The following is a 264,882-nucleotide window of genomic DNA, read 5'->3' on the forward strand; positions in this document are numbered from 1 at the left end:
AAAACGAGGCTAAATGAAAATACAACTAGTAATTAGAGAGGGCGGGAGGTTGAGACGCACTGAGCCTTACTGAAGCAGACAGAGGCCACTTCGACGGGAAGAAGGCAGGGTGGCGGAAAGATATGACAAGCCGCAAGTGGTCAGACTGCCCCACCCTAATTCTTCCCTCCTGGAGGAGGCTACAGACGAAAATTTCAGTGTCAGGAATTCGAGCTTGTTAGGTCTCCGGCGTTGCCATCTCAATATTTTTTCACTAAACTTAGGTCTTTCCGCGACGCAAGGTCGATAAACATTTCATATTGCGTACGTTGATTTCGTAACAATTATAATCACAATTATTTAACCTTCTCGTGTGGAGTTCACGTTAACAATAGAAAAACTTTACGCAAAACGTAAGATTGTTTCCAATAAAACATAACTGTATCGATGTTTTGAAAGAACGCATGCCACATGGGTTTAATTTTGACAAAACACAAAAACCCTTTTAAAACAAAAATAGACAGAATAAACGTGTTTTGGTGCTTATTGTCCGTCTATAAACTGATATCATATATTTAAAAAAAACAATGTTAAATTTGATGTCCGTATGTTATTTGTCCTTGTATTAAATTCATGACAAGAGTTTTTGCAGTGTGATCACTCTCATCAGTGATCAGCTATCACAGACAAGATTCAATTATCATATTCTAGATACTTATAAAGACATTGTACAGTGGGATCCATGAGTATTGCCGTGTAAATTGTCCATGACTGTTTTCAATATTTTTTCTCTTATATCCTATGTGTTTTTAAGCGCTGGATTTTTATGTATGTTAGTGCAGAAGTTGTCAACAGATTATTTTGAGTTTTCATTTAATTCTTGAAGCTCTTATTGGGTCAAATAAAGTTCACGAACATGGTGATGGACAATTTGAACGGTAATACTCATGGATCACACTGTACAGTCGTAACCTAGAAATTTGTGCTTGTCATTTTCTTTACTTTCACTTTTGGCTGATCGCGACGATGAGGATGAAGAATGATTTGATGGAATTAATGAACGCAGACTCAGAAAGAATACTCCCAATGTCCAGGTCGGGGCTCGAACCCGTAGTCGGGACAGAGTTATAACAGAATTAAAAATAATAAAGAAAATATTGCTTGGAATCAACAAATCACATTTTGTTAAACCTTTTGATAACCACGAACCGAAAAATTGGCAGCCTTTACTAAATCTGGAAATTGTACTAGTTTTTTAGCAACTCTAGGCCTAAGCAATTACCGAAACGATTTGGTTCTGGTAAACAATCATTTGCTTGCCACCCTTTTAAATAAGTTGATTGATGTATTGATTTTGTGTTTTAAGTCCACTTTATGCACAGTAAGGCTGGACCTACAGTTTAAAGTGGGATCCGAACCGCTATGTGCCTCCACCGGGTATCGAACCCGGGACCCCTTTATTGCAAGGCGACGACGCAACCACTGCGCCATCGAGGAGCCCTATTTAAATAAGTATTTGGTGGTAATAAGATATTTCTATGGTAATCTAAACAAACGTTTAATTGTACAGTCAACGGCCAAGAAAATAGTAGGCAAATTGTTAATCACTATTTTCATTATTTTTTTATTGCATACACTGTTTTGTTTCAAGGAATGGAATTCTGCTGATGCAAATCAGATGATGTCCCATGATGGTTGATGTTTTTATTTCAGTTCATAATCTTCATTGAGGAAAACACTTGAATGAAAATTGTGGTATACAATTCGTCGTTGCGTGCACTAACGCTTGATCGCAAGAGAGCAAATATTTTCTCGTTCTGTTCGAAAGAATTAATCTCTGGTACAGTGGGATCCTTGAGTATTATCGTGCAAATTGTCCATGACTATTTTCATTCATTTTTCCCTTACATCCTGTGTGTTTTTAAGCGATAGATTTTTATGTATACTGGTGCAGAAGTTGTCAAAAGCTTGTTTTGAGTTCTCTTTTAATTGTTGAAGCTCATATTGGGTCAAATAAAAGTGCACGAACATGGTGATGGACAATTTGCACGGTAATACTCATGGATCCCACTGTACCAGACGTAAAATATATTCCTATATCAAAATAAATAAAATAAAATGTATCTTGATTATTATTATGTTTATTTAATTTTTTTCATGACAGCAAGTTATGCTTGCAGCCTTTTTTTATTAAATTTGAACCTCCTTCCAATTCTACAAATGTACGAGAAGCACAATTAAATAATAGTACTATGATTTTTTTCTGGAAAGAAAGGTTCCGGTACTCTTCAACATGGTTTGTTGTTCTATTTCATCATAATAACTACTCAAAATATTGACTCCCTCAACTTAAAAAAACATTTAAAAAATTACACATGATTAAGTTCAGTTACTACATTTTTGTTATGAAGCCATACCGCAAATCATGATGTCATGTGCAGTAATTGCACTGCTATAGCGGGTGTTAGATGATTTGATTGATGTGTACAGTTTGAAGAAAGAAAAACGTAAAATGACTATGTGTTGAGTCAACAGTTACTGCTGAGGCATCAAAAGAACTTTTCAATTTAATTTTTCTAAAATTTCTGAAGCTTAATATTGTACCGTAACTTTTTTAAAGTAATACGAGTATTGTATCAATAAAAAAATAATGAAATGCGAAATGCAATAATCGTACTGTTTTGCTTCTTTTAAAACTGAAAACCAATATACCAATTAATATTTGTTTATTTAAGCGACGAAATTTAACATTTTCAAATCTAAATGGCCTAGAACTCAGTGTTTTTAATTTCCGGGGGATGGCCCCGGACCCCTTATAAACTAGGGGATATTCAATAACCCTCAGGAACATCATATGCTTCACCCAGAGTCTGCCCTCCCAAAACAAAAGCTCAAACTCCGCCCATGCGGCTACGGGGTATGGTTGCGTAAGCACTGGTAATAATATAATAATAGTAGTAGTAGTAGTAGTAGTAGTATAGTTCTTTAACCGCCTCCACTTTAGGCACATGCAAGAACTAACCCTTCATTCTTTCGTTGCAAAAATTACAAACGAACGCTACACTGTGCCCCACCCAGAATGGAAACTACCACATTTGCCGACTACGAGACTCGTAGAGCTTCCCTGCTTTTGTCCTTTGCCTTGAGAAAGTTTTTGTTTACAAATGTACACATTCAATCGAACCTGTAATACGTCCTTCCGCGTTACGCAACGATAATGCATTTAGGTACTCAGTTTTGAAAGCGCCTCTCTCAAGGCCTTGGCTAGGGGCATTGCTTACGTACAATATGCGTTATTTCGTTCTTCGTGCTTCTCGGGCCGTTGCATTGCGTCAGGTTTACCTTGAATGGCCTCCGATGTTGCAGCTTCAAACAGTTCTAGGAGTAGGGCGGGATTCTGGCAATTAATATCGAATATTGAACCAAGCATCGAGTTTCGAATTCAGGATGGGGATTTCCAAGCTTCGAAACTCCGTCAAGGAAAACAGGGATCGGATATCAAAATTTGCATTCAGAAAGAAAACAAGGATTTGGAATTCGGACATCGAGATTAGAGATCGACTTACGTTGCGAAGTGCAACTTTCGACCATGAATTTAAGGGACCTTTCCGAATTTTGGCATTGAATTTACGAGAGATTTTGCACATTTTTAGCAGTGCGGCGTCACTCCGGCAGATGATCGTGGAATGGATAATATTAAACAAAAAAATTAATTTACTTTTTGTATTAACATCAAGGCCACAATACAGAATAACATTTTACAAATTTGCATGTTTCTTAGTCCTGATCTACATGTATTTGTCCACTGATGTTGCAGAACCAAGCATTTCTTTTAAATTTTAAAATCTCTGTACAGTACAACTATACTCACAATTAATTGCTTTGTACGGATCGCATAACTCCTATTATATCTGAATGAATTTAAATTTCGCGATCTTCATTGCTAATGAAATATACGTATATACGGGAGTAATAGAATGCCAATACGGGATTCGGGAGGATAAAAAAAAATAGCTTTAATAAGGGAATTCCCGGGAAATACGGGAGAGCTAGTCACCTTATGATTTACACAGCGCGCTACAACGCCAGGGGTTCCGGGTACGAATCTTGGTGCAGGCGTTCCTTTTGAGTGTCCCTTCATCAATTTCATCATATCATCACTGATCGTCATCATCGCGATTAGCCAAAAGTGTCAAAAAAGTGACTGAGATGGTACCTTTAAGAAGTCCGTTGATGGTTCCTTCCATGCTTTGGTTAACGGCGTTAATTGCACCAAACAAAAAATTTTCCTGTGCGATTGCCTAATATGAAACTGCATTTTGGAGTAATTTTGAGGACACGAGATGGTAACACTGACAGTTCCCAAGACGAAGAGCCTGTTTCGTGGAGAAGAAAACCTCCTTTGACACAGAGTCAACCGGGGGTCCTGTCAGCTTTTCCCTCTGCTGGACCGGAAGCCACACACAAAGCGAATAGGAATGGAACAACCATTTTTTAAAATGGTTGCCTAAACCAATAGAGGAGAGAATGATGGCATTGTTAAACCCCGACAAGAAACCATCATCATTTCCGCCGTGGCTGAGAAGAAATATCAGTTGGCAGTTGGCAGTCTCTGAGTGCTTCTGTCACAGTGCTTGTTAAGAGAGAGTAATTGAGTATTAATCGGTCCCTTTTGTTATCGCACTGTAACACTCCGCAATTTTAATATATATAGGGTGTTTCAAAATAACAACAATAAAATTTAGAGATAATACCGAGACGATAATATGCAGGCGAGACAGTGATTTTTCAGTAATGCTGTTCCAGTATGGTGATTTTTAGCTAATTTATCGATGCAATCATTATTGTGTGCCTTCCCGATGATGTAGTGCGTAACGTTGTCGTCTTGTAATTAATAGGTCCCAGTTCCGATACTTAGTGGAAGCACAGAATGGTTCAATTTCCAGTTTAAACTGTAGGTCCAGTCTCGATTAAGCTATCTCTGCACAAAGTGGACTTAAAAAACTAACTTATGAAACTAAATTTGTACTAAAAGTCTTTGGTCATTAGGTCTGAAGGTCCTCATTGTTTGCGCCTCCTCATCTGTTTTATAATTCCATGAGGCAATAATGCAAACATAAAAGATAAGATAAAATTGGTATCTTGTCTTGTTCTGATCAATGTAGGCCTATGTGAAAAAAAGGGGTTGGCTCCGTTAGTGCTATTGAAATTACAGGACGCTTCAGGTTTCAAGACAGTTTATCGATTTCTTTACAAAATCGAAAAACACTTGAAAAATGCAACCCAAAATCGCTTTCATAAAATGTCACTTTTTCAAAACCCAGTGGGGGGTTATCAGCACCACACTGTGTCCACCCTCCACACCCAGACCTAGATTTAGGGGCTTGGGGGCTACAGCCCCGGGCGTTCATCTACAAAACGACTTCCATTTCGGAAATATTGCTTTTTAAAAGACCGGAAAGAAAATATTAAAAATATAGAAATATAACTGACATAACTTGCTCTGAATGTTCTAACTGTTTTTTTGTTTTTTTTACAAGGGAGCCTCCCAATGTTGTTAGTACCGGGCACCGGGGCTCCATAATGCCCACACCTCTCTTTATGCGCGACGCGAGTAATGTCTCGGTCGACTGCTTTCTTCTTGACATTGAAATTTGTCTAGTTGGTGGGATGGTAAAAATTACTTACTTGCTCACCTTGGAATCAATATGTCTAAGAAGTTAACCTTTAAAACGTAAACATGTTGTTATTTTAACAAAAACAGCTTGACCTTTATCCTAAATAAGAGATTTAGGTTGCAGGACAGTAGCACTGAAAAAAAAAACACGTAAAATAGCTAAACAGCTGTTTCAGCCCATAGCTCGTGGGGTGGGATACGAGGGAGAGTCGTGTGCCTGCCACTTGCGGCGCTGCATTCGCGACAGATTGCCGCCGAGTTCAGAACCCATTTTTGCAGCACGCTTACCACAGAAGTTCTCGGGGGGAAAAAGCGGGGGAGGAAAGCAGAGGTGGAAGGGGGTGAAGGAAGCGACAGACATTCGATCGCTTCCGGAGGACATTTCCAGCAATTCTGTTACCCTGTCACGCGAGCAGGTCTAATTTTGTGCGTCACCATTCTTTTAGGTAATCACCAGGATCAAGAACCATCTCATAGGTAAGTACAAGTACAGTGCATAACGTTCTTGAATTGAATAATTTATGTATATACTTTTGTGTTTCCAATCCTTTAAAAAAAAACAGGATTGGCGGTATTGCTAAGACAATGTTTTTACAGAGCTTTTGGTTGATTGACTGATTTAGTTTACGAGTATTTTACTTCGTTTTTCTGCCACTTTTGGCTAATCGCGAAGGTGAGGATGAATGGTGATAAGACAGATGAAGGGACGATCACAAACATATAGGGACGACCAGGCACGTATCCAAGGGGGGGCTTAGGGTTCTCGCCCCCCCGAAAGTTTTAATTTTACACTAGATAAAATGAGGTTTTTCGTTCCTTGTGGTGTGAAATAAAATAAAATGAGGATAATTTAAGGAGACAAATAATTATCGAGGAAAGACGGAGAATGTTCTGTAACCCTATTATTGATAATAGCACGTATCCAAGTTGGGAATCAGGGGGATCGAGCCCCCTCCTCCAGGAAAATTTTCAGTTTACACTAGATAAAATTAGGTTTTTGGCTTCTTGCATAATGTGACAATTATTTAAGGAGAGAAATAATTTTCGAGGCAAAACGGGGAATGTTCTATAACTCTGTTATTATTAATAGCGCGTATCCAAGGTGGGGATCAGAGGGCTCGAACCGCCCCTTCAGGAATTTTTTCAGTTTACACTACATAAAATTATGTTTTTCTTTTCTTGAATAATGTGACGATAATTTAAGGAGATACATAATTATAAAGACAAGAATGTTCTATAACCCTGTTATTGTCAATAGCATGTATCCAAGGTGGTGATCAGGGTGCTTGAGCCCCCCCCCCACACACACACACACACAAACAGGAAATTTTCAGTTTACACTACATAAAAATATGTTTCTGTCTTCTTGAATACTGTGACGATAATTTAAGGAGATTCGTAATTATAAAGACGGAGAATGTTCTATATAACCCTGTTGTTGCTAATTTTGGTGTTGTCGCAGCGAACTTTTTGAAAGCTGGACAACAAAGGTAGCGCCACAAGTAGGACGATTCGTTGTAATTTTTAATCTCTGGAAAGCGCGAGAAGGAACGTCCTTGAATATGAGAAGGAGTCGAACTACTGGCAATATTTATGAATCGTTTTATCTGCGGAACGTTCTAGAATATAATGTGGATATAAATATGCGGCTTTAATTTTCCGGTTGATCTGTACAACAGAATCGGTTAATGAGACTTCAGAATTTTCAGCATATGGCAATTCATACAGTCGATTAGTGATCTGTGAGTGTCCATTGCTTGCTTTGTAATATTTAGTGATTCGAAAATAAAAAGGACTGAATATCGTAAAGTAACGAAGTCTACTATTTCGGGTCCAAAGCTGAAGACATTGACGACAGCGGAAGTTCCGGAGCCTCAGTGTAGTGCAGCTAGTTCAGGTCGAGGGCCGAAGAGATCGAAGGTCTCTCTCTCTAAAGTGAATATTTCAGCGGTTTATTAAAACAGAAGTAAGCTTCACAGATCAACTGAAAATCAAAGTTTTGAGTGATGATTTAGTTGTGCCCGAACAAAATTTCATGTATGCAGTCCGAGAATTTCATGGCATAAAAGAAATAATTTTGTTTAAGTCTACTAGGTTCGCACACACACAAATACTTAACTACCATGAAGGGACAGCCGAAAATTTTATGAATGTCGAGAAGAGAAAGCAAGAAGATGTTGCATATGTAGTTATTTTAACGGAAATTGCAGGCTCTACCAGGACCCGAATCAGGGCTCTGGCATACCATGCCATTGCTCTACCAACTGAGCCACCGAGCCACCATTGACTTCGACTGAGTTTGCGCTAAAATGTATAGGCTACATAGTACATGTTCTGTGTATGTCAAATTGTAAAATGTTACCAGTTTTATTAACAAGCACAGAAAATAAAGGGGAAAGAAGAAATCTGAGGGGCATTCCCACCGGTTGAGGAGACATTTTTCTTCGGTGGTCAATACGAGCTACCGCTTCGAGGTGACGATGACAGTGGCATACTAAGGGAGATTTCACACCGTGTAGCCTGAGGATTTCACAAGTCGAACGTTGGTTTGTGAGGCCTTTTGTGTCGCGTTTTTGTTGATTGGCTCATTCCATACGTCATGTATCGCGTATCCCTTCGGTCTGAAATCTACTTAAGTCTTGAAGATCCAAGTCACAAGGATGGAAAATTAGGGCTTTGTTAAGGTTAGGTGCGAAGGCAGGCGAAAGCACCCTAAAGGATAATTTCCAAACTTGCAGGAAGAACGCATTTTACCTAAGTCTAACTAACTAACTCCCTAGCCTTCTTAAACCCGAAAGTTCATGGCTGCAGCAACACAGGCCTTCCATCTTTCCCTATCTTGAGCAAGTTCTATATACTCTTTTCCATCCCTACCGATTTCCCTTAGGTCCATCTCAATGTTATCCCACCATCTTCGCCTTGGCCTTCCTACAGGTCTCTTACCATCAGGTTTCCCAACAAGAATCCTGTGATTCTTCGATGTTGCGTTGCTAAGCTCAGTTCAGTTGAGTTAATTGAGTTAATTAGTTATTAAATTAGCAGCCCGTGACTAAATATGGCGCCCGAACATGCGACGAGTAGGCGAATAGATTAGTAGGCATATAAAAGTTGCCCGAACAAGCGACGAATAGGCAAATAGAAGAGTAGGCAAATAGGAAGCAAATAGGAATTAGGCTCGTAGAACGATGTTACAGGCAGGCTAGTAAGGAACCTGGAGGTCACGAGTATTCTAATTAGTTGCTTATCTACTCAATGTGAATTTTATTAAGTTTGATTGTAATGGTTAACAATCAGTTATGTCTATTACCCAAGGGAATTTAATACTTGTTTTTAAAAAGATAGTCTTCAGCCTACGAATGTCTACGACAGGGTACCAGAATTTAACGCTAAGGGGGAACTGAGATTTTTTTTGTTGAAAGTTAAATAATTGCAACCTGTAACTGAAAATCCTGATAAGAATCTATAAAGACGTGTTCATTTAAAGTATTAATGTGTAATTTGTACGGTGATTTTAATTAACTGAATATGCAATCGATGTGTAGCTAGAACCATTTTGTGTGTTTTTTATGGTGTAATAGTGAAATACTTTGTTGCGACTATAGCATTTTTCCATAGCAGAATTATTAGAGCATTTTATTATTTTATTAACAATGGGCGTTATTAACTTCGGACGATAAAGGACAAAAGGACACGCGTTACGACACACGGAAGCAGGTCAGGGGTGCGATCCCCGGGATCTGAAACCAGAAACCAGGAAAAGAATTTTGATATCTTTTTCCTTCGGCGATAGCCAGCCACGAGAAGAAGAAGAAGAAGAAGAAGATTGGCATGCAAAGGACCACTCGTCTCCGCAAGAGATTAAACAATACCATGGACCGCCCAGGGTTTGAGCATTCTACAGATACAGGCGTTTCGTCAGCCGGCAACGTTGATAAGGATCTAGGGAAAGATCAGTCGGTAACAGGGTTGCCAGTTCCAGAGAAGATGGACGTGCAGGCCATGTTCTCTCAGCTAATCAGCTATAGTAGTGTATATTGGTTGTTTCAAAATAGTACTTAGTAGGTATGGTCTTTTTTTACCAATTGAATATCACTTTTTGACATATTTTGACAATTTTTTGTCGATGTTTTAGCGTTTAGCGATGTTTTAGTACAAATTTTCACTATACTCATTTTTCCCCCACTCGTACTTGGTAGGTATATCATGATGTTACGTGATACAACTTAACCTATCCTTTTTTTACGATTATTTAATTTTTTTACGATCCTAAGTGATATAACTTAACCTATCATTTTTTTTATTTAGGTACTGTTTGAACGTTATTATTTGAGGATCATATTTTGTAGGTATTTTTTTTCATCAATCGAATATAAGTTTTTGACATATTTTGACAATTTTTTGTCGATGTTATAGCGTTTAGCGATGTTTTAGTACAAATTTTCACTGCACTCATTTTTCCCCCACTCGTACTTGGTAGGTATATCACGATGTTACGTGATATAACTTAACCTATCTTTTTTTTTACGATTTTTTTAATTTTCTTACGATCCTAAGTGATATAACTTAACCTATCATTTTTTTTATTTACGCACCGAACTAACCTACAAGGGGGACTCCGTTTGTTTTAATATTTCAGTATTATAAGGTTTTCACAAATTTTATATAACCTAAAATGTGTTGGATGTTGATTTTTAGTATGTGGCAATTTTTTATGAATTTAAAACTGCTCTGTGACCCTCTCGTTCTTCACGTCGTAGGCGAAGGACTTCTCTGCAATCAGGATGACACTGCATAGGGTATCCTCGGGCAAGGCATCGTGGAACTCGCAAACACCCACTCTACAAAAATTCTACTATATGATCTTTCACTGGCTAAGCTAACCTACAAATAGGAATTGGTAGCACTGACTTATAAACCCACTGGGTCTTCTTGGCATGTTTTTTCATGATGTGTTGCCAGGCTATTGGGCATCTTGGCGTATACAATGTATATATTTTTGAGGGGGAGGGGTTATAGCTTTTTATGCTGTACGAATACTAAAAACTTGACAGTGACAACCAACAGAGTAGGTAAACCTACATGCAGAAACTGGCAACACTAGTTTCTGACAGTGAATTTGAAATAAAATATTAAACAAAATACATGAGTAAGCACTGTGATTACAAATAATACCAGTGTTATGCCCCCAACTCCAACTGGGCAACTGGGGGAAATAATTGTACAACAATTTGTACCTAATTGTACAATACTTGTACCTAATTGAGAGGGCCTTCTCGTAACTTACTTCATGCACAATTTATATGATTTTACAACTGTGAAAAGAAAGCATATGTGTTCTGTATGCACATATTCATTCTTATTTTTCGAAGTTGAATGGAAGCACGTGTTTTTTACGCTCTCGTAATACTGACCTTGCCCCAGTGATTTTAAATTGCTTCCATCCGGTTTTTTTTTCTGTGCTATTTCCGCGTGCACGCAACATTCGCTTTCAATAGTTTAATGAAATACAGAAGGAGTGTTAGTTTAGCAGGCTCCGAGTTTTACAATTTATTAAATTAAACAATAATTTATGTAAGAATATACTTGTACTTACCGAACACAAAATAATAAAAGCACATGTGAATCTTTGCGTGCGTTCATGTTATATGACGACTGAGTAAGAAATAATGTTGACTCCCCGAAAGATAAAAGTTCCTGGTTCGACATCAGATGCATGCAAATTTTATGTTTTGCTCTCCAAAATCTTGATTTCTATGTTTGTGCTATTTGCCATACAGCAGAGGAGAAGAGGGGAGAGGGGAGGGGAGGGGGTACTATTAGCGCCATCTATTAGCAAACAATAGAAATAAAAAAGTAGGGTCAAACTTTTTCAACACCCAAAAATTTTAAACGTCCTCGTTTAGTAATACGATCAGCAGAAGACGTTTGAAAGAGTACTCTTAGTCGAGAAAGCTAATTGCTAGGGCCCATATATTGCTAAAATGTTCTTTGATTTGCATATTTCTCATACCGCCATATGTTGTTCTAGTTGACTTCTTCCAAAAAAATGCTAATTAGCGAGAGTTAATTAAGCAAGGCAAGTAAAAGAAGCAAATAGGACAATATGTGGCGGCGTGGAAATATGTAAAAATTCGACTCGATTCGAATTAAAATTGGAGGATATTTTGCATTTTTTTCCTATAATGTACAAAACATTTACCGTACATAATCTTTTCTATTTACAACAGTATAAAATAAGAGGAGTGTGTGACAATATCCATATTAATTAGGAAGGTATGTTGTATGCTAGGTTAGCTAATTGTGTCTTCACTGTATAGAGGAAAGATGGAAAAAGAGAGCTCTACAAAAACTAACGCTCTTAACAATATTGAACGCCCCCGTGAAAATTATATATAAATAAGGCATAAGCGTATTATCTGCTTTCATGTCGGATTTTCCCGACCTGTGAGCTGTAGTGTTTAGGCGACAAGCGGCTCGCTCAAATATTATACCGTTGACAATATTGAACGCCCCCGTGAAAATTATATATAAATAAGGCATAAGCGCATTATCTGCTTTCATGTCAGATTTTACCGACCTGTGAGCTGTAGTGTTTAGACGACAAGCGGCTCGCTCAAATATTATACCGTTGACAATATTGAACGCCCCCGTGAAAATTATATATAAATAAGGCATAAACGTATTATCTGCTTTCATGTCAGATTTTCCCGACCTGTGAGCTGTAGTGTTTAGACGACAAGCGACGCGCTCAAATATAATACCGTTGACAATATTGAACGCCCGAGAAAATTATATATAAATAAGGCATAAGCGTATTATCTGCTTTCATGTCAGATTTTCCCGACCTGTGAGCTGTAGTGTTTAGACGACAAGCGGCTCGCTCAAATATAATACCGTTGACAATATTGTACGCCCCGTGAAAATTATATATAAATAAGGCATAAGCGCATTATCTACTTTCATGTCAGATTTTCCCGACCTGTGAGCTGTAGTGTTTAGGCGACAAGCGGCTCGCTCAAATATAATACCGTTGACAATATTGTACGCCCCGTGAAAATTATATATAAATAAGGCATAAGCGCATTATCTACTTTCATGTCAGATTTTCCCGACCTGTGAGCTGTAGTGTTTAGGCGACAAGCGACGCGCTCTAATATGATACCGTTGACAATATTGAACGCCCCGTGAAAATTATATATAAATAAGGCATAAGCGTATTATCTGCTTTCATGTCAGATTTTCCCGACCTGTGAGCTGTAGTGTTTAGGCGACAAGCGACGCGCTCTAATATGATACCGTTGACAATATTGAACGCCCCGTGAAAATTATATATAAATAAGGCATAAGCGTATTATCTGCTTTCATGTCAGATTTTCCCGACCTGTGAGCTGTAGTGTTTAGGCGACAAGCGACGTGCTCTAATATGATACTGTTGACAATATTGAACGCCCCGTGAAAATTATATATAAATAAGGCATAAGCGTATTATCTGCTTTCATGTCAGATTTTCCCGACCTGTGAGCTGTAGTGTTTAGGCGACAAGCGACGTGCTCTAATATGATACTGTTGACAATATTGAACGCCCCGTGAAAATTATATATAAATAAGGCATAAGCGTATTATCTGCTTTCATGTCAGATTTTCCCGACCTGTGAGCTGTAGTGTTTAGGCGACAAGCGACGTGCTCTAATATGATACCGTTGACAATATTGAACGCCCGAGAAAATTCTATATAAAATAACATACCTGAAAATTATATTCACAGTAGATTCATTTTTTGAGTTTTGTAATTACCCCAAGAAATTCTATATAAAATAACATACCTGAAAATTGTATTTACAGTAGATTGAATTCTTGAGTTTTTGTATTCGCACACAAGAAATTCTATATAAATAACATACCTGAAATTCTATTTACAGTAGATTGAATTTTTGAGTTTTGTAATCACTCCAAGAAATTCTATATAAAATAACATACCTGAAAATTGTGTCGCTATATACTAGACTTTTTGATTTCTGTGATTTTGGAGAAAACAATGGCATCCACCACCAGTTTCAATCGTAAAAATGATAAAACTGAATGTGTTACTTGTGGGAAACTAATCTCAAGGAACAATTTATCGGTACACAGGGCAAGATGTAGCGAAACAGGTTCGAGAATTAATCGTTCGTTACCTTCTAAGCCCTGTGCTCGATGCGGAAAGATGATCAGCATTACAAATTTAAGTAAACATCTCAAAATTTGCAAACCATCGACCGAACAAGGAACATCGAAAAGGAAAATCGATAATTCAGAAACGGAAGCTTCCACTTCCAAGCAAATTAAATTATCTAATGAACGCAAACCAATTAGATCTGCATTTAACGACCAACTCCAGGATTTTTCAATTAAGTCAGAACCAGGTCGTGACATCCTTAGTTTCTTGGATGAAACGAAAACATCTGTACTAAATATTTTAAAAGATAAACTTGAAAACAACTCTATAAAAGTATACGTTGTTCTGTTTTCTGAATACAAGAAAGTTGGTGGCACAACAAGTATTTTTTATCATCGTACAAAAAACCAGACTCTTTATTTGGCGGACGTCGAAAATTTGGACAACTTCTATTATAAAGTTTCCAACGAGCTGGTTAAGAAACATGACGATTTCGAGGCTAAAGGGTCGGGATGGTCTCTATGTGGAAGTCCTCACACGTTAACTGTTTACGTGAATCAATTCTCGCCTCTTCGCGCCTCCAGCTACGTTCCTCTTCCACCGAACATTCAACACAAGAGGGCTGTGTTAAATATACAGAACAGCGATAACAAGTGTTTTCTCTGGTGTGTGTTGGCTGCACTGCATCCTGTTCATTGCAAAAATAATCCACAGTGGGTTGGACATTACAAACAATACGAGACCGATTTTCAAAGTGTAATGTCTGACATCGAATACCCGGTGACATTGTCGGATATAACAAAGTTCGAAAATTGTACAGGAAAACGCATCGCTATTAATGTGTATTCCTTCACGTCAGATAAATATCTCGTGCACCCTGTCAGGATAAGCGATATCGACGATGACGATGCCTGTGTAATAAATCTCCTTCTAATTTCAAACGAGGATGTTCATCACTACACGCTAATTCGTTCACTATCACGTTTGGTCAGAAGTCAATCAACCAAGCATAAACATTGCATCGAAGTTTGCCCGAGATGCCTAACCACGTTCGACGATCGTGACCGACGTGATCATCAAAATCTTCATAGTCGTCAAATTGCTATCGAGAAACTTGCTGAACATAAAATTTATTGCGGCGACAACAGACCGGCTAGAATGTTGATGCCCGAAACGAACGAAGTCGAAGAATTCAAAATGCACAAGGCATTGTTGGAACATCCCGCAATCATCGTCGCAGATTTCGAGGCGTTCCTCAAACCACTCTCCTACTGCGAACCGGATCCTGAAATTTCCTCCACAACGCCGTACCAGCTTCATCAACCTAATAGTTTCGGCTATGTTGTTGTGCGACGTGATAAAATAAATGAAGCATATATATACCGCGGGCCAAATGTAATCGAACACTTCCTGGAAAAAATGGTGGAGGAGGTTGAGGTAATTGGTAGCGTACTGCTTACATCAAAACCGATGGCACCTTTAACTGAAAATGAACTTCAAAATTACAATTCCACTGAGGTGTGTCCGGTATGTGATCAAAGTTTCACTGATGAGAACAAAAAAATATTCCACCACGATCATTTCAGCGGAAACTACATAGGTGGAATTTGCAACACGTGCAATCTTAAAATCCAGAAACCTAAATTCATCCCCATATTCTTTCACAACGGAAGCGGATATGATTTTCACCACCTGGTGAGACATCTTGGCTACGATCCGAAACGTATAGGTGTCTTGGCCGAGAATGAAGAACGCTACATTAGTCTCAGCAAGCAAGTGTCGATTCCGGGAACGAAAAATACAATCGAGATGCGCTTCCTGGATTCGTATAGATTTCTCTCTGCAAGTCTGGATGCTTTAGCGAACAAACTCACCGACGATCAATTTAAAATAACTAGAGCTAGTTTTCCCAACGTAGACATAGAACTCGTTAGACGTAAAGGAGTTTATCCTTACGAATATGTTAGTGATGGTTCTAAATTTAACGACGACGCTCTTCCACTTCCAAGAGAATTTTACAGCAGACTCAGAGAGAAAGGAATCGCGGAAGAAGAATACCAACACGCGCAACTCATGTGGGAGAAATTAGAATGTAGGACACTCGGAGACTACCACGACGCATACTTAAAACTGGACGTGACGATACTCGCGGATGTTTTTCAAGCGTTCAGGAAAACGGCAACGAATATTTATAAATTAGATCCAGCGTATTTCTACAGTCTACCGGGATTAGCGTGGTCGGCAATGTTATTCCAGACAAAGGTCAAGCTGGAACTGATATCGGACGTTGACATGTTACTTTTCATCGAAAGAGGGATACGAGGTGGAATGGTGCAATGCGTACAGAGACATGCAAAAGCTAATAACGTACACATGAAAGAAGATTACGATTCAAATCGAGCATCGAATTACATCTTCTACGCTGACGTTAATAATCTCTACGGACATGCCATGGTTCAGAAACTTCCTTACGGGGGATTCGAATGGTTAGATCCCACTTCGATAGACATTATTCATTTCGACGATAGCGAGTGTGGTTTCTTCGCAGAGGTAGATCTCCAATTCTCCGACCACCTGCACGACACGTTTTCGGATTTGCCTCCGACTCCCGAAATCAAATGTCCACCCGACTCGGTTCAAGACAAGCTTTTGTTAACATTGGACCCTAAACAGAGATACGTCGTCCACTACAAGAATCTCCGGTTTTTGATTGGGAAGGGTGTTCAGATAGTAAATGTTAGAAGAATACTAAAGTTTAAACATTCCACGTGGTTAAGACCTTACATAGAAACTAACACACAACATAGAACAGCTGCCACTTCCGATTTAGACAAGGACTTCTTTAAATTAATGAACAATGCGGTGTACGGAAAGACCATGGAGAATGTTAGAAAGCACGTAGACGTGAAATTAATTTCCGATAAGAATAAATGTCGGAAGTGGATAGCCGATCCTAGATTCAAGTCGAGAAAAATTTACAACGAGAATTTAGCACTTTTCAATCTACATATAAAATTGATGAAATTCAGAAAACCAATTTACGTTGGCGCAACGGTTCTCGACTTGTCGAAACTTTACATGTTCGAATTTCATTATGACGTGATGAAACCCTTCTACAATGATAAAATATCACTTTTGTACACGGACACCGACAGCTTCATTTACAGCATACAAACACCTAACCTATACGAAGACATAAAAAATCCTTCCATGCTTGAGTATTTCGATACTTCTGCGTACTCTCAACCCAACAGATTTGGAATTCCATCCCTCAACAAAAAAGTCCTAGGTAAACTGAAAGATGAATGTAACGGTGATATTATTGTCGAGTTCGCGGGTTTGCGTTCGAAGATGTATGCCATGAGAACAGAGAGTAGCGTCACGAAGAAAGCAAAAGGTGTGGGCAAAAATACGGTGGAGAACAAACTCACCTTCCACGATTACATCGATTGCCTTTACTCACAATCGACGATACTAAGCATAGAACAAAGAATCCAGAGCGTCGACCATATCATCACCACAAACAAAATTAGAAAAATTGCGCTGGATCCCGATGACGATAAGAGGTGCGTCCTCGAGTGTGGTATTCACACATTGCCTTGGGGACATCGTCGTTTAGAAATAAATAAGAATTGCGCACAGTGCAAATAATTAGCACTCACCACCACAAACAACAATTTTTACTAACTCAAAAAAAAAAACCTTTTGTTACTCAGTAAAAAAAACACTTTGACTGTCATTACAAAATAAAACTTTGACCGTATTCTTAAATAACCAGCATGCCTATGAACTTGTTCGGTTTCAAAAAACAGATCTTCATGGAAACTGCACCGTCCATACCAGATCATGAAGTCTTACCTTCCGTGTTACCTAAACTCAACGGTCTGTTGATCATTCACCTCAACAGCATTTGGACGAAACTGAATGACGATGTGGGCAAGATGTTTTATGTTTTTAATAACAATTTACATTTCTACGAAATTCCAATCGACGGGAAACTTCAAATCACCGTGAATCCGGAAAACGCAGGCGAAATCAAAATTTCTACCGGCAAGAACATTTTTCGAATCAAGCACGACAAGATGCTTTCTAACATTACGTACGATGTGTCTGCAGGAGATTATTTTTACATAGAACTCCTCGGAGATTACGACAAACTTATTCCTCTCTTCGTAGAATTACGAATCGTCTATCCTATTATAAATAACCGTTAACCAAAAATGCCTAACGACATTTTCGGCAACACCAAGCGTGTAGACCACGCAGAAGAGATTCTCATGTTGGACATTCGAGTTAAGAAGTTGAGGACCGATTTGATCGCTTTGCAGGAGACCTTAAACAAAAGTTTAGAGTCGGAAATCGCTACGCTCCAAACGCAATGTCTCGACCCCATTCTGAAAATCGATTCCGAACTGAAAACGCTCATAAAAAATTATGTCGACGTACCTTCTTACGACAACGTTCAAAATATACAGTTGAGCGTGGATTCGCTTCAAAATGATTTGGCCAAATTACAGCAATTTCAATCGAAAAATGAAGATTTGGAAAAATTGAAACTCGAAATCGAAGAACGAACTTCCGCAATAGAAAAGAATTTCTCTGAACTTCAAACCGTCGTGAACGATATAGACGCAGAACGCTTGCACGTCGTCGTTTCCAAATTACAAGAAGAATTCACCAGCACGTTGGAAGAAATTAAATCCAAGTTGCAGACTTTGGAAGATACAATGACGAACCTACCATCGTCGGACGAACTGCAGGTCATCGGTAAAAGCGTCGCGAACATAAAAATTCAATTGGAGGCCTATCAAGATTTCGAACACATTCAAACCACCATCGCCACGCTTCAGGCGTCCTTGGAATTGATCAACGAAGAAATTAAAAATATTCACGCTGAAGCGAGAGCGTTGACGAGCATTCAAGACACGTTGAGCACGGTTCAGCAGAAGATCGAATATTTAGAAAATTTGAACGTCGAAACGAATCTCGCTCATTTTCATCACGTACTCGACAACATACAGGGTGACTTGGAATCGTTACGGACGAGCGTGCCTTCGAGCGAAGATTTGGAAAAATTGAAAACGGCGGTGACGGCACTATCCGATTCGAACGACATCAAAAGTTCATTAAGCGATCTCGAGAGTAAAGTGGCCAATCTCCCCACCTCCAAAGAATTGCACGCTTTGAAAAGAAACATATCACGTATGCTGAAACGACTAGAAACGGAAACGGCGAACGTGGAACAGATTCGAGACGAAATTAGTTCGCTGGTGTCGACGCTGCCCACTTCCCAGAGCGTCGCCGACCTTCACACGCAGTTTACAGAGATGCGAAGCATCGTGAACGATCTTACCGAGAAGAGCTCGAAATTGAATCAAGTCGAGAACCTTCAGAACATCGTCGTCAACATCAGAGATCAAGTTGGAGTGCTGGAATCCACGCAGGAATCGACGCTGGCTTCTTTCGGTGCCAAGTTGCAAGAACTCAACGAAAACTACAAGCAGTTGAACGTGGAAGTGAAAATCAAACCGTCGTTTTCTGCCGTAACGGATACCATAGTCGAGCATTTGCTGCCCATCGAAAATAAACTCGGACAAGTTCACAGTAATCTGCTCGGTGTCGACACTAAATTCGCTAAACTGCATTCTCTGCAAGCCATCGAAATCAACAGCGTACCCAATCAACAGAGAATCTCCACGTTCGTCGAAGGTAACAAACTGTACATGTTGCATCCTTATCATCCGTACTACAAGTTTCTCCTCGATGGCACGATTCAGATAAACGAATTTTCGTACTGGTCTCACGGTAGAAAAGCTAGCGTTCCCACCATGACTTTGATATCGAATCGTGGTGTCCAGAAAGCAGGAAACATTCCTCTGGCACGTTGGAACGAAACGCGCAACATATATGAAATACACGAAGACGAAGATCTCACCGTTTTCGACGTGAGTGCCGGCGATAAGCTGATCATTCAAAACACGAGCGAAGTGCCACCGTCTTTGAATCCCATCACGCTGGTGCTTCTCTTGAAACGTAATCTCTAAAAAAAATGTCTAGGCAAGCCATCGTCGAAGAATTGCATAAACCTGCACGCCGTAACTACGAACGTTTGGCTGTGGTAACCAAGGGCATCGACGACCTCTGGCAAAGTGACCTCGTGGAGATGAGTAGCGGCAATTTGAAAAACGTACATAAATTGAACAAGGGCAACAAGTACCTCCTCACCGTCATAGACACATTTTCGAAATTCGCATGGGCTCTACCTTTGAAGGCGAAAACGGGAACGTGCATCACGGAAGCATTCAAATTAATTTTTCGCAAAAGCGGCGGCAGACGACCACGGTTTCTGCAAACGGACAACGGTAAAGAATTTTACAACGTCGTATTCGAAAAATTTATTCAAAAACACAAGATTCGACATTATTCGAGCTTCAGTCACATCAAAGCCAGCATCGTGGAAAGATTCAATCGAACCTTGAAAACACACATGTGGAAACGATTCACGCTTCGGGGAAATTACAAATGGGTCGACATCCTGCCGGAACTCGTCGACACCTATAATGATACGGTACACAGAACGATAGGCATGAAGCCAGCCGACGTTACCAAGTCCGACGAGCAGCGTTTAATTTCTACAGTTTACTGTCCAAAGTACACACCCACGACAAAAAAAGCTAAATACAAAATTGGAGACCGGGTGAGGATCAGCAAATTCAAACGCACCTTCGAGAAGGGATTCACAAAAAATTGGAGCACGGAACTCTTTACGGTGGTTCGAGTTCTACCTGGAAACCGACACACGTATATAATAAAAGATAGTAGCGACGAGATTTTGAAAGGAAGATTTTACGAAGAGGAACTCTCTAAAACAAAACACCCCGACACGTACCTCATCGAGAAAGTATTGCGTAGGAAAGGTGACAAACTTTTGGTCAAATGGCTGGGACTTCCGGAAAAGAGTTGGATCGACGCGGACGAAGTGATCTTGTGAGTACGTGGAACGTGGTGAAGCGTCTACCGGATCCGGAAAGTCAAACGAGAAAGAAAAAGAACGGCGAGTTACTTCCCGACAGCATTCGCTGTCTGATCGTAGGTCCTTCGGGGTGTGGGAAAACGACACTGCTCGTGGACAATTTTCTCCTCGCACCGAATTGGTTAGATTGGAAGAACAGGCACCTGTACGTGTTCTCGAAAAGTTTGGAGCAATCCAAATACCAGCAACTGATGAAACTGTACGATGGTCTGGACATTGCAACGTTCGCCTCGGAAATAAAACCACTCGACGATTGTCGTGAAAATTCAGTTGTTGTGTTCGACGACGCCATCCTGGAAAATCAAAATGAAATTCGCAACTTTTTCACGCAAGGTCGTCACAAAGGAATGGATTGTTTTTATTTAGCTCAAACGTTTTCCAAAATTCCAAAACAGTTAGTGCGCGACAACGCCAATTTCATATGTTTGTTTCGTCAAGATCACACCAACCTCAAGCACGCGTACGATGACTACGTAGGGGGAGACACGAACTACAATCAATTTTCGGAAGGCTGCTCTACTTGCTGGAACGGTGACGATTTCGGATTCGCGACGATCGACATGACGAGAAAACCCAACGATGGAAAATACAGAAACAAAATCAACGACTTTCTAAACGTTGCAACGTTGTGAGAAACGACGTATATAAATAACGTCATGACGAAACGAAAAATCGAAGACGAAAATCTCAAGCTTCGCGATTACCTCGCGAAACGCTTCAAAGGTTGGAAATCCGAGAATCGAGGATTCTACGAAGAGAAGAAACGTCAGGATCAACCCGTGATCGATGCCATCAGCAGTCTAGGTAAAGAAATTAAAAGTGTCACGGAACAAAATAAAAATTTGATTAATGAACTCGTACCGCTCGCAGCTAAAAGTTACGCTGTACCCACACCCATTTCGAGCATTCCTTCGACGCCGTTCGAACTGAAGGATGCACCGGCACGACGTCGAGCTATTGGTAGCACGTCGTCGTCTTCGGATAAAATCGAGTTGGGACCTTTGGCACGAGACTACCTGAGCACGGGGAAATTCGACAAGGATGAAGTGTTCGGATTGTATCCCAGCATGGAAACCAGCGAGGGTGGTGGTGTGGTGTGGAAGATTGGGAAATCGAAGGTGACCTTCGAAGGCAACGACATTAAAGTCAATTTAGGCGACAAGGATAGTTGGAACAGGTATCCGGGTACGGTGGGACTGTGGGAACTCGTCGCCAAAAAGCAGCCGAAAGATTACACCGACGAAGATTACCAAAGTTACAAGGAAATTCTGATCATGACGGATGCCTTGTACCAGAACAACGACGCCTCGCAGAATAGGGTGAAATCGAGCAGCGGCGAGAAGTACAGGAATCTCATCAAACCGATTTGGAACCAGGTCAAAACAGGCAGCGGCGTCAAACGCTACAACACGTTACCCAAAGAATTTGTTTGGGTGGACGACGTTAGGAAACTCGTGGATCGATTGTTGGTGATAGCCGGCGAAGAGAATGCAGGTAACCGTAATTTCTACAACGAGAAGGTTGGCATCGTGGACATGATCAGCACGAAACTTTCCAACTTCATCGTGAACGACGACAAGGGCATAGGTTACCTGATCAAAATCATCAACACGCTGCCTCCGAAATTTTGGAACGTGGCCGAAGGAAAGGGACTCGTGAACGACATCATCAACAAGTTACCTTTCGAGATGCATCTACCTGGCTACCAGTACTGCGGACCGGGTACCAAACTCGAGAAAAGATTGGAGAGAGGAGACAAGGGTGTGAATCCGTTGGACGCGGCATGCAAAGATCACGACATCGCCTACAACACCACGCAGACGGATCTGGACGCACGTCACGAAGCAGACAGAAAGTTAGAGCACGCAGCTTTCGAAAGATTCGTGAGCAGAGACGCATCGTTGGGTGAACGGGTCGCCGCACTAGGCACCACCATCGCCATGAACACGAAACAAAAATTGGGGTGGGGTATATAAATAACATACCGTAAAAAAAAACTTGATATATAAATAACACACATCGTAAAAAAATAATCTTCGGTATATATAAATAACACACATCGTGAAAAAAAGCAATTAAATTTCTCTCTAACACTTTGAAATTTTTCTTGATATGACAACTGAAAAAATAAGCGATCTCCAAGCATTAAAACAAATGCTAAATTTGTCAGTCGAGTATGTAAAAATTCAGGAATTGGAAGTCGACAAACCTTACACGATAACTTCCGGTTCAATCGTTTCTACCCAGTATGGTCCCAAGGTACGCCTGTTGCTCAACGCACAATACAGTCTATTTTTACCAGATCGATACGCTAACATGTTATCCGACGAGAAGCTATCTATTTTAATCGAGAACAAAACTCGAATCGTATACAAGGGGACAAAGGAACTTCTTGGCAAGAAAACGAAGCACGTAATAGAATTTGTGTAACGACTGCGAGGCCTTGAAAATATATAAATAACATACCGTAAAAAACTACACAAAAAAAAATCTCAGAATATATATATAAATAACATACCGTGAAAATAACACATAGAGCATCAACATGAAGCCCAAGGGTGTCGTGTACCAGATACCATACTCCAATCTTAAAAATCTAGTTGCCCTCGATGGGTTACTCACCAAGAAACAACGTGAGAAGAAACGTTCTTGCTTGTCGAAAGGACATGGAATGAAATTGCTGCTCAGCACACCTCAATTGAAAAGATTGCAGCGTTCGCGGAAACAACAAAAGGTCGGAGGTTTCATATTCAGCATCCCGGCCATCCTGGCAGCATTGGGGGCCGTTGGAAGTTTGGCCGGCGGAAGTGCCGCCATCGCGAAAACCGTCATCGACTCGAAGAAGAACAAGGCGGAATTGGAAGAACAGAAACGTCACAACCTGGCCATGGAGAAGAAGGGGAAGGGCGTGATGAAGAAGTTTAAAAAAAAGAAACAGAAGCACTCACCAACCGAGATATTGAATCTCTGATCGAACCGTTACAAATCAAACACTTCAGAGGAGTTTTCATGTCCGACTCGTTACCTTCAAGCGTCAAAAGAAGAGAATGCGGAGTAGTCAACTTGGACGGTCAAGAAAATCCAGGCACGCATTGGATATGTTACCACAAAAATGATGATAAAGCATTCGTTTTCGATTCTTTCGGAGGTGTTCCACCTACAAATTTAGTCTATTATCTGAAAACGAACAAAACCTCCATATACTACAACGACGAACGCATTCAAAATTTCGGAGACGTGAACTGCGGTCATCTCTGCCTCTCCGTGCTCGCGTTTCTCTCTAAAATAAATAACCCTACGATCGAGGATTTCCAGAAAGCATTGTGGAACCTCAAACAGCATCACTAGGATGGGCGTGTTCCATCTCACGAGCGAATCTTCAATCTTGAAACTCACGCTGCACGACGACATCGTCTATCCTAAATCCGTGGCTCTGCGTGCATTCTACAGCATGTACCTCATACCTAATGTTACGCAGCACAACAACAAAATTAGCGTCGGAAGCGAACACATCGTCGTCACGCCAGGCCAATACAATCTTTCCACTTTGCAAGCTCAATTACCCAAAGGCACATATCTTTCTCAAAATTCGGTCACCCACAGAGTGGAAATCCTATCCGCGACGGAGACCGTGGACCTGGGCACCATGGGAGAACTTTTAGGTTTCGAGAACGACACCAAACTCGAAGCTGGCATCAAGCACGTAGCAACCAACATTCCTAAATTCTTGGCCATAGAAACTCTGAACGTACACTGCAACGTGGCGGAAGGCATGATCACGAAATCCTCGGACGGTTTACTGGGAAGTCACAAGCAGACGGGAATCATAGCCACTTTCAAACCAAGTTCCGAGTTCATGGAACCGATCATCTACACGCCCTCTTCGCCGATCTATTTTCCAGTATGTCGCAACCGCATAGACGACATAGAGTTGGTGGTGACGAACGAGAAAGGAGACGTGGTGGATTTCGCAGGTGCCACTACGACGGCCATCGTGGAGATCAACGTATAATAAATAACCATACATGTAAAATGGAGCAAATCGAAAGTTACGAATTGCAATCTTTCCCTCCCAACCGTCGCACGTTCGCCAATCTGAACGAGGCGAACAGGGAGATCGAATACGACGTGGACGTAGGGGACGGGTTCATTCATCCTCACAGAGCGGACCTCTACCTTCAATTCGACGTGGTGAAGAAAGAAAGCGGAGACGCGTTTCCCGCAGCAGCAAACTTGATACTCGTGGACAACTTCGTGCCTCACCTGTTCTCGCAGGTGGAGGTGAGGAAACACAACACCGTCATCGACAGAATAGATTATCCAGGCATCACGTCGACGGCGGTGGGAACTTTGAAATTATCCAAAACGGACGCAGCGTACTACCAGGCCGGGGGATTCGAAGCCGGGGCCAAAATATCGACGAGAAGTCACACGGTGCTCTTTCCCATGCGTCTGCTGCCTGGTTTCTTCTCGGACTACAAGGAGATCATGTGGAAGGGAGGACTAAGGATCACGTTTCGAAGAGCGCCCAACGACAACGACGCACTGATGCGATACGCTACTTTGGGTCCGGACGGCACCACGCCGCTGCCCAACACTTTACCCGAAGCAGCAAAATGCATCATCCGGAGCATGGAATTGAGAATGCCGGTGGTGGAATACGAAACAAACTACGCCCTCAAGTACAAAGCGGAGATCTTGAAAAGTCCGCAGGTGTTGATTCACTTTCACGGTTACCAGTGCGTGCAGAAGGTGGCGTCGGGAAGTCACATGGAATTCGACGTGACGACACAGTTCAACAACATACAGTTCGACATGCCAGATTTCGTCGTAGTGCTCTTTCAGACCGGGAGGGACAAGAATCAGGAAAAAGATTCCAGCAAGTTCGACGACTGCAAGATCAAGAACGTTTATCTGAAGAACGGACGCAACGAAGTGTTCCCGCGCGAGAATTACAACCTCGACGTGACCAAAAACGATTACCTCAAACTTTACGAAGCGTTCTCGGCTTACAAACGCGTGACCGAGGGAAGCGTGGACATGTACTACACGCCCAGCGAGTTCAAAGCACGGAGACCCATGACCGTCATCAACACATCTAAGAGAAAGAAGGTTGTGGTTAACGATCGAACCAACATCAAGGTCGTCTGCGAGTTCCACGATGCCTTGCCCGAGGATACCCTATGCAGTGTCATCCTGATTGCAGAGAAGTCCTTCGCCTACGACGTGAAGAACGAGAGGGTCACAGAGCAGTTTTAAATTCATAAAAAATTGCCACATACTAAAAATCAACATCCAACACATTTTAGGTTATATAAAATTTGTGAAAACCTTATAATACTGAAATATTAAAACAAACGGAGTCCCCCTTGTAGGTTAGTTCGGTGCGTAAATAAAAAAAATGATAGGTTAAGTTATATCACTTAGGATCGTAAGAAAATTAAAAAAATCGTAAAAAAAAGATAGGTTAAGTTATATCACGTAACATCGTGATATACCTACCAAGTACGAGTGGGGGAAAAATGAGTGCAGTGAAAATTTGTACTAAAACATCGCTAAACGCTATAACATCGACAAAAAATTGTCAAAATATGTCAAAAACTTATATTCGATTGATGAAAAAAATACCTACAAAATATGATCCTCAAATAATAACGTTCAAACAGTACCTAAATAAAAAAAATGATAGGTTAAGTTATATCACTTAGGATCGTAAAAAAATTAAATAATCGTAAAAAAAGGATAGGTTAAGTTGTATCACGTAACATCATGATATACCTACCAAGTACGAGTTGGGGAAAAATGAGTATAGTGAAAATTTGTACTAAAACATCGCTAAACGCTAAAACATCGACAAAAAATTGTCAAAATATGTCAAAAAGTGATATTCAATTGGTAAAAAAAGACCATACCTACTAAGTACTATTTTGAAACAACCAATATACACTACTAGCTATATCCAAGCCAGAGATGAAGAAAGAGATCAGAAGAGGAAGAGAGAAGAAGAAGAAAGGCGGAAGATAGAGGCTGCCGAAAGGAGGGAGAAGGAAGAAATGGAAGAAAGAAGAAGAAAAGAGTGGGAAGAAAGATGGGACCGCCGTTTCCAAGTACTGCTATCCGAAAATGACCGAATGAAGGAGAAAGTACTTCAGTCGGAGAAGGAATGCGAAAGGAGACGTGAAGAGACAAACATTAATGTAGTCACAATGGAGAAAGATCTGCGTGTAGAGTTACGTCAGGTTCAAGAAACTATTGGAACGCTGGACGCAAGAACGACCGAGAATCAGACGGGCATAACCAGCCGATTAGAACGACTGGAAGCGGAGACACGTGAATTGAAGGATTTCCAAATCACGCAACGGAGAAGAAATGAGGACGAAGAGATTCGCCGATTGGAGGCAACGTCCAGGGATGCGAACCCAACTCCTTTGTTCGTCGCAGCAGACGTGCCTAACCAGCTGACCTGTCAATCAGCACCAACTTCCTTGGATCGCCAAGCAGCGCGTGACGTCATCGGCCGGAGCGGGAGTTCGCCGAGCTTGAACGCTTTCGCCCAGCAGGAGACACGCAGTGTTTCCAACCCGGAGTCCAATACTCGCGGAATATTCTCAAAAGTCAGCCTAGATCATTTTCAAACGTACAACCCCGATCACGACGAGATTTTACCGTCAATCTTCATAGGGGACTTCAAGAGAGATTGTTTGTTGTACGGTGTCGATAGCCCAGACTACTTGAGGCTAATGCGAAAATTACTCAAAGGGAGTGCAAGGATCTGGCTAGAGCAGCGGAATCCACTATTTAATAGCTTTGAAGAGTTTGAACAAGCATTTCTGCAACAATTTCAAGGTCGCCAGCTAGTAGAACGCAAAATCACTTTGCTTAGAAATCGCAGGTTTGATGAGAGCCAGAAAATCACCTATAAACAATTCTTTTGGCAGCGAGTGAGTGATTTCCACGCCCTGAAGCCCGAAATTGAGCCAGTTGAAATGTTAGCCGCAATACGCGCTATGTTTCCGCATTATGTGCAACGTCAGCTAACCGGAGACGCACTTTCCAACCTGGACATGATGTCGATGATTCTTTGCGATTTGGACGCGCTGGAACAAGAGAAACGAGCATCCTGGCTAAACAAGAATCACAGGAGAAAGTATGGAGATTTTGATGAAGAAAGGCAAGAGGGATGCCCGAAAGTAAACTTGGCAACAAACAATAGTCGGAGACAGAACTCTGGGAGGAACTATAGAAAAGCTTATCCCCAGCGAGGCCAGTACAGCAATCACCGCCCACAACAACAACACTTCAGAGACGATAGAGATGGAGAAAACACGAGATGGCAACACTGCAGGGGTCAAAACAATCCGTGTCAAGTTGAGAGGAATCGTGCTGTGAATGCGGTTAGAACAGTCGTGTCCCCACAGACTGGTGCTAATTTACTCGATTGGAATAGACCGTCTACTAGCCGTAACTTGGACCCACTCTCCCCGGATTACCAACCTAGACGAAGTGGACCGAGGCAAGAACAGCGATCTCTGGAGCAGATAACCGATATTCAAGGCCCGACGGGAGACTAGAAGACTCCTTTGCCAGTCCGGCTCATGTCAAAGGAGACACTGAAGAAAATATCGCACTAGAGCCACCCCGATTGTAAAGTAAACAATAGGAAAATTAGAGATTATTTTATATATATTAAAAGGCAAAAATGTAGACATTTCTTATAATTAATGCAAGAAGTATGCAAACATATGTGTGAGAGGGAACAAATTGCAAATCAAATATTTACTTATATCTTATTTAGCTTATTATTCAGTATTCGTCCTCCTCCGTAGTCGAGCGTGTTAAGGCGTTCACTCGTCTTGAGATCGTTCGCTGCGGGACGGCGTAGGTTCGAATCCGGCTCTGGTCGGAATTTATTCGGCCTGCGTATAGGGCCGGTGGCAACCCACCATCGTGAGGAAATTGGGGAGCTCCGAGTGAGTGAGCGTAATCCGGTCGAGAAGACCTACTATAACGGCTGGGGATACGTCGGGCTGACCCCCCGACTATTCCAATACTGGTTGAAGATCTCCACGCTTAGAGGTGACGAAGGAAAGCGTGGGAGGGAGATCGGCAGTCGGTAGGTATGCCTAGGCCCTTCATGGGCTGTTGCGCAACGGATTATTATTATTATTATTATTATTATTATTCAGTATTCACTTATTATGTATAAAACTACAGGGTGTATCCAAAGTTAGTATATATGTGGTAATATGCATTGAGATTTTGATGTCAAAATGTACTTTATATTGTATTCTTGTATACTTTATTATATTCGTTTATATTATCATAATTATATCACAATTGCAGAAAGTATAACTTCCTTCTAATGTTCAGTTAAAAGTTATACAGTCCAGGGTTCGAGTCCCTATTCAGACGCCTATGTGTGCGATCACTAACAAATATCATTAATATGTGGTATGAATTTTTTCCTGTCACTCGCAAGTTCGCTCTGAAAAAAATTCATAATTAAAAGGAGGGGAATGTTATAACGGTCAAATATTGAGTGACAAGTAATTAATCTAATTGCCCGTTAGTAGGAATTAATTGCAATTGGTAATATTAATATCCGTCGCGAATACAGGTGTCTAGCGAACTGTCTTAGCCAGCACTAGCTTGCTCAACCACCGTTTTCCGCCCGAATTCGGATTTACATGCATTCTTATGGGAATAGCAAGAAAAATACAACTTCTAAACCAATGGACCGAATTGGATGAGATTTTAACCAGCGGAAGACCACATCATGAAAGTACTGATTCCAAGATTTGAGCCTAATCAGAACAGAACTACGGGAGTTATAAATTATTAAAGATTCATCGTTGAATTGAAAGGGAGACGCAACCCTACTGAGTTGCCCTTGCTTTCCGTGACTGAATACAATAGAGGAAGATTTAACCTAATCTCTGCGCGAGGGCAGCTACCAGAGGTTAAGGACCGGAGTGAGCATTGACCAGGATAGGAGGACAACGGTCAAAGCACCAGAAACAATAAACAAGCACCTGATCATAGAGGGTACAGCGTCACTACGTTCAAATCTGGAATAAAAGGGATGATTTGGAATAGCGAGACACAGTTTTGACACAGTTTTGCCTACAATCGCCACCGGAGTGTGAGCTACGCGCGACCGAGCTGCGAGTTGCAAGCAGACTCGAGGTCTGGATTTGTTTTTCCTCGAGTGAGTGTTTCAGAGCCATGGAGTAGAGCAGAATAGAACCAGGGGGTCCTTCTCCCCCTCGCCGTCAACGCATCCGTGCACATACGTGTGGTTATGTGAGAATAACGCCAGACACGTCCACCTGTGTCAATCGTCCGAAACAACGTCCAAAGTAGTAAAAGTTAATAACATTTGATATTCATGTGAAACCGCGAATGGCTCATCGCGTATGTTCGTCTCATCGCCCAAGTCACGTATCTGTACTTACGAGTGACCGCGAAGAACTGACCTATTATTGCGCAAGTTGTCGTATGGAGTCGACAGTGTGCGTGTACCGTCCTGGACGTCCCTGCGAAGTGAACGAGTGAAGCCAGGATCCGATGAGGCCAGATGGAGCTGCCGACTGATCCACTTTCGCCAACCAGGATAACCGCGAGGTGCAACAATGGAGCGTGGAGGCCTTCCAAAACTGTAGGACCACTTTCACCCAACCCAGGTCAGAGGGAATGCAGCGAAGGTAAGATCCAACCATGTGCGTGTGTGAGAAAGATGACGACTATCTACCGCGAATCTGCGTAAATCAAATCATTGCATAACTTAAATCAGTGCTATGGCAACCCTACACATCTGTTTTCCGGCGGAGTAATCAAATGTTAAAGATGAGAGTTTATGTTAGCCGCAAACGACAGTTCATGAAATATATTTATACCTTCAGAAAAGATAGAAGGGGTTCGCACAAGGAACAATTATTCACTTTATACTTGAAATCCTAAACGATAAATTGTAAAAGTCAATGTAGCCAAGACAGAGCAAGAGTATGGTCAAAGTAGTAAATAATCTAACTTTTGTATTTGTCATATTGTCGCAATATGCCATAGAATGAGAGAATGAATGTGAGATCGAGTGAAAGAGGGCAAGATGTAATGTGTATTTATCTGTGGTTTAATATATATGTATATTCAGAAACACCGTAGTATTATGTAACGTCATTTCAGGTATTTAAAATCATATCCTCCTAGGTTTATTCTCGGTAACTCCGACTGTTAGGCACTTATCCTGACCGTATTATAATTCATGTAATGTTTAAATTCGCCCAGCAGGTGAGGCGAGTGATTCTTCGATGTTGCGTTGCTAAGCTCAGTTCAGTTGAGTTAATTGAGTTAATTAGTTATTAAATTAGCAGCCCGTGACAAGATTTTGATTATTACCTAACACTTGGTTTCGGCCTGTAAGCATATATTTAGTTTTCTCTTTGTTAACTTCCAAACCTATCTCTTTAGCAGTTTTGAAAAATATTATTGCATTGTTCTTAATTGTATTCACATCATCCCCCGTAAGTCTACATCATCTGCATATGCTAACAACTGAGTCACACCATTTAATTTTAGTCCTTCTTTAGTATCTTTTACCTTCCTAACAGTATATTCTAAGGCAAAATTAAAGAGCAATGGAGATAATGCATCTCCTTGTTTTAACCCATCATGAATTGTAAATTTGTCAGACATTAATACCCACACGAATTTTACTTTCTGTTTCACTGGTGCATATTTTTATCATACTAACAAGCTTCTTAGGTATTCCAAACTCTACTAATATATTATATAATTTATCTCTTTTGACCGAATCATATGCTTTTTTGAAATCAATGAATAGCTGGTGGACATTTTGATTATATTCCCACTTTTTTTCAAGTGTCTGTCTGATGTGAAAAATTTGATCTGTAGTTGATCTGTTACGTTTAAATCCACATTGATAATCACCTATAATTTCATTAGCATATGGGGTTAGTCTTGTTAAAAGAATGTTAGATAATATTTTATATGTTGTTGAGAGTAGAGAAATTCCACGGTAATTATTGCAGTTCATTTTATCACCTTTTTTAAACACAGGAACAATTATGGATTCTTTCCACTGTTCAGGGATTTCTTCTTTATTCCATATTAAACAAATTAATTTATGAATTTGACATATTAATGAATTTCCACCATATTTAATTAACTCAGCTGGTATTAAATCAATGCCAGGTGCTTTGTTATTCTTTAGCCTTTTAATAGCATCTTTAACTTCAGTCAAGTTAGGTTCTGGAACTAAAGGTTCTGCTGTGTGGACTTCATTTACTTCTGATTTATCTCCTACATGAACATTTAAAAGGTCATTAAAGTAGTTCTTCCATCTATTTAGAATATCGCTTGGGTCAGCTAGAAAATCATTGTCTTTATCTTTTATCAAGTTTACTTTAGGTTGCCACCCCTTTCTAAACTCATTTACACCTTTATATAAATCTCTGATATTTTTATTTTTGCTGTTTGTTTCAATTTCGTTAATTTTGCTATTGAAGTAATCTCTTTTTTTACTTCTAAACGTGCGGTTAACTTCTCGCTTTATTCTATTATAATTGCTTAGATTTGTATCATCAGAGTTATTTAACCACCTAAGTCTAGCCTGATTTCTTATTTCTATTAGATTATGACATTCATTATCAAACCATGGCTTACTTTTTCTTGGTTTATGGTATCCTATACTTTCTTTAGCTGCTGATTCTATTGCATTACGTATGTGCTCCCAATTCTTATTTACGTCTATTTCATGTATATTTTCATCATCATTTAAATCCTGCAAAACATCAAATCTATTTGACAGTTTAATTTGGTAATCCTTCTTAATTCTTTCATCAGTAAACTTTCCTGTATTAAATTTTAGAACTTTTAGATTTTGTTGCTTATGATTTATCACTGAGAGTCTTTCTCTTAATTTAGCAATTACTAAATAATGGTCACTGGCACAGTCAGCACCTCTATGTGTACGAACGTCAGTTATACTAGTATGCCTTCTCTTATCAATGGGAATATGATCTATCTTATTATGAGTTTTACCATCTGGAGAAGACCAGGTATATTTATGGATATCTTTATGTTTAAAAGTTGTACTTTTCACAATTAAATTCTTTGAGGTTGCAAAAGTAATCAATCTTATACCATTATCATTACTTAATTCATGAAGACTTTCTTTACCAATCGTGGGTTTAAATGTCTCTTCTTTGCCAAACTGTGCATTACAGTCACCTAACAGAATTTTCATATCATACTGAGAAAATTTATCAAAGACCTGTTCTAACTCTGTATAAAAATCATCTTTAGTGTTATCATCTTTATCTTCCGTTGGTGCATGTATGTTTATTAAAATAATTTTACACCACCTACCCTGTAAAACTGCATATGATATCCTATCATTAATAAATTCTACTGTTTTAAGAGCCGATATAATTCTATTATTTATGAAAAAGCCTGTTCCAAAATTATGATTTTCAGTACCACCACAGAAAAAAGTATAATTTTTAGTTTTACAATTCCCTTCTCCTGGCCACCTAACTTCCTGGACAGCTACTACATCTAATTTATACTTAACTATCTCATTAACTGTACACTGAAATGCCCCAGGCCGGTAAAGGCTCAGAACATTCCACGTGCCTAATTTAATATCCTTATTCCTAACGTAGATCTTATCCTTAGTCCAGGGACCTGCCAAAGTAGTCCCCACCCGCAGATCCGAACGGGGGACTATTTTACCTCCGGAATATTTTACCTTGGGAACATCCATGGCCTTATATTGCTGTTTCTTGACTTTTTTTTTTTTTTTTTTTTTTTTTTTTTTTTTTTTTTTTTTTTACAGTGCAGAGTTGTCAGCTCTACGCCTAACCCCCAATATGAATGGAGGAACTACTATACCATTTTACCTAAGTCTCGAATATGAAATGATAAAAACTTCTGGTGAGTTGATTTAAAAAAAAAAATGTGTCCGAGATAAAGAATGGCGTACCCAGGATTATCGGTAGGGAGACGGGTTACGAAAACTATTTTTGGTAGTCAGTCCTCATTTTGCCATCTTTTCCTGTCTTTCACGTTCCTTTTTTAAGGATACTGGATCAAATGGGGTTATGACCCCACCAATCCTCCCTTGGGAACGTCACTAGAAATAAATGAGTAAGCATTTGATCATATTGGCAGACGAAACATTAGATGTGTTGGGAACGGAAGGGTTTTCAGAGGCCTGAATATGAACAATTTAGTGGGTTTCGGCTTTTATAAGAGCTGCAAACATGGGAGGACAAGACACAGTAGTGGTGTTCAGACTCGAATCAGAGAAACATTCGAGAACTGTCTGCGTCCACCTCGCAGCCCACAGTTTGAATCTCGCGTTGTCGAGTGGATTGTCCATCCCGTGCATGTGTAACGGCTTCGTAAAAATACTCAGACACCACAGATGTGTTGATGCATGATGAGAAGAAATGGACAACACACACTCAGATGGTTCTGGCACACAATGTTAATGCATGGAAACAGGGGAGTCGAGTGGTAAAAAAGTTCCGATTTCACGTTCTGATTAAAATGGCAGCCTTAAACAGTGGTAACGATTTAGGGGATAGTTGCTCCCCATTTTTTTGCCTCTTAATCCTAGGCCATGTCTACCAAGAGAAAGTAAACTTTCCTTGCATCGCCCCTCCCCCCCTGTTTTGGAACCCAATCGCCACCACAGGCCTTAAACATACAATTGTGAGGTTCTATCTATACCCCTTAAAAATATGATGTTCAGCCCTCCCCGAAAGGAATTCCTGGATACGTGCCTGGAGACGACACTACGCGAGCGCCAAGACTACTAGAAGGAAAGGCTGGGGTCAGACACGCCTCTTTTCGCGACTGCCGCGGGTGTGACGTCATTGGGCGGACAAAACCCAGCTGAGTCTTTACCCCATACGGAAAGAAACGTGGAAAGGCTGATCTGTTTTGTTCTTTTCGCTCCTTTTTTCTTGTATTTCTCGATTGTTGGGTTCAGGGTGCGAAATCCTGGAGGGGACGAGGGGGATTTCCCCCCACCAACAATCTTGGCCACAAAAAAAAACACCAAAAATTTCCCGGGGGAAAGAGTTTTCGTTATAACAATGAAAAGATAAGCAATTACTTTAAATTTCAAATATACTTTATTAAGAATAATATTGAAAACACACACAAATTAGTGTAGTTGTGAGTGTTGAATGCTTTCTGTCTCAAGAGATCATTAACAAATCTACATCAATACGCACAGTAAAAGTAAAACAAGAATGCAAAACAATAATAACTATGAAATCTAATTGATTTATATTAACATAGTGCACAAACTAAACAAAAACTTACACATAATAAAACCACTTCAACTGCCATAATTTATTAACATCTTTAACCGGTTAGTAAAGGAATTAGTTAGCTGCTTTACACTATCTGATATGTATGAAAGTAACAAATTAATTTCTAATTAATAATCACAATAATTATTTTAATTGAGTAATTTATTTTCACTTTTAATAACATTACAAATATGTACATCGTATAATTCACACATATGTTTGTGGGAGGGGGGTTGTAGGTTACGAACTTTCTCGCTCTCACCAGTTTTCAATGATTTCGCACCCTGGTGGGTTGTGAGGTGTTGCAGTTCACAATGCCTTCAGTGAGGTGTTGCGACGTGTCGTGATCTCCGATGGAAAAAAAACAGCGGGCGACAATATATAACTGAAGACATCGCATCTAACAAGACTTGTTAGTGGATTGCAATACCAGTAGTCTCATTACACAACAGCAGGCTACCATACACTTCAAAATACACAACTTGCTATTTATATACGAGTGATGCTTAAATGACAACGTAGTTCAACTTCCGTCCTCCATTGTTCTATTATTTATTCAGTCAAATTTTCATCACAACCCCCCCCCCCCCCAAAGTTAAGTGGATTCAACCAGCCTTCACATACCCGCCTGTACGCACCCCTGTTCGACATTCCACTGATTATATATACGTATAAGTATATAAAGTGACCCTCGACTTTCTTCAGTTCTATGTCTCAAGTTTTCGTTCAGTGAAAAGTTTTTTAAAGTGTGTGTTACATAATACACACGGAACTTCCTCACATTCCTCCCTGTGTAGTTCAAAGATTCATAAGACTAAGAATTGTAATCTGAATAAGGAAAATTAATTAAGAAATAAATACCAATAGTCGAAGCAAAGTTACCAAATTTGAAGAAGTTAAGTGAAAACAGCTCCTCTCTCACTCCTAAAAGAGAGCAATAGACGAGATTGTTTTCTTTTACATATTCAACTTATCCATAATTTTGGCTTTCTGCCTTTCTTTATTTAACAAAATTATTTTACGCATTCAACATATATATTTTTCTTTCTGCCCTAACAAAATGCATTACTAGGTGTATTAACCGCAATTTTACATGAAACTAATGTTTCACAGAGGAATGTGACGACTTATAAACTACCGATAAAATGTGTGCGTAAATGGCTGTGTAATCCAACTGTAAGGACATACGTTATGTCGGATCCTAAGTAAGTCTGTGCATTCACTCCCAATTAGCTTCTGGGCATAATTGCGGCTCTTTTTTGTTCATAATTACTGCTTTGATTCGGCTGCGAAACCGGAGCGTAGAGCGATCTGTCCGCGCGTGACGTCACGCCTGACGTCAAGGACCACGTGATCAGGTATGGCCCCAGCCTTCTACTCTAATAGTCTTGCGCGAGCGCCACAGAGGATTATGATGACCGCAAGTCCAAACGCCAAACCCTCGTGGGGGACGTCGGTCTGATACCTAACCTGGCTGAGAATCAATTCTAACCTATACTTGCTAAGTTTCTTTGAGTTTTGATTTAAGTTAAGTCCGCTTTATACAGATAGGCTAATCGACACTGAACGTACAGTTTAAAGTGCGAGGCGAACCTCACCGGGTATCGGATCCGGGATCCCTTGGTTACAAGGCGGCAACATTACCACGATGCCATCGGCCAAGCTATTCTACACTTCAGCTGTTTTATGTAAACAACATATACCTATGTGAACAGGAACCAAGCTGATTTCCATGTTCTAGAGATTAGAGTATTGTTTCGCAAAGATAGGGATTCAGGGCTGGAACAGATGGTTAATATTATTGTATGTCGTTATCATAATCCCTCACATTACCACGGTAAACTGAACGATCAGATATGACGAGTAAAGTTAATAAACAAAATAAAAACTATTATCTCAAAAGATCTCGGATTCTATCCCCTTTTGAGCCGTATTGTACAGTGGCTCCGACCCAAATTTAAACTGTAGGCCAAGTCCCAATTACCTACCACGAGCATAAAGTAAGCTAAAATTCAACTTTAAAAATATTCTCGATCTCGTAAACTTTGAGATGAAAGTCAGAACCTTTCAGACTCCAAAAATATTTGCCATAATAATATATGCGGAGGGGCAATCGCCCCATCGCCCTCCCGGTGGAATTACGCCAGATTCCACAGATTATGTAATTCCAAAGTTCAAACTTATTACATTTTCAGAAGCGCCGCCAGTGGTAGGGTCTTGTATAAGGCCGGATGTTCCACCTACGGCAATGTTTGGACTTGAAAGCCCCGCACATACTCTGTGACAATTCCTTTCCCCCGTTTTCTGAAGCTCTGTTTACACAATCCGTTCCCGAGTAGTGGCTACACACACTCGGCCACTTCCTCGGTTTTTAAACAAATCTCACGGATTGGCGGAAGTCCTTACAGAATCTGCTTTGGTACACAAACCGACAGTTGCAGAGACTGAGAGAGGGGTGGCCCTCTCGGAGCGGACGGTGTCGCGTTTCGTGAGCGAAGGGTCGACATGAAATTTTGGTTTCCGTTTTCCTGGGTTCGCGTCCGTTTTTTTTTTTATTCGAGGATGTCCGGTGAAAACAGCTGCAGTTCATCCGGTGAATTGGCAGCCCCGGATCGCCAACTGCCGGAAAATAGGTTCTGTAATACTGGATCGGAAGGGGAGAAATGTACGATTTAACCTTTCTTGCATTAATATGGGCTTTTGTGAATGTCAAGCGCGAAATAATATGAGGTTCGCTAGGGTTGACTGCTTCCATGTTTCAGTTAACCATCTTGATTTCCTCTGACCGGTCTGACACCACCATTTATTGGGAACTAATATAACACTACTAACACCTTAAGCAATACGATAATTTTCTGTACAACTGACTAATAAATTATGTTTCTTTACATGTGCAGTAGGCACTCTTAGAAGTTATTGTAAATTTTACAATATTCTACCGTTAAAATTTAACGGTCTCGGCCGTTTTAATTTAAACTTGTATATTTTATTGTGCATAAAGATATCTAATGATTATAAATTGCAGTTCTGTGCACAATTAATATATTAATAGAAGTTACTTTAATTAGGGTAACGACGTAATGGCCGTTAATACTTTAAAAACAGTCAAGTTCATTGTTTTTATGGTAGTTGGGTGGCAGCGGAAATTAACGTCTTAGACCGTCATTTCTCCAGTCAACTATTTGCCGTGTTGTATTTTAAAAACTTCCAGTGAAAGGGATGAGGAACTGTATACATATATTTCCCTCACCGGTTCGAGTCCCCTGGGGAAGCTTAACAACTTTTCTCCTGAGATTTCGACCACTGTATGGGACCGGTGGCCGCTCACCCTCGTGAGGAAAATGGGGAGCTACGAATGGGAATGTGTAGCGTAACCTGGTTATGCAAAACCAACAACGACTGGCGGTTCGTCGTGCTGACCACACTACCACTGTATTAGTAACTGGTAGAATGGTTGCCCATACCCACCACTGCTGAGGCATGTGAGAATGAGGTCGACAGTCGGTAGGTATATAGACCTTGGCCCTCAAAGGCTTTTACGCTACGGGTTATATATATATATATATATATATATATATATATATATATATATATATGTGTGTGTGTGTGTGTGTGTGTGTGTGTGTGTGTGTATATGTGTGTGTGTGTGTGTGTGTGTGTGTGTATGTGTATGTGTGTGTCTAGTTTCCCTCCAAAATGTGTGTGCATATTTTATTACGTACCTTCCATATCATTACAGATAATTAATTTATGAAATTAAAAATAAAACTCGTTAGGATACGTGCTCTATTTTCATAATAATTTCATTTTTGCCACATTTGTTGTAACGTTATTTGACAAAATGCACAATGAAGTTCAAAAAGTCTAATTTGCAGACTGCAAACTGTAAAGAAGAGGGAAATACATTTGTTATCCGTTACATCCTATGAAGATTTCCCTTTAAAATGTTGCTGGTATGTCAAGATTCTTGTCTCAGTTTCAGCGAATGAAGTGTTAGCTGGGAAGGGGGGGGGGGGGATTTGGTCGATCCGTGGAGAGATGCTTTGCGAAACTTTTGCTATCTGGGGAGATGCGATTCTTCCGCATAAACCCTCTCTCTCACTTCGAGCAATGAATTCAACATAGCAAGACGGAATTTGTTGTTTGTTGACCGCGATTTTGAATTCTCCATTTTTTTTGGTCAACGTAGAGATGGGATTTTGTGATGTTATTCTGGAAGTCAAAACAAGTCTCCGCCAATTTCACCTAAAAGTGAACAAGGTCATTTGCCGCTTGTGTATAACACATAAAAAAAGGGCCAATGTTTAGTTCCAAACATCCAAGTTAGCAACATTTCCTATGAGAGCACTTTGAAATTGTAGCACAGAAATATGTATAACTCAAGAGTTGATTGGTTGTGGAAGGGAGAGTTGAAAGAGGTTGAGCACTGCAGGAAAGTTGATTCAGATGAGGAATAAACTCAATTTTCCCGTAATTTTGGCACGATGCCTTAGAAATGGAAGTTATTTGGACGAGACTGTTGAGCGCTGCAAAGATTTGTGTATTTATTCACCTAACAACGTTCCTTATACATTTACACTCACTCCTTTGGCTGTAACAGAGCTTTCTACATTTGGGCGTCGCGAGAAATTTTTGTAGGGCAGTCAGGCCATTGATATAGCCTAAAATTGAATAGTAGAAATAACCAATTATTAATTATTATAAACTAAAAACAATAAAGTATTATTTGATTGTAAATATATTATTATATCATTGGAAAGACATTTCTACTTAATACACCGAAGAGTGAATATCAAGACACTGTTGTTATTTTTTCATGTACTATTAATATACTGACATGCATAGCTTTCTCTTTTGTTATTAACTTTTACAACCTCGTGAAAGGAAATTGAAAGTTTGGGGACATTTTAGCCATGAACTTTGCAGCGTGAGACCACCTCTACTCCCTCCTTCCCACATGAAAATCTTATTTTGTGAACTTTGAAAACTGATAGAACCAGTTAGCAAACCTCCGTGGCGGAATGGTTTCCACAGAGCGCCACGAGTCTCAGGCTCGAATCCCGGTTTGGGTGTTCTATATGAGTATCTCTTCATCAATTGCAAGGGTGGGGATGCTTTATTCTGCATTATATGAAAAGGAAATAACGTTTAGTTTAGTTTCCATGTTGAAAGTACAATGAATGGATGAAAATTTTCACTACTCGTTTTCCAAGGGGGCAAGCGTTCTCTTCCTCCGCTGGAAACTCCGATGCTGAGCCCACGGGATACAGGCCATTCCCTTCCCAGTGAACAATTCACTTTGCAAAGTGCAAGAAGAGAACGTGGCCTCTGCAGATTAAAAACAAACCTGATTTGCACGCATCGAAAAAGGTCAAAATAAGAATAGCATTGCGTCTATAGGGAGAAAATCCTTTCCATAAGCCTCTGCGAGGTCTTCCTCAGAGGCAGGCTCTTGCTGTTGTTTGTTCTGCTCAGTGTTGCCATAATGGAATGCAAAAAATTTCCCCTTTTCACCCAAAATTTCACTTACAAGTTGAAAGCCGCTTCACAGAATAACTGTTGCTATCTTAGTTACTATCAATATTTCTCTTAACTCGTGAAGCAAACGTCACATATTAATTGGTTTTTTTTTTTTTTACCTCGATTTTCAGCCACTTTTGATTAATCGCGAAGATAATCGTAAGATGAGATGAATGGTCACAAACATAAGAATGACACAACACGATCTACACAGAGGATTATACTGGCGGTCAGTTCAGACGCCAGAGCCTCGCTAGTATGCAAAATGCAGTCCGGGGTGTACTACATTGAAGGGAGATTGACTTTTGAGTGTCTTTAGAAAGATTCACACCTTGAATCCAGAAATTACTATTATTTTATATTAAATTGTAACCTTTCCGAAATCAGGAAGTTTTAACAATATTTAGGTTTTTAATAGCTTTGTTATGATAAAGATTTCAAAAGTTTATTAATTAGCACAACGAAGCCATTTATTTTTTAAAAACACATACGTTTTAAAAATTATGTTTCATATTGTCTGCGAATAAATGTTACGAATTGAGAAATTTGAGTCATATTCTTAAAAGTTTCCTTTAATTTTGACATTTTTCATAAAATGTCTCTTTTTCACCAGAAGTTTTACTTGAAATTTCCCGCCGAGGGTAATTTCCCTTCAGCTGGCAATACTGACTACGCGCCAGCCAGAGATTGAATGACGTCGCAATCTCTTTCCGGTTGTCAAGGTAACATTTGATTTTCCGCTGGTTTTCTCTCTTTACGCAAGGAGGAGCTTCTGGCGTGGGACTTTCCCGGCATCAATTCAAACAAGATGTCAATGGGTTCTATTAAACTTTGAGAGGTGCAAAAGGCCAAAGTGCATTCGCTACAGAAGTGCTGAACCCTTCCGTACTAAATGCCGGCGTTTCGCAGGGAAAATATTTTTTTAAATCTCTCATTTCGAGAACACCACACTCATATTCTAAATTGTAGAGAGAAAAATATTTGTTCGAGAATAATAATTATCTGAATATAAGTGAAAATGGTTCTACATAAGCATGCAATGTTAATTGGGCATAACCAGAAAACTCCATGCCGCTATGAAAAACTTCATACACAGTGTACCATGTGGATGCGGGTGAGCTTACATAGGAAAATAAGGACGTCCTCTGTAGAAGAGGATAGAGGAACACAATTAGCACATATGTAAAGGTGAAACTGATAGGTAGAAAATAATCGAAAATGGGTGACATGAATCATTACATAGTGGAATAACATAACAGTTAGAACACGATAATTGCTCAGTTTCTCCAAGGACTTAATAATAATAGCAATTCATAATGCTATTATAACTACAATCTAATATAAATATTAGTTAAAATTGTTATTATTGAATAAATGTTCTTATTAGTAGTGGTTTACTACTTTTGTTATTTCATATTTCAAATGGTATAAGTAATTGATCGGTTGATTTGGTTTATTTTGACTCATTGCGAAGATGAGAATGAGTGATGATACGATTAAATTGATGAAGGGATAACCACAAAGAACACCATGCACTGGCTGTGACTCGAACTCGAGGTCCCTGCTGTTGTAGAGTGCTGTGCTAACTACTCCGCCACGGAGGACAACTATAATTACGTAAAAGGAAAAAGTATTATATTGAAATATGAGTACAGTGTTACAAATATGTTATTGCCATATAAAGTAAAACTGTTGTTCTAACGTAAATGTTTTTTAAATTATAAAAAAAATATAAACAGAAAGGGATATGGTAATGCTGCAATGCAACTAGCTCCATATACTTGCAGTACCACATTCACGAAATTATGTATACAGTATAAAAACAGGATTTTTGTACAATTTTTGCACAGTTCTGTACGAGTCAGGAAACCGAGAAGAAAAATCACAACCGAAAGTTGTACCATAAGTAAATGTAGTTGTAAAAACGTGGATGATGATTGTGCTGTGACATAACATGCAGGCAGGATTCCAAACAAGCCCGTAGGTAGGTTCAGTATATTACAAATTATTATAAAATATATTTAATCCTGCTAAGGAAGTAAAATTAATTACCATTATTTAAATTAGATATTTGTAGGATTTCGGGGTTGGGCACTCCCTCTGGGTACGTGCCTGATCCCAAGCTACACAAAAGAAAATATACCTCTGGTACCTAATGATTTTATTGCTGTTGTTATCATAAAATTAATTTTTCATGGCCAGCGAAATTTGAGCCCCTGGAAAAGGAAGAAATAAGTCTGTTATTGTTCACGCTGCTGCTTATTTTCCTAGAAAAGCTTAATAGGTATCGTCGTCATAAATTCTGCGGGACCGTTCTCGGCAACAGGACTTGAGAAAAGCCAGTCTTTGTTGTCCTGCGACCAGGACCCGGGTGAAATCCTTCGAAATTGTATGTGAATGGATCAAAGGAGAGAAGGACGGACCATAAAACTATAAAGCAATCTGTCCATCAGACTTTACTGCAGGAAGTGGATCCCCCTCTGAGCATTGTCTCCTTCCACCCCCTTTGTCCCAAGGACTGACTCCCCTCGAGGCTCCACAACTTTTGCTTTTCAAAAGAGAAACACGTCCCCTTCTTCACCCCCGTTCCTTGTAAGTGGAAAGTTCGTTTCCTTGGGTTGAATAGACGAACCCACTGAGAGAGTTTCAGTATTTCTTCCTCGCTTATCGGGAAAAAATTATCTTGGAAAAGCGCGAGAAGGAAATCCCAGTACAATATAAGTCTGAAAGTGGGAAAAAAGGGTAATTTTTATTTTCATTCTTTTTATTTCGGTTATTTTACGTCTTCTATCTCTCGGGTTACTCGCAACGATGTGAGGATGAGGGGACAAACACACCCATGCATTAATCAGGGTTTGAATTACGCTGACCTTCCACCATGTAGGCCGGTTTTATAATTGGAATTATTGGAAAATTAAAAGATGTCTCGTTAATTTAACATGCCATATTTCTTCTATCATAAAAAGGTAAAGCGCTCCCCTGCGCATAGCACCACGCCATGAAGGCGTATAGGGGGTGTGGGGGTAACGCCCCACACTTTCTTGATCTGGTCGTGAGTGGGGGTGATGTGATCAGCATCACGCCCCTGACCGCTTTTACCCCCCAGGGTTTCCCCCAGGTACTCATGTTGTTCGACGCTGGGTGGGCGCCGGGGCCGCTTCCATAGTTAGAAAAGTTCCCGGATTTGAACCGGCCGGGGATCGAACCCGGGACCTTTAGCATGGTAGTCAGACGCGTTACCGACTGAGCCACCGACTGTTTATTTGATCGTTTGTTTTCAAATCCAATTTATGCACAGAAAGGCTAATCGGGGCTGGGCCTACAGTTTAATAATACTACTAATATATTTTTATTTTAATAATTCTTATTAATGACTCTTATTTCTTTATCAAATAGCTGCCGGCCCCCGTGGCAGAGTGGCTAGCACATCGCGCTACGGCGCCAGGGTCCCCGAATTCGAATTCTGGCCTGGGCATGGAAATTTGTGAGTGTCCATTCATCAATTTCATCATATCATCACTCATCCCCATCTTAGCAAATTAGCCAAAAGTGGCACAAAAAGGGAAGTAAAATTAAGCAAATCAATCAATCAATATATCAACTACCTGACCCTTCCTATCCCAAATCAAAATTCTAGGCATACTCATGCTAGAAGAAGTGAAAAATTGTTTCCTCGTAAAAGTAATAAAACTTGTCAACAATTCTAAAGGTCACTGTTCAAACGCCCGTCTGGATGAAATAAGTATCTCCTTTCTTCCTCCAAATCAGAGGAAACAATGTCGAAACAAAAGAGGGCTGCTTCTACGGATGATGAACGGAGGTTTACCAGAACGGAACAGGACAACTGGATGGATTCCCGTGGTCACATCCTCAGACTCTTTTAGACCGGAAGTGACGCACACGTTGATGTATCCATGTTAAGTTTAGATGTTCGCAGAACTTAGGACATCTGGAGAGGAAGTTATTGGCTAAGATCCACCGACGGCGGGGAGGAAGGGTTTTCCTGCTGTTAATCTGCTTTCAGCAAGAAGGGGAGGGGGGAGAGGAATCGCTTTGCAAAATAACAGATTGGGTTTTAGAAAATATTTATGAGTTGCCAAGAAAGGGATTAGTTTGTGCACATTAGTTTGCTCTATTACGCAGCGTATTTCCAAGGTTTCTTCTATTAGTCATCAAGTTTGCAACGAGAGAAAAATAAATTACCATTCTACTGACATGCACACATATATTAAATAACATGGCTGAAGGCCGGGTGCTATTTATAGGTGGATATGAGGGTGAATTCCCTCTCTAGATACTGTATCCCAGGGGTTTACCAGATCTGAGGGTGTGAATACGTATTTAGGGGTGTGTATAAGGGTAAATTTAGAACCAAAATTTGCATAAATTGGGCCTTTGGAGCTGTGCTAGGGAGATGTTTGGTGTATGTGATAAATCACTGCTGCATCCCCTTCTATGATTGCTGGGTGTATATTATATTGACATCGGTATCGGCCGATATAGCCGTATTGGCTTCTGTTCACTCTGTGCCGAACCCCCTCTCAGCTTGCATATTTTTACTATACTTGGAAATACGTTACTGGAAGTCTTGTGCAAATAACACTGGGTATAGGTATACATAATTATTAAAAAAAAAAACTTCAAGATATTTTTCGGAATACTTAAATTGCAATATATACATTAATTGTCCTCGAAGAAAATCCTCTTCTATTTATTATTTGATGTAAGTTAAAAGGTAAAACTACCTGTACATTACACCGTGCATAATGCGGATATGGATGTCCAGTCTCGCATTTTCTCGATCTCGACCATAATGAGGGTGATGATATCAGCATCCCTTCCCTGGACACACATTGATGAGAGGCTCGATGATCTCCAGAGGTGCTGTATGCAGGGACTTTGTCGGAAAAATTATCATCTGAGATCGGGAATCGAACCCGGGTCTACGCGTGGATGGCGTGGCAGAGAGACGCCCTACCGACTGGACCAGTTTCTACTTTGAATATTTTATATATTCTTGGACTTTTTCTGTTAATCGTAATGATGAAGATGAATGATGAGCTGTTGAAAGAGATGATGGCAGAATTTTGCCCTTCCCAGGTTTCGAATCCAGCAGCAGCAGCGTAAATTAGGGCCTAACTTCGGAGAGGCAGAACATGAACTCATGTTCCAGAAGGTTTAGACAAATACCCCTGACATTTATGTTTTAATAAAGCTGGAAATTTTGGGGGGCGAGTGCTCTCGTTCCCCGTCATGTACGCCAGTGTTCGATTTGTTGATTTGGTTTATTTTACTTCGCTTTTCTGCCACGTTTGGCTAATTGCGAAGATTAGGATGAGTGATGAAATTGATGAAGGAACACTCACAAAGAACAGCCATGCCCAGATCGGGATTCGAACTTGGATCGTAGCGCAATGAAATATTTTATAAATTTCCAGTGGAGGGATATTCTACTGACTGTCTAGGGACAGCATGAGATAATGACTTTATGCCATATAACATTTCCCCCCATGGATAAAATTGATCAATCAGAGGGGGGGACACAAGTATCCAGAGACCACCACCCTGCTACCCACACTTCCATAACACTACCGCCAAGTGCTTCTCCTCTGAAGAAATTTTTTTCGAAACCAGACCAAAAATACTCGAAAATAAGGGGAGAAGTGCGTAACGCAACGGTCTCCCAGAGCGTTGTCGCTCGACGCATTTATCACATCATCAAACCCTCCGCGCGCTGCCGGAAGTCGACAGAAGCTTACAATCAATCTAACTTCCGGTGATCTTCGGGTACTTCCGGGAGCACGCATGCACCCTGGTGTCGGAGCGGCGAAGCACCTGGGTGGGGGCGATGAGGGAGGGAGGGTACATAAGCATAGCATACTGACTGAACTGACGGCGGCACACGCTGTGTTCTGACAAATGTTTCTTCTGAACCCCTCTCCTCGCGGTTCACGAAGCAAGCAAACGGCCTCCCTCCCCGCTTCAGTCAGTCTTGAAATACTCGCGGTGTGAGACGCACGCTCGTAGCTCCGTGGCTCTGTGTACACGTGACTCGGACAGCAAGCACTTGAGGCTAAAGTGTGGCCTACATCCTGACAGTCTCCTTTACGTTGACATCAATAAGTGGTAAGTCTGTTTTCAGTAAACTGCATTTTCTGATTAGAACGTATAAGCTTTCGTTTCAACCTAGTTTTAGTGTTTCGTGTCTACGTGGACTGCGACTGATTTTTACGACACAACAATGTTACGTTCATAACAAGAGTGTGACACACACGGACATTCATATATATGTGTGTAATGGGATTGACCAGGATGTAGATGCATTGATGCGTAGACGGTGCCACAAATTGAATACGCGCATGGTATAGGCTCATACAACAATTATTCAGATTCAAGAATGTCTGAAGAAGATTAATCTTGCTTTTCATTATGAAGCATTGACACTGATAACTAAATATTACTTATTATATTGCCTAAATCATTTCATGTGTTTTTATTTACTAATACTTGTACGAAAGGACTGGAATGAATTTACATTTCTAGCGTATATACTCAAATTCCCATATCAATATACAAATCTTAGAATAGGTTCATGTTGACATATTTAGATTTTTTTAGTGTAGAGCTTTTATTCTTGAAATATTTCAACCTACTGCAATTTTTTGAAATGTATAAAACAATCATTTATTTTTTAAATACAACTGACCTGAGCAGAGCCTAGGCACAAAGGCGCCAACTTCATAAAGACGTTGGGGGTGGGAGGCAAGATTGGCAACAATATTTTTTTAATGTATACATTTCCGGAGGAATTTGGGGGAAGGGGGCAGATAATGCCTTGCCCCCTAAAGTCTGCGCCTACGTTGGGCAAGTGCTTCTCTTTTGCCCCACCTCCTTCAACGGTAGGTTTAATTTTTTCTGACCTGTAATAACATCAAGTAATATTTTCCGAATACGAAAATAACGTGCTGTGACGGGAGTTATTTGTAGGTTCGAATCCCAGATATGTTATGTACTCATTTAATCTAATTCATCTTCATCGTATCAGTTATCTCGAGAGAAATAGAAAATGGATTTGAAATAACGGGGATAGAAAACTGTATGGATATCTGGTTATTCGTATCACATCCATAACAATGTGAGGGGTGAAATGAAGTTTAGCGGTTCAGTACTCTTTACAGCAAAATATACATACAATGTATTTTATACTTGTATTTATTCTTTGAACGCTCTATATTAATGAAGTCATTAACCTTTTCCACAATGTAACTATTTCTTTATTTAATAAGCGATGCTAACCATATAGTTTACAGCAAATGCAAGTTTTAACTAACGCGTGAGAAATTTTATACAAAATTGATTTTAGATTTCACAGTTATTTTCTAAACGAGAAACTAAATTTCGTAGAACAGCCCTTTCCAGGCCAACGCTTACCAAGCTAATTTTCAGCGTGGTCACGAGATTGAGTCCCATCGCCGCTGTTTTCTGGTTTCCTAGACCGATGCAATTTTCCTTACGAGCGGAATTTTGGAGCTCCCACCCAGGATCGAACCCAGGCCCGATCGCTAATCGTTCGACTGCTCGGGGGGCTCCAGTTTCCTGTTGATGGTACTAAAAATCATTAGCAGGATAACAATTATAATTTGGTCCTCAAATGAGTGTTAGACCGCGGACGAGGGACTCGGGACATAAGGGGAATGTGTCCTTTCATCCCGCATCTCGAGAGGAATGTATTGTGCAGATGCTGGATTGATTGATTTGATTTTTTTTACTCCGCTTTTCTGCCACTTTTAGCTAATCGCGAAGTTGAGGATGAATGGTGATGGGATGGATGAAGGAACAATCCCAAATATATATGGACGACACAACACGATCCCAATAGAGTATTCTACTGGCTATGAGTCCAGTCACCAGAGCCTCGTTAGTCTCCAAGGTGTACTACGTGGAAGGGAGGTTGACATTTTGGTGCCTTTAGAAAGGTATTGGTGTATTATATCATATATCTCTCCAGTAATTCAAAATGACACGCGTAGTAGATCTTACGTAACTTATATCAAGTATTGTCAAAATTGGAAGCAAAATTCGTAGAACGAAATAACAGCACTTGTATTAATCATTGTGAAATTAATTAGGAAAATATTAGGAAGGAAGACCTGAACGAGACTCAGTTTGAATCTACAATTTCAAACTTGCTATGTGAAATCGCAAACAAGGCACCAGTGACTTCATTAGTTGCCGACCCAAGCGGTACAACGCCAGGGGTCGTTGGTTCGAATCCAAGTGTCCCTTCATCAATTTCATCATATCATCACTCATCCTCATCTTCGCGATTACCCTAAAGTAGCAGAAAGCGAAGTAAAATAAACGAAATCAATCAATCAATCAAAGTGCCTTCGTTGGGCCTAAGATTCTTTCACAACATACACAGTTGCTGTTTTCCCGTTTATAAATGAAGATTAACATTTGTGCGATCTCACATCCAGAGTTTCGATAGTCGTAGGCGGCAACGAAGTTATTTTAAGCCTCTGTTTACGTCACTTCTAGGCTCGCAAAGTAACAAAAAACAATGTATTACGTGGATAGAAGCTATTTCCGTTCAGACTAATGTTTTTGCGTTTACTATGGACAAGGGCAATGTTTGACGTGGCTTATGGTGTGCAGCACCCTCGCTAAGTTTAAACGACTCACAATGATGTCAAGATGTGCGGTTTAATTACCTATTGTGGTATCCCAAACTAATGTCAGAAAGAGGCCGTTATTACAGTAGGAATTTCGCATCAATGAAGGCAGATTACATATATGGAACAGCGAAAGCAAACCACATGAAGACCACACTGTAGAAGGAATTCTGAATTTATGTAATTCCCAAGAATTTGTAACTGCCCGGAGCTTCAAAACGTGCAAAATTTTCGAAGATATCTGCTAACACTGATCAAAGATCCAGCGGTACTTTTATTGATATTTATTTATTTAAATATTTCTTATCTTCAATCGCTTAATTTTTGACCAGGATTATTTACTCATGCTAATTGATTATACGGTATATTGTGGGTTTCAGATACCCACGCGTGGAAGCCATTAATTTTCTGGAGAATAATAGTGACAACTTTACAACGGTTCTATATTAGCGTGCAATGTTAAATGTGCATTATCCATTTTCTAGTGCTTTTAGCTATACTTATTCTCACACTGAGTTTCGAAAGAGCACCTCTTCTCTCGTCTTCAGGTGAACGAATTTATTTTTGTCAGTGGCGGGGATCAGAGGCCTGTCGTAGATTTGGATCCCCAACAGTGGCGGCGATTGGGTTTCAAAACCGGGGGGGGGGGTCAAGATGCCAAAACTGGGGGCGCAAAGGCAGTATATTTTACTTTGTAGATAAGGTTTCGCTTAGTGCGGGGGCAAAAGTGGCAAAAAGTGGGAGGGGCATTTGGCCCCCCTCACCCCCCCTAATCGCCGCCACCCCAACATAGGCAAAAAGAAATTTTGTTCACCTGAAGACTATAGAAGAGGTGCTCTTTCGAAACGTAGTGTTAGAATGAGTATAGTTAAAAGCAATGGATACAATCCAATTAACATTGCATGCATTTTGATTGAATTCATAAATTTTGCTTCGTTTTTATGCTACTTCTGGCAATATCACGAAGAAACTGAATGTATCGTAACATTCGACGAATTATCCTTGAAAATACTTATTTAGGAAAGCAATACTCCAGAGCAGTTATTTTCTGCAACTTCGTCTGAACCTACGTCACACCAAAATTTCCGAACATCGAATAATAATTATTCGATGCGCTTTACCTGTATGTATTCACCTTGGCGTAAAACAAAGTGGCAGTGGATAACCTGCGTACCTTTGCGGTTAATTTCTGAGTCATGTTTCAGCACCACTGCAATTGATGTTCCATGGAGTCAAAAAACAAAAGTTGCGTGCAGAAAATATTTTTATACCCATTTACATGTTCACAGCCAGCGTGGCTTTACGTCACGCCTATTTGGTTGTTGAGCGACCTTATCCAGTAACCCATACATGTGGTCATTATCTGACCAATGCCAGAGCATCTACAGATAATGATCATCCTGTTTTTCGCTTCCAAATGCGATATAACCACGGCGTGTAACGAACGCAATGAAGGAAATGGGGGAAACTAGCGCGCCCATTCGTAAATAGAGAATATTTTTATCTACGAAATGGACTCGTCCACGTTTGATCTTAGGGTTTGATAACTGTACTAATGAAGCTCTCGGGTTCTTCATGTGATTCGGTGCACGAGTCTTCTAATGAAATGCCCAGGTGAAGGACACATGCACTTCCGGCGTCTTTACAATGGTATAGCGTTGCACAACCAACCGAATCCAACAATGACTGTGCAACCTTCGCTTAATAGCTATAGCTGCCCATCAAACTATGCCACGCGAGTTATTAACCTCGTTGGGGATATAACTCCCTTTTTAAGAAAGTGCTGATAGCATGAAGATTGTGCCAAGTCAATCGTTAGAAAAGTGGCGTTGTCGGTATGTTCAAATTGAACTTTGCGTTTTCACGATAAGTAAAAAAATGAGATGTAATGACCGACAATGAAATGTATGAGAAAATCGAAAAATATAGCAAGGTCCTCTCTTTACATGTCTAAGCTCGTGGGTCGTGTGCAAGGGTGCCCGCAAAGGGGGCCAGGGGGCATTTGTCCCCTCCCTGAGATTTCTGGAATTACTTCATATAACTCAAATTTTGAAACTGTAGCATGGACGAGGGATGCTGTGAAAGACAGAAAATTATGTGCCTATGTAGATCATCCTAGTGCTGGGAATGCTTTATGAGAATTCCCCCCCCCCCCCAACCGAGAAAAATCTAGCGGGCGGTTTTGCGCGTGTGTATGTGTGAGAGAGAAACAAAGAGTAAATTTAACATGTTCTTAGCTACAGCTCTTGGTTGAGATTTTGTGAAGGGTTTATTCGTATCTCAAATATTTTAGTCACATTAGCGCCTCGATAAATTCGATTTGATTGATTAATTTGGTTTATTTTACTTCGCTTCTGCCACTTTGCGCTTCTCGCGTCGAGAAGATGAGCATGAGTGATGAGATATGATGAAATTGATGAAGGGACACTCACAAAGAAGACTCATGCCAAGGCCTGAGGCTGCTGGCTGACAAGATTGGCATAATAGACACACACATACATGCATGCATACATACATAGCCCCCACACAAACACCTACCCCGATGACGTAGTGATAACGTCGTCGCCTTGTAATCGAAGGGTCCCGGGTTTGATACTCGGTGGCACATGTTGGTTCCAGATCCCACCTTGAACTGTAGGTCCAGTCCCGACTAGCCTGTCTGTGCATCAAACTCAGTCTCAAGATATACATACAGGCATCCTCAATGCTCGTGCCTCGTGCCTGTGTTCAGTATCTCATTTTTAAAATGCGGCCCTGTTCAAAGACATTTCTCAGTTCCACTAGAAAACCCCCTTTGATAATGGAGACCAGGATCTGAAGCGTCATTCTTATATTTAAATCTGGGCATGTTCTGGATATGGGTCTGCTCGTATGCCATCACATGCTTGGTTTCCGAAGAACCACCAAAATACTTTCCTTCGAAGTACGAGGAGGGAGCATCTTCCCTTGAGATTTCTCAATCGTAACATGTGAAACAATACCGTCTTGCGCAAGGAGCATAAAACGCAGCCGGAGAATTGTTTCAGGTTGCGAAAAACCCTGTCCTCGATTCGAGTCTTATCACCTCGGGGAAGAGGACAGGAACATTCGCATGAAACCAGTAAAGTATTCCTCCGCCGTGACAATGAATGAAGAAGTAGGACGCGTTTGTTGTGGTCTTCTGCGAGAGAACCAGTTGCAGTGTTTCCAGCATTCTGGAGGGATTTTTCCCTCAAATGAGAAATTGCGCGAGCATCTCAAACTTGCATACACATTTTTAATAACCAGTGTGTCAATTGATGACTCTTGTCGGTAAGAGGGCCTCTCAGATTGTGTAGTGGTAACGCTGTCACCTTGTGAGGGGTTCCGGTTTCGATTTCCGATCGAGGCCCACTGCATATTGGTTTGGATCCCACTTTAAACTGTAGGTCACAGTCAAACATTGAGAGACTCTAGGAGTTAAGGGCGAGAACTGCACCATGAAATAGTCTGAACCATCTAGTTTCCTACACGGAAGATTTTTTTTAATACGCGTATAGGTATTTTAGCAACCTGGGTAGCTACTACCACTAAAACTACAACATAGGCCTGCTTAGCAGGTAGCTAAGTGACGTGTCCTTGATTATGTCCCCACTTTTTTAGCAGTTCGTCTTATATTTTACCATCTTTTCCTTCACTTGGCGTTCTTCTTTTAAGAATGCTGAGCCAAAGTTAAGGGGGGGGGCTACGACTCCTAATCTTACTTGGGCAAGCCACTGCTGTTGAGGATTCATTAAACTACAGTAGTCAAATTAAGTATAAAAAGTACAGTAAAGTTATGAAATGCAGCTCATACATAAAGCATGCTAGTCTGAAAATAACGTAAATAAAAATTTGAAAACTGTACAGCTTCTGCTTCACTAATTTCTAGTCCTGTCTGTCTACGGCATGTCGTTACAGTGGTACGCTTAAGCAATTACCATGATTTTGTGTGCCGAATGCCAAAACTCGGGTGAAAAAGTGAGATATTTAACATGTTAGGGACACATATTGGATCTGTTATGGCAACACTGTTTGGTTGACGTCTGTAGTACGTACGTACGTTTTACCCATGAGAAATAGGCCTTGACACAAATTTCCAAATACCGTAAAAAGAATCCCCATTCCTAAGTCCTGGGTCACCGGGCACATCAAAGGAGGGTTTATTAATAAAATTGCGATTGTTTGGGAAAATTAAAACACTGATTATCCTCGGTTGCTTGCACGAATTGTGTGTCGTAAAGCATTCAAGCATGTCAGAATTCTTGTGGCGTTCACGAAGTAGCCTTGTTTGCACAACTAAAATCGTCACCGCATTTCTTGTTGAAGTAGGCCAACAGTCCAATTGAGTCAGGTTGCTGGAAGTATCGAGATATATCGAATTCTTGATCGATGTTTCAGTTAGGGACGATATTCCAATGTTAAAAATCGATACTGTTCGGCATGTAATATAAATGCCGAGTTCTGACTTTCAAAAGTCACTATCGGCCAGTCATGACCAGGCACGTATTTAGAAATATGTTTCGGGGGTGGGGAGGGGTCCGAACCAAGTGTCTCAATAATAATAATAACAACAATAATGTTTAAATTTAAATATCTAGTATATTAAATCAAATTAATTAATAAATTATAATATAAATATAAATAATAATATGAGTTAATATTATATTATTTTTTCATGAATAGATAAAAATACGGTGTAAGAATAGAAATATCACAGGGTATATTCATTATGTAGCTTACCTGTGGTTAATATCAGAATAATTTAAATAAAAGCAAGTGCCCTGGCAATAAAATTAATGTCAAATAGATGAAGAATTGAATATTTACTGAATAACAAAAAAGATGTTAGATGCAGTTGGAGAAAAGTAAAGTTTCTGGTTAATGTTTTATGCATATTATTATGAGTGTTCTTTCGGAATGGGGGGGGGGGGGGGTTGTCCAGACCCCGCAATACTTCCTTGTTGTCCTTCAAAGCCATATGATCCCAATATAATCCTTGACTTCCAATACGTTCCGAGGAAATTAATAACCATCGATTATATAAACAAATGCTAAACGAGCATATTTTCATTATTTAATTTTGGTATTTGGTAAGTCTTTCGGGGGGGGGGGCGGACCCCCTGGACCTCCCGCCATAAATACGTGCTTGGTCATGACATCAGTATTCAGTGAAGGAAACGTAGACATTCTGTTAGCAAATCATGAATACTTACGCAAGATGAGTACGTGGAAATCACATAAGCTCAAAGCATTTCCCTCAGCGCACACTCTTGACATGATTAACCTACATACAAAGGCTTGACGTGAAAATCCATTAGTACTTTATTATTTTTATCCCTATTATTATTTTTATTATTCCATAACAGTAAGCATCCCTCATCGGCGAACACGGACTTTTTTTCCCCCAGGCGGACAAGGAATATATACTTCGGAATTGTCAATGGTTTATTTTTGAATTATTTGAGAAGAAGATAACATTTATTTTACTTGTAAAAAGCATAATAGACCAAATAAAATTTATCCCCACTCGATATCCAGGGAGAGCAAGTTCCCCGTTTCCCCCTTACACTCATGACATTCCTCCGTCCTCCTCCACCGAAAGAAAGAATGGATATCTTTGCACACATTATACTGACAACAAATAGCATCGATTCCAAAGAGAAATGAAACACTACGTGGACATTAAGTTTCATATTTTACAATGTGATTGATAACTCGATTTCACATGCAGTCATAGACGTGATACTAGTGTATTACACTTAACATTTTTTTGAGAGAATAATATTTGAATTCTATTTGTCGAATATTTATTTATTATTATTATTATGCATTTTTATTTTCATGGAATATTTATTTATACTATGTAGGAAATGTGCTTGAAATAAGGTTAATTGATTACGCATATAAAGTATTTGCAGGCCTCCCCGATGGCGCAGTGGTAGCGTCGTCGCCTTGTAATCAAGGGGTCCCGGGTTTGATTCCCGGTGGGCACATAGTGGTTCGGATGCCACTTTAAACTGTAGTTCCAGTCCCGATTAGCCTTACTGTGCATATAGTGGACTTAAAACAACAAATCAATCCAATCATAAAGTATTTGCTTTACTGGTATGTTACTGTATATGTAAATTTACCACCAAATTCTTATGGGTACGAGTGCTTATGCTTGTAACGCACACTGAAAGTGCAAAAATATTACGTCTCTTACCTCTGGTCTGGATAAATATAGCACTGATTCGATTACTAAACAAAGAAGACCTCCTACGAAATTCCCTGAGCATGTCAAAATAACAGACACTTTGGTTATTGCATACATTTAATTATTATTATTATTTTTTTCAACTTAATGCAATTTTTCTCTACCAAGAGTTTTGGGTAACGCCCTCGAATCTTAAGGTACGGACCAAAATACAGAGGAACATATTGCTAGTCTTTGAATTAAAACAAACGGCATCTACCTTCAAGTGCAACCATTCTCACTCAACATGTGCCGATGCGAGGACGGCACAGGAATGAATTCGCCTACCGAAGCACGAGAAGTTGGGCGCTTCCACAAGAAAACCCGAAATCAATGATCGCCAGGTAAATGTTATTATCATTCAGTCAGGCATGTCGAATTCCATTGGACGATCCTCATCTGTTACGTCAGTTACGAGAGGGATGCTCCCAGTGGTGCATGCGTAATGTGCAAGACGAGCAGATGGTTGCCAGTGCAGTTGCCACGGCAGATGTCCTCCCCCACTCTCCTTGGCAGTCCAGGTGCCAAGAGTCAATCCAGCTAAAAGCATGGGCATTGGAGATGGCTCCGAGGTCCGCACCTGCCCATAATACGGGTTCCAGGTGAATCGCGTGTCCTTGAGGTTCTAAGCGTGCGTCTTCGGACAGCAGCTGCTGTTTATAATATCCTTCCAAGGGAAGAAAAGTACATGTAATGCTAAAGAAGAACGGAAATGGTTTAGAAACCACAGACACAAAAAGTGCCCAGGTAGAGATTGTTACAGAAGGTCCCAAATCCCGTCTCGTACGAAAAGCTGTCGTCAATATACACCAAAATCCTAATACTGGCAGGTGCCAATAGCGTATTGTATGAAATAAGCACTTCCACATCCAAAATACAATAGCAAACACTATTTGTTCAACAAATACGGATCCGAACACACCTTTTTTCGAATTCAGTACTTTGGTTTTTGTATTTTTCGTCGCATTTCTGACACTTTTGACTAATTAGGATGATTAGATGAAATTGATGAAGGGAAATTCACAAAAACACCCATTTCCAGGCTGGAATTTTGAACCCGTGAACTTCACTGACGAGATCTAAAGTTGACAGAGCCGACATAATATTTTGGTGCATACAGAGAAAAAAAAATACTTCCATTAGATTATACCTTGTACAGAATTCTCACCAAAAGTGTTATAGTCTACATTTAGAATGGAAAACGAACTAAAATCAATATTAGAATAATTAGAAAATACATACGTCATATAAGTAGACGGATAATTTAAATAAGGATAAGATATGTTATGATCAGTGGGGGCCCTAACCCCACATCCCCTAAATGTGCCTTCATGGCACGGTGCTCTGTGCACGGGGAACTTTACCTTTACCTTACCTCAGGGCATATAATTACAACTATTAATCTGCATAACTGAAAAACAGTCGTACCCAGTGTTCTGAAAATAAAAAAGAAGCATTTCCAGATGCATTAATGAAATCGCCAGTTCTTCTTTCAATGGGTAATTTTCCAGCATTCTCGAAGATCCGAGTTTAAATTATATACATAGTGAACTTGTTCGTAACGAACAAAAATGGAATTGTGAAGTAAAAGGTGAAACAAATATACCATAACAGCTAACAAGAAACTGTTCAAAGGTTGAAGTAGAATCAACTGAACACAAAATATGATGTAAAGAACAAAAGGTTGTACATTTGTTCTCAGTTTCAGCTCAGATTTTAGTTTATTGTACACTGTTGTATCGTAAGTCTCTTGTTCAGTTCCAATCTACTGTCTCGATTTTGTCTTCAGCTCCATTGGAGGAAAATATGCAATTACCATTTTACATGCTATTGAAGTTTAAATTTATTTGTCTTACGGTTTTGACAATACAGGCAAGGTAAATCTCGCACATTCTAACTTCCATTCCTAGATCCGCCACTAAAGGTGACGGGATGGATATATTGGCAATGTATCCAATCAGATCCACCGAAAATCAATGCATTACACACAGGATATGAGCCACATCCTGTTAACCTTTTACAAACATCTCTATCTTACTGCATCACTTCATGTGTGACTAACGCTTTTTGATCACTAAAGCGCTTTCATGTATGTGCCAAGTAGCAACTCGCATTTTTCATTGGCTAGCATTAGATGCCCACATAGCGATGCAATTATACGGTGTAACTGACACGAATCGGACCATGCGAAAGGAGAAAATAAAATAAATAAGTCCATAAGTTGTCGGAATGATGTCAAAGTGAGAGAGCATGGATTACTATATTTCTATGCATGTACAGAAATATGAAAGGATAACATAGACATTTTGGCAAGGGTAAAAGTCTATATTATTTTCAATGAGACAAAATTGTTTTGATTTTAGAAACTTCAGACTTATCCTGTTTTACATCATACTGTATTGTAACAGCGTGAAATAATGAGGTACAAGGACCTCCCCGATGGCACAGTGGTAGCGTCGTCGCCTTTTAATCAAGGGGTCCCAGCCTCGATACCCGGTGGAGACACATAGTGGTTCGGATCCCAATTTAAACTGTAGGTGCAGTCCCAATTAGCCTTACTGTGCATAAAGCGGACTTAAAACACTAACTCAATCACGAGGTACAGAAGAAACGTACAGTATAGCTTGTTCCGTCAATGCTTTACTATTAGACAGGTTTTCAATTCTGGAAACCTAGTGAAAATCGCCATCGCTTCGAAATTAGATGGTTCTGGGTTAGATTCCCGGTAAGTGATTGTTGAAGTGGTTCGAACATTCTTGAAACAAATAATTAATGAAAACTATACCAGCAGTGACGGTTTTGACGCAGTTCGCACCAATCTTTCTCGTGCGCACTGAAAATCCAAAAATTCGAGTACCACAAATACTGTTTCGTATGAATATCATCTCTTTGCTACACTATTAAGGTGCTAGGCGGAAAATTTGCAAAAAAAAACCACTTAATACTGTAGACTCAGTTTGGAATAGATTCAAGGTTTATGTTGCTGCGCCAATAAACTTTATCGTTTAGGAACGTTTGTTTGTTAGATTGGACAACATAAATCGTATGAACTATTCTCTTGAGCCGTTGCTATTTGTGAACGATTTAAAATGAACGGAACTCTCCATCACTACCCCATTCTGATCTTCCGAATTTGTGGAGAGGCAGAAGCGTAGCATCGGTATCGATCATAAGGAGAGGAGAGCGCATGCGTCACAGAGAAGATTTTGTTAGGAATCTCCATTCAGAAGCTCTTCTTCCTCTCTCCTGTGTCATTGAGCCAACGGTTTCCCTTCTGAATCAGCGAACGAAGCGGAAGTAAACAGCAGGTCATCGCTCTGAAATTGTTTCCTACCCCCGGTCGTTCCTGGGAAAACTGAGGAGAAATTTATGACTGAGTGAATTTCGCTCTTTTCGTTTTTTTATTATTTTTGTAGAGCCCTGACCTGTCACTTTCTTCGAGGGAGATGACGTGAATAAGTATAAAGGGCACTGCCCGTGTCGTCTTCGTATGAGTTGGAGCTCTGCTTACGGCATGCGAGTCAAGGAAATGTCAATGAACACGAATTTATATAACTTTGTTTCCACATCGACATCTTAGCTTTTTCTCTTCTTTAATGTATAGAAATTAATTTACACGTTTCTCTTCATGTAAGAAGATATATTTCGGAAATGCTCACTTTTATTACTCAATTAAATAACCTGAATATCCTGCACAGTGGCGTGCCCAAGGGGGGAGGTTGATGGGGGTTATAGCCCCCCTTTCGCCCAGTATTCCTAAAAAAAGAACGTCAAAGGTAGAAAATTATGGCAAAATGAGGGCTGACTACCAAGAAAAAGTATATAATCCCTCCCTTTCGAAAATCCTTGGCACGCCACTGGCTAGTACTTAGCCTATCTATGCATAAAGTGGATTTAAAAACAGCAACTCAACTACAAGAACACACCCACACATGTATTGTGTATGCATATTATAGTATAATATTATTTGAACACTCTTAGCAATGCAAAATATTACAGTTACCTGCACAATTGATATAATGGTAAAACTTAGGGGACACAAGAATCTAAATTTGGTAAATTCTTTTCCACATTGAGTAAAATTGGTATATGAACTGGTAGGCAGATGGGTTGAATGAGAATCAAATTCGTGCGGGGAAATAAGAGGTAATTATGGCTATTTTGTCATCTTTGTCTGCATTTAACGTTCGTTTCTTTTAGGAATTTTGGACCGGGGGGTTATTAGCCCCATCTACCGCCCCCCCATGGAAACGCCACTGAGAGAATTATCGATGTGCGAATAAATCACTACTTAGCCCACTGTATCGTGTAGTGTCTTGACGTTCATTTTCTGACTTCTCCGCCAAGAAGGGTTAATATAAATTATGGGAATTTTTGCGTGCGTTTGTATGATTCCATAACAACGGCAAATTTTATTCTGGCCGTACATATAAATGGATCGGTCTTCTGTCTAGCTGTTTCCCAGACGAGGAGGAACTAGCAAACGTATCTTGTGAAAAGGAAACTTTGAAACGACTTCAAACGTTCGTTTTTTTTTCTATCTGGTCTCCAACCTCTCCATCCCACTCGCATCTCCAGCGATTGTCGTTCCTATCAACCGGAAACCGGGCTCCATTCATCCGAGAGCTTCCTGCGAGACGATAAGTAGGTGGCGGAAGTGCGTCAATTCAGTGGACAACGCGCCGCCTGCGTGCTGGTACTCAGCGATCGGCGAGACAGTTAAATGGACTGAAAGGAGCCTCGAATTAGTGGTTATCTTTGTTCGGAAGGTTTCCTTTGATGTTACACTGAGAGTTCGCGTACAAGATATGTGCATGACGTTTGTTTTGTGTCGTTTGAGTTCACGTTATGCTGAAATAGGCTAATCGGGACAGGACCCACAGTTTAAAGTGGGATCCAAATCACCGTGCGACGACCTCCACCAAGGATCGAACCAGAAACCTCTTGATTATAGGCGACAGCGTTAGCAATACGTCATCAGGGAGGTCCCACCATCGTATGGCGACCAGTTTTCCGAGATGATAAAAAATAATATAATGCAGAATCATGTAAAGTATACGAAAAGGACATTATCTGCCTTAGATAAATATATCCACTAATTTATCCACACAATCCCAGCTACCTCCCCTAATACCTCCAAACTTTTTCCCCAACACCCCCTAAAATCCCAATTTATAGTTATTTTGGCACTAGATTTACCATAATGTCCCCTAAAATGTCGAATGTCGTGTCTAAGTCATCCATATTACTACCTAAAACTACTAACCACGAAACACAAAGGATAGCAATTAAATAACATTAACCTGGTGTGAGGTCATTCATGTATTACGCATGTTAGGCCATACGGCTAGATATTTTTGCCCAAATGTGTTTGTATATGCACACCGTGTCCTCTCCCTGGTAGAGGCACATTGCACAGTAGTCCGGATGCCAGTTTAAATTTAATATCCAATCTTGATCAGCCTATCTGACCATTAATTAGAATAACATGCTCTCGTTTAAATCCAGAAAAGAATGTCAGATAGGAAATCAATATTGTATATGAATTAAAGGCCATGGATATGAGTATTTTGTTTTGACTGATTTATCAAACAAAAGAAAACTTTAAAAACCACAGTGCTGCGCTCTGCTGTCTTTCTCTCTTATCTTCGCCTGTATGACAAAACGTCAGCCACTTTTGGCCACAAAGGAGGGAATTGGCATCATATCAAATATGGTTTAAATGCTATTCTATGTTGACACACATTTCCTTTTTTTCAGATCGAGGTGCACGGCGGTACAATGCAAACTGACGTCATATGCCACACGAGGCAGGAATTGGGCTGGGAATCCCGGAGCGAGGAATGGAGAGTCCCTGACGTCCATTGTGCAGACCCTGATCTCCCTAAAGGTACGCCAAAAATTCACGAAAATTTATTACCACTACAGTATATATTTAATATTCTCTAATACTCATATGGAAATTTTTAATTTTTGCATTCAGTGGAGTGTTTCTCTAATAAAATTACTATCACTCCATTATTATTCCAGAATGTTTCGTAGTCAGAAATTCTTCAAACTACACAGAAGCAAATACGTATAAATCCTTATTCAACACAACACATCCGCCCGTATGTATGAAAGCAAATTCTTATATAAGAGGCGCCACGTTCCGAAGGCATGGATCTGATGTCGATAACACGTTTTTCAGAGTTGGCTCCACTGCAGTATTCTGCAGTGTGCGTACCGATGAGAACCTTGACGAAATCTCGGCTTTGGAAAGCTACCAAATGCGCTGTGCGCTTGAGTTGGAAGGCATAAATCCTATTTCGCCGGCAAACGACATGCTTCCAGCCGCTAAGCAGGCCACGTTCGAGCACCACAATAACCAAATGAAGGTACTGCATACGGACTTCGTATAATACAAATACTAGTTCCTTTGATAACTAATGCAACGTTTCTCACTTACTTCTTGCAATATTCAAACATGTCTTTATCCGAACTATTTTTCATTTTTCTAACTCGCTTCCTTGGAAAAGAACTGTGGAAGGAAGGAATGTCCCCCAGCACGCGAGAGAGTAGAATCTCAACCTGCGTGACTCTGACCTTATGACACGTCGCGTGATATCTGGCATCTGTTCCACTACGTGGCCCATTTAGTTGGCGGCACGAACTCTTCCTATTGTTCAGTCAACCTGCAATTGTGCACCGGAAGTCAAACACGGCCCGGAAGTTCAGAAGCGTCAAGCTTCCAAACTTGGTGCCTGGAAGTTCTGCTAGCGTCAAACCCAGCTGGTATCGATCAGACGTTCTGTGCGGTATGCTTTCCATCTGACGCTGGTAAAATCGACCCCACCCCAACAATAATGTAGGTTTATTACAAATTATATTAGTCACTTTTGTACTTTCGTAGGTTAATCGAGGTGGTGCATCAATGAAAAAGTTAATGGCCCTATTCAGACTGGTAACTAGTATGGCTGGCTTCAATTACAAGCTAGTGTCATGTAAGGTTAACTGTTTTACACGTGGGGTGTTCGGTTAATTTTACGTTTCTAAATTTAACATTTCAAAGAGAAATAAATGGGTCACTTGTTAACGCATCCAACGAGGGGGGAGGGATTGCTGTTTCCTTTAACGTTAATTTACTAGCTTATTCGCAGGGGAGGGAACTGCCGTTCAGGAGACCCGAGTTCGATTCCCAGGTGGTAATTTTTCCGCGCCTAAAGTGGTTTAGGGCTCACCCAGCCTCCAATCAATGGCTACTTGTGGGCGACCCTCGGATGTTAAGGCACCCGGAGCGTAGTGCTGATCACGTCGCCTTTAGTATGGTCGATGTCGTGAGCCTGTGTTGGGTACATGAAAAGTGCAATGTCCAGGCTTTATTATTCTTTTTCTTTTTTACACACACACAAAGGGGGATGGTCTCTTGAAAAGTACAGTTTTTGGTGCCTCTTTTGAGAGATAGAATTATACGTTCAAATAGCTTTGGTTTGTGGTAGGTTGATTCCAGTCACTTGTGTAACAGTGCAAAAGCAACGTCTCCAATATCAATAAAAACCATCCTTCCCTTCCTGGCAAAGACACTGCAAAGACGTGGAAATGCGCATCTGTAAATTCCAATTGCTCCAAGACCAGCCTTCAGCCACGATATCCGTTTTTCCAGGAACGTTCGTTGAGTGGGAGACGCGCGTAATTGCTAATGTTACCGCGTAGGATTTGCTGTGGAGAATTCGTTTGCCTCCGTCGGGTTTTCCTCAGCTTAATCTGTTTCCTTTCGTTTCCTCTTTCTCAACCTTTTCAGAATTGAGTTTCGCTACAACTAGGGATGCTATCGAGACAGGGCCGGCAAATTTTCAGGGCGGCAAAATTTGAAGTGAGAAAAAAAATAAGCCTATTGAAATTTGTAAGTTATAATATATTATATTATACTATATAACATAACTTGGAAGTTAACCCACTGTTTTGAAGGAACATACATATCAGTAGCCTCACTTTAAAACCACTGAGTGCCACAAGGTGGGACGGCAGAATCGATGAGATATCAAGTGGGAGAGGTCTATGATGCGCTCCTTCAAATAATTGACGAAAAAAAAACTGTCCAAATTGTCGCACATGAGGCTCAGTGTATTGCAAACCAGTTGTGTGGTTTTACATTCCTTTGCTCACTAGTTATCTGGTATGACTTTTGTCTCCAAGTAATGTAATGAGCAAATGTCTTCAAAACATTAATCTACGATGTGTTAGATGCTGTTACATGAATTGTTGCAAACATATGAGCGCTTTGAAAAAGCAGGAGTGATGAAAAATGTGAAAGTTTCTTAGATGCTACTTGGTAGCCTGGAAAGGCCTCCCTCCCTCCACTCGTGGAGGCTTATTTTTTTTTGGGGGGGGCGACCTGTGAGAAAGAATTGGCATCGAATTTAGATATAGACGATCCAAAGATAAACAACACTATACAGGGTCGAAATCGAAAAAAGAAACAGTTTCTGTATGATGAAATTGTTGAAGATTCACAAAAACGGTACAAAGTTGATTATTACCAGGTCCTAGACGATTAATTTAGCTCTAAGGCGAAAGATTTGAGCAGCTTAAACATCATAGTGAATTTTCAATTTATTTTATGATATTATTAAGCATTAAGAAATGCCATTTTTTTGTCTGAAAAGTGTAGAAAACTTGCCGGAATGTTAACACATGAAGGCTACTGAATTAAAAGATGAACTAAAAGTGCTTTCGGCTATAATGAAACAATTACACCAAAGGAGACCTTAAACTGATAAAGGGTCATGATCTTGCACCTAATGTGAGAGCAGAACTTCGAATTTATTAACTTTATCGGTAACCGTGGCAAGTGGCGAACAAAGTTTTTTTATTTTTAAAATTAAGGCTAATAAAAATACTATCTTCGGCCAATCATGTCTGAAACACACTTGCTTCCATTTTATGCAAGATAGCATTATACGGAAAAAAAAAGTATTACGTGCAAAGGTAAAGTTCCTTGTGCATATAGCACCATGTCTTGAAGGCACATTTAGGGGATGTGGGGGTAGGGCCACACACATTCTCGATCTCGGTCAATTTGGAGGTGAAGTGATCAGCACCACTCTCCGGCCGCATTTACTTCCCAGGGTTGCCACCAGGTATCCATTAATTTGCGTCTGGGTGAACCTCAGAGCCGCTTCATACGGGACAACGCAGGAAAGAATTCATACTTTAGATCAACCACGCGGGAGATCCGGGAATATTACATGTAATTCTTTTCAAAATCCAATCATATATCACAGACCTACAACGGTAAACATCAAGCCTTCATTTCTTTCCTAATACTTGTTACATTTAGAATACGTTTAAGAGAAAGAGAGAGTTTTCATAAAAAATAATAATAATATGAAATTAGTGCCGCATTTTTTAAAGATTAACTGTGCTGGAGCGAGATATCCTTCTGTGCTTAATAGTATTGAAATAGCGTAACAAGTCTCATTATTTATTTTATAGTTTGATGTTTTACTTAGGAATATATGGATTTTCAATTTCCCGTTGCTGCGTAATGACCGGAAGGGGGGGGGGTGGGGCTCGAAAGGTAGCGGCATCTTCCGCCACCGACCAGGGCGGCAAAATTACTAGCGCCGGCCCTGTATCGAGACGAGACCAGAGTTGACAGAGTCGCCGCACAAACTTTCACAGCGCTTGTCTCTTTGACGCCTGGTTTCCACTTTACGAACGATCGGGCGGGCCTCTCTGAAGGCGTAGTGTAATCAATGAATCCTGTGTTCGATACCCGGTGGAGCCACCTAGTAGTTCAGACCCCACTTTAAACTGTAGGTCCAGTTTCAATTAGCCTATCTGTCCCCTTATAGTGCAGAAGGCCTTAGAAAGAGCGTTTCGCGGGCTAACAGCAGACGTCGCTCGCACACTATTGCCGATACTCTCGTGTCGTCTGCTCCTCAGCCGAACAAACAGGCCGAGGTAGCAAGAGGCAGAGGTCACTCACCGTTCCAGAAGGGTGCAGCGAGAGCTAGCTGTGGCAACCGGGTTCGTCGCTCATTCGCGGACCTGATTGGTTCTCGCAGACACACCCCCATATTGTCGGCTGCTGCAAGCCCGCGAAACGATCTTTCTAAGGCCTTCTGCACTATAGACAATGGGATTTTAGCACAGGTTCACAATTGCCACTACTGGACTGACTTTGCAACTATAAACACGCTAAAAGTTTATTAGACGTTGAAAGTTGGAATGGTATTGAGATGACCTTGTAAAAATAAAAAAAATCTAGATGAGAACAAGGCAGACCTCGTTCAAGACTTAAGTATATTTGAAAATTTACCACGTTTGAAGATAAGTGCTTCATTGAGTTTATTGTTAATTTTGAACGCTTCTCTCTGGTGGTGATCGCTTACTTTCAGAAGCTTTCAGACCGAAGCGAAAGGCGAAACGAAGCTTTCATACCGAAATGACGAGGGGTCCGGGTCTCGTCAGTCTATAAGAAGCATTCGCTTCGCTCACGCGAACAGACCAATGGGACGCGATGAATGAACACCATTGAAAAATCGATCCAGATCGAGCGACATGTGTAGTTGTAGAGTGTCGCTTCGGTTCCAGGCCCGTAGTTAGGAATTCTTAGTAAGGGGCCAAAGTCAATCCTAGAAGGGGCATTTTTTTAATATATTGTGTTGCATTGGCAGATATAGCGGGGTATGCAGGAGAGGAGCATGTGCCCCCTCAAAGCGATAAGAAACCAGAAAGGGATGATATCTTGAAACTCCAACCAACAACAAAACTTCAAGTAACATTAAACAACAATATTTTGATAATGGCCTTTCCGCATTGCTAAAAAAAAGCAAAGATAAAGTTGAACATAAATAGGCTAATCGTGACTGCATATACTTGAAATTTAAATGTGCCGCTACGGAAAATCGAATCTGAGGCATCTAGATTACAGGTCGATAATCTTAATAGACGATGAATACATACCAATAGTTTTGGGCCTCCGTGCTTCATAATGTTTCCCTCTAGTTTCCAGTATGCATGATTTTTACGCATAAAGGAATCTAACGAGAATTCAAATAATAATGGTTATATATTATCTACACTTTGATGAATACTATAAAAATTTATAATACATTTTTGTACATTTAAATACGGGTTTCTGTCTACCACAGATCCAATTTGCATCAAAGGGGAGACTCTTGCATCACTACGTACAATGTTGGCCTACTGGTTACTGTAACCATTTTGCAAAATATTGTGTGAATTGTATTATTTTATTGTTGAAATATATTTGTTTGACACCCGACAAACAAATAGGAACAACCTTTGGATTGATCAATGACTTCTTGGATTGCAGTGTCGTCGTCAATATTTCATATTAAGTTGCAGCACGAGGTCTCTGGGGCGCTTATCTCCACCACTGAGTAGAAGCCTACAAAGCCCAAATATCAGGGTTTTTATGCTGATACTGATTTCTGCCAGTCACGGAATAGCTTAAGATTTATGAATAAAATTAAGGGAATCCACTCCACTGCAGAAGAGTTGATAGAATAGATTTTTTTCTCAAAAAAATAGGTTGTGCCTGAGGTATTTTAACAGACCACGTCTGTTACAGATATAGTGTAATATAAATGTAAAGAAATAAGTAGAATATAATTTGAGACATTTTCAATCGTATTAATTTTGCTGTAACTTTTTCTACTTGTCATTTTCTTAAACCTATATACACAGGGTGCCGCCATGAAACACTGACAATTTTCACAGTGTGTAGAGGACATCAAGGCGAAACACTTTTTGTAGTAACTATTTTCTCGTCATTCTTGTTTCGACGCCAGAAGCCATCGAAAAATGACATCTTCTATCCTAAATGTATGCAATCCCATTGATAGTTTCGCGGTGGCAAATGGCATTTATTTTTCCTGCTGTTTAAAATTCTAAAAGCAATAGTATGCTATGGAAACGATATAATGTCAACAGTTAGGGTTATCGCTTACATTTTTTCTTTATAAAATGCATTCATCATAACACACATCTATGTTAATTATCATATTTGTTGCCTTTGCACAAGATAAATAATTCATAAGATTTGAAATTGATATTTACGCACCACAAGATTCCTGTGTAACAAGTATCACACTGTAAATTTTATGGCTTTCTAACAGAATTACTAATTGTGAAACACTATCACATTTTCATGTATGATAGTTGACCCAGTAAGCTGTCCTACATCTTTCACTAGCGGACCTCCGTGGTGGCTACGACGACAGGCAGTGGTGTATCCAGAAGTTACAGTTGGGAGGGACGAATTTCAGTCGGGTACCTCACCTCACCGAGAAGCAATTCTAACATATACTTGCACTGTTTTATATCAACAATATATCATTCTGTAAACAAGAACGAAACTGACTTAACTGTTCCATTGTTCTGTAAAAATAGGGGTCCAAGGATGGAATAACTGATTATTATTGCATGTCGTTATCATAATCCCTCACATTGTTACGGTAAACTGAACGATAACATGAGGAGTAAAGTGAATGAAGAAAGAAAACCTATTCTCTCAAGTTGTCTCGGATTAGATCCCCTTAGGCATATTGCACGCCGGTTCGAATTCAGTTTAAACTGTAGGTCCTGCAATTCTCGAGCCTGTTAAACTTTGAGATAAAAGACGGACCATTTTAGTCTTCAAAAATATAATGCATAATAAATAATATCCTATATTCAAAAGCCTGGTAGTTGGGAGGGGCGATCGCCCTCCTCGTGGATCCGCCCCTGACGACAGGGGTCCCGGGTTCAAACCATGGGTGTTCTTTGTGAGTGCCCCTTCATCAATTTCATGTGATCACTCATTCTCATCGTCGTGATTAGGTAGAAGTGGCAGAAAAACGATACTAAGTAACAAAAATCAAATATGCACTTTCTGTCTCTACCACAAGCATCACTATTGCCGAAAGGTAGACGTGGAAAAAAAAAGAGAACAGTTCAAACTACATAGCAACTCATCTAAGAAAAACATCCAAACACATTAGGCACCTTCAATACAAGAACACCCAAAATGTCCCAACTTTTCTAGATACTGAAAATCGGGAAATCATTTCCCGAAGTCTGGTTCTGGAAGGGAAAGTGTGGCGTAACAGTTGCGAACAGGTGACGATCGGGTTCCGAATCATTCAATGGTTAACTAATTAGCGTATGTGTATACTTCATTGATGCATTATGGAGAAAAATATATATATACATATAAAAAAACACGAGTTCGAGTGTGTAGTTGTAGACTGCGCACATCGTATGCCGACGGCAAAGATAATAATAGACTAAATGTTCACTAACATGTTCATTCATTCAGTTTTCCCCAATATGAGGTTGAATAATTGGAAAAACAAACAAAAAACAAGCAAATAACAACCTGTGATAATATCAACGCAATCATTGGATGTAGAAGGGAAAAGAAAAGAGATCGAAAATTATTTATAAACGATTTCCAGCTACTTTTCGCTGGTGACGATTTGATGAAACTGGGACACGAACCCGAAACCCAAGATCATGATTTAAACATCTAAAAGGGGAAGGGAAATTGAAATTAATTTCAAATGCACATTTGATAAGAGAAAATAAAAACATTGAGTCAATACCGAAAGAAACATAGCTATAATCCTGATTCAAGTACAAAGCACGTACTGCAATCTTTATGGAATAGTAAATCCTTGAATCGTGCTTATTCAAGTAAGGGGGTGGATTTCGTGTTATCTATGAATAATAAAGTACTATATTAAAAAAAGGACAGCTCTAAAAATGTTGCACATGACTCATTTCCAGCCCTGTTTTATATATAGAGGCCGGATGTGGCACTGGTGAACTCTAAATAACACGCAACTGTTAATTTTTCACATTTCCAATGGTATTTTAGTTTCCCCTTCCACCGACCTGTCTGCAGTGACTCATCGGTTTACGTCAGTATTGTTAACCGATGAGAAAGTTCATGAAAAAAGAGTGAAGGGGGTATCGATCCTTACCTGCTTGTGCCAAGTCATGTTCTTGAACGATTTCGCTAGGTGACAAGAAATTCATGCAAATTGGAAATAATATACCCCGTTAACGTTAAGCGTAACCGGGGTTATCAGGTTATTATTTGGTACCAGGCACGTAGCCCCCGAAATCCTTCAAATATCTAATTTTAATGTTATTTTTATTGTTAATAACAGAAATAAATTTATAACCACAGTAAAAACTGCATTACATCGAAAAACGTTTAGTGTATCTATAATAGAGGAACCAGATTACATTTTTCATATTCTACCATTCAATCTAGAGAAGAAATGGACCCACAGCTTCCAAAACTTATAATTCTCTTTGTGAGAGGTCACAGAATATAAAATTTATGAGTAAAATTTATTACTAACTGTTAAAGCCTTTTCTTGAACGATCATGTAAAAGTTAATAACAAAATACAATAACTATGATTTTCAGTGCACTAACTACAAAATATAAGAAAAATATTGGACAATAATTGTGTTAGATATTCACGGTGGATCGGGGAGCAAAGTCTCTCCATTTATGTAATAATAATACATTTGGATTGAAATTGGTATATTTTTAATAACTTATAATAGTAACTACTATTGTAATATAACAATAATTATTATTTGTACTAATCAAGTTTTATCTATTGCCTGACCCCGTGTGCAAATACTTCTGCTGATAAGGGATGAGCCCTCCCGAAATAAAATTCTGGCTACCGGCCTGTTTGGTACAGTGGGATCCATGAGTATTACCGTGCAAATTGTCCATGACTATTTTCATTAATAATTCTCTTACATCCTATGTGTTTTTAAGCGATAGATTTTTATGTATGCTGGTGAAGAAGTTGTCAACAGCTTGTTTTGAGATTTGTTTTAATTCTTGAAGCTGATATTGGGTCAAATAAAGTGCACGAACATGGTGATGGACAATTTGCAAGGTAATACTCATGGATCCCCCTGTACTAATTGGACAGAGGGCAGTGGAAGGAAAGAGAAAATGAAAGCAAGAGGTGAAGATAATATACCAGCATTTCCTGCATTTGCATGGAGTTTCTGATGCGAAATCATAGAGAATCTCCCAGTAAGGATAGCTATCCAAGTTTTTTTTTGTTATGACGTCGCAAATACGAATTTACTTACTGGAAAATTGCAGTTTTGGATATTTTCCTGGATTGTTTTAAAGTAAGGGTGAGGAAATTGGGGAGCTACGAGTGAGTAGCGTAACCCGGTCTCGGATATCTCCTAAAACGGCTGAGGGTTCGACGTGCTGAACCCACGTCACCCCATTACAGGTTGAAGATCTCCAAGGATTGTGGGAGGAAGACTGGAAGTCGGGAGATAGGCGAAGGTCCTTCTAGGGCTGTAGAGCCACGGATTATGTTATTAATTTTAGTTTGCAACACTACAAATTGTTCTTTCACTTTGTATAATTTTGGAAGCAATACAACCTCCCCACCCAATTATGCTCTCATCCAAAAGCCCTGCTTGAATTTGAAATTCTAGCATTTCTTTCACAAAATTAGAATTAAGAGTAATGTAATACTTAATGACTGCGACGTTCCTCCCACCCCCTTCCCTACGGAGGTGCTTTGAAGGCATGCAAGGTGCCAGTCAGCTGTGTAATCCTGGTTGCCTTACTGCAAAGGATACTGGCAGATTCAATTTACTTCCTTGTTTGATGCATTAACTTCAGTAGTGATTATTTGGTGGATAAAAAATAAGGCCGATGCCCCTGAAGTAAGTGAAACCGAGCCTGAGCTAAACGTTACCACTCTGAACTGTTATCTTACCCACACCTCGGAGGAAGTGGCGATTAACAACCTTACTTGTCTCCTATTCTCGTGCTATGGTCATTGATGATTTATTGTTAGTTTGGAGACATTCGCCATTTATCGTTGCGTTAACTGACTGTTACGCCTTTACGTTTTAGGGAGCGGTTTTCTCCACACTCCCTTGATACGCCATGTATGGGAGGGAATAACATTAACAGCCCCGTCTTTGGAACTAACCAGTTACTAGCAACACAATTATATATATATATATATATATATATATATGGCAAGGTGCGAAATCATTTAAAACTGGTGGGGGAGAAAGATCTTCATCTACAAACCCCCTCCCCCACAAACATACATATAAATTATGCGATATACATATTTATAATGTTATTAAAAGTAAAAATAAATGACTAAATTAGTAATTAAAATAGTATTATTATTAATTACACACAAAGAAATAAATTTGTTACTTTTATGTATATCAGATATTATAAAGTAGCAAACTACGTCCTTTACTAACTGGTTAAAGATGTTAATAAATTATGAAATAGTTGAAGTAATTTTATCATGTGTAAGTTTTTATTTAATTTTTGCTTTATGTTAATCTAAATAAATTAGATTTCATAGTAATTATTATTTTGCATTCTTGTTTTATTTTTATTGTGCGTATTGATGTAATTCAGATTTGTTAACGATCTCTTGAGAGAGTAAAAGCATTGAACACTCACAACTACACTAATTTGTGTATGTTTTCGATATTATTCTTAGTACAGTATATTTTAAATTAAAAGTAATTGCTTATCTTTTGTTTGTTGTAACAAAACCTCTCCACCCCCGGAAATTTTTGCGACCAAGATCGTTGGGGGGGGGATCTCCCTGTCCCCCCCACGATTTCGAACCCTGATATATGGTTTGCTAAAGAAAAAACAAAACGTGGATCTTCACTTTCAAGAATACAGGTCTACTTCGAATTTTATTACCTCTATATTTTTATATTTAAAAACATATGAGGTTAATTATAATACTGAAAAAGTAACTTAGTTGTAACACTAACTGTAACTACTCAGTTACTTTTAAAAAGTGACTTTCCATCGTCATCGTCAACCATGGACGTCCGCAAGATTTTTTTCAGGGGGAGGAAAACGAGGCATATTGCCGTTATCATTTTCCTGCACCGCTCTTATAATAATTAACACAATTTACTGCATCTGAAATGAAATCATGTGTGCGAAATATATACTTTTAGGTTGATATTAATTTTCCAGGGGGAGGCCGTGGCCCCATCTCGTTCCCCTTCCAGAGGTCCATGTTGTCAATTATATTATGCATTCTTAAGTGCCGTCGGACACAATTTAGCTGGACGAAGGTTCTAGAAAACCGGAAACAGTTTTACAGTGCAATGTAGCTGTTTCGCCGTCAACCAAGTCGATATTTCCGCTCTTTTCCCGCCAGATCAAGGTAGCACTTGACGTAAGGATCTACGTCACAGCATCCTGGCTGATGTAGGACATGGACGCCTCTGACGCGAGCGACGCCCCTGCTGACGTAGCACCGACGCCATGATATTGATCCCTCGGTTAGTCAAGCAGGGTGTTTTGGGGCAGAGAATAACCCGACAGCTTATCATGACGTCACTGTCTTGTCACGGCTGGAATATATCGTTTTAACACGGCCACTTATTTTCAGGACGTGTAGGCTCCAATGGGAAATGATACAAACATGCAATCTCTATTTCTAACAAATTCCAGTTTGAGTCAGCGCTGAATGGGTGCAGACCTCTATCCGAACTTGTTCAAGTTTTCCAAATCATTTTCTTGCTTTCAATTTCCAGTCCATCACTCACGTGGTGGTGATCTTTACATTTAATGACAAGTCCTCCTTAAATATTAAACTTTATTCAATCACGCTGATTCACGGTGTGCGAATACTTTTTTGCACCAACCATAGGAGTAAATATGTACGAGGTGCGTCCAGAAAGTAAGTTCTGATGGCGCCCATACGCGGCGCTAGTAGTTGGAGCAGAACGCGCATATCCAGGCAAGGAAGCTGTAATACGTTGTAGTCGAGGCTGCAACATTGATCAAGTGAGCTTCAAACCGCCATTTTATCATTCTTACGGTGGCGCCTCACCCACACACTTGCACCAGTGAAGAGCAGTTTTCTTGCCCTTTGGAAGCCCAAAACGCATAGAAATTCTCTGGCAAAAGAAAATTAAATTTTCCTGTGCATACTGATGAAAGGAGGAGGAAGTTCAACAATGGCCCAGTTCACTTGCAGTGGGGGAAAGACTTTCCCAGTGTGACTGACACATGCATCCCGAAGATTATTCTTCTGATGTGAAAATACACTATATAGCCAAAAGTCACCGGACACCCACTGCTGTACATTCCAAAGACACCAGCCAGGTAACTAAAATAAGATGTCTGATATCCCTTCGCTATTATTACAGCACTTACTCTTCAGGGGAGGCTTTCCACTAAGTTCTAGTATATTGCTGGTGGATTTTTTTTTTCCATTCGTCCTGTAGCCTCGTGAATAGTTAATGGGTGGTTTTCGGTCGAGTGGGTCTGGCATGCAACTGATGCTCCAGTCCATCCCAAAGATGAGTATGGGGTTACAGTTGGGGCTTTGAGCGGGCCAGCTAAGCACATCCATCTGATTGTTCTCAAACCATGATAACGATGCAATGGACTCTGCTTTATGGACAGGGGCATTATTGTGCTAATTGAGAAAATGGTTTATTCCAAACTGTTGCCACAGTGTGGGCAGCATGCTATTGTCTAAAATGTCCTCATAAACACCACTGTTCATGTTGCCATTGGCCAAGACTAATGGCATGAGCCCAAACCAGGAAAACCTGTTTCAGACCATGTTCACTTGGGTGTCCGGTGACTTTTGGCTATATTGTGTATATTTAGATCAGCAAACTTGTGCTATATGCACACACCTGCTAGATAAATCAAAAATAAAAGAATGGCTTTCATTTGACTCTCCCTTGTAATATATTTAATACTTTTAAAAATCTATTCAGGACTCTTATGACACAATTCATATGTGCAGATCATTGTAGCAAAAAACTTGTTTCATCAAAGTTTACTTTTATTTCAGATCCCAGATGTTGGTCAAGGGAAGACGTGAAAGCATGGTTAAGTTTCATGGCAGCCAGACACCAGCTCCCTTGCATTCCGGAGGAGAGGTTCCTGATGAACGGAAAAGCTCTTTGTCTTATGTCAATGGAAATGTTCTTGCAGCGAGTACCTCTGGGAGGAAAGACTTTATACAAGGACTTCCAGCTTCGACTTGGGAAGGCGATGTATTCCTAGAAGTTCGCAATGTTATCGTGTACAGCTAAGAACTTGACTTTACATTTAAGTATTAAATGGAATTTCAGAAGAGAAAGCTATGGATCTGTGACAACATGGTGTATATAAATTCCTGTAGACTTTTAAACACAAGAATCAGTTTTGTTTTTTGTTTAATTTGATTTCTGAATTGTGAATAAGGTCCAAAAAAAAGTGAGTAATGTATTATCTTCCTGCACACATGTAAGGTTCTTGATATTTTTAAAATATCTCTTATATACATGTCAGAAAGCATGATGATATACTTATTATGTAAAATAAGGAAGTGACAAAAAGTTATATCAAAATTGACAAACACATTTACCATTTTATCACCTAGAGATAAGTTGACAAAAGACAATAATGTTCATTCATTGTTTTCTGCTATTTTCACTGCAACTTTAGTATTTCTACTCTTCCATCTATAAGCCGATATCTTCTTTCCATTTGCAAGCAGTTCCTTCTTAGCTAGTATCCCAACAAATTCCCATATTGCACCATGGCACACATACTTTCCAGCATAGTTTAATTTATGACTTGGTCAATTTCACGTGCTCCATTCTTCACCACACTCACAATTCTAATACTTTCAATTGTAATGTTGTTTTAACTAAATTTAGCATATAAGTATCATTCAGACATATGAAGAGAATGAAACTACTCTTGCATAATTAAAAATTGAAGGTTCAACATCTTCGGCTGGTGACCAACAATAATCTAAATCAACACGTGCATGGTTGGTGATTATTCTTTTTTTTCTCTTACCACAAGATGAAGCATTTGTTAATTAAGTCCTAATCCTAGCATGTAACAATTGTGGTTATTTTAATTAACAATTTATGCTATTCACATATTCATTTCAACTATAGGTGCTCTTTTTTAAGTTGTGATGAACCTTGGGTCTTATTCAGCTTCAGCTTTTAAGAAAAATGTCATTTTGGAAACATCTAAATTAAAATTTGAAATTAATGTGTTGCTTCGTGGGGAGAATGGAAGTTAACATGCATTAAACAGAACCATGGACATCCAGAGAGGTGGGGCAAGGGGGACCGGACCACCCCATCAGAAACACAGAAAAAGAATGTCATCTTACAGTATATATTTCACACTCATAATTTCATGTTAATTATTAGAAGGAAGACCCCCTATGCCTTGTTTACACTCATTGGAAAAAATACCTTGCTCCTCCCTGGAAAGAATCCTGTGAACGTCTATGAATATAATATACAATTAGGCTTTTATTTGACACAACATTGAAAAGAAAGTCATCAGTTGCCAAAAAATTGAATTGTCTTCCCGAGATATATTAATTATAATTAATTAATCATCACCTTGAGATGCATACAGATGAGCAACAGAGCTATCTAAAAATAAAACATATATTCACCAGTTCATTAATGAAATTATTTGTGTCATTGTAGTTACTATACTCAGTGTAATACATTCCATTGTTGTCATGGTTTGACATTGTGTGCTTCAGGTGAAATGTTGATCAATAAATCAACATATGTGTATGTAATGATTAAAAACGTAAATTATGGTTTCAAATAATATAAGCTCAAGGAGGCAGTGCTTTCTTTTACTATGAACACACTATGGTTACAAATGATCATGCAACCTCATATTTCCACACTTACAGATTTTTTTCATTAATCAGTGCTGTACTACCAATATAAAAAAAGTACAGCAAGGAAGTATATAAAAATATATGAACATGTTGATAGGAAAATAGATAAGATATCTTCGAAGATAAATCAGTATTACTGTAAAATCTTATGTGCTGCGTTGAATTATAAGCAATCCAAAGTATATGGACAATTTTACTGTCTTGACTGGCCTAATAAATATTTACAGATTAATGTAAACATACACAAGTTCATTCTAGATTCTGATTAGTGTTCATCAGAAATGTTTAAAGTTATCTGTATACTTTGGACTGTTTTGAATTTTTTTTTAAAATTTACAACTTTTTTTTTCATGGTGGTTGCGGTAAACGCGGTTTAAAATTACGTGAAATTTAAAGGATTTCGTAATTCCGTGTTGCACAATTTAATGGTTCAATCCTATTAATTTCGAAGATCCACTGTCTTCATTCACAAAAGGGTACGGGAATTACGAAATCTTTTAAATTTCACGTAAGTAATTTTTTTTTTACATTTTGGGCAAGATCAAGAATTTCAACTATAGCTAGGTAAAGTACTATATTGTGTTGATCCAATGTTATTTCTTCTCTTACATCTGAGAGGTATCTATGTATATATTTTTGGTGTCTCAATGGATTCCTTTGCTATCTCGCTGCATATTAAATAATGTCTTAAAAAGAACTTTATTTTAAAGAATAAATTGTACATATCTGTTGCCTATGTGGTGTAACTTTGACCTTCTATGGTGACTTTAATAGTACGAATAGCAAGTGCTATGCATCTTGTTGGTATTCTAGTCATGTTTATTTTGTTATTTTGTAGTAATTCATTGTGATGTCTTCAATAAGAATTATTATGGATGGTTTAGGATATCATGTGTAATATTTGTATAAAGCTATGATTTTTTGTAAAATGGTGTGAGAGTAACCGATACAAATAATGACAAATAAAAATAATGTGGAAGCAATACTTAAATCTGTTATTCATTTTCGATTATGCAATGTACACTAAGTTAAAATGTATAAATGATGGCAAACGTTTATTGTAATTTCATTTCATGGACACAGGCAGGCTAATCTCGACTACAGTTGGGAGCTGAGAAGACTGCGAGGCTGAGGAATGCGAAACTGACCTGCCTGTTGTTGCCGTGTGCAGCCAGCTCCTCTTCCTTTCAGGGTGGCAGCGGCATAAATAAAAAAGGCATGGTACGAAAACGGATTGCAAATGAATGGAACATATTAGATAGTAACAAGTGAAAGCAATACTAATAATGGAATAAAACTTTACAAATCAAAGCAATCTGCTTCCAATGTGACTACGAAAGTAAGGGTGTGTGCGTGCTATTTGTGTATTTCCTAGCATCTTGTCAATGCTTCTTTCCTGGACATGGATCAACTAATTTTAACTTATGCAGGGTAGTACATTTTCTCTCTCGTTTGTATTTACATTTTGGTATGTAGCATCGCTTTTCTGCAACTTTCGGATTATGGAACATGAAGTTGTAATGTCTCGGCCCCAGTGATTTATCCACCAACTACGCCCTAACACCCCACACAATTTTTATAAAAGGACAAATTTATGGTCATTTTGGCTCTAAGTATACCTTTTCACATCCATAAACTCAAACTTACACCCCTCAAATAAAAAACTCTGAATAAACCTTTGCTCAACCCCCGAGCCTGCTTTCCCACTTTTCGTTGCATGTTAATTCTATTGATAGTTAACCTTCAGCGACCCAGTTTACTAGATATAGTCTGCTCTATACATATACATTTACTTATACACACATGCCAGAACATTCATTCGATTTTTAAAACAAATTTATTTCCGAAAACACGGAAGAAGTGTGAATTCCTATGCTGTTGCCGGTCTTTGAGATGTCCCCTGGCTGGAGGTTCACGAATGATTCCGAACACCAGACTGCACCTCACCTCCCGATTCCATTATCAGATTCTCACCCTTTCCTACAGGGACTTCTGCATGTCTGGCAACACTGAAAAATTGAACACGAAGACGAAGCTACCCTCCCCTACACTTCCTCCCCATTCACCCCAAACCTCACCCCGCACTTGCAGTGTTCTCAGCTCCCAACTGTAGATGTGTAATATGTATTCTGTAGCAACAGAACCCAAATCCCTTGATTGCAATGAAATAGATGATTAAATAGACACAAAAAATTGGTTTTTACCTGTGAATCAAATTGAAGAATGAATAAATTTAAAAATATTTTCACCCCACCCACAAACCTCCTTCTAGTAGTACATTTTCTAGAAATTGTACAATAATTGGACAAGAATGCTGTGGGAATAAAGTTGATTGCTTGATTTGGCTATTTCATGCTGTTTTTCTGCCACTCTTGGCTAGTTGCGACGATGTGGATGAGTGATATGAAATTGATGAAGGAACAATCACAAGGAACACCCATACCGAGGCTGGGATTCAAACCGGGGGACCCCTGGCATCTTAGCATGCTGAGCTAATCACTCTACCACAGAGCTCTTCTTGTGAAAATAAAGCTTGCAAATGATAAAATATAGAGGTGCAAAATGGATAACTGATAATTCCCTGACTGTTGCTAGTTTTTTGTATCAGGCTGTATGCATTCTTCATGAAAAATCTATTTATTGAAATACATACTGGGTGAAATAACAACTACTTCTTATCATTGATTGAGTGGAAATAAATATTAAGTCAAAATTAGTACAGCCCAAGTAGAATTCATGACAATAGTACTTCCACAAAGTTCATAAATAATGTTTTATATTTGCATTTCTGGCACATATACATTTGCATACATGTTGCACTATGTTTTGAGAGTGCAACTCTTTTCTCATCTTCATGTTAACAATTTATTTTTGATAAAATATGACACCACCTAGACATCTATATTTATTTTTGCTCCACTTTATTTTCTGAGAAATGCAGACCATATTTGCTTTAATTTTACACTGGAAAAACTTATACGGTCTCCCTCAACTCAGAAAATAGAAATAGTAGCATAAGTTGATGAAATAACAGTATGGAATTCCGGGGAGCACCATAGAGTAGTGGTTAGTGAACAGATTTGTAGTAAAATTACAGGTGTCATAGGTTCAATCCCCACCATTGTTCACCAGAAGGCGAGAGAAGAGGTGCTCTCGAAACATACAGTCCAGTCAGGGAAGACAATACTAGCCGGAATGGTCTATTCCAAATGCAAGAGTGGAAGCATGTAAAAGCACCCGCCAAACTACCCTGTGGTATTTCGTTTGTATAGATTTGCTTGTTTTGTTTATTATCGCTCGCTGTGGTGTAGTTGTGAATTACGATGACTCTTACAATTCGTAACAAACAGTTCCGAAGTTCATCAAAGAAAATGGTGACATTTTATTGCACATTCAACAAAATGAGCAAGTCTGATTGCTGCCATGTTGTTGTCTGTAACAAAAGAAGATTCATCGTGAAGATGATATTATTAATTAACGAATAAAGTGCTCCCTTGTGCATAGCACCATGCCATGAAGGCGTATAGGGGGTGTGGGGGTAAAGCCCCACACTTTCTTGATCCCGTCGTGAGTGGGGGTGATGTGATCAGCATCACGCCCCTAACCGCCTTTACCCCCCCAGGGTTTCCCCCAGGTACCCGTGTTATTCGACGCTGGGTGGGCACCGGGACCGCTTCCATCGTTAGAAAAGTTCCCGGATTTGAACCGGCCGGGGATCGAACCCGGGACCTTTAGCATGGTAGTCAGACGCGTTACCGACTGAGCCACCGCGGCCACTTAATTAGCGAATACTATCCTGATTAGTGTTGTGTAAATTTGAGCTCATTACAATATTTGCTAAGAAAATAAATTTAAATTGAATGATGCAACAGAAAGTTTCTGGTTTACAAACAACTTAACCCTTCGACTAATGTGACGTGATGAATACTTTCCAGACATGTTCAGATTGCTGATATAGGATATGGATGACTTCTTTTTTCATTCTGAACCCTTCCATAATTTGTAAACATATCTCTACTTACTTTGCCGGAGATGTTACTATGTTTGAAACTTCTTTGTTGTTTTCGCAGTGAACAATTTTCAATAAACCCCTTCCTTTTGAAAATACCATTGCTACCACAGACCTTCCAGTACCAGATCGGTAACATGAGCCTTTTAACATGGATCAACTTGAAGTAAAAAAATTCGAAGAAGGGGGGATACCATCATGGCGGTGAGCGTACCTTCATATTGCTACTTGTAACAACTATTTTGAAGATTGTGAGGCATTGCACCTCACAAGATTGCAATGTTTAAGTTTACTAAGAGGGATATAACTTTACATATTACACTCCACAAGTGAGTATAAATAATTTCTTCAGAACAATGAAAACTTAAGAAGCTCTAATGTGCAACTCTGCCATATTTGTATCCCCAGGACTATACACGAGCGAAGATGCATGGCTTCAAGTGAAAGCACATCGTTTCCAGGCTATAATTAGAGATCTGCGATTCCAGCCGTCACCCCTATTTTGACAGTAAACACATCCAGTTGGCGCATGCACACTTCTGTCCATGGTTTTGGACAGTAGTGTTAGAGTTAAGTGTAGCTAAAAGCATTACACAATGGATAATTTCCCACTAACATTGGATGCTAATGAAGAATCATCGTCACTAAAATTCAGAGAATTATTAAATATATACTTTTACATAATATTTCAACTATGAAATTGTCATCAAATAAGTAAAGTGGATTTCTTGTGCTGTCACACTAGTCTTGGGGGATTTTAGTTCTGGATAAAGAATGGACATTTACATTATGTGCAAGTTACGATTATTTATAACTTTATTTTTACACGATGTGGCAAATATGTATTGAAACTGCGATTTGTAATCTCTGAGGGCTATTGAATTTGTGTGTGTGTGCATGGGGGGCATTCTATTCGCAGTCAAGTAAGCATTATTTGTTCTCTGGTCCAGAATGGGAAATGTTCAACAAAGAACCTTATGGATATCTCTTTAGTTACTAACAATTATTCCTCTTGTAGAGTATGGTTGTTACAAGTAAATACAATTGTTGATGTAACGTTTTGGGAGAACACATGCTCCCTTCATCAAACATTTATTTTTAGTTTGAATAATGTTACAGTTATAACAATGGGATAAATTTAAAATATAAAACAAGAAGAAGCAGTTATACAATGAATATATATATATAAACAATGATACATTGTTGGAACCTAGCAACTGTGAAAGATCTTCCTCTTTTCCACAAACAATCTTTATCTCTTCTGTTGGATTACATTTCAAAAGTGGTGGCTTACCCCAAATGTGTAACATTATTCAAACTAAAAATAAGTGTCTGATGAAGGGAACATGGTTTAAATGCTTGTAGCAACTGTAAACTACTAGGAAAACAATTCTACAATTTTAGCAATACGTACATACAAGTAAAAAATTTGCTAACAACGTTTGTTAGTGGTTTTTTACTCCAAAACAATCAAATTAGAAAAGTAATAAGTTATGAATAGGTCTCTGGCATTGTCTGCTATGGTCTATCTATTTCATTCTATGCGTATTCTATCACGTACATTTCAGTTCCAAAATACTAACAAAGTTCTCTAAGAGTAACTATTTAATGTATGGAATGGGACTGAAAGATGTATTAGTTGTATTCAAAATAGTTTATATCTTACATAATTGAGTTCATACAAATAGCAAAAATAATATTATAAGACAGAGCACAAGAGTTAACAATTACACAGTTCATTCACATATGAGCAACTCGATAGGAACCTCACGATATGAACTGATAAATTATTTTGCACTGCTGAGGGTAAATCAGTGCTCAATATGCGAAACAGAACAAAGCACTAGGATTATACAAAATAAACAAAGAATGCAAATAGAAGGAAATGTTATGTACAGTTACTTTTGTTTCTTAGTTCTGGCTTGTGTACACTGTCAACACACAGCATGATATAACCATCAATGAAGAAAGTAATTGTTGGTAGTTGAAGTAATAGTAGTATAGAATGCTCAAGCTGTACAGAGCTACATCACGTTTAATTATTTACAAGTCTGTACAGTGTGTGAGTTCCACATGTTTTATACCATTACTTCCAACAAAAGGCAATTTTGGTACGTTTCTGCCACATTTCAAATGTATCGCCTCCAACTCTTCGATCGCTAAATGTAAGAGCAGCCTGTGCCGGTTGTTCCACCCTAGAGAAGACAGAGAGAAACACAGTGAAAATATACTGCATACAGTACATTAAAAATTATGCTCAGACTCGTAAAGAAAGCAAAAGAAAAAAAAATGATACAGATAACTGCTAGCATCTAAAATGTAAAACATGTGAAGAACACAAATTGTTTCCTTGCCTCCTCATATGTAGTCGCTGTTGTAAGTTTTTCTTAGAAAAAGGAGGCGCATGTTAGAAATAGTTTTAATAAAACCAGGTACCTTTGTATCCACAAAAACATAACAAGATTATAGAATTGTGCACTCAATTTACATGAATGTTGGATCAGTAAATTATCTTTAATTAATTATTCTTTGTTCGAATGGGATCTGTGCAGAAATCTTGAACGTAGGAATATAGTGCATCTGACCACTCTCCACAGCAATTTTTCATAAGACACTTGATTTTGTTTATATTAACCTTGTTCTTGAAGTACATGGAGAATAATTCACAATATTCCTTGTCAACTAAGACTAATGGAACAAATTAATCTGCCTATTCTGTATTTTACATATTAGAATTACTATAAAATACTACTGCTATGGGATTAATTTATATGTATATAAAAGAAAGAGATACTACAGCAGTGTTGCCACATGAAGGGAAATTTCCCTTTTGCAGGAAAATTCGGACCGAAATTTTAGCCAAAAGGGAAAAGGGAATTTTGATTAAGAATACCACAATTTCAGGGAAATTTTACATTTGACTACATTATTACAGTTTATGTTAAGTTCCAATTTCATATTAACATTTTCATTTTTTCTGTTCTTTTTTCTGATCCCTTGAATATAGCTTGTATATATTTATATTTCTGTTAAGTACATTGCTTTTCTGCACTTTCGGATAATAGTAACGATAAGGATTAACGATTAAATGGATTCCTGACCAGGATCCAAACCTGGTATATCTGGTCAGGAAGCGATGAAAGTGACATGTATGTGAAAAATTTAACATTTTTTATTCACACGGACATGGACCAACGGAAATACTACTACTATAGTATACTGCTTCCACCACCAGCACCACCACTAATAATAATAATAATTACAGCTACTGCTACTTCCACTACTAATACTTATTATTATTATTGTATGATTTGCTTAGGTGAAGAGAAAAATTGGTCCGAAATAGGCAATTTTACCCCTTGGAAAGGGAAATTGTGTCCTCATATTGGGGCAACACTGTACTACAGATTCCACTGGGCCTGTCTAAGGAGATTTTACTGTTTATCATTTTGAAGAACCACAATGACATTTTCAAAAAATAAATGTTAGCATTTTCTCTAATAGCAGCCTCGAGGCTCTTTCGTATAGTTCATATTAACTTTTGTATAAAATCACATTTTTCATTTTCCATTGTTTTTATGTTTCTTTAGGCTAATTGCGACAACAAGTATGAATTAGTCAAAAGAACTTGCAAAGAGACGCCCAGGTCTGAACTCTAACCAGTAACTACTGGTGGCAAAATTGTAAGTCAACAACTTAACACATGCTGCCAAGGCATCTCACTGTTTTCTAGTTACTTGTAATACACATGTATCCCCAGTATCATGTGTAAGCCTTAGGGAGATACACACCTAAATGGCCAGTGACACGTGAGACATAACTAATAACGAAATCTCATCAAGTGATTTACAATTAAGATTTCTCAAGTCATTGAACTAAGCAATATAAAAATGAATAAAATACGGTAGCAATGTCTATCCCAGTAACACAAACTTTTCCACTTCTAACACAGATTACTAGGATTAATATTCAAATATCTAACTGATCAGAAGATTCAGCCCTATAAACAACACTTAGCTCAGTATTATAATATTATAGTTGAATTGTAGAAACTGCAAAACACTTTCTTAAGCTTCATGATTACACATTAATGCACATTGTATTTCACCAATCGAGTGCATACTTGTGCAGCCTGTCATGCTGCTACGGTGTGAACGTTGCTGTTCATTGGCTTGTTCTCAGCGACATGTGTCACGTGTCACTTTGATCTGAAATCTCCTTAATTGCTATTAAAAATGTCACATGACCAAAGTTTTCATTCAAAATATTAACGTACAAGATGTTATTCAACTATGAAACCTACTTTTTTTACACAACTTTAACATAGAATCGATTAACAATTCTGAATAATTCCCAGGATAGTTGGTTTTTTTAAAAAAGTGTTAGTTGATATTTTGTGTACATCTATATACATATCTTGTGTACATACATACATATATTTTAGGGATGGACCAATATGATTTTTATTTCCGATACTGAAAAAGTACCGATATAAAATTGCAAAAGTTCTATGAAGACTCTGGATAGGTCAGCCACCACTTTCTTTAATGTCACCAGGTTATTGCAGGCTTTATTTTGCTTTTCTTTGAAAAAGAAACTGCATATTTAGGTATTTACATTATAAATGTGGACAAGGCAAAATAAACTCTCCTCTACCTCCTGGAGAAGATCAGATATCCTCAACCCTTCCACAAACATTGCCACAAGTTTGTAACCCAGTCACTGGAGAAAACAAGTTCCAAAAAATTATGCAGAATGAAACAAAATATGCCACCGACTGATTGTGTGGGGTACTGTCCTTACAAAAATCAGCAACAGCTGTGTCTTGAGTACACATGTCACTTGATGCTTAACAAGATTAGAAGGAAGATAGAGTTGTTTTCTTTCTATCTCTAGTTTTGTATATGAATTATACTTTCATGTTCATAAAAGGTATATGTTAGGAAGGTAAAATAAACTAATGAAGGACTAAAATTAAATGGTGTGACTCGGTTGTTAGCATATGCAGTGATGTAGACTTATTAGGGTATGATATAAATACAATTAAGAATAATGCTAAAATATTTTTCAAAACTGCTTAAGAGAGAGGTTTGGAAGTTAACAAAGAGAAAACTAAATATATGCTTACAGGCCGAAACCAAGTGTTAGGTAATAATCAAAATCTAATTACTGATAACAACTCGTTTCAACCAGTTTCCAAATTCAAATACTTATGAGTAATATTAACAAATGAAAATTATATTAAAGAGGAAATAAAAAGTAGGCTTAATTCGGGAAATGCATGTTACTTCTCTCTTCATAAACTTTTATCTTCTCGTTTAATATCTAAGAAACTAAAAGTTAAAATATACAGAACAGTAATTTTGCCTGTAGTATTATATGGGTATGAAACTTGGTCCCTTACATTGAAAGAGGAACATAAATTGAGAGTATTTGAAAATAAGATCCTTAGGAAAATATTTGGACCTAAAAGGGATGAGGAGACAGGTGAGTGGAGAAGGTTACATAATTTGTATTCATGTCCAGATATTATTAGAATAATTAAATTAAGAAGACTTAGGTGGGCAGGCCATGTGGCACGAATGGGAGAGGAAATAGGAGTTTACAGGATTCTTGTTGGGAAACCTGATGGTAAGAGACCTGTAGGAAGACCAAGACGAAGATTGAGGGACAACATTGAGATGGACCTAAAGGAAATTGGTAGGGACCGAAAAGAGTATATAGATCTTGCTCAAGATAGGGACAGATGGAAGGCCTTTGTTGCTGCAGCCATGAACCTTCGTGTTTAAGAAGGCTAGAGAGTTATGTTCAGTGGAATCATTTAATGGAAAACGAGAGAGTAGAAGATTCTATAGAACTGTCAATGAAATGCGAGGATTCCAAACTGGAGCATATATATGTAAGGATAAAGACGGACGACTGTTAAGTAATGACCAGGATATTTTAATTAGATGGCAGGAACATTTTAATGAACTTTTGAATGAACAAAACCAGAATGGAAGTGGAATGGAGCAAGAACAGAATCAGCATACGGAAGAAGATCAGAATGTAACAAATCCCCAGCTTAATGAACAGGAAAAGCAGGGACCTAGCCTTGAAGAAGTTAAGAGTGCCATTGAGAAGCTGAAAAACAATAGAGCGCCAGGATCTGACAAAATAACAGCAGAGATGATGAAACTTCACGGAAGGGATTTCTTGAGAAGCATTCAAAATCTACTAGATAAAATATGGAAGGATGAAGAAATCCCATCACAATGGGAAGAAGGTATAATATACCCCATATATAAGAAGGGGGATCGCCTACAAACAGAAAACTATAGAGGCATCAGCAAACTTAACACCGGATACAAAATCCTCTCTAATATACTTTTCCGAAGGCTCTCCCCGTATGTAAACAAAATAATAGGTGACTACCAATGTGGCTTTAGAGAGGGAAAATCAACCTCAGACCACATACATACAATTAGACAGATATGCGCAAAGACAAAAGAATTTGGAATAAATACATATCACCTCTATATAGATTTTAAATCTGCGTATGATACCATACGAAGGAACGAGCTGATTGAAGCCATGAGGGAATTCAACATCCCACAGAAATTAGTAAATCTAGTAGAAGAGACTCTAAAAAAAGTGCGATGTAGAGTACAAATAAGAAATCAGCTATCTCAAGAATTCGAAACAAAACAAGGATTGCGTCAAGGAGATGCCCTGTCATGTATGCTATTCAATATTGCACTAGAAAAGGCTGTCAGAGAATCAGGCATAGACACTAGAGGAACTATAATAAACAAGTCAGTGCAAATGATGGCATATGCAGATGATGTGGTTATAATAGCTAGAACAACAAGAGCATTGCGTGAAGCTGTAGCTAATCTCCTTACAGCAGCACAAAAAATGGGGCTTGCAGTAAATGCTGCTAAAACAAAATATATGGAAATAACCAAGGTGCATACTAGTACTACACATCTTGAAGTTAACGGGCTCTCCTTCGAGAGAGTACAGGAATTTAAATATCTTGGTGTGTATATAACAGAAAAAGGAGATTCTCTGACAGAGATTCAACACAGAATAAGTGTGGCAAATAGAAGTTACTTTGGACTTGGAAAACATATGAAGTCCCGGTATATCAGAAGGAAAACAAAAGTTAAGCTATACAAAACGTTAATAAGACCTATTTTAATGTATGGATGTGAATCATGGATTATAACTAAGAATGCTGAGACAATGATCGGAAGTTTTGAAAGGAAGATCCTGCGCAGGATCTATGGTCCTATATGTGAAAACGGATTTTGGAGAAGAAGATACAATAATGAACTATATCAACTCTACCAAGATATAGATATTGTGAAGGAAATTAAACTAATACGGTTAAGGTGGCTAGGACATATATACCGAATGCCAGATAACTCGATGTGCAAAAAGATAACGTTTATGCATATGGAGGGCAGGAGAAAAGTAGGAAGACCACCTCTAAGGTGGGTTGATTCGGTAGAAGAGGACCTAAGTATGCTGGGAGTTGGAGAAGGAAGGCGCTGGATAGAGATGGATGGCGGAAGATTCTGAAGGAGGCCAAGGCCTGTGATGGGCTGTAGTGCCAGAAAAGAAGAAGAAGAAGAGAGTTATGTTCATAAAATTAATAACAAAATGGCAGGATTTTGAACCAAGTTACAGCCAGTGCATGAAGTGGAAATTCCTAGCTGGGAGACGCTTGATCATTTTTGGTAAAAGTACAGGGGAGAGATGCTTTTATGAAAATTTTTCTGACTGGGTCATAGCCTTCACACAGGAAATCCATGTTCTCCCCCTCCTCCCAACTTTAAGCACTGGTGTCAGCCTATTTATGAAAATATTGGATCAGTAAACTTAATTGCAATAAATACACACCAGTGTGTGTACAACTTTGCCAAAACAAAATTCCCGGATTTTTCCAGATCAGGAACCATAATCTTCCAGACTAAAGTCATTAGAGCAAACCACGTATTTAAACACGTAAGAATGTCACTATATTTTATCTAAAACCACACTCAGAATTCCACTTAACCAAGTTTTTAGAGTATTAACTTCATGAGTAAAAGGTATAAGAAGAAGGGAAACTGAATAGAAATTGAGTGTTCAAAAGGGGTATCTGGGGTAAGCTTCTACGTTAATACTTGGCATGTATTGACTTATGGTTAAGTTTAGTAAGTCATAATATCTACGAAACAAATCAAAAATTGTGAACAAAAGTAGGAAATTCCAATAACCACTTACTGTATTAGTTATATACATGAAAACAATTCAAAACATGACCTTTCCTAGAGTATTTAATATACAATTTCTACTGTAACTACCAGTATTACTCAGTACATCAAATTGAAATTTTCTTCCTTGTCCTCTTTTGTTTGTTTAAAAGCCTACTTTTAGTGCACTGCTAAAAAAATGTAGATTCTTTCCAAAAACATGGTAAATTTCCCTGACATTTCCATGACTTTTTTCAGAAAAAGTAAATTCCCTGATTTTTACAGAATTTCTAGGTTTTCCAGACTGGTAGTTGTTGCCCTCTGCTTACTGATATTTTTTATTTCAATTCATGACTATCATGTTATGGAAAATGAAAATGGCTATTGACAATTCACCTACTGTAATTTTGTCATTGGGTGTACAATCCTATGCTTGCCTAAGGAACAAATCTGCACTAATACTAAAGCAGTTGTCCTCTGCTTGTTTGAATTTTAGTCATTTCTTCAACCCACACATTGCGGAAAACGGAGTGACTGAACATGGTGGACATTTTGCCTGCTATTATTTTTATTCTGGCTGTGCACCGTGTTTCATAATTAAAGACTATTTCAATGTGTGTGTTTTTGGCTTCCCACTTATGGTAGATCCTGTAACCATATGTTACTTGGTGGTGACAATAAGTACATATAATAGGCTCTCAAACGTACATGCTAAGAAAATACTATGATACAGTATTTCATTCAACTCACCATTCACGAAAACTCATTTGCAACATTTCAAATGCCATGCTACTATTTAGAACCATGTCCATTTCTTTTAATTTTGGAACCAGCTTCATACACTTCTTATCACTTTCTTCAAGTGCACGAACCATTTCTGAAATTGAACAAAGTTTTAATATAATCACTAACAGATGGAGAGTGAAATTTCAGATAAAAAACTAATGTATTGAAATCAGCTATGTTGTATCTAAAGATATCCGTTTGGCATTTACGCAGTTCATTAGAGTGAATTACCAGCTAAGTGTTTTTTCACTACGATAACAAAAAAAATACGGTTTGCAATTTTTTATGAAATATGTGACACGGCTTTTCCTTTTTTACAGGCATTACTTGTTAATAGCACTAAAACGAAATTTCAACAATGAGTTCATTTCAAATGGGGAGACAGGGAATAAATTATTTGAGATAATACAGAGACATGCACCAAATGAAATTATAGAATTTTCACATATTAGCAATGTAATGATGAGAAAGTCCCGCACCGTGGCTGTGTGGTCTAAGGCATCATGATATTGGGCACAGTTTGAATCTCTTGGAAGAAGCTAATAACTTTTCTCCTGAGATTTTGGTCTGTGCATGGGACTGGTGGCCACCCACCATGACAGAATTCGCGAGCTACAAATGAGTAGCGTAACCCAGTCATGGAAACCTACAGCGACTGGGGTTTGTCATGCTGACCACATGTCACCCTGTAATTGGTTGGATGATCTCCCACCTCGACAGATGAGAGTGAGGCCAGCAGTCGTTAGGTATACTCTGGACTTCACGGGCTGTTGTGCCACGGGTAGGGATGTGACGAAGCTGAAAATTTACCGATGCCGATGTACTCACCGATAATATTTGGAACCGATACCGATGCTGATATTTAACCGATTCCGATACATAAGATTATTAAACAGAAATGGGATGTTATTTTCAGCATGACAAAAATAAATTTGCTATGTACATTTCTAATGCATATCATATGTATATACATATATATTCTCAACAGATGCGAATGTACATTTACATCTACAAAATGTTATGTGAACCTTTAAGAAGAACATGGATTCTCAAGAGATTAAACATTGGTACACAAGCAGTTCTTTGAAATGCAAAATGAATTCCTGTTCTGCCAGATTCAACTTCAGAAACACGAGATTTGGAAGCACTTCAGGAAGTAACCTACTACTTCTCTTATCGCAAATCTGATCAGCAACACTGAACACTCAATCACTGAATACTGATGCAGCAGGTATGCCCAAGTATTTTCTCAGCACTTGCTTCAGGTTTGAATACTCATTTTTGAATTTCCAATACAACAGCAATGTACTGTTTTATTTCCGATTTTGTGTTAGGTTGATCCTCTGAATGAGTTTGCAATAATTTTATTATAAAAACTCTACAATAATGACGAATCATAACTAAATTTTCAATAAATCTTACAAAACTAGAATATAAAACTTATTAGAAGGTAAAAACTCTAGTATAATCTGTACCGGTTTAAATATCGGATTTTTGCCGATTCCGATACTGATGCCGATGTGTCAATTTCGGCCGATTTTCATACATCTGTAATCGGCTTCGGCACATCCCTAGCCACGGGTTATATAATGTTGAGAAAAGAAGAACATTTTCAAAGATAATCCAACATTAATATTTAAAATATATCATTGTAACAAACTTTTCATAACAGGTTCTTGTAATTGTTAATATTGGAAATTGTTATATATATTATATAAATTGGAAAATTAAGTATGCAGCCATGAGCTAAATTGGCCATAATTTCAAATTATATATACGTATTGTTGCCATGGCTACTTATTGTTGATTTTAATTATACAAATTCTGTTAGTAAACACAATAGTAAAAAAGAAAGACATAAGTGGCAATGAGGATATTATTAAGCTTAATGAAAACCTTTGTAAGTCAAGTTGAATGCTACTTGAAAACAAATTTTACTTGTTATACTTGTACCGAACTGAACTAACCTTCCAGCCAATCTTGGTCTCTACAATTGCAAACGCCACCTTCAATTACAGCCTTCTTCTCTTTTATCATTCTTTGAAATTGTGACTTCCGAAATACCTTCTCCATCAACGACAATATAACTACAAGCGAGGAAGCATTTGGAGCAGAATCCAACAGCTTCACTATTTCTTTAGAACTGTTGTCACACAAGTGAAGCTCAATCATGCAGTGGATCAATGGTGTTCTGGTCTGGACTGAATCATCACTGAAAGAGAAAGGGAAGTACAAATGTCAATAGAAGCTTTAAAGAAAATGATAAATGAAATTCAGCTTTATATTCATAAAATTTGGTTCTCCACTACAGACTATTTTTACACGTACAAAATACTGATAAAGTACTAAATATTCTGGCACACCCATCCCGGACTGTGTGGTCTAAGGCGTCATGCTCTGGGCTCCGGCTATGGGATGCGTGGAGGTTCAAGTCCCCTGAGGGAAGTGTAACAAATTCTACGAGTGGAGGTTCATCGTGCTAACATTTCACCCCGTAACTGGTTGGGTGATCTCCCCCCTCCGCAGGTGGGAGTAAGGGGTGACAGTTGGTATGTAGGCCCTGGCCCTCACGGGCTGTTGTGTCATGGGTTTTAAGGTACAAAATTATGGTCGGGAAAGGAAACAAAAGGTTCTGAAAATGTTTTCACAAAGTTGCTCATAAAATGCCTTTATTCAATGTTCTCTTTTTCTGTGTGTTCTGTATATAATGCACGTGGACCGCATAGAGAACTGTGGTTCTGCCGAATAGGTCTTGTTGAAGTTTGTGTCCTTTCTCGTGGGTCTTGCTACATTATCTTGGGAACTGTTGGGGCTGCAATGATTATATTATAACATTTTTATAGATCTCGTTCTGCTCTACAAAATGAGTCTATAGGATTCTATGTAGTTGCTCAAGAAGAGTGAATATTATTTATTTTTCTGTCCAAATTTTTAACAAAACATGAAAGAAGTGTGTTCATTTTACTTGATTTCATGTTCTAAAATACATATCTCAAACAATCGGTATGAAAACAGCTATATTTTTGGAAAGGTACTGAACCTTAAAATCCCTCCCCTAGTTATTATTCTACCACACCCAAAATATAAGGTTCATTCAAATAAAATTTAAGACTGACACTTTTTGCACATGTACACATAAAACCCAGTTTATGTAATTCAGACATAAGCACGTACAGAACATTCAAGAATGCAATATGAGTGCATCAATGACACCTGGGTCATGGATATAATGCCTCACAAGCATAATTTCACACAACGTAAGGTGTAAAAATAAAATATATGCTTCACTTTTACACACAACATGAACTGCAAAAGTTCAAGTCATGTTCTCATGCAAATATGAACACTAGCGTATACTGTGCGAGTCATATGATTTGTCTCTCCGGACACACAGGAGATATGCAATAGCAATTTAAGCAGAAAATGTATTTGCCATATTATAAAGGTCCATGCTGTCATTGTCATCAATGTTTCCAAGGCAACAAATCCAGTTGCGGTAGCACTCTGAGAATTCCATACAGATAAAGCAGCAGAAGTGAAGGGTGAGGTGAAACCAGGGTTGGCTTGGTAGCTCAATTGGTAGAGCAATTGCACTGCATGGCAGAGGTCCATGTTTGAGTCAAGTTCCAGTCTATATTTTCCGCTAAAGTTTCTACATCCCATGATGCGAGTTGGAATATTCAAATGTGTGTCTTCCATGCAAGTTTTGTAACACTGAGTAGGAATTGTGTATATATATATTTTTTTATATTAAGCACTTTTCCTGGTCCTGTAGGCTAATCACAACAAAGGGGAGGGGGAGGGTGATTACATGAAATTAATGGACATGCCTGCCAGGACTCAAACCCTGAACCTTCGGCAGAGACGCCGTAAGTCAACCACTCAAAAAGCTTGACCACAGAGATGGCAAATGAATATACATAGATAATGTACAGTCATGGAAAAAAGTATTTACACCATAGAGCTTTAATGCCAGTACTCTTATAAGAGAAGTACTTATTTCCATTGATATAGGCACTCATTTTGAAAAAAAAAAAATCCCCGACTTGTCCGCGTCAGTGGGAACCTCATAAAACAATATTTAATTTATGAAATACTTTAAAATAAAACTGGATTATAATTTCCTTTATATTACTTACAGTATGAACATGTCATTCTTGAATAGTTCCATGGGTAAGCCTCTAAATGCACGAACTTCACTCATGAGGACATCTCTCAGTTTGTGCTGCGGCAAACTAGTCTGCGATTTCACCGGAGCAAGCACATTTTTTATTTCCTTTTGGATGGTCAACAGTTTATTGTATGATAATTCGTTGGATGCCTTCGAGTGGACAATTTTGGACATCTTTTCTTCCTACAAAAAAATAAGGAAATGCCTACATATTCGAGCTACTCCCAGTACATTGCAAATACAGAATGCCCCAAAAATCGTCCAGCTAGATGTTTACTCTATGGTCAGAAACAAAAAAAGAAAAGTTTATTTTAAATGTTCGTAGCATAACATTTCATTTTACATGGAACACAGTATTTTAAGAATGAATAATGTAAGTACTTGGCTTTCACTTGATTGATTCTGGCATATATTTGTTCCTTAAACATATTTACATTTCTAGAACATTTAAGAGAAAAATGCAGGCTCGATCAGGACTTGACTCGGGGTCTCTGGCATTCCATGCTATTGCTCTGCTATTGATTTCATTGTTTTACCTTTGTAAAATCATAATGTAAATAGACAGCTCCACACTGGGAGATTCCTGGCACTGCCAACGTTGTCAGTTTTTCTAAGGCAACAGATTCTGTTGCTGTACCACAGACCTAGACCATTCCACACAGGAAGCTAAAAAACAGGAAAATACTAGGGCTGGTTCAGTAGTTCAATTGGCACACCAATGGCAAGATATGACAGAGACCAGGACTGAAGTCTTCATTGAGTCTGCATTTCTCTCTTAAATTGGTACATCTTCTCTGCATGTACCAAATTACAAGGTGAATATTTCCAATGTTTCAGCCTTTAGTGGGTGAGGTAACAAGGATAATGACTGATGTTTGGATGGTCAAATGTTGGATTTATGTAAATAAAGTTTCATATTTCCACATTGCCGTCCAATTAAGGTGAAGAGTGACAGTTTCACACCAGGAATGCATTTATTTCAATATTGTTGGAATGGGCACCACTACTAAAAAACATAGTAGAAGAGAGTTTGAATTTCTCCCTGTTTCAAGTGGAAGTGTTTTTTTAAGTTCATTACTTAGCTAGATAGGATCTGTAAAGAATACGATGATTAATTATTTATAGACTCCCACATATTCATTGTGGACAAATAACTTCAACTTGAAGTTAGGGCTAATTAAATGGACGTTTTGACTTTTCCTAACACAAACATAATATTCAACCTATCCTGTTTCCGTTTATGTGTTTTTCTACACCATCGGAAGTTTCATATTTCCAAGAGAAGAAGTAAAATAATATTCCCATTAAGTGTAATATTAAGCTTTCTCCCCCTCCTACGACCATCCAGCGCACAAACCTCTTTCCCCAGCTTGCCAGGGAGAAAGGTCGGTGGAGAAGGAGCAGTTTCGGGTCATTGGGAGCGGCTGGACATTGAAACCATTCCTTAAGCTGCCAAAGAAGAATTATCAAGATTGGGCCTTGCACAACACCTCAATATCACAGGCCATACCATCTACGTCACCTCAGCCTATAGGCTCCGTCACAGAGAATATCATCAAGGAATGATCCAGCAGCAACCAGCACTAAACTTCAGATGCTGGAGAAGCTCAACCCCACTTGGCACCTGGTACTTTTAGTACCCAATTAATTTGGTAATAATTAATTGTTTGGGTTATCTCATAGCACGGACCAAGGACAATCTCATGAACTTTGGCTTCTCATTTTGAAGAACAATCAAGAAAATACATGCATTGAAACACGGACACAAGAGTAGCATCTGGTGAACTTCTCTCAAATTAAGTAAGCCAACTACATAGGTAGTATAAAAGTTTTTCTGGAAACGAATACGGGATGGTAAAAAAGTTCCGAGACTTTGTTTTGAGCTATTTTTCTCGTATTATTTACTTTTCTTTATGTTTGCTGTGGAATTCTTTGTTTAATTTTAGACTATAAAGCGTGATCGTGTTCACATCCTCCCCGATGAAATGAAAGAAAAGGGATTGTTGAAAGGACGTTGTTTGCTTTGGTTGGTTGCAGGTGACTGTCTTCAAAAAGTTCTCTTTACTGATGAGAAGATCTTCACCATGGATAATGTGCACAACTGTCAATTACTGAAGAAGGGAGAGAAGAATTCCGCTGCTGCAATGTTGTCTCTTGCCATCATTTTCCAACGTCGGTGATGATTTGGGTATTCATATGTGGTAAAATTAACACTGCTATGTATCCAAATTGTTCTCCATGATATTTTGGAAACGTGAGTAGCAGAGCACTTTGGTGAAGATGGATTCATGCTTCAGCAAGACTGAACTCCAGCACATTCATCTCGATCAACAATAGAATTTTTGTGTGAAGAACTGCTTCATGGCTTTTGCAGCAAGGACGTTTGGCCTTCAAATTCACTGGTCTTGAATGTCATGGATTACTGTGTGTGGTCGATTATGGAGAAGAACATTTCTTGTGTTCCATACAAATCAGATTTAAGACATGCATAGCATGGAATTATTGTCAAACAGTGTGCAACCATTGCTAGTCTCCGAACTTTTCCACCCTCCTGCACAGTGTCCAGAATAAATGATCAATTATGAATGGTGAAGTCAACAGGCTTATTAGTTACAATACTGTTGTAAATATAGACCTTTGGAAAATCATCTCTTTCTCCTATCAAGGAAGAACAATGGAGTGGCTGAAAGAGAAACTGAATCAATATATTTAACTTACAAAACCTGATTTATTAATTACAATTTTATAGCCATAAAAATAACAAAATGACAGAATTTTGCACAAAGTTGCACCTTATTTATCAATGTTATTATTATTAGGGCCAGAGACTTTATGTTATAACATATCTTTTATTTGGCTTCGGATCAGATAATGGAGGAGAGATCTTTACGTATCTGATGAAAATCAGCCAAAATAGATGAACTTGATAAGGCATGTTTTGACATATTTTACCAGTTTCGAGTTCTTACAACACATTTCTACAATTTTCTCGTAATAAGGCATATTTCTGTATAATCTCGTAATTATCTTGCATATAATTGGTTATTTTATAATTTATTCTTCATAATTTTAGTGTAATGGATAGTTTATATTATCAATGGCTGGATAAGGAAACTACGGACGAAGAAATTAAAACAGATGCAGTCTAGAACAATAATAACCTCCTCCCCCACTTTTTTTATCCAACCAACAATTGATAGCCGTGTGAACATTGTTGAGGTAAAATGTTCTGTCATTGTTGTGCGGGCACGAGAACTACCGGACAGTAAGCAAACACGTTTCAATTGTTCTTGTTTCTTTATCTTTTCCTCGCTTCTCACAACAATCAGTCACAAGTAAAAAAACATTCCGTACATTACAGCCCCTACTCAATCGGCAATCGAGAGTATGGGAGCTTCAAGATCACTTGTTGTTGAAGCCAGGCACGAATTACTGTGTAACAGTGCGACTGAATAGAATGCCACGAACAGGAACTTGGAAGATTGCAAAGTGCATTGTTGAACGGAAATGTATTTAGTGTAACTTGTTCTGACAAATATTTTGTAGGCTGCTTTTCAGATTCTATATAGTTAAAATCTGCCTTAAATAGTTGGGTTTGTGTATTAATTGCCTAGATTTACTAGAACTGTAACGAGCTGCCAATTATGCTTTAAAGTTCAAATCACAAACCCTGAGACCTTCTGTAAACAAAACCACCTGCATGCAGAAAGCATTGCAAACTCATAGAAGTAAAATAATCCACACGAAAATCCAGCGTTGTTACAGGATTCATTACGTAAGGTAAAACAATGGCCAATTTGTAGTATGGGATACGCTGCGGCAAATGAAGTCTCACTTTAAACCCAATGCTCTTTCTTTTTGAACTTATTGCTTCACCTTTATGGTTAACTCTTTGCACCAATTTCCCATAAATTTGGCTTCTTTCTTGCATGTGAATTGAATATATTTTACTTGCATTTTTTTAGACAAAATGATATAACATGGTAATGTATATTTCTAAGGATGTTATAGATAGGAGTGTATTTGAAATTTATTTGTAGATTTCATGTAAATTGTATCTTATGTAAATAAAATATATAATGGGCATAAACAGCCATATGCATTGCTGTAAGTCCAATAAATATATTGATGATGATGATCAAAACAAGACAAAGAAAGTTCGTAAATTTATTGCGGTTGGAAACTTTGACAAGCATCCTAATAACGATTTTTGTTCTGCCAAATATAGTGCACTTCGTAAAATAACTTGGTGACATGGCAAGGCAAGATAAGTGTGAACATTTTGTAGTAATATGCATTGTAACTTTCAATGAGCTTAGAGATTTGTGTACATAATGATATTTTATAACATTTGGTTATTTTCTAAACATAATCATGTGAACAGCAAGGAAGTAGTGCAACTTAGTAATATTTCCTGACTTATCCTTAGAAAAATAACATGCCGAGTTCTATGCGTGCGGGAAAGTCTCCGTGTTCTCAGAGCTTGTTTTCAAAACACCAGCAAGGACAGCCTTTGAAAAGGGGTGAGAAACAGATTCTACTCAATATTTATGTAACGTTCTGTCAGTGGTATCCTGAGAAACCAGTAAATGAAGTGGTTAAGTTGGTATCCCAGTGCAGTGGTGTGTCAATGTCTGCAGTTTTAAGGGTTATGAAAGAGCGGAAGAGTAAAATGTATGCGGCTGCATATTCGTATGATGTTTTGAGAGCGGGTTCTCACATTCAGAGGCTCTTATATAAACTGAATAGGTGCAGCGAACTATGAGTGTAACAGCCGATGATTGTGGTCATGAATCAGCTGACGCGGAGTGATACATCGAATCGGTGAGACCGTTTGTTTACAGGTCTCAGGGTTGGTGATTTACACTTTAGTTTCCACAAAGGTGTAAATCTGACATAATAGTAAATGAAACTTCGGATAATTGCACTGAACCTCACAATATTTTCAGTATTTCCCCTCTACATTCTTCAAAGGAATTCTGATTTCATTTAATACCCCACCTCCACCCTAGTCGATCTTCCCTGGAAAATACACTGACTTCTCATGTAATGATAAATTCGAAACTACTGTTGGGCATTTTTTGGCTTCACTGGGAATATTTCTGCATTTATCCGACATATTTTTAATTTTTATGACATATTTTTCAACATAATTACATACATATTTTACAGTTTGATGGGACACTAACTGATTACCTGGCATTGCCCGGGTATTTATTTATTCCAATCTTGTATTAGACAGGAAAATAATGAATTCTAACTATAGTGTAAAATGTAACTAATTTTAAATGTGACCAATTAGCTTAGCGACTCTGAAAACTATGGATTCGATACTAATCTAGGTAATTTGTGTCATCTTATTATTCACCCCCTCTCACCCCCCATGCAGATAGGTGATGAACTTGAACTGCGTTGGATTGGGAGTGTCATGAAAACTATGGATTCCACATTAATATCGGTCGTTTTCGCAACACAGCCTGAATGTTAGACAACCTGAGAAACAATATTGTTGTGCAGGATTGCATAGAGTCACAGATGTCTGTTTGTGCGGAATTTAATATCGGTCGTTTTGGATTATTTTTACATGTCACCCCTTCCCACCCCACCCCTAAGGGTGTCTTACCCCAAAAGTATTCTTTCCAGATTGCAAGTGATGTGTGTACCAAGTTTGGTTGAAATTGCTCCAGCCGTTCGAGAGTTATGCCGGAACAAACAAATATACACACCCACACACACACACATCCATTTTTATATATATATAGAAGATAAAGTCCAGGGGCCTAATTATTATTATTATTATTATTATTATTGGAAAGGTGGTCATGTAACATGTCACAATGGAGCATAATTTCACAAGAAACACAACTTACTGTTGTGAGTTCAAAAGCCTTAATTATTTCATATATTTCCCTAGTCTTCTTTTCTGTGTCTTGACTTTCCCTAGATTTATGTTCTAGTTCCTCCACACTATCCTCAAGAACCGCTTTATATGTTTTCAGCGTGTCTCCTTCAAGGGTTGTGTCCACTACTTGTACAGCAAGGTCCAAAACTTCATTATTTGAAGAAACTTGAACCTACAAAAGAATTACTGATTGAAACACTTCCAATATTAAGGACATCAAATTAATACATTTCTAACTTCATACAGACACATGCAAAGTCTACAAAAATGCAATAAAAATAATGCATTCATGTGAGCTTTAAAATGACATTATTTTAACTTCTTCTCTGACTGAATTAAAATCAAATTTTGGAAACGTTCAGATGTCAAATAGAGATGAGATATATATATGGTACTAATATTGATTCCTTCAGATTTGATACCAAAACTTGAGAACCCTGTAGCAATTTAAAAGTTGTTCACTATATTTATAAATGCTTGAATAGAAAATAATGTGAGTGAGAGAACATGTCCTTCATGTACATCTATCCTACAATGTTCATAGTTTCTGTTTTAAAAATCTTTATGGGATGTTTCAGACCCAAGAAACAAGCGACATGTCACTTGTAAAATGAGCCAATCAACAATGTTTCACGCCATAGCAACATAACAGGCTGCACAAGCCTGCATTTGATTGGTGAAATCCTCAAGCAACACATTCAGAGATACAGTATTCAAGTCGTTATTTAATCTGAAAATCTACATTTGCAATACAATATTGGTGTAGAATCTATGAAAATTGGACTTTTTTTCCTGGATATTCGAGTCTGGTAAATTGGGTCCGCTACTACCAACTAAGCCAGACAAAAGGAAATAGACACCAAAACTAAACTACAAGTGTGTAAGCCAGTAGTTGAACCAATTTTACTATATGGAAGTGAAAGCTGGCCAGTAAGAGGGAAAGAAGTAAGACAAATAACGACAGCAGATATGAAATGCTTCTATAGAATAGTTGGTAAAACAAGAAGAGATAAAGTATACAACGAAAGAATCAGAGAAGAATTAAACCAGAAGCCAATAGAAGAAAAACTAACACAAAGACAATTAAAATTGTTCGGACATGTGGTAAGAATGGACGAAGATAGAAAAGCAAAACAATTTATGGAAGCTAGAACAGAGGAAAGGAGAACAAGAGGAAGACCCCGGAAGACATTTGAAAAAGGAATAGAAGAAATAGGACAAAAGAAATGAGAGAAATGAAGAGGATGGCAAAGGAAAGGGAGAGATGGAAGGAGTGGATGAAGGCAACCCCAACGCTGAGGCAAAAGGGCAAAGAGGAAGAAGAAATTGTGTCAGCACTGCAGAGGATATAATTTTGTTGTGAAGTTAATAACTTTTCTTTCTATTTTAGTTATTTTACGTCTCTTCCCTGCCACTGTTTGGCTAAATCTTGACAATAAGGATGAGTGATGATTAGATGAAATTTATGGAGGGACACTCACAAAGAACATCCATGCCCAAGTTGGGATTCAAATCCAGGAACTTCAGCGGTGAGATTGAACGCAAACTACTTAATGTGCTCGGCCACCAAGTTAGTACCAGAAATATAAAATACTATATTAAACAAGGTGTCTACCAAAATAACAAATCCAAAATTCTTGACTTATTCATGACTTTTTCTTGACCTTATTTTTTCCTAACATTATTTAATCGACCCCTACTTAGGTATAGTTGGAAATTAAGAAAATATATATTTTTATTCAATGGAAAACTCCTACCATAAGACAAGTTAAGATGAAAACTGAAGGTGTACTTTAACAAGAGATTTAGACTTAAAATAACATATTGTAGCTTGGTGTGTATTACTCATTATTAAATAAAATAAACAACGTTAAATTGTATTAAGTTAGTTTACACTACTTATATGAGTGAGTATGAAGCCTTTTTTGGAACAACGTTTCAGGGTCCAACTGCCACCTTCACCAGGTTCGTAAATATTTTCCTAAGCACTGAACATCAGCGTCAAAAAGTGTTAAAAGAGGATTAGGTTGAAGGTAGGGTTGAAAAACACTTAAAACTATCCCTGATACATTCCTAATTAAAAAACTCCTCATATTAAAATCCCGTGAAGACAGACCACTTATTTCGATTGAAACCACTTAAAAAACGGGAACAAATGAAATCGATAAAACCCACGTCAGTTGCAAGGTCAGCACTGGTGAACAGCACCAATCTGATGTGAGGTGAAAGCTGCTTCCCCTCCTATTACGTCACCATTCTAGTATAAATTCTCGTTCTTCGCCGGCCGCTCGGATGACGTCCGGAGTAACATGAAAGCTGATCTTAGGTTCTGTTTGTCAACCTAATCCTCTTTTAACACTTTTTGATGCGGCACTATGTTCAGTGCTTAGGAAAATATTTACTAACGTTGTTGAAAAAAAAAAAAAAAAGGCTTCATACTCACTAACGTAAGTAGTGTAAACTAACTTAATACAACTGAATGTTGTTTATTTTAGATTTAGACTTGCTTTCATTATTAATGCATGTAAAAATTAATGCTTCAGACTTCATCCTAGATGGGGAATGGCCACATTACTTTATTTAATATTTATACAAAAGTTCACCCATACAAGAATATAATTCTTAAGAAACAAAGTGAACAAATCTTAACCACAACTCAATACAATTTTAGATTTCCAAATATTCAATAATATTAAACCCCAGTACAGGTATTTAACAATATAAATTCACAATACTGTAAAAAAAATAGCAAAACTTCTTAAAATAGTACAAATTCTTGACCACAAGCATAATTTCTTGACTTTCCTGACTGGTAGACACCCTGTTAAAGGATGCATCATACAATCACTGAAATTTCCTCCAAGATAATAGATGTAAACTAATAAGTAACTAACCTGTAGCTCTTTTACTATGTTGCTCCTAAGAGTTTCTAATTTTGTCTTCATAGAAGCAGCCTTTAGTTCATGTTTGTGAGCCTCAAGTGAAGTGTTCAAGTGGAGTGCACTGAACTGGCATATAATCTGCTCAACAGACTGGAAACTTCCCATTGGATTCGAAGTGCTGACAAAAGTTTCATCGGCTTCACACTTGAACCTACAAATAAACTCAAATATAACTACCTATTTATTACACGAAAACAGTTATGAAAGTATAAGAGCGCTTGCACACGTGTTGATTTTTGTGGTATTTGTTACAGGTGAGTGACGACACAGACACGAATTTTGCAAACGTACCGATACTTGGGAGGGTGTGCAGGAAGTGTTGGACAAATCCTGAAAGCACAGATGGCTCCCTGCCTCCACAATTTCTTCCTTCACACAGTTAAAAATTATGACTTGAGGGTCTGTGTCCTCTTTTCCATTACCTGAGGCACAGCAGAGGTCATTCTGACTACTGATTTGTTGATTGGAGCTCCCACTCTGCACACTGACCTGTGAGTGGTTGATCCAGGAAATGTATTATGCAGGGCTACATGTGCAGCTGTGGCATTAACTCCCATTGGTTTCTGTTGCTGACGATATCAGGGTCAGAGTCCACCGATTTTATTGGTGCATGTAGAAATGCTCTTACTCTTACTTCAGTCATCTGAGGATTATTTGGATAAATTAATTAATCTAGCTGAAATAACATGCATTCAGATTTGTAAAAATTGCATCTAAATGCAGCTCAACATGTGTATTTCTTATGCACTGCTGTCAGATGTCCTCAATTGTAAGATAAAAATTGACGATAGTAAGATACACAATTTCAAAGGCACAAAAAAGTGCACATTCTCCTGCATTTTTACGAAATTCCTTTTAGAGAACATTAAGGTTGTGTTCTCCTTGTTCTTTGGCAGAGACGACTAAGGCAAGGATTTGATTATTTTGCATCTTTTATGAACAAAGTTGAAAGATTGTTTGAATATATAAAAGTGCATGTCATGAAAAAATTGGTAATTTAGGGCAATGTTTGGGCATTTTTTGTTATTTTAGAGGGATATTCTAGGTAAATCTGCAGCATTTGATACTTTAAAGGTATGCTCCTCAGCTATGTGAAAGTTATAAAATGTACAAAATGATGCAGGTACAGTGGGATCCATGAGTATTACCATGCAAATTGTCCATGACTATTTTCATTAATTTTTCTCTTACATCCTGTGTGTTTTCAAGCAATTATGCAGAAGTTGTCAACAGCTTGTTTTGAGTTTTCTTTTAATTCTTGAAGCTCTTATTGGGTCAAATAAAGTGCACGAACATGGTGATGGACAATTTGCACGGTTAATACTCACAGATCCCACTGTACAACAGTGTCTCAAGAAGCTCTGTTGGATCCACACTAACATCCCTGGATTCGTTCTGATAATATTACAGGCAGCAAGGATTCTTGCCAGCAGGTTCTCCTCACTCTCTACCAGTGTCTTGTAGAATATTTTTGACATGACCCCACAAGGAAAAAATCTAGTGGGGTCAGATCAGGCGAACGAGCTAGCCAAGAAACAGGACCACCTCATCCTAAAATGCCTGCATCAAGGCTGGGGGCTGCCATTTCTACCAACTACTGTGACATTTTCGTCATAGAGTACTACGATACACTGTGTAATGTCCGTATTAAATGTACAAGCCACATCTTTCAGTTGTCTTATTCTACTGTCATAGGCAGACCCAAGTAGTTTCGGCTTGTAACTTTTTAATGATGGTTTCTGGATTGGGGTTCCTTATTTAACATTTGTACTTGATCATGATCATGGAAGCACCCTGTATGATATATGACAAAAACATAACTGACATTTCTTACATATCATTCTATTATTTCACCAAGGGACAGATTTTACAATGAAAATTGTATAAAAACATGATTCGTCATGCACATTTGTGTGAATTGTGCAATGGTGGACATTTTCAGCACTTGTGGAAAAACACACATTTTCCCTTCACTTTCTGAACAGAGTACCAAAGGTACAAAAAGTGCACTTACTTTAGTTCTTCTGCGTCCCTTACAAGATTCACACCAGCTGCTAAATCTGCCATTTGCTTATTGTCAAGTTTCATTTTAAGACCAATTGTCTTCCACACTACTTCTGCTGGGAATTTTCCAAGATTTTCACTCACAAAATTATGAAGCTCTACTTTCTTACTATGAATGGTAGCAGTATTTAGCTCTCTTGTGTTTTTACAAATGTTTTGGAATTCTTTTAGCTTCTTGTAGCATTCATCAATGAAGTTCTGAAATAAGAAAAAATATACACTTATCAATCACAATAAAGAATTCTTTTGATCGTTGGAAAATTTGGTCTTTTTTCAATATTACACAAATTAAGCTATGATACAAATAATATTAATAGAACAGTATCTTCAGTAAACCCCTTAAGTGTGGATGGCGTATACACCATACGCAGTGTGCTGTTTCAATGTGGAAGGCTTGTGTGTATATATTGAGTGAAAATGGGTGAACCTCAAAAATCATGAAATACATTTCTCTCTCTGTACAGTACGCTGACCCATTCAAACAAACAACATCGTGCATGCCGCTGGCTAAACAAGGAAATTCCTTTGACACTACTGGGTTCGTCTTCCTGATAGAGGTGTGCAGCTTGGTAGTAACGAAGGAGATAAAACTGCAAGCAAGACACATAAGTGTCGATTGTAAATATGAATAAAAGAACAGTCTCGTTCCAACCACATTAATAGACACGCAGGTTGTCGTTCTGACTTGCAATTATAAACGAGCCAGTCAGCCAGTGGCAGTTTGGGCCAGGTAAGTCCGAGAGAGTGCTCGTCCAATTTTCCTCATTCTTCCCTTCGCCGGCTGGCCAGACGGCAACTCCCTTCAAATTGCATGTGATATCTCTGCTATGAAAACTGCTAGCTTCGAAATGACTTCAAGTTCTCAGAATTACAGTTACAATTACATTCAAAATAAGCACGGTAATTGTCATGAGGGATGTTGGAAATGTTGTCCTCGTGGATCCACACATTTCTGGCATGGTTTTAGGAAATTTGTGGGCTGATCCCGGAGATTTGTTTTAAATTTTATGCAAAAATCGGCTCAAGATTTGCCATAAAATGCCTTTCTTTTCTTCTTTGACCAGATAATGTAGGCGTTTTCGTTCAGGTGCACAAAGGACAGAGAAACGCACTGCAGAAGAGTTCCACGGTAGGTAAAAATGGAAACTCCAAAACAGTATGTGCCTACATTCAGAGCTGCGGGGTTTCGTCTGGTTGGCGATCTGGACATTTTCATGTATCTCGCTTTGGTTTTATTAATTAATTGTCCAGTTTCTCTGGATTTGCTATCTTTCTTTAAGAAAGTGTTTTTATTCATATCCTACTTGAAAATAAAATATCAATATCACAGTAGGAAATTTAGGCATGTGGACTATAGTTCTATAGACTTAAGGATGGATTTACAATTTGTTTCTAATTATGTCAGGAACTGAAGACAGACCTAAGTACCATGTACGACTAGCTTTAGGTTAATTGCAGCAATGAGGATGAATAATGATTAGGCATCGGTTATCAAGGACCATCATGTCTAGACTATGACTAACTCAACCTTTTCAATCTCTGGACCGTCAATTGATTTTCATTAATTAACAAACAAGAAGGTGCAATCAGTTACACACAAACCAAATGCATAACTTAATCTGACTTACCAGACATTCTTCCTCTTTTTCTTTACTTTCCTGGGTGCTACTCTGTGCAACAGATGGTGTAGGCACTTTGACTTTCGTAGGAGGAAGCAGCTTTTTATATTCCAGGCAGTATTCATTGCATTTATCAAGCATTTGTCTTATTTTCTGACTTTTCATCTTCAGAAGGGCGATCTTCTTTTCATCTGCACCCAGCGAGGCCTGAAGCTTCTGGACTTCGCAATCTAGAACATGCAAATTACAAGTAATTAGTTGTACAGGAAATCAGAAGATACATTTCTAAACATTTACTTGTCATTTGAATATTTGTTACTTAGTTTTGCTTTTCTGCCACATTTGGCTCATAATATAATAATCTAATGAGTAACAACCAATGGCGCAACAGTCCTTGAGAACCAGGGACTACCTACCCACCACTTCCAGCCTCAATCCCACTTGCCTCAGCAAAGGTGGGCGATCATCCTAACTGTTACAAGGTGACATGTGGCCAGTATGAAGAACCCCCAGTCGTTGTAGGTTTCCATGATTGGGATACACTAACAGTGACAATCAAGATGAGTGATGATTACATAAAATTGATGAATGGACACTCACAAAGAACACCCATGCCCAAGCTGGGATGCATATGTGGCAAGATCGAAAGATGACCACCAAATGCACTTTAGCATCAAGTTAGCATTTATTTGTCAGAGGTAGCTTTAAACCCACTTTATGCTCAGACAGGCTAATAGGGACTGGACTAACACTTTAATGCTGTAACAGTGGAGAATCTGACATTTCTAGAACAATGAGAGGGGTCATTTTGACAAAATTCTTCGTACGGACTTCATATTACATGTAGTTTACGTACTTTCTGAAACTCTTGTTATATTCAAACAGCTAATTTGATAATAAAATACATTCAGATTCTGGCTTTGGAAACTAAATTTCCTGCTCCTGTTGCTAAGACTGGTGCAAAGTTAAGCCAACTTACCTAATTTTCTAAATGAATTCTTTTCAGTATCTCTTACAGAGGTACGCATATTTTTGTCCCCCCCCCCTTAAAAAAAGGTGGTTAAACAGGATAACATATTCACTTACCGTTCTCCACCAGCTGCTGTTGAGATTTTTGAATATGCTGCTTCCTCATGGCTATTATCTTCTTAATATCCTTCAACTTTGCAAAGTATTCTTGATGTGGTGTTTTAGGACAAGGCTGATATTTTAAATAAAGTTGGATATAAGAAAAAGAAAGTTAAATAGGAAAACATCTGTTCTATGTACTAACAATCCCAGTACAACTGTTGATAATTCGATACATGTCTACAAATAATATTTAAAGGGAGAGGATAATATGGAGTTTTTCTTTTTATGAATATATTAATGTTATAGCTGAGCTGATACCAATGCCGATACTGATAATGATTCCCAACAATAACGATGCTTGAAAATTGTAATAATTAAGAGTTGTTTGATTAATATTAATGAGTAAGTATTCCCCTCAAATTACATGTATCAATTTAACAAGATTTTGGCATTAATACAGGGTGGCACAAAAGTCAGTTTACTCAAAAAGCACATTGATAATAGTATTACGATAGTGTATGAGCTTCTTGTGCTAAGTAATATTTTTTAGGTATACGGTTGGTAACATTGTCGTGTGACACTGGCAACAGTGCATTCGTTATTCTTTTGTCGACAGTTGAGTCTCTGGCTTGTTGTAGTGTGGTTGCTTGTTGTTAGATGACAATTTTTGAAGAGTGGATAGGATGCCATGGTACCATTGATTGGCCTGAGTGTTCAAGGGATTTGACGCCGTGAGATTTTACTTTGTGGGGAATTGTTAAGGATATGGTATACTCATCATCACCGGCAGATGTGGATGCACTGAAAGACTCTATTATCAATGTGTTTCATGCCATCAACAGATACAAGTTTACTGCATCGTATTTGCAATTCTGTTGTTGATCGTTTCACACAATGTATTGCAAACAATGGAGGCCACACTGAACAAAAAAAACTGAAACTGGAATTTTGTGTATCTACTTGTATTTTGTATGTATACTTGAATTTTGTGTATAAACTTGAATTTGTGTATGGGTAAACTGACTTTTGCGCCACCTGGTATATTCAAGAATTACATCAGAATATTAAATTATATGCTATGCAATCAAAAAATCATGTTTTTAATGCAAAAAATGGAGCAAAACAAACAAAAACTTTGAATTTTGCACAATTTCCAGGGTAATTAACTCTGCGAAAGTGTTGCATGACACATAGTTGTGGTTCTGTCACCAGGTTCTCCCTGGCACTGTTCTGTTAATATCTTCCTGAGTGCATATGCAATAGAAAATGCAGATCATTGTTGCCTATGTGTAAATACAGTTTGGAGTCACATGTGTTAACAGGTTTTCTGCAGCTTGAAACAGAACCAGTGTGATTTGTTTACCTGTCTGTTGCATCTCACAGGTTTGAACAAACCTTGGTGTGCAGAGTGCTACTATTCTTTGTGTTCTTAAATATATATTTCTGTTGTTTAATTATAAATGAATCGAGGCACATATTTTTGGTAAATAAAATAAAATTTTGCTGGTATAGTGGTGAAAAAAGCAGTATATAAAATGACATATTGGTTTTAAAATTGTGAATATAATCCTAAATTTCATTTAAAAACTGCACTTACTACACAAAATAAACATATCCCTTCTAATAACTCATCTATGTCCTATTCAGAATATTAAGCTTATTCCTGTATTAAGCCACGGTAGCTCAGTCGTTAGGGCATCTAACTACCATGCAAGAGATCCGGGTTCAATCCCTGGCAGGGGAGAACCAGGATTTTTTCAACCTGTTCAAGCGGCTCCGGCACCCACCCAGCGTCATATAAAATGGGTACCTGGAGGAAACTCTGGGGGGTAAAGGCAGCCAGGGGCATGGTGCTGATCACATCACCTCCACCTTCGGCCGTGAACAAGAAAGTGTTGGGCCCTAATCCTACATGCCTTCAAGGCATGGTGCATAGCACAGGGAATACTTTACCTTTTTCTTCATATACAAAGGGGTCCATTTTTGCTTCTCAATTATTTACAGCAGAATTAATCAATTTTCCGTGAATTGCATATCTCACAGGATAATTCTGACTTCAGAAAGTGTTGTGTCGGTAAATAAACACTAAATTTCGTGTTTAAGAGTCTATTTCGCATTATTTCGTGAGAGAACAGGGTATGAAAATGCACCTCAAACCTTTAAGAAACATGGAAAATTAACATTACAATGTGTTATTTCACATTTAGTGTTATCATCAAAAACGAAATATGCATGCATCTATAAATGACTTAAAAGTAATTTGTATTTTGTGGTCAGTATTAACATTGTTATGTATTCTAGCATATTATCAACATTTTGTATTAATTTATGACAATCCAAATATGGAATACAATGATAGGGTTGACCTGCCCAGGTGTACAAATCATCTAACAAAAGCTATGTGTACAGATGAAGGGATAACTGGATACTAAAGAAGCTGAGGAATATTTTTAGCATCTATATGTTGTGGACATTTTAAAAGTTCATGAACTGACCTGCTGATTTGATTGACTGATTTGTTGTTTTAAGTCCACTTTATGCACAGTAAGGCTTATCGAGACTGGACCTACAGTTTAACGTGGGAACCGAACCACTTGTGCCTCCATGGGTATTGAACCTGGGACCCCTTGATTACAAGGCAACGACAATATTACTGGGCTATCGGGGAGGCCTTACCTGCTGATTTGACTTGAGGCGGTGATTCTGAAAGGTCTTTCCAAATTCTTTAACTTCGCTGATAGGCTTCACTTTCTGGGTAACTTGTAACCATGCATTCTTCATTTCATCTGTACAAATACTGAACGAGAAAGTCATAATGAATATTATACATTTGTTGTGAAAATAAAAACAATCTGCACAAAATAGTGACAATGTGACAGAAAGAGAAATGTACATTTCTTGGCTATCTTTGCACATGTACACAAATGAAATTATACAACAGTGATGCCAATTTGATGAATGCTAAATTTGAAATATTAAAGAGCTTATGAGTGCAAAATGCAAACTCTCTACGACATAAAATTCATAATTAATAAATAAAAAATTATCATTGTATTTAAATAATTAGATTCAGTATTAACATATACTAAACACAATCCTAAGCCAACTCAAAACTACTACGTAATAAGCAAAACAATTACCTGAAAATAATATACAATAATAACGAAGCAAACTTCCCAATTTCAGAAAAGACCTGTTCTGGATACCAGAACAAGTCGAAGATATATACTAATACCATCTTATACAATAAACCCTAATATTTTGTAATTTTATATTAAATTATGTCATTGTATTACACTGTAACTGATGTTTAAATAAATGGAGCATAACAAGAAAAATAGGGGAACCAAAATTCGGAAGAAACCGATGGCCTTGTATGTATTTATAGGCACCAGGGCATCAAGTGCATACCCTTGAAAGTATGTGGGTGGAGGCAAGTTCCTTTGTGGGGTTTCTCTGATTTTATTCTTTCTTCTCTTTGTGTAAAATAGTAGAATGGGCTCCAAGTAATTCTGATATCATTACACAAATTTTACTCATAAGTAAACCGAACAGGATTACTGATGCTCGTTTGTGCAAACTAGCAAGTTTGAAAATCTCCAGTCATGGTAACCCTCGAGTCGGATCATCCCACAGTAAACGCTAAGTTTTCCTGACTACCATGGCCTGCTGTGCCCTTCAGATTGGTGCAATGACTAGAGGGTTACCCTGACCCAGAGATTTTCACTACGGGGAAATGAGTTTGACTTTTAGTGTTTCACAGATGTCATCCATTACAACCTGGTAATTAAACTATGTCATACCTTCATAAACAGAAGAAGGGAACAAGAATAAAATATTAACAGTTATTTTGGACAAATGACAGCAATATTACAGCCATGTGGACATTTAAAGGTAATGAACATTTCGGATATTGCAAATCTCACAAGACACAGTGAAAAAAAAAGCCACGTGGAATAAAATAATGCATCTTACCTTTCAAAATCTTCTTTAGAGGGGAATTTACTTCCAGAATGAACCCCTCCAGGGGTATATTTCATCTTCGCTATTGCCCATTTAAGTAATTCTTCTGCTACTTCTGCAGGTGTTCTGTAATCAACCATGTGAATGTATGTACATATAGCAAAAAATATGATGCAACAGCAAACAAAAGATACAATTAAGACAAGTATAGTATGTAGTAGGAATAAAACAGATGAATTTGTATTTGATCATTTTCATCTACTATGGGTATTGTATTGATAAAATAACAGGAGCGATATATCTATAGAAAGACTGCAATTTAGTGCAAAACTTTTCCAATTTATTATTATTATTGATTGATTTATTTGGATTATTTTACTTTGCTTACTTACTGGGATGCCTGGTATCATATCATGTTGTGCTAAACACTCAACTGTGGAGTTCGGCTCCAATTTCTTATTATTTTTATGAGTTTAAAGGTGTAATTCACAGTGGAAACTGATTTTACATTTTCCCACATCAATTTTTCATTATTTCAATAAAGCAAAAAGATATAGAATTATTCCAGATTATATATTTTGCTGTACTTTAAGTTTTTCACCATGATCCCCTGAAATAACATAAAATCGAGGTTCCACTGTATACTGATTTTGTAAATGTCAAAATATGCAACATGCTGCAGTCACCTGCTAACATTCACTAATTAAGATGATTAATGAACCATTCATGTTCTTCACGGAATTTTTGCAATTGTACATAGCATGCATAAGTTGTACATTAGGTATGGCATTTATTCATATCTCTGTCTTGATACTACTGTGTCGAAATAACAGAGAATATGTACAGGGTTTGTCCAAACCTGTAACTATCTGGACTGAAGTCATAAAAATAAATTTATTGAAGATATATGTACAGTGTGTTAATATTCTTCAAAATATGACCCTCCTGCAATACACCGCGGCCAGCACTTTTTCCATACGCCCCCTGGAAGTCAGCAACCGCAAAGCTGTTCAGGCACCCTGTCGAAGCTGCTTTGACCACCTCAATCCTCCTGAATCTATGTCCTTTAAGGCTCCGAGGGAACAAAAAGAAGTTGGGGGAGCCATATCTGGACTGTAGGGTATTGTGCACAATTAGCAACGTGTGACTGGCCACATTGGCAATTATCGATAATTAAATTAAATACAAAGAAGTGTTAAAATATGCTGTGCCAATGCACATCAAAACCAAGATGAACAAACTTTTAACTGACTTCACTTCATCTGGATCAAACAAGATATGAGCTATTTAAACCAAAATTTGGCATTCCTCTCAAACCAATGGTCGAGTTAAAGTGTTAAATTAGTGCAAAATAATCCAAAGGTGGATTATGTTAAATTAAGTCTAGCAGGGGGAAAATTCACAAAATTTTCAAGTATAATATCGGTCTAAATTCACTTACTTTTCCACTCTCTCTTCAAATCGAAGTTTGGTTGCAATCCTTTTTTTGAAAGCCATATTTAGTCTCCCACTTCTATATTCCTCACTCCTATTCAGGCAAAAGATAAAAATAAAACTTAAATGGCAAACAACAAAAAATATACACATAAAAAACCTACGAAAGCAAAAATTTTTATGGAATTGTTGAAAGTCATTAGTTCTTAATCTTTCATTTACTATTTGTTGTTGCAAACTCTCCGAACTTAATTGAGGTTCTACAGTGCATCAAATAGTTATTTAAAGTTGCTCATCAAGTTCTTACATTATTTCTCTTGTTTATTGTTAAAATTATACAATACAACTTCTTGCATATAATTTTTATTGTAACTATAATACTGAACAGTGAATGATGACATCAACAATGCCTAGTTTCTCCCAGTGAATGATGACATCAACATCTCTCCCAGTGTAGAATTGTATATTACATTACAGTTTGGCTCACACAGATATGTACTCTGGCATATTATGTCATTGCTCTATCAACTGAGCAATATTTCAAAAGCAACAGATTCCATTGTCGTAGTACCGACAGAGAGAATTTCACTGGGTAAAACAGTGACGGTGAAAAATTGGGTGAAGCCAAGGATGATTGACCCAGAAGAACAGTTGGTAGAGCAATGGTATGGCATGCCAGAGATCCATGTTTGAGTCCTGGTCGAGCCTGCATTTTTCGCTGAAATTTCTACACAGTACAGCTAGCCTACTGTGTGTGCCAAATCATAAGGGTTAAACTTAGTATGATACAAAGTAAAAACATCATAGACCAGAATACTCCTGCCCTTATTTCTGTTGCACGTGAGGTCCACTTTCTAGTGTGGTGTTTAAATTTTTCAGTGAAATGAGAATAATGTGCGGTAATCAACTAGTGTCACATTCACTGTTTGGAAACAACTATGAAGTAATTCAAGAGAAAAGACCATTTAAATTCAGGTACAGCTGTTATATAAAGTCTAAATGGCTTGTAACAGACATAATATTTCAATGAAATTAAATATTTGTGCTTTAACTGAAGAAACTGGTTCAATTTATATTTTCCGTGTATGTATATTATGTTCAACCAAACTGGAATATTTGTCCTATGCTGAACAAGTAACTAATTAAATAATTTAGTTTAGTTCATTTGTGTCCAAGGACTACCGGTGTGTATACAAATAATAGTATATGGTAATATAGGACATGTCAAATATATATGAAAGCGCTATTATGTGATCTGGTATACTGCGTGCCAAACCACGTGGTAGAAAATTGTGGCAAATGTATATTTGTGGATGTGGTGTATGTTTTTTTTCTTCTATTGAACCTACTGTAAGGTGACCGGACATCTGTCCCAATTTTTGTTTTAAATATAAAAAGGGATGTCAAAATGTACAATTTTTTGTCAAGGTTAAATTGGAACAGGAGGAATTTTCATTAGAGGTTACACAATTTAAATGTCAATTCATACTATCAGATTGTAGCTGAATTTTTAAATAAATGGATTGCGCCCCTTCAGAGTTTATCAAAAAAGACTCAAGATTCAATTTTGGAAGTGGCTCCTTGATCTATTATACATGATACTGGTCTGTATGATAAGTACATAGGTATAATACCAGACAAAAAGCAGATTTTCCCAGGAAAACGTTGAAACTTAACATAACCAAGTGAGCTCCGACAAATGCACGTACATACCATATTCTACAATTAATTACTAAACAACAAAGCTAATCACTCAGAAAAATATTCACATCAAAGCTATAAAAATGTATTTAACTGGTAGAGCTCTGTACAATGTAAGTGAGTATATGTAAGAAACTTGACAATCTCTCACTTCAAAGTTATGTAACATAACATTTTTTTATATTATCATTTTTTATTTATTTCTTTTTTTCATATTTTTTACAAACTTGTCAAACTGCAAAATAATTTTGATGTATTCTAACATATGTAATTACTAGAAATGTTAAACCTTGTAATAGTGTGTTGATATATGTAATTGCAAATGAATTGACTAGTTCAACATCATGTACATTATGATCTAATGAACGGAAAATAAATAAATGAATGTGTATATCAAGCAGTATGTAAAGCGAGAAATATTGGAAAAATGGATGCTGGAAAAACAGCAGCTAGCGATTGTTGGGTACAATTATTTCACACTTCAATGTCAATAATATGCCACACTTCAATTAGGCCTATCTTAAAATATTGGAGGTTCTCTGTTTACGTGGAACCAATGCTCCCACTGAACAAGTGTTTTCGTACATGAATGATTTGTGAACAAGTGGAAAGAACACTCGTTCAGAACAAACTTTGAAAGCTATGTTGATTAATGGGGTGAACTCTTAATCACACATGTGTAAACTTTTACCAAATGTTATTTGAAAAAAATGATGCACTGAAGATGATCCATTCATCGGCAAAATATCAATGAATGACTTCTAAATCTAAAGAATTGCTTCGTTGGAGTTCAGTTAATAATACCATATTATATAAGTTATTTACAAAGTATTTATTTATTTTTGAAACATAAGTATATATATATATCGAAACAGTTCTTATATTAAAATGAGTTCATTTTGCAGTCCTGTTTTTCCTTTAGGAAAGTACGAAAAATGTTCCGCATTTTTGTTTTAAAAATGTGGTCACCTTAACTTACTACAATATTTATAAAATGTCACCAAATATGGCATATGCATTGTAAAGGAGGGCGCAAAAAAAAACCTCCATTTCGAATAAATCTGTCAAATAAAAATCAAGATCGTCGTGAGTTTTCACAGAAGACGTGGGTGTGCGATAAATTTTATGAGCGACTATAGGTTCTTCACACTTAGATAATAGAACAGACGAAAAACACTTATTGGATATTCACTATGAACGCACGTCTAGACACAAAAGTGAAGGGCAAATCTTCTTTACCTGTAAAGAAAAACTCCTGCTCCCACGTCTAGGAGTATTTAAAACCAAATGTTTTTAAAAGTTTCCCTCCGTGAATGATCAAGCATCCTTACCGATTAGTCAAGTATCAGTCCGATGGAGGAATTTACAGGTAATGTTTGTTCATTTAGGTTGTAAATTATTTAGTTAAGCATTTTTGCGATGATTCATAAGTAATTAAGACAGTTTCATGTTTCTTCAAAGAAAACATTGTCTTTTTTCTTTACGTGCATGCCTTCTTGCAGTTTGTTACCTGGTATGGGATAATTAACAAGACCTCTCATCCTATGTGTGCCGTTCGAAATTTCACTTCATCTGGATTTAAAAGATCAATTTCCATCATTAGAAGTGTGCGAGACAGAATCTTTTGGGTTCGGACGGGAATTCTTTTGAATCCCGACATTCGAGACGGGAAAAATTCGCAATTTCATGTTCAAAATTTCCCGAAGCTCTGGAAATTTCGAATTCTACACGTCATTTTCACTTTAAGTGATTATTTTTGAATTTCCGGTACAAAAACTAACAATTTCCGATAAGTTCCAGACATTTACTATGCAGAAACCATCGGGATCCCGCACACCCCTAACTTTCATTGATGAATAACCATTGCGAAAAGTCGAGACAGAACGGAAAAATGCACTTTCTAGACAAAGTCAATACATTTTTTAGGGACTGGAAACTTTCGACATTTCCTGATATTGCGAATCTACCGAATGGAATTCTATTCTATGATTCTACCTATGGATTCTACACACTTTCCGTGATGGACAACTAAATGGTTAATACCACACAGATTATTACTGCAGAAAATGATTTCCCGATAGTGATGGGTTCAAGCCGTTCATTTATGTGAGTCGACTCATGAGCGCTCGCTCACTGAGAAGAGTCGTTCAAAAGAGTCGTCAAGCTTCTTTTTCTCGAAACACTTGCCTGAAAAGGAGGAAGGGGGTAGGAGGTGTTGAAGCAGATGATTGTATTTAAATAAACGAACACAACGGAACGTATCAGCCTCTGTCCTTCAAGATTAATAAATTGTATTGCATTTTTGTGTATGTGTGTGTGCGTGTAGCCGACTAGATGGCCAAGATTCTGAAGTAATCGACATTTGATCTTGCCACAGAAGTTCCCGGGTTCTAGTCCCGGTCTGGGCAAGGATATTCTTTACGAGTGTCCCTTCATCTATATCATCACGCATCATCCTCATCGTCGTGATTGCTTAAAATTTGAAGAAAAGCGGCATAAAATAAGAAAAATACAAATACGAGTCTGTGTGTTTGTGGATATACATATATATGTGTAAACAGTAAACACACACACACATACAAATTTTATTGCACATACTTGTTTTCATTACTCTGCCTCATGAGTGAGATTTTCTATATTTGTATCTTGTTTCAGTTTGCATTTCATGCTGCGGATAATGCAAATTATGCAGTACGATAGCATGCACAGAAATGCTATATAATTATATCAACCTTTTATTAGTAATAACATGCATTTACATATTCTTCCTTTTTTGCATTCGATCACTGGTTTTAATATCGCAACAAATGTAAGAAAGCGAGTCAACAAAATGCACTCCAGATCTGCGCTGCGACACATGCTTGCCGACTCTTTAAACAGCACGAAGAGTCACAGCACAGTCCCACGACTCTTCTCCCGCCATTCGTTCATGACTCGTGAGTCGGCACGAAGAGTCATGGAGCACCTTAACGACTCGCTCGCCTTAGGGCCGGTTGCACCATCGCCACTTTACAAAGTGCTGGATAACGACAGGCGGGAGATTTAGGCGGCGGTGGGTTGCACCAAGCATTTTTATCCTCGGTCTTGTAAGGTGGAACTTTCTCCTGCTTGCCGTACGACCTGGCAACAGAAACTGGAGAAAGTTGTGTTTTCGATTGTGTTTTGTTTGTTTATTACGTGCTAATATCTGCTTGTCAATTCCAAATGCATGCTTTTTCAACTGAAATATGTTTAAAAAAAAACTAAATATTTATTGCAATAAAATGAAACAGCTGATAGAAGTAGGTAATGCATGTGTCGTACTCTCATATAATATCAAATGTATGTTATATGATACAATATAACCCGTAATCTTTCGAAGTAGTGGGAAGCTTACAAAATTTTCAATTTATTTTTCACGTACTCCAATTAACATAATGCAAAAAAGAATATTCCTCGTCTTATCTTTCAGTAAGACATACGGTCACTTTTTAAAAAAATATTAAACACTACTAAACGGTGACCAAAATTTTACGAAGTCGTAACAAATGCAAGTTACATTTATTCAATTTTTAGTGCAAGGCTGACATATCCGAGTTTGTGTAAATATACGGAATGAGAAGAGCAATCTTCTATTCTGCTCTTACTAATTTATCATTCGTTTCTGTTAATAATTTATCAATCCGTAACCCCTTCTTTAGCGAATAGCGAGGATTAGTATTATCAACGTTGACGATCTTATAGGTTTCTTCTTTATTTATAATGCAGCTTTTGTGAAAGTTGGTTAACGATGCAGATGAAAATTAAATTTTTGTATTCAAAACAAATTCGAATAGCACAAAAAAATCGTTAATCAACGGTTCCATGTACAAGGTACATTTTGGGAATTACTATCATCTTATCACAAAAGGAAGAATCAAATAGTAATGTAAAGTACCGTAGTACTGTATGTACGCATGTTTTATTCTTATTAAGAAAAAAGAAGAAACTCCAGGCAGTATATAGACCCTGTTAAAAATGTAAACATAAACATTGGTGAGGTCTTGCCCGGTCCCCCCGGAACTTCCGGTTTAGGCTAGTCCCCGTTGTTGCCAGTGCAGATTCACCGGCATTCAAAATAAGAAATGAGTGCTTCTTTTCATCAGTTGTGAGACGATAGTCAAGAAAGGTATTTGTTAAAGTTCTACTATGAAGGAGTGGACGTCTAGAATCCGTCTGATGATCAACTCCAGAGCAGATTATTAAAATATGACGTGTCTTTGTGGCCGCCAGTTGTATAGCATGCACAAGTATCTCATGTACACGCACGGCGAACTCAAAGTTTAGATATACTCAATTATTTTGTAAATGGAAAAGTGAAGGAAAGATAGTTCTATAAAACTAGTGATATTATTATATTATAAAGTATGCTTAAGTGAATCTTTGCCAACAAATCTGCAGAAGCAATGAAATGTTATGCTAGTATGTGCTTTCAATGTCGCCTTTCCGCCTGAGGGATTTAGGAAAAATCTATGATATGGCATGCCACTTTCACTTGCACGAATTTACTTCAAACAACAAGGGAGTTTTCAGACTGAAGCGACAAGCGATATCGGGATTTCGCACAGAAGCATTCGATCTAAAGCAAACAATTCACCAGTCACACTTGCAAAAATAACAGGCCGGGGCAACAAAATGCACGGTATTGATAAAATGGCCCATTCCGAGCGACACCTGAAATTTGTCGTGTCTCTTTAATTCGGAAGGTGTTGTTTATTTTTTAATGTTGGTTTCCAAGAGACACGTATTGCTGCAGTATGAAAGCTTCCTTTCGAACCAATTCAATACGAGAAAATGCACGTGTCGCTTGGACTGGACTGTTGTTTCCTCAGTACCATGCATCGTGTCGCCACGGTCTGTTGTACTCGTATGCAAGGAGAATTGTTTCCTTTAGAGTAAAGGGGCTGTTGCTTGTCGCTTCGGTGTGTAATCTCCGTGCCACTTAAAAGTGAATCCTCAGTGATCAATTAAATTTTTCGAACCGAAGCGACACGACAAGCTGCACATGTTGCTCAAATTTCCAATGGCGTGTATTGTGCCGCCTGAGACTTGATTCCCCATGAGCGGTAAATGCTTATTTATAGACTAAATGGGCCTGTGTAGCTTGTCACTTCGGTACGAACCACTGCTGTCGCTTGTCGCTTCGGTTTGAAACCTCATTAAGAGGCGTGCTTTTCACCACAACACAATACGTAGATAATCCATCAACATGTCTGTAACAAAATGCAAGTCGTACAAATCCTTTCCGGGTACCAATCCTTTCTTCGTTCTGCTTGTATCAACAGGTTTCGTCTCTACGTCCTTGGGAAACCTACGAAGTGATACTTGACTCAATAAATTTGTTCCCGATCGAACTATTGAACCCTATGCTACACAGCTGGCACCCTATTTCCTTGTAAAATAATCTCCACTTTGCCCTTTCGTATTAATGTCCATAGCACCGTAAGCGTAACCGGATGTTCGAGGGGGACCAGACGAGTGCGCATGCTCCGCAGTAGCTCCGCCTTTAACACCGTCTATAAATACTTTCAGATAGGTAGTTTCGTGCAACATTATTTGCTAGTGCAATGCAAGAACGTATATATTTCTTTACAAAAAAAAAAAACAGTAATATTCACCAGGAAAATATACATTGTACATACGTACAAGCTGTGGTCCTTTTTAGACGAGCGGATAGGGACAGTATTAGCATAGAGGAGTTAAGGAGTAGAGGATTACCCCACATTTAAACCTCGCTGCGCTTTGAAATTGCATTTCCATCGGTGTCCAGTAGATGGCGCGGCCGTCTTCTTTTGCTGTTTCCAGCACAAATTGGGGGGAGAGCTCTTTCGGTGACAGTCACGTGGGTTTCAAACGTCCTTATTGGTCAGATCTCTTGTATCCCAGCAAGGCTGTTACCAATGGCAAGGGCTTTCTTTTTCGCTGGTTCCCTTCCAAGCACCGATGTTAGGGGTGGGGTGAAGAGATGGGATGGGTGATGCGTTTCCGCCACCGCAAAGTTCTTCGGAATCTTTTACTCGAAAGTAAGGTTGCCTTTCCTATGCAATTAACAGATTCTTTGAGTGTTTATTTGAAGGCGAAATTGGGAATGTAAAATGTAGACATTTTCAACTGGCGCCTGAATTTTCAAATTCAGTTCTCAAAAAATATATCATTTTCGCTTGTTGAAATAACGAGTACAGTGTGTGTTTTTTCTATATCGTGTATCATTAAATCAGAATAACAACCATACCAATAAATTCTTCAGATTTACTTGAAAGAGGCCTCCCCGATGGCGCAGTGGTAACGTCGCCTTGTAATCAAGGTGTTCGGGGTTCGATACCCGGTGGAGGCACATAGTGGTTCGGATCCCACTTTAAACTGTAGGTCCTGTCCCGATTAGCCTTACGGTGCATAAAATGGACTTAAAACACCAAATCAGTCAATTAATTTAAAGTAAGACTTCGACCATATCGCTAACACTAAACCCCATGGTTTCAAGTGCCGGACCCAGTGGCCGAGTGGTTGCCAGACCCTGTGGCCGAGTGGTTGTCGGACCCTGTGGCCGAGTGGTCACAGTCTCGCGCCTAGCGCGGAACAGGTAGGTCGTGCTGTACGAGCTCTGTGCTTTGAGGAAAAGTGAAAGTTCAGCGCGATATCGGTACGTACGTGTGGGAGAGGTTGTGCTGTTGAACTGTGCTAGTGAAGAATTGGACAAAAGTAAAATATAGAATGGATCGCGAAAATACGATACAAATCAGTTTTGAAACGGGAACTTTGAAACCTAGTCCTTTGGAAGTACATGAATTTATTCATGATAAATTCAAACTGAGTGTGGATGAAATTGCAGCCATACAAATTCCCACGACGATGAAATGTGTATTTTTGAAATTAGTGCGTCCGGGAAAAATGAGAAAAATATTAGAAGAAAATACTGGTGAAGTGAACTTTTATTATAGTAGTGGAGCTGTGACACAAGTGAAACTGAGTGATGCGAATCGAATTTTGAAGCCGGTTCGAGTGTTTAATCTTCCTTTGGAAGTGCCAGAACGACAAATTCGTGAAAAACTGAGTGAATATGGGACAATCGATGAATTGAAAGCAGAAACTTGGAGTGACAAATTTAGGTACAAAGTGTATAATGGGGTGCGTCAGGTTTTGATGGCAATTAAGAAGCCAATTCCCTCCTTTGTGAAAATAGGTCAATATACGGCACATGTAGTATATAATGGTCAAATCCCGACTTGTGAATGGTGTGGTAGTAGTGATCACATGCGGTTTAATTGTACCTTACGGAAACCAACAGTGTTCAAAGTCATGGGTCGTGCAGTTCGGTCCTATAGCGAAGCAATTGCACCGTCTACATCTACACACGAAGATATAAATGTGAGTCAAGAATCAGCACAACTGTCTGTGATAGAAGGGCTTCAACAGGGAAAACATATACAGGAAGAGAAAAATATTCACAAGAATGATCAACAAACTTTGACCAAGGAAGGAACTGAAGAAAATATGCAAGATCAACCAAAAGAACCTGTGTTAAATGTTCAACTTACGCGACCAAGTGAAGAAATTTCCCTGGATACTATGGAGCAGAAGAAGGGTGGACCACTAAGACGACAAGAAGACATAACTAAAGTGCAAGAGGAATCGCGTGATGAAGTGCTACAGAGCAACAAGGAGAGGAAGCAGAATCAGACCAAGCAAAAGGACTTCAGACAAGAAGCTGAACAGGAAAAAGATTCGGAAACGGATAGTGAAAGTGGAAGTGTCCAAAGTAGTACGGGTCATTCGGTTTCCGGCTCACAAAAACGACCAAAGAGTATAAGGAAAGCGTCAGGCAGCAATCGGACGAAAAGACGATCATTGCGACATGTAAAAACAAATGTCCAAGACATGGTTATTGATCCAAGTCCGATAGGCCATGAAAGTTTGTGAATACTGGATACAGGTAATCACTTTAATGATTAGAAAATAGTATTATTTGGAATGAATATTTTTATATGGACTGTCAGAAAGTTAATGATATTGTATTGCGTGGTAGTAGATATTTATGGATTAAGCTATACAAAGGGAAGGGGTATTTCCTCCCCCCTACTAAAATAATATTGTTAGTGTGTTTGTTAATTTTTGGTGTATAACATTAGGGGCATATAAAAATAGTGTAAGAACTATTACTCTTAGATGGGGCAAAGGTGGAAGTATAAGTATTGGGAATACCCAATCCCAAAAATTTTGTTCATAGTATTTATGATGACGACCCTTCGTTTTGCTACAATAAATATAAACAAAATGAAATCCCTTACAAAACAGGCGGCGTTAGAGGACTTTATTATACAAGCTTCATTAGATATTGTATTTCTCCAAGAATGTGGTCAAATGAATTTCAATTTTTCCCCAACGATAAGAGTTCATAATAATGCAAATTTCCAATCGACAGGAACAGCTTTGTTAACACGTAATACGGTTCCCCTCACAAATGTGGTATGTCATCCTAATAATAGAATCATATCAGCAAAAGTTGCAAATGTATGGATATATAACATATATGCTCCATCCGGGTCACAGTGTAGAAAACAAAGGGATGAGTTTTTTGCGCAGGAAGTTGCTGTTGAAATGCAGGGTAGGAGAGAACACATAATATGTGGGGGAGATTTTAATTGTGTATTGTATCCGCAGGATCAAAGACCTGGATTTAACACGTCGAATTCATTGCAAAAATTAGTAACTGGCTTTAACTTCACAGATGTCTGGAGTGACAAATGTTTTGGGCAGAGGGGTTTCACGTATATACGTGACAATTGTGCATCCCGTTTGGATAGATTTTATGTCACACCCACATTACGTCAGAACGTAAAGTCCATCAGTATAACACCTACATGTTTTTCAGATCACAGTGCTGTCATTATGATGATAAATGTGGACATTCCAATAGTCCCGAGAGGGTACGGTTGTTGGAAATTAAATGCTTCAATTCTTAATGAGAAAAATTTCCAACAAGCATTTAATGACCAATGGTCGAGATGGATAACACACCGTCTGAGGAGGATAGATATAATCCGCTGGTGGGAGGAGATTCTCAAACCGGGTATAAAAAGATTTTGTATCAGTTACTGTAAGGAACGGTCGAGAGAGTGGACAAATAAATATAATTTTTACTACAGGGTATTGCGTGAACAAATTCAGCAAGCAACAGACGGGAAAAAAGTGCAAACTGAAGTCAAACGTATACAAGCTGTATTGTTAAAAATGACTGCAGAAAGACGTCAAGGGGTCAAAATTCGTAGTAGACTTCCTCATTTTGACAACGATGAGGTCGCCTCTATCAGCCATCTAATTCATGAAAGAAAAAATGCTAAAAGACAATGTATTAGTGAAATATTTGATAATGGGGGAACAAAGATCAATTCAGCCCCTGAAATACGTAACTGCATTTATAATTATTTTGAGCAACAATATTCCCAACCAGCGTCACATAATGGAGCTTTAATGGATGAATTGGCATCCGAATCAGAGGTTTTTACAGATGAAGAAAGTGAAAACTTAAACAAAGAATATACAAGTGAGGAAGTGTTTCGAGCGGTTAAGGTAGGGCAATCATTTTCAGCTCCTGGTTGGGATGGGATACCCAATAAGTTTTATCAAACCTTTTGGAAATTGATGGGTCAAACAATAACAGATTGGATAAATGCAGTGTTTAGCAAGTATCAAATGGGTAAATCTTCCAATACGGGTATTATAATTCTAATCCCAAAATGTCCAAAACCAAGCGAAGCTGGTCATTATAGACCCATCACCCTCCTTTGTACGGATTATAAAATATTGGCGCGATGTATGCTTGGCAGACTTATGCCTTATGTCGACAAATTAGTAGGAGAGGATCAATATGTTTTTGGTTTAAATAAGAAAATCACAAATGTTTTACAAACGATGCGTGAAATAATTACATGTTATAGATTACAGAACAAAAACTCTGAAAATGCTATATTAGCATTAGACTTTGAACGTGCTTTTGACTCGATAAATCATGAATATCTATTTAACGTTTTGCAGGGCTACGGTATACGTGGACATTTTCTTTCAGTATTTAAAAGTCTTTATAGTCATGCAACAGCAAAAATTCAAATAAATGGTTTTCTGACAAAAGAACTCTATATTTATAAAGGTGTAAGGCAAGGAGATCCTTTGTCGATGTTAGCGTTTTGTATTGCACTGAGACCCATTCTGTCTGAAATAGGCCGAAAAGTTCAAGGAATTAACATACACTCTAATACCATTAAGGTGTTAGCGTATGCTGACGATGTTACTGTATTAATAAATGAACAGTCTGATATTGATGAAACATGTCAAGTATTACAGAAATTTGGAAAATGGTCGGGATTAAAAATAAACCAAGAAAAATCGTCAATTTTGAATTTAAATTTGGTTCATTCTCACTCGCAGCGAGGTAATTTTAAGGTTGTACAAATGATACGTATACTAGGTATAATATATACGCACTCTATCCAAAGTATGATCCAATTAAATTATGATAGAGTATTAACTGGGGTTAAAGCGATATTACAAACAAATAAATTTCGCAGCCTTAGTTTACAGTCAAGGGTGACCTTTGTACATGTCTATGCACTGTCAAAGGTATGGTACATGGCAAAAATCCTCCCACTACGGAAGTTAGATATAAATAAACTTAAGAGTGCAGTAAATTGGTTTATTTGGAATGGTCAGATATTGAGGGTGAAACATGTATTACTTTGTTTGCCTTTTGCCGAGGGAGGAATGAATCTTGTGAATATAGAACTCAAATGCCAGGCCTTACGTATTCAAGCTGACACGCAGACATTGATTCAGCATCCACTCAGCCTCACAAGTAAAGTTTTGAGAAGCGCTTTGGACTATATTTCACTAGAGGCTCCTATTGATATTACTAGACTCGTAGACACTTTATGGTATTTTAAGTCAACAATAGTGGATATTAGTTATGCCCTATTACAATCTCCGATATTAACAATACCAGTGACATCGGAAATATATCGCAGACTATGTAAATTAGAACAACCAACTTGTAAAATTATTGAGCAAAATCCTAGAATGAAGTGGAGAGAAATATGGAATAATATTCAGGCTCACCATCTTACATCACGAATCCGATCAGCATGGTATATAATTGTCCACCAAAAATTAATCACTGGAGAGAGACTGTATGATCTTAAATTAATAAATACGCCAATGTGTGCCAAATGTAATGTATCTGATAGTTTAGTCCATAGACTGAGTGAATGCCAAATAATAGAAACATCATGGCTTTATATAAGGAAACTTGTGAGTACTATTTGTCGAACATCAGTGTATAACATCTCTGTAAATATTCTTTTATATCCAGCTTTTGAATATTACCCAAAAACAAAACGTAAAAGTGTACAATGGCTCCTAGGACACTATGCCTATTTCTTATCGACATATCGGCAACCAGATTTTAATATACAATTTGTAAATTACCTCCATCAAGAATACCACAGGATACCTGACTGTAAAAGAAATAGATTGTATGCTAATTTTCTTACTGTAATGTTTACTTGCCCAATGAGTTGAAATGTAAAGTGCAAATGTAATGTAATAAATTGCAAAATGTAATAAAAAAAAAAAAAAAAGTGGTTAGCAGAGCGCGCTGCAACACCAGGGGTTCCGGGTTCGAGCCCCGGGTAAGGCATGGGTATTTGTGTCCGTCCAGATAATAAGAAATGAAAATTGAGCTAAAATGAGAAATGAAACACAGTGAATAAAAGTGAAAAACAGCGAAAACTACCGCTTAGGGATATATAAAGTGGTTATCTCATCGCGCTGCAATGCTAGGGGTCCCGAGTTCGAATCCCGCTCAGGTTTGGATGTTTGTGTTTGTCCGAATAATGAGAACCAATGTGAATACAGTGAAACTTGACATGTGTAAAAGATTGTGAAAAATGTGTGAATGACGGGGGATACTGCCGATTAGGGGCATTCCTTTTTTTAAAAAAAAGAAAATGAATAGCACATCGCGCTGCGACGCCAAGGGTCCCGCGTCCGAATCCCGCTCGGGCATGGTTGTTTGTAAATGTCCATTCATCAATTTCATAATTTTATCCCTCATCCCCATCTTCGTAAATTAGCCAAGAGGCACAAAACGCGAAGTAAAATTAAAAAACAAAACAAATGAATCAAATCAACCATGGTTTAAAGTGCATCGCCATTATTTTAATTTATCAGTCGTGGCGAAGCCTGAAACGTTATTAAAGGTAGTAACAGTTTTTTGAAGACACCCTTCTGACTTTTTAAAACATATATCTTTTTTCCTTTTCTTCTAGCCTTTCGGAATCCCGATTCAAATTTACGAAATGTCCTTCGTTCCCTAGATATTTAATTTCTTCATATAATTCCGATTCTACGCATTCGCACACACTACTGTCTCAAACAAGAATGACTCGAAAATTGTTGGCACTCTGGCATAGTTGTAAAATGTGGCAAAATGCCCCTTCCCCGTCTGCGGGAAACTTCATTCTCCTAACCAAGTAATTTGCACTGGAATTCCAAATGATGAAGGCCCTCAGCAGCACTGAACAAAAGGAAAAAATGACGATAACTCATAACTGAAGTACAAGCTGGTGGCGGCCACCTCTTTCACCGGCGGAACAATCATTTATTGACTGCAACAATCTTTACTCGCCTCCGCCGCACAAGAAAAGAAAATGAAAAGAATAACGTGATTCACATAATTTTTGTCTCACTTTGCTCGAAATAAAATTATTTCTTTAAGATAGGGTGACCATTCGTCTCGTTTTGACCGGGACAGTCCCGTTTCATAGGCGTGTCCCAGTTGCCCCGTCGATAAAAAAAAAAAAACACTATTTATCCCGTTTTATAAAAGTCAAGGAGTTAGCTTGAAAACCAAGTTCCTGTGTCTTGACAGAAATTCAAAAGACAAATCCCGCGTTTCGTGTTAGATATTGATAAGTGATGCAACTTTTTCAGGGAGTTCTGCAAATACTTCTGGCACTCGTCTACTTCAGCGTAGGACTAACATCAAAGGTTGATCAGAAGAGTCCAGAAACACTATGTAGTCAAACCGGGATTATAAAAATTAATAGCTCTAGACAACGAGAGCTCATATTTTACATATATATTGTTCATGATGTATCATTTATGTGATACATACTATAATAAATAATAAAAAAGGTAAAGTGCTCCCCTGTGCTTTGCACCATGCCATGAATGCGTATAGGGGGTGTGGAATTAGGGCCCCACACTTTCTTGATCTCGGCCGAAGCTTGGAGTGATGTGATCAGCACCACACCCCTGGCCGCCTTTACCCCCCAGAGTTTCCTCCAGGTTTCCACTCTATACAACGCTGGGTGATCGCCGGAGCCTCATGAACAGGTGGAAAAAGTCCCGGTTATCCCCCACCGGGGATCGACCCCGGGCCTCTCGCATGGTAGTCAGACGCCATACGGACTTTTTTATACGCGTATATAATAAAGGAATACCCTTATTCGGTAGTCTCCCTCGTCATTCACACACTTTTTCTCAACATTCATACATATCAGTTTTTCCCTTAATTCTCGGTTTCTCTCAAACATGCAAGTCCTAGCCGGGATTCGAACCTGGGACCCATGACTTCGTAGCGTGCTATGCTAACCAGGGACTGCAGTTGAAACCTACTTTCAGTTTCAGTTTCAGTTCGGCTCGGAATGAAACATTACGGTTCACTTTCAGTTCTCGAACTGAAACTGGAATGAAACCGGAATATATATGTCCGAACCAGAACTGGAATGATCTGATGTTTTACGTCCAGTTCGGCACGGAATGAAACCATTCGGTTCATTTTCAGTTCTCGAACTGAAACTGGAATGGAACCGGAATATATATGTCCGAACCGTAACTGGAATGATTTGAGGTTATAGTTTCAGTTCGGCCCGGAATAAAACCTTTCGGTTCACTTTCAGTTCTCGAACTGAAACTGGAATGAAACCGGAGTATCCGAACCGTAACTAGAATGATCTGAGGTTGTACGTCTATTTCGGCCCGGAATGAAACCCTTCTGTTCCTTTTTAGTTCTCGAACTAAAATTGGAACGAAACCGGAGTATATCTATCCGAACTGTAATTGGATGGTCTGAAGTTTCACTTCCAGTTTTGCCCGGAATGAACGTTTTTAGTTCAGTTTGAGATCGAGAAAAATACTGAGTAACTTTTACATTATTTTCATTTAAGAACTGTATCTCATATTGTACTGACAATTGTACTTTTTGTAATTATCTGTGAAATGAAAACGAAAAGTTTATATGAATCCGCCGCGTCACTTTTACCTCAGTTGATTCAGTTCAAAATGGCATCAAACAATGGGATGAAAATTAACTGTGAAAAAAGTTACGTATCTTCATTACAGTAACCAAATTGTAGTTAATCAAACATACATTTCTGAAAGTAGCGTATGACATCACAGTACAGATAGTAGTTAAACAAATACATTTATGAAAGTAGCGCATATCATCACAGTACAGCAACCAAATTGTAGTTAATAAAACAGATACAATTCTATGTGAGCTGTGGCTAGCTTCATAAGTGTGTCCATTTTCGCTCAAAACTACATCAATAAGATTAATACACATTAGATTTTCCTATGGCAGCAAATTTTCCAATTCATGGAAAATGGCATTTACTCTTTTGTATGTAATTACATAATTTTGTTTGGTTTTCTGAATTCCTAAAAATAGAAAATTAAAATAAAATAGTGTATGAACTGTTAATTTATGAAAAATGCAATAAGCATCTATCCTCGATGGATATTTTCACACCTACAAATAACCATGGATTAAAGAAAAAGCACTTTAAAATATGCTTCACAAACTTTGGTTGATTGTAAATGATACATGTCCTAATTTTGTAGTACGAGTTTCTCCTTCTCGTATGTAACATTTGCACTTTAACAGCTATTATTTAAATTTTGAATAAAAAATGAAATTAGGTCATATATAAATCTTACAATGTTAATCTTTTAAATGTCTTTCCAAACGAGAATTATGAAAAACGACAGGAAACATGTGAGCATGAAAGACAATGACTGTTCACCTTCCTCCTCACTGTTCACCTTCCTCCTCGACGAACTCGTAAACACTACTGGAGCTAATAGAGGAACTGAAATAATTTTCATCTTGGTTTAAAGCTGGCAAGTGCTGATCAGAACGCTTTTGGAATAAAGCATTCGTCCGCAAGACCATGAGATCATCAAGTGTCGGAGAGGAAAGATTGTACCTCAAATCTGACATTACAAACTTCACACTTGAGAACAACCGCTCCACGCTTACCTGGGTGGCTGGTGCAGCCAAAACCACCGGTGTCGGGAAAAATGCGCCCGGGAAAAGTGCGCTCTCGCAATAAAAGTGGGAAAAATGCACCCTCCCAAGAGTAATCACAATGAAAAGTGGGAAAAATGCGCCTTGCACTTGCCTTCCCCAGTTACCCATTGAAAGGAAATGTATTGTGGTTTAAGACGACAGTGTGTCGATCAAACTTCTTTCGTGACCGCAGAACCAATGACCACCACTCTTGGACAATGCCGATATGAGAATTGTTTCTTGAATTGCGCTGCAGCTGTGGTGAAAAACACGATTCTAATGTGGACTTGATTAATATCTTGTATGAACAGGGTTATTTATAGTACCTGGATTTAAACAGTTTGATGGCATGGCAGTCGGGTAGGAGGCCACGTGATTGGTTGGGAACGGGAATGCAATGCGATGTAAGGCACTGTTGGAAAATACATACTTCCTGTTCCCTTCCTACAGGTGGTGACGCAATAGGAACTGGACCGGACGGACGTAGTGACTAGTGAGTCACCTACTGACTATTTGAATCAACAATGTTATTTTTTATGTTGTAACAATATTACATTTATTTTGTTATAATTGAAATCTGGGCTATAAAATATGAAAAATGACACCAAACACGACCAAGATATACGAATTACAAACATATTGCCACTCAGAAGTAATAACTACGTATCCATATTATTATGAGCGTATTGGAAACAATGAGTTTGTGTTTGGTGTCATTTTTCACACTTATTTCATACAATTTTTAGGTATATAAAATATTGAGAATTCAGGGGGTACACAGAAATATTCAATTATGTCAAGGAGGACTTTCAGGCAAAAAAAATGAGAAACACTGCCTTCATGGCATTTCGGATCTTATCTATTTCCAAATATTCGGATCTGGCAGCCCCCAAAATACCAAATTGTTCACTACGAAGTTTTATTCCGAAACAAAACTTAAACTGAAAGTACACGGAGGTTTATCGTGCACCAGAATGTAGCGAAACATTTCAGTTCAGGTTCGGGTGCGAACCAAAAGTGTTCACAATGAAGTTTCATTCCGGAACTGAACTGAAACTGAAAGTACACGGAGGGTTATGGTGCACCAGAATATAGCGAAACATTTCAGTTCAGGTTCGGGTGCGAACCAAAAGTGTTCACAATGCGGTTTCATTCCGGAACTGAACTAAAACTGAAAGTACACGGAGGGTTATGGTGCACCAGAATGTAGCGAAACATTTCAGTTCAGGTTCGAGTGCGAACTATAAGTCGAACTGGAGCATGTTTCAGTTCGAGTTCAAATTCGGTTCGCAGTCCCTGATGCTAACCACTCCGCGAATACCGACTGAGCTACCGCGGCTACTATAATAAATTATAATTATAATGATACGTTAATGACAATTAATGACAATAATTTTATAATTAGTCCTAACCAATTTTTCAGGAGGGGGTAAAGTGACCGCCTTGGAATGTCTCGTTCTTGGGTCAAAATATTACGGTAACCCTACTTTAAGAGCAACATCAAAACGTAGTTGACCATGTTTTTATGTTTAAATTTTTGCAGCTTTTAAAAATTACGATATACCTACTATTGATGAAATCCTATGAGCAATACTTGCAGTTTCCTCGACCACTATAAATTTTTAATTCACCATACTCCTAAAAACGTGTAAAATTATTGCTTTTTTATTTTATGTTATTTATTTTATTTTCTTGAAGAGTGTCAATTGTCAATTCAACCTGTATGTGGAGTGACTATATGTTCAGGGTCGGTTGACAATACTTGTCAACTTACCTTTGAAATGCCTTAAAATTACAGATTGCAAAAATGTGATCTAATGAACAGCATAAATGTTCCAAACCAGGGTTCGAAATCCGGGAGGACGGGGGGGAGGGGAATTTCCCCCACCAACGATCTTGTCCTGAAATTTCCCCCAATTAGTTTGAGATTCGAATATACATGACTGGAATAATATCGAGAACATACAAAAAGAACTGACAACAAAGAGTCTTATCTCTAAGGACACTGAACCCAGCAATCTCCAGAACACAGAAATTGGACCGACTTGTTACTTCTTCTCCATTTCTCATCGTCTTTCGTTAGCAACCACGAAGTATATAGATATATTAATAAGACACGTAATAGCATTTATATGTGAATTTTATACAGGAAACTATTATCTTCTTAATATCTCTTAATTCTTGTCCTTCCTCCCTTACGCAAATCATTGTTCGTCAATTTGCAATTACATTTTGAATGAAAGACAGTATATTTTATAATATAATTTGATTACTTAATAATTGACACACATTTAATGACATTATATAGTATATTGTGTGTGTGTGTCTGTTTGTCTGTCTGCTCCTTCCCCGCCCCCACCAATCTGCAGTGATTTCACACCCTGTTCCAAACTAAAGAAAAAAATAACGATTACTACTCAATTTTTTACCCAGTGTTTTGACGCATATTCACAGAAATCTGCAATGTTGCCCATTCTCGTCTGGTAGGAAAAGGACACAATTTGGAAATTCACCCAAGTCTCCCCCACCCCCTACCTACTGATTGATTTCATTTTTGATTTTGATTTGCTTTATTTTTCTTCGCTTTTTGTGCCACTTTTGGCTAATTTGCGAAGATGGAGATGAGTGATGACATGATGAAATTCATGAATGGACACACTGACTTATATCGGGTGTCCCACTTAAAAGTGGTACGACTCACTGACTGCTTTTCATACTAGTTGAATTGTCTTTTCATATGTAAATACTGCAGAGTTTCAAGACATGTGTCATCATATAATTACATTTTCACATCTTATGTTAGGTTAGGTACACTTACTGTGTAAAACTGTAAAACTGTCTGGTTTATAACAAATGCTGAAAGTGCCATCCACCAGCATCCAGGCATCGCTGTGCTCGCAGTACAATGTTCTGAGAAACACGTCGTAATTCTTCAGGGGAGATGTTATTTATCTCGTTTGTGATGTTCTCTTTCAGTTGGTCTATCGTATGAGGGTTATTAGCGTACTCTTTTCCTTTCAGAGCTCCCCATAAATAAAAATCACAAGATGTTAAGTCCGGCGATCCGGATCCGGAGGCCAAAGGTTTTTGCTGACAAGCCTGTTATCGGGAAACACTTCACTTATACGGGTCATACTCTGGTTGGAGGTGTGGGCAGTGGCACCATCTTGTTGAAAGACGCCGTGTCTTTTTTCATTTTCTGTTAACTGTGCATAGAACGACTCAAATATCTGCAGATATCTTTCGCTGTTGATAGTCTCTTCAAAGAAAATTGGTCCGATAATGCGTGTTCCCGACACTGCACACCAAACGCCTATCTTCTCTGGGTGAAGAGGTTGCTCATGCACGACGTGTGGGTTATCCGGTGAACAAAATCTACAATTCTGTGAGTTGATGTAACCAGAAAGATGAAACCAAGCTTCATCTGTCATGAAGAAGAGCATAGGATCCAAGTAACCATCAGCAATCGAAGATAACATCCAGTTGCAATAAGTAACTCGTTTAGCTTTGTCTGGTTCTTTCAATTCATGCACTACGGTCACACGAAATGGTCGGAAATGGAGCTCTTTTAGTACACGATACATGTTGTGCGGGATACACCAACTTGTTGAGATAATCTTCGTATCGATTTCTTGGGGCTTCTCAATATGTTACTGCGAATTCTGTCCATTACCACCGGGGTCTTCACTGTGAGACGCTTCTTCTTCAAAACATTACTAACGGATCCTGTAGTCCTACATTTGTTATACATCTTTTGAATTGCATTGGTTGTGGGAAGCTTCATACCGACGTATTTCGCCACACTCCGCAAACTTTTGCACAACAATCTCCGCAAACAATCACTTTTAAACTGTCGAACGCAACTCAACAATATTCAACAATTACGTGTGACTTCAAGTAATGCGATATTTCAGTGTAGGCAACTACATTAATCTGATTCCACCCATTTATTTGTGAACACCAGAATGAATGTTAGGCGTACCACTTTTAAGTGGGACACCCAGTAGAAAACACTAGAAGTGATAATTAAATGAATGAGCATTTTCTGCAAAGGCAAAACTGTGAAATAATTGGTAATCATTTTTATGAAGTTGTTTCCTGCTATAGCTGTATTTATTACGAGACAAGAAGTATTCTCATCATTGATTATTATAGTGTCAGTTATTAAATAATACCTCGCTGTCGTATCAAAACAACTCACAAAGAAAACATTACAGGAAAAGTTGTTCTCCTTGATGTTACCTACGAGTTGAGAGAGTTCAGTTATGTTGTATTCTGCATACGTCGCTTAAACGTAACTTTAAAACTAAACTAAACTTCGCGACGCAACAGCCCTGTACCCGGTGGAGTAACATAGTGGTTCGGATATATCTTTAAACTGTAGGTCCAGTCCCGATTAGCCTACCTGTGTATAAAGTGGAGTTACTCAAACTCAATCAACAGTCCTGCTTGGGCTATGGCTGCCAGAGCGTTCTTCTGTTCATTCGCTGATGCGTGGTCAGCTCATCGAGTCCCATCCCCGCTGTTTTCTGTTATATTATTATTAATAGAAAGCAATAGTTAAATAAAATCTAATTCTTATTAAAAACATTTAACCTATCATTTGATTTCTTGACATTTTAAACCAGTTGCTAAAGAAATAATATTACTGATTTACATGAATAAATGTACGAAATCAATTTCTTTATAAATATTTAATTATTTAATAATTGATGTGTTACATGACTATACCTATAATATACATAGGTTCGGGCTTGGCCCACCTCCTAAAAAATCCTGGATACGGGCCTGACGTAATAAATCATGGGCACGCCACTATTCTTTACATTATGAAACCAAGATTCCTCAATGACTGCAATACGAAACCAACCATATAAGGTAGCATTTAGCGTTCCACCCGCACCGCAAGATCTGGTCCCTTTTCACCACCACTGAGCAGAAGGACAAAAAGACTTTGATTTCTTTCTCCAACATCGGGCTTTTCTGCAACTGATGTAGGTACAGCCAGTCAATGTCTCAGGCTTAATGAATGTCTTAGGCTAAACCCCATGGTTTCAAGTGCCGGACCCTGTGGCCGAGTGGTTGCCGGACCCTGTAATTGTAAACAGGAGAATCCACTTCACAGCAGAATCGTTGCTAGGTCTTTTGCCAAAATATTGCCTGAAGTACTTTTAACAGATAGTGTTATTTGTCCAAAACAATCAAGATTTTTTTAATTTTTATTTTAAAATTTTGGGTGCGTCAGCACTAAGGCTATTTTGCACCCGTCACACTATACGGGGTCCAGCCCCTTACCGTTTCACATAACAACTCTAACGTTGCTTAATTAAAATCATAAAATATTAAAATGTTCTGACTTTCGTTAAAAGCCGAGACTGCAAGGAACACTCAGCACAAATAAGGACAAAACACAGGACAACACAAACAACATTATACTGGCCATGGGGCCAGTCGCCAGAGCCTCGTTAGTCTTCAGTCCAGGTGTACTAACGTGGAAGTGAGGTTGACATTTGGGTGTACTACGTGGAAGGTCACCCCTTACACCCCAAAACACTCAAGAAATTAAGTGTAATATGATTAAAGAGATTCTGTCAATCGGAATATATTTTACTGCTACTTTTCTTCATTTCTATTTGTACTTGTCTTGATCATAAATACACACGGGGTGCGACCGTACAACAGTGACAACTTTCACAGCGTGTAGAGGATATGAAGGTGAAACAATTCTGAAAATGGCATTTTGTATCCCCCATGCATGCAATCCCATTCAATAGCTTCTTGGTTGCCACTGTCATTTATTTTTACTGTAGAATTAGATTCTAAAAGCGAAAATACACCATGAAACGTTATTATGCCAACGCACACACTGCCAGAAAAATTCATTTACAGGGGTCGCACTGGCCTGAAAATCCTGGATAACTGGAGAAGACAGGAAAACAAGGCTAGGAATGAGATGATCATTGGAAACACAGAAAATTTATTATAAGCGTTCGAAACCTGGACTCGGGGGAATTTTTATTGCCATATTTGGTAACCGAAAATACATTTCGTTTTATCTTACATAGTGATTAATATATTTACAACATTAATGAACATAATGTCCTTCTCCAGAGAAAATTTTTAAATTCCACCTATGGGTCTGCCCCCTCCCTCCAAAAAATCTTGGGTACGAGCCTGACCCGTGCCGTACCTACCAACCGACTGCTGGCCTCACTCCCACCAGAAGTTGGATATCATCCAACCAGTTACGGGGTGAGGTGTGAATTGAAATTGAAATCGTAATTTTGGGTGCGTCAGCACTTAGTTATTTTGCACCTATCACATTATACGAAGCCCAGCCCCTTACCATATATAAAATATAACTAACATAACAATACTATAATGTCAGAGGACTAAAATATTCTTACTTGAGTTAAAAAAGGGCAACACAGGATTTATACTGGCTGTAGGTCAGCAAAATGCGGTCCAGGGTATATTACGTGAAAGTGAGGTTGGCAATTGGGTGTACTACGTAGAAGGGGTGACGTGTGGTCTGCACGACCAACCCCAGTCATTATCGTAGGTTTTAATGACCAGGTTACACTACTCGTTCGTTCAATTTCCTCACGATTCTGGGTGGGTGACCACCTGCCACGACCGAAGGAGATGCGTCCGGCTCCAGACGCGTGCTCAATGGGGAAGGGGGCTTGGTGTTGGTGGATGTCAAAATATAGTGCAGAACTACTAAAAAAATAAGATGAAACACCTTTCGAAAACCCTGGGCACAGTGGCGCAGGAACGGGGGGGGGTACAGGGGTACATTGTACCCCCTAAATTTTTGAAGGGGGGTACTGTACCCCCTAAATCCGTAAATCGAGTTGTACCCCTTGTACCCCCCATGTTAAAAGAACCTATTTTCAGTTCGCCCAATAAAAAAGTGTATATTGTTTATAACAAATAAACGTTATCTTCCTTAACACAGAAATTCAAACCATTCTAAACTTATTCTACTATGGTGCGACCACAAGGAAAAAACCCTGGACGAAAAGTCCCCGCTTTCTCTTCTTCCGTTCAGCTCGGGCCATAAGTAAGCATGGTCCACTCTCCCCCGCCCCTCCTCGCAGGAGTACGGTGTACAGGAGTCGCGGGTGTGCGCAGGTTGTCTTGCTTATGGTTCCACTATACATTGTGGTTGCTACTAGTTAGTTCATTGACCTAAGTTCTTGGGAACCTCTTTAAGGAGATGAAAATTGTTTAATATGTGAATGGAACGATGGAATCAGATTTGCTCTCAGAAAATCACGCTGCAGACGAATGCACATTTTCTAAAGAAATCTTCGAAGATAAGATACAAATCTTCATCAGAAGGGTATATGACTGATCCATTTTCTTTTGAATATTTAAAATGGAATTTTCCAAAACGAAATACTTACACGAACGAGACGAGACACTACAGACCAACTTGGGGGGTACAATGTACTGCTGTAACTCACCCATATTTTTGATAACTTTGAAAGAGGGTGTTCGGAAACTATACTTAAACCTATATATTAAGAGATTTTGAAAATAGAGTCCCGATTAGCCTATCTGAGCATGAAGTGAATCTAGAATAAGTTTTAATGACTTCCGAGTGGAAACCGAAACAAAAATTAACACAAACAAGAACAAGAAGGACCTCGCCACACAGGAGACGAGATGAGGCTGTGACAATTTTCTACTCATTTCATCGCGATATCATTCCTAGGTAAAATGAAATTTTTCTCAGACATTCAAACAAGGTGCAATTTGCGATATTATCAGAGGGGGGAATTATTTTTACTTATGTATTAGATATACTTATAATTGGACATTAATTGCTTAAAATCTAATTTTGGTATCAAATGCCACACAAACACAACGCCATTTTAAGTTAAACCCTAAAGTCAATCTGTACGAAAATTACATTAGTCAGATGAATGCACGAGATAAATGAAACGCACTGCAGGTTCTATTGGTAGATTTTGGATTTGATTCGCAAGGTCTTTGAGTGAGATGAGAATGTTTGATTGATTTATTTGGTTTATTTTACTTCGCATTTCTGCCACTTTTCGCTAATCGCAAAGATGAGGATGGGCGATGATATCATGAAATTGATGAACACTCACATGCCCTACCTCTGGCGTCAAAGCGCGCTATGCCAACCCCTCCGCCACGGAGGCTGGAGAGGTGGGAATGTTTTGGATTTTCCTTGTAGATGCGAAAATCTTTAACTCTGACGCGCACATGCTTTTGCTTACATTAAAGTTTATCTTTTCACATAAACAAGAAATTGACATGTCACCCTAAAACACACATGTATCTGCATTTAATACCACTACATACGAAAAGAGACCTTGGGCGGTTATTCATATTGTCCACCAAAGATTTAAACTAAAAAAAAAAAAAACATTTTGAGCGTATGATTGTCCTTGCTTCCTCTGACATCTGAAGGATTTCGGTTTTGCATATGTAATGATAGTACTTTCAGTGCTTGAAGAGTGTCATTAGGTACAGCTAATTCCTAATTATATAACAAATAAATACTTTGTCAAATGTTTCACAATATTTTAAAGTTAGACTTCTTACGAGTTGGTCGGGAACCATCTCAACTCAGTTTATTTCTTTTTTTAATACAACGCCCTACAGATGTCTGAGTAAATACCAAATACATGGCTTCTAAAAGACATTGGATGTGGTACACATATGCCATAAATTCTTTAAAGATATTTTTATGCGTAGCTATGGGAATTTAAAATTAGAATGGACTGAAATCAAGTGGAACTCTATAGGTATGATATATTCATAATGTGGTTTCTATATTCAGTGGGTGGGAGCTGATTATTCCTGGTTGGGGTGGCTCAAGATCCTCCTCACCCCGTTTAATCTCAACCTGCATTAAAATGAATAGATGTATCTTTGTTCGCAATATTCACATTTCGAACTTCTGATTTTCCGTTCCGTTAAATTCAAATAAGGCCAGAACGAAGTCCAGAGCTTTATATGTTTCAGAATTGTTATCTGCTTTTAAAATCTGTTTAAAAAAAATTCTAAGAAAAACAAAGAAAAAATAGTTATGCAAATTTTGCATTAAATAACAGGACATTCGTGTGTGCTGTTCTAAAATAGAATATTTCCCATGCCTTCACATTATACCTAAGTATCAAAGACATATTTAGGAGGGGTCCGGACACTCCCCCGAAAGACTTACCAAGAAGTAAAAGTAAATAATCAAAATATAATTGTTTAGCATTTGTTATATAATCGGTGGTTATTTCCGCTGAACTTATGGGAAGGCAAGGAATTTGGCTCATACGGCTTTGAAGGGTTCCAAAAGATTTATGCACACAACTAATGATAATATCCATAAAATATTAATCAGAAACTTTACTTTTCGTTAATTGGATCTAACTCCCTGTTTGTTATTCAATAAATATTCAATTATTTTTCTATTTGACATTAAATTCCTTGCCAGGGCAGTTGCTTTTTATACAAATCTTGGCGATCTTAACTACATGTAACTTAGATAATGAATATATGCTTTTATATCTATATTATTTTACTATCTCTTACCTATTCATGTAATAACAACAATACAATATTAATTAACTTACATATTTAATTAATATTTTTATTTAATTAAATAAAATAATTATAATTATTTATTGTTATTATTGCAACACTTGGTTGGACCCCCGAAATGTATTTCTAGGTGCTGAAGCATGTGTGTTTATACAATATATATGGGAGGCTGAATTTTGTACCCCCCCCAAATGAAAAACGTTCCTGCGCCACTGCCTGGGCACACCATTGAATGCGTCCCTCCCAACCAAGACAAACCCTACATCACGCCGAAAAAGACAGCACGGAGTTTGGGGGTTGTTTTTAAAGAAATCGTTGACGCACGACATCACTATGGTCAATGGATTCGTCTCTCCCCCAACTTTCCCTCGCTCAAGGACGACTGGTCCCATGGGGTTCCTCTATGCTTCGCAAGAAGTCGTCCCTTCTCCCCGCAGGCAAGTTCCGTCCTGTTCTCTGCCTGAGAAAGCACATTTTTGCAAGGCTAAGGCGCTAAGGCTTTTGTTAACCCTCGCGGTCTGAAAATTCGTCATCGTCATCGTCGAAGCTCCAAGAACTTGCCTTCCTGTGATATCGTGTGAACTGTTCACGTGGAAGCACGTACAGGGGATACAAGATCTGTGGCGCATAGAAATATTAATGATTGGTTGATTGATTGAATTGCTTTATTTTACTTCGCTTCTTGTGCCACTTTTGGCTAAATTTGCGAAGATGAGGATGAGTGATGATATGATGAAATTGATGAATGGACACTTACAAACATCCATGCCCACGCCAGGATTCGAACCCGGGACCCCTGCATAGAAATATTAACATCAGTGGCGTACGCAAGGGGAGGGTACCGACATTAAACCCCCTCTTGAGTTTTTAAAAGATAATGGAAAATTATGTCGTAAAAATGGCAAGTTTATTATTATCTGCGACAATAATAATAATAATCATTTGAATTATTATTCCCATACAGCACAGCATTCCGTATATTTAAGAGTGAATGCCTTGAAAGTAATCACGAATTTTTGAAAATAAAATATGAGGGCAACTATGAATTAAAAGAGAAAAAAGTTTGTTTTGTATCTTCTGCTGCAACAATGTTCACCGAACATGTATTTTTTTCCTGTGAATAATGAGCATCAAGTAAAGAAAGTTCTTGGTCCATTGTAATCGGCTAATAAAGACAAAGGCTAGGCCGACAAGAATACGCAATAACCAGTCCGGCACCCTATTGTTTACTACAGCACGTTTGAATTTTAGAAATCGGACGACAATAAGCCTAACTATTGTGAAATATTTTGTTGGTAAGAACAGCGAGGCAATCCAGACGTAAATTATTGTACATGTGCATGGTAGATTTTGAGAGCGGTATTGGAGATTTCTCACGAATCTTTACAGTGTCGTTTGAGAACTTTCGATATGAATCCATGTAAGCTACCGCCACCGCAAAATTCAATTTTGTACCCCCCCCCCCAAAAAAAAAGAAATCACTCAGTGACTCACGAAAAAAAGGGGGAATCTAATCAAAATGTCCGAGAGCTATTCATTGATTTCAAAAAAGCATATGATTCGGTCAAAAGAGATAAATTATATAACATATTAGTCGAGTTTGGAATACCTAAGAAGCTTGTTAGTATGATAAAAGTATGCACAAGTGAAACAGAAAATAAAATTCGTGTGGGTATTAATGTGTCTGACAAATTTACAATTCATGATGGGTTAAAAGAAGGAGATACATTATCTCCATTGCTCTTAATTTTGCCTTAGAATATGCTGTTAGGAAGGTAAAAGAAACTAAAGAAGGACTAAAATGAAATAGTGTGACTCAGTTGTTAGCATATGCAGATGATGTAGACTTACTGGGGGATGATGTGAATACAATGAAGAATAATGCTAAAATATTTTTCAAAACTGCTAGAGAGATAGGTTTGGAAGTTAACAAAGAGAAAACTAAATATATGCTTACAGGCCGAAACCAAGTGTTAGGTAATAGTAAAAATCTAATTATTGATAACAACTCGTTTGAAACAGTTTCCAAATTCAAATACTTAGGAGTAATATTAACAAATGAAAATTATATTAAAGAGGAAATAAAAAGTAGGCTTAATTCAGGAAATGCATGTTACTTCTCTCTTCATAAACTTTTGTCTTCTTGTTTAATATCTTAGAAACTAAAAGTTAAACTATACAAACCAGTAATTTTGCCTGTAGTATTATATGGGTGTGAAACTTGGTCCCTTACATTGAAACAGGAACATAAATTGAGAGTATTTGAAAATAAGATCCTTAGGAAAATATTTGGAGCTAAAAGGGATGAGGAGACAGGTGAGTGGGGAAGGTTACATAATTTAGAAGTACATAATTTGTATTCATGTCCAGATATTATTAGAATAATTAAATGAAGAAGCATTACATGGGCAGGCCGTGTAGCACGAATGGAAGGGGAAAGAAAAGTTTACAGGATTCTTGTTGGGAAACCTGATGGTAAGAGACCTGTAGGAAGGCCAAGACGAAGATGGAGGGACAACGTTGAGATGGACCTATAGGAAATCGGTAGGGATGGAAAAGAGTATATAGATCTTGCTCAGGATAGGGACAGATGGAAGGCCTGTGTTGCTGCAGCCATGAACCTTCGGGTTTAAGAAGGCTCGAGACAGGCACGTATCCAGGAATTCCTTTCGGGGCGGGGCTGAACATCATATTTTTAAGGGGTAGTATAGATAGAACCTCACAATTGTATGTTTAAGGCCTGTGGTGGCGATTGGGTTCCAAAACCGGGGGGGGGGGGGTGCAAGGAAAGTTTACTTTCTCTTGGTAGACAAGGCCTAGGATTAAGAGGCAAAAAAATGGGGAGCAACTATCCCCTAAATGGTTGCCACTGTTTAAGCCTCGGCTGGATGTTTCTCTCAACAGCTGAAAACTGCTTCTCGTTCTGTTGACAAAATCTCCTAACATATGCCTCCAATTTCGGTGATACTCTGCAAAGCTTTTCTAGAAGGATACACGAAGGGATGTATTGAATAAAAAATCGAATTGGGATTCTAGTTTAGCGTACAAAAAATTGGAAATGCAGCATTAATTGGATGTGAAAGCAGCTTTAAATGGGGCGTTTGAAGAATTTTAAACCATCTTACGGTTTAGGTTCAACATTGTGCATCTTAGTGTCGTGAATTTAGATAGATAATTCCAAGCGTTTGCACAATATCTTCAACAGAAATTACATAATTTTATTACAAAAAATACAAGTATTTAGTTCCCACGCCTTCTAGAAGTTCGAGGATTTTCCGCTTATGGCGCTGCTGTCGCTTATGGGCAAGCAACCCTCTGAATGTGTATTCTCCCATCTGCGGCACCGGTCATGTGCCGCTCGGAGCGGAGGAGGGGGGGGGGAGGGTTAAACACCGCAATTTGCAAACTTATCTTGCTTTGACATCTGGTTTATGTTTTGTCCGCGCAAAGACCTTGGAAACTCAGGGAAGTGCATCCATTCCTTCAGTGGGTGGCTACGTTCAAAATACAAGACAGACAGTCTTGCAAGTCGAGGAAGTGAATCGCCATCACTTAGTTTACACAAATTACGTCGGTTTACTAGTCTGATCCAAAACAAGAAAGCCAGTTACTTCGTTGACTTACTCTGTGATGCTCTCCGATTTTTTTTTACATATCTAGGTTATGCATCATAATGGGAATTGAAGAAAATGTAGGATGGAAGAGAGTGGTTCAGAGATTCCCATTTTCGCATTTTGACTTTTTTTTACCTAATACAATTATATTACTTATACTAAATCTTTTGCGGCGCGGTGAGACCCAAGAACTGATTTATTTTAATTTATTGAAGCTCAAAGTAAATAATAGAATAAAAATTTAAATTAACATTCATCATATTATTATTATTATGATCATCATGCGTATTATTATTATTATTATTATGAAACGTATAAAGCGCAAAATTTAATAGGACGACAATGCTCTGTCTGAGTTTGGTGTGAAGTAACAACATTTTAATAAATTTATTTCCAAACCATGAATTTCATCTGAAATTAATGCTCCCCGATCGCATAGTGGTAACGTCATCACCTTGTAATCAAGAGTTCCCAGGTTAGGGTCCCACTTTAAACTGTAGGTCCAATCCCAATTAGCCTATCTGTGCATAACATAGGACTTAATACAAAAATTAATGTAATATTATGTAAAAATTGACAATTTTGACTGACGTGTCGGCGTTAAATGAACCTAAAAATTAAAATACAAATTATACAAAAATAACAGAAAATTTACGAAGGGGAAAATTAAAGTTACTGGTTTGAAGATGTAGAGGCTGGGGAAAATGAGACAGGAGACACTTTCCTGGAATCCCCTTCAATTTGAACAGTGACTTGACATTGGTAACATTAACTAAGGAAGCATTCATTCATTAACTGACATTCGAGCCTATTGGACTTATGACTTTGCGGTGCATCACAGTCAGAAATCTGGTGAAATCTTAATATTTAGTTTCAAGTGGGATCCAAACCACTCCTTCGGGAGCGGCGTTCCTTCAACGGCTATTGAACCCGGGGCCCTCTGATTACCAGTAGGCCCTCCTTGGTAATGGTGCATAATATTTGAATACAATTGAATTGTATTCCTTTTCCAGCAGTTTAGCGAGTAAAATTTTAAAATTTCGTTTACACTCGAAACTAGGGCGACTTTTTTTTTCGCCTCATTTGAGCTGGAATGAGACTTGGGAGAGTCTAGAACTTGTAATACAGAAAACTCAATTTTATTTATAACTCTTTTATCTCTCTCTGTGTGTAAAACCATAGTATCTTTTTCACGATTAGGTCTTGTTCCATTTTCCCTCCTGCGTTCTTTGCTCTCTCTCCCTGGCTCTTCAGATATAGAGCATCCTTCATTTCTTGCCCTTCTCTTTCTCTCTCTCCCTCCACTTGCTCGTTCTCTATTTCGTTTTCTACCTTTTGTTTCTGTTTCTCATTCTCTCTTTCTATAGATTTCTCTGTATGCCTCTCTTTTTGTTTCTCTTCCTTCCTTTATCTCTTTATTGTTCTGTACTGTTTCTTTTCTTTGTTCCTATTCTCACTCCATCGTGAGAAATGTTTATCTTCATTTCTCTCAATCCACCCCTCCCTCTGTTATTATAGTATGTTTTGGTTGGTTTTCCACTTCCTTTTCTTCTCTTTCAGTCTGTTTTGCCTCTTTATTTCCACTGGAGGCACATGGCACAGTGGTTCGGATCCCACTTTAAACTGTAAGTCCACTCCCGATTAGCCTTTCTGTGCATAAAGTTGACATAAAACCACAAATCAATCAATCAATCTTTATTTTCACTTTCATTCTCTATCCTTTGGTTTTTAAGCATCACGCTCCAGCCTGCTTTAGCCTTCCCCCGCCCCTAGAAGTGTCGTCCTCCACTGGTACCTATTTATTTGAGAATGAGTGAACCCCAGAGCCGTTTTATGCAGAGAGAAGGCCGCAAAAATCCGACCTTACAAAACACGCCCAGGAATCTAATCTTAGTCTCCTGCAGGCCAGTGAGACGCCAAGCCGACTTTACAAAGGGAAAACTTCCCTGTTATTGTCCTTCAATACTTTCTTTTTTTCAAATCAACTTTAATCTCTATTTTCTCATTCGAAAAAGAATAGTTTCGGAGAATTAGAGATTAGAAAAAGGAATTCACCTTGGCTTTTCTGTCACTTTTGAGGCGAGGACTATTTAGGGGAGGGAGATCCAGAGGGCACTGGCATGCATACGCAGAGGGGGTGCTGAAGGATCTACAGCCCCCCCCGAAATTTTTAGAAAATAAAATATTCAAATGAAGGTAGTAATAAAGTCGAAAAAACTCAAAATGGCCCCCAATAACAATTTTTGTGTTTGAATTACTTTTAAAACGAAGGTTTAAAATTTTGAGCTCATACCAAATGAAAATAAAACACCAACACTGAAATTGATTTACGGCAATGTATTCTATCATTTAACCAAATATTTAATCTCCCTCTGTTCAGTAAAGGTTAGATTCATGGCACGGAACCCGCATTCACATTCAGTTGTAGATATTGGTACAATTTCAATTGAATTCACATAATACTTGAGTGAGGTGAAAATGTGTTTTGGCTGACATGACATGTTTCCATAAAACACACGTTCTTAATCATCTAAATGCCATGTGTGTGCATTTAATAGGACTATATTAAAAAATAAACCTGTCTTCAAAGCGGCCATTCATACTGTGCAACGAAGATTGAAAACAATGCTTTCAAACGTATGGTTTTCCTAGATCGGGGACCACCTCGACTTATTTTTATAAAACACAACAAAATACTACAGATCTCAACAAGCTCTCGAAGAAGATTAAATGACCAAGCAACTCAACATACGTCAGATACACCGCCCAGTTTTAGTGTTCGATACAAGAATACTTGTGAATCACCAGAAGTCTGAAAAAATACCGAATACATGGCATTTAAAAGAGACAGTCAGGGGTGCCAATTTTAAAAAAAAAAACACTGGGTGGGCTCAAAAATTTGAATTCACAAATCACATAAATTATTGGGTGGACTCGGGTCCCACAGATCCGTATAAATTGGTGTCACTGTACACAGTCACCATAAATTACATAACGAGATTTTTTTGTATGTAGCTATGGTGTGGTAAACTTAAATGAATCCAAATGGAAAACCATAAGTACGATATAGTTTACAAGTGGGTTCAAAATAATGATCCCAGGTTGAGATGTGTCACTCATAACTAGAAATTTGATGTTTCAAAACAAGACGGGGGGCAGAGGCGTGGCGTGCATGTAGCCGCTGTTACCGCAGGTAACACCAAAATATAAAGAATTGAAGAACCTGTCTTAAAATATTATTACGTACATAAACTGCTAATATTGTCGTAAAGTAAACATTGCAGACTGACATTTTTTCTGACACCGGCAAAAGCGAAGAGGAGGACTGATCCGGTACCCTCCTCAGGCAACATGAGGAAAGGGCTCTGAGCCCACGCAAGGAAGACTTTCCGTCGCGGCAAAGACTGTTACGGCGGGAGGAGGAGGCGGGTTATTGCCATGACTGTTTAGCCGCCGCAGTTGCCGGTGATCCTTACCGGATACAGATCAGTGTTGCCATATTCAATTGACAGAAAAGAGCTAAGTCGCCTAATCGGGTCTATCTTACTCTGAAGGTGTCCAGTCACACTGGGGAACGATGGCGCAGTGGTAGCGTTGCAGCCTTATAATCAAGGGATTCCGGGTTCGATACCCGGTGGAGGCACAAGTGGTTCGGATCCAAATTTTAAACTGTCCCGATTAGCATTACTGTGCATGAAGTGGACTTAAATTGCCAAATCAAAATTTAAAAAAATCAAATCACACTGGGGGAAAAGCAAACTACCAAGTGATATTTTGTATTTACTCTAAATATCAGCAATTACGAAAGTCCTCTTTGTCCTTCTTCGACATCATGGGCGAGAAGGAGAGGAGAGGGATGGGTATGATCAAGGGGTCCGCTGTCCTTCTAAAAATGTCAACCTAAAATTCTATATTTCACACATATAATATTATTTCGGTTACAGAAATTTCTGATAATTGTTGAAAGGTCCAATTGAGATTGACATACGTTGTCGCAGGAATTAAATAATTTCGGATTGAAGCAATGTTCTTGAGATGGTAGAACTGTTTTTTGGTGAAAACATTACTTACAAGCATAATTTCCCGATTGTTATCTTAGCACGCTCTGAAGTGTCAGGTGTCCCAGGTTCGAATCCTAAGCAAGAAATGGTTATTCAATGTTCGTTGTTATTATTTTACTTACATAATTATAAAAATTAATAATTACATACACAAATAAATAATAATTTTATTTCAATAATTCACCATGCATCCTCATCGTCACGATTATCCTATAAAGCGAAAGCCTTAAAGGTAGCAAAGGACGTAAAATATACGAAATAGTAGTGGTGTCAGAAATGAGATTTCAGTGGATTTAGCGAAACATGGGAGTGGGAGTAGTTAGGAAACAGATGAAGACTACATCACTCTACATACGTCTTATTTGAAACGAAAAGTTTCGCGATTTGGGCAAATCTGGTTTCAAATGAACTAAGATGGCACCAGTAGTAGAACTGCACTTCTTGCAGGTTCCGAAGGAAATATTGGGGAAGCGCCGATGCTAAAAGGGGAAGGGGCAAGAAGGGTGCTTCACGTGTTACAAAAGTAAACAACGGTTTGTGGGAGGGACTGTGCAGTGCGAGTTTTGTGAGTGGTGTCTTTCGTCTTTATGTTGTTTTCGGGCATTGTCAATTAATTAATGGAGCTTGCTTCGAGTTCCGAGGTGGCGGGTTCATCCTATCTGAACAGTGTGTGTAATCGTGCGATAGAAGATATTTTGAAGCAATCTTCCGGTTCGTTCTTTTGCAGAAAAAATCGAAATTGTGGTGAAAGGGAGGCCAAAGCCTATTTTGAACGATTTAAAAACCAACTCGTCTGCTGGATATGACCGACATTTCAATGTTTCGTGGTATAACGACTATCCATGGTTATGTGGATGTGCGCAGTTGTCGAAACTCTTTTTTTGGCCATGTACTCAATTTTCGGGTGAAAAAAAAAAACGTGTGGAATTCAGGTGTGGATAACATGGACCATGACCATGACGCACCCAAAAATTCAAATTCAAATGAAAGACTTCACTTTATGACAGCATCATAGAACTTTTTTGATTTGATTTGATTGATTTTGCTTTCCTTGTGCCACTTTTGGCTAATTTGCGAAGATGGGGATGAGTGATGATATGATGAAATTGATGAATTGCAGACGTACCAGATTAATATTATATGAACTACTTGGAAGACATTGGGGGGGGGGGGCATGAGGTGGGGAGGCGCCCAAGTCTCCCTTAAATGTCCTACTGATAACCGGTAACACTTTTAAAAATCCCACGCCACGCCACTGACGGGGGAAAATCCTTCCTATTGTCCCTTCAAATGTCACCCTGCATTAAAATTATTAGAAATTCGCTACTTTCAAATGACAAAACTCTGATTTTCCGTTTTATATATATATATATATATATATATATATATATAATATTGAGGACGAATTTTGTACCTTACAGATGAAAAATGTTCCTGCGCCACTGTTTATGCACGATCCAAGTTCACAAGTTCAGCCCCCCAAAACAAAATATATAGGAAAATATAATTATAATCTCTAATTCATCGTACACAAGTACTGAAATTAAATAATAAAAATATAAGTTTTTAGTACTTGTTGTATAATCGAAGGTTATTTATTTCTGCCGAACTTATTGGAAGGCAACGATTATATTGGGAACATACGGTTGTTAAGGCCAGTGTCAAAGAAGATTTATGGAACTAACCAAGAAATTTACTTTTCGTCTACTGGATCCAACCTTCTTTTTTGTTATTCAATAAATATTCGATCCTTGATCTATTTGACATTTATTTCCCCATTTCATTTTTTTGCGATATTAACTACACCTAAATAAAGAATACGTTTTGTTATATCCCTGTTTCTACACCGTCTTTTTGCCTATTCAAGTAATAATAATAATAATACATTAATTTACATATTTAATTAATGTCATTAATCTAATGTGAATACTTTAATTTAATCATTTATATTATTACTAATATTATTTCTGAGACTTGGTTCGGACACCCCCCCCCCCGAAATATATTTCTTGATACGTACCTGCTTTTGAGTAATCTTGATTGATTGATTTGTTGTTTTAAGTCCACTTTATGCACAGGAAGGCTAATCGAGACTGGACCTACAGTTTAAAGTGGGATCCGAACCACTGTGCCATGTGCCTACAACGGGTATCGAACAGACTAATATTGAGTAATAGAGATCCCGAGTTCGGGGGTTATGTACAGAATGGTATTTTAACGGGAAGGGGAAGTGCTCCATCTACTTGCTAACATTTGGTTATTGTGGGGAGACTATATATGTACAATTTATAATATATCGATGCTTCAAGAGTAGTTGCAGGAAATTTTGCAAATACCTCACTCTTTACGTGCATCTATCCATTTTGGACACTTATCAATATCACCAACTATTAGAGCACAGCTAATCATAATTGTGAACTGATAGCAAAACGTTTGTTTGTTAAACTTGTTTTAAGACCAATTATATTCACAGAAAGGCAAATCGGGACTGGACGTATAGTTTAAAGTGGGATCCGAGCCACTCAGTGGCGTAGCGCAGATATTTGGGCCCACCTGCAAGTAAAATATTGAGGGGCCCCATTAGTGCCAAAAAAAAATATGATGCCAGAGTGGGACGGAAGTACAATAGTTAGCTGCCCTCCCCCCTTCGTTGTACAAGAAATTAACTTTTACCTCAAATATTATGCCTTCCCATTTTTTTGTTATCGACTTATATCACTGTAGTACTTTCTTGAAACTAAATCAGGATGGGCTGAATCTCTGAAAAATAACTGGAAGAAGAATCTGGAAATATTTTCTCTACTTCAACGCAGCGACACAGCCAGGAATCACTTTTGGAGGAGGGGGAAGCTTCCAGCTGCCAAATATTTTGTTCGTGATGCTTTGTATTTTTGCTTGAAATATTTTTTATGAAGTTACATATATTACACAGATATTAAAAAATACTGTTTTGGTGGAATTGTAAAAAAATAGTAAACACTCCTCTTTCGGACTTTGAGGTGAATGTGCCTTCAGCCCCTGGTTCCTCCAGGCCAAGATTCAACGTAAGAGTCGCTCATATTAGCCTTCTAATACTGAGTGAGTAGCCCTAATATACTCAAGCAACAAACTTATCCTTCAGTAATGGGGGTTGAACCGGACATCTAGATTGTCGGTAGTAACCTATCACAAGGTAAATTTCCATCTGCTACGAAGAAATAACTGCGGACTCTAGTCTTTGAGTGATAGATAATAAAGCTGCGAAGGAACTCTATTCACTGAAAATTTATCACTCAATGAAATGCAGCTTCGAAGGACTGAGCCCATCCCAAAATAAAATAAGGTTGCCACAGGTTAGTAGACCTCAACATCATTATTCATAATTTTAACGCTGCCATTCTTTTTTCGATAGACCAGTGATCATACTTTCTTAAAGACTTTTTCATGACCATCAGTGCTCGAATTTGCATAATCATTCTCCTTCATCTACTTCATTATCTTCAAGTTGCTCCACACAAGGATCCTTCCTTCTATCCCCAACGCGAACAAGGAAATTTGCAGCTAGGAATTTTCCTTTCGAACACTGCAGATAACAAAATCGTAACACATTAGAAAATAAGAACTAGTTCGACAGAAATGTCCACAAAATGCCAAATTGTAAGAAATATGAACTTACAAAATTACACAAAATAATGGTCACATTCAACTCATAAGTTGTATACCCTGCGTGGCAGAGGATGGAATAATGGTCTTTACAGCAAAGGGATAATTTACTATGGGTCCCACCTTTAACTGAGGTTTTCGGCCCCTTTGAAGTAAAACGTAACAAGTGTAGACAATGTGGGAAATTCATTTCAGCTCTTATTTCAATATGAAAAGAATTGGGCCACTCCTTGAAAATATTAGGTGGGAAGTTACATTTTAAATATCACGTGTAAAACTAAAAGGTTACGAATTAACAATTTTGATATTTATTGGAAAATAAGGATAAACTGGTTGAGCAACTGAATATTTCTACTGGATTCCTAACTGTAGACAATTGACACGCTACACTACGTTTACGACAAACTGCGTAGATACAAAGGTATGAGATGAGGGATATTTTCCTATCGATTGACATCTGCGAGCAAGTAAGTTAATTCTGCATTTCGGAGGGGGGCCCATATGACAAGTTACCGGGGCCCCTCTGGCTGAGATAATACGTCACTGCTTGTTATCGCAGACGTCGTATATGATGTTACTGGGAACCAGATTTCTGTTTCGTAAATCTATTTTTTTTATAAGCGACACTATCTGTGGAATTTCTGCGATTATATAAAAAAATCAAGAGCACATTGTGGGGCCCCTACACCTCGCCCCCTTCGTATTTTACTACATAATCTATGTTAGTTGGCCATTTTACTGTAACTTAATGAATGTACCGACGGAAACAAAAAGAAACATGCAACTTCACAGTGCATAGGCTGGTGATCTCAAAGGACGATGTGTAAGCTTTTTTTCAACTAAGGAAAGGAAAACAGTTATTCTTCAGGGTTCCGGAACATCTGTCAATGGCCAGTGGGTACGACCATTCCATTCTCCCCCTCCCTGCAAGATCGTAAAAGCAGCGAGGTAACGATGGTAAGAATATGGGAGGTTTGTGGCTGGGAAGAAGGAGAATTTCTTGAAAGCGACGTCAGCGCCTCCCTCGTGTTCCCTTGGTACTGTTGTTAGAACGGAACTAACGACACCCTAGAAATTTGGTTTTCTTTCAACATCCAGCCGAGGCTTAAGGCTGCCATTTTAATCAGAACGTGAAATCGGAACGTTTTTTACCACTCGACTCCCCTGCTTCCATGCATTAACATTGTGTGCCAGAACCATCTTAGTGTTTGTGTTTGTCCATTTCTTCTCATCAGGCATCAACACATCTACGGTGTCGGAGTGTGTTTACGAAGCCGTTACACATGCACGGGATGGACAATCCACTCGACAACGCAAGATTCAAACTGTCGGCTACGAGGTGGACGCAGACAGTTCTCGAATATTTCTCTGATTCGAGCCTGAACAACACTACTGTGTCTTGTCCTCCCATGTTTGCAGCTCTTATAAAAGCCGAAACCCACTAAATTGTTCATATTCAGGCCTCTGAAAACCCTTCAGTTCCCAACACATCTAATGTTTCGTCTCGAAATATGATCAAATGCTTACTTATTTATTTCTAGTGACGTGCCCAAGAGAGGATTGGTGGGGTCATAACCCCATTTGATCCAGTATTCCTTAAAAAAGGAACGTCAAAGACAGGAAAAGATGGCAAAATGAGGACTGACTACCAAAATAGTATTCGTAACCCGTCTCCCTACCGATAATCCTGGGTACGCCATTCTTTATCTCGGACACATTTTTTAAAATCAAATCACCAGAAGTTTTTATCATTTCGTATTCGAGACTTAGGTAAAATGCGTTCTTCCTGCAAGTTTGGATATTATCCTTTAGGGTGCTTTCGCCTGCCTTCGCACCTAACCTTAACAAAGCCCTAATTTTACATCCTTGTGACTTGGATCTTGAAGACTTAAGTAGATTTCAGACCGAAGGAATACGCGATACATGACGTATGGAACGAGCCAATCAACAAAAACGTTTCACACCGTAGCGACACAAAAGGCCTCACAAACCGACGTTCGACTTGTGAAATCCTCAGGCGACACGGTGTGAAATCTCCCTTAGTAGGCCACTGTCATCGTCACCTCGAAGCGGTAGCTCGCATTGACCACCGAAGAAAAATGTCTCCTCAACCGATGGGAATGCCCTTCAGATTTCTTCTTTCTCCTTTATTTTCTGTGCTTGTTAATAAAACTGGTAAAATCTTACAATTTGACATACACAGAACATGTACTATGTAGCCTATACATTTTAGCGCAAACTCAGTCGAAGTCAGTGGTGGCTCGGTGGTTCAGTTGGTAGAGCAATGGCATGGTATGCCAGAGCCCTGATTCGGGTCCTGGTAGAGCCTGCAATTTCCCTTAAAATAACTACATAGGCAACATCTTCTTGCTTTCTCTTCTCGACATTCATAAAATTTTCGGCTGTCCCTTCATGGTAGTTACGTGTAGTCATGTGTGCGAACCCAGTAGGCTTAAACAAAATTATTTCTTTTATGCCATGAAATTCTCGGACTGCATACATGAAATTTTGTTCGGGCACAACTAAATCATCACTCAAAACTTTGATTTTCAGTTGCTCTGTGAAGCTTATTTCTGTTTTAATAAACCGCTGAAATATTCACTTTAGAGAGAGAGACCTTCGATCTCTTCGGCTCTCGACCTGAACTAGATGCACTACACTGAGGCTCCGGAACTTCCGCTGTCGTCAATGTCTTCAGCTTTGAACACAAAATAATAGACTTCGTTACTTTACGATATTCAGTCCTTTTTAATTTCGAATCACTAGATCTTACAAAGCAAGCAATGGACACTCACAGATCACTAATCGACTGTATGAATTGCCATACTCTGAAAATTCTGAAGTCTCATTAACCGATTCTGTTGCCCCCTAAAACAGTTTTTTAGCTGAAACACAAAAACACGTACTTCTTCCTTTGGGCCCCACCATACACCTGCCAAATTTCATGGAAAATCGGAGTGCCACACAGGGGTCAGATCCCCTCGTCAATTTGTCTTCATCTTGACCTTTGAGGGGGGTTTTGCCCCCTAAAACAGTTTTTTTAGCTGAAACACAAAAACACGTATTTCTTCCTTTGGGCCCCTCTATACGACTGGCAAGTTTCCTGGAAATCGGAGGGGGAGATTTAGACCTCCTTTGTAAGTGTATTAATTAATTACAAATCGCGCACGCGCGCACACACACTATATATATATATGTGTGTATGTATGTATATTATATATATAGATATGTATATTAGCAGGTAACAATATGTTATAAATACATTCTTACTTTCCAAGGAAGCGCATGTGGGATGGCAAAACGGATCCGGAACCGAAAATTCCGAATCCGGATCCGAAAGTACTGGATCCGGATCCGAAAGTACTGGATCCGGATCCGAAAGTACTGGATCCGGATCCGAAAGTTCTGGATCCTTATCCGAAAGTTCTGGTTCCAGATCCGAAAGTTCTGGTTCCAGATCCGAAAGTTCTGGATCCGGATCTGAAAATCGCGGATCCGGATACGAAAAATTTTAGGATCCGGAACCAACCGGATCCGGATTTCGGATCCGCTAGGATCCGGATCAGGCCATCCCTAATCCCTTCCCGAAAATTTTCAGACATTTTCGGAAAATTGAGAATTTTCCCCGTCCCGAATGTCGGGATTTAAAGAATTTCCAGTCCCGACCCAAAAAATTCTGTCCCGCACACCCCTACCCTGCAGTATGGTAAACCTTATCTCCAAAGGGAAATAAACTGTCCTTGTTGCCACTGTACTCATAAAAATGGGAACATGGGCGAAAGAGATCAGAGCTAAACTATACGAAATTGGACTGGGATGGATCTGGGAGGGGGGGGACTCGTCGACCAGGGGACATTGCAATTAGTGAAACGAAGATTAGAGGATATAGATAGGCAGGAACTAATAGCGGAATGTGAAACCAAGAGATCGCTCGAACTCCAAAGAAGGGGACCGAGGGAATGGGGACAAGTAGCGTGCATCAAGAAGGTGAGCATGGTGGCAAGAAAGGGGTTGGCATGGATCAGGCTAGGGGGATGGAGACAAAACACAGTAAAAAATGAGGAAGGGATATATAAATGCGTATTATGTAATGGTCATGATGGGACAGAACATTTATTTTTATGTCAGGACACGCGCGTTCTGCAGGAGGAGAAGCTACGCAACATCAGCTTGGAAACTGTGTTCAAATCAATCGTAGTGCAAAGGAACATGGAACTATTGGAAAAAGTGGGTGTATATTTACAAACAGTTAGGGGGAAAAGAAGTGTTGCACAGAGACGGGATAAAGAAGAGCAATAAGTGTTAGTTTAAGTGAGAACAGTTAAAACGACCAGAACTGCTACTTAACACCTATACGGAATGTAATGGAAAGTGTTGTCTGTAAGAAAAATCATACTTGTGTAATACGAATAGATGCAGTGCGCACAGCCGATGGCTCGCACATGAGATGAGCAATAAATACTTACTTACTTAAGCCCCTATCACACGGAACTGGATTTCTAGTTGGAATGCTCTAGTTGACGCTGGACTGGCTACCCATTTGCTAGTTTTCGCCTCACACGGTACTTGTTACACCGTACTTGTCGTTAATCTTTCGTTCCCATAATGGCGGCCGCGCGAGATGTAAACAACGTATCACTTCACACTTTTAAAATACGATAACTATCCAACCGAGAGGAATATCGCATCGCATTAAATGGTTTTAGGTAGAGAAGAACGGCGCTGATAAAATACATACTTTACAACGTTTACTATACACGTATGGAAGAATATTTAAAGCCCCTATCACACGGAACTGGATTTCTAGTAGGAACGCTCTAGTTGACGCTGGACTGGCTACCCATTTGCTAGTTTTCGCCTCACACGGTACTTGTTACACCGTACTTGTCGATAGTCTTCCGTTCACATAATGGCGGCCGCGCGAGATGTAAACAACGTATCACTTCACACTTTTAAAATACGATAACTATTCAACGGAGAGGAATATCGCTTCGTATTAAATGGTTTTAGGTAGAGAAGAACGGCGCTGATAAAATACATACTTTACAACGTTGACTGTACACGTATGGAAGAATATTTTAGCTTTTTCAATTGTAAACATGCCTTTCGTGCTGTATGCACTCGGAAACCACAGACAAAAAAGGCTACTTTGCAAACTCACAGATTATCTTCACATGGCCAAACTTTGCTCTGATTGGCTGTTCCACAGAATCTAGTCGAAGAAGTTAGTAGCAATTAGAACATGTCCTATTCCTCAAAACCAGTCAAGCAGTCAGCCAGGAGGCCATATTTTCTACCTCGACAGTCAGTTCATCGCCAACTAGGGCATTCCAACTAGAAATCCAGTTCCGTCTGATAGGGGCTTAAGACATGTTCTAATTGCTACTAATTCTTCGACTAGATTCTGTGGAACAGCCAATCAGAGCAAAGTTTCGCCATGTGAAGATAATCTGTGAGTTTGCAAAGTAGCGTTTTTTGTCTGTGGTTTCCGAGTGCATACAGCACGAAAGGCATGTCGAGTACCATCTATGGTGACTGAGTGCACGGTGTTTACAATTGAAAAAGCTAAAATATTCTTCCATACGTGTATAGTGAACGTTGTAAAGTATGTATTTTATCAGCGCCATTCTTCTCTACCTAAAACTATTTAATACGACGTCATATTCCTCTCGGTTGAATAGTTATCGTATTTTAAAAGTGTGAAGTGATACGTTGTTTACATCTCGCGCGGCCGCCATTATGGGAACGAAAGACTATCGACAAGTACGGTGTAACAAGTACCGTGTGAGGCGAAAACTAGCAAATGGGTAGCCAGTCCAGCGTCAACTAGAGCATTCCTACTAGAAATCTAGTTCCGTGTGATAGGGGCTTTACTTACATAAAAATGAGTATTTTCTCTTTAACGACTTTAACTATAATTTACTGGGAAAAGGTTGACTTTGTTTTGTTTAAAACGTGTTTTTTTAACTCATGTTTAAAACAAAAAAATGTTTTAAACAAAAAAAGTTTGTTTTGTTCTTTTTAAAACAACACAAATTTTGCCAACCCTGATACGCATTGATGATGTCAGAGGGATGGACAGACGTTTTAACCCAATAGCTTTCATTACGAAAAGGATAGAGAAGAAAATGGGGGGAGAGGAGCTCGCAGCATTGCGTAGAAAGCAAACATGTCTGTAATAGGTTAGAAGATCGATATACTTTTTTGCCAATTAAAACAACGTAGTGTATATACAGCTTTGCTAAGAAATGCTCTTGGTTATCAGGCATTCTGGTAACATATATTAAGAATAGAAAGAAATTAGTGCGGTTACAAACACTGCTTTTGAAGGGCGGAGAACTCATTATGAGGGTTGTCACTGCCTCCGCGGTCAGCTCGAACACTTTCTCCCCAGAGCTCAACTTGTGGCGCGAGACCTATAACAATAGGTCTGGTGTTTTCTTTGTGGTGTTCCTGTGTTACGACTGACTGTTGTATAAAGCTTAAGTATTTCGAAAATTTAATAATTTAAAAATGAAATCAAATTATCGACATTCAACAATTACTGCGTTTTTATCCAAAATTTATGTGTGTGTTTTTATCTCTTTTACAAGTTTAGTATGTGACACTTATAACTGTTTATGTTTAACCCATATGAGTTATTTGTATTTTTGTGTTTGCATTTTGTTCTTTTTATTGTAATCTTACTCCTTTTGTAATATTTAGTATTGTATGACGTTTTCCGCGGTGGCTCAGTCGGTAACGCGTCTGACTACCATGCTCAAGGTCCCGGGTTCGATCCCCGGCCGGTTCAAATCCGGGAACTTTTCTAACGGTGGAAGCGGCCCCGGCGCCTACCCAGCGTCGAATAACATGGGTACCTGGGGGAAACCCTGGGGGGTAAAGGCGGTCAGGGGCGTGATGCTGATCACATCACCCCCACTCACGACCGGATCAAGAAAGTGTGGGGCGTTACCCCCACACCCCCTATACGCCTTCATGGCGTGGTGCTATGCACAGGGGAACACTTTACCTTTTTTATGACGTTTTCCACACCCATGGATATGGGTCTACGGAAATAAAGAATTTATTATTATTATTATTATTATATAACGACTTTGGGGAGGATGCGTCGACGGCCTTGGGGGAATGGGCACCCCTGGGTCTTCCCGTCAGATTCGCCAATGCTTACAATATGCCTGTTTTTGGAGAAGAATTATCCTAAGAGAAAAACCGCAAACACAAATAATAAACCACTTGACCCCACGGAAGCCTATTCACGCTTTTACCTGGCCATTCCCCGCCCCCTTCCCTCTTCCCAACACGTGTTTGCAGCGACTGGCAACAGGCGGAGCTGTTATTTTTAACTCCCCAAATCGAGGTTAAGGCAAGAAAGGAAAGAGCTTTTTTTGAATGGTCTGAATTGTAAAAGAAGGTATAGACCATCAAAACCTTACATTTCCTCTGATTTTTTGTATATTTATTATTTTCTCTTGGAATGTTAACGACTTTTGTTTCTGACAGAAACACACTTGTTTGGGGGTAGTGATCTCAAAAGTAAAAGCCCATACTTGCCCGCGGGGAAGAAAGGGGAGGGGGATTTCTTCTAGTGATGTAGGGACGACAAGTTGTTCCTGAGCGAGGGAGGGTTGGGGGTGAGACGAATCCCTTGAGCATACTTTGCCGGGTGTCAGATTTCTTTCTAAACAAGCCCCGAAACTCCACGTCGGTTTTCTTGTGGGTGGGACGCATCCAGTAGCGTGCACGTATGTCAAGTGGAAATCGCCACATATTAATAAATTATAAAATTATACCTCAGACGTTTGCACATCGTTAGCACATGAAAACACACTATTTATTTTAATAAGCACACAAATATTAATAAAGACATTACTTAGTTTATTGTGGCGATTCTGGCTTGATATCAAGATAAAATCGTCACAAATCAAAAAAAATATTTTTGAGCAACCAAATTGTACTATCTTTTAGGCATTCGTTAGCACAGGAAAGCACACTATTTATTTTAATAAGCACACAAATATTAATAAAGATATTAATGAGTTTATTGTGGCGATTCTGGCTTGATATCAAGATAAAATCGCCACAAATCAAAAAAAATATTTTTGAGCAACCAAATTGTACTATGTTTTAGGCATTCGTTAGCACACGAAAGCACACTATTTATTTTAATAAGCACACAAATATTAATAAAGATATTAATGAGTTTATTGTGGCGATTCTGGCTTGATATCAAGATAAAATCGCCACAAATCAAAATAATATTTTTGAGCAACCAAATTGTAGGTTTTAGGCATTCGTTAGCACACGAAAGCACACTATTTATTTTATTAACCACACAAATATTAATAAAGATATTAATGAGTTTATTGTGGCGATTCTGGCTTGATATCAAGATAAAATCGCCACAAATCAAAAAAATATTTTTGAGCAACCAAATTGTACTATCTTTTAGGCATTCGTTAGCACACGAAAGCACACTATTTATTTAAATTAGAACACAACTAGTATTCAACATCTTTGACATTAATAACTGAATCTTCAGGATTTTGACTTGATATCAAGGTAAATTTGCTGCAAATCAATTTTTTTAAGCAACAAAACTGTAAATATAGAAATTTTACCTATTTGATAAAATCTACCAATCACGTCAATTCTGGAAAAATAACGTATGGTGAACACTGATCTAAATTAATGCAACGGTACTCGGATATGCTAATCGACACTGGACCTGCAGTTAAAAGTGGAAACAACCCACCTACAGTGAGTTTTTAACTGACAACAAACCTGATACCCTTTTATAACTAAGCCACAGTGTTGCCACGATAACATTGGGTACGTTTCTTTTTTTTTGCTAAGTAAAGTAGGATACACAAGTATTTCTATGTAAATTTCCATAATTCTCCTGTGGCATCCAACTTGATTTTAAAAATTTAATTTCTACTTATGTTGCTCTATAGGCACATAGATCAAGATAAGAACAAAACACAGCTTGTTTTGAATTTTTTACAATACATGAGGCTCGCATTCTATTAAACAAGTAGAACAAACATTGTGATGGACAACATTTGCTGGGTAATACTTATTCATCCCACTTATCAAGCCTGCACAAGAGTTTCTCAATTTTATTAAATAGGAAGAAAAACAAACGCAGTATATTTTAGGTATTTAATATATTCTTTCATTGCGGTTTATGCAACAGATTTAATATGCACAATGAAATTTCAATATATCGAAACCTTACATTTTCATGTTAATTTTAACCATCATAGGCACACATTTTTTTAAAGTTATGGAAGTAACATATTACCTAGGTAAATATGATTGAAGTACAAAAATTCTGAGTGACATTTGACAACGAATGAAAGCATAATTCAACTTCAGAGAATACATTAAAACATTTATAACAAACAATAAATGGACAAATAACACTTTTCTACACACATTTTGTTACCGAAATGAAAGTAGCCATTCTTTAATAATTTGAGAAGATATAATCTTATCCAGGGCCTCGAAATAGGTATGTTTTTACGCCACTTCATGCAAAGAATGCTTACATTGCAAATAATTAAATATATGACACGTGGGAGCTTTCGAAGAATAAACATAAAGGATGCAGCAAGTAGGCCAAAGGCGTATCCATGCATGGGCTCACCGACTCAGGGCACTTTTTGCAAAACTACCCTCCTGACGCAAACACAAGAGGCGTTCTTTATGGATTTGGGAGGGTTGAATTCGAAAGTGAAATTGACTTGTGTTGGTTGGTTCTTGTCATATATCCTTTAAATTTTCCTACATTACGGGCGCACGTAGGATCTTTTTCAGGTAGGACACAATTATCGATGAATAATTTTGAGGAAGGAAGTAGGCAAGTACACAGCAGAAAAGAATAAAGAAGTAAAGTTATCGCCTGTAAACTGTACCGTGTCATTAAAACGGTGTGTAGAGGTAGGATCCTACACATTCTCGGTCTCTGCCATAGTGGATGTGATGTTATCAGTTAAGCTTCAACAGTCTTTAACCAATTGCTTAGAGGCTGATCTAACTTAAAATCACCGTTATCCCGTGACAGTAAGATACCATAACGATCTGTGTGGTCAGAATGCATACATTATTAAAGATAAAGCATGAAGTTAAACTTCAAGGAATACATTACAAAAAATAAATGTTTTAGTTAAAGTTATAAGTGATCCATTAGACAAAATAAAATATATTGGTGATATATACAAAGTAATAATTAGATGAGATGAAGCATGTAGGTATTCTACAAGGAATACATTGCAAGAAAACTGTCACATAGACAACATTTTAAAAGAAGCTTCAAATAATACTTCACACAGATAAAGCACATAGATAATGTTCAACTCATATAATACAAAAATAAAGCAAATAGGTTACCTTGAAAAGACATTACAATAGATAAAGATCATTGGATAAATTTCAAACAATACATTACAAAGAATAAAACCATTTCTATTCCATTAATTAAAATATTATCTAAAACCTATGCAATAATTAAGGGACAACACATCCTCCATGTTAACACCTTTGTTATCTATATACGTATACAGTATTGTGTGTGCTGCGAGACTATACTCTCACTAGACATCTTCACGACAGACACCCAATTTGATGCATAAATAATGTATCACTACATGATATTAAAATATTGAACAATTACTTATAAATTTTACAAAGTAATAATTTCGTATTAAATTTTTCCATACGAATATTGTTTTCTACGAACTGTTAAAATGATCAATAGTAATAAAAATCAACATGTACATTATTTTTGTAAGTTGATATTTCAAATTAATTTTAAAGCTTAGAGTGAGCTTGTAATTTTGCAAAAGATTATTAGTTTCGAAACACATAATGTGCTTATTAAAATAAATAGTGTGCTTTCGTGTGCTAACGAATGCCTAAACGTAGTACAATTTAGTTGCTCAATTTATTTTTATTTGTGGCGATTTTATCGATATCAAGCCAGAATAACCACAGTAAACTCATTAATATCTTTATTCATATTTGTGTGCTTATTAAAATAAATAGTGTGCTTTCCTGTGCTAACGAATGCCTAAAAGACAGTACAATTTGGTTGCTCAAAAATATTTTTTTGATTTGTGGCGATTTTATCTTGATATCAAGCCAGAACTGTAGGTGCAGTCCCGATTAGACTTACAGCATAAAGTGGACTTAAAAAACCAACTTAATCAAATCAGCGTGCGTCCCGTAGCCAGAACCCAAGGCCTGGCAGAGACACGTGCTGAGTTTAGTTACGGTAGGGGGCTGGGCCACGTATAATGTGATGGGTGCAAATAACTCAAGTGTTGACGTAGCCAAATCAATCAAAAAAATGAAAGGACAATAGGGTCTCTGCAGCGCCGTCCCTGACCCCGGATACTGTACCAGGGATACAGGGCTCATAGTATCGCCAATTCGATTTCGAAGGTAACAATTTTATTTCAGAATATATTATGCATATAAATACTAATCAAAATTGAATCAGTAGTTTTAGATGTGCTTCAAAAATTAATTTTCTTACACAGAATCTAATTTGTCCACTCTGACGGTACTGCAGAAGTTGTTTTCTAACCTTACAAATGATAATTAATTAACATGTAACTGCGAGCAAGCATATTGATTTTCGCACCTGGGCCTCCCTGATGGTACAGTGGTTGTGTCGTCGCCTTGTAATCAAGGGGTCCCGGGTTCGATACCCGGTAGAGCCACAAGTGGTTCGGATCCCACTTTAAACTGTAGGTCCAATCCCGATTAGCCTTACTGTGCATAAAGTGGACTTAAAACACCAAATCAAATCAAACTCGTGATTTTCGCACCGTATTGCAATGATTAGTTGATTTGATTTGTATTACGGTCCACTATATGCACAGAGGTCCTCCTCCGTGGCCGTGCAGCCTAAGTCGCTGTGCTTTGAACTCCGACTGCGGGACGGCATAGGTTCGAGTCCGCCTGGGTTCTCGGCCTGTCTCGGCCTGTGTATAGGACCGGTGGCAACCCACCATCGCGAGGAAATTGGGGAGCTACGAGTGAGTAGCGTAATCCGGTCTCGGAAATCTCCTATAAGGCTGGGGATTCGACGTGCTGACCCCACGTCATCCCATTACCGGTTAATAAACTCCAGACCCCTAGGGTAGGATTGAGGGAGGGAGACTTGCATTCGGGAGATAGGCCTAGGGCTGTCGAGCCACGGATTATTATTATTAGAGGCTAATCAGGACAAGAGCTAAAACTTCCAGTGGAATCCGAACCACTTCATGAAATGTTACCTCCACAGGGGATAGAAACCGGGACACCTCGATATCAAAATAACCGTTTTATCGCTAGACTATCTGGGCTGGGAGCCCAATTTTAATATTTCGAATTCTTAGCATTTCAAAATTAGGTAGTTGTGTACTCTTTGATTCCTTAACATCGTATTTCTCCCTCTCGAATATTTGCAGCGAAAAGAATAGATATAACGATGAAACCAATGAGGGAGCATCGCTAACACTCATGCAATTGTCAAAACTGGAATGAGGAACTAACGAACAGAAAATGAATACTGTATAACGTTCTTTAGATTTTGAACGTCGTCATAAATATTATTTTTTTATGCTTGTTAGACCTACTTCGAAATATACTGATACGATTTATAGAGGCTAATAATGCCCCAATGGAAGTTTTATAATGGAAAATGTAAACTTCTACTTTTTAAGTTTTCGGTCCGCAGGTTGTTGCCCCAAAGATGTTTTTCCCTGATTGTACATATTATCCGTTTCACAATAAATAACATCATTATAATGTATAATGCATATGTTTAACACACACGCATGTAGGCTATATATACTAATTATATTTTACATTGCAAAGGTTATGTGCAAATGTAACTGTTGATCAGTGTGTGATTGGGTTCCAAAACTAGGGGGGCAAGGTGCAAAAAGTGGGGGAGGGGAGGGCAAGAGCAGTTTATTTTCCCATGGTATGTAAGGTTTGGTATAGTGCTAGGGTAAAAGTGGCAAAAAGTGAGGGGAGGGCAACTGTTCCCCTAATCGCCGCCACTGCTGTTGATACATAAACAAAATGAAAGATCACGAAAAACAAATGGAAGAAGAAAAATCTCTTTTTGTAAAAACTGTGACTGACGACTCATTGCGAAGGTAATTATTTAGCCTTCTCTAGGCCTATTGCGAAAATTGTTTTTCAAATAATTGTTTCATTAAAAATAGCTCAACATTGTTTGTAATAATATAGTATATTACAATTATAGGACAACCTATTGCATTTGCTTTTGTGATGCAAAAATAAAAATAATAAACAATGAGTAAAAAAAATAAGTATATTCTTCCGACTATAATCTTTTTTTCTTTAGTTTGAAACATTTATTTTACATATTATGCTGTTCATTAGATAACATTTTTGTAATCTGTAATTTTAAAGGCAGTGTATTGTTTGTAATAAAATATTCCAAACCATATCAAGGGTAGAACTACAAATATTGTCAACTGACCCCGAACATATGGTCAACTCACTCCACATACGAGGTGAATTTACATTACTGACACTCTTCGAAAATAAAAACAAACTCTTACAAGTTTTAGAAGTATGGTGAATTTTTAATTCATAGTGATCGAAGAAACTAGAGGTATTGTTTGTTCATAGCATGTCGTCAATAGTAGATCTTATTTTTTAAGAACTTCAAAAACAGAAGGGTGCCTTAGAAAAATTGTTAAATGTTCCAAATTTCGCCACGACAGATAAATGGAAATAATGGCGATACACTTGAAATCATGGAGTTTATTGTTAGGAATATAGTCGAAGTCTTACTTTCAAGTAACTTTCAAGAATTATATGGCACGTTTGTTATTCTGATTTAACGATACAAGTGTTGCAGAAAACACATGCTGCACTCATGGCCGTCCGGAAGGGGGGCCGTGTCCCCTTCCTGGAAAATGAAAGTCAAAAAAAATTATCTATTTTTCACATATAATTTCATTTCAGCCACAGTAATATGTGTTAATTATTGCATGAATATGATAAATTCAAATTTAAACAATATTTTTTGAGGGAGCAACACTATAATTGGGGAAAATGTGCATTGTTTGCCATACCCCCTGGAAAAAACTACTTTCCTTGCCCCTCCCTGGAAAAATACTGTGGACGTCCATGGCTGCACTCCATATTTTAAAAATGATAATGAAAATTTCCATAAGAGAACTTGAAATATTAAATATATATATATATATATATATATATATATATATATATATATATATATATGTGTGTGTGTGTGTGTGTGTGTGTGTGTGTGTGTGTGTGTGTGTGTGTGTGTATGCATATATATTGAGAACTGAATTTGAAAATTCAGGCGCCAGTTGAAAATCCCTACATTTTACATTACCAATTTCGCCTTAAAATAAGCACTCAGGGAAGCTATTATCAATTACACAGGACAGGCAAAGGCAACCTTATTTTCACGTAAAGATTCGGAAGAGTTTGTGGTGGATGACACGCTTCGCACACCCAAACCCAGAGCTATAGATCGACCACAAGGAAAAAAACCTTGGGACGGGAAGTCCCCGCGCAGCTTTCCCTTCTTCCCTTCTTCCCTCCACCTCGGGCCATAAGGAAGCATGTTCCACTCTCCCCCTCTCCTCTCGCGGGGGTAGGGTGCACAGGAGTCGCGGCTTCGTCGGGTACAAGAGATCTGACCAATAAGGACGTTTGAAACCCACGTGACTGTCACCGAAAGAGCTCTCCCCCCAATTTGTGCTGGAAACAGCAAAAGAAGACGGCCGCGCCATCTACTGGACACCGATGGAAATGCAATTTCAAAGCGCAGCGAGGTTTAAATGTGGGGTAATCCTCTACTCCTTAACTCCTCTATGGTATTAGCACCTTGGGTAATACATGCTAAGAACACCAAACATGGCCTGCCTAACCTATCCACGTATGTATATAATAGCTTAAATAAACAAATTATAATTTGCCAAACCAATTTACATGCTTATTTATGCTATTATATGCCTACGTGGATAGGTTAGGCAGGCCAGGTTTGGTGTTGTTAGCATGTATTTTCCAAGGTGCTAATGCTGCCCCTAGCCGCTCGTCTTTTTAGGCCAGTTATTTTGAAAAATCAAATACAAGATCATGTGTATTGCATATGAATGTTAAAAAAAAAACATAAAAAACTTGAGTGCACGTTTTATGCATCTTCAGGCATGTAGATTCGTGCAAGGTTTATTACAATGGTGCATTTTCTTTGTATCTACGAAACGTAACACCATTCGGAAATTGTTCCTTGTATATACGTATCAACGCCGTAAAGATACTGCTGCTGTACCTGTCTCTATTATTATTATTATTTGCCAGTTTTAAAGTTAAAGTACAAAATCTCGCAAAATGTAATGAAAAATATGTTACTTCGCATAAAACGTTTCCTCTAAGTAGTAAATACCGAAAAAAAACGTTGGCATTTACGTCTTATGCTCTCCCATGAATATTAGGGTAGGGTTGGTTAGGTTAGGTACAAAACCAGTAGGAAATTGTTCCTTGTACATGCATGTCAACATCGTAAGGATGCTTGTTAACGGTAAACTTTTTTTTGCCAATTTTGGAAGTTAACATACAAAATCACACATATACAATGTATACGTTTCTTAAAAGATTGGTATTACGTCTTATGTACTACTAGGTATGTAGTTTCGTGCAAGGTTATTATTGTAAATGTGTTTGTAAAAAACACACCACCATTCGGAAATTGTTCCTTGTACGTACATATGTATGAACTGGACGGTAAGAGTAGCTACTGCTAAATATTATACGTGCATTCTTTGCCAGTTGTTATTCGGAAACAACACATTACTTGTTTATTTGCAATGTTACATTCACACCAATGGCGACGGAAGTGACTCTAATAATATTACACGTGTTTTAATCTTAAAGATTACAAATTACCAGGATTGCGAAAAAGCAACTGATGCATGGTGTACATTTCGTGTATTGCGTTTGGTTGAAAAAAAATGTTACAGCAAACACACATTCATTTATTTGGAACGGCATTTTAATAGAATTTTGCAAGCATCAAACGCATTACTTTAACCTGGTTTTATTTTCTGTACCCGCATGCACTCAAATCCTACATACGAAATTACAGTGAAACTGCTAATGCTAATATCAATATACAACATTTTCGGAACACACACGAAAATGACCATCTAATATTAATTTCTACACATATATTTACAAACGTTGCTTTATTTATTGCCGTTCCTGGGATAATTAACAAATCCGCCTTTTTTTGCTGTTGGTAATGCAAAACATGCAGCAAACTTTCGCAATTTGCAACAGCTGATCGAGACTTTGCCATTTTATCAACTATAAAAGTGTAAACACAGATTATACTAGGTGCTGCACATATCTGTTGGCTGCACAGTGTACTGCTTTTCCATGTTTACCTGGCACTTAACGCGTTAAGCGGAGCCCCGACCGCCACTTACGTTACACGGAACTTTAAGTGCTAGGTAACGTTAGGCGGACATTGAACAACCGCAAAATGGTGTTAAGTGGGGGATAAGACGTTAAGCGAGACGGCACGAAGAGTCGTGGAGCAACTTAACGACTCGCTCGCCTTAGCGACTCTTCTGCTCACTCGTCGTTCGTTCACGAGTCGCGAACTCTCTTACACAAGGCGCGGCGGCGGCAGTCTCGCCAGCACACTGGGTCTACAGTTTAAAGTGGGATCCACCCGCTTGCTCTCCGCGGATGGGTAACAGCTGTGTTTAAGAAATTTATATCGCTCTTGAACATTGTCCATGTCCATCCCAGATAGCTGTTTGTTGTTCTACAGTCATTCAATATAAGTTTCTGCCAATATCATAATGTATGATCGAATTTCTATAAAGCGGGCCAAATTATACGTATGTATTTTTTTTAATGTTGCTTTCTACTAGTAAAACACCTTAACACGTAGGCTCACCGCAGATGGCCAACAGCTGTTTATATCACTCATGAACATGACCCATGTCCATCTTGTGTAGTTGTTCCTAATTCTGCAGTCATTCAATAAAAGCTTTTTGCAGTATCATGTACGATCAAATTTATGATTAAACTTCTATATTTATTTTTTAATGTTGTTTTCATTAGTAAAATATTTACACGTTTACATTGTCAGACAATGTTTAAAGTTCACTTTATGCTCAGATAGTCTAATCGGGATTGAAGTTACATTTTAAAATGGGGTCTAAATCACTGGGCAAGGTGCCTCCACCGAGGATCGAATCCGAGACAGGAAGCGATTTCATTACCAGGATTTAACAAGGAATGAAAGGATGGCTGAATAACATAAATAAAACAAACTCCATGGTGCATGATGTTTGTTTTTAGGTTTCTATGTTGGCCAGCTTGAAATAATCTTGGAGTGACAGATAAGCGGTGTCGCCCTCCTCAAAGTAAGCCTATTGACACCGAAAGTTCCGGGTTCGAACCCCTGCCCAGAGATGAGTGGTAATCTGTATTTAACCTCCTGTCAATTACTCTAATCCTCCGTCTTTGCCTTGTAACGATACCTGGTGGATCCAACTTTAAACTGTAGATCCAGTCCCGATTAGCCTATCTGTACGTAAAATTAATTCATCCTCGCTGTCAATACTAAGTAATTAGGTATAAAAGATGCATAAAATACAACAAAGCGTGTTAGGCAGTTAAAATATTAAAATTGAATTAATAAATTAAAAAAACATAATTACTGCATGCTAATTTATAAGAAATTATAGCATTTTGAAAAATGTTTGTTCCTTAATGGGAAAATAACTAGTAGCTTATTTCTTCTGTTCATTCTCATGTTAACAGATTTGTTTTCTTGGATAAATAAAATTGAATGTGTAAATTAAAAGGTTTACATGTGCACGAAGCGGAAGAGCAACTCGATCGGGTATCGTGGTGAGACAAGATGACTTGGCACATCGTTTCAACTCGTGAATGAGAATGCATATCTTGTTCGCGATTTGATTTCAAGTTAAAAACACCTGTCTGGTCTTGTTCACTTATCGATTTCTAAAGCATAAATCGGTATCGTTACTCTAATGAGACGAGATTCTCGGACAGTAGATTTTACACAGAGTGTCTCTCATCATCTCACCAACTTTGGAAGGGTTGGCCCTGTTTTCATTGCGATTTTGTAATGTCCTGCTACTTGTGAAACTGATTCACTTCCAACAATTTCAGTCGCCTCTGTGGAGGAGTGGTTAGAACAGTGCGCTAAGAGGAATCCCGGAATTGAGTGTCACTTCAACAATTGTTTTCTGATTCACCCTAATAGCATAGTGGTTAACGCTGTCATATATTAAAATGGTTTGCGTGGCAAAAAATGTTATAAGTCCACTTTTATGCTCCAATAGGCTAATCAGGTCTCCCCGATGGCGTAGTGATAACGTCGCCGGTAATCAAGGGGTACCGTGTTCAATACAAAGTGGAGGTTCGGATCCCACTTTAAACTGTAGGTCCAGTCCCGACTATCCTATCTGCACATAAAGTGGACTCAAACAATAACAACTCAAAATAGGCTAATCGGAATATTGTAATCAAGAGGTCTCTGCCTAACACCTTCCCAAAATTTTCACAAGACTCCCCTAATATTTTTTACTAACATTTAATTTCTTGTAATTTTAGCGCTAATTTTGTCTGGACATCATAACTGGGTTTAGGCTTCCAGGGGCTTGACTTCCGGCGAAGAAACGCAATGGTTTGGCCGAATTTGAAACTACAGGACAAGTTTGTTTGCTGTCAGGAACGGCGCCAGGGGTGGGCACGGGTGGGCAAGCGCCCACCCAAAAATTCCTGTGCCCACCCGATTGCCCACCCAATCAAATTCAATAAGTACATATACTTGGAGATATATGAATAATTCGATAAATAAGTGTATTCTGGTGTTCATAACATGTATATTTTACTTGTGAATATTATCTATGCTAGAAATATTCACATATTATCAACCCATAAAAAGCCAATTTTGTCATTAGAAAGTGAAAGTAAATACTAGAGCTATTGAAACAAAAACTGTGATCAAATGAATACTTCCATGATTAAAAGCAGCTAGTAGGCTTAGGAGGCTCAAAATTATGCAGGGTATGATCAAGATTAGATCAGAATTTAGGGTGAACTTGAGGACTGTAGCTCCGAGCCTCCACATACGTATATAAATCCCGCCCTGGGTATGGTTAAAATAATCTCCAAATAAACAAATGAAATCATCATCTTAGCGTTACTTCCTCCTGCAACACAATACATTATTTTGACTTTTTAATTATTATTATTAGAATAATTTAATAAAGAAGACTTAGATGGACAGGCCATGTGACACGAATGGCAGAGGAAAAAGTAGTTTACAGGATTCTTGTTGGGAAACCTGATGGTAAGAGACCAGTAGGAAGGCCAAGACGAGGATGGAGGGATAACGTTGAGATGGACCTAAAAGAAATCGGCAAGGATCGAAAAGATTGGATTGATCTTGCCCCGAATAGGGACAGATGGAAGGCTTCTGTTGCTGAAGCCATAAACCTTCGAGTTTAAGTATGCTAGAGAGTATAATATAGTTTGTATTTAGCTCGGCATTAAAATACCAGAAGTGTCCCTTTCTTTATTTCATCACAATTTTTATATACTTGTTATCTTCAAATATCAATATGGTATGCGAAATATCAACTTTATATTCATTCTACTAATAAGAAGGAATCACAATAATCACTACAATACTGCAGTGAATAAATTTTAATAAACCAGTTATGTATGGAAAAAGCTACATAATTATTCAATTGCTAATGAGTGGCTTATCGTATTTAGAAATCCTCTTTCCACACATAAATTTTCCCACATGAATCAGCCGAAAATGTCAACAGAATCTGTAGATGTAGCTGAAGTAGAGAAAAAAAAAGTTATGTCACGAAGTATCCAGAAGACGATTTTATTAGTTTGTTTTTAAATCCACTTTTATACTCAGATAGGCTAATCGGGACTAAACCTACAGTTTAACGTGGAACCAGTGTGCATTGTGCTTCCACCAGAGGAGGAGGGAGTCGAACACAGGACCTCTTCATTATAATGCGACAACGGAAAGATATACAGAAAGAACTCGCACCAAACGTGGCATTTTATCACTACAGAAGATGCGTCCATTTTAGGAGGGCGATTGCCTGAGACAAATATTTGAGACTTTCGGAAAACAACATCATTGTTCACGGAATTAGCTGCCTTGATCTACTAATGAAACGCTGTGCAATTGAAACTACCATCTCAACTTTCTAAGAGGTATGAACTAATGCAACTCCATTTTTGGAAGAGTAAGTTGTGGTTGATTTGTTATATTTAACCTTTAAACCTTTCGAAAGTAACCCCTCTCTCGCCGCGGCCTTTGCGCGCGATTTTTAAATTTTTACACTTATTTCAGAAAAACGTTATATCTCTGAGACTATTTGAGCAATCTACTTCGGATAACTTTTGTTTGAAAACAAAAACACCGGAGCACGCGACCGTGTACAATTCAGAAAGGCCAAGTGAGAAAAACGGGGTTAGCCTTTCGTTAGCCTAGGAATACTTCATGGACAATGAACAAAGAATTTGATTTCCGTGTGTGTTTTAAATCATTCCTAATAAGACGTTCATTTTAATCCAAACATTCAGTGGCGGCGATTAGGAGGACCGGGAAGTGGGGGATGCAGTTCCATCGCCAAATGTTGTCACTTTTGCCCCCGCACTATGGCCTCTTTATGCTAAGCCTTTTCTACCAAGAAAAAGTATATTGGCTTTGCCCCTCAAATGTTGGCACCCAATCGCCGCTACTACAAACATTGAGATAGATTTCTCAGTTGTACAAACCTTGTAAGCTAAGAAAAGTAACCCCTAAGGAGTAAAAAAACTCTTTCAGTTAAAAACTCATAGGATGAAAATACTATGCTCAGGAACATGCATTTAAATTACGAGAAACTTCACGATTATCTACCGTCGCACTTTCTATCATTGTCAAGTATGTGCCTTTGCAACACAAGCTTAAACCTAATTCACATTTATTTCACTCATGGCCGCGCATGGGTAAACACTTCCTTGAAATAATTGTGTCCATCAGAGACAAAGCGAAAGGAAATGGAACAAGATGTGAGAATAGATTAGAAAAGAATAAAAAGAAAACAAGAAAAGGGAAGGGAAAAGAAGTAAGAAGAAAATCGGGAGTGTAAGAGAGAGGGGGATACAATACGTCTTACATACACCATATGCACGTAAACTATATATGGTCTTACATTTATACTGCCCACCCTAATCTATCAATAACGAGCTTCTGCCCACCCGGTCGAAAATTTCTGGCGCCGCCCCTGTTTGCTGTTCTTCGTTGCCCGTCATGGCTTGGGGTTGCGAGTAGTGATGGGTCGTTCGTGAACGAGTCGTTCAAAAGTAACGACTCTCTCTTGTGAGCGGTGAACGACTCGTTCACCAGAATTGAACGACACGTTCAAAGAGTCGTATGTGTGCCACGACTCCTCCGCCCGCCAAGCAACTATTATTCCATTATTCCCTCTCCTTTCCACGAATTTTGCGAGGAAGGCGCATGCGCAAGTGTATACTCGCCTGGCGGCCGGAATTTTTGAAAGAAAGCAAGTCGATTCTGCGGGCAGAAAATGGTGGAGAGGAGAGGGAGGGGGGGGTCCTCTCTGTTCCTTTTCCCTACCCCTAGTTGAGTGAAGCGGGCAGAAACGTGCCGTGTACGATGAGAGGGGAAGGAGCATGCTCGCGAGTCGACTCTTTCCTTCGTTCAAAGAGTCGCTAAAGTGTGCCACGACTCTTTGAACAAAGGAAAGAGTCGACTCGCGAGCTCGCGACTGTTGTTTGCAGAGAGAGAGAGCGCAACCCCAGCCCATGACGGGCAGCGAAGAACAGCCAACAAATTTGTCCTGTAATTTCAAGTTCGGCCAAACCATTAGCGCTAAAATTACAAGAAATTAAATGTTAGTAAAAAATATTAGGGGAGTCTTGTAAAAATTTTGGGAAGGTGTTAGGCACAGACCTCTTGATTACAATATTCCGATTAGCCTATTTTGAGTTGTTATTGTTCAAGTCCACTTTATGTGCAGATAGGATAGTCGGGACTGGACCTACAGTTTAAAGTGGGATCCGAACCTCCACTTTGTATTGAACACGGTACCCCTTGATTACCGGCGACGTTATCACTACGCCATCGGGGAGACCCGATTAGCCTATTGGAGCATAAAAGTGGACTTATAACAATTTTTGCCAAGCAAAGCATTTTAATACATGACAGCGTTAACCACTATGCTATTAGGGTGAATCAGAAAAGGGGGGGGAGTAATTTATAATTTGCAACACAAAATACTTAGTGTGGAAAGCGATTGTTACTTTTAATTATTTTCTAAAGCGCCGGCCTCCATGGTGGAGTGGTTAGTACACCTCATTACTCATCCTGATCTTCGCGATTACCCAAAAAAAGTGACAGAAAAGCGAAGTAAAAAAAAAAAGCTGTTGGCCATCTGCGGTGAGCCTACGTGTTAAGGTGTTTTACTAGTAGAAAGCAACATTAAAAAAAAAATACATACGTATAATTTGGCCCGCTTTATAGAAATTCGATCATACATTATGATATTGGCAGAAACTTATATTGAATGACTGTAGAACAACAAAAAGCTATGGACATGGATAATGTTCAAGAGCGATATATATTTCTTAAACACAGCTGTTAGCCATCCGCGGAGAGCGAGCGGGTGGATCCTACTCTAAACTGTAGATCCAGTCTGCTGGCGAGACTGCCGCCGCCGCGCCTTGTGTAAGAGAGCTCGCGACTCGCGAGCGAACGACGAGTGAGCAGAAGAGTCGCTAAGGCGAGCGAGTCGTTAAGGTGCTTAATGACTCTTCGTGCCGTCTCGAGAGTCGTGAACGATGAGGGAGGAGAAGAGTCGCTAAGGCGAGCGAGTCGTTAAGGTGCTTAATGACTCTTCGTGCCGTCTCGAGAGTCGTGAACGAATGATGGGGAAAGAGTCGTGGGACTGTGCTGTGACTCTTCGTGCTGTTTCAAGAGTCGTGAACGAGCGATGCTCGTGGAAATGCAAGCATGTGTCGCAGCGCAGATCTGGAGTGCATTTTGTTGACTCGCTTTCTCACATTTGTTGCGATATTAAAACCAGTGATCGAATGCAAAAAAAGGAAGAATATGTAAATGCACGTTATTACTAATAAAAGGTTGATATAATTATATAGCATTTCTGTGTATGCTATCGTACTGCATAATTTGCATTATCCGCAGCATGAAATGTAAACTGAAACAAGATACAAATATAGAAAATCTCACTCATGAGGCAGAGTAATGAAAACAAGTATGTGCAATAAATTTTGTTTGTGCGTGTGTGTTTACTGTTTACACATATGTATATCCACACACACAGACTCGTATTTGTATTTTTCTTATTTTATGCCGCTTTTCTTCAAATTTTAAGTAATCGCGACGATGAGGATGATGCGTGATGATATAGATGAAGGGACACTCATAAAGAATATCCTTGCCCAGACCGGGACTAGAACCCAGGAACTTCTGTGACAAGATCAAATGTCGATTACTTCAGAATCTTGGCCATCTAGTCGGCTACACGCACACACACATACACAAAAATGCAATACAATTTATTAATCTTGAAGGACAGAGGCTGATATATTCCGTTGTGTTCGTTTATTTAAATACAATCATGTGCTTCAACACCTCCTACCCCCCTTCCTCCTCTTCAGGCATGTGTTTCGAGAAAAAGAAGCTTGACGACTCTTTTGAACGACTCATTTGAACGACTCTTCTCAGTGAGCGAGCGCTCATGAGTCGACTCGCACAAATGAACGGCTTGAACCCATCACTAGTTGCGAGCTCTCTCTCTCTGCAAACAACACTCGCGAGCTCGCGAGTCGGCTCTTTCCTTCGTTCAAAGAGTCGTCTCCTTCCCCTCTCATCGTACACGGCACGCAGCGTTGCCAGGTCAGATTTTTAAAAATCGGGAGATCGTGCCCTGAAAAATCAGGAGATCTGCTTAAAAAATCAGAAGAACTAATAATAGCGGATTATCAACGTTCTGGGGGGGGGGGTAGAGTGGGAAAAGCTTTCCACTGTCATTATTGAACATTAATTATTAATTTTAGATGTCAAAAAATAAATTTATTACTGTTATGTTAATACAAATTTTATTGTGAATTTGCACTTCAAGGGGCACGATAACCCCACCCTCTTAATTCACATAAGGTAAAGGTACAGTTTCCCCAACCAGTGGCGACGATCGGGTGGCCAAAACTGAGGGGGTGCAAGGAGTGCCCCCCCCCTAATGGCCGGCACTGCCCCTACACATTGCTAAAAGCAGTGACATTACTGGAAAAAATCCGACCTCGATTTTCTGTTCATCTCACAAATAATTTAAAATAAATGGTTGTGACTGTGCGTTGATTTATGTACTTGGGGTTTAAAAGTTTATGAAAACATTTCGTGATTTTTGTGTTAACTAAGACTAGAGCTTGAGCCACTACGCATTCGGGATATATATTTTTAAATACTCTACCAACACCTTAGATTGCTTTTATTTAAAACTAGCCAAAGTTACAGCACAGAATAGTTACAGGGTGTAAGAAAGCCCACACCTTTTTTTTAACAACACGTTCAAAGCATACTCGCATTAATGGTAATGGAGAAGGGCTATCATGCCTAAACCCCCGAAATATCCTTGAATTAAAACTTTTCTTGCATTTACGGAAGGTAACCAACCAGTATTAGACAGATTGATTGATTGATTGATTTTGTTTATTTTACTTCGCATCTGCCATATTTGTCTGCCATCAATTTCATCATACCATCACTCATCCTCGTCTTCGCGATTAGCCAAAAGTGGCAGAAATGCGAAGTAAAATAAACCAAATCAATCAATCGACAGTTTACTAAGAGCTTTTGTAACCATAACCTTTGGCTGCATTCGTAATGTGGACTCCCATTTTTATCAGAGTTAAAAACCTGAACCTGTATCATAGAAAACTACGCATATACACGACACCTATATATATATAAAAAATTCAATCGGCTTTTTTTCAAATTTTCAGACGTGACCCCCGGTTTTTTTCAACAGATTCGTGATTAGGAGGTCAAAATTAGTTAGTATACCGAAAATTAACAAAATTTGAGACTTTCTCTATATTGTAAATTCGCTCCAAACTTTATATGAAATATTAACGATGACACTGTAATCGAAGAAGTCATTGATCAATCAAGGGATTCCTATTTGTTTTTCGGCTGTCAAACACATGTATTTCACCAACACAATATTTTGCAAAATGATTAACATTACCAGTAAGCAAACATTGTCTGTATTGATGCAAGAGTCTTTCATTTGAAGCAAATGGAATCCGTGGTGGAGTAAGGGACCCATGTTTTAATGTTTTAACAAATAGGCCTACAAAAAATTACAAATTTTTACACAATTCATCAAAGTGTAGATAATATATAACCATTATTATTTAATTAATTTTATTTTTCTTGCATAACACAACACATTGGTGTTGTTGGATTCTTGTTAGATTCCTTTGTGCGTAAAAATCTTGCATACTGGAAACTAGAGGGAATCATTATGAAGCATGATTTATGAAGGGCTCCCTTAATCAGTTCTGCAAAGAGGCCCAAAGCTGTTGGTACATATTAATAGTCTATTAACATTATCGACCTGTAAATATCAAGTAGATACAGTCCCTATTAGCCTATTTATGTTAAACTTTATATTCTTTGGCAATCTGGAAAGTTCATTATCGAAATATTGCTATTTGATGTTGCTCGAAGTTTTTTTGTTCGTTGGAGTTTCAAGATGTCATCCCTTTTCTGTTACTTATCTCTTTTGGGGGAGTGGCAATTGCCTCTGTGTACCCTGCTATATCTGCTAATGCGACACAATATATTAAAAAATTGCCCCCTCTAGGATTGACTTCGCCACCCCCACCCCCCCTAGAAATAATTCCTGGCTACGGGCCTGGGACTCTTCCAAACCAACCTTTAAATGCATTAAATTTATTTATCAGAAAAAGCAGACGAAGTCATTTTCGATAATGTGGAAACCAAATTACGCCTTCATGCAAAAAACGAAAAGACCAAAAACTTTTCTTCCGAAAAATATGTTGCTACAAATAAAAAATTACAATGTGTATTCTAAATTACTGAATAAAGATTGAAATAAAAGCCTTGCCACACTGTGGGACACAATTTTCGTTTTTAAAGTTTTAATTTTAATATGTCTAGACATTCCTATTGCGCCTTAGCTATGTTAAACTAACCTGTTAAAACTAATAGTTTTATACATAATAGATGAATGTGAGCGAAAATACATTATTAGTTACGGTGTTTTGGTGTGGAAAACATTAACGTAATATAAACAGTTGAACAACATGAATCCGAATAAACGAAAATAAGACCGATAAAATTATGAACACATTCCTTGTAAAGATGTGTGTCGTAATCACCAAATCTGTTTTTTCTTCATGATATGAGTAAGTTTTCTAATTCCCAAAATAAACGATAAATCACTTTTATTTTGGTACTTTAGGCTTAGTTTCTGTTGACACTTGATATTCGAGAAACTTCTCCACCTTTCCTGCAGGTTCTCAACGCTACTAGGCGTTGCTGTGGCAACGACACTCCTCCGACTTTCGACCAATGAAAACACAGGATCCGCCCACGTTTGGACCGCTCTAGAGCTTACTCGAAACAGCCTCGAGAACTTTCGTGATGTCACTCGAATAACAGCTGATTTCTATATATAACGAATTCGTCGCGAAAGGCGGCAGTTTCTATCAGATAGCAAAAAGCGAACAGTCAAGCAGAAGACAAGTAGTGAAGGCTATTCTGCAATCGTTTTACGAGTGATACACACAAAATTACTTCTGTTTGTGTTGGTGAAAGTTGAGAAGTGACAAGGACGAAATGGTTCGAAAAGTTCCAGCGATCGGCATTGACCTGGGCACCACGTACTCCTGCGTGGGTGTGTGGCAGCAGGGAAAGGTTGAAATTATTGCCAATGACCAGGGCAACAGGACAACACCCAGCTACGTCGCTTTCACAGACACCGAAAGGCTAATTGGAGATGCCGCCAAGAACCAGGTAAGTGTCGAATGACATGTGCAAACGAAACCTAAGGGAAAAAAAAATGTTTTCTATCAATAGTTTAATAGACTTGCATGTTCACGAAACTATTGAAACTATCTAATCTAGACAACAGCTAAAGCAAATCACGTGAATGCTCTAGAAGTAATTCTAAGCATAAAAACATTTTTTAGATTTTGGAATATGGCAGAATTTCGAATGAAGAGGAAGATTCGGATACAACTGCGGGTCCTGCCAAGCCTTAAATTGACAAGGCTAGATATTAAAGAAAGTACCTAATCTGTGGTATCTTGCTTGTATTGGCGATGTTTCAAAACAGGTGTCAACCATTAACTTGTTCTGTTTCGCAATTTTTCCAACAATTTCAATTTTGCAATGTGAGACAGGGGTGTTATCTTTCCCTCCATGATTTTCTTGTGCTAAATTTTTAATCATTGGCGGCGATTAGGGGACATGGGTGGGCAGTTACCCTCCCCCCCCCCACATAGACTATCCTCTTAATGCTACGTCTTGTCTACCAAGAGAAAGTAAACTGGACTCCCCCCCCTTTTACACCCAATCGTCGCTATTGTTTTGTATTAATATAATGTGGAGTAGCATTTAGCCAATGTTACTGATTTTATATTACGGAAATTTCGAAATTTTAAAAATCCCAATGTCATTGTCACATTAACAAATTTTGAAATGAGATTAATTTAATTTGTGGTAGTTCCACTGCAGGAGGGTACAGGAAAGTGCTTGGTGTATTATTTTTTAATATTAATATTACTCTGAGTTGTTTATGCCATGTACGATAGAAATGATAATGTAGAGAGCTCTTGTGTAGACACTTTGGCCCAACAATGTGTTTAATCTTTCTATTTCTCCAACCTCCCACTTACTTCGGCGTTGACAAGCCTTCAAAATAATATTGTGAAGTTTAATTGTTTGGTTTGCAAGAACAGATTTCTTCTCTCGGCAAAGGCATACCAAAAGAGAATTAACTAATAATAAAAAGCATAATAATTCTAAATCTCGTCATTCCGGGAGATAACAAAAGTTTTTTCGGGAGATTGAGGTTGATTCCGGAAAACTCCCGGCTATTCCGGGACGGTTGGCATGCCTAATCTTTAATCATTATGTCAGGCTTGTCTGGTTTTCAGTAAATAATAATAAACTTAATAGTGGTAACTTGGATAAAGATATTGTGTGTTCAAATACTGATGGTTGAATACAATTTGAAACTGCTCAGCTTGAAAAAATATCAAATCTAAATATCATCAGAGGCCAAAATCCCTCTTAACACTCGTTGAAAATAAATAAATGTTTATCATTCTGGAATATACTTTGATATTTTCGCAGCCTCTCCAGTTACAATTCTAATGTATATATGCCCTATGATGATATCCATATTTCAAAATTTTGAAAAGATTCTCTCAAATCATCAACTACTAGTAGTTCAGCTCAGTAGCGTACGCAGGATTTCATCAAGGGGGGTGTTATTTCTAAAACTTTTTTCCAAATTCACATTACCATTGTTTTATTATACTTTAATTAAATAATAATAATTACAATTAATTAATAATACTTATAATTAATTAATTAGCTGAATTAATACTAATAATACTACTAATACCACTATTAAGTAGTAGAGATTACATAAATATAGTATTTATGAAAACAATAGAACGAAATTACTTTCTAGTCATTCGATTTTTAGCAAATCCTGGGAGCATTTTTTTGTTTCTTTGTTACGAAATAATTGTCTGGTCAACGAGGTGAGACATTTCAAGGGTGAAGAAGATCCATAAATACAAGAAAATATATTACAATAAATTGAAATAATCAAAGTATGGAACTAATCCAAGGAGCTGCGGTGATCTGGTTGGTAGAGCGTCTGACAAGTGATATCACGCGGGAGATCCGGATTCGATTCCCGAAATTGGTTGGAATTTTTCCGACCTTTTCCCCACATAAATGTCCCCGATAATTCACATCTGGATTAACTCGCTGTTCTTACCAACAAAACATTTTACAATAGTTAATCTTATTGTCGTTTGAATAATTGTCTAGTCAACAAGGTGAGACATTTTAAAGAGATACATTCAAACGTGCTGCGGAAAACAATATAATGGGAAGGCGAATTCGTGACTGTATTCTTGTCCGCCTAGCCTTTGTCTATACATTAGCCTCTTACAACGTACCAATAACTTTATTTAGTTAATTTTCATTGTTCACACACAAAAAAAATACATGTTCGTTGAACACTGGCGTACGTAGAGGGGTGGCCGATGGTGTTACAGCCCTTACCGAAATTTTGAGAAAATCAGAATTTTCAAATAAAAATCCGTTAAGAACTTTAAAAAATCAAAATGTGTAAATGCGAAACCTCTTTTAAAGTGAATCCAGATTACCATTTTTGTCTTTGAATACAATTTTAATAGACTGAAAAGCTCCAAAAATACGAAATATTTTATTATGCATCCTGCCCTCCAAAACGAAGCCATGTGCTATCCACATTTACTATTCCAGCCCCTCCCGAAAAAAATCCTGTGTACGCCAGTTTACTGAACATTGTTGCAACTGAGATACAAAACAACTTTTTTCTCTTTTAAATCGTAGTTACCCTAACCTAACCTCAGAAACTAGTGTTTATTTTCAAGGCATCACTTTGAAAGACGCGTGTGTTTGGAATGCTGTGCTTTTCTCCATGCTACATGGAAATAATAATTCAAATTATTATTATTAGTAGTAGTAGTACTAGTAGTAGTAGTAGTAGAAGAAGTAATAGTAATATTATTGTCCCAGATCTTTGACTGTGAAAAATTGGCAATTTAATTTTTTTCCACAGCATTTTTCATAATATTTCACAAGCTCAAGAGGGGGTTTAAACCCCGTAACCCCCCCTTGCGTACGCCACTGGTTCAGCTATTTTGAAGCTTCAGTGAGACAACTGGTTGCATAACCTGGCATCTCATCTTTATTCATCATTAAGAAGCAGTAGCAGGGGCCAGGGGGGCTGAGCCCTCCTGGAACTACGAACTCTTACCATCAACCCCCCCCCCCCGGCACTGAGATCAACCCCCTCGGCGCTGAGATCAACCCCCTTGATATTAGGTAAAGCTATTTTGTGTAATTTGTTTGCAGTGAAAAGTGAAAATGTAGACAGCATATATTATTTTGCTCACAACTTTGGTGAAGGTTAAATTCAGGGAGCATGAACAGCAATTACATTCACTAATTTTATTTATAGGAAGTCTTAAGTAGCGGCAAGTATTTAGAAGATTCTCTTCTCTAGACTTAAGAAGGTTTCTTCACAGGGGGAGCTTCTTTATCTGTACCTTCGTTACCCCTGTTGCGATCTCTCATTTATACAGAAGTCTGTGACTTTGATGTCATTATGCAAATTCCCTCCGCATCTGCGTCAAAGGTTAACAGCTCCCAAGTTTTGCGAACGAAGGTTAGTTTTATTGTTTCGGCCAGGGAATGGAATGTACGTTAGGCACTATGATTGAAAATTGTCCATTTTTTCTTGTGTAATATAAATATCTGTATCATCAAAAGTAGTATGGAGTGTGTAGTAAGGGATGATTTCAGTAGCAGCCAATTAAAATTTCAAGTGATATTTTAAAAGATATAGACAATGTAGTATTTGTGTGATATTTCTAAACTTTATGTAACTTTTCTGGCTACGGGCCTGAGCAGTAGTGGTGGCGATTGGGTGCCAAAACTGCGGGGGGGGGGGGGGGCAAGGAGAGTTTACTTTCTCTTGGTAGACAAGACTTAGAATTAAGATATCGTAATGCTGAGCACATGTCCATTGGTGTGAATAGAACCAATTTTAGGGCCTCCATGATGTCATAGTGGTAACGACATTGCCTTGTAATCAAGGAATCATGGGTTTAATATCTGGTTAAAATCCCACTTTAAACTGTGAGTCCAGTTCCGAAGTTTGTTTGTGCCTAAAGTTGAGTTGTTGATTTTTTTACAAAATAAACTATTTCTACACTTATCAGGGTTATTACTACTTTGTCAGTTTGTTCTTGCTTTCATGTTTAAATTTTATATGTATGTTAAAGTTGGCACATACACAGTTTTTTGTTTATTCTACATGTGGCCAATATTCTCAAAATATGTCTCTCTTGTTTCTTTTCAGGTAGCCATGAATCCAAAGAACACAGTCTTTGATGCCAAGAGGTTGATTGGGCGACGTTATGATGACCCTAAGATCCAGGCTGACATCAAGCACTGGCCATTCACTGTCACCAGCGACGGTGGGAAGCCAAAGCTCCAGGTTGAGTACAAGGGGGAAACAAAGAGGTTCAATCCTGAAGAAATCAGCTCCATGGTGCTCACCAAGATGAAGGAGACAGCAGAAGCCTATCTCGGAGGAAAGGTAACAGATGCTGTGATCACTGTCCCTGCTTACTTCAACGACTCTCAGCGACAAGCCACGAAGGATGCTGGTGTAATCGCAGGACTCAATGTGCTCAGGATCATCAATGAACCGACAGCCGCTGCCCTTGCTTACGGTCTGGACAAGAACTTGAAGGGCGAAAAGAACGTCCTGATCTTCGACCTGGGAGGAGGAACGTTTGATGTGTCCATTCTGACGATTGACGAAGGCTCGCTGTTCGAGGTGAAGGCAACTGCAGGAGACACCCACCTTGGGGGAGAGGACTTTGACAATCGAATGGTGAACCACTTTGTTGAGGAATTCAAGAGGAAATACAAGAAGGACCTGACGAGCAACCCGAGAGCCCTGAGGCGCCTTCGTACAGCATGCGAAAGGGCCAAGCGTACTCTCTCCAGCAGCACGGAGGCCAGCATAGAGATCGACGCCCTTTACGAGGGAATCGACTTTTACACAAAGGTTTCCAGGGCTCGCTTCGAGGAGCTCTGTATGGATCTCTTCAGATCGACGCTTCATCCAGTGGAGAAGGCTCTCAACGATTCCAAGATGGACAAGTCTTCCATCCACGACGTGGTTCTCGTTGGAGGCTCCACCCGCATACCAAAGATCCAGAACATGCTGCAAAACTACTTCTGCGGGAAGCCACTGAACATGTCCATCAACCCAGACGAAGCAGTGGCATACGGTGCAGCAGTCCAAGCAGCCATCCTGAGTGGAGACCAGAGCAGCGAAATCCAAGACGTCTTGCTGGTGGATGTCGCTCCTCTTTCTCTTGGAATAGAAACTGCAGGTGGAGTAATGACAAAGATCGTGGAGAGGAACTCCCGAATTCCCTGCAAGCAGACTCAGACATTCACCACTTACGCCGACAACCAGCCAGCAGTCACGATCCAGGTGTTCGAAGGGGAAAGAGCCATGACCAGAGACAACAACCTTCTGGGGAAGTTTGACCTCACGGGCATCCCGCCAGCTCCAAGAGGAGTTCCGAAGATAGAGGTGACCTTCGACTTGGATGCAAACGGCATTCTGAACGTGTCCGCCAAGGATTCCAGCACCGGCCATTCCAAGAACATTGTGATAAAAAACGACAAGGGTCGCCTGTCGAAAGAAGAGATCGACCGGATGGTTTCGGAAGCAGAGAGATACAGAGAGGAAGACGAGAAGCAGAAGGAAAGAGTGTCCGCTCGGAATCAACTAGAAAGCTACATCTTCAGTGTGAAGCAGGCAGCGGAGGAAGCTGGTTCCAGGCTTAGTGAGTCTGACAAAGAGAAGCTTCGTTCAAAGTGCGATGAGGTGTTGAGGTGGCTGGACAGCAATTCACTGGCTGAGAAGGCAGAGTACGAGCACCGCATGCAGGAAGTACAGAGAGAGTGTAGTCCTCTCATGACGAAGCTGCACCAGGGATCTCAACAGGGTAGCAGCTGTGGGCAGCAAGCTGGTTATCAGAACTTCAGACAGGGCCCTACAGTGGAAGAAGTTGACTGAGTGCCGAAAGCGTGTGTGAAATAAATTGTGTGTTCGTCAGTGGATATATTGATACCAAAGAAATGTATGTATATGTACACAAATAATGCTCTGATGTATGTTTTCAGACAGTATTTCTGTTTGTAATGTTGGATTTCCAAGCATACTCAAAAACTATTCCAAGAATATTTCAAACATAGAATATTTCTATTTATTGATTAGCTTTTAATAAATTTATATATTAAAATAGGGTGTTTCATTTCTTACATGAGTGTGTTGGTATTCATACAGTGAATGATGAGTGACATGGGAACCGGGACTGGACCTACAGTTTAAAGTGGGATCCGAACCACTATGTGCCTCCACCTGGTATCAAACCCCTTGATTACAAGGCGACGACGCTACCACTGCGCCATCAGGGAGGCCCAAGAGATATTGATAAAAGCTTAACTTTTCTTGTATGGACATATTATATTATATGCACTGTAAGTATAACTTATTTACACTGAACTATGGTTTTCACAAGCATAAGAGACACTATTTTGGTATTGTAATAGTTAGGAGAAATCTCGCATTTTCTTCTTTTGTTTCCAAAGCAGAAGGATCATAATTGATTTTAACTTTGTTTTTAAGTTCACTTTATACACAGATAGGCTAATCGTGACTGACGAATCCGAACCAGTAATTGCATATGTCCCCACCTGTCATCCAACCTGGGATCCTTTGATTACAGAGCGATTACATCGGGGAGGCCCCAGATGGTTTTTAAACTTAAACAAAACTTTACTTTTTATGCCTGCAGTTCAAGGCTAAAAGACTAGAATTTAAACTTAATTGAAAATTGTGCTCTGGAGGAAGGCATTATATTGATGATGGGATGTATTTTACGTTGCCTTTCTGCCCCTTTTGACTAATTGCGAAGATTAGGATGAATGATGATAAGATGAAGTAGATGAAGGGGCAATCACAAACACGTATGGACAACACACAACAGAAGTCCCACAGAAAAATACACTGGCCATCGGCGCCAGAGCCTCGTTAGTCTGCAAAATGCAGTCCAGGATGTAGACGTGGAAGTGAGGTTGACATTTGGGTGTCCTCAGAAGGCATTAGAATTGAATTGTTTTAAGTCACATTTATGCACAGATAGGATAATCGGTACTGGGCCTACAGTTTAAAGTGGAATCCGAACCAGTGTGCAATGTGCCTCTTCCGATTAGGAAGTCATTAGAGATGGGGAAACGCAAACGCAGAGGGATTTTCCCCCTTCTCATGGAATTATGTATTGTACCAAGACCATCTTGAGGTTCAGGCCACAGCGCTCAGTCAAGACGTCATCATCTGGAGGCGATCAAGGGTCCCGGGTTCGAATCCCGGTCGGGCTTGGTTGTTTGTGAATGTCCATTCATCAATTTCATCATTTCATCACTCATCCCCATCTTCGCAAATTAGCCAAGAGGCACAAAACGCGAAGTAAAATAAACTAAATCAAAATAAACAAAAAAAAATCTGGAGGCGATCGCCTTAACGCTGTAAACCCCTTATCGTAATTTTATCGTAGAGAATTAAGGTATATTTATTTATTTTATGAAGTTAAATTTTGACATTTACCCTCCCGACGAATATAGAAGAAAAATGTATAATATTGAATATTTACACCAAAATTTTCATTCAGGCCACCACAAAAATTCCTACCATAGCACAAAGAAAGAGTTGATAACAGTTAGAAACTTCCTGGCGGAAAAATTTAAACATTGTATATCTTTGAAAAATATTATCGGGAATATTTGTCAGCTACAGTAAAACTCATAACTGCTTTTGCATGAACTTTTGTATGTAAAATCAATTGATTAAATAACAAAAAGCCGTGTTAGGTTGACCGTAAACTTTCCAAGTTACCTAATTAATTAAATTGTATTTAACTATACCCAAAATTAATCATCCAGATAAAGCAGATATTCTGCTTAGCTATACAATCTCAATACAAAAGCTTAATTTCTATATCCTTGCAGCAAAAGCGAAACAAATTGGTACAAGGGCAATGTTACATTTTCGTAAAGTCTAAACCTAAATCATTTGTCATATTGTAATTTCGATCCTATTGACTTTATTGAACGAGAGATAATATACAAATTGAATCTTTTCATTGTCGTTAGTAAGATCTGTGACAATAACTTAAGAGTTTCATTGAAAAAAAGCAGATTAATATTTCGATCTTAGCGTTCACTTTGGATATAAACATTTGGAATATTTCCTTACACTGTTTTTACATTCTGTTAATAACATCGTGAAGAATGTTAATAAATTATGAAACAATAAACATTATCAATGATTTAATAATCAAAGTTACGAACATTGAAGCTTCACAAAGACAAAAAATAAAAAGCAGTTCATATGAAACAGTTTTATAAAATTTATTATATTTCTAGTTCATATTAACATATCTAGGTAACAAAATGCTTTCTGTGTGAAAACATTTGTATTTGAAACATAAGTAATATATTCTTGGATAGTTTTTCACACGAATATTTCATCGAAGTTCTTGTTACACATCGCACCCTTGTATTTGAATGTACAACATATCTTCCGATTAGCATAAAGAACCATAAAGCGGGTTAAAATAAGAATGTAAATGTACACATGTACCAACTTTACACCGTTGTACGTTGTAACGGTATATTTTGTGCTTTTAAGCTGATTCTCAGCAACATACACAATATACACAACCATACATTTTTGAATCCTTGTCCCGAGGTTCAAAACTTGCAGTACCTGAAGTTCTGTGGATGCTAGTTTAGGCAATAGACACGTACCTCTTCAAATTACAACTTAACGCCCATTTCCTTTTAGATATATATAGGTTTATTCATATTATAATTACAGAAGTTAATTCTTGGCCGTTATTCACAAAATTACATTCCGGTGTACCCTGTACCCCCTTCCCGAAGAGAGTGCGTAGACTCGCGTAGCCACTGGCTCCACGAGTAAAAAAAAAATATAACCCTCAGTACCAAAAAAGGTGGCTGAAGGTATGTGTGTTGTGTACCCGGTTTCCCACATAAAATAAACTATTGGAATAATATGAAAAGAGCAAGTGTGTGTATTAAAAGAAAGAAAGTTAACATCCCCGCCGTCGGTTCACATGATAAGGAAAGAAAGCTCGCCCAGCCGCTCCCCTCAGAGAAAAAGATACCTCTTACATTGCTGTACTCCGCCAAACATCTGAGGCCGACTGTTCCCCTGCCCTTCCTATTTATAGGCCCCGCTAATGACCTAAACCGTTACTGGAAACTTACCGCTCCCCAACGGCCAAGAACCCAAAAGTACAGGAATACATAGCCATACACAATTTATAACATAAAAAAGGATCCAGTAATGATCGCATCATTACATAGTCCCCCCTTCCTGAAGAGAGAGATATCAAAGTTCTGTAACCTAGAAAAATGATAATAATATACACAAAACACTTGTTCGCAGTTTCTGTTCACTACAAACACACTTCCATTAGATCACACGACACTGACAGTCAATGTTCACTCTAATTTTGTCCACAAGTGTACTTCGAAATCAGCGAACTTCCCTCAGCACTGGAGCTGATTAACACACGTCGATTCTTACCCACTCAGCATCTCTTCCATCCTTCCTCCTGGACCAATGAGAGACAGTCTCCTGGAAATCCATCCAAGTCACCAAGGCTGCTGGTTCGACTCCCGGCAACGCCACTGCTCTGCGCTCCCGCCGAGATCGGAAGTCACCGCTTCCACCGGTTTCCACATGAATGGATCGAAGTGGCTCTACATCCGAAGATGTCACTGCTATGCTCGGCGCTAGAACTGCGTTTACTCGCCACCGAACTGCGACTTCTCGACGAAATTACACGGTAAAAGAATACGCACTAACTTTGCGTTACTTTCGCGATGAAATTGACTGCGGAACGACACTTTTGTATGAGTACTGTATGAGGTATGGGATAGAGAAAATAAGTGAAAGATAGAATAAAGAAAAGATAGATAAGTCCCTATGTACAATATTTACAAAAAAATCTCCCTTTGAAATTAGACTAGAATCTGTTTCTCAGCTTGTAACGCATACGGGATATATCTTCGTCTTGCTCCTCCTGCCGAAGTTACGTGCGCTCTCTCTGCTGAATTGGGTTCGGCTACTTTCCTTGCTAAGTCAGGTGGCGAAGAATAAGGCTTTAACTGGTCACCGTTGGCTCTCAATATTCTTCCATCCCCGCTGTGTTTCATTTTGAAAGTATTTTCCGAAGTTTGCTCCACAATTGCGTGTGATCCAGAGGACTTCCCCGAGAATTTACTGGTTACTCTGCGGGCCTTACCAGAGATAGGATGTTCCTTAAGGCAAGCTTTATCCCCCACCTCAAACGTGCATTTGCGGCGTTTCCTATCACAAGCTTTCTTCTTGGCGTCTTCTATCCTGAATTTCGTTTCCTCCTTACTTGACATGAAATCTTGCTTATTCCTGTCATCTTTTAATACGCAGCATGGCTGGCACGACTTACAATACTGGATAACGTCTTTAGTTAGGCCTATCCAAGTGTATTGTTCCCTAACCTTCGCTAACGTTTTCAATCTCCCAGGATGACAAGCGAATGCATTATCATGCAACGACACGAGAATTTGCGAACGTAGAGAAGTAGGTGCCCATATTTTCCCTTTTCCCTTCTCTTTGTACTTTTCCGTAGCCAAATTTCTCCTAAGAATTCCCTCGTTGTCGAAGTACGAAGATTTGGCCTGGGTCTTCACCTTTTCCTTGTACTTCTTCGTTCCTTCCACCTCCTCATTCCTTGTAGTCCTCGCTACGTCAGCAAGAAACTTGTCTTTCATTTGCTCGGAAATGAGGGAGGCTGTGTCCAGAAACCTACGTGGCTCCTCAGAATTGTATTCTTCATTTCCCTCAGTGGCAGAGAACGGCAACAATGAAGAACTTTCCATATCTTTAGTTCCAGAGAGACGAACCATGGGCAGTTTTGTGCTCCGAAGCAAATTTTCCCTCTGTTGCTTCCTCATTTGCTTCGCACTTTCCTCGGTACACAAAGCGCTGAAATCTGCAACTGATTTCTGCACAGTGTCAGTCGAACATTCCACACGGTCAATCATGTCCTCAGTTTCGGGGTGTGGTTTGCAATTTCCCATCGTCGCGGTTGCTTCAGCTACAGTTTCATTTCTTTCCATCGTCGCGGTTAGCCCAGCTCCAGCTTCCACAGTCGACGTCCTCCCCTGCTGCGAGAACGGAAGCCTCTTTCCCACTTCCCTCTTCTCCGCAGAAAATAAATGAATGACGTTACTGTCCTCAAAACTGTAGCCTCCCTGCTTCAAATGTAGCGATATGCCGGCCTTCCTTATGAACCCACGACCTGCGATAAATCCCGTGAAACAATTGCGCAGAACGACGAATTTATGCTTAAATTTCATTCCATTCAAATGTACAGTAAGATACATTTCCCCACATGATTGTACAGAGCCTACTGCCAAAGAAATATTAATACGTTTATTGTTAATCTTATTTCCTTGTTTTTCCAGTTCTCTTGCGATCTCAACAGACACGGTGCTCACAGACGCACCAGAATCCAAATATAGCGTGAAGTCCTTTCCCTGAACCTTACAGGTGACTAACGGTTTTTTGTCGCCAGAAGTGAAATTTCTGCAGTTACGTATTTCCCTATTCCTCCCCCTGTTTTGCTTTCCTTCTACGTGTGCAAGAACCGGAGTTATCTGTTCTGGTCTAACGGTATCTTTAGAGACGGCACAGGTGGCACCCTTCTGCTGACCATCATACCCCCTTCTCCTCGCCGGTTCTTCTGCTCTCGACGGGGTTCCAATATTCCCGGAAAGGCTCAAGCGGTTGAAAAGACCCGGATTTATGGCACTCATTGATACTTCTGTTCCCACGCGGCCGAAAGTGTTCATTGTCCCCGCGGCTGCTAATTGCCTTGTGCCACTCGCTGAAGTCGGCATGGCAGACAGATCCGGCGAACTGTTGTCCCTCAGTTCTGGACAATAGTACAGGGCTTCTGAATACAATCTCTTTTGAATGTCCATAGCGCGAATCTCCAGATCTTTCAAGGTTGCAAAGGTTCTATCGTACAGGTGCGTTCTGAATTTAGGATGGGAAAATTTCAAAACGTGCTGAATGACCTCGTCTTCTGTTCCCCGTTTCTCCCTCATTGCAAAAAGCTTCCTGGTGTGTCGAATAAATGCAAGAAGAGACTGGTCTGGTGACTGGTAATTGTTCTGAATGATCCTTGCTATTTCCGAGTCGTAATCGACACTAAAGAATTCTTCCAAGAACGCCTTCTCAAATTCCCTAAAAGTGCCGAATGGTCTCGAAAATCTGAACCAATCTGCAGCGATTTCCTTCAACGAAAGCGGCAAGATTCTATCTAAGAGAAAAGTATCCCCAATTTCCATGATTTCCTGATAACTGCGTAATTCATACAAATAATCGTGTGGACTTACATCGCCGACGTTTCCCTTAAAGATCGGAATGTTAATGTTGCTTTTTTCCAAGATTTTGCTCATTTTTTCCTCGCCGGTCCTTATCGAAGTTCCTTGTGTAACATTTAGAGAAAGTCTCTCAAGTTCCCCCACAATATCTTCCTCAGGCCTTCCTTCCAAGTTCGCATTGCCTAGCAACTTGCTAATGAGCTCTCTGTCTATTTGAATTGCCATTTTGTCTTCTATTATTTTCTTTCCACTTCACAATAACTAATGCCTTCAGTACTTTTCACAAAAAAATATCCTTGACTGAGCCCCCAGTATGTAACGGTATATTTTGTGCTTTTAAGCTGATTCTCAGCAACATACACAATATACACAACCATACATTTTTGAATCCTTATCCCGAGGTCCAAAACTTGCAGTACCTGAAGTTCTGTGGATGCTAGTTTAGGCAATAGACACGTACCTCTTCAAATTACAACTTAACGCCCATTTCCTTTTAGATATATATAGGTTTATTCATATTATAATTACAGAAGTTAATTCTTGGCCGTTATTCACAAAATTACATTCCGGTGTACCCTGTACCCCCTTCCCGAAGAGAGTGCGTAGACTCGCGTAGCCACTGGCTCCACGAGTAAAAAAAAAATATAACCCTCAGTACCAAAAAAGGTGGCTGAAGGTATGTGTGTTGTGTACCCGGTTTCCCACATAAAATAAACTATTGGAATAATATGAAAAGAGCAAGTGTGTGTATTAAAAGAAAGAAAGTTAACATCCCCGCCGTCGGTTCACATGATAAGGAAAGAAAGCTCGCCCAGCCGCTCCCCTCAGAGAAAAAGATACCTCTTACATTGCTGTACTCCGCCAAACATCTGAGGCCGACTGTTCCCCTGCCCTTCCTATTTATAGGCCCCGCTAATGACCTAAACCGTTACTGGAAACTTACCGCTCCCCAACGGCCAAGAACCCAAAAGTACAGGAATACATAGCCATACACAATTTATAACATAAAAAAGGATCCAGTAATGATCGCATCATTACAACGTATAGCTTTCTTTCATTATGCACATTTTGAAACTGAAAATTTGTGTAACTAATATGAAAATTTTATCGAATGCTTGCATAAAATTTTCACTAACATATTGCTTTAGTAGACACGTAATATTTTAAACGTTGGCTAAATCTTGAAACAAATTAATTTGCAATCATAAACAATAATCTTAACGTTAACCAACGTTTGTAATTCAGGGTAAATTATTTGATATTTCAAAAAAAAAAGATGTTGACAAGAGATAATACATGACCAAATTTAAGAGTATATTAGATGCCTATTCCGTACACATGAAATGTTTACATCATGAACTATAACTCTTATTTATTTATGAGTATAAAACCTTTGTTACTTAACTTGTATCTTTTCGTAGGGACCGAATCACATGGAATTGCCCTAAACATTTCTCATTTTCAGCAACATCTTGAAGAAATGTGAACGTTACTCTTACCGTTTTCATGATAATTGCCTCTGTAATTGAGCACACAACACTTATACACCATACCTCTTGCACATATAAGCATATTTACAAGTCATGTAAACTCGATTACAGTTCCTAAATTTGCATTACAATTCCATATTCACTAAAAAGGTCCATCATTGTTCCGAAGAAGCAAATCAGACATGGCGGCTAACTCGCCTCCAGTTGATGACGATTAGTCACTTGACCGGAGCAAGCCATGAGGCTTTCAGATTGAGAAGGTAATGATTGTACACTCAACGGCGAAAGAAACAGTAGGCGAATTGTCCACCACTATTTTCATTCTGTCTGAATTACACAATGTGTTGACAATGAATTGAAATAAAGACGTCAATAAGCAGAGAACAATGCCTGCTTCGAACCAACATAGTTTCATTTAAAACAACACAGGATAAAAAAAGTAATGAAAATAGCGGTGGACAATTTGCTTACCATTATCTTTGCCGTTGACTACCAAGATATGTGCATAGTCAGAAAATATGGGCTAAAGGAATCCCTCTCCCTTTTCTTCCCTCCTCAATATGTATCCTGATAGCTACTCCAAGAACAACAATTTCATCTGATGCAGAGTAATATTTTTAAAACCTGTTAAAAAGCTAATCTTGACAATAGGCACACAGTTTTTTTAAAAAAATATATAAAAATAATTTCATGAATAAAGTTGTATTTATTGCAAGTACAAGGTTATGCAAATTTTAAATTGACTGATTGCCGAATTATTGTTAATTTTTAGCATATGCAAGAGAGTATCTTGATTTAAAGCAGGGGTTCCCAAACTTTTTCGTTCCACCGTGCCCTTAGTGTTTCAAGATGTTTCCGCGGCGCCCCAATCAGAATGTAGGCCTATCTAACACTTGCAATGCTCAGTTAGTGCGGTTAGGTTGCTTGCCTTAAGTTAAAAAATAAACATATATTTTATATTCAGAAACATTTTATATGTAAAAAGTACTAGGAAACCGCATATTTTGAACAACCATATAATTTCAGTGAAAATATTGGAACATTTCGCGGCGCCCCTGTAAGCCAGCCGCGGCGCACACTTTGGGAACCCCTGGTATAAAGCTTAACAGCTAGGTTTTACTTAAATGAATCACTGCTACCATTAAACTCTAGAGCCATTCCTCAGATTGAAATTTGAAAAAGTATCAGTCCTTATCCATGCCAGTTACACTCGATAAAACTTCATGCTCAACAACCTTCTAAGGGCCAAGGATTGCTTTCTCTTTGTGTGACGCGTGGTCAGCGCATCGAGTCCCATTGCCGCTGTTTTCTACCTTTTGAGACACGAGCGCACTTCTACTTCTTTTCAAGTATCATGAGGCTGGGTCAACGCCGAAATTTTGGAGGCTTCCACCGGGAATCGAACCCGGGACCGCTCGACCAAAGGCGGGATCGCTAAGCATTTGGCTAGCATTGAAGGTAGATTTTTTTTCGGGTTATTGGCAACTAAGGTGTATCTTATAATGTTTTCAGTTGTAATTCCACTTTATGCACAGATAGGCTAATCGGGACTTGGAGTTTAAAACGTAGATCCGAATCATCATGTACCTCCACTGGGTATCGAACCCGGGACCTTTTGCTTACAACGATGTAAAAGGAAAAACAGAGGTGTTGCCACTTGGTGAGTTAGTGTTAGTTGAAGCCCACGGACAAATTGTCCTAACCCACCCTTCTACTCACTTAGTTTATCTTGGAAAATTACGACGCAACGATTGTTTATTGGAGAAAAAGGGAGAGAGTTCAACCGCACACCAAAGACAGAGAAAAGGAATTCGAAAGATGAGAAAATGGAGAGAGAGAAAGAGAAAAAGAAGAACACAGAGAAAGAAAGAGAAAAGGAGATAGCGAAAGAAAACAATATTACTGTCCATTCAGTGTTGAATCCAGCCTCTTTTTTAGGCCTCCCCGATGGCGCAGTGGTAGCGTCGTCTCCTTGTAATCAAGGGGTCCTGGGTTCGATACCCGGTGGAGGCACACAGTGGTTCGGACACCACTTTAAACTGTAGGTCCAGTCCCGATTATTCTTTCTGTGCATAAAGTGGACTTAAAACACCAAATCAATCAATCTATCAATCAATCAATCCAGCCTCTTTCCTCCACTTTAAACTGTAGGTCCAGTCCCGATTATTCTTTCTGGGCATAAAGTGGACTTAAAAACACCAAATCAATCAATCAATCAATCCAGCCTCTTTCCTCCACTTTAAACTGTAGGTCCAGTCCCGATTATTCTTTCTGTGCATAAAGTGGACTTAAAACACCAAATCAATCAATCAATCCAGCCTCTTTCCTCCACTTTAAACTGCAGGTCCAGTCCCGATTATTCTTTCTGTGCATAAAGTGGACTTAAAACACCAAATCAATCAATCAATCTAGCCTCTTTCCTCCACTTTAAACTGTAGGTCCAGTCCCGATTATTCTTTCTGTGCATAAAGTCGACTTAAAACACCAAATCAATCAATCAATCCGACCTCTTTCCTCCACTTTAAACTGTAGGTCCAGTCCCGATTATTCTTTCTGTGCATAAAGTGGACTTAAAACACCAAATCAATCAATCAATCCAGCCTCTTTCCTCCACTTTAAACTGCAGGTCCAGTCCCGATTATTCTTTCTGTGCATAAAGTGGACTTAAAACACCAAATCAATCAATCAATCGAGCCTCTTTCCTCCACTTTAAACTGTAGGTCCAGTCCCGATTATTCTTTCTGGGCATAAAGTGGACTTAAAAACACCAAATCAATCAATCAATCAATCCAGCCTCTTTCCTCCACTTTAAACTGTAGGTCCAGTCCCGATTATTCTTTCTGTGCATAAAGTGGACTTAAAACACCAAATCAATCAATCAATCCAGCCTCTTTCCTCCACTTTAAACTGCAGGTCCAGTCCCGATTATTCTTTCTGTGCATAAAGTGGACTTAAAACACCAAATCAATCAATCAATCGAGCCTCTTTCCTCCACTTTAAACTGTAGGTCCAGTCCCGATTATTCTTTCTGTGCATAAAGTCGACTTAAAACACCAAATCAATCAATCAATCCGACCTCTTTCCTCCACTTTAAACTGTAGGCCCAGTCCCGATTATTCTTTCTGTGCATAAAGTGGACTTAAAAACACCAAATCAATCAATCAATCAATCCAGCCTCTTTCCTCCAATGAAACTACTTGTGGGTCCCTCTTGCCCCTCAGTTGACAGCTTCATTGAAGCGTATCCTGGACCTACCTATTTCTTAATTTTGTCATCACCCTATTCATGGTGCTGAAAATGGCCCTTCTACGCCGGCAGTCAGTTATCAAAACGGATGATACTGGAAATTAGTTCACTATTTTAACTTTTCATTATAAAGGGAATCGAATCAGTGCTTATTATAACGAAAAAGCAGGGAAAACGTACGTTCAATATAAAATTAATGTGAATGAAAGAAAGCCAAAGTAAACAACGTTGCCAGATTTCTTAGCTGTTTTCCGAATGTTCTTCCAGATTATTGAAATTTTCGGGGGGCTCTCTAATTTCCGGGGGATTCCCCCCACCACGGGCCACCCCAGGGATTCATCACTAAGGTGAGTCCATCTGAAAACATTTTGTCTATCATTGATTTCACCCAAACAAAATTACCCGACAACCACCCATTCATTTACTCATATGAAACAATTCTGCGAGATTGCTTATGGAAGATACGGTAATGCAGAATGTGGTTCAAATTTTTTTATCCCTGACAGCGGGATTACTGGTTTCCTTATGGTTGAGTTCTGATGTCACCCGTAGCTTGGGATCAAATTTCATCGTTCCTTTCCCAGGGTACGTTCCATTTCCGAGTCGCTTCCTGAAAAATTTGAATATATTCAGTTAATGCTTTTTACGTGTGTGTCAATAAAAAAAAGAGCTACATAACTTTTCTTTCCTCAGTCATTAAAACTGATTTCTAACAGTATGTTCTGTTGAACTGATATATGTGCAATCAATGGTATTAACATGGATATAAGTTATGCATGTGTATGTATAAATGACCAGTGGTGTTTTCTCACTTCTCAGGGTAGGCATTATTTTTTTTTTTTAAAAAAAGATAAATTGTCCTGCAGGGTGTTTCAAAAGTAATTTTCTAAGTTTCCTCTTCACATTTGGGATTTAGATGACAATCGGTAGTACGGTTTCTGTGTTTTCTTTTAATCGACAATTAAACTGCATGTTTATCCTCATTCTTATGGTGCCGCGACCAACTTTGAGCCGACCTCAGTGGCAGAGTGGTTATCACAGCGCGCTACGACGCCAAGGGTCCCGGGTTCGAATGGCGGCCTGTGCATGGTGTTCTTGTGAGTGTCCATTCATCAATTACATCATATTGTCACTCATCCTCATCTTCGCAATTAGCCAAAAGTGACAGAAAAGTGAAATCCCATAGAATAAGATTGCATGCCTGAATCTTCAAGGCGCGATATTAATGTATTTGATTCCAGCGCCATCATCGGGAAATGGCTGAACCATGACCACAATCTTTTTGCCCCCTCCCAAAAAAAACCATCAATCTTCAATGATTTCGCGCCCTGGTAGGGTATGTAGCTGCCTGGCAAAGTCCTCATTCCGTAAATTCACGAACTGCATGAAATCAGAAAACGAAATATATTCCCCCCTCGGTTTCAGAAAACCTGTTTCACAACCCACCCCTGTCCTTTCTGTGGTGAAGGAAACTCCAGTGGGACAATGAATCTCCCCCCCCCTATTTACTGCGAGCAGCAAAAGAAGACGGCCGCGCCATCTATTGGCTACCGACGGAACTGCAATTTCCAAGCGCAGCGAGGTTTAAATGTAGCTTCCACTCTATTACCTAACTTTTCTATGCCTGTATCTAGCATTTGCAATAAACATTACCATAAAACTAAATACTTGTTCTTATGTGTGGGTGGCAACATTGGTATAACCAATTTCCAGTTGCTTCCCCTTTGACAAAAACCTCACCCAGATGGGAAAAGTTAGGACAACCGCCTTGGAGTTCCCAATGCACAATGGAATGGGCTCAAGAAGCCGCGCGTCTTTCCCAGTGTCATCAATCCTGATATGACCCTCCTCTCCCACCTCTCTCTCTGCGGAATATTCATGAGTCTTTGCATTCCATCAGCTGAATATATAAATTTTAAATCAACTTTCGATTTTTTTAAAATAATTGTTCATTATAAATATTTTAGGAAGCAAAAAATCAGGAGATTTCCACATTTTCCTGAAACTTGTCAGGAGATCAGTAGATCCGGCTGAAAATCAGGAAATCTCCTGCGAAATCTCAGTAGACCTGGCAACACTGACGGCACGTTTCAGCCAGCTTCACTCAACTAGGGGTAGGTAAAAGGAACAGAGAGGACCCTCCTCTCTCTCCTCTCCAGTCTCCATTTGCTGCCCGCAGAATCGACTTGCTTTCTTTCAAAAATTCCGGCCGCCAGGCGAGTATACACTTGCGCATGCGCCTTCCTCGCAAAATTTGTGGAAAGGAGAGGGAATAATAGTTGCTTGGCGGGCGGAGGAGTCGTGGCACACATACGACTCATTGATCGTGTCGTTCAATTCTGGTGAACGAGTCGTTCACCGCTCACAAGAGAGAGTCGTTACTTTTGAACGACCCATCACTATTTCCCGACTGTTATCCCGAACGGTCGGGAAATTCCCAATGGTCTTGTTTGAAAATTCTAGAAGTTTGCTGCATTGTAAGCATCTGAAACTTCTTGTAAATTGGTAGTTTTTATTCCATAAGTGAAATAAAAAACCAATCACTTAAGGCATGCTTAAGGGAAAATGACGTTTAGAATTCGAGATTTTTACCGTGTCGGAAATTTCGAACATTTTCCTTTCCTTTCCAAAAATTTCCCGAGTTGGTCGGGAAATTGCGAATTTTTCTCGTCCTGAAAGTTGGGATTTGAAAAAAAAAGGTCCAAACAATGTATTTCTGTTCCGCGTTCTCCTACTCTGCTGTATGTGTAGAAGGGTGGATGGGGATTGTGCGTTTGGCTGATCAGTCATCAGAGAGGAGAGCGATAAAATTTCGAATGGTAGTTTGTGGCTCGTTCTTTTGAATTACATAAGTATTTATTAGACATAGTTTTGCAAATGGGCAACGTGTACACATCGTTGACCGTGAAAGTACCGAGTAAGAGAAGAATTCGTAGAGAAAGTGTATTGATAAGTATATTTTTTCGATCCAAAATACATATAGACAATAGTATAATATTTACACAATTCTTGGGATATTATCCCCTACGTACTAACAATGACATCTAACCCAAATAATTACATGCTGAAACAAGCAATACTAAGCATTGTCCCAGACGAAGACAACAGAATGGAAACGCACAGTATGAACACCAGAGTTACGCAAAAACGAGGACGTAGTCCTACCAACAATAGTGAAAACATGGTACCAGTTAGATTTACCGGAAACACATTTAACTCGTTTATTTTGAAATATAATTCATTTCTACTTACCTCATATGCATAGCGGAACATTTTTCAACTAGGGATTACTTTTTTTCAATGAAAAAAGCGTTATTTTTAACATTATAAGTATTTATTGGTCGTTGCTAATTGGCGCCCAAATTTTGGGTAACACTTTACTATACCAGAGACGGATTTCTTGAAATTTACAGGAGAAAGTACTTACGCAAATCATTTTCTGTAGCGTTGTTGATGTTCGGGAATGTAGTTTTCATCCATTTTAATGCGAATGCATGTGGTTTTGTACGAAAATCTATTTCCGACGCGCTATTGCTGCTGCCGCCATTTGCTTTCTGCACGAGAGCACAATACGCTCCGTATTGTCCGTATATGCTGAATTGAACGAAAGGAGTGCTAATGGAACCTAACCTAACAGGCCTAACCTAACCTAGTAGACATACCTCGTCCCAGTGATGGTTCGTGGGGGCTATCGTGAATTTTTGGGCTAATGTCAATGGTTTTTGGGGCTACCCGTGGATGGTTTGTGGGAAATAAGGAACAACGGTAAGTACTCGTTAATGTAAGAAATAGACATTATTTTCGTTAGAAATTCATTATTTCACCTAAATAAATGTTCCGCAATGCAGAATAGTATGTTAGCAATGTAAAAAATTGCAAAATAAATCATTGATAGGTGTGTCTGGTATAGTAAAGTAGTACCAAATTTTGACTCACGTTGTATATCGGCAGCTGATATGCAGTGTTTCCAAACTTATGAACTGATAAATGCCGAACAATCTATTCACAAAAGGTTTTTAATTGAAAATTGATCCACAAACCATTCACTGAAGGTTAGGTTAGGCAAACAGAAAATTGAATTGAAAAAAAAAACCGCTCACACGCCATCTCGTAAAACTACCACGTGGTTGCTACACTGACAGGGGGTTACGTAGTCAATGTTAATGGTGGCACGAGCTATCGTGCAACGGAGATACATGAATGTCGAAAAATATCTTATTTACAGGCCGAATAATTTGCACAATTCGAATATAGCTCTCATCCAGGAAGATACATAGTTATGGTGGAACCTGTGCCAACATTCCAAGGAAATTTCACAGGCTTAAAATTAGGCAAAGTGGCTCAGTCGGTAACGCTTCTGATCCCCGGCTGGTTCAAATCCGGGAACTTTTCTAACGATGGAAGCAGCCCCGGCACCCACCCAGCATCGAATGACATGGGTACCTGGGGGAAACCCTGGGGGGTAAAGGCAGTTAGGGGCGTGATGCTGATCACATCACCCCCACTCACGACCGGATCAAGAAAGTGTGGGACGTTACCCCAACACCCCCTATTCGCTTTCATGGCATTGTGCTAAGCACAGGGGAGCACTTTACCTTTTTTTTAAAATTAGGCAAAATGTTAAAACCATTTCATGACTACATAAATACAACAATCCAAGTAGGAAACAATACATACAAAATTTTCTTTAAGAATAGGGATGCAGCTAATAACTTCACCCAGGATCACCCTTTCTTAACTAAAAGTGACATTACAGCACACATTCTATATGGCACCACGCAAAGGGAAGGGATTGTGTATGGAATAGATTTAGAATTCTCTGAAGACGAGATTAATGACTCAATAGAAACAACAATACCTATACTCAAAATAGAAAGAATGCACAGACGCCTATACAATACAGAAAGGGGACATACAAAGTATGAACCTATCCGAATGATTAAAATAACTTTCCAAGGACAGACCCTACCGAAATACCTATATATGCTCAAACATATGGTGCAAGTAACACCTAGCATTCCAAATGTAAAACAATGCACACAATGTTACCTATTTGGACATCTAAAAAAGCAGTGCAAGAGCAAGGCAAAATATCCCAGATGTGGTAATCTGGAACACAACGAAACATACTTGTGCACCCACAAATGCATCCATTGCGGGGGGTACACTCCACCAATGATAAAATATGCAACATGTGGGAAATCGAACGAGAAAAAGCAAGATTAATTGCATACGAAAATCTATCATACCAACAAGCAAAAAGAAGATATTACAATCCAAATTTTCAAAACACAACCCCACCAGCCAATAACTCCACATGTTATCCCCCACTGAGCAAGGATAGTAGAACAGACCCACTACAACGAAAAGAAATTACTCCGCCAGAACCCATAGAACCTGACAATAGACCGAGAAGACAGGACATGTACATTACGTGCTGGAAAGCCATACCACCTGTAACAGATCGTTCATGTGCTACAAGGATAGAAAAATGGGGACCCAACTTCAGACTTCAATACCCATAGATGAAACCACCCAACAGAAAGATTGTATACTAAATCAGATTCAATCAGAAGAATAATCCACAACCTCACATCGTAGAGAAGAGAAAAAAATCCACCAATCCAACACCAAACGTACTACAGACAAAACAAGTTCACACAGACCATACTCAATCTCTATGTCCTACTATACAACCAAATACTCTGCATAACACCCTAACTCAATTAAACAATCTCATAGGAACCATGTTACAAAATCAGCAACTATTAACCATTCCAGACAACTCTTACAACAATTAATGCAGCTAGTTATATCCTTACTTACTAATGGCGAAACCACATAATACAATACTACGTTCCAAAGCCTCTCCTCCTAACATATTTATTTTGTCCTGGAATATACAATTGACATCCGCAAAATGGGAAGAACTACTAATTTTAGTTACCAAACATCAGCCCAAAGTCATGTGTTTACAAGAAGCTTGGGGGGAAAGTACAGAAACTATACAATTAAAGGTTATATAACGTACTCCTCAGTGGCAGGCCTCGGACAGAGGAATAATTATAATGATACACCATATGGTTCAAGCGCAACAACTCCCCATCATGCAACCACAAATCATACCCCAGAACTTTCCTATGGAACTAATGGGAATTACATGTATTATGGGGAAAAAACAAATAACAATAATAAATATCTATATACATTCTCATGCCAATAACCAACAAATTCCTTTGAAATTGCTCACAGACCTACACCAACAAGTAAATAACCCCGTTATATACGTGGGGGATTTCAATGGTCATCATCCCCTATGGGGTCACCCAACAGCCAATGACCTAGGCCAAACAATCACTGAATGGGTTACAGAATGGGATCTCATGTTTAAACAATGGAAAACACACTTACCTAAGCCACTTTGGCCTACATAGCTCAACAATAGATTTAACGTTCACTACTACTCAAATAGCAACTAAACTATCTTGGGATATTACCTCAGAACCTCATGGTAGCGATCATTTCCCGTGCCTTATACAAACAATCGAGGGACCAACATTACAAGCCAACTTAATGCATGCAGATATATATCACTGGAAAACCTCACAGATCAACTGGAAAGAATTCAATACCATCTTGTAATCCAAAATTATACTACACGAACACACGAAGAGACATCACGTACAGTACACTCCAACAGTCAAAATTCCAAACACTAAACATCTTACAAGCAAACAAACTACCACGTCCAACAATAATATTTCCATCCATCTATTGGTGGACAAGAGAATGTACGCGGGTCAAGAGAATCCGTGTAGCAGCTTTGAATACTTATAAATACAATTCCACACCACAAAATTGGATAAAAGTACAACAAACCAAAGTGCAGGAAAGAAAAACATTTAAGGCAGCCAAACGCATAGCATGGATAAATTTTTGCTCAAGCCTTTCCAAAGACACATCAATATCAGAAGTCTGGAAGAGAATTAAAAGCATCACTAAAGCAAAACAAAATGCACAATTACCTATTAATAATGAATGGCAAGAAGAATTGATAACTAAATGCACTCCCCCAACGGTTCCTTTCGAAACTATGAAAAAATATGTACAAAGGAACACAAGCAGAACAAAAAGAAATTGATGAATTAGAATTACAAGAAACCTTAAACAGACCAAAAAACACAGCCCCTGGCTCAGATGGCATTGATTATAATAGCCTCAGAGAACTGTCACTGATCATGAAACACCATCTGCTCACAATTTTTACGAATATACTGAACACAGGAGATATACCGGAAGAATGGAGAAAACATATCATTCTTCCCATTCTAAAACCAAACAAAAACCCAAACTAAGTAGGATCCTATCGGCCAATCTCGTTAATTTCTTGTATCACCAAACAATTCGAACACATCTTACACAATCGAATTGCATGGCAACTAGAAAAACAAAAATTCTTTCATAACCACCAGTTATGCTTCTGTAAGGGATATAGCTGCATAGATGCATTAACAATATTAATACAATACATTAGAAATGCACTTTTACAAAATCAACATGCATAGATATGCAAGGAGCATACAACAATGTGCAACTGAATGTGCTGGAAAATAAAATACAAGAGACACCCATATCATCTAGTTATAAACAGACTTTAATAAACTTACTAGCACACAGAACATATATTTCAAATTTACCACAGGCTACAAAGGTCCATATGCGATAAGACAAGGATTGCCCCAAGGTAGTAAACTGAGTCCATTATGTTTTAATATCTACACAAACTCCAATCGGATTATACAAAAATCATACAATATGCAGATGATTTCAGTTGCCTAATCATAGGGAAAACAGCAGAAGAATGCGAATACAGGGCAGTTAGTTTTTACAATAACATATCAACATGGATGAGGGAAAATGGAATAGAGATATCATCATACAAATCAGCTTATCTTTATTTTACTAGGAAGAAAATACACCAAAATTTCCCAAACCTCAGACAAGTAACGGGTATCCCCCCAGAAACTATAGTTAAAAATTTGGGACTGAAGCTAGATTCCAAATTGCAATGGAAAGCACATATTAAAGATATTCATGAAAAAGGTGAAAAGATCATACAACTTAAAGCAGTGAGCAAATTAGAATGGGGAGCCGACCCTGACACCCTATTATTATTTTATAAAAACTATTATAGAGCTAAACTCGATTATGGAGCTATACTTTAAGACAGTGCAGCACCCACTCACATCAACAATTAGAAACACAACAACGACAGATATTACGTATATGCAAACGTATGATGAAAACAACTCCTAGACAAATAATATGTGCAGCTACAGGAGAGACACCATATAACTTATGAATAAAATGGTTAGCAACAAAATATCTATTCAAAACACACGGGAAACAACACAATCCATTCACAAACATTCTCAGCAAACAACCACAAATGTACAACACTGGAAACTGCACAGTCAAACATTCACGATCACCACTTCTGCAAGCATGGATACAACATAGAGCAGAGATAACACAAATAATTCAAGCAACCTCACCCCCAATTTTCTTATCCGACATACCATACAATTACCATCCACATATAAATTTAACCAGGTATAACCACAGTAAAGAAATCTTTGAGCAATATCCGGGATATAAATGTATATACACTGCCGGATCCAAAACACTAGCATATGTAGGCAGTGCATATTGTGATGAAGCAACCAACAACAGCCAGAACTTTAGCTTACCAACACAGTTCACTATATTTGATGCAGAACTTTATGGGATTCTTCAAGCTATGATATACATATGTCAGACAGACTACACCAGAGTTGTGATACTGACTGACTCCCAATCAGCCCTACAAGCTTTGCAAACCCCTTTAAATATGTCCCTTAACTATTATTGTTGCCAAATAATAAGAATATTAACACAATTACAGAGGGCAGGTAGAACAGTCAGGTTACAATGGATACCAGGCCAACACCCATGGTTTCCAGGAAACAAATATGCAGATAAATTAGCCAAAGCTACCAATGGCAAAAGTTGTAAAACACTACCTGTACCATATACAGCATTATTACCGAGAGCTAAACAAAAAATTAAGGAAGAATGGCAAAACCAATACGACCTTTTATCCCAAACAACAGTTAAGAAACACCACCAATTTTATCCAACCATAAAGGACCAACCTTGGTGGAATGAACTGAACCTACCCCGAACTACAAAAATTCTCATTACCAGATTACGGACTCAACATATTCGAACACCCGAATTCTTACATCAAATAGGACAATGGCCCACAAATTTATGTCAGTGTGGACAGGCGATTGGATCCATTGAACATGATTTTTGAATGCATCTTACTATATACACTAATTTTTACACAAAATCCACACATCCTGAACAGTATTAGTAAGTTCATAAAGAAATCACAAATCACCATAATAATAATATAAAAACAAAAAAAAACAACACAAGATACCCGGTAAGAAGACTCCTCGGTGTGCCTCGAAGGAGTGAAGAATAGTAAATGTTTAACTGTGTACTAACATTCCCAAATTGTGTGATCGTCTAGAATCAACTAACAGAACTACCCAACACACAATTTAGATCGAAAAAAAAAGTAAGAAGAAAAGTGAGAGTCTCAACCAAAAGTCACCAAAACAGGTGAAGGCCATTAATGAAACCAAGCAAGCAAGTAAGTATGTATTTATTATCGAGTATGTTCTGTATGTACAGATGCAGAATTGGTTTGAAAGTGTTCAGACGTGTAACTATAATATTGGAATGCCCAAAGTGTATGGAATAGTTATTGTGTTCTAGTAAATTAATATTAATAATAATTATATTAGTAATAAAATAACAATCATTTTCAATCTTTTTTTATGTTATGTTTTGAGGGGGCTTCGTAGATTGTCACTAAAATTTGATTTTATAGAATTCTTTAACTTGATTTAATGATGTTATAGATATTGGTTGAACAATATATGTAGCTAAGGAATCCTGGTAACACTTTCAATTAGTCAAAACAGATTTCTTCATTTTTACAGAAGAAACTACTTACGCAAATCACTTTCTGTAGCATTGTTGAAGTTCCTGAATGTATTTTCTGTCATTGTTTCATCTTTTTTAGTGATAATTCATGTTTTTATGTATAAAAATATCACAATTGCCATTGCTTCTATGTATGCTTGATGACGTAACCCCCTGTCACTGTTAACAAACACACCGTGTTTTTTCAAGAAGATGACGTGGCCCCAAATTTTAGATATGCTTGCGTAACCTAACCTTCCCTTGAATGGTTTGTGGGGCTACCTGGGAAAAAATAGCAAACTAATAGCACGGAAGTAGGCATTTTTTGGTTTAGAAGGTTGGAAACAGTGCATCCATCACTCGACAAAAAACAAGCATGATGCGCGATGATCCAGAATGCTCGTGCCATATTGTGTCCTACACAAGCGAAGAAAACGAACAACGATAATTACTCGTAATATGAAAAAGAAATTATTTTCGTGAGAAATTCATAATTACACCTTATAGAATGTTCTGCAATGCAGAATAAGTAAGTGGCAATGTTCAAAAGGACGAAATAAAAGAGTTATAGGTGTTTTGACTCAATGAAAGTAGTAATTACCGACAAGCGGACACTGAACTCTGTAACATTCACGCGGGAATTTTTTGTCATGAAATTTTGGACCACAGAGACAGTTTCTGAATTTTCTTTATGTGTAAAAAAAATACTTAAACATTAAGTACAGATTGATGCTCTCAAGTTTTATTCTCTATTTTAAATGTATATTTTTTTAAAATATCAATTCATTCTCCATATGAAGAAGCCAGATAATAGAAATATAGCTCATTTTTGACTTCATTTTTACACCTTTATATATATTATTTTTTTCTGTCTACTTTCAGGTGTTGAAGATGGATCAGGATGAACAATTGTTGCTGCTTCAGAAGTTTCCACTGTTATTGCCTCAGGATAAAGAGTTGACAGTTTATGATGGGTTTCTTCAAGTAGGGGTAATTTTTCTAGCTCATTTTTATGTAAAAAGGTTTGTTCTGGTGTTCAATATTTAGTTTAGCACATGCCCCCCTAATCACGGAGGTCTGCAGACTTTTTCCACGGAGGGACAAGCAAGGTATTTTTCCATGGGGCATTTTACCCCCTCGAAAAACACCTCTTGAATTTGAAATTATAGCATTCCTGTATTCCCATTAATGTGTATTTTTATGACTGAAATCAAATTATACATGTGAAAATGTACTTTCAGGTTGACATTTGTTTTCTAAGGGGGAGATGTAACCATCCTTGCCCCCCCCCCTTTCCATGCCCCTATACTATTATATTTTCTCATAGAAATTTAGGATAGCAGGATCTTATCACCATTATTAAACGATGTTATGCTCTTATAGAATATGAAGTATTTTCAAGCCGATGATAGTTCAAAGCAACTATAGGGGAAAGGGGTGCAGTGGCGCAACCACAGCTGGCTAGATCATTGCCCCCCAACCTTCGACGGAAATCAATTTAGGGGGGGCAAACATGGAAGTAAAGGAAAGCAAGAATAGCAGAATCTAAGAGTAACAGGACAAAAGGATACTCAAGATAGGATTAGTCTTTCTTGTATTATTTCTTCCAGATGGCCAAGAATGCCTTCAGGGGGCCAGATACCTATAATTGCCCCCTCAATTTCAATTTTTATGCAAATAAAAATACATTTCGTAAAATTTTCTTGCTCACTTTGCTCGTAATATCTGCTTTTCTTTCAGTCTTGTGAAGTTCAGAGCCGAAGCTAGGGGTCGGCGGGAGTTGGCCCTGGATGCTGAATGATCTAAATTAAAAGAAATTGTAAAAGTGAATACCATGGTTCTCCATGAACAATTTTGTGCCATATTAAATCAATATTGTTTTCATTTTGCAATAATTTCGATCTGAAAATTTTCTTGATCGCTTCGCTCGCAATTTGTTTTCTGAAATGCATTGTAAATTGCCAGGGAGAGAAGTACTGCTGCTAAACGGTTTTCTCTTAATTGCATGAACAGTTGTTTGGAGAAAAAGGAGCATACACATTTGAGAGACAATTTATATGATTTTTGCTGTTGGTTTGTTATGGGGCGGTTGAATTGATTATGTATGTGTGTGTGTATATGTACATATACTCTATGGGCAGGGTATATATACACACACCCATCCATGCAATAAAACTTAAACTGAGATAAAATTAGGTTCTTTCTTTCCCGACTGAACTTTCATCAAGGCTTTTGCACCCCCCCCCCCTAACCAGTGGGTCTGCGCACGGCCTAAGAATTGAACCCTGGAACCCTTGATTACAAGGCGACGCGATGCATAATCTTTTTGGTTATAGCCTTCGGACCCACAGGGAAGAGTGAGTTCCACATGCTCATTAGTGGTCAGCATGGTTCATCTACGGAAAAGAAAGGTCACAAAGCAAATCCCTGACCACCCCATTGATGCGTGACTTTTGGGACACCCTATAGTTTAATAAAGGTATAAAACTTAACATGAGATACTTAATGAATTCTTAACAAAGTCAGTGCATTCTTTGAATAGGTGGCTTGTTTAGGTGGCTTAGGGAGTTTGTAATTGAAGCTTTTCTTGTTTTGCAGGGTGAAGATTATCATATTTTGCTGCAAGTGCCAAACTATCCGTCACTGGAAGGCCTAACCTTAGATGTTTCAGAAGATCTTGGATGTCTCTTGGAAGGTTTTCAGGATGAACTACAGAAGGTTAAACTTTTTATTTTTTAATGAACTTTGTTTTGAGTACAGGCGGTACATATTGTGTCTACCAATTTGAGTTGACAAACTTGCCAGGATGCACTTGCAAATTTGTTGTATACATCTGTGATGAGTTTGGGAGCCAGGCAATTAGTATACCATGGAATGTTGGCAGGTGCAGGCATGCATTGTGATGGTGGAAGCCTTCATCCAGACTCCATGCACTGCAGCGGAACAATGAAGAATGCCATACACCTGTTCCAGAGATACACAACATTCTGAGGTGGGTTAGACAGTCATGTGCCATGAAATACGTGCTATTCCACAGGAGGCGTTGAGTCGCTTCTCATGAAAGCCTTCCCGCATCGCCTCCAGCAGTGCATCCAAGCAAAAGGAGGACATTTAATGGATGTTATTTTCAAGGATCACTGATGTCTGTATTGTCCATATTCTACACTGTACCTATGTGTATATTTTATTTTATAACCATGTAAAGTTACTACAAGAACTTAGTCTTTCCATTGTCTTTTGAAGTTGATAGATTCAATATCCTCCACCCTGTTTAAGTTTGCTTTCCGCATGTAGACTAATTGGAACTGGAGCTACAGCTTGAAGCAGAGACTCTTGCACTCAGACAATTCTGACTTTCAGTTCCTGGTCATGTGTCTTCGTCCATGTTCTCACTTCAACTGGTTCAATAGTGGTATTGGTTGATTGATTTTGTTTATTTTACTATGCATTTCAGCAACTTTTGGCTAATCGCGGAGATGAGTATGATTGATGATGTAATAAAGGGACACCCACAAAGAATACCCATGCCATGTCGGGATTCGAACCCAGGACCCCTGATGTCATAGTGCTCTTTGCTAACCACTCCACCATGGAGGTTGGCGATGGTGGATCAGTTTCACCTGTTATCACATCCAGGGGTGCCCATCCCCCCCCCCCCCAAGGCCAAAGATACAATCCCTCCCCCCAAAATCATGTCATGCATCCCCCAAATCATGTCATTCGCACCCTCAAACCATATTGTAATTCCTACAAAGTATTAACTTACGACATCATGTCTACCGAAAGTAACTTTTTCTTAGCTTTACTGAACACTTTACTTGATCTGCTTCTCCTCCCTAAACAGTGGTGCCCATCACTCAAGACTGCCCCTAAATTTGTTCATCATAATCCCCCAAAAGTAGTTTGGATGAATACGTAATAATTTAGGTGTATTTAAATGAAATACCATGTTAAACTGTCCTAATTTTTTAATTGTTCGATTTTCGAAAAAAACTTAAAGCTTTGATTGGTTTAATATACTGATAATGTGCGAATTACTCACAATTAAATACAAACTTTAGGCTAAAAGATTAAAAATCGGCAACTTACGTGTGTGAGTATGAGATTTTTCGTACTACGTTTCGGAGGTTACACTACCTCCTTCTTCAGGTTGAAACGATGTTATTCAGACACCTGACATGGTGCCTCGTCGTGAAAGTGAAGGTTAAGGATTTAGGTTAAAAAGTTGCATGAAGGACACTTTCTAAAAAAGAATATAAATTACACATCTAAAACCGCGCAATACTATAAAAAACAAAAGAACGTCCAAGGCTGAAGTCGGCGAACTGCCGACCAGTGCTCGGGGTAGGCGAATGCACGGTGTCAGCCCGTACCTGGGGAAAGAAAACTTCCCCTCCTCAATCCTTCCAAACTGGGGCTCGGGAGTCACCAATCCAAGGAAAAGTCGACCTCCACCTCGGCGGCTTTCCTAACCTCAGGAGTAACACGGAAGCCCATCTCGTCCCTATTCACTGCGGCTTTATCCCATTTTTTAAAGAAATTAACCCAGCCGTCTTCTAAATTCCCATCGTCCCTATTAAGTTTGTTCCAATTTTTCGCGCATATATAGGCAGCTTCATATACGTTTCTGTCCAATTTATTGTTAACCTCCCTAATAACTTCCCTTTTAGCAATCTTATGTCGATTAACCAATATGTGTTCAGATAATCCTGTTTTGGGTATGCCCTCCTTTACGTCCTTATCATGCTCTCCCCACCTAACTTGCATACTTCTTCCGGTTTGTCCCACATATTCCTTTCCGCATTCACACACTATCCTGTACACTCCCTTCCGCTCTTCAGGGTTATTGCGTCTCTCCCCCCTCCCTTTCTTATAGGACGTAAAGATCCACTTTCTTGACTTGTGCCTTACTAAAACCGGACAACGGATCGTAACCGGGGTCTTCCATAAACCGTTAGCTGGAGAGCTGTACCTCCATAAGAGATCCCAACATTCGAATAGGACTAAATTAAATGTTTTTCTTAACTTTTTCATTCGCGCCGAAAGACTGTGCAATGACGTAAAAGAGAAAGAGAAAGAGGGGGAATGGATAAGGAAGGTGGGGGTAAAGAATGGGTATACTATCCGCGACCTGGAAAAAGTAGCTAGGAAAGCCAAAAGGATTGTTAGACAAGAAACATCGAAAAATGACAAAGAGGGGGAAAAAACTGGGATAGGAAACGGTGAAAAGAACACATATTATGTCGGGATCCCGTATTTTAAGGGGGTCTCAGAGAAAATTGAAAAGTCCGTGAGGGGTTACGGAATAAAATGTGGGGTAAGAGCGCCCCGGAGTATTGAAAAGCACTTTACGTCCTATAAGAAAGGGAGGGGGGAGAGACGCAATAACCCTGAAGAGCGGAAGGGAGTGTACAGGATAGTGTGTGAATGCGGAAAGGAATATGTGGGACAAACCGGAAGAAGTATGCAAGTTAGGTGGGGAGAGCATGATAAGGACGTAAAGGAGGGCATACCCAAAACAGGATTATCTGAACACATATTGGTTAATCGACATAAGATTGCTAAAAGGGAAGTTATTAGGGAGGTTAACAATAAATTGGACAGAAACGTATATGAAGCTGCCTATATATGCGCGAAAAATTGGAACAAACTTAATAGGGACGATGGGAATTTAGAAGACGGCTGGGTTAATTTCTTTAAAAAATGGGATAAAGCCGCAGTGAATAGGGACGAGATGGGCTTCCGTGTTACTCCTGAGGTTAGGAAAGCCGCCGAGGTGGAGGTCGACTTTTCCTTGGATTGGTGACTCCCGAGCCCCAGTTTGGAAGGATTGAGGAGGGGAAGTTTTCTTTCCCCAGGTACGGGCTGACACCGTGCATTCGCCTACCCCGAGCACTGGTCGGCAGTTCGCCGACTTCAGCCTTGGACGTTCTTTTGTTTTTTATAGTATTGCGCGGTTTTAGATGTGTAATTTATATTCTTTTTTAGAAAGTGTCCTTCATGCAACTTTTTAACCTAAATCCTTAACCTTCACTTTCACGACGAGGCACCATGTCAGGTGTCTGAATAACATCGTTTCAACCTGAAGAAGGAGGTAGTGTAACCTCCGAAACGTAGTACGAAAAATCTCATACTCACACACGTAAGTTGCCGATTTTTAATCTTTTAGCCTAAAGTTTGTATTTAATTGTGAGTAATTCGCACATTATCAGTATGTTATTGATCTCCGATACGGGGAGGAAAGTGCGCAAATTTGAAAAGTTGAGGATTAAGCTTAATAAGACCCTAATTAGGATAGGTTTCCTTAAGCATTGTAGGAAGAAGGGTTTTTTACCGAGTTTTTTAAAGTGGGGGTACCAACCCCTTAGTTTTAAAGGGCTGGATCAAAAGAGGGAAATACAGTTTAGAATGCTGGGGAAATGCATAAGGGAGGCTTATGCACAGGTGGATAGGCTCAACTCTGAATGTTACAGGTTACATTTGGAAATAGGAGGACGATTAGACCAGGTAACATGGGGGCGCATTGAGGAACGTCATTCTAGAACAGTCGAACAGGCGAAAGTAAGAGATATCGAAACAATTAGGAGAAAATTAATTAAATTGGGAATTAACGAGGGAGTTAAGGAGGGAGAGAATAGGGACAGAAAAGGGGATGAAAATAAAGCCAATATTTTAAATCTAACAAAACTTCAACCCCCTAAGGCCTTAGTGGAGATTATGAAAATGGGGCATAAATTTGCCATTAGGGATGAAAACTTCGAAAAAGAGGAATTCGTCATAGCGGCGGAGAAAATAGTGGGAAAATTAGACGAAAAAGAAGATAAATCCAATGTCAGGGTAAAAATTCGTGACATTATAGATGAACAAATGCACCTAAGTATAAGGGAACAAGGCCCACCCGTTACCAATCATAGGGCACCAAAGGGAAAAACGGAAAGTAAGCTAAGGGGGAGTCTTCATAATGTGAAAAAATGGGTTAAACAAAGTGACGTGTATTTGGTTAGATCGGATAAGGAAAACAAGATGGTTATTATCGGGAAAGAGGAATACCATAGTAAGTTGGAAGATAGCTTTAGAAGTAATGACTACGAAGAAATCAAAGTTAACCCCATTAATAAAATCAAACGAGAAATCAGAAAAGGCATTGAAACCAGTTTTACCTTGGGAAGCGCGGAAAAAAAGAAATTACTTAAGGGGGTTAAGGAAGGGAATATTCCTACGGCCTTTGGGATACCTAAGACCCATAAGGAGGGGATACCCCTCAGACCCATCATCCCCATGTATGCACATCCAGGATATGGTTTAGCTAAAGAAATGATTAAGAGGATGGGAAAAATGAATATGGACACTCCGTATAGCGTCAAAAACTCTCTTATGGTCAAAGAAACTATTGAGAAACTCACCATAGGAGAACGGGACGTAATCTGTAGTTTCGACGTTATTAATCTGTACCCCAGTGTCCCCCGGGACAAAGCTGGGGATTGTTTGTATAGATGGTTGATTGACCAAAACGTTGAAATCTTGGTCGCCTGGGAGTATGTCCGGTGGTTTTTTCTCATTACGGGGTACAATTACTTCTACGTTAACGATAAAATCTTCCGACAAAAAGAAGGGTTGGCCATGGGCAATCCCATCTCTGGCCTTGTGGCCAACATCTTCATGCACTACGTCGAAAAAGCCGCTATGGAGCATGTAGGGGGGAGGGGGGAGATAAAATATTATGGGAGATACGTAGATGACATCCTCATCATAGGGAATGAAATCAAACTTGACAGCATTTTCGACCATTTGGGGAAGCAGGACCCCAGGATTGGGTTTACTAGGGAAGATATGGCCAACGGAAAGATCCACTTTCTTGACTTGTGCCTTACTAAAACCGGACAACGGATCGTAACCGGGGTCTTCCATAAACCGTTAGCTGGAGAGCTGTACCTCCATAAGAGATCCCAACATTCGAATAGGACTAAATTAAATGTTTTTCTTAACTTTTTCATTCGCGCCGAAAGACTGTGCAATGACGTAAAAGAGAAAGAGAAAGAGGGGGAATGGATAAGGAAGGTGGGGGTAAAGAATGGGTATACTATCCGCGACCTGGAAAAAGTAGCTAGGAAAGCCAAAAGGATTGTTAGACAAGAAACATCGAAAAATGACAAAGAGGGGGAAAAAACTGGGATAGGAAACGGTGAAAAGAACACATATTATGTCGGGATCCCGTATTTTAAGGGGGTCTCAGAGAAAATTGAAAAGTCCGTGAGGGGTTACGGAATAAAATGTGGGGTAAGAGCGCCCCGGAGTATTGAAAAGCACTTTACGTCCTATAAGAAAGGGAGGGGGGAGAGACGCAATAACCCTGAAGAGCGGAAGGGAGTGTACAGGATAGTGTGTGAATGCGGAAAGGAATATGTGGGACAAACCGGAAGAAGTATGCAAGTTAGGTGGGGAGAGCATGATAAGGACGTAAAGGAGGGCATACCCAAAACAGGATTATCTGAACACATATTGGTTAATCGACATAAGATTGCTAAAAGGGAAGTTATTAGGGAGGTTAACAATAAATTGGACAGAAACGTATATGAAGCTGCCTATATATGCGCGAAAAATTGGAACAAACTTAATAGGGACGATGGGAATTTAGAAGACGGCTGGGTTAATTTCTTTAAAAAATGGGATAAAGCCGCAGTGAATAGGGACGAGATGGGCTTCCGTGTTACTCCTGAGGTTAGGAAAGCCGCCGAGGTGGAGGTCGACTTTTCCTTGGATTGGTGACTCCCGAGCCCCAGTTTGGAAGGATTGAGGAGGGGAAGTTTTCTTTCCCCAGGTACGGGCTGACACCGTGCATTCGCCTACCCCGAGCACTGGTCGGCAGTTCGCCGACTTCAGCCTTGGACGTTCTTTTGTTTTTTATAGTATTGCGCGGTTTTAGATGTGTAATTTATATTCTTTTTTAGAAAGTGTCCTTCATGCAACTTTTTAACCTAAATCCTTAACCTTCACTTTCACGACGAGGCACCATGTCAGGTGTCTGAATAACATCGTTTCAACCTGAAGAAGGAGGTAGTGTAACCTCCGAAACGTAGTACGAAAAATCTCATACTCACACACGTAAGTTGCCGATTTTTAATCTTTTAGCCTAAAGTTTGGATTGGTTTAATGTAGTAAATTAAATTATGTAAATGTGCAAATAAATAGTGTTTGTGAGTGGGTTTATAAAACTCGAAATTTGAGTATTTAACACAAATGGTTACAAAACTTAAGTTAAAGACAGAAAATTCTACCTTGGTAAACCAAATAACATGCTTCAGCCATATGACTGATTCAATTATTGTTTCACGAGACATTACAGTACCATAGCTAGAAATTCTTAAGCTCAGGGTGATAATATTATATGGTTCCTCTTTCAAAGAACTCACCCCCGTTTTCTTGGGGTAAATATAATTATTTTATTAACCCATAACAATAATTACATAGATTTTATCTTCAATGCAAATTTGACTTGTTAAAGTAAAATATTCCTGTGACAAAAAGTTAGAAATGCGGATTCGATATATTTTTGTTCCAAATGATGCACCTGCTTTAAATTGAGCAGTACAGCATACCAACACTAAGCATTATATTTTAAGAAGTCATGTTATTAATGAATATCAAGAATATTGCTTATGTCTTGTAATGCAACTGTAGTATAAAACTTCACATTCACCTCAGTAATACACAAGAATTGGATAACCCCTCAATTTAATGCTCAATCCCTCTAACTAAATGACCAGCCATAATCCAAGACCTAGAGTTGGATACTGCCCCTACCCCCCATGAACCCATGTGTCAATTAAGGCCTAAAATGTAAGAGTTGAATATTTCTCCCCCCTCCCCCCCATCATAATACCCTTAAACACTTTCTTTTCTTCATCTAATGGATTAAATACGGTGCATTTAAGATGTAAAATTTGTACATTTATTTTGGAGAAATATATAATGTTGAATTTTATATTAAAGGAAAAGAATCCACCCCAAAAATCTCAATGGCGCAACCTGTACCATAATCCCCCCCCTGTGGGCACCCCTGATCACATCTCAGAGAATGTAATGTAAGTATGTATGTAAAATGATTCAAGGCAGTTCCATTTGAATTATTATAAACTGTTTCAAATAGCAATTATTTTACAGTATATTTTCTTATTTTCAGAGTATTGAATGCCTTTCACACAAATTGAAATTTTATCACAGTTAATTCTTATAAGCTGTTCAATATGTATATGTAATGGTGTTATAAATGTATATGTACTTCCATATTCTGTGTGCCAAGTGGTTAGCACATCGCCCTATGACGACAAGGGTTCCAGGTTCGAATCCCGCTCGGGCTTGGTTGTTTGTGAATGTCCATTCATCAATTTCATCACTTATCCCCATCTTCGCAAATTAGCCAAGAGGCACAAAACATGAAGTAAAATAAAACTAAATCAAATCAAATCAATTTCATCACAGATCTCCATCGTCGCAAATTAACTAAGAGGCACAAAACGCAAAGTAAAATAAACTAAATCAATCAATCAATCAATCATATTCTGTGTTTGATTTTCAAGTTTTTGTGGCAGATTTGTTAATAATATTTATTGAACTACATTGTACATAATGTATAACTAATAATGTATTTTCATTATCTACAATTTTCCTTTTATTTTTCCAGTGGATTCGTAGCTGTTCTTCTATTGGGACATTTCTCGAATGGCTTCAAAACTTAATTGTAAGTACTATTCTCTTTTGAGTGAGTGAGTTGGTTAAATATATTAAATTATAATATCTAACATTTGTTTTATATACAGTAGAGCGTCGATTATCCGAACGTCGGTCAACCGAACGACCGCTTAACCGAACTGTGTACTCGCTCACTTTCAGATATCTGTAATGAAAAAAGTACGTGACTTAGCTGCTCGTAAGCGTGTAGGCTTGATTAGACAGACCAAAATAAAGGATTTTTTTAAACGTTAATTTTGTGTACTGTGTGTATTGTTCATGCAAAATGCGTATGTAATATGTACATATTTTTGTTTAATAAACTGTACCACATACTATATATTCCTACTAAAGTTGCCTTTGTACGTTACTTTGTAATACATACTTAAAGAGATGCCTGTTTTTATGAATAAATTTACTGTACAGTACTTCTTTTTGGCAAATAAACATGTACAGTTCGATTATCCGAACAAACCAGTTTTCCGAACACCCATGTCCCCCAATTACTTCGGATAATCGACGCTCTACTGTATTATGAATCTTGACCAGCGGCGTATTCTGAAAATTTAATTAGATTTACCATAACAATTCTTATTTAATGAATATGTTTATTATGTTTTACATAAGTAAAAAGTGTATGTGCTCCCCTGTACCTTGCACCTATGAAGGTGTATAGGGGTGTGGAGTTAGAACCCCACATTTTGTTGATCATGACTGAAGGTGGGAGTGATGTGATCAGCACCATGCTCCTGGATGCCTCCCCCCCCCCCGAGTTTCCTCTATGTGATGCTGGGTGGATGCCAGAACTGCTTGAACAGGTGGAAAAAATCCCAGTCCTCCCCCCCCGGGTATCGAACCTGGGTCTCTCGCATGGTAGTCAGATGTCCTAATGACTGTGCTACCGCGCCTCAATATTTACATATACATAATACAGGGTGTCTACCAGTCAAGAATGTCAAGAAAAAGTCAAGAAATCAATAGGTAGGTCAAGAAATTTTGCTATTTGTTTTACATTATAGTGAATTAAAATTGTTGTATACCTGTATTTGGATTTCATAGAAAGCTATGAAGTCAGGGGACCTAGATTTGAATCCCGGTTGTATTGTTTAGTATTACATCAGATCATCATTCATTCTTATTGTCAAGATAAGAGATAGAAAAGTAAAGTAAATTAACTAAAATAGAAATACAGACAGCAGTAATAATACGAGGGTCATCCGGAAAGTAGTACCCATTTTTGAATTTAAAAAAAACTAACAATTATTTTTTTTAAAAAAACTTTGTAATTGGTAACAACAAACTTTAAACTACTTCTCTACATAGTCTCCATGTACATTTAAGCATTTGTCATAACGTGTGATGAGTTTTTGTAACCCAGCTTCATATTCCTCTGCCGCCAGTCCATTGAGAAAAGTAGTCACCCCTTCTTTCAGTTCCTCATCACTATGAAATGTAAGGAAGCGAGTGACCCACCTTGCACAAATTTTTCCATACTTCAGATGATCTTTGACAATTTCATGAAGAATTGTTCGTGAAACATCAGTGAAGTGTTCACCGATTTCATCCAGTGTGACGCGCTGATTATTCTTCATGAATTCTGAAATTACTTAAACTGCACTCAGCAGTTCGTCCGTAATGACAGATGGGCACCCGGAATGTTAGTCATCATGGACGTTCTTCTTCCCCGAGTTCAAGTTTCGACACCAGCGCCGAACAGATGACTCATCAATAACATTGTCTCCATAAACCTTCTTCTTTAATTGACGGTGAATATCACAAGGTCGCACATATCCTGGAGTTGAAAAATCTGATCACAGCCCTAACTTCACAAGTAGTGGTGTTTTCAATTCTTTTGAACATGTAAAAACTCACAGAAACAATAACTACAATGACAGCGCTACAAAACTTCGCACACACTGAGCAGACAGTCAACTGAAGTCGTTTGACCTTGATCAGCAGATATTCGCATCATTAGCGCTACACACGGCGCGAATGGGTAGTACTTTCCGGATGTCCCTCGTACTACTGTAATCTCTCCAGGAGACAAGGTTCAACCATATGCTCCTGTTCCATCTAGAGGTTTATTTCCTCCATGAAATGTTAAGGGTAATGAGTGATTAAAAATGTTTTGAAGGCACAAGAGATGTAGAGGCAGGGTGTTTCCATCTCTACGACAGTGGGTTTTGAGTTTTAAGTCCTTTTTTAGGCCCAGGTAGGCTAATCAGGACTGGACCTACAGCTTAAGGTGGGATCCGAACCACACCAGGTATGGGACCGGGAACCCCTTGATTGTAAGGCAATAACATTACCACTATGCCATTAGAGAGGTGCTCCACCCTGCTAATTAAAGCTATTGTAGGCAGATACACTATGATAGCTAATGTGTATTTAGCTACTACAAGAGCCGATCCACCATCTTATTTTGAAGTTTGGGCCTGGAAGGCATCATGGTAGTGTCGAATATTAAATCACGGGGTGGCATGCCCCAACAACACCAAGGTAAAGAGTGGGGTGAAAGAAAGGGGAGGAGAAGCCTGTAGTTTGCATAATTTCTAAGGGGGTGTAGATATCTTGGCACTACAGTACAACATAGGAACTAGTGGCCAACCTGTTGAGTGTTGGACTCAACAATCATGATGCCAATGGTCCCAGGCTTTGTGTCCTGGTATGGGAAATTGGTGAGGTAAAATTAGAAAATTAAAAGCATAAATCCTATATCGCCGCATCACTGCCAAAACCATGAATGTGCTAAATCTTATTTTTGAGATAAAGTAATTTTATTATTCCAGAAGAAACAGGTTTTACATTTGGATTACGTTATATAAGTTAGCATAGTAATCTATTCACAAAAAGTAGTCAGAAACCGCAGTAGCTGAAAAAGTCAAACTTTGCACGCACGTTGTTTTGACATTGGTGCAATGCTATTTTATTTAATATCAGTGTTAAGTAAGCCAGTATTGAAATCCAGTAAACAGTGGAGATGGGACTCAGTTGTGACCATGTGTAACCCAATGCAAAAACCACTTGGAGGACCCTAGCTCTTCGAGGGCTGTTTTATGCCATGGCATTTTTTAGAGTCATTGTTTATTAATATGTGTTAATATTAATATCAAGGTATATATTTCATGCATTCACCCTCTAAATGGTAAAACATGTCTTATTTTATTCTGTAATTTGTATGGAATTGTTTTTGCAGTGTATGTATTTTTACATGCAGGCAATGAAGCAGCAGAAGAACCCTCAAAGGGGTCTGGTGCAGTGTAATGTAGACTACTATAGTGATATAGTAGATGGTTTACAGAAAATTGGCTGGTCCAGCGTCTCTTTTGTTAACAACAATCTGTCAGAAGTTCACCTGACAGCTGTGGATGTGCGTTCCCGAGAGCACACGCTTGAAGTTAGATTTGGTTCACAATTTCCTGCTGAGAGTCCACAGTGGAATGCCGATTTGCCTTTGGAGTTTAATGTTTCTTGGAAGAAGGTAATCACATCTAATTGTGTGGAAAGCAATGTTTTAACTATAGCTGAAACAATACCCTTACTGATTCCCACTGATACCGATGCTTGAAAATTGTAAAAAATTAAAAGTTGATCAAAAACTTGATTATTCCACTCCAATTATAAGCATCAATTGACCAGAGATTTATTTCATAATACTCAAGAATTACATCAGATTATCAAAATGTCTGTTACGTAACCCCAAAACACAGCTATTCACACAATCTTGGCACAAAATAAATTTTGAATTTTGCATGACATTTTTGCAAACCCTGCGAAAGACCAAAACGTGGAAAACTATCGGAAATAAAATCCAATCGATAACAATACTGACGCACTGGTATCAGCTCACCCCTAGTTTTTACTTAATCACATGACATTTGCTTGTTTATGGTAACAAGAGCATGTAATATGTAAGAGTTAATCACTAGTAAATTTATTTTTGTTTATGTCATCAAGAGCCAAATATTCTAACTCAGTGGGCCAGTGTATGTACTCAACTCACTTCAAAATTACAAAAATGGCTATGTGACAATATCAAATAATACATATTATTATTAACAGCTCATGTGAGATGTGATATTGTACTTTTCTTTTTATTTAGTTCTGTCTTAATTCTTGAACATTATTTTACATATTTTGTTGGCCTTCAAAGCGTTCGAAGATTAATATGGAACAGGGATGTACCTATGAAATGCAAGAAGATAATATATAATACGAGGAGCATTTCAAAAGAAAGGGCCAATATTTTATAGGAAACAAGAAAGTACGTTTAGCAACATTGTATTATTGGTTACAAACATGTACATATCTACTTCATTTTTCAACGTAGTCACCGTTATTTTCCAAGCACTTTCTGTACCATGGCACAAGAGGTGAAAGTCACTTGGCGCAAGGTCCGGACTATATCGGAGGTGGGATCAAAAAGTTCCCATCCGATCTTCTGAATCATCTGAACAGTGAGGGCAGCAGTGTGTGGTCTGGCGTTGTCATGGAGAAGCACAATTCCTGAACGCAACATTCCACGTTGTCGGTTTTGTTCGGCACGTCTGAGTTTGGAAAGTGTTTCACAGTATGCTTGCGATGTGATTGTTTTCCCCGGTTCCAGGAAATCCACCAAAAGCATGCCCTGTTGGTCCCAGAACACAAGTGCCATAATTTTTCGTGCAGATGGAGCTTGCTTGAACTTTTTCGCCTTTGGTGAATTTGAATGATGCTACTGCATCGATTGTTGTTTGGACTCAACGCCATTGCCGCATCTTTCATTCACTCATTTTACTGTCACCATACACTTCACACAATTCTCGATGAATTTGAGCAGCATTTTGTCCTTTGGTGTGAAGAAATCGAATCACAGAACGGACCTTGCACCTGGCGAGATTGTGTATGCGCGCAGACATTTTAACATGCTCCAACACACACGATAACGAACAGCTGACTAGCGAAAGTATGGTTGCTGGATAGTCAATGGATTAAGTGATGTTGCCAGTCGTTTCTTATAAAACATTGGCCCTTTTTTAAAAAAATGCACCTTGTACATACTATATGTATGAAGCGGAGATTTGAACAATGACAGAGAGACACAAAAGAGAGATGCAGGCAGAGGAGATGAAATTTTTAAGGAGTATATTGGGGAAGACTAGAAGGGATAGAATAAGGAGTGAGGAGATCCAACAGACATGGGCATGGGGGGGGGGGGGAGTGAAGCTTCAGGACAGGATAGATCAGGCACACATGATGGTTTGGACACATGAAGAGGATGGATGCAGAAAGACTACCAGTAAGAGATTATAATGCACAAGGAGTGGTAATAAGGCCAAGATGTCTGTGGAAAAGCAGATAGTGGAGAGTGTTAGGAGAAAAGGACAAGATTGGAATACCGTGGAAAGAGAGGAGTGGTGGAAGACCAGGAAAAAATGGAGAGGCTTGACTTCTATTCCGACCCAGCCAGAGGCAGGAAACTGCAAAGGATGATGATGATGGCCTTCAGCAAATTATATAAATTATATTAATGGCATGTATTTATATTTTAAGAAATATATGTTTGATGCATCTTCTAAATCAAAGGTCTTGAACCGTGGCATGTCAGCCCTTTGGTCTCCCTGATATTGTAGGATAACGTTTCCACCCGAGTTGGAGTTCGGAGGCTGAGGCAGAGTTGGAGATCGGAGGCTGAGGCCGAGTTGGAGATTGGAGGCTGAGGCTGGAGGCCAACATTGAGCTTGGAGGCTGAGGCCCTGTGAGGCTGGAGGCCTAGTTGGAGTTCAGAGTCTGAGGCCATGTGAGGCCAAGTTGGAGTTCGGAAGCTGAGGCTGTGTAAGGTTGGAGGCCAACCTGTATCTTGGAAGCTGAGGCCGAGTTGGAGGTTGGAGTCTGACCTTCAACTCGGAGGCCGAAGTCAAATGGCCATCTCTGGTGAAGGCACATAGTGGTTCGGATTCTACTTTAAGCTATAGGTACAGTCCCTATTAGCCTATCTGTGCATAGAGTGCTCTAAATAAACTCAAAACCTCTCAGTATGTTATTGGATGGGAAAATAGCCTACTCTGGGAAAATTTATCCCTTTGGTTCCTAATCTTATTTGTAATTAGATAAAAATTGGTCTATTTATTTATGCAGAATTCATGATTTTGGAATTTTATTTACAAATCTAAAATAAACAAGATAGTAGATATAACACATCTTATGTTATTTATCATGACTATAATAGTAACATGGCAATACTGAAGAATTTTTATACCTTTATAAAGAAAAACTTAGAAAGCACATTTTAATAAGCTGAGGGTTTAATTTAATTATATCTTGTTCCAGGGATCATCTCTTTTTGATCTTTATGTGGCATTCACACAACAAATTGAACTTCTGCAGAGGTTTTGGAACATGATGGATGACATTGATAAAAGATGCACAATATTGGATCCTCTCTTTCCTAAGAGAAAGGATGCTTTTCGACGTATAGCCGTAGGTAATATATTTCAACATGTTTTGAGGGGTTTTCTAAAGGACAACAATCAATAAAATTGTAAGTAGTTTCTGTCACTGAGATGTTACAACATGCAACCGCATTGTAATATGCAATGGAACTAATCGTAAGTGTAAGTGTTTGAATGTTCAATGTTCTGTAGAATGGAAAATTTTCCATATTTGACTCTTGACAATATACAATAAGTAGATTCTGCCTTTTTATTCCTTTTTATCTGTTACGGTAAAGCTCTTGCCATTTAATGTTAGATTGGGTATTGGTATCTGTAAATTTTATATTAGTGCTTAATTGACATCGATTGAAGAAATTTAATACTTTTTCAGAAACTGTGGTCTTTTGCAATGCACCATACATATTTTGTTTTTGATGGAAACCCAAAATGTGAAATAACACGTTGTAATTCTAATTTGTTATGTTTTTGAAAGGTGAGGTTCATTTTCCTGTCTTCTGTCACAAAATTATGCACTTTTAAATATGAAATTTATAGTTTATTTACAGACACAACATTTTCTAAAGTCTGAATTTTCTTGTGAGTTATGCAAATCACGGAAAATTGATAAATTCTACTGTAAATATTTGAGAAGCAAAAATGGACTCCTTTACACGGGAATAAATTTAATACTCTGATAACTACATGAATGTGCTATTAGAAGGGATTTTTTTTATTTGTGTGTGTGTGTGAGTGTGTAATAAGTATAGTTTTTAAATCTAGTTTAGGATTACATTTACAATTTTAACACCAAAGTGCCATTTTATATACAGCGTTTGATCCCGAAATGGGGCCAGTTTTTTTACTGAAATCTGGACATTTAATTCACCATTAATATGTGGCCCTACTAATTGTGCAAAATATGCAATTCTCAGTAATTTTGGATCAAATTTCGTAATACAAGTGAATATCTTGTTTAAGTTTTGATCATCTTAAATGTCATAACATTTATAAATCTTCTGAATAATTCTAAGTTGTCACAATATTGCTTCATTAGACTTGCTGTGAGGATATGTTATTTCTGTCCTAATTATAATTAAATAATATTGTATATGGGTGAAAATTTGGAGGTAGCATATTTCAATTTGACATGTAAACACTATTTGTTATGACATGTGAAGGTCAGAAATGAATATCACAAGAGTTTCAGACATATACAAAGCAGGGTTGCCAGGACTTACAAGTTGCAAATGCATAGCACTTAGTCTTGTTACTCAGCAAATTATATATATTTTTTTAAGGAAACAATGTGTCAATTCATGTGACTTTTGATGCCAGTGATATTACTAGAAGGCCTGAAATAATTTTCTTGGGTTCTGAGCGAGAAACTGGTCCTTTGAGGGACTCCTTAGCCCAAAATCTAGAGGTAAGATCTTTTCATATTCATTCAAAACATAATGATATTGTGTCATCTATAATATTGCAGACTCTAAACTAAATTGTGTAGAGCAACAGTGCATTAATATCCAAAAGTCTGCCATGTGTAATTTTTTCCAGTATAGTTGTTTTTTATTGATTGAAATGTGATATTGATCCATAGTTTACTTATTTGGAAGTCATAATTTTTTTCCTTACTAATGTTATGGAAACTTGACTGCATGCTACTGCTATGTTCTGTATGCAAGATAAAGATTCATAAACTTTGCATTTAGCCCCCTCCAAAATTTTGATAGTCAACATTTTCAACCCTGGGCAAAAACAGAGTGGTAAATGCAACCCCCCCTTGAAATTACCCCAATTGCTATTTTTGAGAGTGAAAAGTTCTAAATATCTCTCCCCCAGAAAAAGGCTATGTATTATCCACCTTTATAATTCCAGCCCCCCCAAAAAATGTTCTTCATACACCAGTGTTTATGTAGTTCAGATTTCAAGTAGAGTTTTAAGTGGAGCCATAAGTACTAAAAGGTGAACTCGCCTAAAAAAAATTCAAGTCGTTTTTCAAAGTTAGTTACGACAGTCTATTTTTAGAATAGCCAAAATTTTTCGTGGTTGTTTTCAGTCATTTTACACTAGCCTGAATGTTGAGAAAATTAAGAAATTAAATGCATTTGCTTTATTTTTAATTTTGAAAATATGCTTACAATGAATTAAAATGTACAATTTACATCATTGTCAGGTAGGATCCAAATTTCAAGTGTTTCATTACGTGATGAAGTTTCTAATAACCCTGAACAGAACAGTTCTCTCTTAGTATTCATATTTTCATTTTTGCAACATAGGCACTTGGTACACACAAAAAAATGTTATTTTTGCCTGAGCTGTGATTTCTCATAACCTATGTCAGTTGAAATAATATTAAGAACAAGGTAATGTTCCACAATACAGGTAAAGAGCTGGTTCTGAATTATTGTTTATAATTTCAGAATTGGGACCCCCAGTTGAATATAGTGGGAAACTTAGAATATGTATTGGGAGTTACTTTACCATCTCATAAAAGTTCAGCTCCAGACGAGTTACAGGGCGAATGTGGAATTTGTTTAACTTTAAGGCTAGAGGATTCGCTGCCAACGGAAGTTTGTGAAAATGAAAGGTGTGGGACACCTTATCATACTGGTTGCCTTTATGAAGTGAGTATTTTCAGATATGTTTTTACATGCAAACAGCTCGACCATCATGGTATCATACTAATAATGAGTCTTGAATTCACATGAGGTATACATAGTGTTGACAGATCACTTTTACAAAATCATGATAATTATATAAATGACTTAATTTTTTTGTTGATTCTGAGCCAAAATTGTGTGCCAAAGGGAAATTTTATATCAATTTAATATTGTTATATATTGTGAATCTAAAGTAATTCATGTATCCTGGTTTTGTAAATTAAATTTCTTTCTCTGAGGCAAAAACCAGTTGAAGTCACCTATTTACATGTACTAATGCATCTAGGTGTCCAATCCTTATCCTAGGTATAATACATCTTTAAAAACTGATTAAGAAAAATCTTGTTTCGTTTCATTAAGTGGTTGCAGACTGTTGCTTCAAACCGAGAAAGTTTTGGAAGAATACATGGTGAATGCCCAAACTGTGATACAGTAAGTTACATCACTGTTTCTTCATTTTTTCATTTTTGATGAAACCACTTTTATTATATTCATGTATGTATCTCTCATCATGTGTAGTGTGTCAGATAAGATTAGTTGTAGTGCTGACTTACTCTTTGAAATTACTCTCTACCTTGTCTCCGACATTTAAAGTCTTTGTTCCAAAAATGTTGAGACTTCTACATACATGCATTTTAAGTTTCTCTCTCCAAATTTACTTAGTGGTGTTTAACTTATAATGCAAGGTGAGAAAACTTTGGCTGATGACACCAATCAAGGTGGCACCCACACTGTAGGTCTCAGGCATTAAGATCTCTTTGCTAGAGCCTCCGATACACAAGCATTCCAGATATGAATGTTCCTGTAGATGTTGCAACTGCTGTGCTTGCCTACCAGGGCATTGCTTTGCTCTGAGGACTGAGTACCAGTCCTCTCGATCTCCATGTGACGTCAGTCTAGGTTGTCCTAACCTAGGTTCGGGATACATTTCTAATCCACAAACTGACTGATCCACATGCAGCCACCTCTGCTTACCACTGCCTTGCCTAGTCACTTTCCACCGTAAAGAGTTGTCCAGTGGCTTCTTTGTACCATAGTTGACTGTGTAGTGTGAGGTACCCATTGGTACTGACCAGGCTCCTATAGCTGCCTGGGCAGTCACCATGTGATCGGTGTGCAGGATTATGAATGGTATCTCTGTTTAAAACTGGTATTGTATCAACCTCTTGTTCCATTTGATGGCAATCATGTACCATTTTGTGCTATTGTCCATGCTAATTTTGTGTAATTTAGAAAACTCCCCTCCCACAAAAAAAATCACAGAAAAAGTATGTTTCACAAGTTGATAAATATTTCAACATATTACCATTTTCTCAGAATATAAAATGTTAATTGAAAATTATAATTTTTTAATATATTGTATTCACAGTCATTTTATGTGATAGTTTTACATGTTTGTGAATCCTGATAGGGACAAAAATTATTTTATCCTTTGCTTCGCCATGAATCTTTCCATCTTTTTATTTTCAATATTATTTAAAATCATGTAGCAAGTGAAAAAAACCCAGGACATAGACTTAATACATATAAAGAATTATAGCATGTCAATACACAGATAGTAATTGTAATTTTAGTGACACATAATCTAAAATTACTACTTTAGCTTCATATTTTATTTGTGAATTTGTTTTGTTTGTTTCAGGCCATTTCATGCCCTATTCCTGGATAGGTAGAGGCCAAGATGAATATTTATGATGCTTCCATTTGCTTGCTCAACCTGTGATCCACCACTCTTGTACTGCACTGTTAATAAATATTGTATTTTTCTAATTCTGTTAATTATTTGTATATTAAGTTACTGATAAGTTAGTGAACTTAGATTTTTTAAATGCTTATTTCCATTAAAAAATACCATGCTGTGTGCAGTAATTTGCCAGTAGTTAATCCTTATTTATTCGACAGAAAATTATAATCAGGACTACACTTGTGAAAGATTAAGTGAAAACTCTTGCCACCTTACTGCAGAACTTCACACATCATGATGTGTGTGCTTTCATTCTTTGGCAGAAATGACCGGGTGGCCAGAGTTAAAGTTACCCAACTCAGAGCCCTCTGTAGCCTGTTTGAGGCATTGTAGAACTCTGAAATTTGGTGAATCCACTATGCAGACCATGGCGAAGAGGATGGTGATGAAAAAAAAAGTTCAATTTTCTGCCACCAGAAATAATCTGAATTAGTTTACATTAGGTAATTAAAATATAATGAAAGGAATTCTATAAATCCCTCACTTTTATTCTCTACCATTTGAACACTGTTCATATGTATGTGTAGTTCAAATTCGTAGCAATACCATCACAACCACACACATTGCAGCCATGCCATTATGTACTAAGAAAACTGGTAGACTTGAAATTAAAATATCCAATTTAATATCAAATAATTTATTTCAGCTGTCAGACAAGAATAGAAATTTGCCCAAAAAGAAAATCACAACCACATAATACTTTAAAGTAAATAGGCTTGAAAGTTTATATATCAAATTCATGTTACTTCTACAATAAACTAAATTCTCGACTAATATCTAACAAAACACAAAGTAAATTTATTTCTGTGGGAAGTCAAATACACATAAAATTTATTATGAAAACACTGAAATAATTTTTAGTAGGGCTGAGCCGATTCCAGTACTGGTACGGATTTCCACCGATGCTTGAAAATTGGTTAAAATATTCATTAATATTAGTATGTAAATATTCCATTGCAAGTATATGCATCAAATTACCAGGGATTTGCTTTACAATATTAAAAAAATGCATTGGAAAATTAAAAATGGCTCTTATTTAATCACAAAATCATTTTTCTTCACACAATACTTGTACAAAATAAACAAAACTTTTGAATTTGGCATAAAATCGAGGATACTTAAACTCCACACAGCATTTTTGTGTATTCCTATAAATAGTGAAAACGTTGGTATCTGTGCATAAATTCCAAACTGATACATACTATCTATTTCACTGGTATCGACAGAGCCCTAGTTTTTCAGTTTTCAGGACTAAATACAAAATTACTTGCACATACATATTTATATATCACAGATTTTTTTATTATACAATATTGAGAGGTTGTATCATTTAGCCACTCATATTGATATTTGAACATTAGCACACATTAAAGTTCACTCATACATAAATCCACATGCCTAAAAATAAACTAAGTCATTACTCATCCACCACGTAAAGGCAAACAATTGGTTTGATATCCTTTGTAATCCTTAATATCTAGTATAATTCTTGTGGCATCAGTTTACATGGATTTAATAGGCTTAGCAATGCAAGAATTTTGAGTCTCTGGTATTAAATGTTTACAATATTGGCGCTGTAACAACCTTCCATCCTGAAGGGTTTCAAATATATATTTGACATGAATGCGACCCATTAATTGGCTGCTTCTGATTACAAGTCAATGGTAGTATATTATGCCCAAGTGAAAACTAGTTCATTTCACCAATTCATTACTTCTGTAAATAGCCTATGATTGAATTGTCATTTTTATCAAACTTCTACGGTACAGACGATGCTGAGGAAGACAACTTTTCTTATGTTTTGCCTGTTAACTTTTCTATTTACCCACTACAAGCCTTTGCAAAACAGCATTTTTCTATCTTTTATGTATGCATGCAACCTTGCAGCATAGCTACAGAGTTTCTGCTTTTTTCTATGAGAACAGCAACATCTCTACAATGAATAAATTCTCTCGCTCGGGCTTTCGAGGGTAGAAGTGAAGACGAGAGTGACGTTAGTTCTCGAAAGCTTAGAAACTTTTCCAGAATTGAACTGGTTATTAGCCTGAGAGAATTTATTCATCATTTGTTGCCAAAAAACCTTCAAGACTTACATCATCTCTAGTACTATATGGACAGACGTGATAGTATGCAATACCCACTTTGTGCATCTGATTTCACACAATTGAAAAAATAAATCTGTTTTACTCTGTGAAGTAACTCAAGTTATGAAAAATAAACTCAAAGTGTACATAAGTACAGTGGTGTCTCACACAATGAATGAGAGCACAGGCTGGAAAATGCCTACATAACCAGCCTGCTTCCACATCAAGAACTGCATGCGAATATAGTCCTGCACGAGCATACATACATACCGTAGTGTATGTATTTTTTGTAAGTGTACTGTATTTTCTGTAACTTATAAATAAATTAGTTCATTCCTAGCATTTCCAACATTGGTAGTGTTTTTTTATATTCCCTGCAATTTTTTTTATGATATTTTGCAATTTTGGACCACGGTAGAGAATGATTTAAATCATATCTATAGTAACCTATGGGAAAGAGCCAAACACATATCTAGAAAAACATTTGGGGAGTGGGGGTCAAAATCAAGTCTCAGAAATAGTAGTAGTAGTAGTAATATGAATATAAATTTTTAAATATATATATATATATATATATATGAGGTTTTCCATAATATGTAAATTAATTAATGTTGCATTATTATAACATAAATATGTAAAAAAAACGGTATAAGAATAGAGATAGAACATATTCATTATGTAGCCTACTTGTAGTTAACATTGCCAAAATTTGTGTAAAAAAAACAACTATCCTGCCAGCGAAATTAATGTAAAAAAATAATGAATCTTAGGTCAAGTCGAACCCATATGATCTCAATCTAATCCACCTTCAAGTAAGTTCAGCAGAAATACATAACCTTCGATTACCCAACAAAGGCTAAAGAAGTATATATATTTTCATTTTTTAATATTAGTACTTGACAAGTCTAAAACAAAAAAAAATCATCTTTGGAAATACCATCTTGCATAATGAACACTGTCCTGTAATGGATTGGATTTGTTGTGTGAGGCACCATTGTAGATGGTTAAAAGAATTATGTTAGGAATTAGGTAAACAAAAGTAATAGTTGACCAGCAGTTATGGAGAAGAAAATATCACAAAGAACAAGAAGTGCCGAATGAACCCAGATACAGGAAAAAAATGGCATACAATGCAACAAGATAGTCAGAATAGAACAAAGATGGCAACCCACACGGTACTAGGTGCAAAGGAAGATCTACAAATAGCTGGAGCAGCATGGTGAATTGACGGATTGATTGATTTGTTGTTTTCAGTCCACTTTATGCACAGAAAGACTAATCGGGACAATCTACAGTTTAAAGCAGAATCCAAACCACTGTGCCTCCACTGGGTATTGAACCTGGGTGATTGATTACAAGGTGATAAGGTTACCACTATGTCATCAGGGAGGCCCAGGAGCATGGTGGAAAGAGAGGCAGACATGCAGATGAAAACCTGTATGAAAATAAAACAATCAGCATCCATTCTTCACAGAGACATTATGCTGCAAAAAATGGTAAAAAGTACAGGTATAGGTACAAAAACAACAAACTTTGAGGGATAAGGGCAAGAGCAGCAATTTTATCCTGATTATGCATCTGCAGGAATGGTAGTTTTCACAACATTTAGATTGTTACGCAACAAATAAAACAGATGCCAGTGGCAATCATGAATCTCTGCTGCATTCTTGCATACATGCAAAAGATAAAATGTCATATTTCAGTAGTTTGTAGGGTTGAAACTATACCTCGAGGAAAACATTACAAAAAAATGTTGATGTTATGGTTTGTATTGAACAACATGTATTATGCTACTTCATCAAAAACTTTGCCAATGGTCACCATGTGTGAGGCTCGCATGTACTAATTCTGCTACTTATTCTTTTACATAGTGTGTTCCAATGTGTGGTTCCAGCAAGTCTACAAAGTCAGTTATTTTCTGCGAATTACTCATCTTGGCAAAATTTTCACTACTGTACAACCATTATACTGTACATTTCACAATCCAGTTTATGAATTTCTTACATTGTCGTGTGCGATTCAGAATTATCATGCAACAATATGAAGCAATTCACAATAAAATATGTTTTGCCATTGTGGATGGCAAGTTTTATTTGTCTTGGTGTGCAATGTAGTGTGAATAGCCTTTAAACATTCAGGATTTTCTAAGATAATATGCATTTCTTGGTAAGTGATGTTAAGTAATATTTCACAAATAAACAACTACTTACCAGAAAGCATGTATTAAATGACTATTACGTTAAAAAGTTACTGACATACTTCCAGCTCATCACGCATAACAACATTTGGAAAGAATGGAAGCACTCGCAATTTAAGATGCACCTTTATAACAATGATTCCAGAAATATAAGAATGCTGTTAACAGAATTATGGAAATATTTCCACGTAAGAACAATGGAATGTATTTCAGAGGAAATACGGCAAACTCAGGCAAAAACTAGATAGAATGGATAACATTTTTCATGAGTGAAAAATTTTGAAACATGCACAGCTCATAACATAGTGAAATTAATGAACACAAGTGTTCGGAGGAGTTACCTTATGCACAGATAGGCTAATCTGGACTGTGCCTAAGGGTTTACAAGTGGGATTCGAACCACTATGTGGTGAAACTCAAGTACTTTTTTGAACCAAATACCTGTAACCAACTGATGCCACCATATACATTATGCTCCAATGTAAAGCTTAGGGCAACCAAATTACAAAAATTCTCCAAGGACAACTATGCTGTGCCACCACTGCATTGGCAGTCAACAACCCCTTAGAAATAACATATTAAAATAAAATGTAGATGTTCTAATTTTAGTATGCAACAAAGCCTAGCTTCGTTGCCTTAGGAGATTCCATGAAAATCCTTCCACCTTAGCATCCAGACAAGACACATGTTACAAATTTTCAAGTTAACAATTTAAGTCTGTTAAAGTAACAGTAAAAATAACAGTTGATAATGCTACTTATATTGGAAAAAAGAACTGCTACTTACTTTTAAAAATAGCAAGTTTCATTAGAATTCCTAAACTCAAGTTACTCTGTTACAGTTGCAACTAGTTACTTCCAAACACTGATTAACATAATAATTGCATTTGCATTTTCTTTGCTAATTTTCATATAAATACAACACAATTCTTTCATTACCACCCTTGTAAATATATATATATCTCAAATTTTACATTGCCACTGTAGACTCTCCTGAAAACATTACCGAATGAAATGCTTGTACATGGGTAAGGAAATTAAACTAAACCTATTAATTTTAGAAAAAAAAAGCAGATAAATCCAGCAAAAAAAATATTTTTTTCCCCTTTTCGTTCAACTGCATTAAATGGTGTAAGAGAATTGATGCAGAGACGTGAGATTCGATGACATGCAACTTTCAGTCTGTTACTGGTATTATTAAGGGGAAAAAGTACACTTTGTGATGACAATATAAAGATGCTTATAAAAAACAGCACTCTTTCACACTGACTTATTCTACATGCTATACCATGTAACTTGAAGCAGTTATTTTTCAGTTGTGAAGTAATTAGTACTAAATAACTTCTTGCAATAATAGGTGGTAACAACAACTGCTACAATTTTCTTTCACGCATCATCTATGTATACTGCAACAAAAAGTAACTGATGCTGTCTACTCCCTCTCAAAACTATATATAAGTATATCCCAATACATTTCACAGGTTGTTGCATATCATTAGTACATTTTACATTGCATCAACATTAACTAATTATTTCTTGTGGGATGATTGATATGCATAGCAACTTACATATACCCTTTAAACTTATTCTGGTACCTTTCAACGGTGCTCACTTAGGGAAAGTATCATGAAAAATCATGAATCGGCATTAAATGTATCACAAATATACTGCAGATTATTCTTCTGCGCTCAGACTATGTTTCCATGTATATAAACAATAACTATTACTATACTAATAAAAAAAGAAGCACTAGATTTACTCTCCACAGCCATAAAAAACACAACTTCAAAACTTAAAGCAGTGTTCCGATGGTACCCCTACTTGCATAACAAAGTTAATCATATCTTTATCAAAAGACTTTGTTCCACAAATAAGCACCAAGGTATCATTCACAAAATTATCTTTCAATTCACCTTGTATATGGTCTTTCGTTATGCGTGTTTGTATAATTTTCTCATTATACTTTGACTGCTTTGCACCATCATCTTGAGACAAAAAATATTTCACCCTGAAGTTCCAAAAGCTTGAAAATTCCTGTAACTTGTCTTTTAATAAAATATCACTGTAGGTTCTGCATGCGTACATAAGGCAAATAAACGTTTCATCTTTGTCATTATTCACAATGAACTGAATCAGAGAAACCATTGGTGCTATGCCAGTACCTGCTGCTAGCATAAGAATTAACCTGAAAGAATTTGGTGCATAGTGGAATGAACCAAATGGTCCTTTCCACTCGACACTGTCACCAATTTTGAAGTTTCTAATATAGTTGGACATCTTTCCATCTTTATATAACTTGATCATAATGTCAAAATATCCTACATCACTAGTATCAGATATGGGCGTGTACTGTCTTGTGATTACCTCATCTTGAACTTTAGCTTTCATGGTCAAATGCTGCCCTGTTGGGCAACCAATACACATGTCATCTGGAACCTCGAACCTATATATATACGTGTCAGCTGTAATGCTTTTAATGTCACTTATGACGAACGGTCTGAATGCTTTCTGGGACAGAACACGCAAGTTGTCAGACCCTGTACAAGAAGCAATTTTTATACCACTTTTAATGTCTTTACACAACTTTTCCCACTCCTTCAGTTCTTTCTCGTAAATATCAAACACACAGATACTGCAGCCCGTACCACAACAGTCTGACGGAAGTGGCTCTTCCGGTTTTGGTGGGAAGTTCAATATTTCTTCATCGTTCTCCATAGTAATTTCCTCTGAGCTACAATTCCATACTAATATTACTGTCGCTTGTCACATTAGCTTTTAAAGGAGCATCCATGCTGTGTGTACCATGATCAAACTGCATCTGATTTGAATCCATGCTAACTTTACTTGGTGGGGCATCTGAACTTTTAACATCGTCCCAATCAATCTTAAACCTTGTGACACGTGGATTAGTGGCCAGTATGTTTCTTTGTAGTTTGTCGAACTGGGGAATGGCAGGCTGATTCTCACGAAGTTCTGGGTCTACATAATCATTGTTTACATAGTAACCTACACGAATGAATTCTTGGCTACGATAGGAGCACGTCAGGAGAACAACCGTGACACCTACAGCATCTGCAACAGGTATTTTAGAGGGATCTGGAGGGTCTGCTTGGAATACAAACATGTGCCTTCCTTCTGGAACAGGACCAACGTACACTGTGTCTAAGATCTGGTCATACTCTTCACTTTCAGCAGAGCCAACATAAATTATCTTCCATTCTAAATCTTCCTGCAGGTCTTCTATGCATTCAAATGTAATTTCAAACTGAAATGGGTTGAAAAACGGTGATGGATTATCTAATACAACAACATTGCACACATGCACTTTAGCCATAGTTCGCTTCCACTTCTGTGTGAAATATTAACTCATTAGTCAGACAAACTTTCATCCATTAAGATAGGGCCACTGCCCATGCCGTCTCACTTACGCTGCTTCATTCTAGACACACAAATTTTAATATATTTCTCTCTAACCCAGCATTGGATAGTGGAGCTGATTAGTTAACCAAAAAGACCTGAAAAGAAAAAAAATGAACTTATTATTTATTAAGAATACATTGTACACACACAATTTATAAATTACATACTTTCACTCAAATTCCAATTTAATATAGTTTGCATAGGTGTGCACACTTCGAAGGGTAGTGTAAAGTGAGTTTATCGCCATTCATAAATAATATTCTACTCTTTAAAAAATTAAGCATTTGCAAGCAACGAGGGGCGAGATGAAGGTGTTTAAAACTCTTGTACCAACTAAATGAAGACTAACATTGATAATTTTTGCAAGACTGCATAAGTTCATTCCAATGTTGGATTAACAACTGTTTCACATGGTATCTTGACCCACCATAGATATGCTCCTGTTTCGTGTGCATCAATATAGTTTGTGAAACAGTGAAATGGAATGTAATTTCCCTTTTCCCAACTGAACTTTCAAAATATTTGCTCTCCTGCATGCAGACCTATGATAGTTTGTGTTATAAAGGGTCCGGCAGAGGAGTTAAGACGGTTTTGAAATGTGAATAACACACTTAATTTTCAAAGGTACAGAAATGTATTACTACAGAAATACAGGTTATTGTATGCCATTTTTATTTACCACAAAAGTTTGTGTAAAAAAAAAATGATGCACCTTCAATTTACTTCTATACACATTCGAAGCCCTTTTTCCTTTCCTTTTAAATGACCTACGTAAGATCTTGAGTCAGCGCTTTGTCCGTTTGAACAATTGAAATAAATCCAAATCAACAATCGGCGATCCGGTGAGAAGTTGGTGGCCTGCTTAACCGTTTGTCAGCCCAGTAAGCATGGAGCCCTGGAATGTGCAACATTGAGCGTGTGTTGTGGAGGAATTATTCAAGACTGGAGAATCTGTATTCAAAATGCAGCATCTTTCTCGACGTCATTTGCATGTGGCACGCCATGAGCATGTACCAAGCCGCAACACTATCCTCAGGTGGTGCAGAACTTCAGATTGACAGCATCAGCTATGAATAGGTCACCACCTGGCCGTGTTCAAACCGTAAGGACACCATAAAACATAGGACGAGTAAGGGAAGCTATCGTTGGGGATTTCAGCTCACTCTGTACAACGAATGTTACATTTGGATCTAAAATTTCACCCTTACAAGCAGGGTTGGCATTTTGCCCCAGTTTTTTTTCGGGGAAAAAAAACCAGGTGTTTTTCTTTTCAGTTTTTTTTTCAGATAAAACCTGGGCAAAACTGGGTTTTATTGGTTTTTTCAGGTTATTTTTATAAATATATATATTTTAAAAATGAAATACATTTTTCTCTGATAATAATATATTGGAACATTCAATTTGTATTGTTTTAGCTCACTGAGTCAAAAACTATTTAATATTTTCTGTTAACATAGTTAAGAATTGACAATGAAGGTCTCACACCTTGAAATGATTAAACTGAAAACATACATAACTCGTGCCGCAGCAGACCATTGAGGGACCAGGCCTATCTACTGACAGCCGGCCGCACTCCCACCTGATCCTACTCTGAGGTGCGAGATAATCCAACTAGTTACGGGGTGACGTGTGGTCGGCACGACGAATGCCCAGTTCTCGTTGTAGGTTTTCATGATGGGGTTACGCTACTCATTCGTAGCTCCCCAATTTAATCATGATGTGAGTGTTCACCAGTCTCTTACACAGGCCCATATCTCAGGAGACTCAACCTGCACACGTTCCAAAGCCAGAGCCAAAAGCATGACCGCACAGCCACAGTGCGTGACAAATGATTAAATTATCTAAAATACCATGTTCTGAAATATTTGACCAAAGTTTGATTCTAGGGTTGCGCATTGCAATACTATACTAATAGCCTACTTGATAGCTGTGGTGGTTTAGTTGACCTCCGTGATGCAGTGGCTAGCTCAGCACGCTGCAATGCCAGGCGCCCCTGATTCAAATCCTGGTTCGGAAGTGGATGTTCGCGTTTGTCCCAATGAGAATACAGAGAAAATGGAGAAAATTGAGAAAATATAGAGAAAAAGGGGGATACTACTGCTTAGGGGTATTACTTTTATTACAAATGTAAAAAAAAGTACACAGGCTGGCTGGCTGACTACCATGCAGATGACCCGGGTTTGAATCTTGGGGTGGGTGATCCAAGGTCGGAATTTTTCCGGTCTTCTCCCTGCATAAAGCAGCTCTAAAACTCACCCAGTCTCAAATCAATGGGCCCTGGGGGGTAAAGGCAGCCAGAGTTTGGTTGTGATCACATCTCCAAAATGGCCGAGATGAAGAATATGTCGGGCCCTACCCCACCTTCATGGTGCTATATGCACAGGGAACTTTACCTTTACGTACTATACAACATATGGTAGCTGCACACATACTTTTAAATCTGCTTCAATGCAGTTTGTTCACAATTTTGTTTTCTCATTATTTTTGTGGATGTTTCAAGTTTAAATATCTCCTCCATGTATTAACCATGCCAATATTATAAGGCTGACATATCTGTCTTGACTGATTTCATCCAAATGGAATACCATATCCATCCTCCAAAATATCTCATTGCTATGAAACTAACAGTTCCCATGGGCAAAACATTAGTGGCCCCCATTTTGGACCCCAACAATACATATCCACTAGGCCTATATTGTTAAGAAAATCATTTGTCACACCATAGCTTAAGAAATATCCTAAAACATTTCTTTTCTTAATGTCCAAAAATGTAGTTTAAGAAGATATTTGAAAGTGGCATCAGAATTTGTAGCTACCTCAGGTAAAAAAAGGTAAAGTGTTCCCCTGTGCATAGCACCACGCCATGAAGGCGTATAGGGGGTGTGGGGGTAACGCCCCACACTTTCTTGATCCGGTCGTGAGTGGGGGTGATGTGATCAGCATCACGCCCCTGACCGCCTTTACCCCCCAGGGTTTCCCCCAGGTACCCATGTTATTCGACGCTGGGTAGGCGCCGGGGCCGCTTCCACCGTTAGAAAAGTTCCCGGATTTGAACCGGCCGGGGATCGAACCCGGGACCTTGAGCATGGTAGTCAGACGCGTTACCGACTGAGCCACCGCGGCCACATTTTGTAGCTACCTCAGAATATGAAAAATCAATTTTTCATCCACCACCTTGAAATGCTTTCAACAAATGCAAATGTAAAATAAAATCATTCCCTGGGTGCACCTATTTGCAACATGAATTACAGCTTAAAAACTCTAAATTTGCTACAGATATCGTGGTCTCAAAATTGGTGACGTTCCCCCATCCTTCCTAAAACACACACTATATTACAGAGTTTTTACTAAAAACGTCAAGCTCAAGTAATGTCCTAACTTAGCTGAGACTTGGTTTTCTTAATGTATGAAAATTTAACCTCAAATATTATCATAACTTAAAGCTCTCTGTAGGCATGTTAAATTGTCCACCATCTTTAAACATGGTGACAATTTTTTCTCAAATACAATATGACAACAATCCTTTAAATTATATTCTAACTCTAAAAATTGCAACTCAAAGGCTTTATATTTATGGCAAAATGTATGTTTGCAATTTTACCACCACTCCTCTCCTAAACTAAAAGTTTTACTGCAATATTGAGAACCGAAGGATTATTACAATGACTGAGTTTAGTTCTTTGTACTCTGAAAATGCATTGTAGACAGACAGTTTTGGGGAAAAAGAGAGCATGGTATAGAGCGTGAATGCTACATGAGGAAAATCAGTTTTTCATGAGGAAAATCAATTTTTCAATCACCATCTTGAAACACATTGTTCAATTTCACTCACATGCAATACCATTGCAGTCTGTCAAGTTTTCTAGTTGCAGAAACATGTTATCATGGTCACTAAATAGATGACTTGTCTTTCTTTGCCCATGCTCCTCCTAAATCGTGTATTATGTTTCAATAATTTTATTGTGAATTTACAGTGCAAGGATTGTCATAATGCACCTGAAAGTTTTATGCACAAAGCTCGAGAATCGTAGTCTCTAAAAAGGTTTGAAAATGTCAAAAAATGGTAAAAATGTGAAAGTATATGTATGCATTGTATTTACTCGAGTACCCCCTCCCCTATTTTTAAGAAAAAAATTGTGGTAGATTATGAGAGTGCTCGACTTCTTGGGTATAGAGGTCCTAACAAATAACATTTATCCTACATGATCAAGCAACCCATTATGTTCAATCAATGTACTGAACTGGAGGGAGGTAGGGGTCACTGTCTCAATGCAAAGCATTGGAAAGAAAACAGAACACTTGCACACACACTAAATTTTGAGCCATGAAATGAATCATTTGAAAAGTGATTGGCTTGATTTAATTATACCACAGTTAACTTTATACTACTTTCATAACATTTCAATAAAATGTACTCAATTCTCCTTTTTAATGTTTTACACATGGAAATATGTATTGTAAAAGTTGATTGTTACAGGTGAAACTATGTGGCTTGCCCATATACGGGAAGTGACTGATATCTAAAGTGCTAGCACATTTCAAAATTATAAGCTTTGCTCGTTCAATGTTTTATCTAAATATTTCAGACCCTTTTGATTTTTTTGTTTCTTGGACATATGTTCGTATTATTTCTTGTTAAAAGTCTATTTCTAGCATGATTTGAGAAAAATATCCTGAAAAAACCCACTGTGACTTGTACCACATTAATTATTTTGAGTATTATAAGCTTGGCTAAGTCTTTACTTTACAAGTTTTCTCAAACTGTTGACAATTCTAGAATCTCTCAATTATTTAAAACAAGAACACAGGCCTGCGATGAAAAAAATACAAGGGAAGTGATAGGTGAACTTTATGTATTTTGTCATGCTGAGTTAAAAAAAAATAAAGAAAACTGTCTATCACGTCACGTTTTCATGAAAAATTTAATTGTACATGGATTTGTATGAACATTTACCATAAATATGTTGTTTCGGCGTGGAATAGCTTTCCTCCCTGCTTGACCATTACAAACTATGTAAGAAAACTTTATCTTGCATATTTTGGCATGAAACTCTGAGACCAGGACAAATCGTGGGCTCCTCATAAAGTGTGTGTGCAGTGTCTCAATGATCTACGCTTATGGTTCAACGGAAAGAAGACTGCTTTACGCTTTGGAATTCCTATGACATGGAGGGAGCCGAGAAACCACTGTGATGATTGTTACTTTTGTGCCTGCCATGTCCGTGGGTATAACCGAAAAAATCACAAGCTAATCTCTTATCCTGAGAACATTATATCCGCCATACGCCCCGTTCCTCATGTACCTGATGTGCCAGTGCCTTTGCCTCCAACTGAATTACCAGTCATTTCTTCAGAGTCTCCAGACTCGGAACATCCAGACGGTCAAGGCTCCGATACCGAATATAAGCCCTCTGGAGACGATTCACCTCAGCCCTTCTCTCAGGTTGAACTTAATGATCTGACTAGAGATCTGGGCCTTTCGAAAGAGGCAGCTGAATTGTTGGGCTTCGGATTGAAAGAAAAACATTTATTGGCCAAAGGAACCACGTTTTATTGGCACAGGAATCGAGAAAAGGACTGTGTTCAGTGCTTTGAGAAAGCGGAGAACCTGGTCTATTGTCTGATGTTCCCGGATTGATGAGCAAATTTAATATCACCTACAATAAAGATGAATGGAGGCTGTTTATAGATTCATCGACAAGGAGCCTGAAAGCTGTCCTTCTTCATCACGGAAGCCAGTATGCATCTGTACCAGTTGCACACTCGGTACATTTACAAGAACGCTATGAAAACCTGGCTCTCGTCCTCAACAAAATAAAATATGCCGACCACGGTTGGACCATTTGCGGTGATTTGAAAGTTATCTCCATGCTTCTTGGTCAACAAGACGAATATACAAAGTTCCCATGTTTCATTTGTGAGTGGGACAGCCGTGCAAAGACTCAACATTGGGTCAAGAAAGAATGGCTAAAAGAAAAAATCTTGAACCAGGCACCAAGAATGTGATTCGGAACAGCTTAGTTGACCCAAAAAAGTATTGTTACCCCCGTTGCATATCAAATTAGGTGTAATGAAGCAATTTGTCAAGGCTATTCCAAAAGATGGCGCTTGTTTCAAATACCTGTGCAAAAAGTTTCCAGGTTTATCTGCAACCAAGTTGACAGAGGGAATCTTTGTTGGTCCAGATATCCGCAAGCTCATGAAGGATAAAGACTTTGAGACTAGCATGACAACAACGGAGAAAGAAGCTTGGGTTGCCTTCAAAGATGTGGTCAGTAAATTTCTGGGAAATTACAAGGATCCTGACTATAAAGCAATTGTTATGAATATGCTGGACAAATTTCAAGCGTTGGGTTGCTCCATGAGTGTCAAACTACATTTCCTTCACTCACATGTGGACTATTTCCCCGAAAATTTAGGAGCAGTCAGCGAAGAACAGGGTGAAAGGTTCCACCAAGATATTAAAGATATGGAGTGCAAATATCAAGGACAATGGAACAAGAACATGCTCGCCGACTACTATTGGATGTTAACACGAGAGAGGCCTGAGATTGCACATAAAAGAAGAACGTCAAAAAGAAGTTTCAAAGGCAAAAGGGTACGTACGTAAATATAAACTTTGTTTGTGTTTGGTTTTGTTGTTTGTTCAGTTTACAATTTGTGTCAAACGTTCATGTACACATACATTGCTCCTCGTGGTCAATCGTCTATTTTATGTACGTTACCTTAATAAACACAAATGAACATAATACGTTGGTGCTTTTTTTCTAGAAACTTCACCATAATGGGATGTTAAAAGTGTAAACTCAAGAGAACTTTGTGTTTTTCTCTCAGCCAGAGGTGGCTCGTGCGATCTGGCAACAGTGGTTTTCTTCCATTTAAACCTATACAAAATAAAATCAATTGCTAATAAATCAATTTGCATCACCAAGCATCAATTTTACATAGATTTAAATGGATCAAAACCACTGTTGCCAGAAAGTGCATACAAATTTGTTCGCGAAAATTCCTTTTTACATAGGATTTTAGCAAAAATATCGATATCGATTGTACAAAAAATCCTGACGTGATGGAAAAAAATGGAGGTCATTTTCGAAATCAGCACACCCAATAACATAATACTCAGCGTACACGTCTCTTGTATTTTTCAACAACTTCAATTTCGCAGGCCTGTGTAATTTACAACATTTTCTGAAAAAACCCACGTGAGGAAAACTGGGCTAGGCCCACCTGGGCCAACCCTGCTTACAAGATTATGCTTGTGCAGAAGCTGCATGATGATGATTTTGTCAATCGTAAAAGATTTGCTGAATGGATGCTCCAAATGTCCGAGGAAACAATTATCCTTATGAGTGATCTGTAAACAAGCAAAACTTTAGATATTGGTCAAATGAAAACCCGCAGGAGCTACATGAACGGCTACTTCACAGTTTACGAATGACGGTATGGTGTGGTGTAGCTGCATTTGGTGTCATCAGCCCGCATTTCTTCGAAGATGAAGATGGGGATTGCGTGACGGTGAACTCCGAACTCTATATCGCATAGATGAATACTTTTGTTTTACCAGAACTTCGTCGGCTTTGGCGTAGGATAAATCAGCAAAACATACGGTTCCAACAAGATGGAGCAACGGCTCACACATCTAGATCCTCTATGGCTTTTGTTCGTCAACTTCTTCCAGGACATGTCATTTCCCGGTTTGGTGACATACCCTGGCCTCCTCGGTCACCTGACCTTACAATCTGTGATTTTTTTTTTTCTGTGGGGATTACTCAAACCCAAATTGTATGTGAATAAAACTCGCACATTAGAAGACCTGAAGCTTGCAATTAGAGATGAAATTGCAAACATTGGTGGTGAAATATTGCAACATGCCGTCCACAACTTCTGGGAGAGGCTTCGAATGTGTGAACACGTAAACGGAAGTCACTTGAAGGACGTCATTTTTAAGTCATAAAGAATTGCCATGACAATTGGCATACAATAACTTAAAATGGCATACAAAACCCTGGATTTCTGTAGTAATACATTTCTGTACCTTTGAAAATTAGGTGTGTTATTCACATTTCAAAACCGTCTAACTCCTCTGCCGGACCCTGTACATATGTTGTATGTATTTATTCACAGCTTTCGTCCTTTATAGCAGACACACTACCAGGAAAATTATCCATGAATTATATAATTTTACATTAAGTTCTTAGATGAGGTATTTATGATTGGCATTAATAGATAAGAGTTTTCAAGCATTTCTTTCATCTTCTAACTTGCTGTGCTGGCAAAAAGGGGTGTATCTTCACTAATGCTAAGGTTATAATTTCCTTCCTGAAACATTTTATTAAATGTAATGATTAGGTTTTTGTCAGTAACACAAGAAATAAGAAATATTGTTACACCTTCTAAAATAGAATACTATATCTCCCCATTGTAGGTTTCTGACACAAATTTCTAAGGAATCATGACAAGTGGTAACGCAGCGAACGGCATGAAAACGCAGAAAAAAAAATATGAAAGGGTAATTGTTCAATGTTAGCTAATAGATAAAATGTATGCATACACTACCCCGGATACGTTTCAAGTAATTTCTCAACTTTCTTCCACTTCACCTTCACCTTTCTTCGCCTCTATTCTTTTTTCGTTAGTCAACTTGGTTAAGTTTCTTTTTTGTTTCCTTCGTACTGTGATGAAAGATTGCGAGGTCATAGACGATTCTGAAAATATAATACGTGCTTCAGAATGATTATACTGTGCTAAAGAAACAATGTTTTGTTGCATTTTATAATAAAACATGACGATGATGTTTTTGTTGTTAAAAATGGAGAATTAAATGGATGTCCGCATTTAATCAACGGCAGTTTTTCATACCTATGCTGCACGCAGATGCAGACTGTGGCGTCTGCTTGCAAGTCATTACAGATTGCTTGTTCAAGAACATATTAATGCGGTAATTTCTTCTAATTTAGGAAGGAGGTTCAGCTTATTCGTATTAAGTTGGGTAAGTGTTTTTAGCTTTAAACACAGAGGTTCACAAAATATATCTGCACTTCTAAGGCGCTGTACTTGGAAATCATAACCAAGAATATATACCATGTCATAACTTTCTCTGTTTCGTGCGTACAGAACTCCTATGAGAACTCCTTAGGAAGACCTACTTAGAATAAACACGTCAGAATTCTCCATGTAATAGCCTTGCTATTTATTTTTTACATATTTTTTTGTGTACAATTTGTATTTCGAAAAATAAATAAGGTGTAACGTACGTAAGTAAGTTTGGCGTAACTTTCATCATGATAGTGCAAATTAACGATAGTGAAAGTTCGAAGTGGCGGGGAATAAGAAAAGGAAACGTTAAGCAAGAAATGTGTTATAGTGATGTGTGTAGATAGGTTTGCAAGAAGCGCGAGGAATTTTTATTTAGTAAGAACAGCATGGAATAAATTAGAAATAATATATAATTCAAATCATAACGAGTGACAACAGTTTGTTGATTGACCGAATTTAAATAAAGTATTCACTTTCACTTAATATGCCAATCAATGTTTTGAGGTATTAGTATTTGTTTTTAAGTTCATTTTATGCAGTCTCCATCGTGTATCGAGCCCGGACCCCTTGATTACAAGGCGACGTCGTTACCACTACGCCATTGAGGAGACATTTGAGTTACCATCAACATTAAATGTTATGTGCTCAATTCATTAAAAAAAAAAAAGGGTAAATTTCTCGTATCGGACAAACGGCTGAAATTTGCTAGTTCATTTAATTTAAATAGTCCTACTTACGTATTCTGCATTGAGAAACATTGCTGAAGGTGGCATTTTGCTTATTTCACGAAAATAAGCTCTATTTGCGATATATCGAGTAAGTTTTCTTAGTTTCTTTTTGCCTTCGGTAACACGAAAAATGGTGGTCACAGTTTCACTACCATACCTCGGCATGTAGTGTTTCCATCCCACTTTGTCTTCAAAATTAGAGGCCTAATCATTTTTGCACCTTAGAAATACCCTTCTCCTGTACAGCATGCAGAATCATACCAATAGTCACACCTGATATGCTGATGAAATTCCTAAAAAGTATGCTTTAAATATAGAGTTTTTCGTAAGTTATTGATAAAATGTTATTTAATCTTCCATGTAACATTAATTCAACAACATTTAATTTGCCTAGAAGTCAATCTATTTTTTTTTGTCCGTGGTGATGTATTACTGTAGGCACTGACAGTTGATCACTAAACGAATTAAGTAATTAGTAATTGAAATATGCATATTGCTCTACAGGCACTCTGGCTGCAAACTGAAGATGAATGCAGATTTTCTACGTTACCGTGGCCTACTGGCAGCTGCAGTAGGTGCTGGCGTAGTGTTGGGTGCAGCTGGAATCTTTCTCTACCATCAGCTGTATGCAGAAAGAAGACGAATGCTACTACAGAGAGATTTGGAGAGACTTGGTATGACTGTTGCTGAAATAAAGGAACAACTGGAAGAATTCCGTAAGCATAAAAGGAAATGTGCCAATGGATCTAGATTTCGAGGCAGTGCTAAAAATAATCCTCATAATTCAGTTGTTGATGCGGGTGCTGATAGTGATATGGACATGAGTGTGTATTGGAGCCAAGAGGAAGATGATGATGAATTTTTTGATTTTTCTTCAGACAATGAGGAACTGTAAGTATTATGTTAGTATGTTCACAGTTCTTGTGACAGGCATTTGTTTTCAAGAATTATTAAGTCTTGTCTGAAATCAGTTATTTAAAATCCTTTGAATTAGGCTTCAGAAACGGTACAGGTAAAACTTGGATACATAGAAGCGACTTGCAAAGACCACGGGGTTCAGTTTTAATGTGACAATCCAGATGGTGTGGATGTGGGAAGTCATTCAGAGGCAAAATGCATGCGCAGGAAGTTGTATTCGAGATGCAACGTTTAATTGGAATGAAAACTAACTTTAGTGCATGACTCAGCACATGGTGTGAACTGCCACAGTTTCCATTCCAGTTTTTTATCTTGTTGGGTAGTATTACTCATTTATGGGTACTAGTTTACTATCCTTCGGACACATTTATTTATTTTTACAGATGAAACTACTTACTGTAATAAGTTCCTGTAGCATTATCGAACATCGGGAAAGTGTTTTGTGTGATGTGGGAATGTTTCATAGCTGAAATTCATGTTCGTTGAAAATTAATTCTCTGACGGAGAATAGCTAGCCCCACGAACCATTGGCGCGTGGATAGTTTAGTTCTGTTAGGTTAGGAAACATAGTTAAAATTTGGTGTCGTGTTAGTATCAGGATCCAGAAATTGGAAATAATTGCGAACCATTGGCGCTAGCCCCACGAACCATTGGCACGTGGTTAGGTTAGTTCTGTTAGGTTAGGAAACATAGTTCAAATTTCATCAAAACAACGTTGATACACCTTCAGGAATGTTCCACAAAGCAGATACATAAGTACGAATGTCAAAAATTGACGAAACGAAAATATTAGAGGTGTCCGAAGGATAGTAAATTTTTACCAGTATTTATCAAATTGAAAAAAAGAACAATAGATTTTTATTCATTTTTATACATTACAGATGATTTATTGTGTTATGATTGATTGATTGATTTGGTGTTTTAAGTCCACTTTATGCACAGTAAGCCTAATCAGGACTGGACCTACAGTTTAAAGTGGGATCCAAACCACTATGTGCCTCCACTGGTTATCGAAGCTGGGACCCCTTGATTACAAGGTGACGACGCTACCACTGCACCATCGGGGAGCCCCCCCCCCCCCCAATGATGACATATTTATAATAAAATATGTTTTTTTTTTAATTACGAGGTGTACTGCCACATTGTTCATGCCATAGGCAGTACCAGGTGTGCCCGACACCTGGCTAAGCTATTCAATCAGTACCCAGATGAAAGAAAATAGTTGAAATCTATCATACGTGAACTAACCTACCTATCTTTTTGTATAATAAATTTCAAACCTTTTCTTTCATCTGGGTATTGATTGAATTACATAGCCAGATGTCTGGCACCTGTGCTGCTGCCATCTAGCATGAGCAATGTTGGTAGTACACCTTGTAATTTCAAAAAATCATACTCTATTATGAAAATGTCATAATTAATCCAATAAATAGTCTGTAATGCATAAAATGCACATACATTTATTGTTCTTTTATCATTTCGATAAATACCCACAGAGATCATCGATACACATCAAAAATTATTTCAAGTGACTCTATAGCTGTCTTTTATCCATATTTCTTTTTACTTCATACAAAAACATTTATAATAACTTTTTCTGCATGTTGTTTCTTAATGCAGAGCATGGTTTTGTTGTTTAAATGTTTCAAAAATATCCACATAGACAAAGTTAATACCCAGTGTAAGGTTCATGTCTCTATTCCATCCATTTTTGTTACTGTAACATATGCCCTCCCACCCAATGAAAATTCTTGCCTCAGTAGGTTAAGCAGGTAATTTAATATTTTTTAATCCGACTTAGTATTCTCAGCTTTTTTTTTTTTTTTACATGATTCCAGCATCCAAAAATTGAAGATAATTAATTCAGAATTAAATTTCTGTGTAGTGACTGATTTCAGGATTTCAAACCAACTTATACATGTTCTACAAATGTCAAACTTTAATTCACACGTATTTTGAAACATTTTCCTTGTGATTCTACAAGTCGTCCAGCATAAGGAAGTTGGAACTTTATTGGTGCTGGTAACCATTAGAATATAAATATCACATTGCAGCTAGAGCATATCAATGTACCAGAGTGGAGATATGAAATATTCTTAGATTCACTTATGAGATAGAATAAATAATAACTCACTTAATTACAATGAAAAATTGTGCATATGACATCATTTTCAACATGTCTGAACTACTCTAAAGGGTCTATCTACATTTTATGTAGCCTAGTCTTCAGATATCCCTCGAGAAAAATACCTGCCAGTATTTTTAGTTAAATTTGAGATATTTTCCAATACTGATGTTGGTTTTGGTGACTAACAATACATGAATACACTCTAACCTCTTTTACGTTTAGAAGGTTAAGGGTTTAGCTATTATTTAGAAAATTGTTCTTCCTGACCAAAGGTGATGTTGAGAGGTATGATTATGATAAAACCATACAATTACTGGAATTGTAAAATTGTTTTACTCAAAGACTGTAAGGATATCTAACTGATTCTAGTGTTAAAATGGCTGAAGGTTTCATCTTAGTAAGTTTCAATATGTGCTCCATTGTTACTGCTAATCTCAAAACTGAGAGTGCTATGTAATGTGTACATGACATATCATGACTACATCTTGCTTCCTTTGCCCCATTTTAACGTTTGAATCATTTTGATATATTTAAGTGAAATATGCGTTTATAATCTCAAAATTCTTTTCATTATCCTTGTATATCATAATGCCATAAGATATTTTCAGTCATCCTGAAACCATATTTGTAATGATGAGTATTTCCTTGATTTCATTTGCAATTATTATGCATATCATTGAGAACCCTTTTATCATATCATTAAAGGCTTTCAAAATTTGTAGTGCTCCCTTGATTTTAGTATATCTTCACATTCAAGTGTATAATTGTTAATTAAAAAATCCTGTTCTGTTTCCAATATTTAATTCTTATCTTCACTTCTTTCTGGGGTATAGCAAGGACCAAGTTTTCTTTATTTCAGAACAATTTATTTATAAGAAGTTATTTATGTAATGTACATTATAAATTGATATTTTAAGATTAAACATTTATTTTAACATCTTTTGTATTTATTTCTCTGCCTTTCCTTTTTTCCTCGTTAGTATTGGTTACAATGCTGAGCCAACGGAAAACAAAGAAGTAGACCCAGTACTCAATGATCTGTTTACAAAAGTAGATAAATTGTTTACCGGAAGTTCACACGACAAAACAGTAGCATATGATATGCTAATAGAAACAGAATGTGAGGTAAGTTCGACATTTGCATTCAGTTTCTTAGCTTTATAAAAACACACACTGGAATAAAATAGTCCCTACATAGCATATTATTATTACCAGCATATTCACTCTCTGTTTTGCAACTAAAAACCATGTTGGAAATACATGCTACTTTCAATTGACAGATCTGTTTCGTAATTTGTAGTTCTTGCTGAATTTCTGCACATTATTTAAAATATAAATTATTGCATTATTTCTGAATATATTCATTATAGGTTTGCATTTTCCACAACTGAGAAAGAAGTAATAGTGTGTTGTAGCGATTCTATTGAAAGTCAGTGGGATCATTACAACTCAGAAGTGCCGGTGACTGCAAATTAAAATACATACAATCACGTGAGATTGTGACAAAAGAAAACATTGGTTTATCTTTCCTCATGATACTATGTTGTATCATCTTCTAAAAATACATATAAATAATTATTTGTATGCAAACAAGTTGCAACATTAATAAATATATATTCACGTAGATGATGTCTTAGTGCTACAGTACTGAACAGGGTATGCTTGTCTAAATGTATGAAGCAGGAATGTTAAAAGAAGAATACACCATATGGATAAAACTATAAAAAATTCTCCAACTTTTCTTACTTCTGTTTTAGACTTCCTTTTACTCTGACAATTCTTCCGGGAGTGTGGCAAAATGTTGGATTTTTTAAATCTCATCTATACGTGTGTGTGCTCTGTGTCTTTTTTACATTCGTGCTTATATATAGGAAAGATGAACATATAAAGTAAATATTCTTATTTGTCTCCATAAAGCTCAGTTTGTTGAAGATTTATCTTAATTTTTTAGTCCAATATTAACTTTATGTTGATTATTTGCTGATTCTTATTTAGAAATTGATATAAATGCAACTATATATTTATTTATGTATTGCTTATTTATTTTATTAGGTTTGTTTTATTAATTTTAATGAAAAATAAAAGAAAATCATGTAATATTTTTATTTGTTTTGTACTTGTCTTATCACATCGTGCTTTTCTGCCAATGGCAGTGCTAATTATGACAATGAGGATGAGTGATGATTCTATAAAATTAATGGAGAAACTCGTAAAAAAGAACCCATAGCCAGAAAATGATTCGGACGTGGAAGCTTGGATGGCAAATTGCTAGTCACATTTCTTCTTATATACAAGATGGTTATGTTTTTTTTTAAATTTCAAAGTTAATCTTAATCTTTGTTTTAATTCCATCTCTGTCAATATTTAGAAAGTGAGCTTCATTAGATTAGATTAGATCTCAGTTGGGGAAACATCTTACTAAATTTCATTCCATGTGTACCACATATTAAGAAATGTACGTGGAAGAAGATAATTCAAATTCAGTCATTGTTCCAATATGCAGATGACAGAGTTGTCAGCTTAACATGCTACAAAGTCCAAGGAGATCCTAGGTTCAAATGCTGCAAGGTCATGGATGTATCATTGTGTTTGTCTAAATCATAAATTTCATCAGGCCAACCTCCGTGGTAGAGGGGTTAGCACAGCATGCTACAATGCCACTGGGTTCTTCAAAAGTGCCCTTTATCAATTTCATCCATCACTTATCCTCATCTTCGTGATTAGCCAAAAAGTGGGAGAAAAGCAAAGTAAAATAATCCAAATCAATGAATCAATCCATTTCATCAGATTATTATCATTAATCCTCATTGTCACAATTAACCCAAGAGGTAAAATATAATATAATCTAAATATCAATAGAATATGAAGATCATTTTTGCCTCTTTTAAGTAAATGGCAAAACTCTCGGAACAATTAGCTGATGCAAATTGGCACAGGACATACATTTACATCATAAATTGATTTTTTTTGGTGCAATTATGAAGAAACATTTCTAAACATATTCACATGCTTTGCAGCATCCTAATTCCGTTGAGGTGTTGTGGAGGCTAGCAAAAGCTTCACATATGATGGGCTCTATTTGTGGAGTTGAAGGCGATGCAGATAAAAAGAAAGAATATATTCTGGAAGGTAAGTTTAGAATTTCATTCACAGACAATATAGTGTTAGCAATCAGATAAGCTTGCATTTGAGGTGGAGGGTGTAGTTCTGTTGGGGAGGTGATTTGATAGGAGTTGGGTCAGGTGGACTTCATGGAACTGAATTGGTTGAGTTGTCCTATAAAAGTGGTTCTCCACATTTCCAGAGCATGAAAAAGTCATCGATAAAACTGAACCTGAGGAGTAGTTTTAAGGGTTGGGTATCCAGATAATCTTCTTGAAATTTGCACATGAAGAGGTTTACATAGGATCTTCCTGCTCAACCGTGGTTATCCTTCCACTCTAGTCACCAAAATATAGATACTAATATATCTATTCCAAACTGCCTCACACACTCCTGTCAAGAAACCTAACACCAACACCTCAACAAAATCAGACACATCCTGTGTTCTCTCTTTCCCATTCTCTAGAGAGATCTTGACATCACAAACATCTTGGTCCACAAAATGCCTTCACCTCACAAACAATGCCCCTCTACTTGCAGTCAAAGGTGAAAACCTGCCCCATTTTTGTCAGTTCTCATACCTTGCTGATTCACACTGTCACTGCAGAATGACTACTCACCGGGAATTCTGCAAATTATGCGTGAATTTTTGGCTCCGGGAATTATGCATGAATTCTACGTGAATTTTTCTCCGTAGACATGGAAAATTGCAACTTTTATTAATCCAAATGAATTCATACATTTACAAATGCCCCGAGGCAAGTTTTTAGAAGTTTAGCTTATATCTTTATCGAGAAAGGAAAAGAAAAGAAAATTGTGTGAAAAATAAAACAGAATTCTCTCAGTGCGTTTACTTTGTTAATGTCCTTTGCAGACCAATCTATCTGGCAGGTAGATTATTGCAAGATAAGATATCATAAAGTTGATTAGGTAAATTTGAGTTTGAAATTCTTGTACAATTAACAATTTGTCGTTGATTAGTATATTCTGTAACATTTGTAACTTGTGTTTGTAGATGTATTTCGAGTCTGAGTATGTTAAATGGCAAATGTAAATTCCACACCTTAAATTGCATATTTTTAATGGTATATGTACCATTTAATTGAATTGAATTGGAATTTTTGGATTCATTGTAATCACACAAACCCTTTAAATTGGTAATATATTCGTGTGTGTGGGTGGTGAGAGGAGGTAATACATAAAGTTGAAATATAGAAACATCTGCTTGCACCCTTGAATTTTTGGAAAGTTTGCTTTGAAATCTGGGAATTATACTTGAATTTTATCATGGTCCTAGAGTGGCCACCCTGCACTCTTCACCCCCAAAGGAACACCTCAAACGTCAACTATATCCTTACCTGCAGCATCTGTGGGAAGCATCCACAGCCCTCAACCACCTCTGTTCCTCCACCTGATCGAATTCACTGTTGTCGTCCATACCAAAAATCACAATATCCCTTTCAGTAACTGCAGTTATTCACCCCTTATCCCAATCCACTAACATCTAGGTATAGAAAAGATGGAAGAGGGCTTACACATCAGCCATGATTGCAACCAAACCCACTGACCCAACCATCCCTTCTAAATAAATTGCATCATGTGTGGCTGTGAAAATTTTTCCAGTCTGTGGTGACTATTTTAGACCTTGTGGCCCTCCTTCATGTATATTGTGTGTAGCAGGGAAAACTTACAAATGATTTGACTGTTATTTCTAAAAACTCAGTGAATTATTGATCATTTCAATTTCATAAAGTGGATCCTGTGATGCTTTTGTAAAGACCATAAGGCTCAGGGAATGGCTTGTGCCTTGTAACTTGTAAAATGATATGCTATTAGCAGCCAAAATTTTCTTAAACGTGTTTTCACTGGGAATACTCCCATAGATGCACCATGAACTATACAAGCATGTTTTGATACTGGTTTCCTGGAAAAGGAAGCAACAAGTATTACAGCTGTTCTATGGTGCAACACTGGAACTTTTAAGAGCTTCCATTAGACATAACCATCCTGCACTACTGATGAAAGGTGTATTGTTCCTCCACAATACAATGTTTTTCAGTGAGCGACTTTGGAACATCCACCATGTAGTCCTGATCTAGTACTTGAGACACTCTTGGTGACCACAGATTCCAGAACAATGATGGCATTTAAAGAGCAGTGAAACAGTGCCATCAACTTCCAAAACACCAAATTTTTACCTGATGGGCATAAAAGATTCTAGTCCCAATCTTAGATAAGTGCCTAAATTGCTGTGAAGACTACGTTGAAAAATAAGATGTTCATCTTTCAAACAAGTGCATATTGAAGAAATATGCAAGACTCCTTAGAAAAGCCATGGAAATCTACCTGTGAGTGAATGAGATAGGAAATATTGAAAAAGCAGGCACGAAATTAATTGGTTATTATATTGTGCATCCCAGAATAAAGGTTTCAAGTATTTTCCTGAATGACACACTGGTATTTAAAATCTGTTATAGGATAAGGAGAAAATTCTCACACGTGACAACTATGTACTGTAGCTGTTGTATAATTGGCTACTAATAATTTTATCTCTGTTTTAGGACTTGAGTTTGCAAAGAAGGCTGTGGAAATTGACGACAATCATTCTGAGGCTCATAAATGGTTCGCTGTGACTGTGGGCAGTCGAGGTGAATTTCTGGGGAACAAGGAGAAGATTGAAGATGGATATGTGTTCAAGCAGCATGTGGATAGGGCACTAGAGCTAAGGCCGAAAGACCCATCGCTACATCATCTTCTAGGCAGATTTGAATATGAGGTGAGCAATGAGTGTATGTGTGCAAGGTTGCTAGAAGCATCGAATTCACCTTCACCCAATGTTTTAACATCTTACAGCAAAAGTAAATAAGCTTCATTAATCATTTGTTCTCATCACAGCAACAAACTTCGAAAGAAGTAGGAGAATGGTGAAACATGACCAATTCAACAAGTAAACAGCATAAAAACATTTTATCTATTTATTTCTTGATTGATTATGATTGATTTTACTGCCACATTTGGCTAATCGTGAAAATTAGGATGAATGAGAAGATGAAATTGATGAAAGGACAACGCAAACACATGAGCAGACAACACAAGCCCCACCGGTGATTGCGCTGATTGGGAGTTACCAGAGTTTTGTTAGTCTGAATGCAGTCCAGGATGTACTATGTGGAAGAGAGGTTGATATTTGGGTATCTCTGAAGATAGGTCACCCCTTACACCCCACCTATTTATTTCTAGAATTTGGCTACTCTTTTGGTGGGGCAAGGAAGGGAACCCCAAGACCAGCCGTTCTAAATTCGACATTGTTTGCAATATACCAAAATGTAGCTTTCTAGCCATAGAGCAGTGGCGTGGCGTGACTTTTTCAAAAGTGTTACCGGTCATCAGAAGTTATCATCTCCACCCTACCCCCTAAAAAAAAACATGCCTTTGATCTGGATTTTTGTTCATTTCGTTCTTTTTTAATCCGCTCAGTGATTTATTTAGCCACAATCACTTGTAGAAAGATCTACCACTCATGATAGAGTTACCACGAAAATCCAGTGAATATTAGTCAAGCCTTGTTAACCATCTCTGTTTCTTTGCAAAGAGGTGGAAAGGGGAGGAAGAACCACACATTCGGGTCAGCTTGACGTTTCTGCGTTGAGCAGACAGAATTCCCCTCCTTGAGCAGTGGAAGGGAAGTCCAGATGTACGTTCTACTGTTGCCAACTTAGATTTTAGGAGCAAGGTTTGTCCAAATCACGAATCGTATCAAGTACTTATATTTTAGACTATTACGTAAATGGTTTCAGTTGTAGTTAAATCCAGCTTTGGCTTTGCAGTCTAGCTTTTGTTGCTTCAGAGAAAGAGTATCCCCGTTTTAGGTGGGATTTAGCTCTTTTCTGGAAATCCAATGTGACAACACTTGCTGATCCTGTAGGCCGCAGCTGCAACAGGGCCCCTAAACAGGCATATGAATAACCCCCTAGCACACTTGCCTCCTCAAGTCTTTCCCCGCCATTCCCTTCCATTGGCACCCTTTCCTCCTGTTGCCTCTTGAGGGTAGTGGAACGGCCTGTCTCTTCGCTTTTGTCGGCTGAAGAAAAAATGTCCTCTGCAATATACACTAAACTGCGATGCTGTCGGTTAACTTATTTACCAATGTTGTTATTTTATTGAGAAAAAACTTTTAATTTCTTTACATTTTTCTGTTACCTGCGGTAACACTGGTTACATGCACGCCACGCCTCTGTCATAGAGGTTTGTAATGTAACAGCAGAGGCATTCACATAAATAACTTCTCACACCATGCACTGAACATAACATGTTTGCCTTATCTGTACACAACGAGGAGCATAAAATGACGTATTGCATGCATGTACGTAGGTGCAATAATGTTCCATCTACAGTCAACAGTCTTTAACCTCTGTTTGAACCTTGATAATGCTGGTGGGAAGTCAGCAAAATGTTGATATTTTAAAAGCATATTTAACAATACGTGTTCTGCAAGTAATTTTATGCTCCTGGTTTTACAGGAAGACACATAGTTGACATGCTTAGCTCTTAACTGAACTCTGAAACTGTGTCCATCTTCAGGTAGCCATGTTATCTTGGATCGAAAGGAAGCTTGCAGCTACATTCTTTGCCGAACCTCCAAATGGAGACTTTGCCAAAGCCATGGAGTGCTTCCTCCAAGCTGAGAAGCTGAGTCCTAAACCGTGGAAGGAGAATCGTCTGTTTCTCGCCAAGTCTTACATTCAGATGAGCAACTACAGCAAAGCCATTGAGTGGCTGGACAAGGCAGCTGCTATCCCAGTGGAGTCTGCAGAAGTAAGTTTTGAGTCTGCTATTAGGATTCAGTATTTTAGTTTTCTTCATGTTTGCACAGGGCTGGCCTTACGTGGGTGCAGAGATTTTTTTCGTAGTCTGAAGTACAAGTGTCCTATATAAAGATTATTACAGTAATAAAAGAAATAATTTATAAAATTTGTATTTTTACTTAAGAGGAATAAGCAGAATGTGCTGAAGGCTAATAAAAAATTCTAAACTGTGGTTTCTTTTCATTTCCGCCACTGGTGCGACACATTATATTTAATTACTAAACTGGGTGTGTTCACTATCCAAGTATTATTTTCGCTATCAAAGTGGCATTTTTAAATCATATCCAGCTTCGTTCTGTATCATAATTCTCTTTTATGTACTTTTCATTGAATTTTGATGCTGTAGTGAAATTGCATTGTTTCATATGTAACAATATTTTCACATCATGATTTCAGTATGTACAAACAAGTCAGGAGCTGACATGGGACCCACCTGAAGTGCAGGGTCTCGGGCGAGTGCCATAGTTTCCCCTCCCTAGAGTCAGCTCTGTGTATGCAGACTTTTTATTATTCTGTCCTTCCACCCCATCAGTATCATAGGGTGTTAGAAAAAACTATTAGAAATTAAATATTTCAAATATTTTTAATTAAGTGCATAGAACAGTAGCAGCTAAGATTCACTTTTTGTATGAAATAATAATAATTATAAATTTTGCAGGACAAGCAAGCTGAAGAGGAAGTTCAGAACCTTAGGAGCAAATATGAATCCTACAGGTTGTGATCAACGTAGAAACTTAGAACACTTCCAAGTCCTAACTACTTAAATTGACTGAACTACACATGTATGTATATACAAAGCAACTGTACAGCAGATAGGATATTTATAGTTATAAGAACTATGAAAGTTATATGTTGTTAATATTTTATTTTGGTTTAGCAAAGCAAGCGTTTGTGAAACACAGTACAAACAGTGGTTATTAACAATGCTGTAAAATATGGAAACTGTTGTTATTGTTGTCAAGAGTGTGTGTATGTGTGTGTGTATAGATCAGAAAATGTGCCAGTATTTATCTCTTAAAGCTGTCCATATTTTTATACTTGTTACCTTCCCAAGCCAGTTAAGAGTTGACATATGGGTTTACAACTACATTGCAGTAAAGGAAAGATGGTTCTATTTAAAGTTTAACAAAAGTAGTTTTGTTACTGAGGTATGTGATGTTTATTGTATGTACAGTTTACGTTAGGAGCAACACACATTTTTTTTTGTGGCAAACCAGTTTAAGTGTGTCTTCAGCATTTTATTTCAATGAAATTTATGCATTTCATTAAGTTTCTTATTTCATTTTATAAAAATTTGCATGTGCCATGCAGTGCTGCAACATGAAGTCATGAAATGTAGAAAAGCATTCTATTCTAAAAGAAAGCAGAACATTGTGATTTTTCATACTGTAAGAAAATGTATGAATACTACTGTATAATAGCTATGTGTGATAAAAAGATTAAAATAATAACTTTGAAATGTTTCTAACATGTGATAAGTGGAAAGAATGTTATGTGATGCATTGAACAATGACAGTTTATTTACAATTCAGGTAAAAAATAAGATTTGTTATTCTGATTTACTTTTAATTTAATGTACTGTAGCTTTTGTTCCTATAAAGCACTTTGGAATGTAAGAAAAAATATCCATGCATGTTGTTTCTTGTATATTTTGAAATTTAATTATTCAAAAACTTTCCCCCCAAAATATTATAAATAGAAGAACCATGATATGACTGATTTAATTGTAACAACCAAGAACAATTCATGAACAATATGCTATGTAAATAATAATAGCTCAACATGATGAGGATTATAACACCTGTTACAGCTTTGAATTTGTACATTCCACCTATTTGCGAAGAATTTTCGTTAATAAAATTTTAGAATATTATTACAAAATTTAAATTCTCTGTGGAGAAGATAAAATTATTTCCCTACTATGCATGTTCCCACATGCTTCATAATAAATATTAAACATGATTAATGTGGTAGAGAATTAATTTAATCTGTGTGTCATTTATATTTTTATTACCACATGTATTTATCTTTTTTTAAATATATAAGGAAGACAACTGCCATGTATATTTGTATACATAATTGAAACTGATAGATTTTGTGACTTTTGGAAATTCGTTATATCACTATAAAGATAAGTTAATTTTTCCCACATTTACAGTTTCTTTGAAGGCAAAATGTATGTACTAACAAGCAAGAACTGCCCGACACCTCTGTATCATTACATTAAAATTAAATAAACTACTGAAGTTGACCACAGTGCATTAAAAAAATAATGTCTTTCTTCACATGTATTTAACGTGTGTTAATTTTTTAATCAATAGCATATTCTTTTCTTTATCTTACTTGCCAGTTTCTTTACTATTTCCGTGAAACTTTGATGCATGCAGTATTGTTCGCTAAAGAGATTCTCAAATCCACAACCCTATGGCTGCTATCAGATAACGAGTGTCGTACACTTCCATCCGTCACTCCCAACCTCCATATGGTGATCCTGATGTACTTGTGTTTCCTATTAAATGACTGCCCAGCTCGGTTAAAAGTTCAACCATTGGTGTTGCTGCATCTGCACAGCTTTTATGTGCCTTTAATTTAGCCTTGTCTTAGACAAATGCACTTATTCATGATGTGTTTATATGTGACTATGCAACTTCCTGTATTATGCCTTTTTCCAGGAAAGTAACTTTATATCCAATAAAAGGTAAAGATCCTTTTTAGCATCAAGAACAAAACTGCCTCCATTTCCTTGTGCACAGTTTAGTGTTCCAATCACACCTGCTCCAACAATGTTCATGCACACATACAAGAACACACTCTCACCAGTGCTTTCAATTTTATGAAAATTCCATGGGTCTAGGTCTAATGAGTATGGTGGGTGCAGTTGTATTTTTTAGTGGTGAAGCAATTACTGGCTACATTGTCATTCGAAAGGAATACATTTCCATTCGTGGTATGTAAACTGTATTATATGCAGTATGCATCAGAGCACATAATAATTTGGCCAAATTTTCAATGAAGTCTAACATTTGAACAGATATTTTTATTCCAGTATGACTTAAGATGAACAGACCCCTCTCCGATTTTCTTCATATTTGGCATACTTACTAATTGAGGCCTGCTAATGACGAATCTGAAGTTAAAATTTGTCGGAAACGTCTAGAAATTGCAAAATAATTGCGAACCATTGATGCTTGTCCCACGAACCATTGGTGCTAGCCCCACGAACCATTGGCGCTAGCCCCACGAACCATTGACTTGTGGTTAGGTTAGTTTCGGTTAGGTTAGGCAAACAGTTAAAATTTGGTGTCGTGGTAGTATCAGGAATATATATATTTCCTTGTGAAACAAAAAATTTCGCGAAAATCGACTGTTTCCATTCCGAAAACAAACGCCTTATTTTAGCTTATTTTGCAATTTCTAGACGTTTCCGACAATTTTTAACTTCAGATTCATGATTAGGAAGCTTCAATTAGTGAGTATGCCAAAAATGAAGAAAATCGGAGAGGGGTCCGGTCATCTTAAGTCGTTCCTTTATTCCCACGTGTTGACACTTCAAGCAATTGCAACGAATGATTCATATATTTTTGTTGTTAAAATCCATGTGATGGTTAACATGCTTTATACCGTTGCTTCTGGGTACCAGAACCAATCAAACATATTTTTAAGTTTTCATTTTATGTTTGTTGCTAGAAGATATTGGCACCAGCAATCATTTTACTTCACTATTATAGTCTGTGTTACTTTTTTCCATGAGTTTTATTTCCTATTGAAAATAATATAGAGCACATTTCTTGTTACAAGTGGTGATATTTGTACAAATTTCCTGTTCATATCATCAAAATGGAGTTGATTGTATTTCTTTTAACTCTTAATAGGTCTCCCTGATGGCAATGCTGTTGCCGTGTAATCAAGGGGTCCCAAGTTCGACATTGCACATTTGTTAGGATCCGACTTTAAACTAAGCAGCATGCTTCGGTGTAAGGTTCCATCCCAGGGCAGTTTCCTGGAGTCTTAAATGGGGCGTTCACCTTAGCGATACCAGATTTCACACTCTATCCTGGGGAGTAGGTCCCGTTGACTAATGGGGGGGGGGGGTGGAGTAAGACAGAAGTAGAGAAAATTTACGTTACACAATTTCCAATTGAATATATGTTTATTCTTGTTAGAAATATAAGAACACCCCACTTACATTCAATTGAGAGGAATGATTAGGCGTGAAGAGATAAACAATAAAGTGAACTTAAAACAATCTTTAATGGGTTTGGTGATAAAAACAAATAGTTTGTGTAAATGCCACCACTTTTAATAGAACAAATGCACAGTTTACAATGTTAAATAGTAAACAATCTGTCATTTAATCACAAAATTAATCTTTTCCACAAGATTTATTGTAATTTTGAATTGATACCTTGTCTTATCCCTAGTTCTGGTCCTACTATGGTAGGATGATATCATTCTTTAGTAGCTGTTATACACAAATAATGTGTTGTAAAACATACTTGGATTACATCTAATATGAAAGTTTTTTTAATGAACATAAGCATCCTGTTTGCTTATCATGCCTTTATAATATTGTGAGAGCTTGTCATCAAGTACAGTGTTCAGAAATGCTGTTGCCTTTTGTACCACTTTCGATCAAATTTGCATGCTTACAGTTGACCAAATTGACATTCAAAGAATCTCTGCGAGGGACGGCTGATTGATACTACTAAAAGTGAGACAAAACTTTTCAGTTTTGCAATAACTATTTAGTGATTCTTATTGCCACTCTAGCTTACATTAAAAAGACAATTGCACGTAAAAAAAATGTATCAGGTAGATAATTGCACTTAAAAGAATGTATCAAGTACACTCCTGTTTGCATAAAGGTTATTTTTTTTTGTTGTTGAGTTGGTTTTAAGTCCACTTTATGCACAGAAAAGCTAACCAGGAATGAACCCACAGTTCAAAGCAGGATCTGAACCACTGCGTAATCTATTCACAAAAGTGGCATGCTTTACATGGTTAGATAGTTGAATTATGTGTCACTTTGACATGAGTGTACATCAGTTCATGTAATTGCAAACAAACTTCCAAACTCTGTGTACTTTAAAAAATCTCCCAGTCTACGCATGTCTTGAAAGAGCAATTCAGAAGAAGAAAAAGAAACCAGTAGAATCAGGTGAATTTGTGACAATATAATTGTTATGAAAATATTACCTGAAAGATTATATAAAACTTGTCATTCTATACCTCTTTCTATTTTCATAGTAATGTTTAATATGTTGTTAGTTTTGTTCTATAATAATATATTATTATTATTCTACATTGTTCAAAATGCCTCTGGTGTTAAAGACTGACTCAAGAATTGCTGTTTTTTGTTAGAAATGGTTATGAAATATTCGAAATGATGGTTGATTGTGACTTATTAACATATTCTGTTCAATATGTTATGTTATGTACATAAATCGAAGATTCGGTCAAAATACATTGGACTTCATATCAAATATAATACATTTTCTATGGCACTAAGTACCCCAAAATACTTTTGGTAAAATGTATGAATTTTTATTAACATGCATTTTGTAGAAAAAAAATGCCACTTTCAGAACCTGTACTAAGAAAAATAGTTTTTTTTGTTGTTGTTTGTTTGTTTGTTTCTCATATTCCTTACATAAGCTGATGTAAGTTACCTCTGTAATTCAGGTGGCATTGTACATGATAGACTCTCAACCTATGTATAGTGGAGATTGTCATGATGTTCAAAGTTACCCTTCACATCATTTCATGAAGATATGACTCCAAATGTGGTTTCATTCTTGTAGAAGTGAGTAGAATAGTTAACAGTGATTTATGATCTGATATATATTATAGTTTTTAATAGTGCTCTTGCCCATGAGGACTTTGTAAACTTGCATGGTGTGACAGATTGAAATCAAGAAGGATAGTAAAAATAGTGCTTTATTGGCCCAAAAGGTTCCTCCTAACAATGAGAGTTACGTCATAGGGGATTGTTGCCAGTAACATATCAAAATACCTCAGTTCATTAGAATTGATTCAGTAGTTATGTATGCCATATAAGTTTTGCTGTCTTCCAAAGGGTTTATTTCACTGCTGTACTGTTTATGTTACAGAAATATGCAGTTTGAGATGACGACTTATTTCCATATATTTGTCTAGTGCAATGTGCATGCTTGCATGATTTTGACGGAAGTTACATTCTCTCAAATGGCATTATCACTAAACCAGGTCTCGTGTTCCAATTGTCACACTGTGTATATTTTGCCATGCATTTAGTCAGGTACCAAAGTTGATTTGAAAGTAAAAGCAACATATCTTGCCTTATATTATTTTTTTAAATACTGCATCTTTTACACTGTAAAATGCAAGTAATTTATTAGGATTAAATGCTTAATGGTGTAATTTAATTCTAACCATCTTGGTTGCCATTTTTTTAGAGTACAGAGTTTGAAATACAAAATTGATTTGGTGCTGTTAGATTTTTCTTTTTTTTTACACCTATTTTTGCATTCAATATTTTTCACATTAAATTGTTGATAATATTGGACTATATCAAAAAAAAAATATTATTGTTACCTGGTAGTAACACAGATAATTGTATATTATAATTCTTCCCGACATTAATGGAAGTGTATATGATGTAATACTATTGTATTAAGGCTTTGGTTTAATATATGCTTCCCCATGTGTTGATTACATGGGTACATACATATTACATATATATGTAGTTTTTATGCTGTATCATTCCAGTCTATTCATTCCATACATTTAAAGGTAGATATTATGCATTGTTGATTTTTTTTTCATAAATAAAATTATATATTGCAAATGTGGCAGGTTAATTATTGGTACTCTACCTGGATTGGCCAATAGAGGCACATCATATAGGTAAAGTGCCAATAATAATTTCACGGATCCAATACATTATAAATAGCTGGTAATTTAGTGCAAAATTGTTTCATTTTCATGTTATTTTTATGAATATAAACATGTTGTCCTATTTTGTGAAGTAAATGCATAGACATACTTTCTTTTTGTAAGGCAAAATCCATTGCACTTACCAGGTTACAGAAGAGAATTAACCATTCATTTGATTCAAGGAACATATGCAATTTTATATTGGCTAAGTGGATAGGTTATTGGTAAATCCTTAATATATATGCATTCTTCTCATTCATTGTTAAATATTTTTTTGGTAATCCTGTATGTATTTTGTGTACCCTGTGTATGAACTCGATATTTGCTTCTCGTGTCATTAGAATGAGTCATGTGTTAGGATTTTTTTCCCAATTTCTATGTCAGTTGCTACAGTATGTATAATATTTTTTGCATATTCCTTCAACGTTCTCTTCTCGATTTGTCTTCAAACAAATTTTCGCTTATTTTATCCTCTTAAAAGTTATTGGTGGTAAAACATGATAGTTGAATGAGGTACAAAATATATAGTGTAACTGTTTTTCCCCCCCAACAAACAGCACATACAATGTAGGCATAAAATGTTTCCATTTCAAGATTACTTTGTATCTGGAACATCAGCATATTCTCATTTGAAATTTATCACTAAGAACAGAAATAGGATTATTGCTCATTGGGGATTAACAAGTAGTAAAAATTTTGGTGCAACTTCAACTTTTCACTGTGTTCATTGCATTAAATTTCTTGGACTTGTGCATATGTATATGTAGGTAAATTTAAAGTGTAGGGGCCAAATGTTAATATGTAGGTTGTGAAATTTGCTCACAATAAATTATTTTGTTAAAATGTTCCCTGTTTAATATGCTAGCTTTTAAGACTAGTAAACATTAAATTTCATCTGTATGTAACTCTGTTCCAAGGAAGAGGTATGTGAGAATTGTTGGGATGAGAATTTAAATGCAAATTCTATGCAAATTTTCTCTACAATCATGAAAAATTCACAATGGGACAAAATATGTGAAAGTAAACATTCCAAGATACTTTATCATAATTGTTTTCGCTTATTTAAGGTTATTGGAAAACATTTTTTTTTTATTTGTGACTGCATTAGCTCTGGAATATTTGAAATTGTGAAGTGTTGCAACATGTTGTTTGAGCACTTTGTTGGACAGCCTTCTTCGAAGTAAAGAAACTTTTGTGTACAAATTTTGATGTGGAAATATCCAACATTTTGCGTGGAAGTACTGGAATTACACTTTAATGATGTTTTAGTACTAGTGTGTCCATTGGGGAAATATGAGATGAATAGGGATATACATCCAGTTACAAGAATTAACTCTTAGTGGAGAAAAGACTCATACGGTATCAACAATACATATTTGTGTTACATGAAACTATTTTATTCACCTCCATCTGCTTCACGTGTATCCCATTTCGTCAGTGTAATATACCAAATGACAAATATGTAACTGAGTGTACCTTTTCCTTTGTTATTCGTAGAACCACAAAGAACAAATCTCATATAATCATAAAGCAAACTGTGAAGGCATGCATTTCAGCCAACCTCTTTGAATTTTGGCAAATTGTAAATTGTGAATGAACAAACAAACCTTTAGGAAAGGTTTTTCGTATTTATTATTATTATTTTAAAATGATAATTATAGCAGCTCCTTAATGTTAATACTAGTTTATATAAATTAATTATTCTCTGTTGTTTCCAAGGTAAACTTTGTGTTTAACGTTTGTTTTTCTTTTAAATACTATGGTTGATTGTACAGCACTTTGGTTCCTTCTTTTTTTTTTACAAGGGCATTTCGAAAAGTTTTGCCTCCTACACAATAACATCAATAATATGCAAGATGCTTACATGAACTGTATCTCTTCTTAAAGCTTGTAATGTCCTCTACCAGGGTGTCACTACTTTTCCACGTAGTCTCCATCATTGTCAACACACAAATGCTAACGTCTGACATGTTGTTGCATCCTGTTGGCGAAGAAATCAGACATCTTCTCGTGGCACCAGCGATGCACATCTGCTTGCATCTTCTCATAACTGGTGTAACGGTGTCCCTTCAGGTGCTCTTTCAACCTCGGAAAAAGAAAAAAAGTCACAATGTGCGAGATCTGGGTTGTACTGCGGGTGGGGTAAAATCTCGTGGAATTTGAGATGATTCAATACATCCTGTGTTTGGTGACTCGTGTGTGGGTAAGCATTGTCATGTTGAAGAATTGCATCTTTGCCAGGCCTAACGCGCAGTAATCGTGCACGGAGTTTCTCCAAAGTCTTCACGTACCGATTGGAGTTTACAGTGGTTCTGTGCTCCAAAAATTGTGTGTGGACTATGCCGTCGATTGGCGACAGTCGGTCCATGCCCGCTTGATGCTGTTCATCCGTGGCTGTTACGAGTCGTCCACTGCGGATTTGATCATGCAGGCTCGTCGTGGCTGGATTGTCATCTTTCAGATTCCTTGCCCATCTCCTGACAGTACTCACATCCACTCGGGCGTCACCATAGATAGCACTCATTTGTCGATGAATGTCAATGGGTGCACAACCGTCTACTGTGACGAATTCAATAACAGCATGTTGTTTCAACCACACGTCCATGTTCATCGCCATTTCACTTACTATTGTGCACATGCGTGATGTTGCAAGCGAACGCCGCTAGATGTCGCAACAGTCAGTGAATCAGGGATTATTCTCACACCAACTTCATGTGTGTGTGAGCAGTGTTGCCAGAGTTATTGCATAAGAGGCAAACCTTTTCAAAATGCCATCATACCAAAAGCGATAGTAAATGGTTTTCAGTTGCTCTTTAACAAATTTGTAATTTGCTTCTTAAATTAGAGACTTTTATCTTTCTTCCTATATTAAGTTAGTAAATATTTTAATATTTACTTCATGTATTATACTTTAAGAAAAATATTGTTGTAGTGCTAAGAGCAAAATTGTAGATTAAGAAATTACCAATTGTCAGATGATGTATGTACATTTAAGAAGGAGGTAGATGGTAACCTGTGTATCTCTGTTTTTTTTTATTTACACACAACTACCAAATCCATTAAGTGCATAGATAGAAGGAATGAGTGTGCATGCATGGGATGGAATAATAAATTTGTAGTTTTGCACTTTAATTTCTTCATTTTTCTTATCTATTCTTTAGTATTATTGTCTACCAGAATAGTGAGGATACAAATTTAC

At 38.1% G+C, this 264,882-nt stretch overlaps 7 protein-coding genes across 19 annotated transcripts; 4 read left to right on the forward strand and 3 right to left on the reverse strand.

Moving 5' to 3' along the window:
• The first annotated feature begins 6,057 nt into the window (after positions 1–6,057).
• Positions 6,058–77,322, forward strand: edl (ETS-domain lacking). Of its 2 annotated transcripts, none has more exons than XM_083121047.1 (3): positions 6,058–6,133; positions 61,380–61,509; positions 74,488–77,322. In XM_083121047.1, the coding sequence occupies exons 2-3, from the start codon at positions 61,401–61,403 to the stop codon at positions 74,700–74,702; spliced, it is 324 nt and encodes a 107-aa protein (XP_082977173.1). In that variant the 5' UTR covers positions 6,058–6,133; positions 61,380–61,400; the 3' UTR covers positions 74,703–77,322. The 2 variants fall into 2 exon arrangements, with proteins under 2 accessions (XP_082977173.1, XP_082977172.1); XM_083121046.1 differs by lacking the exon at positions 6,058–6,133 and adding an exon at positions 46,595–46,835.
• A 4,541-nt stretch (positions 77,323–81,863) lies between these two features.
• Positions 81,864–115,669, reverse strand: LOC145987305 (uncharacterized). 3 transcript variants are annotated; one of them, XM_083121823.1, is made up of 13 exons: positions 115,563–115,669; positions 112,538–112,624; positions 111,109–111,222; positions 109,810–109,930; positions 107,149–107,263; positions 106,072–106,292; positions 104,394–104,641; positions 102,332–102,530; positions 99,406–99,609; positions 93,504–93,718; positions 91,332–91,576; positions 89,329–89,455; positions 81,864–82,551 (listed from the first exon to the last, which is right to left on the reverse strand). In XM_083121823.1, the coding sequence occupies exons 2-13, from the start codon at positions 112,591–112,593 to the stop codon at positions 82,443–82,445; spliced, it is 1,974 nt and encodes a 657-aa protein (XP_082977949.1). In that variant the 5' UTR covers positions 112,594–112,624; positions 115,563–115,669; the 3' UTR covers positions 81,864–82,442. The 3 variants fall into 3 exon arrangements, with proteins under 3 accessions (XP_082977949.1, XP_082977948.1, XP_082977950.1); XM_083121822.1 differs by lacking the exon at positions 115,563–115,669 and adding an exon at positions 115,471–115,554; XM_083121824.1 differs by lacking the exon at positions 115,563–115,669 and adding an exon at positions 115,211–115,229.
• A 61,646-nt stretch (positions 115,670–177,315) lies between these two features.
• Positions 177,316–183,731, forward strand: LOC145987306 (heat shock protein 70 A1-like). The gene is made up of 2 exons (XM_083121825.1): positions 177,316–177,642; positions 181,781–183,731. The coding sequence occupies exons 1-2, from the start codon at positions 177,466–177,468 to the stop codon at positions 183,521–183,523; spliced, it is 1,920 nt and encodes a 639-aa protein (XP_082977951.1). The 5' UTR covers positions 177,316–177,465; the 3' UTR covers positions 183,524–183,731.
• Positions 183,732–197,393: 13,662 nt separating this feature from the next.
• LOC145986730 (E3 ubiquitin-protein ligase FANCL-like) lies at positions 197,394–226,314 on the forward strand. 7 transcript variants are annotated; one of them, XM_083121080.1, is made up of 10 exons: positions 197,394–197,553; positions 205,626–205,733; positions 207,342–207,461; positions 215,425–215,481; positions 218,689–218,952; positions 221,781–221,934; positions 223,183–223,307; positions 224,305–224,508; positions 224,905–224,976; positions 226,187–226,314. In XM_083121080.1, exons 2-10 carry the CDS (start codon positions 205,635–205,637, stop codon positions 226,211–226,213), a joined length of 1,122 nt encoding a protein of 373 aa, XP_082977206.1. In that variant the 5' UTR covers positions 197,394–197,553; positions 205,626–205,634; the 3' UTR covers positions 226,214–226,314. The 7 variants fall into 7 exon arrangements, with proteins under 7 accessions (XP_082977206.1, XP_082977203.1, XP_082977207.1 ...); XM_083121077.1 differs by having other exon boundaries at positions 197,400–197,524; XM_083121081.1 differs by lacking the exon at positions 197,394–197,553 and adding an exon at positions 197,580–197,622.
• Positions 226,315–228,988: 2,674 nt separating this feature from the next.
• On the reverse strand, positions 228,989–233,283 carry LOC145986719 (NADH-cytochrome b5 reductase-like). Its single transcript, XM_083121048.1, has one exon. The coding sequence runs from the start codon at positions 233,281–233,283 to the stop codon at positions 232,354–232,356; it is 930 nt and encodes a 309-aa protein (XP_082977174.1). The 3' UTR covers positions 228,989–232,353.
• Positions 233,284–233,299: 16 nt separating this feature from the next.
• On the reverse strand, positions 233,300–242,641 carry LOC145986720 (histone chaperone asf1-like). 3 transcript variants are annotated; one of them, XM_083121049.1, is made up of 2 exons: positions 242,548–242,641; positions 233,300–234,083 (listed from the first exon to the last, which is right to left on the reverse strand). In XM_083121049.1, the coding sequence occupies exon 2, from the start codon at positions 233,900–233,902 to the stop codon at positions 233,300–233,302; it is 603 nt and encodes a 200-aa protein (XP_082977175.1). In that variant the 5' UTR covers positions 233,903–234,083; positions 242,548–242,641. The 3 variants fall into 3 exon arrangements, with proteins under 3 accessions (XP_082977175.1, XP_082977176.1, XP_082977177.1); XM_083121050.1 differs by having other exon boundaries at positions 242,543–242,635; XM_083121051.1 differs by lacking the exon at positions 242,548–242,641 and adding an exon at positions 242,382–242,528.
• A 224-nt stretch (positions 242,642–242,865) lies between these two features.
• Positions 242,866–258,829, forward strand: LOC145986722 (regulator of microtubule dynamics protein 1-like). 2 transcript variants are annotated; one of them, XM_083121052.1, is made up of 7 exons: positions 242,866–242,980; positions 244,260–244,646; positions 247,782–247,926; positions 249,819–249,930; positions 252,465–252,679; positions 254,485–254,718; positions 255,427–258,829. In XM_083121052.1, the coding sequence occupies exons 2-7, from the start codon at positions 244,282–244,284 to the stop codon at positions 255,487–255,489; spliced, it is 1,134 nt and encodes a 377-aa protein (XP_082977178.1). In that variant the 5' UTR covers positions 242,866–242,980; positions 244,260–244,281; the 3' UTR covers positions 255,490–258,829. The 2 variants fall into 2 exon arrangements, with proteins under 2 accessions (XP_082977178.1, XP_082977179.1); XM_083121053.1 differs by lacking the exon at positions 242,866–242,980 and adding an exon at positions 243,321–243,402.
• The last annotated feature ends 6,053 nt before the right edge of the window (positions 258,830–264,882 follow it).

This window comes from Lepisma saccharinum, chromosome 4, assembly GCF_977018435.1.
Source record: "Lepisma saccharinum chromosome 4, izLepSacc3.1, whole genome shotgun sequence".
Taxonomy (NCBI): Eukaryota; Metazoa; Arthropoda; class Insecta; order Zygentoma; family Lepismatidae; genus Lepisma; species Lepisma saccharinum.

Bases quoted from the DNA above. Each gene is read 5' to 3' on its own strand.
- LOC145986720 (XM_083121049.1), bottom strand. From the start codon at position 233,902: ATGGCTAAAGTGCATGTGTGCAATGTTGTTGTATTAGATAATCCATCA.
- LOC145986730 (XM_083121076.1), top strand. From the start codon at position 197,743: ATGACATCTAACCCAAATAATTACATGCTGAAACAAGCAATACTAAGC. The intron at 215,482-218,688 runs GTAAGTACTATT...TTTTACATGCAG, and splicing joins AATGGCTTCAAAACTTAATT to GCAATGAAGCAGCAGAAGAA. The intron at 223,308-224,304 runs GTAAGATCTTTT...TTATAATTTCAG, and splicing joins CCTTAGCCCAAAATCTAGAG to AATTGGGACCCCCAGTTGAA.
- LOC145987306 (XM_083121825.1), top strand. From the start codon at position 177,466: ATGGTTCGAAAAGTTCCAGCGATCGGCATTGACCTGGGCACCACGTAC. The intron at 177,643-181,780 runs GTAAGTGTCGAA...GTTTCTTTTCAG, and splicing joins GAGATGCCGCCAAGAACCAG to GTAGCCATGAATCCAAAGAA.
- edl (XM_083121047.1), top strand. From the start codon at position 61,401: ATGCAAACTGACGTCATATGCCACACGAGGCAGGAATTGGGCTGGGAA. The intron at 61,510-74,487 runs GTACGCCAAAAA...CTTTTATTTCAG, and splicing joins AGACCCTGATCTCCCTAAAG to ATCCCAGATGTTGGTCAAGG.
- LOC145987305 (XM_083121823.1), bottom strand. From the start codon at position 112,593: ATGGCTTTCAAAAAAAGGATTGCAACCAAACTTCGATTTGAAGAGAGA. The intron at 104,642-106,071 runs GTAAGTCAGATT...TTCTTATTTCAG, and splicing joins AAAAAGAGGAAGAATGTCTG to AACTTCATTGATGAATGCTA. The intron at 102,531-104,393 runs GTAAGTGCACTT...GTTTATTTGTAG, and splicing joins AGGGACGCAGAAGAACTAAA to GTTCAAGTGTGAAGCCGATG.
- LOC145986722 (XM_083121052.1), top strand. From the start codon at position 244,282: ATGAATGCAGATTTTCTACGTTACCGTGGCCTACTGGCAGCTGCAGTA. The intron at 247,927-249,818 runs GTAAGTTCGACA...CATGCTTTGCAG, and splicing joins TAATAGAAACAGAATGTGAG to CATCCTAATTCCGTTGAGGT. The intron at 249,931-252,464 runs GTAAGTTTAGAA...TCTCTGTTTTAG, and splicing joins GAAAGAATATATTCTGGAAG to GACTTGAGTTTGCAAAGAAG.
- LOC145986719 (XM_083121048.1), bottom strand. From the start codon at position 233,283: ATGGAGAACGATGAAGAAATATTGAACTTCCCACCAAAACCGGAAGAG.